We start from the raw sequence: 288,358 nt of genomic DNA on the forward strand, positions 1-288,358 counted from the left end.
TTTCAAAACACTCTGAAACATTCAATTATAACAATTAAACCAAAGCTCATATAAAATAATGTCCTTTAGGATGCCCAATGGAAGCTGAGTGCCCTTCACTCATCTTGGGAAGTTCCCCAAAGAAGGTGCTGCTACAGAAAAAGCTGTCTCATTAACAAATCTAGATGCTTGGGGGTGGTAAATAACAGGGAGGGAACAGGGCTTTTGAAGAATAATTCTCTGCTAACTTGTATAGGGCTCTATTACATGACAAGTGATGTGCCATTGCAGCTAGAATATAATGAGAGATTTCATTTGGTGGTATAATTAATGGTTTTAGTTACTACATCAGATATTCTTAAGTAAAAGGAGAAAGAGATACTATGAAAAGTGGCAGCTATCATAATGATAAGTTATTTTGGGGCCTTGGAACTGTAACAGTTAACCCTTTAAAAGTAATTTCCAAGTTTTGCAATCCATCAAGATCTTTGTGGGGAAATTAAATTGCAACTATGCACCACCAAGCAATAAATCACAGCATGGTGCTATCTCTTATCAAGCACTGTGCTCATCCAGGAAGGGAGGCCAGCTAGACCAGGCATGGACAAACTTGGACCCTCCAGGTGTTTTGGACTTCAACTCCCATAATTTCTAAAGCCTGGGGCCCCTTTCTTTTCCCCCTCAGCCCAAGGAGGGCCCAAGTTTGCCCGTGCCTGAGCTAGACAGTCTTTTTGCCATCTTGAACCCAAGCACCCATTTAGATCACAGCTTGGACAGGGCCATCAAACAGACACAAAATATTGTGTCAGATCTTGGTGGCAACAAAAATATGGCTATATAGTCTACTTTCCTCTCTGTATGGTTGGGTTAAATATATTTTCAAAGCACTAGATGAAAGCCAAAGCAGAATGGTCAGGTAGTATGGTACAGCTGCAGCTTCTCTGTGGGTCAACAACCTAATATAGAGATGCCCATGGATAATTGAGAGAAGAAATGTGGAAAGGATTGATGCTGGCTAACATCAGCTGTCATAGAGGAGTGGTTTGAACAGTGGACTGTGACTCCTGAGACTAGGGTTTGAATCCCTGTTTGGCTATGTAAATTCACTGGCTGACTTTGGGCAAATCACTCTCTCTCAGTATCAGTGGGAAGCAATCCACCTGCCCTGTAAACAGATTTTACCAGTATACACAAAGGATGACTGATTTTTGTAACTCACCACTTTGTCATTCCCCAGGAGAGAATGGCACAGAATGGTGGTTTTGAAATTTGGGAGCCCCGAAATTTCTGGTTCTTCAACTCCAAGAAAAGCTTGGAACCATGATCAATGTTCAGGGACATTGGCAGCCACAGCACAGTATCCCAACAAGATTGGGAGCAATTGTCACAGAACAGAAAGTTTGCACCAAGAATAGAAAACAACCTTTTAGTGTAAGATCGTAAAGAGAGAGTGAATCTCTCCGATTGCTACTTGCAGAGTTAGTAGTCTTAAAGTAAGGCTGATCTTCCAGATATAATTGAACTCAAACTCCCATAAGCTCTAACCATTCCAGCCTACATGAGGTGGGAATATTTATTTATTTATTTACTATAGTTATACTCCACCCTTCTCACCCCAAAGGGGACTCAGGGTGGCTTACATCATTTGGCACAATTCAATGCCGCAATTCAACAATATGCAAACAATACAATATATAAACAACAAAACAGATAAAACATAAATATCATAAAACTTTAAAATATGGTACCTAGTCCTGCTGCTATCATTAGTGTTGCTACATTATGCCTAATCCATATAGAGGGATATGTTCAGATAGATAAGTTGGACCAGAACCATTTACGGCTTTATAGGCTAAAGCCAGCACTTTGAATTGTGCTTGGTAGCAGACTGGCAGCCAGTGGAGCTGGTGTAACAGAGGGGTTGTATACACTCTGTACCCCGCTCCAGCTGGCTGCCGCCCATTAGACTACTTGGAGCTTCCGAACAGTCTTCAAAGGCAAGCCCACGTAGAGTGCATTGCAGTAGTCTATTTGAGATGTAACAAGAGTGTAGATTACCATGGCCAAGTCTGACTTCCCAAGATATGGGTGCAACCACTAAAACCAGGGGGTTCCAGGCTCAGTGACAAATTCAGGAGGGCTCCCAAGCTGCAAACCTGTGTCTTTAGGGTGAGTGTAACCCTAACATAGTCTGTAACCCTATACCCTGCTCGGCCTTATTACTGACCAGGAATATCTCTGTCTTGCCTGGATTCAATTTCAATTTGTTTGCCCTCATCCAGATCGTTACAGCTGCCAAGCACCAGTTCAGGACCTGAACAACCTTTTTAGTAGCAGGTGGAAAGGAGTGATAGAGTTGGATGTTATCTGTGTACAGATGACACCAAGCCCCAAAACTCTGGATGATCTCTCCCAGTGCCTCCATGTAGATATTAAACAACAAGGGGGGCAGTACTGAACCCTGTGGGACCACACAGGACATAGGCTGCAGGATCGAGCAGGTATCCCCCAGCAACATCTTCTAAGAGCAACCTCCAGGAAGGACCAGAGCCATTGCAGAACAATGCCCCCAAGCCCCATATCCCTGAGGAGTCTCAGAAGGATAGTGTGGTCTACAGTATGAAAGGCCGCTTAGAGGTCCAAGATAACCAATAGGGATACACTTCACCTGTCAAGTTCCCTGCATAGATCTTCTACTAAGGAGACCAAGGCTATTTCAGTTCCATAGCCTGGCCTAAAGCCGGACTGCAACAAATCTAGATAATCAATTTCCTTCAAGAACACCTGGAGTTGCAAGGCCACCACACATTCTAAGATTTTGCCCCAAAATGGGGATATTAGAACCTGGCCGAAAGTTGTTCAATTGAGTGAGGTCCAGTGATGGTTTTTTCAAAAACAGTTTGATCATGGCCTCCTTTAGGCCCACCAGAATCTTGCCTTCTAATAATGAGGCTTTAACTTATCAACATATGGAGGATTGAAGTCTTTCTACCCTTGCTTAGAGAAGTGGGCAACCAGAAGGGAACAGAAAGATTTTCATGATGTCATCATTAAAAATGAAGGGTGGAATCCTATCCCAGAGGTTAGGTAGGGTAGGTTCCCATGTTTTGGCCAGTTGATGCATACAAATAAGGCTTTAACCACAGTTTCCAACAGTTGAATTATTTAATCTCAGCCAGTGATGTTCGGTCCCAGTAAATCCTTTATACAGGAGAGTCTCTCCTGAATAATTGCTGGGCGCAGAAGGAAGAAAAAAAGAGGGAGAAACTGTCCTCAGAAACTGTATCTTAAAAAAGAGAGTAAGAAAAGTTTGAGAGGCGAGTGGAGCTCTTTCTGATTTGGTTGTTTACCATCAATCACGCTGTTCCTTGCTAGGGAGTGGATGATTCTGTGGATGAAGGAGCTGAAAGGGGCAGGCAAAGAAGTGGAGGCAGCATTCTTCCTATTTAAAGCTGCATCACTTGAAGAAAAAGTGTCTGCAGACTGTGCAGGAGCTGGGAGGGTTGGAAAAAGAAAGGAAAAGAAAGCCAGCCTTGGGGAAATAGCAAACCCCCCTCCCCTTTCCCCCTCCCTTTCTCTGTGAGTCCTGAGGGAGTGCTGAAAGGAAAAGAGCTGGCTTCATGTTGTTCAAATAGGGATTTTTCTCTCTCTCCCGCAACACTTTTGTTTTGCACTTTTTGTTATCCCCCGAGGAGGATCTACATGTCTAACGTTTAGACATGATGGCAATCTGGATTCAAAGAAGAAAGCTGGTGCTTCTGATTGCTTTTCTGGGACATTTGGGAACGATACGGACGCAAGAGGAGGAAGAGTTTGAAGGGGGTGAGTCTTTTCTTTGTAGCACAAACGTCCCTTTGCTGACTTTGGAGAGGAAAGGGGGTCTGAAAGGTCAGGATGCACAGTGTGTGTGTGTGTGTGTGTGTGTGTGTTAGAGAGAGTTTGCCTTACTGCTATGCAAGGAGGGTTAAAAAGGTTAAGGAATGGGACAGCAGATAACAGGAGAGAGAAGTTGTACAAGCTGAAAAGTTTCTCCCTTTTGTGCACTCTCTCCTATGCACACAGAAGATGGAGAGAACAATGAAAAGGCTTGAAATAAAGTCTGTGGAGTCATGAGAAATAAATCCTAGTATGTCTCTCTCTTTCTCTGTTAGACAGAGGAAAATATGGGATTTGTATTCTTACTGTTATTCTCAGCCACAAAAGCAAAGGATTGTGATGGAGCTGAAAAGCTGTCCTTGGAGAAGTGCCTGAAGATTCAGAGCCAGCTAGAGAGAGAAGTAAACACAAGGACTTGGAAGGGTGGAGTCCATCCACACTGTCTTGCACTACATCTGTCTTTTCCAGTTCTTTGTTTAAGAGAATTGCATGGAACTTCCTTTGCTCCTTTTCTCTTCCCTCTTTCTGTGTCCCCTCCCTTTCTTTTGGAGAGACCCTTTCCCCCAGTGGTTCCCCAGTGACATGGCTTGATGGCATCCAGACATCTCTGACACACTCTTCCCCCCACCTTCTGATTTTGTTATCGGGACATTGGCATTTCGCTCCCCGGTATTTTGAGGACAGGAAGTCAGTAGGCTTGGTACTTTGTCTTCGTGGCGTGGCCATGGATTCTGAGCAGCGCATATGTTTCCAATGCACATCAGCTCAAGTGTAATAGTCTGGAAAGTTTCCCAAGAGCATGTTGTAATACCCAGTTAATCCAGCTGTCTTCATTTGTTCTGGCTAGCTGAAAAGTGAAATGTAGTAGAGGGGGTTATCGCTCATGGTCATCTGTATTCAAAATAAGGAGAGAATTTGTATAGATTTGTTTGTATAGAATTAGGCTAAGTATAGTAAGGACAGCTTGATATACTTGGTCTTGGATATATGTATTTTCTTTTTTTCTCCAGCCTGTTGCAAATGGTCAATATGAACCAATTCATAGGGGTTTTTTTTTTCTACAAAGGAAGACAAGGACTTTTCAGTTTTGTACATAACCCATAGAGGGTGCACTTTTATATAACTTTCTGAAGTAGGCTCAGAATGAATGTGTGATTTACAGCAGGACATGTTTGAGAGTTTTGAAGTGCGGAGGGGGAGGAGGGGGGGACACCACAGTGGAAACATGACAGTTCAATCTACTGGAATGTCTGCCCAAAAGTGAGTGTGACGGAGTTCAGTGGCATTGGCAGAGCAATGCTATTAAGGGTTACTCAGGAGTAAGTTCCACAGTGTTGGGTGGAGTTTACTCCTAGATAAGTGTAAAAATTATCCATGCAATCTATGTTTTGTTAAAAAGAAAAAAAGGAAGGAATTTCAGGCTTTTAACTGTAAAGTACATTTTAAAATAAGCATGCCTCAAATTAGACAAATGCAGACTAGTACATGCTGTTTATCTGTTTGTTTCATCTGGAGGCGAGCCAATGGTGTAGCATTGTGCAACAGATTTTCTAATGCATTTTACATACAGAGAGGTTTTTTACTCAACAAATGGGGATGACTAGCAAGGCCAATTTTTTGGGAGGCATGATTGCATTTGGGTATTGTTCCCTCCTCCTAAGAGATTTATTAAGTTCCTGCATTTTAAGGAATGAGAATTCAAGGGGCAGCTTGGCACAGCTGTAGCCTTGCTTTCAAAGGAGGCACCAGCTTGTTTCATGGTAGGGATCATCTAATGGCATGATCCACTATTCAGAATGCACAAGTTTGGTAAATCCTAGTAATGGTTATTTAATGTGGGATTATTCTCTGGCACACCAACAGATGGAAGTACTCAACATGACTTATTTCCATCAACTACTCCTGCCACTCTCTCTGCTAGATGTGTTGTTAGTTTTAGAGGCAACATGATATCTCAAAACTACTGCTGTGACAATATTGTACATAGGTGATATCTCCCATAGGAAATCACTAAACCTTTGTCTAACAATGTACTCTGACTAAAGTTGATTCCTAGTTTTCTCAGGGAGTTTCCTTTCTGTGTGCTTTCTGAACTTTTTGGAGAACTCTGATACTTTTAAATGGCACTGGGTGTCTCTTTAGACCAGAAGGCAGAAGCTAAAAGTGCCATCCATGGATCACATGAGGTGCTCATATCTAACTAGGTTGACACGAGTGCTACCATTTCAGATATTGCTTAGCCTCTTACCTTGTGTCCAGCTGCCTCTATCTTGTTTTCTCCCATTCTCATAATAATAATATCTGGAGTCATTCACTGAAGCTGAAAGGTAGAAGCTTTAGGGAAGACAACCAGGAAATTCTTCCTCACACTCTAAACAATGAAAAAGTGAATTTTGTTACTACAAGATAGAGCATTGATCTAAAAGGAAATTGGGCCTATTCTTAGAAAAAAATCTGTCACTGATCAGTAGTCATGCTGGCTATCTCTTTTTTCCAGCAATAAAATGTGCCAATGTATATTATATGCTATGGAGCATTAGTGGAAGAAGGAGTGTTATTTGTATTTCTTGCCAGACTTCAGGCTGGATACTTATTGTATGGGATGCTGGAGTAGGAGGCCTTTGGTCAAATCCAGATGGTTCTTCTCAAGTTTCTAGGCCTACAACTCTTGCTAATGATCCTGAATGTACACTATGAAAATGGCTGATGAGTCATGCTCTACCTCATACTGCTACAAGTTGAGTGGGGTTTCCTCCTTTAATTTTTTTGGAGGGAGATATAAATGAATCTGGCCAAAACCTCCCACTTCCTTGTTTCCTTTCAATTTGGATTTGCTCAACAGCTATTCAGATACTGCCCACAATTTTCCTTCTCTTTAAATTTCTGGGCATGTTCAGAATTTTCCCATAAGCCTTTTAATAAACTGAAGCCTGAGCTCTGGCATATCTTTGTCCTTAAGGGCAAATACGTGACTTTTATGAATTTTGAGAAGAAAGGTTGACCTATTTTTCTGGATGTCTAGAGAAAATTCCAGTTAAGCCCTGAACCAGGGTTTTGACTTTTGTGTCCATATAGAAACTGAGAAGTATGGTAGTGGGGCACTAATATATGTATATTATTTTATTAATTTTTTAGTTATTAAAAATTTATTAACAGCTGAAATAACACTTTAAAAGCAATTAATGTGATAGAAACAGCATTTAGAAGAAAAACAAGCTTAAATGGTCCTCAAGAAGAAGAAAGTACACAACTATTGTGAAAGTTCTCACAAAGGTTTCATACAATGTCTTTAAGTAAATGGAAAAGTTCAGCTCCTTCACTTGATAAATGTATTCAGGTAGAGAGTCCCACAGTATAGGATGTCTAGTCCGTCTGGTCATCAGGATGAAGTGAAAATATTGAGACACATAAATTAGGGTCTCCTTTGGTGGTTTTAATGAAAAGGTGGTCATGCCTCTAGCATGACCACCTACTCAGTAGTATCAAGTAATAAAATCCTAATAACAAGATTTTTGTAGTACCTGACATAGGCTGGGGTTGGTGAAGCAAGAAACATTGTGATGTCAAGATATGGATTAATTTCTGTATGTTGGGATATACACTCCTTTTCATGTCAGGCTAACATTAGAGTTGGCCCTCCACATTTGTGGGTACACTTTGTGGATGAACACGGACTCCATGGGAATATTTGGATCCTCCAGTGTGACTCTGGGTTCTTCCAGTAAAAGCCAAATCCCAGTTCCTCCCTTGATTCAGGCCTTACTCCTCCCCCAAATCCCATGGTTTCCCTGGGCAGGGGGAGGCTACATGCCTGCTCCCAGCCCCCCCCCCGTTTTTCTCCAAAACTTACCTGGGGAGCCTGGCTGCATGCTCAGGCCCCTTGGTGAAAGTTTCTGACTCATCAAATTGGGAGCTTTTGCTAAGAGACCTGAGTATTGTAGCCAGGCCCCTCGGGTAAATTTTGGGGGGAAATAGGGGCCTTGGAGGGGAGGGTGGTGTGTCATCCTATTTCTTCAAGGTCCTAGAAGGTGAAGAACCAGGATGGCAATGGAGATTAATCCCTGGGATCACAGAAAGCTGTCCTGGGAATAAATCCCCATAAGCCCACATCTGGAAAGATCTAAACCTTTCTGGATCTTTCCATGTGTTTTATTAATCAGGAGTAAACTGGAAAATTCCAGTTTGCTTTGGATTAATCTAGAGTTACCTGAGCCATCATTTGGATATGACCCATCACGGGATCTTGGGCCTGTGTGGAAGGACCTTCTGATCAACTTCTATTAGAAGTTGATCATAAATTTGTGTTGGATGACTCAGGGATTATTAGAGAGAAATCCTCTCACTCTAGGAAGCTCTAAGACTACTAGCTCTAGGTCCTTCAATATGACCCAATATAAGTCATATTGGAGGAAATAGAGCCTCCTGGAGAGTTGTTCTCTTCGGTAAGAAAACAGTGGGGTGGCTTTTTGTTTTTGTTGTTGCAATCTTTCCCCTTTTGCCCTAGCTGCACATATATTGGGTAATCTCTTGTGTGGGTGCATGAAAATAGGGCTACATTCAATTAATAATTTTATTTACTTATCATTACCAACTCTCTGCCCTATGTCCATAACATTTTACTCCAATGAATATTGATTCCTACTTGCTGAGTGAGCTCCTAGGCTCAGCAGTCCTGTCAGTAAATCAGCAGAAATAAAGATGCTCACAAAGAAGATATGGCTATAGAGTCCTTTGCTAGATAGTCTTCTGGTGGAAAGTCTTGCAGCTTTTTACAGTAGTAGTTCCTACTCCCATTATACTTTTTATGAGTTTGGCTTGTAGAGTGAAAACAAGAAGTTTTGCAGAGTAGAATGATGCAGAGAGCCCAGTGGTGAGCCCAGTGCTTAGCAGAAATGGGACACCTATGTCCCATATCTTCTTTGTGAGCATCTTTGTAATGATAAGCAAATAAAAGGAGGACCTAGATATTCCTAGATATAGCATCTATTATGAATCTGGATTAATTAAACCATGATTAATTCATCCAGATTCATAAGTGAATGTGCTCCTAGAATGTCATTGACCAGGTTATTGAGAGCTTTGAAACATACCAGAAGTGTTTTACATCACACCTGGGAACAAATTGTTTTTATTCATAATTGGTGGAATATTCAGTTGGTCCTCCATTTGCGGAATGACTTTGATTTTGCATGGATTTGATTAAGATGCTATTTCTAGGAATATCTAGGTCCTCCAGTGTGATTTCTGCTAGAAGATCTAGAGTTATACTGGAGGACCAAGAGATTCCTAGAGAGGTGTCAGTGAAATAATCAGCAATTATTTGATTATTCAATTTTTCTTGTACTCCTAATCATAGTGAATGTGGAGGAATGACTATAGTACATAGATATTGGAGTATTTATGAAAAAGACAAAATATTTTTCAGTTTTGTACATAGTGCAAAACCTGATAGGGTAGGAACAGAATAAAAAGGATCAATTACGACTCAATCTACACTGCTATACAATGCGATTTGGAACTGCATTATATGGGTCTACACTGACTATATAATGCAGTTTCAAAATGTATTATATGGCATTGTAGATCCAGCCTAGGCTAGTACTTGACATGTGGTAGAGTTCTCCAATTGAAGAAATAACTGAAGATTCAAAGCATGTCTGAAATTACGCTGTCATCCCTGTTTAATAGGTATATAAGTAACATTTGAAAATATTAAAAAACATGTTTTTCAATGTCAGTAAACATTGAAGAAAAGATTTTGGATTGTCAAGAATCTTTACATGTTGACACTTCTATGCAAAATTCACACATATTTGTTTTTGTGTGCAGAACACAGCATTTTGTCTATGGGAAAGTTTTTTTGTTCAGAAAATAATATTTTTCTGAAGAAATATGATTTTCTGTGCAGAAAGCAACATTTTCAGTTAAAAATACAGTTTTCTACATAGAAAAAACACTGTAGCAAGTAAAAATTTCTGTACAGAAAACTGTATTCCTGTCTTTTTAGTGCAGAAATTCTGTCTCCTGCACAGAAAATGTTGCTTCTTGTAAAAATAAACACCATACATAAATTCTATGCTGAATAAGTTCCAAATTCCAAATAATCTTCCAGAATTGTGCATGTTTTGTAGCAAGTAGAAAATTATTCGTACAATTCCCCATTGCTTCTTCTGAGAAGAAAAGTAGCAAGTTATTCTCTGTTATTTTGAAGCATTCAATGAAAAGCATCAACCACTGTTTGAGGGGGTCTGTTCCACTGTAGTGCTTGCTGTCAGGATGTTGTTATTAAAATTTAGTCGGAATCTTCTTTCTTGTTCCTACCCTTTGGCTCAGCAGAATGCAAGCTTTCCCTCTTCTATACAACAGACCTCCAGGCATTTGATAATGGCAGCTGAATAGCATATCTTTCCTCAAATATCAACACAACATGGACAAAATGTTCGGAATTGTGACATTAGTTTTGGTCATGCTCTACCCTGCCCTGATCTTTTAAGAATAATAATGGTGCTCCTCAATACTGTGTTAGCACTAGCAATAATGATGGAACAAACAAATGGTAGTTGTTATGCTGTCTTACAGCCCAAGCAATTTTATTTAGTAGGTGAATGTTACTAAATTCTATCCTGTGTGATAGTTGATAGTTATATGAATACCAGACATCAAGTCCCTTCACCTTGAGTGTGGCATAGGGTTGAAAGAACCTGATACATCTTTTTTTCCAACATTAGATTAAATGTCATGCTAAATACAGCTTGGGGAACTTAGTGAAGTTGGAAGCCTAAACAGAATAATTATTTACATTCTAGAAACTCTATGCAATGGGGAAAATAGAGAAATTGCACTGAAACAATTGGCAAACCTTTTGTTGTAGATCATGTCTTCCACTAATTATTTCCAGATCCAGCAATGAGAAGAAGAAATACTTAGGAAAATATGTGAATCCTACTTTCACAAGAATAATTTTCTGAAGGACCTCATTGCTATGATAGTATAAATAGGAATTGCATTTTGAATCTTGCATGAAACAGGTCCTAAACTGGCATATAGGATAAAAGAAAACCACTGGGCTGGATTAATGAATCTTCTAATGAACAATATCATAGCCCCCACAATTGTTTCTAAATATTGGTACAAAAGGAAGCTTCCTTGAACCCAAAAGCCTATTTGTCCAAGTTAGTATTGTCTGTTCTGACTAATGGGTCTCATGTCTTTCCCAGCATCTGTTGCATCAATCTAATCTTGGAACTGAACCTGAGGCCTCTGCATGGAGGGCTTGTACTTTTATTTTGAACTTGGGTAGCCCCCCAGGTGGACAATTTTGGATTTCAGAATTTCAGAATAAACACAATCCATGCTGTATTTTTCTGAAGAACAAAATAAATTTTAAAAAACTTTATTTTTAGACCACCCTATCTCCCCTGGGGGACTCAGTGCAGTTTACACATACAAAGGCAAATATTCAATGCCCAGTATATACCAAAACATTACAGCAATAAACATAATATGGAATATTAACAGCATTGCACTACTCAAATGAGATTAAACATCAAAATTAAAAATATAGAACAATTAATCATGAAAAAGTACATCAATAAAACATCTAACATAGTCAACACAATTAAAAATTGGGAAAGCATTTTGCTGTTAATTGTTCTTCACTGTACCATAATGGCCACGAAGTACAGATAGGGCAGCCTGCTTTTCAATGGCATTACTAAAGTGCTCTAATCCTCCTCCATCCCGTATGTCAAAGTGCAAAGGTGTGTGTTTTAGGAGCTTTTTGAAAGAGAAGAGGGAGTTCCAGAGGTGGGGAGCCATCACAGAGCAGGGCCCCTCTCTCGTCCCCACCAGCCACAACAAGGCTCTCTAAGATTTGATTGCAGAAGGAAATATATAGCATAAACCAAATAACCAACTCATGGAATTTATTAGGTGAGTAATTGAAGCAAAAGAATTATGTCAAAGGACAGTCCTAAACATCTGTCAGTCTTGAATGATAGCTATGTAAATGAAATTATTGTAGTTTGGCTTTTTACCTGCTTGTAGAAATAACTAGTTTAACCTAAGTAGTTCTTAATTAATTAGTAATCCCCTTCTCTAATTAGTCTTGACAAATTATTTTGTTGGTGAACAGATACCTACTAGCATAGCTTGGAAATAACTAATTTACAGATCATTGACAATAATTAAATTGAACAGGTTTTACAATCCCGTGATTTAAGACAGCCTACCTTAACCTGACCATTTCCAAAAGCATGACATTACATAATCCATCATCCCAGGCATTGGTATGACAACACATCTGGACTGTGTCAGCCTGGAAAAGCAAGTTAAACACAATATTTTTGATGGACTCAGTAGCGAAATATTACTCCAATGATCCATGATGACAAAGTAATTGCCATATTTATAAATTCCACAAATGTTTGTGGATGAAACAAATTAATGAATTAATCAAATGCAATTCAGTTATTTAAATAATTGTATTTATTAATTTCCAAATAATTGTATTTATTAATTTCCAAATTTATAACTTCAAAAGTAAAAGAAGCAATCGCAGCGAATCATCAAGATCAAAAAAGGAGAAAGCCATCTGACCACGGATAAAGAGATCATTGAGGATTTTCAAGAATACTTCGAACTCCTATACAACAGTGATGATACAAAAGAAACTGAAATAACAGGCTATCTAGCTAAGCTCAAACTGGATAAGATCTCAGATGAGCATAGAGAGGCCCTTAATAAAGAAATTTCGAAAAAGGAGATTTTAGATGCAATTTCCAACCTCCCCACAAACAAAGCACCGGGCCCTGACGGCTTCTCTGCTAGGTTTTACAAAACGATGAAAGAGGAGCTCTTACCATTACTTCATAAAGTTCTGAATCTGGCTCTTACTAAGGGGGAGATCCCGAATTCCTGGAAGGAGGCCGAAATAGTCCTCATTGAGAAAGGCAACACGGACGGGTCGGAAAAACAGAATTACAGACCGATTTCTCTCCTAAACTTCGACTATAAAATACTGGCGGCTATACTAGCGAAAAGGTTGAGAGGTTTCCTGGTAGACTGGATCGGCGAGGACCAAGCGGGCTTTCTCCCGGGCAGAAACATTAAAGACAATCTGAGGGCAATCATCGATACCATTGAATACTATGATATTAATACCCAGAAAGAACTGGCCCTGCTGACCATCGATGCGGAGAAAGCCTTCGACAATCTGAGCTGGAACTTTCTAAAACTTCTCTTAGAGGAGCTGGACATCGGCTTCTCCTTTAGAAATGCCATAGCCGCAATCTACTCAGATCAATCAGCAAGGCTTCGGGTCAATTCTCAACCCTCGGGGATTATCCGGATCTCAAAGGGTACTAGACAGGGGTGTCCCCTTTCCCCCCTACTGTTTATCATGGCCCTGGAGCCTCTATTAAAATCAATTAGAGAAGACCCTTACATCAAGGGAATGAAGATAGGAAAACTCGACTATAAGATCAGGGCGTACGCCGATGATGTTATCTGCATCATTGAAGATCCTATCCATAACATACAAAAATGGTTAGCTAGATTAGAAGACTTTGGCAATGTATCCGGATTCAGGATAAATAAAAGGAAAACATATATACTAACAAAGAACATGGACCGAGGCAAACAAAGTGAACTGGAAACTCAATCGGGCCTGGTGGTAAGTAAAAAAATAAAATATCTAGGCATTTGGCTCTCGGCTAGCAACACCAAATTGTTTAAAAACAATTATGAGCCGGCCTGGAAAAAGATCCAGGCTGATTTAACCAACTGGAGATTCCTGAACCTATCTCTGTTGGGGAAAATTGGATTAATCAAAATGAGTATTCTGCCTAGACTTCTTTTTCTTTTTCAAAATCTGCCAATTATAAGGAACAACACAGTCTTTGATAAGTGGCATAAAGATCTCTCAAAATTCATCTGGAACGGGAAAAAACAGAGAATGAAACATCGAATAATGGTGGACAGTAGGGAAAGAGGTGGCTTCGGCCTTCCTAATTTAAAAAACTACCATGAAGCCTGCGCCTTAATTTGGGTCAAGGATTGGGCCACACTCAAAAATGTAAAAGTCCTAACATTAGAGGGGTTTAACTTACGAGTAGGTTGGCACGCGTACCTATGGTACGGTAGATCTAAATTGGAGGGGAACTTCGGGAATCATTTCGTCAGATCCAGCCTCCTTAAAGTATGGAATAAATACAGGAGATACTTTTATGCCAAAACTCCCTGGTGGCTGTCCCCAATCGAGGCGAAACAAAGACGTTTGTTAGGCTGGCAGCACTGGCCTACCTACAGAGACTTGCTGGTTAGAGATAATGTTAAAAAAACATGGGTCCTGAACTCTCTGGAAAAACTAACTCCGAAGTTCAGGAAACTCTCGTGGTTGCAATACTTCCAACTGCGAGAGACCTTCAAGCAGGACCAGAAGATCGGCTTTGAGGAAAAAGACTCCACTTGGGATGCAGTGCTAAAATCGGACAGGAAGTCCATAACTAAGTTATACAACCAGCTCTTAAAATGGGAGACAGAAACAGAGGAAATCAAAAATTGCATGACCCTCTGGGCCAAAAATATTGGGCGTCCCATCAGGTTAGAGGAATGGCAAGTAATCTGGAAGAAGAAGCTGAAATACACGTACTCCGTAACATTGAAAGAGAACTGGCTGAAAACATTCCACAGGTGGTACCTAACACCCTATAAGCTCCACCAAATGTATAAAAATTTGAAGAACCTATGTTGGAAATGTAAAGAGCAACCAGGGACCTACTTTCATATGTGGTGGTCCTGTGCAGAAGCAAAAAAATATTGGCTTGGGATCCAGGAAGAAGCACAAAAAATCCTCAAGAAGAACTTTCCAAGAAAGCCGGAGTACTTCCTATTAGGAATGACGGACGAGGACTTCACGCTTAGCCCTAATGAAGACATCTTATGGATGCACATCTCCTCCGCAGCCCGTATTGTATTCGCTAGACACTGGAAGGAAGATAGGATACCGGATCTAGAGGAATGGCTAGTCAAAATCTCCGAACTTAGAGACATGGACAAGCTTACCTTTCTCCTGAAATCTAATTCGGGTAATCCAATCAAGCAGACAGATTGGTCCGACTTAGATGAATATGAAAAAAAGAAATACGAATCTTAACGGACTTAAAGTAGACCAGAAGAGACATGAGTAAGAATAAGCAGTGAGGTGTAAGATGAACCAGGAGACGGAAGGGTCTCCTGGAAAGGTGCACTGGTCTCTCTTTATAGGAACTAAATGGAAGTCACAGTCTGCCTGGCAGACATAGAGCTAGCTCTCTGTTATTTGTTGCTGTGTCAAACACCCCTCCCCTCGTGTTTCGTCCCCTCCCCCCCTCTCTCCCCCCCTTACATATCTTCCCCTTCCCCTCCCTTTTCCCTCTTGTAACCCCCCCCCCTGTGTTCTGTTCATCCGTTGTTGATAAGTTTGTATTTTTATATTGGTATAAAACAATAAAGATTATTTTCAAAAAAAAAAAAGTAATGAATTAATTCTCACCCCTAGTGTCCTAACTCTGCTCTTAGCTTTGGATTCTGAAGGAATCAGAAAATCACTGGAACTTGGCACATGAACTCACTGAAACCTGAGTTTTCTTAAGCCAGGTTCTTCCTAGACATTAAATTTAAATGTATTTCTTGTTTTGAAATAGTAGTCTTTTGACCTATTTTATGTATAATTTCTGATCAACCAATGGATCATGTTTATATTTATAAAATGAAGTTTCTACAATCTTAGGATTTACATTCTTTGCTTTAGCTTTTAGCTTGGCAATGGTGTGATACACTAGAGTGGCAAATTTTACAGAGATTAACTCCTTTGCAGGAGAAAGAGCCACTATGGTAACTGGTACTTAACTCTAGTAAACAGGATGACCAAATGAAATGGAGGAATAGTAATTCATAAAGCTTTAGCCAACCGTAAAATATGTCAGAATCATAGCGAGAGGGAGTAAAGGGCAATATCTGTCTGGCACTCCATTCGACTGCATTGTAAGCTCCAAGCATATTATCCATAGATCCATGTTTATTATTCTTTCCCTTAGAAAACCAAGCAGGGTAAAGGGAAAATCATGAAGATGAAAATCTATGCATATCCTGGCCTATGTCCCACCTCACAACTAAGTCACATATTCTTGGTAAGTCTCATTCCCAGTCAAAGGGTGATAGCCTTCAGACAGGAGATCATGTGGACTACCCCTTAAACTCTTTACTGAAACCACTCCCTGTCCAGCATTCGGTAAATACTAGCATCTTTGTAATATCCAGTTCTCAAACCAACAAACCTAACCTAACATCACCTTTTTTTTTGAAGAAGCAGTTAAAATGAGGAATTGGAGAAATGCCAAATGCATTTTTGTATTTTACATTTTATCTTGTTTCTGGTATAGAGGGATAGGATACAATTTTCTTCTGGAAATGCACTAAATTAAAATAAACACAACTGACCACACAATTTTACTGATTAAGACTTGAAGAAAAGGTGGGGGTCCCTTGGAAGTCAAAGTTGTTTCAAAAATCATCTTTAACAGATACAAAGTACATATTATAAAGGAAACACAATCCTCTACCATTCATAGGAGTATAGTAACCTACAATCAAATACCAGAAGGATCAAGGAGGGACGTTAGATATGCTATAATGAACTCCAGTAAGAGAAAACCAGATGGAACAAGCAAGCAAACGTGCCCTGTGCTACCAAGGAAGACATAATATCCAGGACACTGAACAGATTGCTGTCTTATATTTCCCAGTAGGCTGAGGGAAAAACAAACTTCCTAACTTGTCTGTCCTTCCTTATTAGTAACTTTTGTGGTCCTAACTATGTTCTGGTATCATATTTTTATTGCTTGATACTCAATAGGCAATAGGAAAATCTCCCCTTATTTTGACACACACAATGTAATTTCTACATCTGTGTTCTTTGTATTGTTTCTGATGTAAGTATTGTTATGCTTCAATAATAACTTTACAATAATAACAGCTGATATTTCACGAAATATGAGTGTGTTTGTGGGATATGTGCTGATTAATGTACCATTTTACTAGCATGGGATTATACTGTGCTCTGCTACAAAATGTACTGTTTTCGTTTTTACATTCTTTTCCATACCAAAAGAAAAAAAAAAACCTATGGAAAATGAAACCACTGCCAAAAGCAGCTGTTTTGCTATATAGTTACCTAGGAAAAACCCAGCTCAGAGGTAGCATCTGGTTTTAAGTGAATCCACCCATATTTCCAGCTGACCTAACTCAGCTAGTCAAAAATGGGATCTGAACCTCTACTTCTCTTTGTTTTCTATTTTTTTGTTCTGTTTGAATGATTAGAGACTACCCGGGATCTGTTGCTTTATGAAACACCATAAAAGCTGCTTTTATTTCATGAAACTGGGTATTGGAGATGAGGATGTGTGAGAGGGTCCTGCAACATTCATAGGCAGGGGGACATCATACACATGGCCATCCCTTCTGTCAGTTGCTTATGACAAACAAGTCTCAGGCAGCTGTTTGAAATTCTCCCAGTAACTCCTTTATTTCAGACAGGCTGACAATCAAATCCAATGGAGCCCCCTGTTCTTCTCCCACTCTCCCTCTTATCTCCTTTCCTTCACTTCCCCCTCCCTCCCTCCCTCCTTCCTTCCATCCAATTACTCCACATGTGTCTTGGTGTTTGCTTTGATTCAGAGTCCTTGGATCTTGCTGGTGTTTTAAAGGAACAGCTTATTTCCAACTCCAGGGTGGGACCCTCTACTGTCTCCCCCTTACAGGATGGTACATCTTTTTCATGCAAATAAGATTAGTTGCAGTGAGACAAGTCTTCTGTAACTGATGTGCTTTAAAAAGGGACAATGAAAAAGGTAGAGTTTGACCTCTGTCTCCATGGGGATATGTTCCCAGACTGTATTGAAACTATAGCAAACCCTATATTTAGACTATACTTGGGCTAGAAGCATACCATAGAATAACACTGGAGGATGTGAAGAAGCCCACAGACAATTCCTGGGAGAGATTTTTTTCAGAGCATTGTTAAGTCCAACTGTGAATATGGAATCCATGAATACAGGGGTCCTAATGTACATCACATTCCAGTTATAACACATTTACACTCCTATTGGCCAGCACGTCAATGACTTAAATCAAGAAATAGTTTTCTAAGATCCACAGAGACACTCGCTGGAACACCCCAGCAAGCGAGAGCCCAAAAGTGGCAGGCTCAAACCCAGAACCTCAATCAATGGCTGATACCAAATGAGAGACACCCCCCCCTCCCGGGCACACAGAAAACTGGGCGACTTGAAAGGCTCTGAACAGACTGCGCTCTGGCACCATGAGATGCAGAGCCAATCTTAAGAAATGGGGCTACAAAGTGGAATCCACGACATGCGAATCTGGAGAAGAACAAACCACTGACCACCTGCTGCAATGCAACCTGAGCCCTGCCAAACTTTAGAAAGTCCTTTGCTTCTGTTGCTCACAAGTTGAGAAGGGAGGGATAGTGCAGCAATTCAAACCATCGAGAATTGGCTGATCTCAGCTCAGTCAATGCAGAAGAAATTAGATGGTGTTCTCAAATGGAGTATACCCAGCTTTTTCTTCCTCAGGAGCTCATAATAGCCAGATTTTTGTGGTCTGAATTGCCTCCTTTCCTTTTCTTTTGGTAAGAAAGAGTACTAACCATCTCTTCCCAGGCTTGATGCTGCCAACGATGGGAGATTTTTGGACAGAGTTCAAGGGCAAGAGAATAGCTTGCACTCCACCCCAAAAAGGGCATCTCACATATAGGTACATTTAATGCATGTGTATGCCACCAAAAGGATGCCAACACTTAGGGTCTCAGCACATTGATGAGATCCCATGGGGCGATTTGCCAGCCTCCATGGTGAATTGGCAGGCCAGCAAGGCAATCCAGGCACCCCACCTCATGCACTGGCCCCATTGTTCCAAATGGAACATGAGAAGCCCCTCGTGTTCTGGGCACAGCATTGTAGGATACTTGAGCCCCAGTTCATCAATGGAGTCCCACGGAAAGTGAGCCTGAATTGTGTGATGGCCGGCATGGAGCTCTGTCGATCAGCTGTGCTGCAAGCTAATTGTGTGATGGTCCTTAGTTTATTATCACTCAATCCATCTCTCACACAGTGAGACTGTACTTAGTCATTGTAATAAAAAATGCCCCCTGGGTGTGTGTGTAGATGTTTTAATAGTGTATGTGTCTGTTCAATTAGCTGAACCCAGATTTACAGTGTAGTCTAAAGGCCCAGTGCCAGACAGATTTAGGATGAATTTGCAAATAACAAAACCAACATCTATGATCAAACATTTACTGTGGTTATGAAATGATTAAAAAAGTGGAACTGTCTTCTGCATAATGTGTTGACATTGACCTTACAATAAAGTAGCAATGAACTGCAAGTTAAATAAGGCCTCACTGAATATGAGTCAGAGTTTGAAACACTGACCATGGTATCCTCCTGGACCATCTTGCAGTAATAGGATTTAGAGACAATGCTTTTAGTGCCTCTTTTCTTTCCTGGAGATGCAAACCTTGACGATGGTGTTCCTGTTTGATTACCTGGTCATTGCAGATATAAAATGGAGCCCTAGCCAGATTGTTAACTGGCACCAGTCACAGGAATTACACAACAGTCTTGGTGTGCTATTGCTTGTTGTTCTGTTTCTTTGCAAAAGTCAAAGTGCTTGTCATGACTTGCAATATTGATGTTTTGTATGTTTTAACTATATTGCACTTGATTTGTAAGTAGCCTTGAATTATCATGAGAAGTGATTGGACATATTAAAGATGATGATGATTTTAAATAGTCACCAAACTAGTAGCTTCAGTATCATCTATCTCCTTAAAGTATGTGATTAATTGCATCAGATAGGAAATATATTGTCGAAAGCTTTCATGGCTGGAATCACTGGGTTGTTTTAAGTTTTTCGGGCTGTATGGCCATGTTCCAGAAGCATTCTGTCCTGATGTTTCACTTGCATCTATGGCAGGCACCCTCAGAGGTTGTGAGGTCTCACAACCTCACAATCTCAGGATGTCTGCCATAGATGCAGGTGAAACGTCAGGAGAGAATGCTTCTGGAATATGGCCATACAGCTTGAAAAACTTATAACAACCCAGATAGAAAATAGGTGATAAGCAGAATAGAGAAAAAGAAGAGGAGAAATTAACATAGAAAAGGAGTAAATGATGGAGATGAGGAGTGATTTCATTCACATTATCTGTGCCTAATGCCAGATGAACAACAACAACAACAAACAACAAAATTACATTCATTTTAGCTAGAGTTGAAAAGGATATCTGTAGTTATTTTGTGCTAAAAATGGTTTTCCTGGCATGCAGATAAATCAATTTCTCTGATCACCATAGGTGGAAACAACTTGAGGGCACTCAATAACAAAGCATCACAAGGTGATAATTTTGTGTATTTTTAACCTGGTATATGACTATCAAGTGTTTTGAGAATGTTTTCTCTGTGAAAATATATATGGCTTCCTTACTTACAAATCTCCTTACTTCAGAAACCCATGGGACTTTTTTTATGATATTGGAGCATTTTTTAAACAAACAAAAATATTTCTACAGGGAAAAATGTATAACTTTCTGGAAATGTGGACTGAGATACCATATTGTTAATTTCAGTACAGTGATGGAGCTGTGTCATCATAATGTTTATGACAATGCAATCCCACAAATCTATTTTTTCCGCCAGGCAGCACCCTAACTGAAGGGTTTCTGATTGGGGTTCTGGGAAATGCTATACGCAGTACTCTTGGAGTTGCAGTGTGTATGAAGAACATGTAGATGGGGAGACCTTTGGAGTTCTGCTGCAATTTCTTCTCTCCATTTGCTGCACAATCAGAAGAATGCAGCAGATTCTTTCCCAGCAGTCTTATCTACAGCACTTTGGAAATCCATTGGATGGAGTACTGCTAGACTGAACAAGAAGGTTGTTAGTAGCTATAAACATGAATCTCAAAAGTTATGAGATTGTAAATCCAGTTTATGATCTTGTAACTACTGAACAAAATGCTAGGCAATGACCAACATTCATTAAGGCAGATAAGTATGCGTAACAAATTATCTATTCATGACTGATTTGTGATCATGAATCCTGCATGTTCCCTAGTGCAGGCAATGCACAGGGACTGTGAAAATACCCCAGTCCCCACTAACTAGGCAGCAGCTCTTATGGTTGATGGGAGTCTGTTCTCCTGTTGATCAAAAAGCAAATGACTGATATTTTTGTTTTTCTTGCATTAACAGTTCTCCTTTATCATAGAGAATTGTGACAGGGATCCTGCATTTATTTTTCACACTAGAGATTGCTCATGGAAGGGGTAGAAATTCTAAGCAGTGCTGGAGGGGCTGTCAAGAAACTGGCACATATATCCACATGTGGTGGTCTTGCAAATATGTTCAAAAATTTTGCGAAAATGTATTTCAAGAAATAAGAAGAATCATCCAAAAAGAGATAACAGGAACACCGGAAATAGCACTGCAATCATTTATTGATAATGTTAAAATACCAAAAGAACTAAAAGAATTAATTGCCAATCTGGTAACAGCAGCAAGATTGTTAATAGCTAAAAAATGGAAAGAAGGAGGGGAGTGCCAATTAGAAGAGTGGTATAGGGAGATCTGGGACATCGCAATAAACGATAACTGACATGAAACATTAAGGTTAAAAGAAGATTATCAAAAAAAGATGATTTTGGGAAGATTTGGGGGAAATTCATAGAATATGTATATATAGAAGGTAAGGGGACCAAACCTGTAATAGAAACAACTGATTTTTGGAAATAAGTATTGTAATTGACTGGTCTGGGGTGAAGGGTCAGCACTGGGTGATTGGACAATATGTAATGAAGCAGGAGCATGAAATATTATAGGTATCAAGACATACATGTTCTGTACAATTTGTTAATGGAAAGTGATAAATATAAGAATGTTTAAACACTGAATGTGTTAAAGCTACAATAAATAAAAAGTTAAAAAAAAGAAATTTCAACCAGCTGCTTCCCTATCCACAGAACAGTTACTGGTTGCTCACAAAGACTGCTGTGGGGATTGAGGAGTTGGGCCAAGAGACACTATATAGTTACCCAACTAAGATGGTTATGTAGTTGTAACTGTTTCAGTGAATTCCAGCTCACAATTTTTGTATAAAATTGTATTTTGCATAAAAATGTTTTTGCATGAAATCTATATTTTATGTAAAATACACTTGTTCCCAGATAGCGTGATATTTTTAAAAATGAATAATATTTTTACACAAATCTCCATGATTTTCACAGAAAGTATTGCAGCCCATTCACCTGTGTGACTTCTTTTCACCCAAACATCACACAGTTCAACAATAAGTAATAAATTTATTAAGGAAAGAGTATATAATAGAAAAGGCAGTTTCAAAAATGAGTAGGTAATAATCCAAAAGGCATCCCAAAATCAACAGGCTAAGCAATCAAAAAGGTATAATAAAAAAACAGACTGTAAAAGCATTTTCAAAGTTATATCCATAAGCTTGATATTCTTGAGCATAGCCAATAGCAGTGACCAACTCTGAATATGAATCCAAAAACCCAAAAAGTAAAAACAAGAAACTGTAATCCAGGGGTTTCAACATTTAAAGTAAAACTAGATCCAAAGGCGTAAAGACTTGCACATAACTATAATCCAATGTCTTGAAAACTTGAACCAACAATCCATTCAAGAGGCATTTATCTTAAATAGGAAAGCAAGATATATTACCAAAGACCAGAACTCCTAACTTGGAGCTCCCAAGACAGGCAACTTGATCCATTAAAATCCAATGTTGATCTCACAATGAAATTATATAAAAATGCTTAAGAATTCTAATCCTTACCCATGACATCACTCTTTCTCACACCTGGCTTCGCTTTGCTTGTGTTTCAGCCTCTGGGAACAACAAATTTGTCTCTGCTTTGCACTATCTCTTTGTAGCTGTAATCGTTGAGTTATAGGCAGTGCTCCTGTCTCCTCCACATTCCTTTCAGAGTCAATCCCTGAATCACTTTCTGTCTCCCTAACAACAGATCTAACTGAAACATTCCCATAATCATTTCTGTAATTCATACATCGGGTGTTGGTGTTCTTTGTTCAATCCTTGCTGCTGTAGTCATGTACAAGAAGATTCTTTCCTATTGTTTCAGTGTTAATGAGTTAATCAGCTAGTTATTTTGGTCAGATATGAGTTTTAATGAATGGAATGACAGTGAAATCATTTTTATACATGTCAGAGCATAAGGGAACATATAGGTTTACATAACGTAGCAGACAGCTCACTCCAACACTATAGCTACTGGACCAGTTATTTGGGTATAAGAAGACAGATGTAAGGGCTGTTTATTAGCCTATTTGCACATTGGCAGGCAAGTTGTAAGTACTGCTTTCATTTTACAGATGTAATGCTACAAATAGCTTCATCTCCTGCATTATAGTCAATTCTTAGCTAGAGTGTAGACATTCAGATATGTATATGAGCTAAGGTACAGCATCATGCCTGCCAAACCCACCATTCACTCAAAGGAGGGTTTGGCACCAACAATACCTGGCAAGAATGATTAGAAGGAAGCCTTTAACCAAGTAGCTAGCCCACACTTTTGTGATCTTTATATGGCCATACTCCCAAATGAAACGGATGAATAAAAAGAAATATAGTACGTGCATCAAATGTGGATTTAACTAGTTTATGTTTTCAGAGCACCCATGTGCTCTGCTGGTTTCCAGGTCTCACAAACCTACCTTAGGTTTGCATACTCTGCACACAGTGCCAGCTGAGCACTATTCTTCTTACATCAGTGTTTCACTTCCTTCCTTCTTATTCAGCCAGAATGTGTTTCAGTATTCCTTCACTACTGCCAAGACATATAAACATATGGTAATCACTCTACTGTCATTTTTACTGCCGAGATGCTACATTCATCTTAAGGATTGATCCCATGGCGTTTCCTTGGGTTCTATAATATCTTCTTTAAAAGAAATGGGTAAGAAGACTTTCCAGTTCCTAGTTACATGTTATTAACTGAATTACCTTGGGCTAGCAATTCTCCATCATGAATAGCATAATATTTTCTTGTCACATCCCTAATCTTCTGTTTCAGGGAAGGAGATTAGAAATATTCCTAATCTCAATCTGTCATCACCATAATTGGCAATTACTTACACAACCCCATTTTTTTCCAAAAAATAAAATAACATTCACCTGCTTCACTGGTTTAGAGATTAAAGAGTATGTTGCAATCCAGCAATGTTGCTGAATCACAAGTCCCATCACCATAGCATACACTGGCTAGGGCTGCTGGAGGGCGGCATACCTCTCATTCCTGCAGTAGACTGTTCAAAATAATGGTCTCTTAGACTCCATCTACACTGCTATATAAAATCCAAATTATTTGATTTTAACTGGATTATATGGCAGTGTAGATCCAGCCTAACAGATACAAGAGCTTCAGGCTGGATCTACACTGCCATATAACCCAATATCTGATCCCAGGTTATCTAAATTGAACTGAATTATATGAGTCTACGTTGTCATACAATACAGTTCAAATAAGATAATCTGGGATCAGAGACTGGATTATATGGCAGTATAGATGGGACCTCACTTTCTAGGCCTTCCAACATTAAGAGCAAGAAGAAATGTGTTTAAAACATTACAATTGCACAGTTAGAGAAAGCGCTGTCAATGGGGTACATGTGGGCCCAGTTCTATTTCTGTGTGCCCTCAAGACTCTGAAGCCCTTCCACTGTCCTCAAGGTTACTACCACAATTTGTTGGTGCAATTAGGTAATTATGTGGTTTGCTGCTCAGTTGGCTCCTACATGCCAAAAGTATATGTGGCTGAAACAAGCTAGTCAAGCAACTAACAATAGATTTTCAGAGATCCACTCATAAGATATGTGACTTTTAAATTTCATCTAAACAATGCATTCATGGGGGAGATGCATAGCAGTCATTTATTCATTCATTCATTGTTACATCTTTGCCATAGACCAATCATGCGAAAGCCTAAGGACGTCATTAGACAGAAGTCCATAAGATGGGGAACAGTTGGGGAATCTGTGGGACTGTGTTGGGCAGGACCTCACATTGATCCCTTACCACCCCATAGTGTTTCCCATCTGCCCACGGTTTCATCCCGTACTGTTCCCTGCTTAGTCAATGAGAACACGGGTAGCCACTTGCTGTGCTACACTGCAGAACCACTGAAGCTCTACTGAGGCTCCATCTACATTGTCATATAATGAAGTTTCATAATGCAGTTTAACTACATTGAACTGCATTATATAATAATTAATAATAATTGTATTTCTTACCTGCCTCCCCTTATGGCTGAAGGCAGGCTACAACATAGCTAAAATACATAAAAATTAAAAAAAACCACTCCATAGAATATACATATTTCCATAAAATACATGTTAAAATACACAAAACAAAAGTTAGACATAAAGAGGAAGTTTAAAATTTATCATTAAAACTGTCTGGATAGGCCTGCCAGAAGAGATAGGTCTTCACTTGTGTCTTAAATTCTGACAGCTGATCTAGCATTAGATGAGTGTAGACTCATATGAAACTTAATTATATGGCAGTATAGACGGGACCTCACATGCACACCAAGGATGGTAATTCTCCATTATTCTCATTCCAATGGGTGCCAGAAAAAAATATTTCTTTTTCTTCTCATGTTGTTAAGAGATGCTGGACATGGCCCACCCCGCCACCACCATAATAGGAAGCTGCACAGATTTTTTTTTTTTTGGAAACTGCTCAGATTTAATTGAAAACTGCCAATCTTGTTATGATGATCTGTACTGGGTGTTGTTTTTCTGCAACTTCCCTCATGTATCACAATCAGCGGCAAAGTTGCACAGAAATCACAAGATGTGAAAAGATGTTGCAGTTGTCAAATTACCTTTGGGGGAGAGTTGAGAAGAAGATGGGGCTTTGAAGAAGGTGGTCAGTTCTTGTTTGAAAGCTGTAGCCTCTAGTCAGGATTTCTGTGAGAAATTGTGTGAAAGTTGAAGGCAGAGAGGGAAGTGTTACAACGGGAGGTTGCAGAATCATAGAATCATAGAGTTGGAAGAGACCTCATGGGCCATCCAGTCCAACCCCCACCAAGAAGCAAGCAGTTGTGGATGTTTGGCAGCTGATGATCTAATTCCTGTCCCCCCCCCCCCCCCCCAGCAAGTTGCTTTCCTTTAAGCCTCAGTTCTGACAAGAGGCTGTAGAAAAAGACATTTCAGCTGTCAAGGCACATGAGGATGGGGAGGAAAATGAAATGTCTTTTCAAAGCTAAGTGTGGATTTCTGTGAAAGACTAAAGCTTGTGGGGGAGTGAAGTTGTGTGAAATACAGAGATTGGAGGGGAAAGAAGGGCTGGGGTCTTTCCTAGGCTGGATCTACACTGCCATATAATCCAGATTATGAAAGTAGATAAAACAGGTTATCTACTTTGAACTGGATTATATGGGTCACATTGCCATATAATCCAGTTCAAAATCTGGATTTTATATGGCAGTGTACAATGGGGCCTTAATTCGAATTTTTGTGAAGGACTAAGAGTGGGGTGATTTTGTGGATGTTTGGCTGCTGACTATCTAGTTTTTGTTTTGCCCACAACTTCCCTCCCCCCAAGTCTCAATTTTGACAAGAGGCTTTGACCACTTTGAGAAGATAGTTGCAACCAAACATCTCCAACTCTGCTCCATCTTTCATAGGCCCCATCTACACTGCCATTATAATACAGATTTAACTGCATTATATGGTCAGTATAGATTTGATCTGAGTTATAATGGCAGTGTAGAAATGTATTGTCGAAGGCTTTCATGGCTGGAATCACTAGGTTCTTGTGGGCTTTTTCGGGCTATAGAGCCATGTTCTAGAGGCATTTCTCCTGACGTTTCGCCTGCATCTATGGCAAGCATCCTCACTACCTCTGAGGATGCTTGCCATAGATGCAGGCGAAACTTCAGGAGAAATGCCTCTAGAACATGGCTCTATAGCCTGAAAAAACCCACAAGAACTTAGGGTCATAGAAATATTTTCTAAATGCTATGAAAAGATTTTCAGCTTCCAACTACTTTCACAGAAAAATATCATTTTTTACAGCTTCTTGTCAGGTTTGAGGCTTGACTGGGAGAAAAATTCTAGGAAAAACTGAAACTAGATTTTTAGCTGTCAAACATTCACAACTTCCCACTGCCACCCGCCCCCCTCTTTGAAAGAAATCTTTGCTAAAGGAGGCAGATTTCAAAGTTTTCAGAAACTGTCCTCTGCCTCCACACACCCTAAGTAGATTTGATACCTGTAAACTCTTTTCACAGCTGACAATTCTTGTGCAACTTTGGAACTGGGGTGATAGAAGAGAGGGAAGGTTGCGTAAAAATATTACCAAGTATGTGGTGCACTGAAAAAAGTTGACAGTTTTCAACAATGGCTGTGTAGCTTCAGGCAAGGAAGAAATGACATGCTCCATTAAAACTGTGGGAAGTTCATTTTTTTCCCTTCCTCCACCAATTACTTAATGGATTGGGAGCTTGAATTTTGAAACAATTTGGGAAATTAGTGAGTTCCCATCTCATCTCTAATGCATACTAACACAACCTCATCATATGGGCTAATTTACCCATCGTACGCCAGTTCCTCTTCCCTTTTGCCACAGAGCCTATTATATGATGTACATCTATTTCCAGCAGGGCTCCCCTGGCAAAAGAGGAGAGGAAGTGTAGTATGCGGCAACAAAGGCAATGTAGGAGACTTCCCATATTGAATTTGCATATTGCATTTAGGGGGAAGCCGGGCGGCAGATGCTTCCCCCTGTGGGATAGGGCCAAAAGTAAGCAGGGTGATGCGAGCCATGGGGTGATGGGTTCTCCATGCCCTTAGCTGGAATCCACAGAGTTGCCACGAAGCATGGCAAATCCTGACATTAATGTGATAAGGTCCTTAAAGCTACCATAATTTTATTAGTCTTAACTTTATTCGCAATCCTTAGTTCTTAGAATATTTTATTAAGTTAAATAAGCAATTTAGTTAAATTCTTAGCTCTTAAAATGCTTCGTTTTTAAAAGTCTGACTTTCACCCATCAAGTTTCTTGTGCTGAATTAGGGTTGCCAACTCTTTGTGTGTGTATGTTTTTTTGGACAAATTGTTTTTATTAACAGCTGTCCAGTTCGTAAGTTACAGTACTGCCTTTTCCATTCTGGAGTTAGCTCTACCTATTTAATTTGGTTTGTAATCAGTTTCATCTTGTCCATTTAAAAATACAAAAATATCAACACATGAAAATGTCTTCACATCCTGGATAGAAAGAACTTTATTTGTGGGAAAACATGAAATTGACAAATTAATCCATCCATTTTGTCAAGAAATTGAGCAACAAGGAGGATGAAAGGGTTTAGTATGAAGTTGGCTGGCTCAGTACTGGAGAATATTGGCAATATTTTTAAGCAGTCTTGAAAATACAAGCTTTGATTCCTGTCCATTTCCATTCAATTTTGCAAACAGTCTGAAGACCTTCATTACAGATTATTTTTGAAGCACCCCTGTTTCCCATGGGTTTTTCTATCTTTGGCTTGTCTCATGATGAAAGCAAACATCACAGATCCCAAATTTCTGTGAGTCTAACCTGAGTTCCTAAAGAAGCCCTGTTTTTCTGAAAATACAATTTCCTGTCTTTAGCCTCAAGAGAAACAAGGAGGCATACATTTGATATGACCATACAATCCCACTGTACAGAAATTTTCTAGTTAATGTTAGTTGATTGGCAGATGTCCTGATTTTCAGTACTTTGTTTATCTTGAACCCAAAAGTGTTTGGAATAAATTTCACTATAAACTCTGCCAAAAACATTACTGTGTAGGAAGCGTGTCAGATTTGTGGGTAGATTTTGCCCAATTGGGAGTTTGTTTTTTAAAAACCACTTTTCTTCCTTCCTTCTTTATGTCCTCTTGCTTCTGGAAAGGCTGAAAGACTAAAATGTTTTTCTGAACTGGTTGAAATACATCATTTTTCAACCCTTCACATTCTTCATACTGAAAGTAAACACAGTTTACAATGTAATGGATGGTTCAGGATCCTGCTGATATAGACTTCAGATATCAATGGCATGTTGTAACATTCCTAAATTCCAGTTGCTTCTACCTTTATAATATCTACTTTCAGGGACAAATCAGATATTATAAAAGATTTTAGCAACCACTGTACAATTCTTGTATTGTACATCCCCAACCAGTGTGTAATAATTAATAAGTGAGATATGTTTCCACTTCCAGATTATAGGAAAATGCTGAATGTTGATGTCATCTCCTGTGCTTCTTGGACATTTATTATAAAAGCACATAAAAGGGATGCTAGAAGGCACAGACCTTCATGTATTATTTAAAAAAAGATAATCTAGTGACCTCTGAGGATGCCTTACATGTAGGCGAAACGTCAGGAGAGAAAGCTTCTGGAACATGGCCATGCAGCCTGAAAAACTTATAACAACCCATAATCTAGTTACTTTGTTCATGCATCTCTTTAGCACTTTCCAATGCAAGTTTATTTGAAAGGTGCCTAGCAACCTCAATTAGTTCAGCATGCAAACAAAAGAGTTTTGACTGGAGAAAAGTGTACAAACTTTGGAATTATGTGAGGAACTCTAGCTGAGAAAGCACATGTCCTCTTGCAGCTGTAGTGTGTATAAATAAAATAAAGTTAAAATAAAGTTTCAGTTGACAATAAAGTTTCATCTTTTCTTTCAAAACTCTTGTTTATACCCTCTGTGACAGAAAAGTGTGACATTTCCACATTTAGATAGACAGATAGACAAATTACATATATTAAAATGAATATATCTATATCAATATACAGCTTATCTATATCAATATCAAGCTTATTTTTGATGTGATTGTGTAGATCCAGCATGGGCAAACTTTGACCCTCCAGGTGTCTTCAACTTCCACAATTCATAATAGTAGTGGTAGTGTTGTGCAGGCAGGGGAAATCATAGAGGCTGTTTCCAAAGAAGTAGTAATTTACCCATAATTATGTATTATTCATGTACTGCCTCAGCTGCAGATTGGCCGCATCAGCAACATCTCATCTTTTACTTTTCCAGTCTGACAGGGTTCTGTTGTTGTGGTCTCCTCACTGAAATATGAGTTAAGAATTTAAAAAATCATGAAGTTTGTGCTTCTTTTCCATTATTTTCCTTGAAGTGTAATGTATCCAGCCACCCCTCTGTTCTTCTCAGTCCTTGCTATACATTCAGTCAAGTAGTCTTCACATAAGATATTCTATTACCCTAGAATTGCATGGTGAAATATACTTCTCAAAATAATTAATGTGACATGATGTGTCAGTGCCCAGTAGTAAGCCTATTAACATTCAGTGGTATGACCCATGGTTTCACCTATTTGCATCTGAAAAAATATGTAATCTCTAGGAATTTTCTAGGTCCACCAGGGGATTCTGTGGTATGTATCTGCTGAAAATTATTATATATTCACCTTGAGAAATGTAACATTTTTTTAAAAAAATATAGCTATTTATAAATTGTATAGGTTCTCTAGGGTGACTCTATGGTAATTTTCAGTAGAAGTAATTAATTTCAATAGGGTTTGCTCTTATTTACATTTTCCTATTTCCACTGTAAGTTCAAAAACATATTCCCTATGGGCATGGATATCATACTGTAGAGATAAATTTCTAAGTGCAAATTCTCAGCATGATTTTTCTTATAACAATGTTGAGGAAAGTTTTAAAATGAGTGCAGCTGTGTAGATCTATGTTAAAAAATTCTAGCCATTTCCACCCTTATTCCCCAAGCAGGTCTTTTGGAAAATTAATGATTCTTGCTACTGAAGACCAAACCAACTCAAATTGCTTGGGATTATAGCAGATACAGCTCTTCTTAGTACATTGTTGCTTGGAAAACTTAAATTCATGGGAAACAGGGTAATCCAATCAAATAGCAGATGGTATTGTAGCCCAAACTTATTGAAAGGACATTGATTTTGTCTTCCGTCCTTCAATACCAAACTGCTGAGCATGGAAAAATAACTTTTCAAAGTAATAACCCATTATCATTCCAATCGTCTTAATCTGCTTGGGACAGTCCCAATTAATTCTTTGGCACCTCATTCTGTCAGTTGCTTCTTAAATGTCTCACTTTCTCTTTTCTCCTCACATTTCCCCTCTTTGTCTTCAGCTTATTTCATTCTTGCGGACTTTTCACTTCTTCACAGGGGCTACAAATCAGTGGTGGAGACAAGGTTTTTTTTTGCAGTTTTGCCACAGAGCCCACTGGCTCCCATCTCATATGGGAAAAGTACTTCAGGAATGGCTCCATGGCAAAAGTGCAACCCCCCCCCCCCAACAAAAACAAAAAACCCTGCTGCCACCAAAAAATAGGCAGCGGCACATGACGGGAAGCTTCCTGTCTTTCCATAGGGAAATATGAGTTGAGCTGGCTTTCTAAGGCTTACCCCTGTGTGATGAGGTGGGGGAAAGCCATGACGGTGTGGGTGTCACCAGAATCACCACGATCCGTAGCAATACTTGGTGATTCCGGTACTGTGTGTGAAGATGTCCTTGGGGCTCTTTTACACTGACATTATAAACTGGTTCAAAAGGAATATACCCAAAATTTACTTATTATGGGTATAATACAATACAATTCCTTGTGGTTGTCTGGAACTGTGGATAACAGAGAACTCTATATTTTGATTATTCTTGGGCTGCAAGCATACAATAAAATTTGCTCTGGGTGGACCTAGAGAAGTCCTCCAGAAAGCGGGTATTTTTGGAGTGTGGGTAAGTGAAACAATTGTAATTGAACCTGTGGATAAGAAGGCCACACTGTATGATGTTTTTCTCTTTCCAAGTATTGACACCTGAATGTTTGAATATTCTCTGGTATATTTGGCACAGTGGTGTGGCTTGGTAGAACCCCTTGCTGAAATTTCATTTGGTAACACACAAAGGCCCCTTATACACTGCTATATAATCCAGATTATTAAATCAGATAATCCACATTACCTGCTTTGAACTGGATTATGTGAATCTACACTACCATATAATCCAGTTCAAGTAGATAATCTGGATTTTATACGACAGTGTAGAAGGGCTAAAGGCTTCACTCTGTGGCTAGGCTATTTTAGCACTCCTTTAGTGTAAAGTTGGGGCTGAGAAAAGTGTGGTCTCAACTCAGGGATTGTACATACTGAACAAGTACTTCTGATCTCTGAAGATTCTCATATGTGGAAGCTTCCCTATCTAATCCTTAGGCTCTTTTAATGCCTTTAATATTTACTGTACAGTCACCACACTTTCACTACAATGTAATTTTTTGGCAAAGTAGGCTGACCGAATTATGAGTTCAGTGACATACAGCAGCCCTGAAAGCATACACTCGGAAATTTAGCAGTGGGTATTTTTTTTCTCATACTATCCAATTACTTAGTTCCACCATGTATGTGGTTATGTAGAGGAAGCTTGCCAGTAATGACCAATGCTAAGTTTTTCATGTTTACCTCATGCAGCACATAATTACATACATTATTGTAACCATAACAACTGAGTGCATATATAAAATATGCAGCACAAAAGAGTTATGCTGTATTTGGGCTGAAGTTAAACTCAAATTACAGAGTTGTGAAGTCTGTCTTCTTTTCAAACATGCACAGTGGCTACACCCTATTTTAAGCTTTCTACAGTGCACGCAGGTGGGGAAGACTAGAGAAGGTTCAAGAACTATTAATATAGCTGAGCGAGAAATATTCATTTGTGTTGTCATTGGTACTATTAATGAGGAAAGCAGAAATAAGACTTTATGACATAGGTGGAAATTTTACATTTGTGCCAGGTTCAAATTCAGACATTGTTCACAGAAAGTCCCCAGACAGCCCATTTTCTCTCTGTTTTTGTTGTATTTTTATAATACCAGCGATAACAGTGGACCATTACAATGGCTATGGATGTAATATGAGATTCTCTGGCTTTTTTGGAAAAAAAAACCCCCAGGTGCAGCTTTTCACAGAAATTGGGAAAGAATAAACTCACTCTGAACCCCAGAAAATCCCATGCTGGGTTCATCTTAGAGTTATCATGTCAGAAATGATTTGATGATACCAAACAATAACACAAGTTTGCTCAAACCAGATGTTGGAGTATTATTCTGGAGACTACTCAGTCATGGAAACCCATGGGTGACCCCTCCCTCCCTCCTTCCTCCCATCCTCCTTAGCAAGGTGCAAGGCCTGGCATTAGGCCGCCAGACCTTTGACTATAGAGTAAGTGGTTGTGTCATAGCTGGGGATCACTGTAGTATTGAAGGCGGAGTTGGGAGCATACAACCATCCTGTGTTCCCGGAAAAGCATCTGGTCCTACTCAACCTCCTGAGCCCAGTGAGTGTTGGATGGCTGTCAAGATAGCTGCAGCCAGATTAGAAGCTGGCTCAAGGGTTTGCACAGGCCCTAACTTGGGGGACAACCTGAATCCTGGTTCTGGATTTGGGTTTTCCCTGGATTAATTCTGATCAGCCCTGTACCCGATGTGGCTAATTGCATTGCACCCTGACCTAACTGGTTAGGATAGATGTGCCATGAGTCTGGCCTTTTCTAAGCACAAAGCACTGAGTGATAACCTCTCCTAATTACTGATACTTAGCTTGGAATACTATATAAATTTAGTGGATGTAAAATTCCCCATTAAACTAACCTGCATTTCTCACATAGGTCTGTACTGTAACATACTTGGCCTAGTATTTATAAGATCCAATTACAAAGCTGATAACCATCAAGACAGGAAACAAGAATTGAATGAAGCAACAACAACAAAGCAAAGAACTTTAATGTTCCATAAAGTCTGCCTAGTTCAGACGGCCTGATAGCCTGGTATAAAAAAGAAAGAAAAAGTGTAAGAGCAAAACTATGACCGTAGTGGTATGTTCCAGGAGCTCATTAAACTGCTCATCCTAAAAATGTGTCCTTGCCAGACTTCTCATATATAGACTTTAATTTCCTTTTTGAGTGGGGAAGCATCTGGTCCTACTCAACCCCAACTATGGTATCCTTCCTCCACGTCAGCAGGGCAGGCTTCCAATTTCAACTAGTCACTGTCAGCTGCATGTGCCTTGCAAACTTTCTGTTTAAACAGTCCAGCAGTGCAGGAGGCAAATGAAAGTGGTAGATCTTTATATTCCTGAAAATAGGGATGAAATAAATTAGGCAGGATGGAAGAGATAGTGATTTCTTTGTAATTTCCAAAGTGAAACCTGTATTTCCAAAGGGAAACCAAAGCAAAGGGAGGTGCATGCTCTAAATATGCAACTGAATGTGGTTTCTTTTGGCCTGTATCGTGCACATTTTGTGTCAAAAAGCATTGTCCAAGATCCTACACCTAGTGGTCAGGATGGAATGCTTGATAGTTATGTACTTTCCCCACAACCCTGTTAACTGTTATTTATTGGCAGGGGCTGTGGCCGCCACTTCCTCCTATGTAGTCAACTCTCTGTCTTCTCTCCATTTTAACATGCTGACAAAACTGAGTCCCATGGTGGCCATCCCACAACGGACAGCCGCTTCCTGGTGGCTTCCCATGGGAATCAGTGTTGCCAGCTTGTTAAAACAGAGAGAAGACTCAGTTTTCAGGAGTTGGGAGCGACCTGAATCATGACTTAATAAAACAAGGAGGAAGCGGGGAAATCACACAAAAGGGCAGAAGAGATTGTGGGATGGGCAGTCATCCCACAAGAAGAGGAAAGACAGTAGAGAATAAATTAAGATGGTTCCCTCCACTTTCCCTGGCATTACAGTTGTCAATGTGATGAGGTTCTTAATAACAAGGAAGGGAGGGGAAAGACAGTTCAGAAGAGGAAGTTGCATCTGGTCTAGGCTCAGAAGAGGAAAGGAGATGAAGGTAAACTCTCAGATTATTATAATTACTAGCCGTCCCCTGCCACACATTTCTCTGGCGGTCATGGGGGTTCTGTGTGAGAGGTTTGGCCCAATTCTATCATTGGTGGGGTTCAGAATTAAAGGTGAACTACAAATCCCAGCAACTACAACTCTGAAATGTCAAGATTCTATTTTCCCCAAATCCCAACAGTGTTCACATTGGGGCATATTGAGTATTCGTGTAGAGTTTGGTCCAGATCCATCATTGTTTGAGTCCACAGTGCTCTTTGGATGTAGGTGAACTACAACTCCAAAACCAAAGGACACTGCCCACCAAACCCTTCCAGTATTTTCTGTTGGTCATGGGAGAACTGTGTGCCAAGTTTGGTTCAATTCCATTGTTGGTGGGGTTCAGAATGCTCTTTGATTGTAGGTTAACTATAAATCCCAGCAACTACAACTCCCAAATGACAAAAGCAATTTTTTTGAGTGTAGGACATACATTGGGTTGTTAGGTTTCTTGTGTCCAAATTTGGTGTCAATTCATCCAGTGGTTTTTGAGTTCTGTTAATCCCACAAACGAAATTATATTTTTATTTATATAGATATTTATTGATTTATACCCCACTTTATCTCCCCAAAGAGGACTCAAGGTGGCTTGGCATAAAAGCATGAGTATACAATTTAACCTCATTACAATGGTGCTTTGAATCACATGGTTTCGTATGCATGTACTACAAGTACACACAGTTGTTTTTCCTGCTGGTTGTTTTGTATGGTCATTGATTTTGTCAAATTTTCTGTTATTTTAGCTACATTATTGTGGTACAGTCTGTTACAAGTCTATGAGGGTGACATAATTGGTTACCGCACTGGGTGATACCAACCTTAGTGATATAACTGGAGGCAGTTCTATGCAGATAGTATGATCCACTTTGGAAATGAATTAAAACATACCAGTTTTGCTGTGCAGTGCTTACACAAACAATTGGAGGCTGAAACGGTGGATCGGAACTGAACTCAGGAATTGTAATAACTGTGATGAGGCACATGTAGGAAATTTGTTTTCCCCCTTTGGGCAGCTCTACACAGACACTTAAACCAACTTAAACCAGCTTAAACCAACTTAGGAAGTAGCTTTAAAGGAGCAAGTTCTGCCTCAATCTCTCTAGGCACTGGTTTGAATATGAAACAGAGGCTACAGTGGGCATTTCCAGACTAGACTTAAACCCACTTCAGAGTAGCTTAAAGAAACCTGCTCCGAAGTGGGTTTAAGTCCCCATGGGTGCTCAAAAGTAGCAGGCTCCCCGGGGGTTGTTCCCCATTTCAGCATGGTAGCTACCACACTGGAATGGGGTCATCCCCCAAGCCCCCTAAAAACCTTAAAATGAAATAAAAATTACTGAGTAAAAATAACATGCCAGGAGGCAAAGCCCGGGGGGGGGGGAGGGGGGGGGGGTCCTGGCACATCATTTTTATGTGCCTGGAGGACTGCTGGAGCGGCCTCATGGCAACCTGTTAAGTTTTTATTTCATTGTGAGGCTTTGGGCAGGGGGAGACTTGGGAGGTGGCCTCCTTCATTCTCCAGGCTTTTGGAACATATATATATATATGGAAGATGGGATTGTGCCCATTGTAGAATTGTAAGCAATCTCAGTTTCCTCATAGCCATACCTGCATGGTACATGCATTGATCAGAGCCCAAACCTGCATATTTGGAGAAGTGGTTCTAAGCTGGAAGATTTTTGCTACTCCCACTGGAGAGTTTGGCTATTTTTGCCCAAACTTTGATGAAAAGGCAGACATTATCCTCATATAAGAAATCTGATTGTTGCAGTTGACTGCAAATCATTTAGTTGTTTCTATATTCTCACATGAGCATGATTTGTAAGGTGAAGTTATGGCTCAGAATAGACATTAATGTTGCATCAAGTAAACATGAGAGACCTCTTAGAAACAAAGATGTTGTTGTGGCTGGTGATGGGCACAGTGCTTAGATTTCTTCCTCCATTTCAAGCAGTTGAATGTAACTTCCACAAGGGTAATAAACACTCGGTGAATACATTGCTGCAATTCCACAGAGGCAATTCATACATTTGTGTTGAAAATGTACAGGGTACTGGCATTTTCCAAAGTATATTCTTGACCCATATGCTGCAGTTCAGAAGGGCGGTGTACTTGGGACTGTTGTGCTCTAGCATATGTCACATGTCTCCTGTGATCAGTTCCAGTGAGCATAAGACTCTTAACAATAGTTTCTATGTGCTAAACTATGTGCTAAATTCTCCAACTGAAGCATTTGTAATCTGATAAAAGGATCATTTGCCACCTAGAGGTCATAATTTTATTTCTAGTCTTTTGCACTTAGAATTCTATGTTTTCTGCAGGAACCAAAACAACAATGCTTTGCTTTCTCTGATTGGGGTCCCCTTTCGATGTATCACTTCTTTCCAAGTGCTCATGGCTCTGACATCTGTAGGTTGGCCACAAACTATGTTACTGTTTTTGCTTTTAAACAGACAAAACAATAACAAATGTAAACAAGAATTAATGTGCAAGAGATTGAATTTTAGGAAGGTTTTTGAATGGGCGGAAATAAGAATGTCAGTGCTCATATTGGGCTTGAGTAAACTTATTCCCACCTGTTTCTCCTGAACACCTTCAGTGGTCCTGGTCTTAGGAAAGCCAACTTCAAAAAAGCTCTGAAAACAATGTGTTTTACTTCCACATCCCTCCCACACTGTAGCTATAGGGCTCTTGCAAAATCATTATTTGATTTGAAGCTACAGCTGTCAATCACAAAACTACACATCGTCACGCTATTCTTCTCCCTCCCTTTGCGTTTGACCTCTGTTGGATATTACAATGTACCAATCAGCCAGGAACCCCTTCAAGCCAAACACTCTTATGCATCTTAGATTTGTGCTTCACTTGGAACAAGGGTTTCTTCATTTCAGAGGGCAAAGATATGTTTGAATGATATCCTGGATCCATCCAAAGCAGATGATTTCCCCTGCCTTCCCAATACTTAAGTTAGTGTCCAGTGTATTTGGGAAAATATAGACTTAATATAACAACAACAACAACAACAACAACAACAACAACAACAAGCAAATTTATTTATACACCACCATCTCCCCCAACGGGGACTCAGAGCGGCTTACATGAGGCCAAGCCCAAATAACAGAGATGTTTATCATCTTTCAGTTCAACTAGACTCCTGGGGCAATGCACAGTAGACAACATTGTAAAAAAAAAAAAAACAACAGCAATAAATCATGATAATATTTTAATATTTTTAATAACACATGTACATAATTATAGCAGTCCAAAATCTAATCCTGATTTAAGGGACTAAAGGCCACACAAAACAGTACAGACTTGGCTGCTTAATAGAAGCTCAAATATTTGAAGGGAATACAAGTGAATATTGGATGATATGGGATGGCTTTTTGGAACAAATGATAATGAAGAATAATTTGAAACATATAGAATTCGGCAGACATGGCCAAATTCTTAGGCATGTTACAAAAAAGAGAACTAGAAAGCATAACACTAGGAGAATCATCTGTTTCAAATACAGACTATGGGCATATCTAGTAGCTTTTGTTTATTTGAAGGAAATGCATGCAGACTATAACTTTTTATGCAACTGGCAGTTTTCATGACCCAGTAATTGACTAATATTGTGATTATAATTTTCATCAACCAACATAATAATAATTTACATTTGCCTGCTAGACTATATTTTGGCACGTAGCCCTGTATACAGAGGGGATGTGCTCCTGGATTTCTCATGAATATGAAAAACTATATATAATAGCGAACCTGACTGAAATTTAAAACATCTGGCTCTTGAATGCTGTGAAGTCACACTGGAGGACATAGAAAATGCCTAGAGAAGACAAATTTTGTCAGATACGGGTAAATGAAACCACAGATAATTCTTCCATGGATATGGGAATTGTGTACTGAATTATTACATTACATTTTAGGAAAGAATATTATATATAGTCACCGTGTTATTGTCTTCTGCTTCACGCAACACCTCAGAATCCTCACTACCTCTGAGGATGCTTGCCATAGATGCAGGCGAAACGTCAGGAGAAAATGCCTCTAGAACATGGCCATATAGCCCGGAAAAACCTACAACAACCCATCTCAGAATGTGTCACTATGGTAAATCCTTCAAGGAACCACATATAACATCCACTTGCCCAACAATTTGCTTGGCCTGCATTTTTACACAACCTGACCTTATTTGCACTTTCCAGACTAATACATAGTTCTGAATGTGGTTTTCCATCTGTCTTTGTGCTTCTCTGAATTTCTAATGCAGTTCTTGGCTCAGAAAAGTACCAAAGTATGTACAAAAATTGCAGTTTTACATGGAAATGTTTATGAAATGTGTACATTAAGACAAAAGGCATCACAATATCTTTCAGGCTAGATAATTTTAAATATATGAAAAATAGACATTTGAAAAAAGTAGTATTCAAAACATGCAATTTGGGATAACATTACCTATTGTCACAAACAAGTTGAAATAATGGAAATACAGTTTTTTTGTTGCTTTTAAAATTCCAGATTGATAGAGGAAGAGGCTGGAGCTACACTGCCATATGATCCAGGATCTGATCCCTGATTATCTGTTTTAAACTGGATTATGTGAGTCTACACTGCCATGTAGTCCAATTCAAAGCAGATAATCTGGGATCAGAAGCTGCATTATATGGTAGTGTAGATGGGGCCAGAGATTGAATGGAATTATGAGTCAATGAGTTAACACTCATAAAAGTGACATGGGCAGGAAACAAATCCTTTCATCGCTAATACAGAAAAATAGAGATGTTAATAATATATGTATTTCATATAATAATAATAGAGAGAAGGTGGGGGGAGGGAGTTAAGGAGGATTAATAAACAAATATAAAACTTTCCCTCAATTTAGAGTAAGAGATGCTTTTTGGAACAGTAAGAGGGAGAGATGGCCACTGGGAAAACACAGATTGCTAGTATATATTATGTGATGTCATGGCCTTCTGCTGATCACTATGGAAATACATGTGCAACCAATTACAGTTGCTCTGCCAGCAAAAGGAGATGGAATGTTCTGAAATGGAAAACTTGAACAACACACACTAGCGGCAGGATCCAGTGTCAACGATAGCAGCGTAAACTCAGCTGATGTAATTTAACAAATGGCTGTTCATTCCTGGTCCTTTAGTTTCTCGAATGATCCTTAGCAAGTAGTCTGGTTAGCATTGTAAAATGCCAAGCTTGTTTGCCAAGGAAATCAGAAGTATGCCCGGATGAAACGGCTAGCCACAAAAAATGGCTATTATTACGACCATATTTTTATGATTTTGTACACTTACTGAACTTTGTAGTAAGCACATTAAAACCAGTCAAAGTAGAAAGAAATGTTCCCAGCCTTTTCATACTAGAGCTGGAAGCATAGGCAAAGAGCTGGAAGCGTAGGCATCTCATCTGAAATTCTGTGGGTGACTTCTGCACAATTCTGGGGGTTGCAGTTCAGGGAGGAGCCTTTAAAATACTCAGCCAGAGTATTGCAATCAAGTACTCTTGCTATGTTATCACACCAGGGCTTTAAAGCAGACATCCCCAAATTTATGCCACCTGCAAAATTCTGGGAAATATAGTTTGGAAAGGTGAGGACCTCAGTAGCTGAGAATTCAAAGGGCCCCACCCTAAACTACATTTCACAGAGCTCTGCAGCTGCAGAAATGCGAGGTTGTCCACTTTAAAGCCCTAGTGTGATAACGTGGTTTGGCCATAATTATTGTTATTTACAGCATGCATATTCCACTATTCTCACCCTGCAGGGGACTCAGGGCGGATTGCATATACATGGCAAACATTCAATGCCATAGACACATCACATATAGACAGACACACAGAGGCTATTTAACAGTCCACCTTTTTCATGAGGGGATTCTGGCCACCAGGGGAACTGTTGCTTCACTGTCCATTTGTGACACTGATGAAGTATTTATTTATTATTTATTTATTTCAAAGTTTTATATAAGTACTTCCTCATTCTTTTGCATGCTTGCTGGAGATTTTTATGGTGCAAATTTAGTTAAATTAACCTCTCTGCATAAGCGATACCTAAATTTCCTACTTTACAGATGCAACTGTCTTTCGGGTTGCAAAGGTCGACAAGCTACACAAATTGTTCAGAAGCTCACTCCGACCTGGGCTGACTTCGAACTCATGACCTTTCAGTCAGTAGTGATCTTAATGCAGCTGACTCCCAGCCAGCTGCACCACAGTTGTGCCCATATTCACCTTCAGGACTACAGACTTATCTATTAAGGGTGTGAATTTGTTCATTAGTCATCATAATTCGAATCAAATTTATCAAATCTGTACTTGAGGCAATGTTCAATACATGGGCATGGCCCGCGCCAAAAAATTAAGAATTGAAATTCACCCCACACTTTTTCATTCCAGTTTCGCAAATCTCGAAAGGCTCCCAAAATCAGTTTCATATTCAGTGCAAAGAAGCAAAGTAAGGCAAAGGCTTAGCGCCTTCCCTTCCCTCTGTAAACAATGGAGTCTCTGCATCAGGACCGGCGGAAAAGAGGGAGCAATGTTTTCTGGTAAAAGCACAGAACTCTGGGAAATGTTGTTTGGGAAGGGAAGAGCCCTGTGCCAGAGAATTCAAAAGTCCCTGCCCCTACCTATATTTCTGTCATGTATCATGTCCTGCAGTTTATGGTGGTTGGTGGTGGCAAACCTTGCAGTTGGTGATGAAAGGGTTAATGTAAGTCTTAGTTCTAAAGGGCTGAGTAATTTGTAAATAACAGTTTACAGGTAAAAGCAATTAAAGGTAGAGGCATGCAAGGGATAGGTTGCAGCTGGGTGTTACTGGATTTAAGGAGCTAATTTTGGGACTGATCTTTGGAAGAAAAGTATTTGTTTTATCTTGGTGGTAGATGCTGCTGGTTTTCCCCCAGGTTTCTGGATTTTTGGTGTCCTGGCCTGTCTCCTGAACTCTTGGAACCCTGGAACCTTGAATCTTTGGACTGGCTTTTGTCTACGGTATAGACTCTTGATCCCTGGATTTTGCTCATTGAACTCTGCATTTGACCACTTGGCTGGACCCTTTGACTACAGTGTAGCATTTGCTATCAGTTTTTGTTTTATATTCTGTGGCTGAGTGCTATCTTTATGTTTTATATTTTGGACTATTAAAACAGCCAGAAAGTAAGTGCTGCTTCAATTAAACTGTTTGATATGAACTGGGTGTTTGTTTGATTCACCTCTGCCTGAATACTGACAGGGCCCTGGCATTGTGGCAGTTTCCCAGAATTCAGTGCATTACTCAGCATCAGAGAGATTTGCCCTTCCATAGCCAGCCAGAGTTCCAATAAATTATTATTTTTGTTCCTGGGTTATAAATGTCATTTCCAAATTGGTTCTATCATAAAAACATTGTTTATTAAACTACAAAAACTTTGTCTTTGTGCGAGGGACATCATGTTACAGCACATTTTGCATTGTTAAGGATCATCCTCAGTATGCTTCTCATTCTAAATATAAGTAACATGCGGCTAAACACAGTTCCCCACAGTGGTTCTGATAACAATACCACAATTTGGATCCCCAAACAGCAAATTGTGCCTTTAGAATTTTCTGGCAGGTAGTATGAATTGCCGTTTTCATGTAATCTCTTCTGTGGAAAACCACTTTCAAAAATGAAAGTGATCTACTAGTTGAAAATGGCACAAGAGTGAAATGTGCACACCATGGAGGCTTCTGGAGGTGCATTTTTCTATGGGTTTTTAATGCTCTTTTGGAGAAAGTGGCCTTCCAAGATTCATGGAAAAATGGTTACTGGACACATAGAGGTTGTCCATCTTAATATAAAATATTGCATACAGTTGGCTACAAAACCGACATAGCATCCTTGCATGTAAGTATTGAAGAATGAGCTATAAAAGCTTCTGATTTTTGAGACATCTGTTGAAGTAACTATGAAATCCTGCAGATGTTGTTGGGCAACATTGGGAAGGCTACATGAATTCCACCGTTGATTTATAGCCTCAACGGTTTGATGTATTCTGTGATTTAATTTAGAATAAGTGAAGCTACAGCTGTTATTATCACAGTGTCCAAGAACAAAATATGTCAGAAACATATATGACCACTAGCTGTGCCCTGCCACGCGTTGCTGTGGCCTATAGTAAAACTTATCAAAGTTGAGGTAGATATCTGGACTATTATGAAAGAGAGGTACCTACCTATTCCTTCCCCCTTTTCCTCCCCTTTCTCTCCTTTCTTCCTTCTCTACCTCTTTCTTTCTTTTCTTCTTTCACTACTTGGTTTCATCCTTCTCTCTTTCCTTCATTCCCTCACCCTTCCTTCCTTTGCCTTTCTTCCCTCCCTGTTTGCTTCCTTCTTTCTATTTTTATTTCCTTTTATTTCACCACCATCGTAACAATAACAATAATGCAATGCATTGCCTCTGGGACCTGACACCTCTCCTATTCCCCCTAAAAGGGTCTCATAGGAATAATAGCATCATAATAATCATAGAAATAACAACCTTTACCCGCCACGCGTTGCTGTGGCCAACCTTCCCTCTTTCTCTCCTTCTTTCCCTCCTTCCTTCCTTCCCTCCCATCTTTCCTTCTCCTCTTCCTTCTCTATCTCTTTCCTTTCTTCCCCCTTTTTCTTTCTCTTCTGGTCTCTTTTCTTCCTTCTCTCTTTCCTTCTTTCCTTCCCTCCCTCTTTCTCTACATCTTCCCCCTTCCTTCACTCCCTCTTTCCTTCCTTCATTCCCTTTTTTCTTTCCTTCTCTCCTTCCTTCCTTCCCCCTTTTTTCTTTCCTTCTCTCCTTCCTTCCTTCCCCCTTTTTCTTTCCCTCCCTCTGTCTCTCATTTCTTCCTTCTCTACCTCTTTCCTTCCTTCCCCCTTTTTCTTTCTCTTCTGCTGTCTCTCTTTTCTTTCCTTCCATCTTTCCTTTTCTTTCCTTTTATTCTTCCTTCTTTCTCTAACTTTCCTTCCTTCCCCCTTTTCTTTATCTCCCTTTCTCTTTCTTCCTTCTTTCCTTCCTTCCTGTCTTTCCTGGATTTTGACAGGGCGGGAAGGGGCGGGGTGGGGTATGGAGGTGGCGTGAAGTAAAAGGAGGTAAGATTGGGGCAGGCGAGTGATGGAGCGTGAGGTTGTGTGTGTGTGTGCGGCAGCGGGGGGAGTGATGGAGCGTGGGGTTGCGTGTGTGTGTGCGGCAGTGGGGGGGAGTGGGGTTGCGCGTGTGTGTGTGGCGGTGGGGGGAGTGATGGAGCGTGGGGTTGCATGTGTGCGGCAGCGGGGGGGAGTGGGGTTGCGCGTGTGTGTGTGGCGGTGGGGGGAGTGATGGAGCGTGGGGTTGCGTGTGTGTGTGCGGCGGGGGGAGTGATGGAGCGTGGGGTTGTGTGTGTGCGTGCGGCAGGGGGGGGTATGTGCGGGAAGCGGCGTGGCGGGGCTTGGAGTGGCCATCGCTTTCGCAGAAGGAACTGTGTGCGCACGCCAGGGAACTTGCGGCTGGGCACCAATGCGCATGCTCAGTTGTTTTGCCGTTTTGTGAGTGTGTTGTTGTGTTGTTTTTCATTTTGAGTAGATATGTTTGTACCTTATGGGTTGTGTTATGGGCATGGGAATTTTGGTTAAGTTTCGTTGGGGGGTTTGTGAGTTTTGTTGATTTGCCGTTTTGTGAGTGTGTTGTTGTGTTGCTTTTCATTTTGAGTAGATATGTTTGTACCTTGTGGGTTGTGTTATGGGCATGGCAATTTTGGTTAAGTTTCGTTGGTTTTTTTTAGTTTTGTTGTTTTGCCGTTTTGTGAGTGTGTTGTGTTGTTTTTCATTTTGAGTAGATATGTTTGTACCTTGTGGGTTGTGTTATGGGCATGGCAATTTTGGTTAAGTTTCGTTGGATTTTTTTTAGTTTTGTTGTTTTGCCGTTTTGTGAGTGTGTTGTTGTGTTGTTTTTCATTTTGAGTAGATATGTTTGTACCTTGTGGGTTGTGTTATGGGCATGGCAACTTTGGTTAAGTTTCGTTGGTTTTTTTTTTAGTTTTGTTGTTTTGCCGTTTTGTGAGTGTGTTGTTGTGTTGTTTTTCATTTTGAGTAGATATGTTTGTACCTTGTGGGTTGTGTTATGGGCATGGCAATTTTGGTTAAGTTTCGTTGGGGTTTTTTGAGTTTTGTTGTTTTGCCGTTTTGTGAGTGTGTTGTTGTGTTGTTTTTCATTTTGAGTAGATATGTTTGTACCTTGTGGGTTGTGTTATGGGCATGGCAATTTTGGTACAGTTTCGTTGGGGGGTTGTGGAGTTTTGCTGTCCGGTTGAACCAACCTAACAGATTTATATATATAGATGATGAGTTGATATGTAAACTTCAGTTCATGAGGAATGTAGCATTCTGCCAATTAAAGCATTATATTACTATGTTAGCTATGGCATTGATCCCCTGTTCTTTAGGATTTCTGTCCTCCCTTCCCCACCTCCCAAAGCGTCCAACATGCTAGGAGCTTTCGCTGGAGGGGGTCTAAGCATGCAGTCAGACCCCTTAGCAAAAGTTTTGGGGGTACATGGGAGGCTGGCTGCCTGGCCTCCCAGGTCAATCTCTGGTTGACCTGGGAGGGAGAATTTAGCCCCTCCCCAGAAAGCCTGGGGGTTTGGGTGGGTGTGGGGCCTCAATCCCAAGAGGAACTGGGATAAAATAATATCCTAGTTCCTCCCAGGATTGAGGCATGTTTGAAAGGGCCCAGAGATGCCTCTTCTGGAATCCTGAGATTTGTCGTTTGGCAAGATTCATCAAAGGAGCTCTCTGGCTGATAAATTCCAAATCCTATACCTCAAATCCTAGAATTCCATTTTTTTATTGGCAGATCTAGCTTTGAATATTCCTAGGTGGTTTTATTAGCATTTGTTCGGGGTCAAGGATGTACAAGGAATATGTTGAAGGGATTACAGGGATGAGATATGAAGTGTAAACTGCTCTCAGCCAGTAATTCCAGGAGTTCGGGCTAAGAGATTCCTGGATTATCTCCACCTTCTTCTCCTTAGTTGTCAAATGATAAAACCACTGGATTTCTTCTTCCCTTTTTCAAGGAGGAAGAGAGGGAGCAATATGATTTTAGCTAATTCTTGGAAAGAGTTTGCATTACCCCTTTTCACCTATTTATTTGAAACTTGGCAAACCTAGATAATCAAAAGAGATTATAAAAGTATTTAGTAGGATTATTCAATTGGAACTCTAATGAAAGCGGAGGGGGTCAGAGCCCTACAGTGCTTTACTTAGTTGGTGTTTAGTGCTCTAATGTAGTTTTAGTTTTTCCTCATTCATCTTTGCTCTTCTTTTTTTGAATGTGCATAACTTTTATTGTGAATTAGATTGTATCAATTGTTTCCTAGTTAAAAACAGGCACACAAATGTCAGTCAGACTAAGGCTGGATCTGCATTGCCATACAATGCAATTTCAGAATGCAGATTCAATGCATTGAGCTGGATTATATGAGTCTACACTGCCATATAATCCAATGCAGTTAATCTGCATTCTGAAACTCCATTGTATGGCAGTGTAGATTCAGCCTAAGCAAGTCTTCCTCTTTCTCGTCCTCCTTCCTTGCTTTCCCCTGCTTTAAACTTCATCAGTCAAAATTAATTAGTGCAAAAATACTTATTTGTCCTACACAGAAAATGAACATTTGAGCAGAAATTTATTTTGCATAGAATACACCGATTCCTCTGGAGAAAAGTATTTATCCCTTTGTTGTATTATCTTGCACAGAAACACATGCAGGAAGATTGTACATGGTTTTCCTTGCAAGTATCTGTTTTTAGCAGTGACTGAAAGTGTGAAAAAATTCTCATCTGGTCTCCTTTTCCTTAAAAAGGTGGCCTGGGTGTTTAGTCATCATTTAATGTGTGGGTTTGGGCGTATGCATATGTTGAAGACATTTCTACTTCTATTTAATTTTTTTTTTATTTTGATACATCCCAACAATCAACAAAAATTTTGCCATACAGGACTTATTTCAATGAACATTATTCCAAAAGTAAATATTCCTTAAATGACATTCTATACTTTCCTTAGTTATGTATCACCCAACAAACCCCCACCCCCCTGGAACAGCAATTCTAAATCATGTCATTACATCAATTTAACCGTGTGGAAAGCCTGGTTCAAATACTGTATTTGTCGTCTCCATCTATTTTGTCAATTAACACAGACCATTTCCTAAACCAGTCTTGTTCTCTTTGACTATTTATATACTTGTTTTTCCTTTGATTGATAAAATCATTAATTATATATTCTGATAGATAAGCCCACCAGGTTTCCAAATCCCATTTTGTATCGTCTCTCCATCCCCAGCTATTGGGGCCTGTATTGCGGCTGTCATATATTTTAGGATTTCTGTCCAATTATTGTTATCTTCCTTTGCCTTTATGGTGAGGGACATGAACCTGGCTTTATTCCACATTAATTGTTTCCCTATTATGTCTTCCATTACACTCCTTATTATGCCATAATAGTTCTGAATAACTGCCATTCAGTCAGTTGAAGATGTAGTGGTGCGCTAGTGGTCTCGTTCGAGAGGTGGGAGTATAAAGTTTTGTCCTGACACATTTCAGTCGCCATCATGCGTTGGAACAGTAAGGAGCGTGCTTTTGCCATTGAGGTCTACTTTTTGAGTGGATGTTCTGTGATTGCAACTCAGCGCGCTCTTCGGGTTCGCTTTAATTTAGCCCCATTGACCCCTGTCCCAGACCAGAAATAAATTGTGATAGGGGTCACTACATTCTTTATTAGATTATATAAGTCAAGCATAACATTACATATTCAGATTACAGAAAATAGAAAAAGACAAAAGTTTTTTTTCACATATTTACTCGCACCATTCTGGTTTGACCTATATTCTTAGCCTTTCCTTTACTATAATTGCCTACTACGTGTATCTATCTGTAATAGCCAACATCTTCTTGGACTCTTTACAGGTAAAAGAATTGTGGCTTTTACAGATACATTCCTTGATGATCACATAGGCCTTACATAAGCATCACATAGAGGAAATATGCCTTATGAATTTACTAGTATGTGTTGTGGGAGAGCCAGACAGTGATTTCATTGCTTCTAACCCAGAATGTGAATAGGATACCTGATGTAATACACTTTTCCTCTGATGTTTCCTGTGGAGGGATTGCAAGTTAAATGCTGTTTCACAGTAGATAGGTCATCTGTTTGGCAATATATGTTGGATCATAAAATACTGCACTATAAAATTTTAACTGGTCTGTGAGTTAACAAGTTTATGAGGTCATTTTAACATTAAAGGAAAGAATGCCTTTACTGCTGGTGACCCATCTCAAGGAAAGGGTAATTTCAATTTCCCTAATATTGTTTTACATCATGCACATCAAACAAGTAGCCCATTTCTTTTCACTCTTTTTCCTATAGTGAGTTGATTTTAGAATCCCCTCTTCCACTACTCACCCGATCACTGAATCTGAATTACCAAGCAGGAAACACAGGATCCTTCTGCCCTCTTCATATCTAATTCTACCCCAAACCACACTGACTGAGACTTGTTTCTGCAAAAATGCACAGTTTTCTTAGTGAATGTGAAGTACTACACTTAGGCAGAAAAAAAAAATAAGAATGGTGACACCTAGATTGAAAACAGTACAAGTGAAGCCTTAGTAGACCACAAGTTAACACGAATCAACAGTGTGATTCCATGAAAAAAGGCAATGTGATTCTAGGCTGTATCAATAAATGCATAGTGCTAGATCTAGGGAAACAATGATGCAACTATTCTGCTTTGGTAAGATCTCATCTCGAATATTGTACTGTGACATCACAATTTAAAAATGCTATTGATAAACTGGAACATGCACAGAAACGAGACTATCTGAGTTTAGATATAAAATCATGGGTACAGTGCAGGAGCACACCAGAAAGGTACGCTTTCTGGCATGTGATGGGCAAGTGGGTGATGTGGGGCTCCAGGCAATGGATTCACTCCACTGGCCCATGAATTGCTCCGCTGCCCTATGGTTCCCACCACTGTACCCTCATCAAGGACCTCCATGTGATTAGATCCCTGGTCTCTTCGGAATCTATGATGATTCAGTCTCAGAATATAAGCAATCAACTAAATCAACAAAACAAAACTTTATTATGGTCACTGACCTGCACAAAGCAGGGCACACGCACCCTGGGAAGGGAAGCACAACTCCCCAGTGCTATATAAACAGAGTACAGGCATAACATTTTGGGATTGTATGAGGATATAGACTGCGACAGACTGGGAGACATTATGTGCTCTTTTTCAAGGCACACATTTAAATATTGCCTATTTGTGGTTAAATCCAGTTCTTTAGTACAGGGTGCAGCAGCATAACTTCCTTTTTTAAAATGAGCGCCATTCAGTCAGTTGAAGCGCGGAGTGCTAGTGGTCTCGTTCGAGAGGTGGGAGTATAAAGTTTTGTCCTGACACATTTCAGTCGCCATCATGCGTTGGAACAGTAAGGAGCGTGCTTTTGCCGTTGAGGTCTACTTTTTGAGCGGATGTTCTGTGATTGCAACCCAGTGCGCTCTTCGGGTTCGCTTTAATTTAGCCCCATTGACCCCTGTCCCAGACCGGAAATAAATTGTGATGGGGGTCACTACATTCAGACAAACTGCAAGTGTGACAAGACGAAGAACTGGGGTCTCTTGGCCCATTAGATCATCTGAGAACATCAAGGCAGTGAGAGCTTCAATGTTGCGATCACCACGGCGTTTTGCGCGTAAACATGCGTCTGCCCTTGGACTTTCCGATCGTTCTATGAGAAGAATTCTTCATGATGATCTTCATTTCCATCCTTACAAGATGGCGATTGTGCAGGAACTTTCTGAACGTGACTTCAATTCTTGGAGGAACGCATGTGAGGTTCTTCTCGAAGTCGTACCTAAGGACGCTATTGTTTTTATTAGTGATGAAGCCCATTTTCATTTGTGTGGATCTGTCAACAAACAAAACATGCGCTACTGGGCTGACAACAATCCTCAAGAATTGCATCAAAGGCCTTTGCATTCACCTAAAACCACAGTGTGGTGTGCAATTTCCTCAGGTGGAATTATTGGTCCCTGGTTCTTTGAGGAAAATGAAGTCGCAGTGACAGTGAATTTGGACCGGTATGTAAACATGTTACAGGAATTTTTCCCCCACGGCTAGATGGGTTGGACTTAGGGAACATTTGGTTCCAACAAGGTGGTGCAACTGCACACACTTCAAGAGCACCTCATCTTAGTTAGGGGGGATTTGGAGTGGCCGGCCCGCTCTCCAGATTTGGCCCCTTGTGATTTTTTCTATGGGGTTTTTTGAAATCTTGTGTTTATGTGAACCGTCCAAGGACCCTAAAAGATTTGAAGACCAACATCCAGGAAGAAATTGCCAACATAATTGCCAAACCAGAAATCGGTTTACTCAGTGTATGGAGAATGGGGGATGTCACCTACCTAATTTGATCTTCAAAACTACGTAAAACAAAACGTTAGGTATGCACCTAAATTATAATTTTTTCTGATTCATACAATGGGTTTTATTAAGTTTTGAAAAAAGGAAGTTATGCTGTGGCACCCTGTACTTTGTTCCTTATCTGTTTTGGAAAATGATGAACTTAACATGTGCTGCTTCGTAAGTGGAAGATAAAATTTTATTGTACAATTGCACAATAACTTTTAAATATGCACATAAACATACTGTGATTTTGAGACGAAAAATTCCAGAGGAAGGAAACATTTGAATGCATGTTATTGGCAGTGTACAACTCCCACTTTACTATTCTCCTTCTTTTTTCTGTTTTTTTTCTTTTCCTGCTAAGCTTACAGATTTTGTGTTGTTATGAGTTGTAATGCTGATTTTTTTTTACTTAAGATGCACCCCAAAGGCTCTGCTATTAACAATGATGAAGTGGGTTGCAGGCGAAAGCCTGTGCGCAATAAATCTTGCTAATCTTGCAGATGCCACAAAATTCTCCATAATGTTACATACTATGCTTTCTTCCCATAAAACACAGGAAATTTGAAAACACTTTAAAAGTAGGCAACTAAGATGATTTTTTTTTACTGTGTTCCAAGGAGTGTTATGTAGTTCAGGTCAGCAAAAGCCTAATTTCTGGACACTCTGCTAGGAACTGGAAAAGGAAATAAAAGTGACTGATACAATGCAAATTTGTATATTTTTAATGCTTGCCAGTTGATTAAACTAATACTGCCCTTATTGGTGTTTCTGAATTGTTTATGAATACAACGGTTTGTCAGAAAGCCAGCAAACTAGCATGTTAGTTTTATTTGGATGTATGGAATATATCTTCCAATAATTTGACCTTGCAGGAGATAACAGGGAGAGCACATGAATCCTCTGCTGTGAATTTCTTGCATCTATTGCCATATTAGGAGATTGGAACCAAATGCTTGTCTGTGCTTCAGCTGTATGAAGGGAGGTCATCCAGCATTAACTTTGAGTTTCAGAATAAAATCCACTTATAAACAAAGAAGTACAGCTTAGGTTGTTAAACTGCATTAATGATTGGGTAAGATTTAATATTTTATCATTGATTTCTTAAAGGAAGAAAAACATTTTCTAAGACAATAGGACAATCTGAATTCTGAATATATGATTTATAGAGGTTGGATTCAGTTTTGTGTAAGTACTAGCTTGTCTTTTCAGAAATGCAACAAGAATAAAATACGATAATTTCCTTCCCTTCTTGGACATGCTGTGAAGACAACACATGTTAAAACTTAACAACTTCCACTAATAACTATCTAGCTGCCTGCCTGTCTATCTGGATGTCTGTTATCGGCCAAGCCTATAAATTAGCTAGGGGTAATAAATATAGGTTTTCCATCTTCAGAAAGTGCACTATTTTATTTTCCCTAGAAAGCATGTTTTGATTAATCCTGTTGAAAACTAGCACAGGAAAATGGAGGGCAGGGGAGACACATTTTCTCAAAAAATGAACTTTAATGAACATCATCTGAGATCAGAAGATGGGGGCAGTGAAATTACACATTATTCTGCAGCTAAATGATGCAAAACAGGGGTGGGCAACGTGTAACCTTTGTGGCTACTTCTGGTCTCAAAACCTGTATGCACTCACATCTAGTTGTTCCCAAGTGCCCCCAACCCATATTTGTGATTTCCAGAGAGCATTTCTGCATATTTGTACTCAACAAAACCCCCATAGGTCTAAATTATTATTATTTTTTTTAAATTGCTTGCCCCAAAAGTTTTATGCCAAGCAAAATGTGGCACAAATGATTCTATATCCACTGGATAGTATACATCTTTCCTGGTCTTTCACCTTTAGCCATATAGACAAATGGATGCATGTTTGGTTCCAGGTTAATTAACGAACTGGTCTTGGAGAGCTTTATCTAGACCAGAGCTGCTTTCCTGGACATTGTTGTTGTTGTTCATTCATTCAGTCATCACTCTTCGTGACTTCATGAACCAGCCCACGCCAGAGCTCCCTGTCGGTCATCACCATTCCCAGGTCCTTCAAGGTCAATCCAGTCACTTCAAGGATACCATCCATCCATCTTGCCCTTGGTCAGCCCCTCTTCCTTTTTCCTTCCATTTTCCCCAGTATAATTGTCTTTTCTAAGCTTTCCTTTCTTCTCATGATGTGGCCAAAGTACTTCATCTTGGCCTCTACTATTCTTCCCTCCAATGATCAGTCGGGCTTTATTTCTTGAAGTATGGACTGGTTGGATCTTCTCGCTCTCCAAGGCTGTCCTGGACATTACAGCCAATGAAAAAATATCCAACCACACTCTTCTAAGATTATTGATGGAGTCAGCTTCTGCAGAGGGATATGAACTCAGAATTCATCCAGAAATTGCTCCAATCATTTGAAACATTTGACCTACAAGGTGTTCTGGCCTATAGTACCTTCATGACTACCTCAAATGGTCAGTGTAGGTCATTGTGAAAAACTATAATCCAAAACATTTGCAAGAGCAATGTTCCCTTGAACAGGGATATAAAATATTTATTGAATCTTTGTGTCCTTGAATCAAAATATTTTGTTTTGCGAGTACTATACACTATGCTTAGTCACTCCTCACTCCAGGCTTGATGCGTGATATCAGATTCTGAGTATTTTCAGCTAACACAACATGAGTTGGAAGCTTGATGTGGAAGATTGGTCATCACTCCCTTTTTTTTAACGTATTATCTTTCCAGATACCCCTTTTCTATAGTTAACATCAGGAACTTCCCTCTTATGTTTTCCCAAATCATTTTTTAAATACAAAGCTTTTAAAATGGTTTCAAGAAGGAAAGAGACCAATGAATATTTGTTTAGAAATTAAGAGAGGTGTTGGTTGAAAGAAACTTTAGTCTTCTAAAATAGGAAAATGGGCAAGACAGACTTGAATAAAGATTTTATTTGCTGATCAATTGGCTTGAGAAATGTGTTGTGAAGTTTGAGGTGAGGGAGAAATGTATAACATCAAGTCCACACTTGCATTCATGGAACACATGACTTATTCATGCAATGAAGCTCTCCTTCTTTGATATACTCTTTCCCCACCTGTGTTTCCTTTCCTGCTTCTGTCTCTTTTTCCACTTCCTTTGCTGCTTCTGCTTGCTTCCTGTCTTTCTAAATTATCATCATCTTTTTACTTGGCAGCTTAGTCACAGAAATTACAAGCAACAGGTCTGCTTGGATTCTACCATATGCATGTGATGGGTTATATATTTGCCTGTGTGATATGAGAATCCACAGCTGCCAACTTTCTAGCCCGGTTTAGCTGAAATGTATACACACAGCAGAAATCTGGAGAGCTCTCAGATGGAATTATCTGTAGATGTGGTTGATGTTCTTTTTTTGTTCTGGCAAATATTTTTATTCAACTTTTGTACAATACACTGCAAACAATTATTTAACAGGTAAAGAATGTTTAGAAAAACCAAAACAGTGAACATGCCACACCCACTTAAAAAAATAATGAAATAGTTAACAGCATTTTTGTGCATTTTATTTAAAAACAAAAACATCAGCAAGGCTTCTTGCCTAGATCTTTACCACTGAGGTGGTTTAGATGTTAGCATTTTCTGATTCCCTTTTGCAAGTTTTGTACTTAGTGAAGTAGACACATGTACATCACTTCACCTGCTGGAAGATGGGGTTTCCTTTAAATGTGTGCTATGAACAAAAGAGTGTACAAACACAGACGTTTGATGTAACTACAAAGTACTGGCACAGAGGAAATCAGGGACCTTGAATCGTCTCACTAATAAGCAGTACCTAGATTGAATAGGCATAGTCTGTACTACAGCAGATGTATTATATTGTATGGAATGGAATTATTTTCTTTTTGAAAGAAACAATAAGTAATTTTATTCCCAGTGCAAAAAGGGCGATCTGCAATTACACACCAACATGGAAATAAAGGGTTGAGACACAGATCATCAGGAAGAGAGGGAATATCAGTGCATAAAGTTGTAGCTCAGTACTAAAATAGCTCCTTTCCATATAAAATTCCTGGATTTTGTCACTTCTGTGTCATGGTATGACAGCACAATACCCCTGTCTGAAATCTTGAAGAGCCACTCAGTCGGTGCACTGACTGAGATGAACCAATGTTCATCTATGTTCCTGCCACTTTCTCTATATCTCTTTCATGCATATGGGCATACAGACAGTCCCCGAGTTACATGTCTGACTTACAAATGCCTCATAGTTAAGAACTTCCTAGGACAAGTTTTCCTTCCTGATGTTTGATGATATCGTTGGCAGCTTGGAGGATAACTCCACAATCTCTCTTCAACTAACAGTAGTCTTTCTTGAGAATGGAATGTACCAGATTATTTTATGATCATGAGACAACAAGAAGTAAGAGAAATCTATATCTAGGAAGGAAAATTCACCCCTGAAAGAGTTGTCATGGGGAAAAGATGTCTCCACTGAAGCTTTATCACCAATCTTTGTTTCTACAGCATGCCAAATTTTTCAGAATCTAATTATCACAGGGATAGAAAGTGAGCTGAAGTTTTCTGAACAGGGGCACAGACCACAAACCAAACACCACAGGGGTGTTAACCCTTCCCTATGCTATCCAAAGCTATATATGTACTATGTGTGTGTGTGTGTGTGTGTGTGTATGTGTATATATGTGTATATGTATATATATATATATATATATATATATATATATATATATATATATTTCTGACTTACATACAAACTCATTTTAAGAACAAACCTACAGAAGTTATCTTATTCGTAACTTGTGGACTGCCTTTATTTGAGTGTGTGTATAGGCACGTATGGAGAGCATTTTGTCATATTAGTCTAGTAGACTTCCCCCGTCCTTTTGTCGCTTTCAACTTCTTTTCTTAAAACCACACCAGTTCTGAATTTGATGCACAAACGTCTCGAAGAGTCATTTCAAATTAGAAGTCTTTAGGATTTTCTTGTTCAGTGGAGTCAAGTTTAAGGATGAGTTGTTATGTTGGTTGTAAAAGGTTTTACAAGAAACACAATGCTCAGTTGAAAGGAGAATTAATTACAAGCCTGAAACAAGCACTTTATTTAACAGTATTGTTTTGTAAATTAACTATATATTTATGGGCTGAATTACTAACAACCTCATCACAAAGGGCAAAATTCAGCGGCATGCACCAGTTTAGTCCAGGTCACCCACAGAGTTGCTGGCTCTCATCAAATGATGACAGTGGGGCTCAGTGGGTGAAGTAGGGCAGAGCTACCACATGCCACCTCCATGGCAACATGAGAGGCTTCCTGCATTGCCACTGGAATCCATGGGAGGAAGCTCTGTGCTCCACACTTCCCCCCATGGGATCGCCTTCAGCTGGAGCCAGGTGATGTGAGGCGCTGGGTTCTGCACATCCCCTGACTAAGCGAACCGATTCTGGCAGCTATGTGATGAAGTCACTAATCTATTCTTTCAGGCAACCACTGTGAGATTTTGAGAAGAACCAATTAATGTTGCATCCTGATTCTGTTAGAAGCAAATTTACTATGCTGTGCCAATTAGATTCTGGCAAGGTTTCACTTTGTACCACTTTAGTAGTGTTCAATGCTTGGAGCTGAGATCTGGGTGTGTAAGAGTGGTTCCAGACAGCCCTTTAAACTGGGAGAAACCACATTTTAAAAACATGATTCCACCCAGGTTCTAGTCCTCCACCCCCCCCCCCCCAAAGCACGTACTTTCTGGGCCGAGTGTCCAGATGCACTTGTACACAAAAGAAACCCTCCTCAAAGTGAGAGGTCTGTGGGCAGAGGTAGGAAGGGAATACTAACCCCTGCATCACCACCCAAAAGGACATAGGCATATGTCAGGGAAACTTACATTTGCAGATATACCCAATAGGTTGTCAGTCTGTCTGATTTTTTTTTATGGAGAGGTTTTTCTTTCCTTAAAAAAGCAGTCTTTTGAAAAAAGATATCTTTCTATTATGTCAAGATGAATTGTAATGCTAAACTATGTTCATTATTATAATTTATTCTTCCATATTCTTTAATAATAAAACCCTTGGGAATAATATATTTGCTAACAGCATATCATTTGAGCAGTTACGCAGAATATTGCTGACATTGGCTGTTTCGAATGATTCTGTGACTGTCCCTACCCAGTTCCTACACTGAAGGTGCATTTGCTGCAAAAGTTTATTATCTATGCCTGTTTGCTTCTGTTTCCTTAAGACTGTTCATCCCTCTTGCCAGCTTTAAATAAAGCACTGTGTTTATTAAAAAATAATTGGTTGAAAATAAATCGCACTATTCTCAATTACATTGCCATTTCCATAAAAGAGAGAATCCCAAATTGATACCATCTGTTGTGTGTTTATTTACATCCAGATTAAAGCCATACAGACAGAATTCTTATATTAAAAATGCATAAAGCCATAGTTGGAATCTCATGAAAGACTTTAACAGGCAGCTAAAATGGGAAAAGAAAAGACATAAGAGCAGAAATTAACAGTTTATTGTTTTTTGTCACCCAGATTTTTGTCACTCTGTTTACAGGGTATGCAGGGTATGTTCTATTTCCTTAGCATCCTTGGTGAGATTTAAATGGGAATAATATATGTTCCCCAGAGCAATCTATAAGAAGGGTTAATTACAATATATATGTAAGAAAGCAACACACTAAAGTATTTGCGTTTCAAAAACAATACACTCAGTTCTTGTGGGTTTTTTCGGGCTATATGGCCATGTTCTAGAGGCATTTCTCCTGACATTTCGCCTGCATCTATGGCAAGCTTCCTCAGAGGGTGAGGTCAATACAGTTTAAAAATAGCCTTTTCCATTTAATACAATTAATAGAAATGGTAAGGAGTGTGGTACTGTTCTCTTTAAGATTATCCAGGTATATCCCAGGAAGATTGATACAGAATTGCAATAGGTGTGAAATTAATGCATTGCAGATTATATTACTTTCACATTCTGAATACCCAGCAAACTCTATGGGAATATCTTCAGAAGCGGAACCATCGGGAATAAAAATATGTACAGTAAGCCCTCCACATTTAATGGAGTTAAAGGCACAGGACCCCAGTGAAAGCTAAAAATGTGAATAAAGATTTTTTTTATGTGAGATAACACCTTTCTAAAGATATCTAGGCCTTCCAGCACAACTCTGTGGTTAATTTTTGCTGGAAGCTGACCATAGGCTTGCATTGGAGGGCCTACAGATTTCTAAAGAGGTGCTCTCTCTGCAAATCTCTCAGTCCTCCAGCATGAGAGGAGAACGTTGACCATAGTACCACATTGAAGGATCTAAAGATTCCTAGAGAAAACAAATCTGTGAGTCATCCACTTTGCAAAAGTCAAAACTGCACCCATTGAGGGATGACTGTAGTCAATTTGCAAGTCAGGCCAGAGTCCATTTCTATTGACTCCCCCAATCCCCAGATTCAACATTAACTATCTAATGCATTGGGGAAGTAGCAGTAAAATATGAGTATAGAATATCATCAAAAGGGCCAATTCAAGTCCTGAAATTGCCTGCTGTCACAATGAAAGTATGATATCTCAGATGTCAACACTCTACTGGGGACTGGAACAGGTCAAGATGCAATTAAAGAAGTTGTTTCAGAAAAAAAGTTTTTCTTCACATGAACCGGGAAATGAGTTTGTTCCATTTAATACAGGGCAATACAGGATTGACTTTGTACTTCTGCAAAAGTGTCTCTCACATCAACATCCGTGATCTTATCAACCATGTGCCTCCACTTTTCATTGAATCTTTCCCTTTCAGACTGGCCCATTTATGTAAAGATGTTAGAAACTGAACTGACTTTTTTATTTGAGTGTTGGTCACAGTCAACCTTGACATTCATCAACTGGAACATTCCCTGATATGTTCTTGAAATTAGTTCAATTTCAGTTCTCCTGACTATTATGCTTCTCATCACTCTCTCTTGCTCTCAGACCTTGGCTTTTCCTGAGGATAGCAGGGGACTCTGGAACATGTGTGGTTCTTGTGAAAGCATATCCCATAAAGTCATGCTGTTAAGTTGAGGCCAAGTCTTCGGTTTACACTCCAGAAAGATGTAACTTCCACTTCTGGTTGGCTCCAGCAAATATCTCCAGATGATTCTAGAATGACAAAAAAAGTGCATTTAAATGAAGAAATGATCTATGTCAGCATGCCCAACACTTCATTTTTCACTCATAGGATTTCATTGCCTTACACAGGCCGCTTATATTTTACAGGAATGTGGTATGAAAATTGCAAACTGAAAATTCACAGGTAACCTTGCTGTGTATGTGTGGTTTTGAGAAGCTTAGAATATTCCTGTGTCTTATAATTTTGAGATGGAACATTCTTTTAAAAAAAAACTAGTGTGCTGGTATTTCATATGTAGAGTTGCTGTGATCTTTGAAGGAGAAAAACCACAATTCCTTCTTTGGTTGTCAAGTGCTTTGCGAGAAGGAACTTGAGCAACTGTGGGTGGATGTGGCAGGAAGCTGTCATTTATATCCTAGAGAACAGCTCTCTTATTCTTCAAAAATAGAAATGCTACGTGGCACAAAGACTTTTTTGTATCAGGAGGCTGGCATATCACATTGGATGGCTAGGCTGTTGAACTGAAGTGCTTATTGTAAAGAGGCTTATTGTATATGAAGCATCAAACATCCATGGAATTGAGAATCTAAAGACTGGATTGGGTTGGGATATTTGAAGTATTCTGAATTGTAAAAACTATGCTTAGGCACATATTTTGAATGTGGTGTCTTAAAAACTTTTTTCCTCTTTGGAAGAAAGTTTGGGATTTTAAAACCATAGATTAAAACTGCAGTAATATATCTGTCTGATTTATGAAGGCAGTTGTGATTAAGAAACTGGCTATTTTATACTGGTTTTTTTTTTTTTTAGCATTAATAAGAAACTTGTTGTTCTGGGAAGGGAACAATGTGTTGTTCGATGTTATGATCTGAATCCTGTTGTTAGTCCCAATGGAGTCGATGGAAGTTCCACAACTGCTGACTCAAAAATTAACAGTAGCCTCAGTGGATCTAATCTGATTATGCCATCAATAAGATTCAATTCCAAATATGCAGCATATTGTACCTTTGACATAATCCCAGGTTTGATTCCATAACACTGTAACAAAATTTCATTTTTTTCTCTGTTTCTGGCTTGAAAGTGTTATTTCCTGTTTAATTGTGTGGTATGTACTCTGAAAGTAGTTGTTAGACTCCAGAAACTTGTTTTTGTAGCTGCCACAAATTATGTTGAATTGGTTGCGACTCGATCAGATATTCATTGAAAAACTATAGTAAAATGTGTTGCAAAGTTTTTGTAGTTTAATAAAAAAAATGTCCATGTTTTTATGATAGAACCAATTAGGAAATTGTATTTATAATCCAGGAACAAAAATTGTGCTACACAGTGTATTGATTCTGCCGATATATTTTCTGCAGAATGTTTGCCACTGTGTTTTTTTATTGCAAGCCTTTCTGAGTCCCTTCAGGGAGATAGGGCAGGTTAAAAATAAAGTGTAATTAATTAATCAATTAATTAGCCAAATAGAACATGTGCTTTCTTATGTGTTCTTCATAATTCCTTTTGTATACAACATGACATCGATATGTGTGGGAAATGCATTCCAAAGCCCCCTGAGTAAGTATTAGAAGATATTCTTGCATTATACAAAAATCTCCTTTTACAGAAGACCTGTTTTGCATTTTGCCCATAGCTAATCTGCAAGAATCAATTGAGGCAGTCCATCCATCCATCCATCCATCCATCCATCCAGGCATGTAGCTGGGGTGGGGGTGGGGGGGTGGGGGGGCTTGAGGGGCTTCAGCCCCCCCCCCCCAAATTCTGATGGTGGTCCGCAAGAAGGCCTTACTGGTGCATTATTTAAACTGTTATGTTTATTCATATCATGATCTGATCACCATACTCAATATATCCCATATGCATGGGGGTATTGGGGTAATGATACAAAAGGTTTGCTAGGCTAGACCCTCTTTCACTCAGACTCAGCCCCCCCGAAACTCAGCCCCCCCGAAACCCCCCTGAAAAAACGTCCCCCCCCCCCCGAAACAAAATCCTGGCTACGGGCCTGCATCCATCCATCCATCCAAACAAACAAAAAACACAGTTAGCTTCAGTGAGATGTTTTATATGCAGGAACTTCTTTTTGGTGAAGAATCCATTTCAATAAAAGCTTTGGGTTTTGCAAAAACAACCACCCATGCTTCACACTGAACTGCACATTTGGTGCAAAATTCAAAGTTTCTGTGTTATTCTTTGTAAAAAGAAATGCACATCACTTTTGCAAAAAACTCAAAGCATGAAAAAATGTTAGAAAAATGTGGAAAAGGATATCTTGTATTATTATCCAATGATTAAAAAACTTTTAAAATGATTTGTGTTCAACAATGAAATATGCATAGACTTACCTCCCAAAATCTATAAGGTGTTTTAGTGGGTTCTTTTAAAAATTATTTTAGACCTTCTCATTTCAGGTGTCAAACCTAAGTTAATGATTTATAAACATTATTCTTGTAAAACTAGTTTTCTGCAGGTCCAGGCCTCACATCCATGTGTACACAGCTGAGTTATGTCATATTTTTGTACATTTGTTGGACAACCAGTTATTTTATAAATAGACATTTCACAAGACTTTTGAGCTTATTGAATTGTTTGTTTTAGCATCACACTTTCTGACTTGAAAGTATATGATGATATTAATTCCCAGAAATTCCTGGAAATGCTAGAAGCATATTTAAAACCAGAATGCCACAGGATTGCTGAAATGTGACTTTACACTTTTTAGTGAGCTTTGCACTGTAAGTCAACAGGCGAGTCAAAGGCAAATTCACACACATAAATGTCTTGGAGAACATGAGGCAGTGAAAAAAGTATGTTTTTCACGAGCCCTAAAAGGAGCCCCAAGTGGCGCAGTGGGTTAAACCCCTTACCGGCAAGACTGAAGACCGACAGGTCGCAGGTTAGAATCCGGGGAGAGGCGGATGAGCTCCCTCTATCAGCTCCAGCTCCTCATATGGGGACATGAGAGAAGCCTCCCACAAGGATAATAAAAACAACAAATCATCTGGGCATCCCCTGGGCTACATCCTTGCAGACAGCTAATTCTCTCACACCAGAAGCAACTTGCAGTTTCTCAAGTTGCTCCTGAAACGACAAAAATACAAACAAAACCTAGCTCTAAAACAAGACTTGTGCATAGAGTGATCCTAAAGATGTTTGTTGGAAACTACGGGATAAATCCCACTGAGTCTAATGTCTATTGCAACCAGAGCCCCAGATTTGGGTTTAGCTGAGATGACTGAACTGGATGTAAAAACTAGTGGTAAAGTGTGCCTCAATCTGTACCGTATCAATAGATGATTCCACTTCAAAGGAAATCATGAAAAGTCTCCATGTTCAGGAATATAACATCTCCCATATGTGAGTCTATATTCCTGGTTTGGGGTGTTCTGTTTGCATATTTAGCTGCAGACACATCAAAACCCTTAAAATGTTTGGTGCTGGAGTTCTCTGGCAGAGCATATGCTTTCATTGTAGAATATCTCAGTTTTCATATCTGGCAACTTTCACATAGGATTGGCTTGACTCTTCCCAGACTGCAAACGGTAACTTATTTAATGTAGGATGTTCCTGGGCTTTAAATAACGTGTCATCTTTTAGCATCAGTCACTGGTTAGAGATAACAGTTGAAGAAATCTGCAAACAGATGGCAACCATCCCTACAGGCTGATTCTACCCTGTAGTCTGGAGAGTCCCTATATTTGATCTCAGATCAAGATAATTAAGCAATATAATATAGAGCAGCGTTTCTCAACCTTCCTAATGCCGTGACCCCTTAATACAGTTCCTCATGTTGTGGTGACCCTCAACCATAAATTTATTTTTATTGCTAGTTTATAACTGTAATTTTGCTACTGTTATGAATTTTAAAGTACATATCTGATATACAGGATGTATTTTCATTCACTGAACCAAATTTGGCACAAATACCCAATACGCCTAAATTTGAATAGTAGTGGAGTTTGGGAGAAATAGACCTTGACATTTGGGAGTTGTAGTTACTGGGATTTATAGTTCACCTACAATCAAAGAGCATTCTGAACCCACCAATGATTGAATTGGGTCAAACTTCCCACACAGAACCCCCATGACCAACAGAAAATACTGTGTTTTTTTATGGTCTTTGGAGACCCCTCTGAAACCCCCTCGAGACCCCCCAGGGGTCCCGACCCCCAGGTTGAGAAACACTGATATAGAGAGATGTGTATTTTTGTGCCTCTGTTTCTTTTCACAGACAAGAAATAAATGTTTTATATCTTCTTAATGGAGTATTTCTATTGCACTCAACAATAGTTAACACCAATATTACTGTGCAAAAAATCAGAAAAGTGGCAGCCAAAGTTCCCTTTTCTTTTTAGAGATGAGGTTAGTGGGGAAAAGGCAAAATACTGGGACCTTTCCAGATTCTTGTTTTATTGCAACATAAATACACAGCTGTTAGTCTAGTTGGTGCAAGGAACCTAGATTTTTTTCCCCAATATAGTAGTTCCAGTCCAAGAATCTTGCAACTTCACACAGGCATATTTGATTGCTAGGAAAGTGTGATTCCCTCCCCCTCTTAGAACATAAAAGCATAAATTGGAAATAAACCACAAAGGCCATCCAATCTAACCCCATTCTGCCAGTGAAGACAAACCTTTAGTCTCTGGAAGAGCAGAAAACAAGTTTTTCAATATTCAAACACAAACTATCATGTCCTTTCTTAAACTTCTCTCTAGGATAAACGTGAAGCATGGAATGCTATGCAGAAATTTATCACCGTAGATTCCCCCTTTCAGTTCAAGGCTGCCTACTTCCCTTCTCAAGTACTAGATCCAAAAACATTGGCTTCAACCACTTGCCCATATTTTGAAGTCATTCACTTCACTCATTTAGTGTACACTGAAAGCTTCTCCCACTTAACCGGTCTAAATTTAACTAGTTATGCACTAGCTGATTTCTCTTTTCTTTCCAATGAAATGTAACAAATATATTTACTGGTTAACAGTACTTGTTCCTCTGGTAAGAGGTTTTTGTCTTGATTTTGCTTGAAGAGAGAGGTCTCAGAAGGAGGAGGATGTTTGCAAGGCGCATGAAATTGTTGGAATAGGAGACAGTAGAGATTGAATTTGGAACTCCTGGCCTCTTCATGAAACCTCTCTGTCACTAATCTGTGCAGGTGATGTGAGGTGCTAGGCACCGGATTCGTCCCGCTGGGCCACAAATTGCTCCACTGCCCTACGGGTCCTCCTGCTGTCACATGTACAACATTATTTAAAATATTGTGTATAAAATTGCCCTCAAGCTATGTGTATTAGGAGTATTTGAAACATAAACTAATTTCATGATAGACTTGGGTTTCATCTCCAAAATATCTAATTATGCATATGCAAGTATTCCAAAATTTGTAAAAAGGATCTGAAATATGGAACGCTTCTCATCCCAAGCATGTCAGATAAGGGGTTATACCATACACTGGGGACAAAGAACAAGGGAATTTACAATGAAACACTTTCCAGAATCATTTTGACTATTGATCCTTTGAAAACAGTCTTATTCATGTCACCTTTTTTTGCTGGCCAACGGCCATTGCTCACCAGGTACCAAAGCCACATGAATTTCCTTCTCATGCTGTTGGCTTGTTTTGCTGCTTTAGAGTTAGGGCTCAGATCTTTATCAACTGTCATCATAAAATGTGGCCTGTTGCAGGTGAATTTTCTCTTTTTACCTGCACCAACAAACACAATAATAATTTAGCAGCAAACTTGAACATGTTAGTCCACGTGTGGTCTCAAATAAAGCATTACAGAAGAAAATAATGAATATAATTTTAATCATTAATTCCCATATAAACTTTTTACATTACTTTCCCCAGCATCTGGCCATAAGGGGGAAAATGTTGACAACAGTTTTGCAATGTGCTAGCCATATGCGCGCTGTCTCAATTTTCCATACACCAAGATTGTTCTCCCCCATTTTTTGCCTGTGTTTGCATGAATGCATGTCTGCACATATACATACACATGCACACCTCTTTTCTGTTCCTGCAAACAATGTTTATTCACTGTTTTCTGAGCATATCATTTCTGGAGTGAAAAGTTGTTGCTAAGATGTAGGAATTGTTACTGCCAATTTTAGGATCACTGGAAGGAGAATGTTTATTTCAGAAAAGCTGACACAGCTTTACCCATGAAATAGCAGCTTGAAACATCTGTTTTGTATAAATTTGTTGTTATCTTTACTATATAAGTGAGATCATGATTTTTTTCTTGTCCTTTCACATGTGCCACTTAGGGCTAATTTAACTACTAAATATGGGTCTGCTGCAAAGGCCTGAAGAACAGGATACTGTCAGTTTAGAAAGCAGATGAGAAGTCATGTGCTTAAATGTTCTCCCATGTCCAAAACTCCCTAGATGTGCAAAACCAAATTTCTAGTTTGAACTAGTCATTGACAAGTTAGTTTTCTGCTTGTAGTCAGTATCAGGAGATATCTGATTAACACTAAATATGCATCCACACATATAGATTTGCATATAATAATCGCTTAGGAATGACACACCAGAAGAAGCGGAGACAATCATTCCTGGCTCCCCCTTCTTCTGGCCATCATTCCTAACCACCAGAAGATGGCCGGCAGCAGGGAAATGCCATCCCCGTACGTTATTTTCTTTTTTTAAACACTTTAAAAAGGGGTTTGGGGAGTGGATGGGGGCTGTATCCCTGTTTTCCTAGAAGGTACTAGAATGACATGTAGACAACCCCAGTGAAAAGTGCAGGCGTTGGGGTTGGTGTGCAGACTACAGTCTGCCCCAACTTGGGTTTTCCACAGTCTGGAACTGCCCTAATTTTTTTCTCTGTTAACAGCTCAGTTTAATTCTTTTCTCCTATTTGGCAAGGGCACCATGAATAAAGAGAAACATGGAAACCTACTTATGAGAGACGGTATCATGTTGGAGGTTGAGGGTTTTCTTTATAATATAGAACTAGATGATACATCAATTGCAAATGCTTTTGTGTTTGGCACTGGAGGTTACTGAATCATTTAGAATTCTAATAGAGATAAAACTGTTTCATGTAGACTCTCTGTTCGATACAGTGTAGTAGACAATCATAATATTTGGTCCTGAAGCAAGGAAGCATATGTAAATAACATGGGTTTCATAGCTAAAAGTAAAATCTTTCTTTTATTTCCTAGAATAGGAATCCTAAAAGGAAAAATAATAACTGGTGTAAATGTGTTGAAAGCTGTTTGGTTATTATGCATTTTCAAAATGATTTTAGAAGTCAGGTGATAGAATTCAATTAATGCAGTTAAAAATGACAACTCTATTACAGTCTCAATTCAATTGTTAGTTGCATTTGTAGAAAATGCTATCAAAATACTGGGATGTGTGGGTGGAAAGTCTCATAATCTAATATGGGTCTGTGGCAAGATGGGAATGCCTTTTGGGGTCCAAGAAATGAAAAAAAATTGAAACTGGCAGATGTTTCCAATCCATCCCTATATACCATTCACTAAATTTTACTTGAGGATATTTGCTCATTGAAGAATAAATAGATGAAAAAAGAAGTGAGCAAATATCCAGAAGTAAAATTTAGTGAATGGTATTTAGGAATGGGAACATCTGCATGTCAGCTCTCTTGCCCCAACTTGAGGGGAGACAAATATTAATGCAGAAATCAGCCTCCCCAAATTTACATGCTATATTTGTTCATCAGCTTTACTGAATTTTCCTATCATGAGAAGAAAACATTCTTCAACAGGTGGGGCAAAGTGATTTTTAAGACTTTGGGATTTACGCAAAGTAGAAGTAAATTTTCACATTAGAAAAATGGATTTAGTAGATAAAGGCCAAATAAAGTAGAAATTCAGCCCATTCCTTCTTTCAACAAGAATAGACAGTATCTAGTGGTGTTCCTTCAGAAGATTGAAAAACATCTGGCTTCCATGCTTGCTGCTCCCTGCTCCGACTACTGTGTCAGTGGTCTGGAAAATACTCCACAGTGGACTTTGAGAGAATATGAGCAGCTCTATATGGAATCTTTAACCTTGGGTTGATCTGGGATCTCATCACATGAAAGCGGGGGGTGAGTGGGGGTGGGTGGGTGGGTGGAGGGAACCGTTTTTGTTTGTTCCTTACCGCCAGGTCTTATGCCTGTTCAGAGAAGGCAACCATCTCACACCCTTTCCCCACTTCTACCCACCTTCTCTCATTGGGAGTTGGGTAGCACTCAACTCTTCACAGTGCATTCTTCCCTCCATTTCTCTGTGCTACTGCAACAGAGTCTCATGGGCAACCACTAGAAGTGCCCTTACATCATGTGATGACCTCTGTGGGACTCCGTTTCAACAACACAGAAAAATGGAGTGCGACTGATGAGATCCATGGAGTGTTGAGCACTAGAACAGCCCTGATGCTTTAACTGACAACCATCCAGTTGCAGAGAAGTGGGAAAGACTCCTGTCTGTCAAGTGATGCAGAACCTGGTTCAGTATCACTGGGTGGCACTGGCCACCCTTACTGTCCCCTCTCATTCTTGTCATCATGGCAGACAGCAGATGTGATGCTAAGACTATGTGCGAGAGGGGAGCAGGGAGAGGAGGAATTCCGCACTCTCCTCCTCTCCTTTCACCAGTCCCCTGGTATTCTGGCTAGTATGACTCCAGGTGCTGAGCAACATAAACTAACCATATTGTGTCTACTGGCTGTCACAATGATGAGAACAGGAAGGAGACACTGTTTGCCATCCCATTCCATGTGAGTCTGGAAAATACAGGATGGTTGTATAAACAGTTGTGGCCAGTTCAGTCTCAGAATAAACTCAACTGCAAGCCACGACCTTGATTAATGTAGGTTATATAGAATCAGGCCCTGCATTATGCATGGGACTGATTTGCCCCCCCCCCAAATAATGGGCCAATGTTGATGCGCCCTATGTTAGATGCATAAGAGTGAGGAAAGCAATGGGAATTCCTACTGTAACATCAGAAATCCCTTAATATTATGGTGATTTTAATCCACTGAAATAATATTAAACAACATTAAACCTGTATCCATCTTGGAGTGTGAAACTGGAGAAATCATTTTACCATTTTCCACGAGAAAATGAAATTTTATCACATTGTGGAGAGCAAACATTTTCCCAATAAAAATGATAACAATAATTTCCCTACAGAGTAAGTTTTTTTTAAAAAAATCATTTTTAAACTTAAGAAAGTGCCTACATATCTTAATATAAGTTTAATTGTTTTAAATTATGATGAAAAGAAGGAAGGTTGGAGCTAATAAATCAGAAATATGGAGAATTACAACCTTTGATAAAACAGGGCTTTCCTTGTTATTCTGTGCATAAATAGGTGCTTCTATCAAGATATGTGTCTTTGTGTGTATGAGCTTTTAATTCACCTGTTGATTTATAGGGACCCCAAGAATTCCACGGGGTTTTTCTAAGGCAAGGATCAAGTGATGGTGTTCCCAGTTGCTTCCTCTGAAATATAGCCTTTAACACCTATGAAATATAGCCCACACTGGCAGTTTTGGATCCAAGTACTAACCAAGGCTTAATCTAGATAGCATCCTATATCAACTGGGATCTGGTTCCTTTAGGTCAGTGGTTCTCAACCTGTGGGTCCCCAGATGTTTGACCTACAACTCCCAGAAATCCCAGCCAGTTTACAAGCTGTTAGTTGAAGGCCAAAATATCTGGGGACCCGCAAGTTGAGAACCACTACTTTAGGTTATCAGGTTAGCTTTTTCCATATGCAGGTGCAGTCTCAATGCATTTTAAAAATCAGTTTTTATTTTAAATTTTAATTTAATTTAATTTTAATTTTAAAAACCTTGGAATATCAAAGATTTTCTTCTCATCAGCACAAACCTAAACTTGCTGATTGTGAGTTGAGTACACCCAAAAAGGAAATAGGTAGAAATTGAGGTTTCTTTTTTTAAAGTGTTGGTGAAGGTTTTCTTGTTGTCCTTGCTTTCTTTAATTTCCCAGAGGCCCAGTCTTGCATTAGTTTGATTAATAGTTTTGCTGTGCAGCTAGCAAGTTATTCATGTGGGTTTCCAGCAAGAGCACGCGTGGAGCTATAATATGCTTTCCAAATGGGCATGTTGAAGCTTGAAAGAAAACCATCTTCTCTGTGAAGTTAGCAAAACATTCTAATTAAGTCCTTATTTTAGTATCTGGAGGAGAAGGAAGGAAAGTATTTTGGGTCAAATCCTGAGTCTATTATGTGAAGACACACTGAGAAAGAAATATAGTGGAACATTGACATTCATGAGTTTAACTTTTGCCTCTGGAAGGAACAGAGGGAGCCATTTTCCCTTCTCTTTGCACTCTCCAAAGGCAAAAGTGGTGACTTTTATTCTGCTCATAGTCATGTGAGCCCCCAGCTATCCACTTTGGGACAAGCAAGAATAAGTGTCACAGTAGGACCTTGCAGGTGCTAGCATTAAATATCAAGAGTTATAGTTATGATGCTGTGCTTAGAGATATTGGAAGAAGCAGTGCACACATGTTTATTAGGCCTGGGCGGTTTCGTTTCGTTAATTCGTAATTCGTTAATAATTCGTTAATTTTTCCAATTACAAAACGATAACGTTTTGTAATTGGAGCAATTATTAAAAAATAATTGGAGCAATTATTAAAAAAAACAAATTTTTAAACACGTTTTGTAAATGCTTCGTATTTCGTTATTGTATTCGTTTCGTTATTGTTCTGAGGTCGTTTCGTTATTATTTCCGCATGTCTGGGCCAGTTTTATGGTTTAATTAGTGAAAAAAAATTATAATATCACACCAACAGTCAAGAACAGAGGGAGAGGGAAGCTTCAGAAGTTTTTGGAGGTTTTTTAGCGTATTTCGCGGTCGCGTCCGCCATTAACGAATCGATTCGTTATTGTTTCGGAAATCAATTCGTTAATTTTTTACCATTTATGAAATTTTGTAAATATCAAACTTTTTAAAAGGAAAATTTTGTAATTATTTTAAATATCGAAACAAAAAAACCCCCCAAATACAAATCGATTTCAGAAACAAATTTTTCCGTTGTTACCCAGGCCTAATGTTTATGCATTTTAAGTGTATGGTTTTACCTAGTATAATTTCCCAATTATAATGAGCATATGCATTCGGGAACTGTGCAAGAATACCACCACTTTTAGTGGTCTTTGGCTTGGAAACTCTTAGAATAAAGGAGTTGTAAATGGCTGCTGAGAATATTTCACTATCAAGATGCATTTTCTGTATTGATTTTCTCAAATAGAGAGCACAAGAATGTAGAGAATGTAAGGAGTTGGTTATAAGTTTTAATTATGCTGAAAGATGAAGTATCAGTGGTTATTTTACAGCACTAAAATGATTATTGCTGAGCTGTTACTTTTAGGTATATGAACCACCTGCAGAAATAGGTAAAAGCTGATACAGTTATTTTCTGTAGTCTGAACAATATAGTGGAGGTATTTTGTCTCCTGTTTATAGACTCTGCAGGGATGCACTAGCATTTAGAATTGAATCTGGGTTATAAAATGGTATTTCTCCAATTTATATTTGCTAATCTGGAGACTAGGATGCGGAGCAATTGATTCAAATTGTAGGGGAAAAGAATCCTTCTAAATATTAGGAAGAATTTAATGATAGCAAGAGCTGTTCAGCAGTGGAATTGGACTGGATGGCCCTTGTGACCTCTTCCAACTCTATGATTCCATCGTCCATCAATGGTGACCTAATTCATCCCTATCTAGGTTTATACAATGTCAGATGATCATCAGAAACTGAAGAAGCCCCTGGTGGTGCAATGGGTTACATCCTTCTGCTGGCAATTCCTCAGAACAGTTAAAAACCACAGCACCCCCTGACTAGATGTTTAACACTTTAATCTTTAAAAGCCTGTTTGAATAATCCCCAAGGAAGTAGTCTAGGACCAGAGACAGCCACTGAAAAAGCCTGATTTCCCATCTCCATTAAATGAAGGTGTTGAGATTTAAAGAAGAGCCTTTCCTCAGGACTGCCAGTCCAGGAGGAACCTGTGAGCCCGCATCTTCAATGGGAGTGTAACACCATCCAGCATGGACCGAATCCCTGATCTACCATTTTACTGGTCAAGCACATTTCTACTTTTTCCAGATCAAGTTTCTTTTTGTTATTGTTTTTGTTCTCATCCAATCTATTACTGGAGAAAGGAGAAATAGGGTACCATCCCTCCAACAGCCTAAGATGTTTTGTGTAAAAATTAAATTGTGTGGTGCCTGAGGAATTCAAGGGGTCAGTTACCCAAGGAACCATACAGGAACACACACCCCCAGCACCATATTCTGGCTTATCTGTCCAGAAAGGAATGGAGCCACTGTAAAAGAGTGCCTCTGAGGCCCCATGTAAATTGCCAGATAATACAGTGTATCACTTACATTAGCCTGGCACATTCAAACAATGCACCTTCATTTGAGGTGCAGGGAAGGTAAGGAGACTATGTCCAGTCCAGCTGAATTGCCATGGCTCCCCTGCTGGCACAGGTTATAGCATCCATATGTGGCCACAATATGATTCCAAATCAGCAATTTTAATGCCACTTCAAGTCACATTTTGTGCTAGTGTAGAAGCACTCTGAGTCTCATTGTGTTAAGGAGGATACCATGGTCAATTGTATTGAAAGCTTCCGAGAAGGCCTACAAGGACACATCCCTCTTGCCTGGGTAGTTCTTTCTGCTTTGTTAATGTAATGTGTGGATGCTATTATTGTCCCAGGCAGCAAATATCTTGGATCTGCACCTCAAGTCAATCACTTTACAGATAACAAAGACAATGCATAACATTGGTAAGATGGCAAGGTGTAACAGGATTCAGTTATTCCAGCTAGTGTTCTCCCAAATGAATTTCACTATAGCAGTGTTTCTCAAACTGTGTTCCTCCAGGTAATTTGAAAATCAGCTCCCAGAAATCCCAGCTAGCTTACCAGCTGTTAGGAATTGTGGGAGCAGAGTTTCAAAAACTCTGAGCTACAGTATTTAGGGACCCTGATAGGTTCCTGACTGTGGTGATTCGTGAGCTCCTTTTAAAATTTGTTCCACTGAAATCAACAAAACATAAAATGTTATTTTTTAAACCATTCACAGTTGCCATATATTTTATGTATTAATTTCTACTTCTCTTAGTAACTAACTATATTTATATCCAGGTTGGGCTCCTCAGGCTAGAGTCTGGAAAAAAATGTTTCTTGGATGACAACTCTGAATGGGAAAGGTAGTTCAGTAAAGTGAGTTTTCTACCTTTCTGATTATTGCAGGAGAGAGGCAATGGGGTAGTTAAGGAGAGTGAGGTATGTTTACTTACTTCAGGTATATTTCCTAAGGTTTCGTGTGCTGCAGATTCCTTGGTTTTCTGCATAATAGCTTTCACTTTGATTTTGTTCTGCCTTTTCGGTTTGATAATCAGAAAAAAATAATTCTTGGTACTCATTACATGAAACTAAGGCCTCTCCTACACAGCTGTATAAAATCCAGATTATCTTCTTTGAACTGGATTATCTAGCAGTGTAGACTCAGAGTACTTCCAGACTTCACATAACTAACTTCGAAGCAGGTTTAAGAAACCTGCTTAGACACATGTTTAAGTCCTCACACTTCCCCCAAAATCTGTGCTTTCCTGGATGAGATGTCTAGATCCCCTCCAAATACCTTCCGGGGAAGAGGGGAGGGAACCCAGACTCCCAGAAGCCCCTCAACAAAAGCCCTTAAATTTTAAAACAACTTACCTGTCCACCATTAAATTACTTCTGGTACCCTACTGGTGCGTAGAAATGAAGCACCAAGAAAGGAGGGGAAGATGAGGAGCAATTTTCCTCCTTAACTCCCCCCCCCCCAATCTCCTGGCACATCATTTCTACATGCCAGGGGTACCCCAGAAGTACTTTAATGGTGGCCAGGTAAGTTGTTTTAATTTTTAAGGGCTTCTTTTGGGGTTTGGGGAGAGGTGGTTGGTGCCCTCTGGATTTCTGGGCTCATAGAGACAAAAAACCCAAGACAGCTTTGTGGATTGGGCCCACACCTGAAAAGACCTGGATCTTATCAAAGATCTGGGTCTTACCAGGTCTTGAATTAATTCGGTTTTAGCAGAGATTGTTACGCAGCGTGTGTTTTAATCCATCGTCCTTACGCCCAAAAACCCAGATGCAAAATAGTCTCAGACCAATAGTCAAGGTAAACAGAAAATCTTCACTCTCTTTACTTTGTAGAGATGAAACAAAACTGGCAATGCTACACACAAAAATCAGCAGTGCAACATATTTACACAGTCTTTGTAATAAACATAAAATAAAGCATCTTTTAAACAGCAAATGGGAAATCAAAACAACCTGAAGTAAATAGCCATTTCACCGTCAGCATCTCCTGCTGGTATTCCACACTGGTGAAACAGAACTCCAGCAGCAGCCCAACAGAAGTCCAACACCTATCACACTGTAGTAAAAAAAAACCTCAAACCGTTATAACCCCTTGGGCGTGGCACAAGATTGCTGCTTGACCTACTTAGTCAGCTGAACAAAATAATGACAAACAATAAGGTTTTTCTTCACACATATACTTGTGTCCTGCAAGGACTTACCGTAACAGAGATGTCATTTGGACATCTCCAGTAAAACCACGGGAGCTCCCGCATTATGTGCACTGTCTGGATTGGCCCTCAGATAATGCAGTTCAAGCAGATAATGTGGATTATATCCCTTGATATTCTGGATTATATGGCAATGTAGAAGGGCTCAGAGAGGTGATGCATACATATAAAGAAGAGTGATGAGAACATAGTAAGTCCTTTAAAATCAGCTTGCATCCCCTATCTACATCAAATTGATTTAACATGTAAAGGAGCAGATAGCTTTCCAGAAAAAAAAAGTTGTTCAGTAGTCAGGAATGTCACCATAAATCTAGAGCCAACATACGCACACCTCTTAATTAAATAGGAAGTGGTGCCTTTTGGGTATTTAAGCCCTAGAAACTAGAAGACTGAAAACAAACCAAAACAGTTCTTGCTTCCCATTAATTAAAATATTCTCTCAAGAATGCTCACTGAAAAAATAGGATTTTTTTCTTGCAAAATGTCAGGCTGAGTAAGAGGGTTGGGAATGTGAATCCCTGCTCACTTACAGCAGGACAGTTTAACATGCAGCGACTATGACTATAAGAAATTTATTTATTTATTATTTCAAAGTTTTCTATATCGAGCTTCTCACCTCTTAGAGGGACTCAGCCCGGTTTACAACCATAAAAACATACAATCAGTAAAATATCATAGTTCATAATTACAATAACACATTTAAAATAACAACTATATGCACTTTAGGTTCATGGGTTTGGTTTTGGGATCAGGCTAACATGAGAAAAAAAAACACCCCATACCTGGTAACTCAAGTGAAATTGCATGCATGTACACACATAAGGGGATTTTTTTTGTTCATGGACATAGGACTAATCAAAGGCTATTACTCTCACCTATTCCCTTGTTGTTAGTTGGGTGGAAACCAATCTCACAAAAATCGATTTTGAGTCCTGTAACAGGACACCTCTGTTTCCCGTTTAGACTTTTTTCACTTACCCTCTATATAATCTATATGTACCTCAGCCTTCAATAACAGTTTTGGGGGGAGCAAAAGGGCAAGGAACTGTCAGGAGAAGAGTGGGCAATCTGCTAAACAAGTGGTGCTTATTTCATTCCAATGTTTATTGGATTTGAACCACAGCAATGATAATCCATTTTAGAACAAGAGAGCTCTGGCTGGGAGAATAATTTTCTTTCTCTTTTTTCTTTACCAAATATACTTTTTTAATAGGAAAGTTCTGGGGATCTGAGGAATGTTCTCCATGAGAGAATAGGGGCCGTGTCCTCACCTCCTCCTCTTCTTCTCCATTCCTCATTTTGAACAGCAGTTTTTAGTGAGCTATGATTCATTCATCTTGGTCTGATGCCAGTGGGAAGGTCCTGAGCAAGTGAATGTGATTTTTTAACCGTCTGCTTCATTCCCAAGCTCAAGCATCAGATGCTGTTGCAATCTTTGCTTGAAAGGCACACTCAAAGCATTTATTTTCTTCAGCATCTCAGCAATGTTGATATTACATTTACTCACACAGGTTCCTTTGACAGGAAGTTGGGATCTAAGACAAACCCAAATAAGTCCAAACAAATGTGAACCCAGCCTAGTTTTTTTTTTTTAAAAAATATCACAGTGCAGATAGTTTCATCTGATTATTAGCTGGCCTTTCCTGCCACCTAGTGGCTATACACCAGTTTTGTCCACTTTAAGTAATCACTACAAGTTGAGTATCTCTTATCCAAAACGCTTGAAATCAGTGTTTTGGATTTTTTCCCCAGGATTTTGAAATTCCTGTATTTGCATACAGTACATGATGAAACATCTTGGAGATGGGACCCAAATCTAAACATGGAATTCATTTATGTTTCATGTATATCTTATCCTGAAGATAATTTTGTGCACAATATTTTTGGTAATTGTGTACATAAAATAAAATTTGTTCTATTTCGAAAATGGCTAACTATAATCCGATGAAGTATTAAATGGGACTCCTTTTAACTGGATTTTATTGCTCACATCAACGAAAGCAGGTTCTATGATGTTTTTAATGTTTTACATACCCTCATTATTACTCAGTTTAATACTTATGAGTGAAATTTATACTCATGTATACTGTTATTTAGGAGCCCCCAGAGGTACAGTGGGTTAAACTGCTGAGCTGTTGAACTTGCTGACTGAAAGGTTGGTGGGTGAGCTCCTGCTGTTGGCCCCAGCTTCTGCCAACTTAGCAGTTTAAGAACATACAAATATGAGTAGTTCAACAAGTACCACTTCAGCAGGAAGGTAATGGCACTCATGCAGTCATTTTGGCCACATCATCTAGGAGGCATCTATGGACAATGCCGGCTCTTCAGCTTAGAAATGGAGATGAGCATCACACCCCAAAGTCGGACACAACTAGAATTAATGTCAAGAGAAAACCTTTACCTTAACTTATACTATTATTTATTCTTTCCTATGTATTATGATTTGTTTTTACTTCTGTTGATTTAATTTTTCCCAAATTGTTGCATGTTTATTATTATTTATATTGTCTTTCCTGTTGTAAGCCGCTCCGAGTCCACTTGGGGAGAGGTGGCAGGATGTAAATAAAGCATCATCATTACATAAGAAAGCAAAAATGTCAGCCAACCATGTTGACAATTTTGGAATATTTTAGATTTTGGAATTCTAAAAAAAAGAGATCCCAATAAGTCAATTGTGTCTCAGTATGTTCTTCAAACCAATGTATAAAAGCGTGATATCAGTGGAATTGCTTCCTTCATTGTGAAAAGGTCTGTCACTAAGAGGAGAACATATAGGGCCTTTTATGACCAGCCTCGGAGCATGGACAAAGTACATTTACATGGACTGATGCAACCACAGTCACAGATGGAGGAATGGCATGGGAGAAGAGAAGACGAAGGAAAGAGGCTGTGTGTATATATCTGACCCTAAATGTCCTTGCGTGAGTGAGAATGAAGGTGGGGGGAAGCTACATGGGATAGATTTCAGACTATTCCAAGCAGCTCATAGCTGGTATAGCTGTTGAAATTTCATTTTGGGATTGGATATTTGTCAGCTCAGTTTGAGGAATCTACAAACAATCAGACAAAAGAGCCATTTTATTAAATAAATGGAGAAGTTACTGTGGGTCGTCAATAGTTACTAAATCATGTTTAATTTCTTCTTAGTTTATTATTGGCAGAATGACTTCACTTGGGTCTGTCCTACAAAGTTTGAATCCTCCAATATACTCATAGCTTATGCCTTTGTTACTGTGTTCACATCTGCTTTGCATTATGTCAGATAAGCTAGCTGAAAATATTTCTGGCCTCTTGAACTTTCTGTTTATATCCGTGCAGTGTGTGTTTGAGTGTATATATAACATATGCATTTGTGAGTGTGTATCGACATGTGTTTGTGTGTATGTATTGATGTGTTGCTTGGATTGATGCAAAATGGAGGGACAATATCCATTTTCTAAGAAATAGCTTATTTTAGGAACTGCCTGAAAATATTTGGGAGATCAGCCTAAATGAAGCATTTAGTCGTAAATCATCCATAAATGCATATTCTAGAGCTGAATATACACATCTCTCATGCCTGTTTAGAGGTATCAAAAGCAGTGGACAAATCAAAAGTTCTGCTATAGTTTTCATTTTCATTCTATTGCATAACTATGCTTGTAGATGTGAATTTATATTAACATAGCAAACAGACAAAAGGACACAGGTGAACAATATCCTCCGATTATCCTGATTTGACATGGACAGGCCCTATTAATTGTCAGTTGTTCAATAGTTCTGCTTTTCAAATATCCTAGTTTCTCCCTCTTTCTCCAATTACCTCATGTCATCAGTGTTTTCTATTCTCCTGAACTGAGTTCAGGGTACACAAGTGGTTTATATTACAGTTAATTCAGTAGGAGGGAAAAGGAGGGGTGACATTTTGCCTTTTCTAGTAAGCCTGGGCAAAAGCAAACTGCTGCAGCCCCTCCTAGCTTGTGTGTTCTCCCTTGTTTATAACTGTTACCATCTTTACCATCTTGGCCGTGTGTGGTGTTTTTCAATCTATAATGAAATGTCAGGAAATCTGATAGAAATGTACATACACAAAAACTCATACTTACAAAGTATTCTGCCTATCGAACAATTGATGTGCCCATGGGCTTCTTCAAATATTATCTGTATGGGAAGGGATTTGGGCTATTTATGAACTTTTGGTGTAGCATCTTGCATGGTCCTCCATTTGAGAAAAAGGACCTAATCACATTGATGTTTTTCAGCATCCTAGGATGCTTTCAGAATTTATTTATTTAGTTGCCATATTTATACCCCGTCTTTCTCTACCCCAGGAGGGGGACTCAAGTCAGCTTACAATGGCATATACACAGTGCCTCAAAACAACAAATTCACCTTAAAATAGTTTACAACATAATTAAAATGGTTAAAATACATTCAAAGTAAAAAACATATCATCCAGTGTTCAAGGTCTAAGGCTATTCCAAGGTCAAATTGCACATAATTCTATATTTGGCATACTGCATTGCCTAATTTTCAAAAGCCTGCTCCCAGAGCCAGGTTTTGACTCTCTACCTGAAGGGTAGTAGGGTGGGGACTGATCTGATGTAGCTAGGGTGGGAATTCCATAACCAAGAGGCCACGATAGAGAAAGCCCTGTCTCTCGTTCTCGCCAGCCATACTTGTGAAGCAGGCGAGACCGAGAGCAAGTCCTCCCCAGATGACCTTAGTCTCTGAGCTGGTTTGTAGGGGAAGATACATTTGGACAGGTAGCTTGGGCCAGATGGAGCCCATCCCATAATGCAGGGCTACTTCTACCAAGATTCCATCCTCCCAGCATCCTGAAAGCATCCTAGGACACTGCCCAGAGAACACAGTAGGCTTACTGTGTTCTCATTGACAAGAACAGGGCTAGTATGGTGGTAAGCTGGGTGGCAACATTTTCTGCTGTTGGATGGGGAAACATCGATGCAGAAGATACAGGGTGCGAGGCAACAGTTTCCCCTGCTGGATTTGCCATGCTGCCTGGTGAATCTCTTTGCTATCACCCACTTTTTGGACCTCAATGTGATGAGGTTCCAAATGAATGCTTGGATTAAATACAATTAACTCAGCCTAGGGGCTTTTCTTGTAAGCATTTATTTTAGGAGGTGATTAATGTTCTAGTGATGAGGGAGAGTCATTGTACCAACCACAGCTACATCTCTTGGCTTAACTTTAATGTCTTCTAGTCAGTACCAGCTGACGGCATTTTTGCTCTCCAAGGGGAACCGCTTTCCCCGCTTTCTTTTATATCCTTGCTCTTTCTCCACTATGTTTTAGCAATGGATCTGTCACTCACTTTCAGGCATCTGCACCATCTTTTTAAAAATAATAAGCACCTTTATTGCAATTGTTACACTTCCACGCCACACACAAACCAAAGTAGTAGCAGCTATTTTACATGGGTTGTTGTAGGTTTTTCCGGGCTATATGGCCATGTTCTGGAGGCAATTTAATTGTTCAAAGGCCCTCCTGGCCACCTCTGAAACCTGGACTTCCAGGTTCAGTGCCATGTCCAGGAGAACCCCCAAACTGTGGATCTTTGTCTTCAAGGGGAGTGTGATCCCATCCAGCATAGGCTGAATCCCTATTCCCTGCTCTGTCTTCCAAGTGACCAGGAGTACCTCTGTCTTGTCTGGATTAAGTTTCAATCTGTTTGCTCTCATCCAGTCCATTACTGATGATGGGCAATGGTTTAGGGTCAGGACAGCTTCCTTGCATTAGGTGTTGCTGTCTAGATTTTTGGGGTGCTTTTGTTCACTGCTTGAGATGGTTTTACCAATAACATTCATGATGGACTTTTATTTTCTCAAAAGCTTTGTCATCCAAAGCCACTGAGGTTGTTTTCTGCTCTTTTCTTCCTTCTAGAACTAGATGCTGAAGAGGTTGCTTGCACACAGAATGGCCAAGTGTACCTGAACAGAGATATATGGAAACCTGCACCTTGTCAGATATGCGTCTGCGACAACGGAGCCATTCTTTGTGATGAGATCCAATGTCTTGATGTGCTGGAGTGTGAAAGCCCACAAGTTCCCCCTGGAGAGTGTTGCCCTGTTTGTCCAAACACGGCCCGGAATGGTTTTGAAGGAGCTATTGGTAAGATGATTCATGTAAGCAATGATCAATTAAACAGGCTTGTGTTGAGGAAAGAAATACATAAGAACCTCTTGGGTGTCTGTGTGTGAAATTTGGTATAGCAGAGGAACATTTTTGTAGCCCTGCTCTAAGATATTTAACACAACTTGCGAAGTGACTTGATAGGTTTATGGTTCATATGATTTTCCTCTGCAAAGGAAGAGTAATTGAACTGATATAGGGATGTTCAAAGCTGTCTATTTTTGGCACCTGACCATCTTGTATTGATTCACCCATCTGTTCGTTTCTTCATGGTCTGAATAAATCTGTGAACATCATAATACATCTTCAACATTTAATTATGTATTCATATCTATGTTATAAAATACCAATTTTCCTCCAGATTCTCATTTCTAAATGTATTTTTCTCACCATATCCATTTTAAAACTCATTTTGATGAGAAGGGGGGGGGGGTATTCTATTTCTAGTCTGGGCCAGTTTTGCCTATCTGCATTCTTCAGTCATTTCCATCACATTTTATAGGATTTTATTGCTAGAGGCAGTGGACCTGCAGTCAAGAAACTTTTAATCAACACTGGCAGGACTTGCTGAAGGAGATTTACTCCATAGTCGTCATTGTACAAAGATCTTGACCATGAGAAGGGCAATTCCATTTCCATCTAATTATAGGTAACTGGAGAACTGCAAAGTGATGTATATTTAAACTAATTTCTCCTACTTCCAGTCATGGAAAGGAACAGTGAACAATAGGTCTGTCAGACAAAATCAATCACTACTTTAAAAAAATTCAAACCAGAGATTGGAAAAAAGTTGCTTTTGGGTATAAAATCTCCCAGAATCTTCCAGGCAGCATGATCTGTGACTATACTGGTTGGAGGAGTCTGGGAAATTTAATTTCCCTCAAAGTAACCTTTTCAGTTCTCTGATTCAAATCATACAATGCCAGGAGAGGATAATTTATTTTCTTTATTTACTTCATTTATATCCCACCCTTCTCACCCTGAAGGGTATTGTTTTTTGAAGATAAGAAATTTGTTCTGCTCTACAAAACCATTTTGCTGATGAATTTTGTTTATTATGGCCAGAAAAATATAATTTTGACTTATCACTAATCACAGAGGATGGAACTTTAAATCAGAGGAAACTTCTGACATTCTTTAATACTAGTAGCAAGAGACGCCACATTTTACAGTGCAATTCTGCATTTATCTATTTGCAAATAGATCCATATGAAGTCATTATTCATTGTTTGTACTGGCAAAAAAAAGAGTACTCACACTGAATGAACTACTGACTCTTGAAATAATGCACAGTGGTTTCTGGTGAGAATCACAAGCTTGGGTTTTTGTTTTTGTTTGTTTGTTTTCCCATTAAACCAAATCTGCCCTACATTGGGCAAAGTGTTGTATTCTGGAGTTTGCTGGACACTCCCATGTACCCTATGATTTTAGAGTAATTTTCACAGAGGATCAGCTCTAATTTGATTCAGTCCACTGTCCAGACACCAGAACTATCACATTTCCCTGTGTTCATTGGTTCAAGGAAAGGGGGTGACTGTGCCCATCCTTCCACCACCACTACTAGATGGCCACAGAGCTTCATCAAAAGTTTTGGCTATAACAGGTCCCTCTGCTAATGTCAGCAAAGTTTATTTTATTTACAGCATTTTTACCCCGCCCTTCTCAACCCCCCCCCCCCCTGGGGGGGGTACCCTCTTAGTTGTGGAGCCGTACCATTTTGACATCAAGAGAGGTGCCCTCAATGATCAGGGGCTTGAATGGAACCACATAGTGATGGCACAAGGAGGTGACAGTGCAGTGAAGTAAATGTGCTCTCAGGCCATCTAGACCACAGCTTCTTAAACTGTGGGTCCCAACCTCAAATGGGATCCCTAACAAAAATTGGGTTAACAAAAAAATTGGCCACAGAAAAAGATTCCCGAATTCTACCCATTTACACAAATCTGTTAGCAGCAAAGTTTAGTTTATAGTGAATTCTGCAGAAAATGCTTCAGCTATACTCAATGGAAAGGAAAATCAACCTGTTTAGCAAGCCTTGCCAATGCTGATTTATTATTAATAATGTTGGATTTTTATACCTATTTTATATACCTATATATCTGGGTAATGTAAACATTTATTGGGTAGTAAGGATTCAAAAATGGTAAATGTTTAAGCTCTAGTAGACAATGGCTCCAGATATGGCATAAATGTGCTGGATCCAGGGCTGCTTTGGATTTGCATTAGACTGAACTGCTTGGTGTAGATAAGCCCTTACTCTCAAGTCAGTCTGTGTAGGATAGCAGTAGTCATAAGCATGGCCTGTTTGCTAGGTAGCGCCTGTGAATTTGCTGAGCAGTTTAACTGGAGAAGAATGTGACTTCTGAACAAGGTGTTAAAACAGATTTATTTGTCATTTAGATTAGTATTATGTCTTAGAATACAAATAAAGGACATCACTTCCATTGCTGTATAATTAAGCAATAAGACCAGACATGGCATGCTTTGGGAAGCAGCTGGTGTGTGTCTGGAGTGCATTTGAGTCAAAGTCTGAGTATTTTAGTTATCCACACAGGAGGAAAGATGATTATGTGGAAGCTATAAAGTGCCTGAATATGACTACATATTTTAGTATGCATTCTGCCTGGGCAGTTGCTAAAGCTCACCATGCATCCCTTGCAAGTCCTGGTGAAAAAAGCAAATAAAAAGATGAAACAGCACTTTTACAATCAGTAAAAGTGCTGTTTCACCTTGTAGGAGAGAAATCCTGTGCATCTTCATTGACAAGTAAATTCCATTAGACAATTTAGTCCTGCATTATTGGAATAAGATGAGGGATGCCTCTGAGTAAACACGTGATTGTGTACTCTATACCTTATATGAAAATAGAAGAAAAGAGTTCAACAGCAAAAGTGGCATTTTTGGATTAGGAAATATCTCTTCTACTAACAGCTAAAGCTAGCAAATGAATAAAACGATATCAGAGATAACTGAGTATGTCACCACAGTGACTCATTTTCTATAGAATATGTACTTGGAGACTGCATATACTATTTCTGTTAAAGCTGTCAAAGAGTCTTCCTCCACCCTGCCTCATATCATCTTGGCATTATCTTTATATAGTCATTTTTGAAATATGAATCATGTCATATCAACATTATTTTTATATCATCCGTTTCAACATGTCTACACTTTACTGTTAGTCCCAAACTAGAATAATACCAATGTATGAATAGGATTTACATACATATTGATTCAACATTCAGTAATTGATTCTGTTGGTCTACTGTGGTTGGGATTAATAAATGGGATTCAGACCATTTCCTGACCCTTTTCTACTTATATTTGATGTCAAGGTCATTGGTCTAAATCACATGTGTCAAACACAAGGCCCCTGGGCCAAATTTGGCCCACCTCATCATTTTATGTGACCCACAAGGCATTCAATGCCAGGGCAACATGGTTACATTTATACAATCTTACAATCAGGACCGTAGCCAGAAAAGGAGGGTTGAAAAGTTCGGGGGGGGGGTTGAAAATTTCAGGGGGGGGGGGTAGGGTCACGCTAAAGTAAAGAGCACAGCAGGGGGAAGAGCAGCCTTAAATAGCCTGCAGCTCCGCCCCTGTCAACCACCACCAAGTCTGGCCTCCTTAATGAGAGCATTCAAACCCCCCCCCCCCCAACTTGGTTGCTTCGCTACATCGGCTATTGCTGCAAGTAATGACAGTGTGAATAAATTGTCAATATTTGCTTGAGATAGTGCCTGCATAGTCTCATAGATTTAGCATGGGGATTTGGTTAACCAGTTAAAATTCATGAGTAAACCAGGTTTTTTTTTAACCTGAAAAATTTCGGGGGGGGGGGGGGGGTTGAACCCCTAACCCCCCCCCCCCCCCCGGCTACAGGCCTGCTTACAATTACAAATGCCCCTTTCAAGGTAAACATAAGGCTGAAGTGACTCTCAGTGAACATGAGTTTGACACCCCGGTCTAAGTTGTCTTGTTCTGGAAAGTGATTTGGCTCAACTTGATGGAGCTGGTAGAAATCTGTCCTTGTTGGTCTTGGAAGTCACGTAAATTACTTGTACTTCTCCTCCCCCCCCCCCCCAAAAAAAAGAGAAATGGCTGTGCATATAAGTGATGGAAAATGAGCTGTGTTAATTTATTTTGTTTTATTCCCCCCTTTCAGGTAGAGGTCGGAAGGTAAGCTTTGGCATATTTATTTACTTTTTTTATTAATCCTATATAACATTTTCTATCGCTCATTGTAGATGGACATGAAGTATTGCAGTGCTTCTTTCAATAAACCTTAGGCTACTGTTAATATATCCTCCCTCATAAATTTTATTAGCATATGCAAATAACATAAACTGCTCACAGCACCTTTTAGCTTTAGTTAGAAAATAGAGGTTCCTTAGGAAGGATGACAATGCCTGACTAAAGAAGGGCAAACACAGCCTTGTAATTACTAAAGATGTATATGGTGTGTTGGTCAGGAGTTGTGCAAGATCAAATCCTTGGGAGTTCTGTTGTGTTGTGTGGTTTGTAAGTACATCTGGCAGTCATTCTGAATGGGTGAAAGATCAGAATGATAGATCTGAACAAACACAAAGTTTGATTAATATTTTGAAATGCCTGAGAAAATAAAAAAGTCCATCTTCTTGTGATTGGCGAAGATAAATGTAATACATTTCCTTAAAAAAAAAAGGATCTTATATTAGCTTTTTGCTCCAAAACATGCATTAGGTGTTATTTCAGAAGGTGTCTTATTTTTTCTTGTACAACAATCTACATTTATTTTAAGTATTAAATCCAATAATATTATTTATTTCTGTGTAATAATATATTAATATTATGATTTTATAATTTAATACATCTGTCATGTGTTGCAATAGATGTACTACTGGTAAATGAATCCCTCAGGCTGACAATCTTAACTGGGGCTTATGTTTTTAGTTTAGGGCTTATATTATGAGCATCCTGAAAAATTCATGCCAGGGTTTACTTTCCAGTTAGGTTTTAGTTTTGGAGAAACAGGGTATAAGATAAACTTCCTTAAGGAGATTAGGAATGAAATGGATGTGTGTAATTTTATCCTTGACATGATCATTGCCCTTTATATCATTATCACCATAATTATTTATTATATTTCTTTTTTCCCTTTTTTTCTTAAAGAGAATCCAAACAGTGAGCAGTGGTAAAACAATACAATATAAAATTTAAAATCTGCAGACTATAAACATTAAAATAAAATAAAACCTAAAACTATCTAAAAATGAATTATGGTGAGGAGTTTTCTTAGGTCTTGTGTCAGGGTCAAACATCTCACCCTTTCCTCTCACATTCTTTGTATGTTCTGATTTTTTAAAAACATGCAAATACAATAAGGATTTGTTTGGGGGGAAACTTTTGTATTGTGAGCAAAAAACCTCAACAACAACAACACTTTCATGCAAAAAAGAGCCCACCATCTTTGCAAAATTTTCTCCAAAATTCCTCAATATGTACAAATATATATATATATATATATATATATATATATACACACATATATACATATATACATATACATATACATACACACACACACACACACACACACACACACACACACACACACACACATATATATATATATATATATATATATATATATATATATGAGATAGGGGAGAATACCCTTTGGTTATCACACCAGTGGGGGAAGATGCGTCTTTTAATTTTCATTTATCCATGCAAGAAAAAGAAGATAAAGCAAGACCTGATGTAATTATGCCAGAGTGTTAAAGGAACAAAGTGCAAATTAAACTATGCTTTATCTTCGTTAGTTTGGACCACAGATATTCTGATGGATTTTTTTTAATGTAGGGAAAAACAGATTTGAGAAAAATTGCCCCTGCATTAGAAAATAGGTGGAAATATAATATAAAATAAAAATGTAATATAATATTTTTGCCCTCCAACCCCCAAATAACGAGACCACACATTTCTTTGGATCAAATTTAGGGCAACTTTATTTAAATAGTTACCTATTTAACTTTCAACTGGTCTAACTTGTGTGTATAGAACTTGGTGTAACAAAGTCGAGGTAGTGTCTCTATCCGTCTTACCCCTCGACTATTTGGGCGGAACACCTGGGTCGTCTGTAACCTAAACCCAGGCAACCACAAAGTAAATATGCGGAGAGGTTTTACCCCCAGGTTACTGAGACTCAACTCTCCCTATTTAAGGCCATTAAATCTTGTCTAACCACAAGCTGTTATCATAGTAGGCGAGTGTCTTAGTTGTTGGCCTTCACCCCATAGGGGGGTGCCTTGGGTGTCCACCCACTTTGTGTTTTTTCTAAACTATTTAATGCTAAGTCCTATTTAAAACCGCACCATCCCAGCTAGCCCTTAAAAAACAGTATAGGGTAGGTGAAAAAACCGTTCTAGAACATAGGACAGAAAAAGTCCTACCCGGTCCCCAACGGCAACCAAGAATTATACTGTTTAATGGGCGGGTGTGATGGGCCAAAGCCACTTGTTGGCCACGCCCTCCTTCCAGATGGTTCCAGTGGGCAATAACCCACTCCTCCTTTTTGGGTGAGGAGGCAACTTGCTCTCCCCGCCCCCAGCTTCGCCAGGGTGGGGAAAGGCCTTTATTCCTCCTTCCAAAAAAAGCCACCTTCATCTATTTGCATGGACAGAATAATAGAAATCACACTGTCTGGTCAAATGTCTCTAATGTCTCTGATGTCTAGCACTGATCTGGAGCTGTGTCTGGCATCCCTGTTAAAAATGCTTACTTTTGCAAACTTTTTGCAGAAAAACTTATGCAAAAAAACCCCCCTGTTCATAAAAATGGCCATTACCTTTACTCTCCACCTCAAATGCCCAAAATGGCTCCCCCATGTTGCTGCTGGACTCTGCTCAGGTCAAAAAAGTAATATTGGAAAGGATAGCTGCTTTTTTCTCTCTGATTTGCATGAGGAGTAATGCAGTGGGAGCGCTTCTCCCCTCTGCCTCTTGACACTGCCTTCACGCTGAGTCCAGAAATAAAGGCTTTCCTTGCTCTTCTCCCTTACAAATCTGCAAAAAAAACCTGTATTTGTTTTCTTATATTTACTTAAATTTAATTTTTTTGCTATGCTGCATGTTTTATGTGAAATATGAAATGCTGAGAAGTACTCAGGAACATGCCTGCTGCTGGAGATAACTTTGTTTCTTATCCTGCAGGGTCAAAAAGGAGAACCTGGAATTGTACCAGTGGTAAGGTTTTTTTGTTGTTGCTATTTTGCCGTACACCGTAAAAACACCTTTATAGAATATGTTCTGTTGGTATGGGGACACTTTCAGCTTCTGGGCTCCCTGGCTAATGTGATGGTTGCCTCCAAGATACCCCCTACCAATGGAACGTGATCCTTCACTGTGCTTTTTCAGAGGAAAAGCGAGAAGTATATAGGTCAGATTGTGTGTGTGTGTGTGTGGGGGGGGGGGGGAGGTGGGGATTGACTATAATAGCAAATTTCCCCCCTATGCTACCAATTCTCCTTGTAGAAAACAAGAAGTATTTATTTGGCATTTTTCATATATTTTTTCTTCCTCTCACAATAAAACAAACAAACAAAAAGATTAAAATAAACATTTTGAGAGAAAATGGATTTGAACAGTACTTTGATGGCTTACCAATGTGCTATGTCATATCTTTTAGTGGACTTGTCTGGAATCTCATATTCTATGCGCCATATTATGGTATAAAGACATATACATACGTGGATAAGTGAGAATCCTTAACAGTGGGTCAAAGGGGAATAGAAATTAGAAAATAGAGCTAGTGAGCATTAATTTTTGCCTGTGCAAAAAACTGTGTACAATTTTCTGTCATCCGTTATTGGCTATGTGACACTGCATGGTTTAGCAATAAAATGTATGGTTTTTATCAGTTAGGATGTGGAGAGGTATAATGGACAGTAATTTAGTTATTAATTCAAGATAGTATCCATTTACAGATTGGTTAAAAATGAATTTTGTCATTTTGTTTGCATTGGATTTAGAGGAAAATCATTTTTGTGACTTGAAATCTTGCACAAATTGATAGGTCTGCCCCCAAATATACCATTCCAGCCATTCCCAAGTCAGAATCTGAAGATAATTTATGGATATTCACATCTTCAGAGAGAGAAAAGGATGTCAACACTCAATTACCCTGCTAAGGAAAAGGACATCAGTCACATGATTTAGGACCTGAGAAAAATTCACATGTTTTTCCTGCACATAACACAGATTGCTGTTTGAAATATTGTGTGTTTTTTCTGCAGAAAAGACACATGTTGTTTTTCTGAACACTAATCCATCTGTTTGTACATGTTCTGTAAATTTTATACCATTGTGGTAACTGTATGCAATTTACACAAATATAGAGGTTATTGCAAGGAAAAACCATGTGCATTTTCCTGCACTGAATTTCTGCATGCAAAGAAAATTTTACCATAGGCATGAGTGTGTTTTGCACAAAATACACTTTTTTGTCTGAAATCATGTTTTTGTTATAAGAACTCCAGCAGAATCTTTAAGAATGAGGATTAAAATGTATGCAAGAATTCTCATTTGATTGTAGAATTGAACGGGGCGCACTGAAAGATTAATGTTGCGGTAAATGTGCAATTATGAAAATTATGAAAAATATATATAAAAAATCACTGTGAATGTGCAGTTTTTTTAAAAAAAGCTCAGCCAGTGTAAAATGTTTTTTTTAAAAAATAAGCCAAAATTTTCATCTCTGTTATTGGACCATGCTGATGAAGGGCCTATCAAAACCAGGACCAACTCTGAGCAAGCAAATATATGTATACAAAGCAGGTTTTGTATTAAAATAACATATGAAGAGTTCTTATGGGTGCGTGTGATAAGGAAAATAGATGTCCCCTTCAAGTTCCCCTATTATTACAGGTTTTTTTTTAAAAAAGCCATAGAGTTAACTTCACATTTCCCCTTCTTTTGCTTCTTTTGCAAAAATTTGGTGGAAATGTTAATGAGGACTGCTACAGAGAGAGGGCAAAAACTTAGCATGTTATTACAACTGTTTTATTTTCCACACATTTTGTAGGTTACCGGTATAAGAGGACGGCCTGGACCAGCTGTAAGTAATTATTATGCTTTTCAAATAATATTGAATGTCCTCCTAGTACTGAGCTGCATTTCAATGACTCCTTAGGTTTCCATTTCTAAATGTGTTTCCCCCCCTTATCTTGGACACTTGCTCTTGTGCTGTTGTTAACCAATTGGTTATCATATTATTCTTTTATTCTTCTTTATAAGTCTCAGAATCATAAAATCATTGAAAGTTGGAGGACAACAGCTATCTTGATCCTTCCCCACACCATTTGAAAATGCAAAACAAAAACATTTTTGAAAGATGCCCAGCCAACTTCTATTTAAAGAACTCCAAATAAAGAGAGTCTTCCAGCCTTTGAGGCTATCTAGTCCACTGTCAACCAGCTCTTACAGTCTTATCTAGATTTTCATGTGAATGGGGTCGTTTATATAGCATCCCTTCCTATATTAGTGATTATTCCTCTTTAAATATTGATCTCATATTTAATACTCAGAAATACCTTGAATTTTAATAGTGGTTTCCAACTGTGGTTTTCTGTGTGTAGATCAACATTTGAAAAATAGGGGTTAGGCTTGAGACCCAGGAGAGAGTGGGCTGATGGAGACAGGTAGGTGGAAGAGAGGGTTACAAACTCCTTAAATAGTCCAAAAATCTGAGCTCCAATTATTTTATCCTAAGTACCTGAAAAAATGGGCTATGTGAAATGTATTAAAATTAGGTGCTCAGTCTTACCCTGAACTGTAGCATTGGTTGATAACTGAAAATCTTAGATCCAGAATTAGAAGAAGAAAGCATATACACAAACATCACCTGAACTAGAGAAAGACTAGTTAAATTGGTGCTTAAACTGGTGTTTAAACTGGCAAATCTTCTAGTTCTCTCAATAAGTGAGTTTTTCCTTAAATGTAAACATCGATATGTTGGCATATGTATTTATTAGTTTCATTGCATATCACAACTAGAGCAATGGTTCCCAGTCTTTGGCCCAGATGCTTTTAGATTTCATTTCCCAGAATTTCTGACCATTGGACATCTTGATTGGTGCTTTTGGTACCTGGGAGACCCAAAGTTGAGACCCATAACCTCATAAGGCTGATTGGAGACCACCATGGCTAAGTTAACAAATATGTGACACCAAACGAAACAGGAATCAATTTTTCCATAAATTTAATTAAAGAGACTGTTACTGAAATTTAATATGCATGCAGTGCTATCATTAAAACAGGATGTATGTCTACAATTATTTTGATTTGTCTATAACTGTTTTAATTGTTCTTTTAGGGACCTCCAGGATCACAGGGACCAAGAGGAATTCGAGGGCCGAAAGGAAGACCTGTAAGTTGCTAGATAGTCTCTCAGGAATCTTATTTAATATAATGGTTACTAAGAATGAGTAAGAATTTTTAATTTAGTTACTCTTTGATAAGAATTTAACAAACTGTGCGATACTTTAAATGTAGAAGAAACTGAAATTAACACATTTCTCCCATCTAGTGGCTAAGCCCTGCTCTCCATAGATTCCAGGATCAGACAGGAGTATTTTGAATCTTAGACAACAAAAGGGTATGGGGAATCATTTCCTACTAACTAGTGAGTCAGTTACAGGTTTTGATAACTTGACAACTTAAAGGCACACATATGCACACACAATGTAAAGCATAGGCGAAAGCTTGACAATATAAACTATAATAGGCAGTAAATCCACTGAATGCACCAGATCATCAGAGATCCTTTAGATCCCTTCCAGGTCCTATCTCCCATCTGTTCCTCTTCCTGCTTCCCATCTCTTGAACTGTAGTTTATTCCACAGTGCCTAGCTGTGAGGCCATGGGGAAGGGAGAAAGGAGAAGAATGAGTCATTTCCCCCAAATAGTTTCCACAGTCTGGAGATGATCAAGAAAACATCTTCCAACACTTATTTCCCACAAAGAGACATCTGCTACCCACCCTGGGCCATTTACCTGTGATTTCATAACCACACCCTAGGAGAGAAGTATGTTGAACATTCTGACTATGATGATAATTTGACTTGACACTGTAAGCACATATACTTGGAAGTAAATCCAGTTGAAATCAACTGGGTTTCAGTTTTATAATTTAAAAGTCAAAAAGAGATAAGCCAGTTTTTAAGTTCTTTGATTTTATAACTTGGTAGTTAAGATTGTAAAAACTGTTAAGATTGTAAAAAGCATGCCACTTGTTAGAAACAGCAGAATTACTTGTCTAATTTAAACAACAGTCCCCTTAAAACTACAGCCCCCCTCTAATCCTGATATCTACATAAATTAGACCAGTGATATGAATGAATCACGTGATACACGACCTTGTTAGATGGGGATAAATTCAGCAGCATGTGCTGGTTTGCGCTCTGTTTTACCATGGAGCCCAGTGGCTCCCATTCCAGGATGCACAGCTACTTCTGATGGGGCTCTGTGGTAAAAGGGAAGCATGGCAGCAACACCAGAGGCTTCCTGTATTCGATTAAGATCACTGGAGGGAAGCCTGGTGGCTGACGCTTCCCTCCATGGGATGGGGAGATGGGTGAGTCAGGCAATGCAGGGCGGGGAGTGACAGGTTTCCTATGCTCCCTGATGGGAACTGCCAGATTTGCATGGCAATTCCAGCTGCCCATCTGATGTGGTCATTATTTGAAATTCAAGTGCAGTAATGGTATACATACTATAGTCATTGTGGTGGTGCAGAGACATCTTGTGACCAGCTTTATCATAGTCATACACATGTTCAATTATTAATGAAGGAGTTTGAATTAACATGTGAGCAATGCAGTGTGAGTTCCATTTAAGACATTGTCCTTTTTATGCCATGGAAAGTGACATGCCTGAAGAAGAGAATATCCTATTTTCTTGAATCCCCTACAAATGAGCAAAGGTGATGGAAATTAATGGTTGTTGTTCATACAGAGATGATGTAAACAGAAATGTATCACTCCTCTTTGGATTTACTACATAAAGAAATGAACAGTGCAGAGGAACAGGGCTAGGAGACTTCACTTGTGTGTATGTTGATTCAGACCTTTAAAATAACATCTGAAGCAAAGCAAAGTTCACAAATATAGTGCAAACAAACAAGTTAGTGTACCCAGATTATATAGGAAGACCTTACAGTGTTTTTTCTATGTTGAATGTCTGGATTGTACAATTGACCTTTTTTCAACCAGATGTGAAAAGATTGGTGGTTACCATTTGCCATTGCTTCCTAGAATTGCAGCAAAGAGTCATGATGGGCAATTGGACAAAACTGTCCATCATCATGATGGCATCTTTCATTTAGATTTAAGTATTATCATTATTGTTATGAATCTGTTAGATGCAGCTGTATGATGGCAACCAAAGTCATATCAGCACAAGAACTGTGATTGTTTGCTGCTGAAACTTCCAACATATTAGTTGGATCTACACTGCCATATAATACAGTTCAATGCAGATAATCTTCATTCTGAAACTGCATTATATGGCAGTGTAAATACAGACTTAGTCCCTAGTCCTAGCTGAGACATGTTTCTGCTAAATTCCCACTTTAGTCATGCAGTTAAGTTGTCCCATTCAAATGGGATTTAAACTATGTAACTTACCATATATACTCAAGTATAAGACGACGGAATATAATCCAAGACACCTAATTTTACCACAAAAACTGGGAAAATGCATTGACTCGAGTAGAAGCTGAGGGTGGGAAATGCAGGTGGGGGAAGGGGCTGGCGAAGCGGCTTTGGGCCTGCGCCGCCTGCCGCTTCCCCAGCCGAGCCTGTCTTCTCCTGGCTTCAGGACGGGGCCTCGCCAGGAGAAGGTGGGGGAAGGGGCTGGCGAAGTGACTTTGGGCCTGTGCCGCCTGCCGCTTTCCCGGCCAAGCCTGTCTTCTCCTGGTTTCAGGATGGGGCCTCACCTGGTCCTCAAACCAGGATAAGGCGGGGGAAGGGGCTGGCAAAGCGGCTTTGGGCCTGCGCCACCTGCCACTTCCCTGGCTGAGCCTGCCTTCTCCTTGCTTCAGGACGGGGCCTTGCCTCATCCTGAAGCCAGGAGAAGGTGGAGGAAGGGGCTGGCAAAGTGGCTTTGGGCCCGCGCCGCTTCCCCGGCCAAGCCTGCCTTCTCCTCGGGGCCTCACCAATTCCTTAACTGAAATATAAGCCGAGAGGGGCTTTTTCAGCCCCCGAAAAGTGCTGAAAAACTCAGCTTATATTCGAATATATACAATATTTAGTCAATAGTACGATAGCTGGGACTCTACGCTAGTTGCGCAACGCGGGTCAGAATTAATGAAGGGAAAACGTGCGTGAGACAGCAGAGTGAGTGAGAGATGCAGGATAGCAGTGAAGTAATTTAACCCAGGAGGGACAGGATAAAGATGAGGTAAAGTAACAGTATTTTTCCCCTCCTTTTTATCTTTCTTTCCATTGGTCATCTTTCCCCCTTCCTTTTTATCCTTCTTTTCATTGCAATGACTCAGCTGCAGCTGTGCCTCTCACTTGGTGCGCTCACTCACACATGTGTTCCCCTAATTCAGACCCGCATTTCACAAGCAGCTTAGTGTAGGGTCCCAGCTATCATAGTATTGCTCTTATTTAAGAACTATGGCCATAGTGATCTTTTTGCTTTCCTTAAATTAAGCACACATCTGTGCTGAGTTTGTTATTAGGTTTAGAGAAGCGATGGGAAAGCTATATTCCTCCAGATGTTGCTGTACTGTAACTTCCTTCAGCCCTAGTTTGGTCAAGGGAGAGTGATGAGGGGGATTGGAGCCTAACAACATCTGAAGGGTTGTACACATCATCTCTCTGAGTCTAGCATTTTGGCAAGGCTTTGTGTACCTGTAAGAATTGCATAGGAAGGAGATTCTGCCACCCGTGGCTGAAGTCTGAGCCGGCAATTCGAACAAGATACTGAGAACCAAAAGGCTGCATAAAGAAATGTGTGTACTGAGTTTTGGTTGTTGATTTCATTGGATTAGTTTTTCAGCTGGAGATCATTTAGTCATGCTGTAACATTTCAACATCTGCTTTTGGTATTGAGTTAAAGAAGAAAATAATAGCATAATGCAATGCCATCTAGTGGCTTTTTGAAGCAATTATTTGTTGCCATTGTGCTTTGCATTCTGGGAAAGGTTGATCTAAGAAGCAGCATGGCTGACCTCTGCAGAGGCAATGTTCAAAATTAGTTGTTCTGTATTTCAGTGCATTCATTCACCAATGCCTTTGCAATAAAAATACTGTTCTTATTATTCATTTTAAGTAAACTGATATTGCTTTTGCAAGTCTATTCATAAATCCATGACAGCAACACCAGACTTAGCCTATTGTGGTGGCTGGCTACCATTGTACATCACTATGGTGTCATTTAGAATTGGAATATTGTTCAGAGAAGAACTGCACTAAACTTTCTGGCCAAAAGATGACACCTAAGCTCTTCTCATTCAACCATATGTGAAAATGTGGTGGTGGGAAGAAATTTGTACCCATTTGTGTGTTTCTCAATATTCATGTATTAGTAAATCAGAAGGATGGAAGAACACAACCTGCATGGGATTCCTGCATAGGGATACACATGTAACATTCCTCAGATCTTCTAGTTAATGAATAGAAGTTTTGTGTGCCAGTGTTTTTGTTGCCAGTGACTGCGATCACTTCCACCCTCCACAAATATGTACATGTTTAGGAAAGTGATGCACTTTCAATAGTAGTAGAGGCTCAAATGAAGTTACGATATATACTCATGTATAAGACTAGATATTGTAATTTTAAAAATCAACCTCGCTAACCTGAGTCAACTTACCTAATTAGTAATGTGAGTACTTTACCTTAACTCTTATAAAAAAATAACCATTTCATTCTCTGAGTAGAGTAGTGAAATGCAAGAACTTAATATATTCCAGGAGAACCTTAAAAGAATTAGAAAGTACCGCTACCCTCTTCACTGCTTCTCACCTTTTTTGAATTCCTTGGCAGACAAATGGTGGTAGATGCTGTCATGTCTACTGCCCCCCTTAGATGACATTGTTGCTTTCCCCTCTCTGCAGAATGACCCTGGGTCATATAAGATTCTTATGATTTTGTCTCCATAACCTGCCCTCAAATTATACATGAGGTTGACTCATGCATGAATATATACAATAATTTGAGTGTCAGTAAGAAGTAGGCAACATGAAATCCTTGAGTGTCTTTTCACGCCGTTATCTGTGCATGGGCACTGGATGAATGTGAAGTTCCTGGATATTCTGAAGTTTTCTGAAATATCTGGATCATCCAGCAACTTTGGGTCCATGTAAATAACTGTGCTACTTCTTATTCAGGAAGTGACCCAGTTGATTGTATATTGGCCTTGGAGGGGATGGCATTTACATTGCTCCTTTACAACTTAATTTAGCCTACTGGGCACTAAACTAGCATCAGGTAGCCTTTATCTCCTGAAATGACAATACTCAGTGTGTCAAGGTGATCAAAGTAGGAAGGGATTACTCCTCTCTCCCCCTCCTCATCTCCTTGGCATGCTGGATATTGTCATTCCAAGGTATGTGTGGTAGGTGAGGAGCAGCTAAACGGTTTCAGTACAACTTGCCTATGTAGCTGCCATGCAGCCTCTGGGTTGGTTCAGGAGCTGATGGTATAGCTGCCATGCAGTTTCTGGACAATCTTTGGGGCTCACAGTGTAGCTACCATAGATGCTGAATTGGAGTGGGCTATTCCATATCAGCATGGGGGTAGCAGACCTATGAAAATATTTCTCCTAGGCTGCATCTGTAGAACTAATGCCACCACTCTAACTGCCATGGCTCAATGGTGTGAAATTCTGGGATTTGTAATTTGGTGAGGCGTCAGCATCATTTAGTAGAAAACTACAACTCCAATGATATCATAGCATTGAGCCATGACAATTAAAGAGGTATAAAACTGTATTAATAATACAGTGTAGATACATCCCCTAATTTTACATAGTCTAACATCAATTCATTTACTGTATATCAAAGTCAAAGTAGCAGAGCAGTCGCATAATGAACAAGTTCACTTCAGGTTTTCTTCTAGGTAGCTCTGTGAAATATTTCTTCTGATGTTCCAGCTTTCCTCCCATTGTTTTCTAAGCAGTGTTTACTGCTGCTTCATATATGACTCATGTAAGCAAATAGGTAGTTATGGAACATCATGCCAATAAATGCCTGGAATGGCATTTATGAGTTGTTCCTTTCGGTTTGTGCCAGCATAAAGGAAAATGGGAACTTGTTTATTTAAGCCTGTTGCCCCCTTTCCCACCCTCAAAATGTAGGGAGAAAGGGGCAGATCTTCGTATTTTAAATAATGTATGAAATGGATAGTGTAAATGTCCATGTGTAATGTATAGGTTATTTGATCAGTTTCATTTTTTCCATATCCATTTTGTGTAATTTCTCAGTTTGTTATGAAATGTTTTTAGAACATGCATCAACGCTATTACCACATAGAATACTATGGGTTTTTTTCTAAGAAAAAGACATGATGAAAAATGTTAATCCTTGGATTTTGAATTCTTCTTGGAAAAAGTACTTTGGCGGATTAATAGCAGTCTTTAAAAATGTCTACAATCTTTCAGTGTTATATTTTATCTGATTTCATTAAAATAACACTATTAAAGCCCAGAGCTGTCTTGGTTCTGTGTGAGACTTTTATCTTGCAAATCTATCATTTTACAGATAGCTTCAGTAACTGAGGGCCCTGCACTGCTTGTATGCATACATAATTTCATGCTCCAACTTTTATAAACTGTCTACTTCATTGCATTGCACATCTTCTGTATATATTTGGTTTATGTCATCTCTCTTCTTAGGGTGCCCGTGGTCCTCCAGGATTGGATGGAGAACCTGGTATACCTGGACAACCTGGCGACCCTGGTCCTCCTGGACAACCATCCACAGGACCAGATGGAGTGGGCAGAGTAAGTTATTTTTCTTATTGGCTGTGAACAGATAAAGCTCTTCAATTATTTTATATTTATTCTTAATTATAAAATGGTTGCTTTCCATTTAGACATTGGAGACCATCCAGTCATGGAAAGAGACTCCCACAGGCCTTCTTTAAATCTTTTTGAGCACATTTAGGGAAATGCAAATACCAGTATTCCATAGTATTGAGCCACAGCTCTTAAAGTGGTGTCATGTTGTATTCATTCTACAATGTAGATACACCCCTACTTCCTTTATGTAAATAAGGCAGACATGCCTAAGTATTTGGCATTTTGCTATTCCTCCACCTCATCAACATTCAGTCTTCTTTGTACATTCTGAAAGCTTAAGCTCTATGAACAAAGTATTATGGATGCCTTCAACTTCTATGAAATTTCAGAAGGTCATGGGTTTTGAGGATGTAGTGCTGGTTTTCTTAGGCTGCAGAATTGATATCTGATAACCATTTTGCTAAAAGAGTGAAGTGGTTTGGTGACAGCCGATTCATAACCTTACATAAGTGGTGCCTATCTCAAAAGTATTTTTGTCAGCATTTTTGCAATGCCAGAACTCTAGGCTGTAGGAGTGTTGTGAACAGTGATTTAAATGTGTGCATACATTGGTATTTACCTCTGAACCAGGAGGTTAATCTTCCTCTGAATCAGGAAGTTTAATTAGTGCTGCTTTCATTATAAATTGTTGATTTTTAATCAAGTTTGAAATTATTCTTAATTACTGCTTGTGTTGCATCTTTGAGAGAGGACAGTGCTACTGTTCTTGTGAGCATGATAGATGACAAGGTTAAAGGCAGTGATAATTAATTCTGGCTCATTCTCATAGACTCTTCAACACCCAAAGCTCATTGAGGGGATAAGACATTTTCCTTTTAATTAGACCTCATATACTTTTGGAAACCAGTGAAATGTGGGCAGACCGAGAATTAATTTTGAAACAAATGATTAATGAACTATGTGAATAATTACAATCAACTCTCATATACAATGACGCAATATGTATGGTTTGACTTATCCACAGTTTCACTTATTCACTTAGGGTCTGCTGTACAATCCACATTCTTTTATCAATATCTCAGTCATTTGTATCATTGAAAATAAAAGGGTTTACAATTATCTGATGTTTCACATGTCATATTCACTGTATCCCTGAAGACATGTGGGGCATGAACTATCTTTACAGAAAGTAGTCACATTAATATATACATAGCAGTTACAAAATAAATAATTACAATTAGGATTCTGTTCAAAGGGCAAGACAAGACCTCCTTTTAGACAAACTAAGGTGTTCATTTCAGTTAGAGCAGTGGTTCTCAACCTGTGGGTCTCCAGGTGTTTTGGCCTACAACTCCCAGAAATCCCAGCCAGTTTACCAGCTGTTAAGATTTCTGGGAGTTGAAGGCCAAATCATCTGGGGACCCACGGGTTGAAAACCACTGAATTAGAGGAAAATGAGGTACAAGGAAGCATTTCCTGATGGAAAACCTTTACCACTGGTCCAGAGAATCTTCCTGACTGCTCTCTGGCTCCAGCAGGCAAAACAGCTGAGCAGTAATTAGCTGGTTCTTTAAATGAGAGCTGATCCAGAGTATCCTTATAGCAAGGCATAATGAGCAGGGATCTGCATCATGGCAACCCTGGAAATTTCTCAAGGGACATTACTTGAATATGAGATTTCTCCATTCAGTCTTAAGGATCTTTAGAGCCCTAACCCCAATCTTTCTTTAAATACCACATATGTGGACTGTGTATGGAGGAAGATAATGAAAACTACTTCACTCACAGTGATTATTGGATAATTAGTGTCATTGTGTACATGCACACTTAGAAATAAGGCCACTCTGTTAAATAGAGCTTCCTCATAGGTTTGTGTACATAAATTATAATCTAAAATTCAAGTATGTGCATGAATCTTTATGCGTAAAAAAGGAACTAACTTCTATGCTGTTCCTACAGTCTTCATGATAGCCAATGTGTTCTAGCAGGAGTCTGGACTTGTTTCCTTTAATCTAAACTTGTGGTGTAGGAAACTTTGTAGCATTCTTGGGGGTGGGGGGGTCAGCCTCATTGATAGCTGGATCAGGTTCTATGCAACTTGATCCATTCTCCACATGTACAGTGCCATCCTGTGGTGATCAATACAGGGAAAAGGATGGGTTATCCTTGTGTCATCATCACTCCTGCCCCATTGACAAAGGAGTTCCCTATAAGGAACTGGGCACTGTGATCTCATCTGCTGATGTTAGAATGGGGCATCCAGCAATGTGAACAAGTATGGGGTCATTTTTTGATTGATTAGATCCTCCCCCACCCTACCCCCTTTATGGCTCCAATAGACATGACCATGATGGCCAGAGTCCTGCAGGGAGCTTCTTGGACAGAGATGACAGCAATATGAGGACAAGGGAATGGGCCAGCAGAGCTGATGCAATGCCAGCCTTGCTGGACAATGATACAGTGTGACAGAGGATTCACCTCAATTTGTATGGCTACTATCATCATTGATCTGGAGGAAATCTGATAATATTTCTCTGGATTGGCCACAATTTAGCCAGTATAGAAAAGGACTCCATTTTCCCTTTAATGCCAGGACCATGAACACAATTTTGATGAGAAATGCAATACAATTGTCATTATTCTCACTTTTTTGAACACATCTTTATAGATTTACTGAGAAATACACTGCAGAATAGCCATTTCTTTCAGGCTTGTCTTGTTTAGACAAAATGTTAAACATCATGGAAGCTGAAGCACGAATGGTTCTTGCGCATCATCTCATTACTGGTTAAACTATACATTTAGTTGGAAAAATTCACCAATTATAGGTGAAAAGTTTATCTTCCCATTACCTTGGTCTTGATCTTTTTAAATCTGTTTCTTGAATCTATATTAATTCTAATGTTAAATGTTTTTATGCTTACAGCCATTTACGTCTCAGATGGCAGGACTGGATGAGAAATCTGGACTCGCAAGTCAAATGGGATTCATGCCTGGGGCAGTGGTAAGAACATTTCTCTTTCTCTCAATCTATCTCACGAGGTTCCTCTCCCAATTTTGAAAATCCAGGTTGAGTATCCCTATTTCAAAATGCTTGGAACTAGAACTGTTCCATATTTTGGATTTCCCCCCTGGATTTTGGAGTACATGCACATACATAATGAGATACCTTGGAGATGGGACCCATGTGTCAACAGGAAATTCATTTATGTTTAATATATATCTCGTACACAGAATGTAATTTTATACAGAATATTTGTAATGATTTTGTGCATGAATCAAAGTTTGTGTACATTGAGCCATCCGAAAGCAAAATGTCACTGGATTCCCAGGTTAGGGAGGTCCATAACCTGTGTGTCTCACTATAATGTAATGTAATGTAATATAATATAATATAATATAAATAATATAACATAATATATAGTCTTACTCATGTTCTCATCAACCAGGCCACAGGTGATAATGGCTACAATGAGACATGCCAATTGACCTTTTTCACTAGACTCAGAAGATACAGTAGAGGTCATTCTACAACAGGCCACAAACTTCAAAGTTGATCTGGAGTGGAGTATTTCAGATCAGCATTGGGGGAATCCTCATAGCTAGCCACCAAAAGCTTGACAGCTGGTGGCTGCCCATTTTATATGGCACTGAGTTAGTCTGGTAGATTGATGGTTTCCTTGTGGCACAGTGGCACCAAAACTTTCCCCTCATATCCTTGGTTTAGTGGCAATGACCAGGTATGAAATTGGAGATGGTTGTTGCTCGTCATATCTACTGATGCTAGTTGAATGGCTAGAGTGACATAGGAAAGGAGGAAAGACAAATTTCACCTCATTTGTTCCATGTAGATGGGCTCTGAGGCATATATTTTGTGTTTGGGGTAAAGCTCTTCTCCTATATATTGGATATCTGAGATTCACATAGGAGCACTTTCATTGTTGGTGTCACACAAAATCCTTTTGGCAGCCTTGAAATTATGTATTTTCACTTTTTATTCCCATTTAAAGGGCAAATAAGGGTGTTTCAGAAAGGTTTTTAAATTCTAAATTAAAACAGTTTTGGGGCTAAAAATATTTTGGATGAGACTGCAGAAGAAGAAGTGGGTCAGCGAATGCCCAAGGGTTCCTTAAGACCACAGGGAATCCTTGAAAGGGCTACGTGGATCTGGTGAGCTGCTCAGTTCCTTCCCTTAGTTTAGGTCAGTGGTTCCCAACCTTTTTTGACAAGCGACCACTTGACCAGGGACCACTCTTCAAAATTGGTACCAAAAGGGTTATGAATCAGTTTTTGGTCAACTTTAGATTCAGTTTGGGGTGCTGATTCAGAAAATTGCATTGGATAGACTACATTAGCTCTGGTTTCTGATACAGAACATATACCATGGTCAGCAACAGGGAAGGAGTGGCAGGTGAAGTGAAAGGAACAGAAATAAAATAAATAAATAAATAAAGAGGAAGGAGGCTCATGGACCATATTTTCACCTTCACAGCCCACAGGTGAAAAACCACTGGTTTAGGTAGTAAAGAAAGAATTCTGCCGTTTTGTGTCTTCAACCTATTTATACATTTTGATCTCTGGGTTATACATGCCTGTTACAGTTTACAATCCAGAGAAAAATATAATCAGTTCTCCCTGTTTACTTTAAAATAGTTTTGATCTGTGTTTTTTTTTCAAAAGTAGGGCCTATCTTATAAAACAAAATAGGAGAGTTTTGACTTTACTATTTCTTGAAAGAAAATTGTAAAGGACCCTTGACTATGTATAGAGAAGCTGTCTGGATTGTCTGGAAAGGTTTTCTTTATTAAATCTCATTTCCTATGAATAAAATAGCACAGCTTCACACATAATGAGTTAAATTATTCAATTCTATTAAGAGGATTGCTCATACATAAGTCCACATAAAATAGTAGTCTTAGATAAAGTTTGCCCCCTCCCTCCCAAGCATACAACCCAAAACATTTTTGCTCAACATTCCCTGGAGAGAAATTTTGTCATGTTTAGGCCTACTTTGACACATTTTAGATTCAGGAGGGATTTTTTTTCTTTTAACAGAAGGTATTCCAGAACTCAATGAACTTTCTTTCTGGGTAGACAAGTATAGGATTGCACTGTTATGCTATACTGGCTCAATTTATTTTCTTCTGAATAGTCAGACATAGGTTAGTGTAATTTTAAAAGCCCATGTGTGCTTAGTTTGTGTGCCCGTGATTGTATACAAAATATTATTTTTAGAATTTTTGTTTGAAACCTCATAAATTACACGTTCAAGTCTCCCATCTCTTTGGAATGGACTTTCTATGATTTTCCTCTTTGTAACTATCGCCTAATTCCTGTGGCCGCATTCCCACTGTGATATATCTGTCTCACATTTTTAATTTTTCCACCCATGCATTTTTAAATCATGCCATCTACATTGTGAGTACACAAGATATATTCCCAAGACCACATTTGTATTCTCCAGGTTCATCAATTGTTTTGAAAGCTATTTTGAGCCTAAAACGTACATAGGGTCCTGTGAATAATGGTAAACATGTATATAATAGAAGTTTATCAGAGTGCAACTTGCTTTTTCAGGTTTTTTTTTATGACAGGAACTCAAGGAAGATGCCAGAGAGCTGAAAAAGGCAGTTTCAAGGATCCTTGGCAAACCCTTGGATGAAGTCTAGAAATTTTCCAGCTTTCAGCAGAAAAGTACACTGTCAGGAAGGAAATAGCTACAATTAGACATTTCTGAATAGCTATACACACACACACACACGCACACACATACGCACGGACGCACACACACACGCATGCACACATGCACATGCCACACATACACATACAGATATTTATGTGTGTTTGAGTAACACTACAGCAGAAGCCCATATTTCCCATCTCTGTGAGACAGTTTTTGCATGTCATAGAATACATGTATCAGCATATTTTGAACCACCATCTCCAGATGCATTCCTTTCTTCAAATTATGTGTGTTTAATAACTCTTCCTTTCCTTCTTGCCCTAGGGCCCTGTGGGTCCAAGAGGCCCTCCAGGTGCGCAAGGACTAGCTGTAAGTAGTTTTATTCAAAAGTTGTATGCACAATTTAAAACACAATAAATTGCTGTTTTGGAAAGAACAATGGCAATGGTTGCTTATTATTATGAGAATGAGCTTCTTCTTCTGCCCAAAAGGAGAAGTGGATTATTTCATGCTCGATGGGCAGTGAATCCATTCCTGTTTTAATCTGAATAGTAGAAGGAGCCATTCAAGATGTTGTCAATAGTAATACAAGGTTTCATTGTTCTCTCTGTGGCCATGCTGTGTTGATTACACTCAGTTTCCATAGACAATTCCCATAAGAATATATTGTAGTTTACCATTATATATTAATAAGGAGCCGCAGTGGTGCAATGGGTTAAACCTTTGTGCCAGCTGACCTGAAGGTTGGGTTGCTAACCTGAAGGTTGTTGGTTCAAATCCGCGAGATGGGGTGAACTCCCATCTGTCAGCTCTAGTTTGTGGAGACATGAAAGAAGCCTTCCATCTAACACAGCTGGGTGTCCCCTGGGCAATGTCTCTGTAGAAGGCCAGTTCTTTCACACCAGAAGCGACTTGCAGTATGGTCTCAAGTTGCTTCTGACATGATAAACAATTATATATTAATACTTTAATTACATGGGTCTAACTTGTCTGGATGTCATTATTTTAAATAGGTTATTCAAAAAGGTTTTTTGTTATTGTTGTTGGGTTCTTATGCACAATTCCCTCCTCAGTCACCTATCATCAATGAAATATATTGCTGGTAGGTTAATATATTTTGTAGCGTTAAATGTAGCAGCTATACTTTTTGTTAGTGCTGCAAATCATATTACCACTGGTTTTGTTTTAATAAAATATTTATTTCTAATTACAGTTATATCACACTCTTGCTTCTAAAAGCTCACAGCAGCTATGTGTGTCTTTTGAATGACCCTTCATCCAACTAGAGCTGTTTAAGACCATCATGTGCTCCCAATTCATCCTTTTTAGGCCACTCCTATGAACAATCCAATGGTTGCAATTATATGGACAGAGATCAATGAAATTTAGCAAAGATTCTGTTTTAAACAAATGTATGGGGAGTAAAATGTATATTATAGAGTGGGCTTTTGAAAAGAAAAATTATAATTATTTTTGAGAACAATACTAACTCTCTGCATTGTGTTATAACATTTCCTGCAAATCTATCCAATGAAATATAAATTGCAATATATATAAAGTTGCAATATTTATTTGTAAGTACAGTCACAACTTCATATATATTACAATTTTTATTTGATTGGATAGATGGTTTATCATATTAATTATCATACTGCTTCTTTTTTACTAACAGGTTTTTTTCAAGTCCTAATTGATCTGTGATTCTTTTTAGGGTGGTAGAGGCCCACCAGGCCCTCCTGGGGAACATGGGGACCCTGGACCAATGGTAAATTCATGTTTACATGCCTCTTAAGGGGTAGGGAAAGTGTAATGGGTTGGAGTGATACATTGCAAATCCTCACTGTGCTACTACAGTTTCAGAGGATATGTAGACCAAACTTCTTAAGTTGGCAATAAGGATCTCAAGATCCGTATTGCCAACTCCCTTTGGTTTGTTATCTAATTTTCAATAATTCAGATCATTTTGCTGGGTTAATCAATATTTTTCCCCAAGAAATTGCTCAATTTGTTAATCTCTTTCTTTTTAAAAAAATTGCTAGGGGCCAGCTGGTGTTCGTGGCCCGGAGGGTCCTCCTGGAAAACCTGGTGAAGATGTAAGTTTGTAAACAACTTGCCATAAGATCAAATAAACAACAGAGAAATTTCACAGAACAGCATTATAAAGCCAAACATAATACAGGATAGCCAGAGTTCCAACTGTCATTCACAAGGCAAAAGCTTCCTTCAATAAGCACATCTTTACAGACTATTGAAAAGTCTTTAGAGAAGCAGGAAAATAACCTTCCTTGATCCAAGAGGATCTGAAGGAAAGAATCACCACCCTTATCTTTGTTGCTGGTGGTGTTGTGTGCCTTTGGGTCATTTCTGACTTATGGCAGCCCTATTACAGGATTTTCTTGGCAAGATTTCTTCAGAGGGAGTTTGCTCCTACCTTCCTGGGGCTGATAGTGTGTTTTGCCTGAGGTTACCAACTGAGTTTTCATTGTGAAGTGGGAATTTGGACCCTAGTTCCTTGAAGTCCAAGTACAACACTCAACTAATTCTTCTATGCTGGCTCTTCTGGTCTTTGTTACTCTAATTTAATTAGAGCAGAAGTATCTGAAACCACTTATTTGGAGATCAAACTCATTGCCACTCATAGGAAATAATGTCAATATTACGTCCCTCCTCCTCTAATTTGTTTCGCGTCTGCAAAAAAAAAAAGTCTCTCAAGTAGAATACCATACATATCCTCTTCAGGTGCTCCAGGAAGGGGAAAATCAGGTCACTTTCACAATCACATGCAGACATGACCACCTCCACATACATGTATATACAGCACATGGGCTTTTTAGCAGAATACTCACAATTTGTATACGTGTGTTCCCCCACTCACCCACTAACTCTGACCACAATTTTATGGTATTTTCTGATAAGGCATGAAATTTAGAAGATTTGTAGTCCAAGTTAATCAAGGGCTCTCCCAGACATATCAACATCCTGAGATGAACAAGGATATAAAATCCTGATTCCTCTTAGGACTTTGTCTCCACTCCAACCCCCAAACCTGGTATTTTCCTGGGGAGGGGCATCCAGCCACCCTCCAGCCCCCCATTCCCTTCCCCAATGGAAAGCAGAGCTCTCCAGTGGGGCCTGTGTGGCTGGCAGCCTGCTCAGGTAAGTTTTGGGGGAGGGAATGGGGGGCTGGGAGGGGAGGGGGCACCATTCCATTCTTCCAGACTTTTGGAAACCCAAAGAAGCAGATTGGCTATGGGAACCAACCCCTGGGACTGAAGAAGCAGTTCAGAGAGTCAGTCCCCACAGGGTCCTCACCTTTAAATATCCGGACCTTAGCTTAAGGTCCAGATTTTTAGAGATGTTTTTAAAACCTGGATTAAACCAAGTAAATTCACTTTACTTTAGGTTGAAACAGATTAGCCTGAAATGTCATCTGGACGTCTCATGCTAATCCATTTTTAACCCAAGTTTCAGGGCTGCGTAGATGGTCCCCAAGAGAAACATGTAATGTGTAATTTTTAAATCTCTGAATACTAAAATGCACCTGAGTGTTTATGATGTTTTGGTTTGCTTTGTTTAGGGTGAAGCTGGAAGGGCCGGACAATCTGGAGAAGTTGGATTTCCAGGATCACCAGTATGTTCATTAGCATTTCTTTGGAACAAATCATTCATTAAAAGCCTGGTGGCACAGAAATCAACTTGAAAATGGAACATAGACTCTACTCATGCCATTTAAGTGCTTTAGCAAATTTATTTAATTGTCTAAGAAATCTGCATTCTTAGTCAGTGGGCAAGGAATCATCCAAGAAAGGATTAATTCCAGTCACTATGACCAAGCAAAGGAAGGGATCATGTGTTATGTAATTTCCTATTGGATCCCTATTTCTTTTTCAGTTCTTTCTTCTTGCCCTGCCCAAGAACAGTTGTCTACCAGCTCCCCATTCCCTTGGCCTATTTTCTTAACTTCTTGTTTTAACTCCATCTTTTCCTCTTGACTTCTCCTCTGCCTCTTTCACTGCTTCTCTATCTTGCCTCAAATTCCTCACATCTCTGTCTTATTATTAACCTGCTTGCCTTGTCAGTTTACTCAGCCCAGTAGCAGCATTTATAAGCAAATTACACAGTTCCTTTTCTGCTATAAAAAGATCTTCTGAGGTTTCCTTTTCTTTTCAACATGGGAAGTGGAAGGCTTCAAATTCTTTATAAGAGGCTGCAAGATTTTCATTGAAAGGTGTTGATGATGGAGCTTTACTCCCAAGTTTTCTATATGGCAAAATGGAGTATGGTCTGATGGCAGGCTAGGTCCCTGATTTCCTGTGTGTGTTCTTTGGGTTGAGGTTGCTAGGCTCAAGCAGTAAGACCATGACCTGCCTCTTATCAGAGGTGTACAAAATTGTCACTTCTTACTTATGGATGATAATCAGCATGTTTTGCATCCTCTCTCTTCCCAGTCATCAGAGAAGATGAATTTGCTGTATCATGATGATGTTCCCAGAAGTCATTTTTTATTATCAGGCAGAATAAAACAGAACACCAGATCAGAAGAATATATTGCTATGTTTATTATCACATGAGTGTTTATTTATTTTTATTATTGCATGCTTATTATGCAAAAAAAGCTAGAGCATGGCAAGCCTACATGACAGTGTAGTGCTTGGCACTCACTAAAACCAAGATTTGCTTTTGGAACTTAAAATATTTTTGAGCCATCATTGGTTGAATCTGTAGATATGGAGGGCTGATTGTACATGTGGGCTGACTGTACATATTGAACATGGGTGAAAGCACCCAGGTTCAATATTTATCACCTTTAAGTCATGCTAAAAGAGCTCCTTGCTGAAACTATGTAGAGACATAGTCAAGCTTTGGAAACTGAAGTGGGTTTTAAGAACCAAAGATCCACAGTGATATAAAAAAATCTTGTATCTGGATGATAATCTTGGTGCAAGTCTTAGAAAGTCATAGTGACAAGAGATATTCAAATCTTTATCACCTGTGTAACTGTGGGTTGTTTCCTCCTGTTTCAGGGTGCTCGAGGTTTTCCTGGTGCTCCTGGTCTTCCAGGATTAAAGGGTCATAGGGTAAGAATGTATCAATTTGAGTTTTAATTCTAAGTGTCCATCTTTTTTTCCCCCTCCTTTTCCTTCCGCTCTTGCTATATTAATTGATCTTCCAATTTGTTGCATTTATGTTACAGGGACATAAAGGACTAGAAGGCCCTAAAGGTGAAATTGGAGCCACTGGATCTAAGGTAAAAATTTTTTGTGGATGAGTGATGTTAGAACTAAATTGCACATTTCTGTTGTTAGGAGTTTGGTGTGTCAAAATCTAGCCAGGTTACCTAAGGATATATGGAAGTTGTGTTCTTCCATCAGATTTGGCAATGTCTCTTCTGCCTTTCTAAAGATCAGCAAAAACTGGCATCTGATTCTATGCCTTTCACATTTACCAGTCATTTCCATTGCCTTTATCTACATTGCTAAAAATGGCATTGCTCAAATGCTGGTAATGGCCTTCGTAATTCCCTCTGCCACAGGCAAAACTGTGTTATGTGACTTTTCTTCAGTGTTTATGCCCTTCTTGAATCATTTCAAATAATAAACAGTTCTAGCTATAGTTTATGGAGATGATACAGGTCTTCTGGGAAAGTGCAGGAGACCAAATGTGGTCTCAGGAACTGAAGTTTCTTATCCCTACTGTAGAGCTATTTTGAATGCATGTGATTTCATTACTGTGAGGTTAGTGGGACTACTGCACAGGAGTATAGTTTTCCCCTGTTACTTAAAAAATTAAATATAATTTTGCTTACCATTTTATTTGATTTTATTCCATTTCTAGGGTGAACCTGGTCCACCAGGTCAGATGGGTCCAACTGGCCCTTTGGTGAGTGTCATGCATACTGTTTTCTTTCTACCTGTTCCTCTCTACCATGCTGAAAAGTGTATTTATTGCCATAACATAATTAGAGTCTTGAGGAATGTATAATTTCTTAAATGTAGACCCTACTTCCCACTTGGTCTCCGCTTGTTGTTTAACTTTGGCCTTTTTACCTGCTTTGTTGCTTCCAGGGTCCTCGAGGAATGGCAGGAGAAAGAGGACGGATAGGGCCACAAGGTGCTCCAGTAAGTGGATTCTTAAAGTGCAATAATTTAGGTAGAACCAACCTAACCAATATAATCTAATTTAATTCTCTCTAGTTTTTAAAAATCTCATATTGTGAAAAGCTGGTGAAATATCGCTATAACTTCACAAGGTTCTAGTCGCTTTCTAGTGGTACAATGTAAACAAAAAGTCTGTAATTGGCTGAAAATAATTTGAATCACACTGAAATATATAGCTGGTCATGGCTAGGAAAATGTACACCTGGCCTCTTACATTCCATATATCTTTCCACTGTTCTAAGTAAATATGCACATTGCTGCAATAATGTACAATCAAAAGGTACAAGTAGGCTTTGTTGAAATCAACAGGGCTTATATCTGGGTTAGCATATGCCCATTTACACTGGCTGTTTAGTGCCAGACAACAAACTCCCACAAAAGCATACAAGAGAAAACCTTTAACGTGCATCAATGCTTTGTAGTTTGTGTAATCCCCATCCAAGCCTCAAACTGGTTCCAGAATTTACTGTGTAATCATATGTTCAGTGACACAACTTTTTAAAATATTGGTTTGAAACTGCATTTAGTGGTCAGTATCAATGCACCCTATGTTTCTTCTTGAAGGAAGCAATATTTTTGACAATTTCCTTTCTACTTCAAGAAAGCCCTTAGAAGCTCAGCAATTGTTGAAATTTAGGACGTTCTGTGTAAAATTCACAACAGGTTATTTTGTGGAGAAAATAGCATTTTCTGTGCAGAACATAGTATTGACATCTTGGTACTAGATGAGAGCACTGTCTCACAAATGTTTCTTTAAACATTTCGGTCCCAACTTTAGGCCTTGAAATTTCTTTCTTTCTTTCTTTCTTTCTTTCTTTCTTTCTTTCTTCTATTTGTTTGTTTGTTTGTTTAAAATGTGTTGAATGGTTTATAAAGTTGCTTTGCATTACTACAGCCTTCTCTGGTTGCAGCTCTGGCATCTCAGACAGTGGGTCCAGTCCATAATTCTCCTGGTTCTGAACAGTATTTCAACTTTTCAGAAATGTTTTCTTTGCCTCTCCTTTATTCCTCTAATCTATGTATCTAGAGAATGCATTTTCAAATGATAGCAATGCCAGTGTCTATGGTTTATTGTTTTCTTGGCTCTCTTTCTATGCCTGAAATGAGGCCTGAAGAGATCCATGATTGGTCTAGCATAGAAAAAAGGTTCTTCCATCTTTTAAATGGGGTTTGCACACAACATTTGAGCAAAATATGTCTTCTTCCTCTTTTTTTCATCGATTGGTGAAACTCATTGGTTATAGAAACAAATAACATATGGAAACATTGGGGTCACTTCAGTTTCTTTAGAAAATAGGATCAATATTTAATTTTTTAAAATAACCTAACTATGTGTGTCTGTGTGTTTTGCATCATTAGGGAGGTCGCGGCTCTCATGGTATGCCAGGAAAGCCAGGGCCAATGGTAAGTATGTTGTTTCTACCTTTCTGTGATTTTTTTCTTTCCAGTTCTTCTGTGCTTTAAATAAGCTTGAAATGTTTATATTTTGTAGCGCTTGTCATACTATGTAACACTGTGCTCTTGAAAATAAGGTTCTAGAGTTTGCTTCTGATTAAGGCATGGTATAGGTTGAATACAATGAGACCTGGATGGAAAGGTCCATTTGCCTGCAAGTAACATAAAGCAGGACTAGATTACATTCCTGCTTGCCTTTGTAGTACTGTGTTCCTGCCTGTTTCCTGGTTATGATCAGACATTACATTATATAGATGTGTGGATTGCATGTGTATGTATGATGTACACTAAAATGACATTATCTCTCCTTTGCACTTAGATTTTGTAATCCTTGCCCTAAGGTTGCAAGGAAGGAACTCTTGATTGCTAGGGACTCTTTCACACACACACACACACACACACACACACACACACACACACACCAAATTAACAAAAAGCTATATAGAAGTGACAAGAATGAATTGCATTTGGATTACAAAAGACTTGATGACTCACAGTAATCAAACCCCTGCTTATCATATCAAAATCCAAAATTTTGGTTCTGAAAACTGTCCTCAACTTATACACAAGGCCGACTATACATGAGGATTATACAGTATTCTGCAATGTTGGTGCTAGATTGAGAGCCCTCTCACACTCTGCTTTTATAATGCAATATTCCACTTTAATTGCCATGACAGCATTTTGTGGAATTCTAGTGACTGTAGTTTAATGAGACCCTAGGGCTCTTTGGTAATTGAAAGGTATACTCTTGGCAAAATTAAATGTCAGGGTTCAGTTGTATACATCTGGAAAAGCCAAGCAACAAAAAAGTAGTAGTGCCTGACTCTGACTGAAACAACTAATAAAACAAAGGTGAGCCCAGCAGGCAATAGCATAAAATAACAATTGTTTGCTATCTGACATGGTAAACTCTTTATTCTATCACCTATAAAGGAGTGTTTTTCCTTATTTCTTATCAATCAACTTCATACAAAACAAGTGTATCTATAATACAAGCTTAAGTTAAGGAAAGTATGTGGGTCCCCTTTGTTAATATATGACATGCTCAGAATATCTGTTACTGTCGCAGTTCATACACAAAACCCATTTTAGACGGCTTCTGAGTCTACTTTGGAAACCTTAAGATAAGTTATCTACACACACACACACATATCCTCCAATTTGTGGAATTGCTGTACTGTAAATATATCATGGCGTTCCTGACTTCTATTATTTTGTTGGAAAGTTTACTACATCCTGTTCCTCTAGAAGGTTTTTAGTGTTATGGAAAGCTATGTGGAATAATAGAATCATAGAATCATAGAGTTGGAAGAGACCTCATGGGCCATCCAGTCCAACTCCCTGCCAAGAAGCATTCAAAGCACCCCTGACAGATGGCCATCCAGCCTCTATTTAAAAGCTTCCAAAGAAGGAGCCTCCACCACAGAGTTCCACTGCTGAACAGCTCTCACAGTCAGGAAGTTCTTCCTAATGTTCCGGTGGAATCTCTTTTCTTGTAGTTTGAAGCCATTGTTCCGTGTCCTAGTCTCCACGGAAGCAGAAAACAAGCTTGCTCCCTCCTCCATATGACTTCCTCTCACATATTTATACATGGCTATCATATCTCCTCTCAGCCTTCTGTTCTTCAGGCTAAACATGCCCAGCTCTTTAAGCCACTCCTCATAGGGCTTGTTCCCCAGACCCTTGAACCTTGATCAAAAAATAGAGAAGCAGTTTTTTCCCAGGCATTGGATATGAGAATAAACAATTAGGTACAGAAATACATCTTTGGAGCTTAGACACACTGTATAGGTTTTCACAACTATGTTGGGTAAGTGGGATATTGCAATGTAGAGTGTATCTGTTCAGGTTTCCTGTCACTTTACTCTGTTTCATTCATTCAAGGCAAGCCATGTGCTATAGACAAGATAACATCTGCTTAGATCTCAGTTGGCCAAAATCCTATGGCACTGAATTATTTAGAAGTGGGCCAGGGGGAACTTATTACGTTAGAGGTTGTTGTCCTAAATCCTTTTGCGTATCTGTAAATCTTAGAGTTACTGGTCTCTCTCACTCTGGGAGGAAGTGCACACATAGGGCTCTGTGAGTGTTAGAACACTCATATATTTATTTACGATGCTCAACTGTTGCAGTGATCCATTAAATAACATTCAGAGCAACATCAGATGCCAAGTTATGTTCTCATCATGAATAGTTTCTGAAACGGACTGCAGCTGTTTTATAGAGTGTGAGTATCTTGTACTACAGGAGAATGCCAAGCCAGGAAAAAAGTCACTGGGAAAAAAGTGAACTTGCTGAAGTGATAGTGAATGTTTACGATCCTTCTGTGCCATTGCCCAAAATTGTCTAGACATACAAGCAATCTCTTGAGATGCAGAAAACATGACATAATCAAACAGGAGTCTTTCTACTGTTTATCAGGCACGAAGATCGCAAGCAGTTCTGTAGAAGTATGTGAAAAAGAGATACATCTCTGTCTCCCTGATAGGATAGCAGACCCCTTTTCTACAAGAAACACTAGCTCTTACACCACAAGAAACAGGAGGAGGAGAAAACTGTCTTCACTTCTTTTATCCCTACACACAGGAATACAAAATTTCAAATGTTCTATCCACCCCCACCCCTCGGGAGGGCACCCTCTTCGTCATGCACTTTTAATGAGTTTTTGAAATTTGGCACTTTTTTAAAAAAATACTGTTTTTCCACACACACACACACACACACACACATGTTTCAAGAGACAAGAGACATTATTTTTGCACGTAAAATTTTTACACAGTGAAAATGCAGCACATTTTCCAGAATATATTGCATTATTACAGAAAGTCTGGATTTTAAAAAACAAATCTACAACATAAAAATGAACAAAATATCATAACATGTCAAGATGCATCAAGATACACCTTGCTGAGGAAGATTAAAAATCTGAATATTATTACATATACATAGAGAAATAGTGGTGCAGTAGTTGAACTAGAACTCTAGAAGACTAGAGCCACATCTACAGTGACTATTTTGGTCAGTATAGAGATGGATTAGCCTTGTGGCAGCCAAATTCTGCATGGTGCTGATGCAGGATAGTGCGGAGAGAAGCAACCCTAATGCAGTCTTATCCTATGCTAGCCAAAGTTGAATTCGGGCACAGAATTTAGACTATGCCTTGACTTTGGACCCATGGAAACAGCTGGTTCAAAATGAAACCAGCCACAACTGACCCAGCTGCCATCTGGGAAGGATAGCAATCCTCTTCCTTCTATCTCTTTGTTTTGCAATGGTTTCTGACTACAACATGGGTCCTACTTGTTGGGCATTATGTGCAGTTGCATTTCCTGGGGTCCTGGCCATTATAGGAATGGAAGAGTGAGAGGTGGGAGATGTCTCCTCCTCTCTCCCTCAACACTCTGGTGCCCCAACCAACTTCACTGTACATGAGGACCCATGTTGCAGTTGGAGACCTCTGTGACATGCGGGGGGGGGGGGGGTAGGATGGAGCCTTTGGCTGATGGGGGCTCTCTCCCACCTCCACAATGCCTGGGGTCTGTGTGGACAATACCTGGTGCTATAGTTCCTACTCTACCTAGCCCAGAGTTCGAATCCTCGCTTGACCAAGGAAATCGGCTGCATGATCTTGGACAAGTCATTTTCTCTTAGTATGGGTGAAATGCAGGGGAGCTAAATTCATGTCCTTTCAGAATAAGTTTTCTCCAGTACGACTATTCACAGAACTGAAAGCTGGAAACATAAACGTGTTCTTTCAAGCCTCTCATGTTGCAGTGAGCTACTCGGGAGATGTACCAAAGATTGCTTGTTCCATACTTGAAGACATGAAGAGAATAGAGAAATTGTCATGAGTGATACAGGGCCCAGCTGATATGTCAGTAAATGAGCCACTTTCATCATGTTGCTAAATATCAAGAAAAGCACTGTAAAAAGGAAAGTTGTGCAGTGGATGATACATCTAGAAGAATTTTCAAATATGCTTCTGATTCATGCTGCCTTCTTGATATGTGACATATATTTTATCAACCTCATGTTGTCTTACTCACTGCTGCTCACTGTCTCACTGTCTTGTTTTAGGGCCCCCTTGGTATACCTGGCTCAGCTGGTTTTCCAGGTGTCCCTGGCATGAAGGTAAGATATTTTATTTAAAAGAAAATTATGCCATCAGGAATCATTTCCCCATTATTATGCATTTCATTCTCTCGCATTCTTTCGGACACTGAAATTTTCGTTCTTTAATGTGAACAGTGAATAGAAGGGGATAATTTCTTATTCTACTTTTCTCCTTCTGTGAGATAAAATTAAAAGCCTGTTAGTCATTTGTTTCCCACTAAAATGATTGTGCAGATCATCCAATAGTAAAATATGTGACTGCAAAAGTTCCACCAGATTTAAATGTGGGCCCTGTGGACTGGGTAATTCTGGAAGTTACATATTTTAAAAGGAACATTTCCAAGTGCTCAATATGAACAGCTCAAAGGTTATACAGGTACATTGGGTACGGGGACACACTGGGGGAGCTAATTTTGAGATAATTATAATTGTAAGATTAACATGGCACAACCTAATAAATAACACACAATTAGTAATATCCTCAAGTATGCCGTGTTATAATATTCATTGATCATTTCTATGGCTGGAGATGTCTTTTTGTTGGTTAGAACTAGTTTTAACATCCCTTAAGGAGCCAAAACAGCTGAAAGTACAATTTATTTTAATGGGAGTTGGCAGTGTGCTTGAGCTCTGTGCCACAAAGTAATGAATAGCAGAAAAAGCCAAACAGCTAAGATTATACTCATTTATATGGTGTTGTATTTATATGGTGTTGTCATGCAGAGTTGGAATTAGCTGTTCACCCATATTTATTTATTTATTTAAGTACAGCATGCAAAAGGTTTTCTTTTTGGCTATAAGAACTGGAAAAGTGACAACTCATCCATGTTTTAATGCTGCATCATTGTAATACTTTGGGTTGAATTTCCTCTTATATTACTTTCTTGTTTTGTTTGGCTGCAAAACACAGTCAGTTGGAGATTGTTTTGTTCTTCATAGTTCTGCTAGTAATGAGATACTTAAAGTTTTCTGTAATTATGAAACCTATAACTCTTTTAGAAAGAGATGTCTTTATGATAGACTAAGATGAACAATATATTAGCATGGGTTAACATAACAACACATGGAAGACTGTTCTCAAGATAAGAGTAAAGATTTATATCTCTGGCTTTGTGCTACGTGGGCTGGGGGATTCTGGGAGCTGTCGACCATAAAGTACATTTCCAAGCTAAGATAAATTAAACTTTTCCCTGGCCGGATGTTCTTAAAACATTTGGTAACCATGGCCTTGGAGGGAAACAGTATACAGGCTGGTCATTTCAGCAGAGGTTTTATGTTGTATTTAGAGTTGGCAGTTTGCACTAAACAATAACCCAGCATTAGTCAGTGCAGTAATTTAAGGGATTAAATAATCTTTTTTTTAATGCATGTGAACTAAAATAAGGTCAGGGCTAAACAAACAGGAAAGGAAAGGGGATCTATTTTGGGGATAGATAGATAGATAGACAGACAGACAGACAGACAGACAGACAGACAGACAGACAGACAGATAGATAGATAGATAGATAGATAGATAGATTCTCAGACTTATAAATCAATAATGAGGAACACTAAGGGGCACACTATTTTTATGATAGAATATTATTTTATGTTGTTCATTCGTTCAGTCGTCTCTGACTCTTTGTGACCTCGTGAACCAGTCCACGCCAGAGCTCCCTGTCGGCCATCACCACCCCCAGCTCCTTCAAGGTCAGTCCAGTCACTTCAAGGATGCCATCCATCCATCTTGCCCTTGGTCGGCCCCTCTTCCTTTTGCCTTCCACTTTCCCCAGCATAATTGTCTTCTCTAGGCTTTGCTGTCTCCTCATGATGTGGCCAAAGTACTTCAACTTTGTCTCTAGTATCCTTCCCTCCAGTGAGCAGTCGGGCTTTATTTCCTGGAGGATGGACTGGTTGGATCTTCTCGCAGTCCAAGGCATTCTCAGAACTTTCCTCCAACACCACAGTTCAAAAGCATCGATCTTCCTTCGCTCAGCCTTCCCTAAGGTCCAGCTCTCACATCCGTAGGTTACTACAGGGAATACCATGGCTTTGACTAGGCGGATCTTTGTTGCCAGTCTGATGTCTCTACTCTTTACTATTTTATCGAGACTGGACATTGCTCTCCTCCCAAGAAGTAAGCGTCTTCTGATTTCCTAGCCACAGTCTGCATCTGCAGTAATCTTTGCACCTAGAAATACAAAGTCTGTCACGACCTCCACGTTTTCTCCCTCTATTTCCCAGTTGTCAATCATTCTTGTTGCCACAATCTTGGTTTTTTTGATGTTTAGCTGCAACCCAGCTTTTGCGCTTTCTTCTTTCACCTTGATTAGAAGGCTTCTCAGCTCCTCCTTGCTTTCGGCCATCAGAGTGGTGTCATCTGTATATCTGAGGTTGTTAATGTTTCTTCCAGCAATTTTTACCCCAGCTTTGCATTCATCAAGCCCCGCACATCTCATGTGTTCTGCATACAAGTTAAAAAGGTTGGGTGAGAGTATGCAGCCTTGCCGTACGCCTTTCCCAATCTTGAACCAGTCTGTTGTTCCGTGGTCAGTTCTGACTGTTGCTACTTGGTCCTTGTACAGATTCCTCAGGAGAGAGACAAGGTGGCTTGGTATGCCCATCCCACCAAGAACTTGCCACAATTTATTATGATCCACACAGTCAAAGGCTTTAGAATAGTCAATGAAGCAGAAGTAGATGTTTTTCTGAAACTCCCTGCCTTTCTCCATTATCCAGCGGATATTGGCAATCTGGTCTCTCGTTCCTCTGCTTTTTCTAAACCCAGCTTGAACATCTGGCAACTCTCGCTCCATGTATTGCTGGAGTCTTCCTTGCAGGATCTTGAGCATTACCTTACTGGCATGAGAAATAAGGGCCACTGTACGGAAGTTGGAGCAGTCTTTCGCATTTCCCTTTTTTGGTATTTTTTTCCCAGTCTGATGGCCATTCTTGTGTTTTCCAATTATTTTATAAACAACATTAATTTATCTGTTACATTGATTCCATTGATTCCATAAGACTTGCTATAAGTTTTAATGATATTCTTAAATATTCCTAAAATAGAAAATAAAAACATACAAAGCTAGAGAACAGTACATGCATATATTAACTGGAATGAATGAAGGCATGGACACAATTTTCCTCTGATCTGGGTGAAACCATTTTGCAGCCTAAAGTGAGGGGGAAGATGTCACTCTTTCCTTTGAACTAAAAGAATACAACTGGACTGGACAGAATCCATATGTTAGGACATCAGGCCCAATTATAAAAATTATCGTTATGATAACTTAGAGATAATTGAAAGTAGGGGGAATGCTACTGACATCAGCTGTTTTAACCAGCTGCTTCATTCTGTATAATGGTAGTGTTGCCCCTCTCCAGTGGCGACCAGTGGTGTTAACAGAATATCTTTAAATAAAGATTCAGCTGATGAGGGTCTGTACTTGGTGGCAGTGGTGGCTACTATAATTAATCAATACGTTTTCCTTCCAAAATCTTTTTTTAATTCTCCAGGGTGAAGCTGGTCCAACAGGTGCACGTGGGCCAGAAGGGCCACAAGGACAGAGAGGGGAAACTGGTCAACCAGGTCCTGCAGGATTATCTGGGCTCCCTGTAAGTTCTTTAGATGTTCTAAAATGAAAGATTGAACAGCATATTCTATGCTTCATAAGAGTATTAATTCAGCTTAAAAAGTGTCAAAGTCATAGATTACTTCAATCACTTAGGAATCCTCATTAGATGCTTAAAATCTATGAATAGCCGTGCCCCACCTTTGTCTACATATTTGTGACTGAAAAGGGACATTACATGGAAACAAGAACATGGAAGACATGCACCTTATTTTTAAGGAGAATAATGCCTTCTGGAGGCATCTTGACAGCAGTTTCCTGTCAGTGCTGTCATGGTAGCCGTGGAACTTCAATGAGCTTTTAGCTGTGCTTGGGTACCATTGCTGATGTTTGCAGGGATGCCAACATGACTCAGAGAGGGAAGGGGAAAGGAGGTATTAATCCCCTGTCTCTGTGAGGGGGCTATCTTGTATCCCAGTGGCGCAGAGTCTGGGGCAAATACCCAACTTTATAGTGCCTGCATAAATATCCCCATAATGCCATAATGGTGTAGTGTGAAAGGACCCAGGGAAGTTTGCAGCACAATAAAGTATAAGGTGCTAGAACACCTATTCTTTTCTTTGTGTGTGTGTGTCATAAAGGTAGATTATGGAACACACAAGGCCAGATAGTGTTCCAAGTTGTGACCGAACTTAGTTAAGCTGCAAGTGTAAAGAATATCCCAGTCTCCAGTGAAAAATAGTTATTTGATAGAGAACAAGTCTGCATGTGAATACCTTACCTTGCTGTAATGATAAATTGTATCCTGTTTTAGGGTGCTCCTGGTACAGATGGATCGATGGGTGCTAAAGGGCCAACAGTAAGTAATCAAATCAGACCAACACATATTTATTTTAAAACTATGATTTCGATTCTATATGTATTTTCAACCATATGTGTATATCTTGTAGGGATCTCCAGGTACTTCAGGACCACCTGGCTTACCAGGCCCACTTGGTTCTACAGGGCCACAAGGCAGCACAGGACCTCCTGGCATCCGAGGACAAATGGTAATAATGCTTTTGTCATGTTGGGAATGCTGTAAGATCAAAATACTGTTGTCAGCCATGCCAGCATAATACCCAAAGTAACTGCATCCTGACAAAATGTAGATTCAATTATTGAAGTGAGATTGATTCTAGTCATTTTTACATGCAAGCCTATCATGGCTGAGCCACAGGCAGAGAGCCTAGAACCAGAAGAGAGTTATGGTGCTAGGAGTGAGAGCTGAAGGATTGAGTGCTCACAAATATACCAGTGGCAGGAAAACCAGACAAGAAGTCTTTGAGGACCCAGGGATTGGTCTAGATCAGTGGAGCCAATCTAGAGCTTAAGTATACATATGCATCCAGGAAGAAACTCCTAGTCACAGTTTTGTGGTTCCTAACAGGTTAACAAATACACACATTGCCAAACAAACAAAAAACCCAGCCTAAGGTGAGCCTTGTCAGTTAGGGTTCATCTAACTGGTTCATCTACACCATTGAATTATTGCAGTTTGATATCACTCAATGCAATGGAATGATGGGAGTTGTAGTTCTGCAAGGTCTTTAACCTCCTCTACAGGTGCCTCATCAAATTGTAACTCCCAGGATTCCCTATCATTGAGCCATGACAATTAAATTGTTGTCAAACTGCATCAGTTTTACAGAGTAGATTACATAGAATGACAGTAATTACATTTTAGCCATGAACCAAAAATATAATAAAATAGGCATAATATTATAGAATTATAGAGTTGGAAGAGACCTCAAGGGTCATTTGATTCATCCTACTGTCTTATGGTGACCCATTATTCTAATAGGTGCATTAACTCTAGTGTTACTGTACTTTACATGTTACAACTTCAGTCCTGTGGTTTTAGGACTATCTTTAGGAATATTTGAGGTCAGTGGATGTTGATGGACTTACACCTGACATCCTCTCAGGCCATGATAATATTTCTTAAAAGAAACAGAAACTGGGCACAGTTCATAGCATATCTAAACATTTTTAGGTTTTTGGTGGAAGACTAGAAAATAGAGAAAGGAAAGAGAGGGAAGAAGGCCTGTAAATCAGCTCTGGTGATGCTTGTACTAGACAAGATTTACAGGTATGGTGGAGATTCTGGCATCACTGCATTATCTCTTCTGTCCCTCTTCATAAGTGAATGCTGCTTAAGAATGGTTTGTGTATAAAATAGCCCAGAAATTATAAGCAATGCCTCACAGAAATCTTTGTTCTCCTTTCTAGAGTAGGGCCAGCTTAAGTCTCTGCTTTCATGTGAGTTTGACAAACACAGCATTACTGAACATTGTTTTAATGAACTCTATTTACTTTCAGGGAGACCCTGGTGTGCCAGGTTTTAAAGGAGAAGCAGGTCCCAAGGGAGAACCTGTAAGTCTTCAGAATTCAAACTTGCATATATGTTCCCTTGTATTTCCTCTTATTCAATTCCATCTTTAGGGCACTACATATTTGACTTGAATGCAGTCTTTTTTCTTTTTCCAGTTGTTGATATATCTTTTCATTGATTTTAAAAAAAATAAAGCAAAGGAATGCAGTTCTTATAGATGTTTCAATAAAATATGGGGGAGGGGGGGGGGAGGAAAGCACATGCTTTGTATGATTGCAGGAATATACAGCCAAGCAAAGATGCACTTTTTTCAGACGGAATCAAGTTTAAGCGTACCTTTCTAACACATGCTTTTAACCTCTTAACCCGATCCCTTCCGCACTTTGGATAAAAGTTGTTTAGACATCACCTCCTTTTACCCTGGTTACTGCTGGGTTTTACAGCATGTATAGAAGGGCCCTGGTTAAAAATGCCCTGTAGAAGGGGGCTCAGTATCCATCCACTGATGTGATGGGATTTCTTCTCTTTCCCTTCCTATCTGAGCTCCTCATACAACCTGAACTCTTTCTCTGTAGAGCAGTGGTTCTCAGCCTGGGGTCCCCAGATGTTTTTGGCCTTCAACTCCCAACATCTGGTAAACTGGCTGGGATTTCTGGGAGTTGTAGGCCAAAACACCTGGGGACCCACAGGTTGAGAACCACTGCTCTAGAGGGTTTTCTGGTCTTTCAGAATGGGGTGCAGGAGGAGTAATATTGTTTCCTTTTGGTTCCACTGGTGGAAGCAATTTCAAGATCTCATAGGATCCTGGTTCATGCACAACTGATACAGTGACAGTTTGGCTTAGGTGCAGCCAATGAGTGATGAAGTTAAGCTGTGTTGACTCAAATCCCAAGTATTTTTCTGGTTGTTAATGAAAAATGCACAGTACTAGTGTTCGTTGGTTCCTTGATTTATTTCTGTGTTTGTTTAAGATGAGTGCTCTGGACCCCTTAGTGGCCGAAGATATTTTAATTATTCAGGATAGTTCATCACTCCTTTTCAAACAATTTATATCTGTATCCTGTTTATATGGGATTACCCAGGAGATGAGCGGAAAAGTAGTGATTCGTCCCACATCAGCTCAAGGGTCTTGTTGGCTTTGACAGTCTTGAGTAGGAATGCAAGCTTTATGCAACCAGTCCATACTTCAGTAAATAAAGACCGACTGCTCATTTGAGGGAAGGATATTAGAGGCAAAGATGAAGTACTTTGACCACATAATGAGAAGACAGGAAAGCTTAGAGAAGACAATGATGCTGGAGAAAATGGAAGGAAAAAGGAAGAGGGGCTGACCGAGGGCAAGATGGATGGCTGGTATCCTTGAAGTGACTGGCTTGATTCTGAAGGAGCTGGGGATGGTGACGGCCAACAGGGAGCTCTGGCTTTGGCTGGTCCATGAGGTCACGAAGAGTTGGAAGCAACTGAACGAATAAACAACAACAAATATTTATTTTATTAATCCCAGGAGTGGTCAATGGCATCCAAATCAGTGGGTTGATTAATCCCCTTTGGGTTTTGGACTGGATTTTAAGGGATGAATTCAATGTGCTGAATGTATTTTGTAGATAAGATTCAGCATCTCAAATGGTTCCTGTAAGTTTCCACTGACATTGAAGTCATCACTCAATGCTTACTTACCCTTATTTTTAATTCAATATAAATGCTCATTATTTTACAACTATATATAAACAATTATCCCACGAGTGGAAATATTCCTATCAGCAGAGAGAGTTCCATCTTGCCCTCTGCTTTTATGAAATTGCTCTATAAGGGAGTGAATCTTTGGGTGGTTGTAGGAGAGAACAGGCAAACATTGTTGAAGATGGGACGTTTTATTTATTTGTGTTAGTAATTGTGTGCTAAGCATGATGTTGATTGTAGACGTTGGTCTCTAAAGCATTGGAGAGGGAGATTTCCTCTAGGAAACTGAAGATATATAGAAAGGTGTAAGAACTGGCTCTATACTAAACAAACATTTTCTATTCATCTGATGGATGATGCATTGAATTTGATTCCATTTGACAATTCTTTCTTTCTAGAATGTAATTTTATATGGTATATACAAATACAAATGATGGCAATAGAACTAATTAATTCTCATGCAGTTTGGTCAGTGCTCCATAATTGCCTGATTGTTGTTGTTGTTTTTGTTGTTGCTGTTGTTTTTTGAAACTGTTGGAATTTGTACAAGAAGCAAACAATGCTAAGAAAATACTTGATTTGCTTCCTCAACCTGATGCACTCCAGATGTTTTGTACTCTTTTTCCCATCAGTATCTTGCCAGGATAACCAGTATGCAGGGAATTAAGAGAGCTGTAGTCCAAAATGTGTGGATGGTAATGGAGAAAATAATTCTATTTTAGATAGATATTTGTATCTCTTTTATGTAAGAATAAGGGTGCATCTACATTATAGAATGAATGCAGTGTGAGGCCTCTAATTGCCTTTGGTCAATGCTACGGGATCATGAGTGTTGTAGATTTATAAGGTCCTTAGCCCTTGCAAAACTACAAATCCTGGGATTCCATAGCATTTAGCCTAGGCACTGAAAGCAGTATTACACTGCATTATTTCTAGAGTGTAGAGCCAGCTTCAGTCTCTGCATTCATGTGAGTGGAAATGTGACTCTATATTAAAATCGTTTTTCCCCATTAGGGTCCACATGGCCCCCAGGGCCCAATTGGTCCTGTTGGTGAAGAAGGGAAAAGGGGTCCCCGTGGTGACCCAGGGTCAGTTGGCCCTCCTGGACCTCTGGGAGAACGGGTAAGAATAGCAGCAACCTCTCAAAACAATGTCTCAGTATTATTTGTCTTGGATCAGCCTTGAGAAAAAAACATTTCTTTTCTACCTGAAATGTATAACAATTGTTAAAATAAGTGTGTAATGTATCCCTGTTTTCTGCAGAAATGTAAATCTTAATGTTATGTTCAGAAGTGATTTTTATAACCTACTAAAATAAAATAAAATAATAAAATAGTAATTCTTTGATTCCACAGGGTCCTCCTGGAAATCGTGGCTTTCCAGGCTCTGATGGCTTGCCAGGACCAAAGGTAAGTTACCGTGAAGTATCAAGAGCTTTATAAAGGCTGCTTCTAATAGTGTATTTGTATGGAAATTGAAACAAGAGACAAGGTAAATAGAAATGCTGTCTTTATATAATGGAATTTTGTGACTAATATAGTCATGTTCTCCTTCCACAGCCAATCCTCATTTAAAATGAAGTCCTGTGGTGTTTATTCTATAAAGCTAGTGAAAGAAAGGGGGTAATTGGAGATTTAGCTGTACATATGTTTGAGTGTATACAGATTTGTAGTGAAAGCCAATCCATTTTATTGTACTTTTCATTCTGCTGGCTTATGGGCTGATAGGATTCATTATACTTTAGAAAAGGAAGCAATCAGAAAGAAATTCTGAATTGTTTTGCAAAATATCATGTGGAATAACTGTGAAGTAATTTATAGCAATCAATCTGACTGCATGTATCCCCTCCTAATTATGTATAAATCTTCACTAATTAATGTTACTTGGATTTCTTTGCAGGGAGCTCAAGGAGAAAGAGGACTGGCAGGAGCTTCAGGCCCTAAAGGAAGCCAAGGGGATCCGGGTCGCACCGGTGAACCTGGCCTTCCAGGTGCCAGGGTAAGGACACAATAACACTCTTAAGGTTCATCTGGAGTTGATCCAGATGGCAATATACTGTCTGTTTCCATCCTGCCGCTGTGATAATATGGAGTCCAGACCATCCAGTGGGGCCTAAACTATTTTGGCCCTTCTGGATGATCACCTTACCTTGAATGTCCTCATCACCTCTTCTGGACAGCCACGGAGCTCTGGGAAAGCTCCTGCCCATCACCAGGTGCCTTTGCTGATGACAAGAAAGAGACTCCACAAGGGACAGGAGTCCTCTGGCACCCTATGGTTGTCTCCTGCTAGAATAGGAAGGCAACATAAACCCAATCTCTTCCCTTTCCCCCTCCACCTCTGAGCACAAGGAAAAGGTCATGGTGATGCTGAGCTGTTTGGATAGTGGATCAGTTGGGATTTGAACCAGTCTAGCTATCCACACACACCACAAAGTAAGGGGCTGCTTCAGCATTTCAACAAAAACCCAGAGCAGTTCCTGACTTCATGTAACATATGGAAAAATTGGATCGTCCTGTTTTACCACACATTATGGGCCAGAAATCCCTGGACATCTAGGAATGACTTCTAATCCAACAGAAGGTTCAGGGCCAGTGTCGACAAACACTTCTATAAGATACGAAAAGAATTGTTGAATCAACAATAACAACAACATTTTATTATGGTCCAAAGATTGTTTTTCTCCCTAGGTGTACAAGGTATACAAGGTTAATAAGGTTAACAAAAGCTGACTGATTAGACACATCATTGGATAAAATTTACAACTGCTTAAAAACAGCATTAAAACTGATTGATACCACACATGACGGCTAAAAACAAAGGTTAAAAGCTACAAAGGTACTGGCATGTTTCAGTCCTGTGTCTAAAATTGGGAATTGTCTAATCCCGGCTGCCATGGAAAAAAACTTGGCAACTGCAAAGGTCACATGGGGAAGATTGTCACCAAGTAGAAACTTCACATAAAGTGTCACTGGACTAGCCAGTAAGTTTCTCAGTAGAGTTTTGATTGTGTGTGCTTGGGCCTGTTCATAGAAGCTGTATGACATTAGAATTTGGTAGGTGCATTACACTACCTGTTTGTTACATAGGCAGAGTCTTTCTTTATATGGGATACTCACGAATCTCCCATGCAGCAGTTCGGACAGGAGCACATTACATCTTGTTTTGGAAAATAGGCAGTAGTATTTGGCCACAGTCAAGTTCTTTAAGTAGTTTGCTGCGTGGAAAGGACCAAAATAATATATGGACAGAGCACTTGTGGAGCAAGATACAGATGAATGAGAGCATAGCTTACAGAAGGCAGTGTCCGACGGTCTCTGTTTGATTGCTTTGAGAACCATATCAAAGCCCAGATTAGTTAAGAGGGATGTGGAAAGGCCGATGGAGAAGGCGTTCTTAGAATTGATTTTAAACCAGCTCCTTAAGTACTCATCCTGAGCTAAGTGATGAATCAGACCGGATCCTAGACTGAAAACTCTGGTCTTGAGCTAATGTTTAAGTGCTCACACCAGGCTCTTATTGTCAAGGGAATTTCCTCGGATTCAAGTAGCAAGACACAGAATGGAAGGGATATCAATGATCAAAGGCTAAGAAGCATTCTCGCTGCTACAAATTCTTAGGCATTTTATTCCTTGAATTTCAACAATCACAATTCACCAAGTGAACAGCTAAGAGTGAGTGTATGTGTATGTGCAAGAACCAAGAATGACATATGGATGTGGAATACATTTATTAAAATATCTGTGGTGCTCTTTGGAAGATAGTTTTGTTTAGCATTGCATATGTGTATCTTAAAATACATGGAAGTGTACTGGGTGGTAGCCATTGGCAAAGTTACATAGCAGTATCATGGAAACATTTCAGTTACATTATAAATAGATGTGATATTTAATGAGTCTAGGAATCAGAAAATAAAATTAAAGTGCTGATTAGGAAAAAAAATGATAGATAAATTTCTAAAGGATTGGAAGTTCTTGAATTGATTTTCTTCCAAAAAAGGACAAAAGCCTTGCAGTTGTTTTAAGATTTAGAAGAAAGAGACTGGCGGAAGAAGTGATTGATCAGTTGATAAGGAAGTATACTGGAGTTATACTTGTTCTTTAACCAACAGGAAGAAAGTTGAAGTCATTTTTCTGTCTTTCGGTGAAAGTTATTTCTTTATATAATATATTTCTTTATTTGTTTTTAATTGTTATATTTTTATTGTACTTTCAAATTTTCAGAAATATTTTTTAAAAAGAACTAAAATTAAATTAATAACGATTTTGAACATCTTACTTTTATAGGGTCTTACAGGGAATCCAGGTGTTTCTGGCCCAGAGGGGAAATCTGGTCCTTTGGTAAGTAAATGTAGTGATCTATATGTATTTTAGTCACCTTTGAATTGAATGGGGGTTAGACTGGGTGGCCCTTGTAGTCTCTTTCAACTCTATGATTATATGCTTTAGCTTTTATGTAGTTTTACATTTTATGCTGCAAGCATGTTTCCCACAGTTGCGGCAAATAATTGCCTCAATATTGACTGTATTTTCCTCCTTTGAATCATTTTGTTAAGAACATAATGTGAAAACTCACAACTAGTTTTTTCTATGTAGAACATTTTTTTCATGTCAGGAGCAACTTGAAAATAATGGTTTAGTACAGTTTGTTGTTTGTCTGAGGGTGAAATCTTGTTAAAACTCATTTTATTCACATTCTCTGTTGTGATCGGCTTCAAGGTTAGAAGTGAAAAAGTGCTACAAATTCATTGAGTAAAACATGTACTAAAATATGTCAAGATGGAGGAATTTGTCCTCCAGATGTTGTAAATTGCAGATCCCATATTATCATATCTTGGAAAAAATCGAGCAGAGTTGTAACAGATTTCAGAAAAGGATACAAAAAAGAAAAAAAGAAAAAAAGGATGCAGCTTGGTTGGATCTGTAATTGGCTTTTAATTCGGTCTTTCCATGCAAGAGACAAGCAACTTTGGAAGGTTCTAGTTTTCATGCTACCAAAGCAACTGACTAGCCCCTATGGCACACAGAATGCTTTACTAGTTCTGAATGCTTCAATCTGCATTGCCCTATAATCCAGTTCCTCATCCCAGTTTGTCTGCTTTGAACTGGATTATATGGCAGTGTAGACCTAGTCTTGGTTCCTTTTCCTCCACCATCCATACAGGCAGGAAAATTCTAGGTAACTGATCACAAAAGTGACTTCTCCAAGTTTTTGATTCAATTGTAAATAGAAGGCCTCCTTTGAGTAAATGTTACACATAGATCAAGTTTATGATCTCTGTAGTTCCAAACTCACAATTTTTATGTGATCCATTTTAAAATAACAGATATTAACTGGACCACAGTTTGTGTGAATGAATGTATTTAGAAAGGCAAGTTACAAAATATTTTCCAAACAAAATCGGATTTATATGTAGTAAAGGAAGAGAAATTACATCCTTGGAGGCAAAAAACTGCAGTGGGGAACTTGAAATTGCTCCGCAATGGTGTAGCAATAAATTTTGCAGTGCAGATGTTCATCCTGACAGCCTCCCATAGGACAGCTAGAAATGTTATTTTTCCCTGCATCAGGGAGAAATATTTTATCTCAAAGTCAGTGAATGAATTCTACTAAGTTTAATCTCTACAAGGAAGATGCCTTTGGTCAAGCTCATGTCTAAAGTGTCATTCAAAATCAAGCCAAAATCAAAGTACTTAGCAATCCAGCAGGGATTGCTCACAGATGTATATCGATAGTGGAAAAATGCAGGTTATCATGAGCTGCTCTGAGCATTGCAGATAAGCACAGAGAATTCAGGAAAGGCAGAGAGATATGGCAAATGACATCACTGTCTTTCGTAAAGAGAAAGTTCTGGCATTTGAAACCTGCAAGGCTAATATTGCCCAAAATAACCTGTGATGGTTTCATCTTAGGATCACCAATGTAGTGCTATGAATGAGGGAAAATTAACCTGATTTTGTAGTTTATCCTTGTCAGCTATGTGATGTGTTTTGAATTCCGATTCAGTAGATTTTATAAACTACTGAGGGACCTAGGTTGAGGTGACAGTATATAAAAGTTGTAAATAAGTCTAATAAAATAAATAGATCTATCACTTTGTCTATACTCTATGCTCATTGATTTGCAGAATGGTTCTGAAATCAAATTAGACATGCTTATGTATATGAGAAAAGTCAAGTTGGGCCAAATATTAGTAATTTCAGCTTTAAATGCTTGGTGTTTTTCACAGGGTGCTCCAGGAGAAGATGGTCGACCGGGCCCAGCAGGACCAATAGGAATCAGAGGCCAGCCAGGCAGCATGGGTCTCCCTGGGCCAAAAGGCATTAGTGTAAGAATCATTTCATCCCATTTTAAAGTGGTTATATTCCATTTCAGATTAATAATGCAAGATGAATAATGAGTTTTTTTTTATTCTGGCAAATTAGGGTGATCAAGGGAAGGCAGGTGAGGCTGGCAATGCTGGTGTCCCAGGGCAAAGAGTAAGTATCCTGGTATTGTCTTTTTTTAAATGTTGTCTAAGGACCATGATATTTCTCACTTTACTCTCTTATGTTTACTCACCCATTTGTCTTTTATTGTGACATTCTAGGGTGCTCCTGGTAAAGATGGTGAAGTTGGCCCTTCTGGTCCAGTTGGACCTCCCGTAAGTAATTATGCAAATGTGTTCATTATCCGTTTAAACCACCCATAAACCAGACTTCTTTGGGTTGTATTACAACATTAAAACAATGACTAGTGAAAGGAGAAAAATATAAAAACAGCAGCAAAGAAGTAAGGCATGGGTAACTTACAAAATCAAGTCAAACCAGCAGTCCAAGGCTGGGTCTACACTGCCCTATATCCAAGGACCTGATCCCAGATTATCTGCTTTGAACTGGAATATATGAGTCTACATTGCCAGATAATCTGAGGTATGCAGATAACCTGAGATCAAATCCTGGGATATAGAGCAGTATAGATCCAGCCTACAATGCTTGGAAGAAGACAGCCTTCACTATGATGCAGAATTGGAACATATGCCTTTATAATCTAACTGCAACCTTATATTGCTCATCTACCAGGGGATATGTTCATTGAACTCAGGACCCTTCCAGACATGCCTAAATCATGGGCCCTTTCAAGATTTAGGCCAGACCGAGGGCTGAAATCCCACAATTTTTGTGGGGGTGGCTAGAGATTGACCCACGAGGGCATCTAGCTAGTCCTCATCCCTCTTTTTCATCAAAAGTACCAAACAGGCCTGCAAATAGAAAATTCATTATTCCCTCTTCAAGTTTCTGTTCAGTCATTTTGAAGCAACAGCAGCTGTAGAATAGACCTGCTTTCATTAGTGGGGATTGACCCTTGGGATCATGGAAGGAGATCTCAAGCCCTCACAGGGCCCACACCTGCTAAGATCCAGGACTTATTGAAAGGTCCAGTTCTTTGCAAGTGTTTTTTTTTAACCCGGAGGTTTATTCTGGGTTAATTTGTATTAGCCTGAACCATCATAGGCTTTGGGCTTGTGTCGAAGTGGGGATCCATTTGATTACACTTTTTCAGACTTGCACTGTTCAAATATTTAAAAGACAAAGTCCTCACTTCTTGAAACACTCAAAAAGATGTGGTCATTTTCAGTTGTTTGGGAGAATAAGCCTTTCTGTAGTGTCCAGATGTCTCATTTTATTCCCATTTTGATTAACTGACATGTCAACAATGTATTTGGCAGAAAACATTTATTTTAAAGAAATTGTTCTCTATCTTTCTTTTAACAGTAGAAAATGACTGGAGGCCCTTTTAAACAGTTGAATAAAATCCCACATTTTCTGCTTTGAACTGGAATATATGCCAGTGTGGACTCAGATGACCCAGTTCAAAGAAGTTATTGTGGGATTTCCTGCCTTGATATTCTGGGTTATATGGCTGCGTCGAAGGGCCCTGGATTCTCATAGATGAGAATGAAAGATAAATGGAAGTGTCACTGGACCAAATTAATGGCTAATGTAAATCTTTTCCCCCCAATTAGTATCACTGGTCAAATTGTTTATAAAATAAGCACCAAGAAACAAAGGATAACTCGTCCCTTTGATCAGCTCAGCCAGAGAAAGAATGTGAAGATTCAAACTGACAGGGTACTGTAGTAAACAACAAGTATTTTGTTTCTTAGGGACCAGCAGGAGAAAGAGGAGAACAAGGCCCCCCAGGTCCTACAGGCTTCCAGGTAAGTATAATACAATTTTGTTTTTAGTTTAACAAATCCCATTGCTATGAGCAGTTCGTTGCATGTTGCATTCAAAATCCAGTAAAGTGTCTATTAAAATATGAACAAAGTAGATGCCAAAAACCCTTTCCTTACTTATTCCCTGCCACTTCCAAGCAATGGTATCTGGTAAGTTATGGTATTTGGGCAGTGACTCTATTCTGGACTTAATTCCAAATGTTAATTATTAAAAGTGTTGAGCTCATATTTGCGGTAGAGTTCAGCACCTGTTCAGAACAGATTTGCTGCCTTATTATCATTATTCCTAAGAATCTTCACACAAAAAGGAATATGTGTAGAAGAGTTTTCCTTAAGAGTAATCCTTCCCCATTACTTGAATTTTGTATGTGGAGGTAGAAAGGAATGTATACAATATTCACAAAATCTCTTGTCCTAGATGAAGAAGGGTGTTTTTGACTTCTTGAGAAATGCCTTTAAAAATGATTAACCATCAGGAGAATTTTTGCTCGAAGTAAGATCAAGACAAATATTTAGTTTCAGCTATTTTTTTTTGTTATAAACCATTTTGTGAAAAAATAAAAAATTACATAAAAATTGTATTTTTTTTGGAAGGGGGGGGGGGATCTGCAAAATGTAATCGTGTTTGCACAAACTAAATTTTCACCAAAAAGTCCCCAAATGTGAAAAGTCTTCAAAATGTATGGAAAACTCTCATGTTGCCACCTATCAGGGAGAAAATGTTTGAAGATGGAATCCTGATGAATCATAAATATTGCAGTGGGATATAGGAAAGAAAGTTTCCTTGAGCTACGTAGGACTTCACAACAGGGTAGCCAATCAGTTAAAACTTTGCCAAAATAAGTGGCTTTTCTTTCTCTCAGGGCTGCACAACAGAACCAAATCAGCCCAAGAAAACAAGTGTGCTTCAATTACAGGCCAATTGATTAAAGCACAGTCCATCTGATTATCTTAGATTGACCTACGAGACTTTACAAACGATTAAACTAATTAAAATCCACAGTTCTGCAATAAAAATTCTAGCTTTTATATCCTTTTGTGGATAAGGTTGTTAATCAAAATGGACAATCAATAGGTTCTTCAACCTAACATGTAATGGGAGTCTTGTACTGCATGCAAATACCATTTTACATTCCTGTTACTGATGAAGTACCATGTTATATTTAACATAACAGCACTTGATATTCCCTGGCAAATTTCCTTCCAACTACTAGCCAGACCTGTCCCTGCTTAGCTTCTGAGATCAGATGAGATTTAGTGTCTCCAGAGCATTTTGGCAGCTCCACATATAATCCAGGGACATAATATTTCCAGAAAGTTTTCTTATATATGTCCTGACGTTTCTGCTTATTTTCCTTTTTGCAGGGCTTACCTGGTCCTCCCGGGCCTCCAGGGGAGGGAGGAAAGCCAGGTGACCAGGTAATGGCTTTATAATGTGTTGTTTACAGGCACCCGTTTCTTTGATGAGATTCTTTTGTCATTCACTGGTTGCTTGTAATGCCTAGCATTTCTAACAATATAAAAGTGACTCCACAATGGCTTTTCCCATAAAGAGCTGGGCCTCTGAGACAATTTATATAGTAATGAGAAGACTGGAGCTGGGTGATTGCCTGAGGCAGAAAATGCTGGGAACAGTTGGCCTTCTCTTCTCTCCTGGATCACTGAAGCTAGCCTACTTCCTTCTAATGCCGTAGAAGATGCTCAGCCATTACTAGTCATAAATAAAGTTTAAATAATTCATTCAGCTGGATTTTGTGCATGGAGCAAGGAGGCAAGGGTACAATTTTGCTCTTTCCCTGGCAGCAGAATATCTTTGGGGTAAAAAAAGAGAATGTCTTCATACTCACCTGAAAGTCAGTTGGATGTATCCATATCACTCATGTATTCCATTCATTGTTTATCCCGTTTCAAGATTTTTTCTTTATTATTTCAGGACAAATCAGGGACTTTCCATAGTTCTTTTCCCCAGATGCCACCTGCATATGAGAGATTTGTTTTTTAAAAAGAGGAAGAATATACACATATGTATATGTGTGTACATATGCAAACACACACACACATGTATACACTCTTAATATGCATTTTAAATGCGGATTTCTCTCAGGATTCAGGTTTTTCTTGAAGGACCCTTGACCTCCAGAAAAGTAGAGGAGCTGTACATGTAGTCTGCAGCAGTTATTATTACTGTGCTTTCAGCTGATTGTGGAGGCAGAATACTTCAGCAACAGTAAATAACTATATCCTGGATTTTTCCCTTGTGGAATTGACTAGACTGTCATAGGACAAATTTATGAAGCCTAGAGGGCTGTCAATGTATTTTTTTTCTTTGATAGTTAAATTAAACCAAGGAGCTCAGATGAAATATTTTTGATTATTTTGGGACAAACCATAGGATAGAGTATAATACTACCTGATTGATGGCCATTTGAAACAGAAAGCTAGAACAGAAGATATATTGCTTTGATCTGACTGGTCACTTTTATGCCTATCTTCATTGAGATTATATTCGATTGGGAAGACTATGTTTCTGGGAGGTTGCTAAAGATATTTTAATATTTAGTCAAATTGTCTATTGATTTTGAGGACATATGTATCACAGTGCTCCCCATGCTTTCTGGTCAAAATGAATGACAGAGACTCAGAATGCAGAAAGATTACAATGTAACCATATAAAAACGTTATCCTCCTCATTGGAAATAGTTTAAGAAACTAGATGCTGCATTGATACTCTATTTCACAGTAGTCACGTTTAAAGGTGTGTAAAATATTTATAGTCCTGCCATCATGTTTAAAGATCATATGACCATAAATGGATCCTAGCCATGTAGCAACACAATTTGCTTAATTCCTGTGTTTTTAAATCTTCAAACAAAAGAGAGCACTGTGAGATGAATCCACAGGAGAATCTATGCTATTATTGTAATCACATTTGGGGGTTGTGTGGCCATCCAGATGTTTTTTTCATTGTAGGTATCATTAGCTCTAGGCAGTATAATCATTATAGAGGGATGATTGGAGCAGCTGTCTAACATCTGAACCGCCAGACATTTTCCACCCTTGATTTAAAGGCAATCTAAAAAGCAAGATCTAAGCAACAGAAGCCAATACTTCCTCTTTTTTCTGGACTATGCTTTTTAAAATCCACCAAAAGCAATATCAATTCAAAATGGTATGTTTGCAGTCACACTAATAGGTATTAGCATAAATAAAGATTTCCATTTTAGTCTTCTGTATGTGGAATCTGCTATAGTTACTTAATGATTTTCTTTCTCTTTTCTACACAGGGTGTTCCCGGAGATGGTGGAGCACCAGGTCCTTTAGGTCCTAGGGTAAGATTTGTCCTTTTATGTAGGCATATCACTGCAGATTTCTATATATTTTTTCTAATTCTAAAGTTGGCTTGGAAACCACCACATAAAAGAGAAATTGCATACTACAGAAACTTCAGATCGATGAATTTGACACATCGGAATTTGGAACTTATTGTGAAGTCTGGCCTTCTTAGATATTATTTCTCCTTTCCAATGCATTCTTTTTGGCAACAGCTTATCTGGAAACTCGCTTCTTTAAACTTCAGATCCATTAATTAGGAATCTTTTCAATCTTGATTTTTTAAATTTCATTTTCTTTGAGTGCATTGCATTTCCAGTTGGTTGCTGTTTGTATGCATGGCTATGTTCTTGCCACATTTGTATACCATTCTTCCTGGAGCTGAGAAGGTAGTTGGGATTACCAAAACAATTTCTTTTTCAGCATTGGCAAGGCATAGACCTGTTTACCTTTAAAGATGAAAGTACAGCAAATGGTCCTATATGAAATTTGTTCAGTATTTGTAGTTCTGTAACTATTCGGCTGATTCATAGTTTGTGGATCCTCTCTTGCCTCTCTCATTCCAGGGTGAACGTGGCAATCCAGGAGAGAGAGGAAATCCAGGATCATCTGGTATGCAAGGAGAAAAGGGTATGGCTGGAGGTCAAGGCCCTGATGGTGCAAAGGTAACATTAAATTCTCACTAAACTTGAGCCTGCAAGACCTGACAAAGCTTGTTGATGACAGGGTGACTTGGAGGTATTTCATTCATGGGCTCACCGTAACTCAAAGTTGACTTGATATCAGTTAACAAGAAATGAAAAATTGATTCAGGCCACTTTCCCTTCATATTACTTTCACTGTTCCAGTACTTACTTTCTTTAAATTTGCTTCAAAAGTGGGATATTTTGAGTATTTCCTACCTGTCCATTGACTTTTATCAGGAAGATTGAATGCAGGTCCATAAAAGCTGCCATTTTGCATTTCTTAATATTTTTTAAAAAAACCCTGTCCATTTATCATAGCCTAAATAATAAAAAGAAGGCACCTGTTTATTCACCCTGACTAATTCTTATTCACTATGAGTAAATGAATGTGTACTATAAAATGTTCAAGCATTTTGTTTAGTCAGAATTTTGAAGTGGACTGATTTAATGCATATATCCTGAACTAATATGTGTATCCAAACTAGAGATAGGATTTTGGTGGATTTAATGAAAGATCCGCCTAGTCAAAGCCATGGTATTCCCTGTAGTATTTAATGAAAGATCCGCCTAGTCAAAGCCATGGTATTCCCTGTAGTAATCTACGGATGTGAGAGCTGGACCTTAGGGAAGGCTGAGCGAAGGAAGATCGATGCTTTTGAGCTGTGGTGTTGGAGGAAAGTGCTGAGAGTGCCTTGGACTGCGAGAAGATCCAACCAGTCCATCCTCCAGGAAATAAAGCCGACTGCTCACTGGAGGGAAAGATACTAGAGACAAAGTTGAAGTACTTTGGCCACATCATGAGGAGACAGGAAAGCCTAGAGAAGACAATTATGCTGGGGAAAGTGGAAGGCAAAAGGAAGAGGGGCCGACCAAGGGCAAGATGGATGGATGTCATCCTTGAAGTGACTGGACTGACCTTGAGGGAGCTGGGGGTGGTAACGGCCGACAGGGAGCTCTGGCGGAGGCTGGTCCATGAGGTCACGAAGAGTCGGAGACGACTGAACGAATGAACAACAACAATGAAAGTGACTTTCATGCTAGTTAAAAAGTAATCAATTAGATCAACCATTTGGAAGGCTTACGGGAAAGTTCTGAATAATAAAGTATACATGGAACATATTTTGTGAGCATCCAAAATGCACATAACTGATTTTTTTTTTTTGGGGGGGGGGGTAAACTTCCATCTTGTCAATGGGGAAGAGTTGTATTAAATGAAGTAAATTGTGTGACTGGACAAATAAAAAACCATGGATTAAACCATGGATTAAAAAATTCATGAATTTCATTGTGGAAAGGAACAAAAAGTCTTACAACATACATTTTTAAAAGTGTGTGGGTGTGGGGATACAACTAAGAATTTTAAAAAACCTAAAAGGAAGATGAAAATGAAAACAGAGCTCTCATTTGAGTTTTCCATTTCTACAGATTTTGTCATTTTATTTTTAGCTCAAAAATGCCCCTAAAATGTGTATTAAGTGCTTATTTATTGTTAGACAGGTACAAACATTGTTCATCATAACCGACTTTTCTCTAAGATAAGGTACTCAATAATAATAGCTTTAATGTAACATAATAGCTGTGATGTTGAAATAAATATAAATACAGTGAAAGCACAATAGATTAATGTACTTTATAGATGTTAAATATTATATTTTAGGACAAAATACTTCAAAGAAGAGTGTGCTTTGTGAAAGAACACATTCATTGATGCAGTTTTAATGCTTTTTTATCAACTGCTGTAATAGGGAAAAGGTCAAAATGGGACTGAAAATGGTAAAGTCATATGTAATTTTTTCCAGAAATAGACAGATCCATGTACCCAGACATATAACCCAGATTATCTGCTTTGGACTGGATTATATGGCTCTACACTGTCACATAATCCAGTTCAAAGCAAATAATCTGGATTTTATATTGCAGTGTAGATGGGGACAGACTGAGATTATTTTTATCCTTGATGGCTGCTGTCCTGTTTTCTTCTTATTAGGTCATATACTGGGAAGTCTTCCGTTCATCTAATGTTAGGAGACATACAAGAGTGTATTTTGGAATTGCTCCATGACCATTGCTTAAGTTTGTTTGGGGCATCCACAGAAAGAATATCAAAATGTGGTGGTGCCTTCCAATCCTACCAAGTTGTTTAAGATGTTCGATTCCTTGTTCAATTTCCTGTTATCAATGAAAGAAGAAAAAAAACATTTTATCTTTATCAAATTCAGGGAAATCCAGGCCCTTCTGGAACTTCAGGGGACCAAGGGCCTCCAGGTCTTCAGGGAATGCCAGGAGAGAGGGGCATTGCAGGAACTCCTGGTCCCAAAGGGGATAGGGTAAGCTTTGGGTCTTTGCCAATATCCATCCTTCAAGTTGAAAGTAGAAAGTGGTTGTTTTTCCATAAGGCCTCAGCTGCTTATTATTTTGTAAATAATATTTTACTTTTTCCATCTGAGGAAGTAGACTTTGTCCATGAAGGCTTATGCTACAAGCTTTGTTTTCTCAGTCTCTAAGGTGCCACAGCATCCCTTTGCATACTAACATTCCCAACTAATAAAGCAATGTCTTTGAGTTTTAAATTTTGTTATTCTTTTCTTAGGGCAGTATAGGAGAAAAGGGAAGTGAAGGTACAGCTGGCAACGATGGTGCAAGAGTGAGTCAATTTACTGTTTTTGTGTAATTTTCCTAATAAAAGTAGGATATAATTTTAAAATGGGTTTTATGATGGAAAAACATGGTAAAAATATAAAGTGTAAAATTAAATTAAAACAATACTGACCAGGCACTGAAATTACAGTGCTATGGCAACCTTTTACAAGGTAACTCTAATTATCTAAAGCCCTCTATAATAATTAGATATATTAACATTTTACTTATGAGAAGTTTTCTAATCTTCTTCCAACAAACCCATGATACTGATTTCAGCTTGGCAAAGAGCCTTTATGTATTTCATATATGACAATGAACATTTTCTATGATCTAAGAAAATTATGTTTTCAAAAAGGTCAAAGATTCCTGAACTGAAAGAATAATGGCAATCTTAGTTCCATACCATCAAAGACTGATACCGACATATTTTGATGCCAATAGTCTTTTCATTTCTGGCTTCTTTAGGCTATGGTTCTTCTAATTTTAGAAATTAAATGTGCAATTTGAAGATGTCAATCATTGTAATGCCAGAATGATTTTTTTGATCAAGATCTGATCTGAACTATCAAGGCCTTTTCTTTTGTTCTGATCTAGTCTACAAATTTAGGTATGCTTAAACCTGTTGAAATATGCCCAATTTATATGCTTTGTGATCAGTGAAGAAAATAATTTCAGAGGTTTTTTTAAAAGTGTGATCAAAATCAGGCAAAAGCAATCAATTGTATAATTTTGGAGACTATGTTTACCTGGCTCACTTTGTTTGTATCCAAGTGATGGGAGAGCCTAAGGCAGTGAGCACAACAGTGCTTCTCTTTCCCAGGAGTCATTGCAATGTTTGGGGTTACTGGTCCATCAAGCTACAGCCTGTATGAGTGCAGGGTGCAGGACAAAACAGGTTGACTTAGCTGGTGAAGTTTTCAGTCTGGTCCACCTTTTTAACATATAAGCGCTATTCTGGGGTTGGTTTCCTCATTTGAGCAGATTCCCCAGCCTCTCCCTCTGCTTATTTAAGTGTGAATATATTTGTCACAACTTGAACAGGTTGGGCATGAGGTCAGATAAAAATGGGGTCCCTTTAAAGTTCCATCAGATTTGAGGCAACTGTAGTTCGGCCAGCTCAGGGGCATGGTCCAACCTTAGCATTATATTATAAGAAAACCACATGGTGTCTTGTGCCCATTTGGGATCCCATGCTATCAACCAACACTCAGATCAGCAATCTTGGTACCTGAGTCCCATGCCCCATCTAAGGATGGGTCTACACTGCCATATAATACAGATTATCATAGCAGATAATCCACATTATCTGCTTTGAACTGGATTGTATGAGTCTACACTGTCATATAATCCATTTCAAAGCAGATAATCAGGATGTATATGTCAATGTAGATGAAACCTTAGCTGAAACTAATAAAAGTCATGCCCTGATTTCTTTAGTTGATACATTGTCTCATCTTTGGTGTGTTCTGCCTCCCTAGCCACTGAGGGCAGAAAATAAATATTTAAAGGCATCTGTCTGATCATTTACATCTCTAACTGCAATGTATTATTGTTTAATAGGGTCTTCCAGGTCCATTAGGCCCAGGCGGTCCTGCAGGTCCTGCTGGCGAAAAGGTAAAAAACGGAGCTTGTTAATAATGTTGGCCTCGAGGAAGGGATATATATATTGTTCATATGATAACATATTATAACATTTCTTTAAAGGGGGAACCTGGCCCTCGAGGTTTAGTTGGCCCTGCAGGCTCTCGAGGAAATCCTGTAAGTATTTTATTCCATAATTAATATTTTGATAAAAGGTCACTTTGCTTTTCATCCTTTTAACAAAGATCCCTTCTTGAATTTTGCAAAATGGCACAACTATTTAAACCTTCATCACATACAAGGAAAGTAGCTAGGTCAATATCTTCATTACATATAAGGAAGGTAGCTAGGCCAATACTTTACACACACACACACACACACACACACAAAACAGACTATATTTCATCAATATTAAAATGGCTAGACAGGTTGCTTTGACCAGGGTATGTACATTCCAATAATATAATTATGAGCAACCAATTAATCATTAAACTCTATAATACAGTATAACACAATTCTAAATGCTTGAGGGTTCTCAGATTCTCCTTACAGTTGGTTTGAAAGATTACCTGTTGAGGATCCAATGACTGGGTTAAAATTAAAGTTTGAATGAGCCATGTTGATTGAATCCAGTATATTATTGAATTGGTTACACTGCCTGTATCCACCAATAACATTAAGATTCAAGAAATAAAGTGCTTTCAGGCAGAACTTCCAGGAACACCTGGAAGAGTCAGACAGACAACATCTTTGTGTAATTCTCTTCCCCATGCTGAAAGGAGGACAAACAAATGGTGCGATCTCAATTTTGTTTCTACCACTCCTTCCTATAAGTAGGAGTGTTTCTGACATACTCTGTTTTCCTCCAAGCAACTTTGCCCAGCCAGAAGAAGAAAGCGAACCTTTACAAAGTGGGCTCCATGTTGACCTCAGTGTAGATACAGACAGGAGGAAAACTTGTCCTGTGCTGTATGCATTAGGACAATGCACTTGTTACTATGGTCAGCCTATTTGGTCTAGAAGAGTAATTCTCAACCTGTGGGTTCCCAGGTGTTTTGGCCTACAACTCCCAGAAATCTCAACCAGTTTACCAGCTGTTCGGATTTCTGGGGGTTGAAGGCCAAAACATCTGGGGACCCACAGGTTGAGAACCAGTGGTCTAGAGTCACATACAAATTGAATGTTCTCAGTATTGATGGGATGTATAAGCTGGGGGCTGGCCTTTACTGTTAGTATTTCTTAAGAGGGAAATGTAGGTGGAGAATATAATCAGCTTACTTTCCTAACAGAGCTACATTTGATTCATTCATGTTTAATAGAAGTATGTGCACAATGTTTCAAAACTATGGTTTTCCATGGGGTTTTTTGGATGCCAGTTAGCAGAATCTCAGACCTGCGAAGGCAGTTGAGATAAAGTCCAAAACACTGGAAGACTAAAGTTTGGGAATCACTGCACTAGAGCATTATACATCCTTTGAAATAAATACAAAATGTCAGATTAAACTTTTTGTTTTTCCTTCTCCACTGCTTAGGGCTCTCGTGGTGAAAATGGTCCAACGGGGCCAGTTGGCTTTGCTGGTCCTCCGGTATGTTATTGCTCTTAAATCAAAGAAAATTCTTTTGATCACTGCTTGTTGTTTAATTCACATTACTTTCCACATAGTACATTATCAAACTGCTTTGAGAGATGGTTCAGAAATGTCATATTCTGGGAATTTTTTAAAAAAATAATTCTTGTATCAGTAATAAGGGGAAGGATTTGGAGTTTTATTGCTGATAACAAGGTTTGCGTGATTTGCATGGATCTATTTTTGTTGTTGAAACATACACTTTAATTTCATAGGGACTAGATAATGCTGTATTTTGGCATGTAGCACAAATTTGTATCAAAGTTTGCAAATACATGAAGGAACTGCATCCAAATAGCAGAAAAGAATTCAGAGCTATCTAAACTTAGTCATAATTATGTTGTGAAATGATTGCAAGCATTGTATGAGAGTGTGCTGTACTATACTGTGTTATCCATCAATTAATTTGATTGAAGTCAGTAGTAGAATTCTGGTGTCTGGTCGGTTGCAGAGCTTACTGTTTGTTTCTTGAATTAAAAAGTATGAGTTTTGAAAAGTCTCTAACTTTATATGCCATATATGCATTAACTTCTGTAGGGCCCTGACGGTCAACCTGGTGTAAAAGGGGAACCTGGGGAACCTGGACAAAAAGGAGATGCTGGATCCCCTGGACCTCAAGGTCTTTCAGGTTCTCATGGCCCACCAGTAAGTAAAAGTAATATGGGAAGGTAACACTACTTACTGTCTCTTCCAGTAATTGAACATCAACTTTTATTTTCTCATTTCCACTCAGGGTCCATCTGGCGTTCCTGGACTAAAAGGTGGTCGTGGTACTAAAGGTCCCCCTGTAAGTAGATTAACTTCTTTATGAATTAAGGATCACTTAAAGTGTTAAGGCCTCTACTCATTTGAAGCTATTGTTTCAAATTTTAGCAACAATGCATACAGCTTGTTTAGCATCAATTTGTATTTCATACATGGGCTGTGGTATCCGCTTACCTTCTCCTGTCAACAGGAAGCGGAGGCAATGATTTTTCTTCCCTGCTGCAGTATTTATTGACACCCTCAAAATCTGTTACAAAAGATTTTCAGGAGGCATGACAGGGAACAGGGTGGGAGGAAAACAGACTTCTGTTGGCTTTCACTCATGGCCATTAAAGAAAAGAGAATTTCTTTGCTGATTCTGTTAAGATTTTTTTTGCCACCCTTTATGCACATCTTTTTTATTTATCTCTAGGGTGCTACAGGTTTCCCCGGATCTGCTGGTAGAGTTGGACCCCCAGGACCTACTGTAAGTCAGACATTGATCCAGATGTATTATATAAAATATCATTAGTAAAGATACATTCCCAATTCATGCACAACTACTGTAGATTGATTTGTCTTATGTCAATAGACTGATCCCTTTAAAAAATGTGCATAGTGCAGCTGATACATATTTGGACGGAAAAACCTAGGTTCTTCCTCCTGTAGAGCAGATCACCCTGGGCTAGCTCTCGGATTAACATACCTTATAGCAATGTTTTTCAGCTTTTATTCTTCTAGATGTTTTGGATTTTAGCTCCCAGATGTCACCAACACCATGGTCAACATGATAGCATTGATTAGGAATTATGGGAACTGAACTCCAAAAGGATCAAGGGATGGGAACCAGGGCCCTCCAGGATGGCTGTGGTGATAAAAATGTGTGTGTGCATATCATATACAGTCAGTGCCCAAGTTATGAACAATATAGGTTCTGTAGGTTTGTTCTTAAGTTGAATTTGTATATGAATTAGAACAGGTACATTTTTAAGTATAACTACAGCCAAACACACAGAGATATGCATTAGTTTTGGATAGCATAGAAAACGGCTAATAGAATCATAGAATAATAGAGTTGGAAGAGACCACATGGACCATCTAGTTCAATCCTCTACCATGCAGGAAAAGCACACCCAGTGGTGTTTATTTTGTTGCCTGAATACTGTTTAGAAGATTTCACCTTACTTTCTGCCCTTGTGATAATTGGATTTTGAGAAATTTGGCTTGTTGTAGAAATGAGGATTGGTGAGAAAGTTTCAGTGGAGACACCTTTTCCTCATGATAACCCTTTCAGGAGTGAATTTCCCTTCCAAGGGGTAGATTTGTCTCACTTCCTGTTATCTCACTCCCATCCAACCTACAAACTATGAGTCGTTTGTAAGTTGGATGTAACATGGGGACTGCCTCTATTATATATGCTGTCTCTAGACTCTTGGGCCCGATCTACTCAGCCATATAATACAGTTCCAGAATGCAGATTAACTGCATTGAACTTGATTATATGGCGATGTAGACTCATATAATTCAGTTCAATGCAGTTCAATCTCCATTATATGAGTCTACATTGACCATATAATGCAGTCCAACATGTATTATATGGCAGTGTAGATGTGGCCTTGAAGACAACATACAAATACATAAATATATTCATGACTGCAGATAAAAGCCACAAAATGTATTTATTTGAATGGAATAGGGTCATTATTAAAATTGAGAATAGTAAAGGAATCATCTCACATAGGTTGGTGGTATGTCTGTATCTCATTCAGTCATCTGTGCAAGTAAATAAAAAACATCCATATGTGAATTCTGATTTGGAACTATCTGTGTTTTGGAGAATATGCTGTCTTTTATTACCATGTTCAAGGGATTTAGGAGGTGAAGGTGAGAAATACTGAATTAAATATTTCACCAGTTACATGTTCAGACCACAATTTTGAAATCCCCTCCTACTTTTAAAACAATGATAGCTTGCACAAAACCCCCAACATCATATGAGTTTTTGACCTTTAACAATAATGTGCTACAAGTTTACGATACTTGCCATAATTTGGGGCAAGGCAAAGATTTTTATGCTCATGCATGGCTCAAAGGCTGATGCTAAGTAGTTCTGGGCCTGATTAGTGCCAGGCTGGGACATGGTCTACATGACTTTGAATTCCATGGAAGAACTGTATGCCCTAAATGCAACAGATATATATATATATATATATATATATATATATATATATATATATATATACGAACCTGCCTATACCTCGTTTTCACAATCCACTTCTAACCAGCACATATTTTTCCAGGGAGCTACTGGTCCAGCTGGGGCTATTGGTGAACCAGGCAAAGAAGGTCCTCCAGGTCTACGTGGGGATCCTGGTGCTCATGGTCGAGTGGGAGATCGAGGTCCAGCTGGACCAGCTGGGAGTGCAGGAGACAAAGGAGACTCTGGAGAGGATGGACAACCCGTAAGTTTGGGTGTTAGCGGGAGTTATAGATTTGAAATAAGGGCAACAATCCTATACTTGTCTACTCAGGAGTAAGTACATTTTAGGTCAATAGAGTTTGCCCTTGGGTTAGTGAATATAGAATAGATGGTGAGTGAAAGACAAAGTGAGTAAAAGGAGAATGTTATCCACAGCCCTTCTCTCTCATAACCCTCAGTCCATACAAATGGTTTCAAATCTCTCCTTCCCAATGCAGGCTGATTTTTTAAAAATATGTGATCAAATCATTAAAGAAAAAAAGGAAATGGCAAGGAAAAAGACTTCCTTTTCTTCCCTTTCTCTCTGTATTGCACACATATAAGCACACATAAATATTATAGGTATTAGGAGTGTGTGATTAGTCAAAAAGCCATCCACTTTTAGGTCCAAATTGTAATTGATTGTAATTAGGATGTGTTAAGCAAAGCACTCTCATACTCCACGTAGTATTCATGCCAAGTTTCAGACATCTAGGTTTCATGGTCATGGTGAAGAAGTGTATACAGATGATGATGATGATGATGATGATGATGATAGAGATAAAACTTTCATATCCTTTTCCAACTGGTGCCCTATTTTGGACTTCAGAGCCCATGTGCCCGGCCAGCAATTAGGAATTCTAGGAATTGTTGGGTTGAGTGTTTCAATGATTGTGCTACAATCCTGTTTTATTGCCTATATATTCCAGGGTCCTGATGGTCCTCCAGGCCCTGCTGGAACAACCGGTCAGAGAGGCATTGTGGGTATGCCTGGTCAACGTGGAGAAAGAGGCATGCCTGGACTACCTGGACCTGCTGTGAGTATCAGCAGTTGTTTTCAAAATGCTTTTCTTGAAGATTTTGACAGTGATACCCATCATGATCATCCCCAATGCTCAGACATTCCTTGTTATATCTCTTTAGTAGTTTTAACTGGTGACACAATATTTCTTTTCATGCTAGGGTACACCAGGAAAACAAGGTTCAACGGGGCCTCCAGGAGACAAAGGACCTTCTGGGCCCATAGGTTCTCCTGGTGCCACTGGTCCAGTGGGTGAAGCAGGCCCAGAGGTAAGTAGCAATTTATAGACCAGCCTCTTGTCAGCTATCTTACAGAAAATACTTCTAGGTATGTTTTCTTGGAAGAGAATTTCTCAGTTGGGGCAATGGAAAATGTCCTCTCTGCAAAAGTCCCACCAGCCTAACTTCTGAAATGGGTGTCTATGAATGGGGGAGGTTTGAGGAACAGACAATGAGTCTGGCATGGGAAAAACTAATCTTTCCACCATATCATACTGGGGCAAATTGCCCCTTTGCAGCACTTTGGAGGCGGGGCCTGCTGAGCACCATTACATGATGCTCGGCAGGTCCCACCCCGTTGGTGCTAGAAGTACTGAGGAAGCATTGCAAGATGCTTCCTCAGCCACCATACTTGGGTAAGTGTTTTTTTGGGTAGCTCCAATGGAACATTTTAAACCTATTTTCCCTATCTGATGGGAGAAAGGGCAATGTGGCAGCATGTATTGCTACCTTCTCCTCTATCTTATGGGAACAGAGACAGGGCCCCCCTACGTCTTGTTCTCATCCCCCAATTTGATGGGGAAAGGAGGGAGGGCACCATGACTGCCAGCAAAACAACATAGGGGAAGGGATTTGTGAAGAGGTCCTAATGGTCCAAGACATTTAAGAGCCATATTTGAGAAGGTTGAAGACGTTAAAGAGCAAGAAACAACTGAACCTGGGATCTTAGTCTGTTTTCCAACTTCAAAAATAATCTTGATGGCTTTGGAAAGAGACATAAAGGAAACTGCTATAACGATGCTAATAGATAACTTCCATATGCCTAGTGTCAGTTTGTATTATAATTAACTTTTTCTAAAAAATAATAATTATCCAGATTGCTGCAGTGTTGTTGTTAATCACATTCCATGAAGAGGAACATGAGCATTTTATTGATCATGTACATTTTTAATTAAATTTTTGCATTATTTTATATGGGATATTTCATGGCTGTTGTACACTGTTGTGAAATATTCAGATTTTAGGGGTTATAACATAATCATAATAAAATGCTGTTGTTATTACTTGATCAGATATTGTCAAAATTCTTTTGGAAAATGTACATTTGCAGCATTTGTTTCTATGTGTTTGTGTTAATTAAACTTATTGTGTATTGGAAGCTACTAGTAACTGTAGCTTCCACTACACAATAAGCTTATGTATTGTGTCCAAAAAGTTCAGTGCCAGAGCCAGAGTTAATACTTGATTTCATTCTTCAAACAACATAGGGTCCTGCTGGTAATGATGGTACTCCTGGAAGAGATGGTGCTGTTGGAGAAAGGGTAAGAATGTATGAGATGTGATATGATCTTGTAAATTTCATGGATGTATAGATATTCAGTACGTTTATATCATGTTTAGATATAATATATAATGTTTCGGTATAATAACAGTTAGAATTCTGGTTTTAATACAATGTATATTAGAGCTGATGGTCCAAGTGAAAACAATTTTAAGGAGAAGCATTTTCAAATAAAATTTTCTAGTCAAGAATGCAATTTTGGCTTATATAGCTACAGTTATAGTAAGGAAAAGATGGGAGTGAAGTGACTGTAATTCACTGCATTCTCATTCTCTTTTGGTAGTGCTCAAACTTCATTGATTCACCAATGAGCTGATAATGGGGCATCTGCTAGTTGCAAATAGCTTTTTGTTGTCAGATATTAAGTGCTGCAAGTTGTTATTATTATTATTATTATTGTTATTGTTATTGTTATTATTTTATTTCTTGCCCACCTCTCCTCATGGCTCAAGACAAGTTAAAGTAAAGTTATGGTGGTTAATTCTCTTTAATTTAGGCCATGTCCTATGTAGTTTCTGGGCATCACTGGTAGTAATCTCATTGTCGCTTTTTCCTGTTTTGCCAATGATCTGTCTTTCTGGATGAAGATATGGCTGTTTCCCATGTGGGAAATAGTTTTACCATTTAGGAACCACTCTCCTATGCCAGAGTCTTTCAATATTCACATTCCAAATAATGCCTCCTCTGTGCTGGACATTGTTTTTCAGCAATTGCATTCCTCTCATGTAATATAAAATAAATGTGTTCAAGTAGAATCTGTAAGAAAATGCTTCAGTGTGGAATACTCTTTTTCAGAGGCCCAAACAGTTTCTCCATTTTCCATAGAATTATTTTTCTCCTTCCACATTATTTTCTTCTCCTTTCTTAAAAACAGACACTTAGTGTTGTGGGGGGTACTCAGTATGTTCAGACCTCATTGGTCTATTGTTATCACCCCTAATTAGAGGAAATGTATTTTTTTCCAGATAGAAGTCACTCTGTACTTCAGAAAGCCATGTAATTTTCCAAAATTGTTGATATATGGATGATTCCAATTTGACTAGTTAAAGCTCATTATTTATAGAATGAATTTTGTATTAGTATCAATTAATCATTTTATTGCAGGGTGATCGTGGTGAACATGGGCCTGCAGGTCTTCCGGGTTCTTCGGGTTCCCCAGGCACGCCAGGGCCAGTTGGACCTACTGGAGATCCAGGACAAAGAGGTGAACCAGTAAGTATGAGTTTTTCCTTGTATTTTTGTCAAATTATCTGGCCTTGATCTTATCGCTGGCAGATTAGGCAGTGAGACAGTTCCTTATCTCACTCCTTCTTAAATAGACATCATGCTGAGATTGGGGGGGGGGGGGTGATAGTGGCCTAGTTATATATGCAGAAAATTGGGGAATAAAGTTACTCTATAGTGATAATAATTTCTCAGTTTAGCTTTGCTAGTCCTTACTGATTTTCCAGACCCTAGAGTACCTCAGTTTTGGCGAATTTATATACAAGCTGACCACATGAATGATTGAATTCAATAATGACTATATTAAGAAATCAATTTTTAATTTCCCCTTAGGGCTCACGAGGACCAGTGGGTCCTCCTGGACGTGCTGGAAAACGGGGATTGCCGGTATGTTCTACCTGAATTATTTAAACAGTTTGTGTAATGAGCTAACTATACAGGAAAATAATATCCATAATACAGAATTGGCCTTTCTCAGTTATTCAGAAAAATTGTAACATTCAGTTATTTGTTCAGCCATTTTAATTTATTAAACTCATTACAATGCCTTCAATTAATAGTTTTTCCAAACTATCATTATACCAATAATTTTTATCTGTGGATACATTAATCATCTTGACTATAGATTAAAAATGAGTACAGTAAGTGAATGCTTTATGTGTTCTATGCCTAATGTGTCTGCAGTTTAATGAAAGCTACAGTAACCACAAGAGTCTTTCCTTTTGGATTCTGCCATTATTAGACTCATTTAGCTAGTAAATGGATATTGTTAAATAAATACATTTTAATGTAAAACTTAAGCAACTGAAACAGCTCAAAATTAGAGTACAAAGAGCAATAGCAATCTATCGGCTAGACAATTTTACACTGTTAACTTTTTTTAGCCAAAATTTTCAACTTCAACATGGAGCACATAGATTTATGTATGTCTACTCTGATGAAAGTCTCAGGTGCATTCATAGGAGTATATAAATAAATAGCAGTATCCCAAATCTCATATTGGAATTATATAACCTTAAAAAGGGAGAATTTTCTTTAGAGTTCTATGTTTTAGATACATTCCAATAATAGATTATTAGATCTAACCACTTTCAGTGGGATATATTTAAATGCAAAGTTAATAATCCCATTGAAATCCATGGGACTGAATTATGCATAAAATTGAATGGGTTCTAGACTTTGTGTGTTTGCCCCTACTTCTAGGGTCCTCAAGGTCCTCGTGGAGACAAAGGTGATCATGGAGATCGAGGTGACAGGGGACAGAAGGGTCATCGTGGTTTCACTGGTCTTCAGGGTCTCCCTGGACCACCTGTAAGTCATTACCTGCTCTTTCATTTTTCTACTTATTCAAATGTTAGTAATATAGAAACATATGACTTTTTCAGAGTTAGACCCTTGGTCTGGGAGTAATCCAGCATTTCAAGTAGGATTTCTGCCTAGTTAAGTGAGGAATCAAGCCCTGGTCTCCCAGTTTTTCAGTCCAGCATGCAAATCACTACATCATATTGGCTTTTCTAGTTTTGCCCTCATGCAATAATAAAAACTTTGCAAGTTTAACTGCCTTCTAATGTCAACAAAAGCAACAACAATTGCTGCTAGGTTGCTGGGAAGCTCTTGCCAAGGGCAGGTGGACTGTGAGTCTTCACAAGCCTTGAACATAAATTTCAGTATGAAGTAAAACAGACATGATGCCTAGGTTATTATGAGGAACATTCTGTGAACTTGTTTTAGTTGTGTTTTCATCCCAAATTATGATTTAATTATTTTTTCTGTCATCTTTGAACATTACTATTGGCTGTCTTCATTACATTTTTGGGCAGGAGAATTCAAATCAGTCAGTCAATAAATAAACAATAGAAAGTAAAATGTGATGAGCATGAGCACTACTTGCAAATGAGTAGTACTAGGACATGTGAAAAACTGTTTTATGTTTAGCTGTATATTAATGTCATTCTTTTCATAAAACATCCTTTTTATAAGAGCTTTAAACTCTTATTCAAGTAATAATGCACATGGGAGAGGAAAGCTGTCTCCTTCTCTCCACTATCACTGTCCTTTGCAGCCACCCCTAATTTGAGAAGTGACAGGAAACGTTCATTTAAACTCTGCTCATCCAGGCACTAACTCTGTCATAAGCAGAGTGATGCCCATGGATTTCATGCAGCCACCCAGGATCATTTGCCAATCCAGGATCATTCATTTTCTATATTTTCCTAAAAATTTTCAAGTGGGTCAAAAATATGGTGAAAATGTTCTCCTCATATTCCAACAAAGGCATTTGAAAATTGGGATTCCTGATGAACTTTAACCTTCCCCAGTTCCCTTCCTCAGTTCCCTAATCCTGCCCTAGATCATAGAAAGAACCTATAGGAATAAAGCAGCTGTATTAACTCAGATATCTGTCCTTCAAATTCTGGAGAACTATAAGGTTATGGAGCTGGTTATTTGGAGCTAGTAAATTCATTTTTACTTTATCCCAAGTAGTCCTCATGTTCAGGGATTCAAAGTATTACTTTTTTGGACTGCAAGCCACCAAGGGAGTCTTCCAATGAAGATTCTAGGAGTTGTGGCCCCCAGAAATAACTGTTCTATGTTTCACTTATGCAGGGAATTTTTTGAGAGAGGTTAGTGATTTCTCATGTGATTTTTTTGGTATAAGGGATTAACAATTTCTTAATTTTTTAAGCACTGCTTTTCCATTATTTTCATGAGCACATTGAGTTCATGTCACTTGGTAGAAATGCAGAAAGTGAACTGAAAGCACAATTGTGACCTTCTTGGAAATGTTCATATATTTTCAAACTCTGCTGTCTAAACAAACATATTTTCACGTTATGATTAACGTATACTGTTAATTTAATATAACATAGAAAACCACTTTGTATCTTTCTCTTTAGGGTCCTATTGGGGAACAAGGCAGCACTGGAATTCCAGGTCCATTTGGCCCTAGAGTAAGTATAACAATTTAAACAAACAATATGGAAACAATTAGATTTGCTTTTGTACAGATGGTGTTTGTTGATTTCAGAGTAAATGAGCTTTGTGTGAGGATTATTATGTGCTTTTATGAAGTAAGGTTATAATTGAAGCTGTTTGTCCTCCCTGATTTCCTTAAAATGTGGGATCCCAAAATGAAATCAGTATTTGGCAAGTTTGTTAGCTCTACAGAGAGCTTTAGTTTTTGTTCCCAGATAGCAAGTTTCTATTCTTCAGGGTGGTTCAATTGCAGGTACAAGCAAATACAAGTTTAATAGAATTGAGAGGCTGAACCGAGTGCGATTGACGTGTTAATGTGTACTTCTATTCAGTTATATTTCCTTGTTCATATCTTTAGACCTTGAAACTGAGCACACACATACCACCTCCTGTAACCCCTGCATACAGAAAAAGTTTCCTATCCTAAGCATCCTATTCCTTCCACAATAATCTGCTGGAACCAGATTGGAGAGCTCATTGTGTGGAAGATCAAAATGCTTTCAAATGTCTTTTTTTAGTTGAAGGGAAAAAACCTATGGATGAATGTAGTAAATGTATTACATTATTAATGTGAACATTCTCTGACAATGCAGGGTCCTCCAGGTCCAGTTGGACCTTCAGGTAAAGAAGGAAATGCTGGCCCTCTTGGGCCAGTTGGACCTCCTGGTGGAAGAGGAATGTTAGGAGAAGCTGGACCTGAGGTAAATAATGGGATTTTGGTTATGGGATGTGGGTTCATAAATCTGTTTAATTTTCTGATATATCTTCTATTACATTACTGGAGTTACCAGGAAAAAAAGTGGCATGCATAAAGGGCAATATTTTGCAGTCAATAAATCTGTTGTTCTTTCTCTGTCTTTTGTCTACAACCAAGGCTGCATCTACACAGCCATTAATTCCAGTTTCAGAATGCAAATTACCTGCTTTGAACTGGATTATATGAGTCTGCACTGCCATTTAATCCAGATCAGTGCAGCGAATTTGCATTCAGAAACTAGGTTTTATGGCAGGGTAGTTGGGGCTCGGGTTTCAGTGAATAATTCATGAGATTAATAGTAGATGTATGTGTATTTATGTGTTGGTGTGTGTATGTCTGTCTATTGATTTCTATCTATTATCTATTTGTCTGTCTATCTCTGTTTATCGTCTACTCAAATTCTCTTTGTTCATTTAAATGGGACTTATCCCATGTATGTGATTGCACTGCAAACAACCACACTACATCTTAACATATTTACAGGTGTTGCTGACTTGTCAGTGCTGTGTTTAGAATCTATTTTAGTCTGGAGATCTAGAACTACAGCAAATAAACATTCATAGAAAACCAGAAACATAGCCATAGTTCTTGTATTGGTACCAATTACAGTTGACTGGAATTAGCCATTATACTTTGTTTCTTGGATATGTAATTGTAATTTCTTCCCTACTACTTTTCTTTAGGGTCCACCAGGGGATCCTGGTCCTCCAGGGCCCCCAGGTCCCCCAGGCCACCTCACTGCTGCCATTGGAGACATTATGGGACATTATGATGATGGTCTAGCAGATGCCTTGCCTGAGTTCACAGATGATGAGGCTGCCCCCGATGACAGCAATAAAACAGACCCAGGTGTCCATGCCACTTTAAAGTCATTAAGCAGCCAGATCGAAACCATGCGTAGCCCTGATGGCTCCAAGAAGCACCCAGCTCGCACTTGTGATGATCTCAGACAGTGTCATCCATCCAAAAAGAATGGTAGGTATACAGAACAAAACCTCTGAATTGCTGAATGTCTGTTCTCCTTTTTAAATGTAATATCTTCTGAACACATGCTATAGCTGCTATATAGAGTGTTTCTGGATAGACACTAGGGGTGTGTAATTCAGCTAAACCCCATGCTGTTTTCAGTGTCCGGATTTTGGTGACCCCCACAGATCTGTTTTTCAGGAGCCTCCCGAATACTGGTGGGCAGAATTCCATTTCTTGTTCCAGCAACCGAAAGATCCATTTTTGCTCAGGGAAGATCGGCCCATTGGCGGAAATGGGGAACTTTCCAGGCTCCCCTTTCTGTCATTTTTTCTCTCCTCATATCCTTTAACTAGACCTGGATTTAAGGCATCAGACTTAAGAAATCACCCTTGTTAGAATCATTTGCCCTCAATGCTCTTTCAATGAAGCTGAGTTATGGCACCCCTTTAAACACTTATTTCAGTGGGAGTACACCACCTGAAGGAGCATTAGCAATTCTTTTAAAAAGATATAAATTGCCTCCTCATTTAGAAATGGCAAGAAGATACCTCTATCCTACATTTGAAGCTCGCATCGTGTGAAGGGCACTGGAAGGTGAAGACAGAGGAAGGCTGGAGGATCTAAAAATAGCATGTCCATTCGGAGCTGTATGAGTTGTATTCAAGTCCAGTCAGAGTTAAATATTGAGACCATCTTAGAGATATTTGAACACCATATAAGAAAGAGACAATAAGAACAAATAAATATTCAAGAGCCTCAGTTCGACCAAAACTGTGTCTATCTCTCAAAGACTTTATCTCTCCTCCTAGACTTTGTAGTGGGATTGAAGAGGAGAGAAAGTCTAAAATTCCTGTCTGATTCAACTATAGTCTTCAATCTATTCCCTGAACAGCCAGTTCACCTTCCAAGTAATTAAGATAGCATGGGGCAGAACAGGACTATACTAAATAATAAATAATAAATATGAATCCTTATGCACCCATATTTGGATATTTACTGAAAGGGCAATGTCTTATAAGTACAAGTTAAACTGTTTCATGTTTGAAATATTGCGCCACAGGAGCAAAATGTACTTATGACTGCAATTTTTGAAGTTTAATTTACTCCAATTTAACCTTGAATAGTAAGAAACTATGAGGTCCCATCTACACTGCCATATTAAATCCAGGTTATCTGCTTTGACCTGGATTATATGAGTCTCTACTGCCAGATTATCTGGGATCAGATCCTGGGATATAGGGGCAGTATGGAAGGGACCTGAGTGTTGATTTGCCTCTCTTCAAGCATTCCTATTTTGCCTTTGCAGGAGAGTATTGGATTGATCCTAACCAGGGTTGTGTGGAAGATGCTATCAAAGTATTCTGCAATATGGAAACAGGAGAAACTTGTATATCTGCAAATCCATCTACCATTCCACGCAAAACATGGTGGACTAGTCGGTCATCTGAACTAAAACCTGTGTGGTATGGACTTGATATGAATAGGGGTTCTCAGGTAACTGAATTTACTTTCAGGGACATACATCCCTTTATTTACTTTAGAGGAGCTCAAAATACTTTCTTTTTGTTAAATTCCATAACAAAATGAATGTTTGTATATAGGTAAAAAACTAGCACACAATTTAGGCAATAGTACACAGTTTAGGTAATAATATACTTGACATTACTACAGTATTTATTTCATTAAATCATTTATTGGTTGTTCATCAGCCAGAGCTCTCACAGGGGGTTACAAATCAGACCAAAAATACAATCAAATCCTATACTGTGTGTTGGACCAAGGCATAGTAAAGATGTAGTCATTTCACCCAGTTTTCTGATCCTTAGTGAGAAGAGGCAGGTTTCCTCTCATATGAAAATGAAAACCTAAATGCTTTTCCCTCTCCCAATTTGCCCAAACCAAACTGTTTCCCCTTTTGTTAAGCAAAGTGCAGATTATTGATCACAAAGATGCAAAACTACTCATCCATCCAGTACTCCTAAGTTGTAATAAGCCAATGAAACAGGGCAGCAATTGTAGTTTTGATACCGTTTCTGCAAAATAAAACATTGGTGCAAAAATCTTTTTTTTAAATGTCTCAGAAGTATCACCATCCCAACCAGCAGGAAGAAAAATATTTTCATGAGGATAAGATAAGTGGTTATTTATATTGCTAAAACTGAGTCAGAGAAATCAGGGTTGAGGAAACTCCACCACCCAAAGATGTTTACATTCCCATAGCCCATTTTCGCAAAATGTCTCTGGGAATGTAAGCAATTTTCCCATATTTTCATTTTGACAAGACTTTAGCCCAAGAGGGTTATTTTTCAACAGGAAATCACCCAGAAGTTAACTATGGACCCACTGAAATCAGTATTAGTAAGAACTAACCCATTCTGTTTAGTTAGTATGTAGGATTAAATCTGAATCCAAATCAGTAAAACAGAGGCCTCTTCTACACTATCTTCTACACTACCATATAATTCAGATTAACAAAACAGATAATCCACATTATCTGCTTAGAACTGGAATATTTGAGTCTACATTGCCATATAATCCAGTACAAAGCAGATAATTTGGATTTTATATGGCAGTGTAGAAGGGGCACTAGTTACAGAAACACGGCAGATTAGAAAATACCAACATGAACTATCCACAGAGACTAATTACATTGCACAATTTATTTTTCAAGTTAAGCCTATGACATATGTATAACCCTGTTAGCTATATTAGTTATTGTAGCTCAAACAGACTGAATGTGCATGAATATTTCTAATTTTAGGGCTGTGTAAATCAATGTACACTTCTTTATGCTCTTGCAGTTTGTCTATGGCGACACTGCTGTCACTCAAATGACTTTCCTGCGCTTACTGTCCAAAGAAGCCTCTCAGAATATTACCTACCATTGCAAGAACAGCATAGGATACATGGATGACCAAGCCAAGAATATGAAGAAGGCTGTGATTTTGAAGGGAGCAAATGATCTTGAGATTAAGGCAGAAGGAAACAGCCGATTTAGATACACTGTCCTTCATGACAGCTGCTCTGTAAGTTTTTTCTTCTTTTTTTCTATGTGAAAATAATAATGAGGAAATGCAAGCAGAAGTATTATTTCTAAACTTGTCTTAGTATTGTAAAAATAATAATAATAGTGGCACCAAGTTTTAAGTGAGAAGAACTCAGAAAGGTGCACAATGGAATGCCAGGAAAAAGAAGAATTGTACTCAAATAACATCCCCCAATCTCAAGCGACCCCTAAGGCAGGGGTGAGGAACCTTTGGTCCTCCAGATGGTTATCCCTCATTGTCCTTTATTATTGACCATACTGGATGCAGTTGGTAGGAGTTGACGTCCAAAGCATCTTGCAAGACCACACCTTCTTTTGTTGAATAACCCTAACCTAAAGGAGGGAGGGGATTCTGTGCAATTCATCAGAGACCTCTTGCAGCTGAAAAGTGGGGATAGCCTTGTGTATGTAGTATAGACATGGGGATACTACACCTCTCCCAGAGATGGACCTAACATAATCTCACTGCACTAGCTTTGCTATAAGCTTGCAAGAACTCTATTGCAACACCACTGCCAAACCAACAAGTCTGGCCCCTTACATTTAGTGAAAGTGTGGGTGGAATTGGGTTAACAGCTTAAAACACATGTTAAAAAGGTGCACTTTAAACCTGATTCTGTTCCCTTTGCGTGACTATATCCCTGCAGTCATGCAAAACATGTACTTTCCTTCCCTGTGTGGATTGTTCTAGCGCACGTACACATTTTAAAAGTGCAGGCTGTCAAAAAATGGAGCCACAGACATATAGGTGGCTAGAGGGAAGCAGAATTGGAAAGGAATTCAAACTCTCTGCAACCATTCCTTTGTTTAGATCTTTATAATATTAAACGGATTGAATTAACAGTTGGGTGAAGAGTGAGATTAGAAATCAGCTTGGGTTTACAATGGGTTCTTCGCATGTGTGCATATGAGGGCCAGGGCATCTTAGAGATTATTACTATTATTTTTTTTAAAATTCCATTGGAAGTCCTTCATCCACCCTCCATCTTGATCCACTTCAAAGGAAGATGTGAGGATAGCGGGGGAGCATTTCCCAGTTCTGGGAAGTGTGGACATGTATTTTGATTCTGCCTGGAAGCACCTGGAGTCAGACAGTCAATTTACCCTCTTCTCACTCAGTAATGTATTCAGAGTTGTGTAGCCAAAGCAACTGTATCTGCTCCATGCAATTGAATTGGTCTAGATACTGTTTATTAACTGGATCAAGAAAAGGAATGTTTCAGATGCTGATGACAGATTATCACTCTCCTTCTCCTTCTCTGTTAACCAGAATTACAAGTGGGATAGCGAGAGTTTGAATTCCTTTCCATACGTTTACTAGTCCTGAAATTAATTCTAGCATGTTCTGCATTTATGAGCTAGATATGGAATTAAACAAATAATTTAAAGTTTCCTCCCTTCTCTCTGTCTCCTTCCAGAAACGCAATGGAAACACGGGCAGCACAGTCTTTGAATACAAAACCCAGAATGTGGCACGTTTACCGATTATTGATATTGCTCCTGTGGACATTGGAAGTGCAGACCAAGAGTTTGGAGTAGAGATTGGGCCAGTTTGTTTTGTGTAAACAAAGAAAATAAAGTAAATGAATACAAAAGGGAAAAAAATCTTATCTATTCAAAAGCATTGGGAGCAACAGCAACAAAACCACAAGAACTGTGTGAAGTTAATCCTGAGACTCTTGAAGTGATGGCTGATATTGGGATCAGCATTGTATATAACCGTTCTTTATAATTCCCTGGCCTTCTTTAGAATATTTATTTTATTTACTTAAAAAAAACTCCAGTCTATTTGTCCCAAGTCAACATTTTAATGAGGTTAGAGGACTTTCAAACAAACACCAATGATGCAAAAGAATAACATATGTTTCCTAGTTATAAATGATAATAAGAATGATGGATTTTATTTGGGACTTCTACTCAACTAAAACAAGTATTATTCATATGATACAAGTAATATTCAACATTCAAATCACTATTACACCATTGTAGCATCATAGAGTTTGACTGTAGCAGTGCAACATTTCTCATCCAAAATTAGAATTAAGTGGGATTTTTTTCTCCAGTAGGCAGTATATTTTGCAGTCTCGTTGGCATTAGGAGGCTATAAACCAAGAATGGAGTAGTTCAATTTACATTTTGCTCCTGACTGACCCCTGCGGAAAGGAAGAAGCCAGATTTGACAGAATTCTCCCTTCTATGCAACTCTTAAAGGTACAGGAGCCCTCTCAGGGTCTAGACATTGGGAACCTTTAAGGCCCCTGGGCCCGCAGTTCCAAAGTCTCCAAAGCTCCCTTACCTTCCCATTTCCTACTAACAGCACATAACCTCGGTTGCTAGTGAGAGGTTTTCTTTATAGTCTTCTTCGTTTAGGATTTCCTTTATTTCACTTCATGTTTCCAGTATCTAATTTTGACAGATTTCATATATGGTTTAACTTCTTTACTTTCTTCTTAAATCTGGCCTTGCTTTCGTTTCAAACTCTGCACCTTCAAGTTCGTGGTCTTTCTATCTTGCTGCTTAGCTCTTCTTCTCCCAAGGAGTCATGTTAGGGGTTTCTATAGCAAAACCTTCATTTCACTTACTTCATAGTACCTGAAATATTCATAATTATTCTGTTGCAGTGATTCATGAGCACACAATAACTTAAAAGTGCAACAAAACACTGTTAAAAATGTTATTGCCAACTATTGTTCCTGTACATCACAGTATTGTATATGTTTCAAAAACAGAAAAAACAGTGTTTTATTCTAGATTTCTCAGCTAGTGATGGTTTGTATTTAGCACAGTTTGTAAGTGTGCACATACATCCTGTCTTTGGATACTGGCCATAATGCATGTGCTGGCCTGTGTTCTATTTGGGACAGTTTGTCATTGGAACATTGGGATAAGTCAGCCATCTTTAAATTCGTTACCCAAAATACAAGTCTTAAATTAATGAGATTTTTTTTTACTGGGGAAAAACCTGGTTAATAAATAAACTCTAATGATCCATTACCTCATTGACAAGAGTTAGATATCCCCTTCTTTTGTTGTTATGGTCAGCATCAATATTTCTGAAAGACTTGGGTGATCATCAAGATTTTCCTCCTGCTTCAAATGTATTGTTCAATTATGTGTGCTGTCATTTATTTCTCCCTATTAAGCCAAAAACAAGTATCAATTACAAAGCTTAGAGTGACTCACTGTTGCTGAGATAAGTTGTCACTCAACAAACTGGTCATGCATTGCCAGCGATTGTGACTTGTCTGCCTTGCTTTCCCAGGGCACATGAATGGTCCATCATTTCTTAGCATGAGCTACCTCATCTCTAGAAGCTGGGATGCATTGAATAATCTAGTGTTTGTTCTAGATATCGACAAGGTGCTATGCTTCTGTTGTAATTCCGAGAATGGAGATAGGCAGGGCAATATCATATAAAAATAGTAATAATAATAACAATAATAATAATAGTGAAATCTTGTTTATTTTAAAGGGAATGGTGCTAAAATGGTTTCTGTAAACTCCTGAGAAAATAAAAGATTGTTTCCATCAGCTTCTTTTTTTTTTTTAGTAGAATTTCGATAATAGATGCTTGCTGTCTGGGGAAAATAGTTTACAGTATATTTCCCCTTATGGTTATGCCATATACACAGTGCTGTGTACATGAGCATATCCATTTCCCCTCCATAGACTATATGACAGAAAAATCTATTTCTCTATGGTCCACTTCTTTGTTGAAGAACTGTGCTCTCTTCTGTTTCTTTAAACAATAAACACAAAAAAGAAAGTAAACAGCCATACGCATAGCTTTATTCATGTATCTTTGCAAAGCATTTAATTAAATATAAGTTTCTTGCTGAGTACTGGCTTCCTTTGTCCAGAGTCCTTCTGACAATATCAGTCCATTTCTGGGAGAAGGGAATGTCCTTGTGGATGTATGTGGTGTGTTTGTGTGTATGTGAGACAGAAAATATGTTTGTTATGCCATCTTTGATTATATAACATAAATTAAATTATAATGACATTTTTGAGTGACATGTATTTATGATCATGCTTAAACGTCTCAGCATAAAGGAACTAAATGATGGAATACAGACTGAGATACTTTGGATTTGACAATACAGGTTTCAGAACTCCAGAAATTCAGTCTTAAATAATATACTACCATATAAATCAGTGTGTCAGTTTAAATCATACAAGTTAGGACATAATAAAATCAAAGTACCTGTCCTACAGCAGCCAAAGTTCAACTGGAGGGTGAAAGGTTTGGCATAAGGTGTTATTCTTACAAAATAAATTATTTTATTATACCAAACTGAAATGCATGTATGCATTACAAACAAAAATATCTCAATGTTAACAGTACTCTTCAAAGTGAATCATACAAAATGTGAGGGAATGGAAGTCTTTTGCTTAAGGAAGGTGATTATTAGGAATCCTTCCACCCCAAGTTCATCTCTGTGAATAGGATTCATCCTCTGCCCAGCATTTTTAGAAAGCCAGAGAAGTGCTTTCTTGAAAATGAGATAGATACAATACAATATGCTACCAGTTGTACATGTCAAATCTGCATCCACACCATTGTAATATAAGATGATGCTATTAGCACTCCTAAGCTAACTTTGACTGGATCTGCGTTGCTATATAATGCGGCTAGTGTAGACCCATATAATGCAGTTTTACTTCAAATCATTTACAACCTTAAGTGAACTCATTGTGTGGATTTTATTGACAAGAGCGTTTGCTATTACTGTATCTTTCTCTGAAACTGACCCATCTACACAGGCACCAAAATCCAGCTTGAAGCCAGCCTGAAGTTGGGGTATCTACAAAACATATACCCCTAATGTGACCACCAACTCGCATTCAGCTAGAAACATCATGTTAAAAAAATAATCCACAAATTCCAGATCAATTAAGAAAATTCTCTACAGATCATCAAGATATAAACCATGCTGAGAGCAAGAGTGAAAACAGAGTTTAGCAGCTACTTCATCTAAGCAAGACAGCCATATCAGCTTTCAGTAGCATTGATTGTTGGGAACCCATGGTTCCCCTAGTTCCTGCTGTTGCAATATTAGGTAACCCAACTGTCGATTGGTTCCATGTGCTTGTGCTCACTCACCTGGGTAGCTTTCTGTGATTGGTACGTGTACACCTTTCTTATAAAAATGCCAGTATTCTTTGACCAGTATTCTTTGACCAAACTGTGATTGGCACGTGTACACCTTTCCTATAAAAATGCCAGTATTCTTCGACACTTGCCTGTCTGAATCTTCAGCTAAATCTGTGCCTTTTTGCAGGATTGGAATGTAACATTGCAGTTTTCCAAATCAGAAAAAACATGGAGTTCTTGTCAGGATAGGGTAAATGCTCCAGGGGTTGTAGACAGTCCCCTGATTTGCAGTTTCAAGTGAAGATAAACAAAGGGCCCTTCCACACAGTCATATAACCCAGAATATCAAGGCAGATAATCCGCAATATCTGCTTGGAACTGGGTTATTTGAGTCCACACTGTCATATAATCCAGTTCAATGTGGATATTTCTACAACTGTGTGTAAGGGGCCAAACACTTCCACCCCTGGCAAGGAAAGCCCAGAGTTCCCATGGGAACTCTTGATTTCAATGTCTTTCTCTGCTCTGCTTTTGTCAAGCTCAGATCAGCTGTTTTCAAACAGTGCATTTCACCAGAGGAGTGAAGAAAAAATAATAATCCTGGGTTTGGATGGATCCCAAATCAGTGGAGCTTTATGAACTCCTTTGCAGTTAGCAGCTAGGTCATGGAGTGCCTATGTGGGCACTCCAAAGCATCCTAATCTGGATTAATTGGTTCCATGGAAGCAGCCTGAGAGTGTGTGAGTAGTCCCATTATTGAGTCAAGGTACCCCCCCCCCCAAAGATGTATTGTTCACCAGTAAATGAGAAATAAAAATATGATTTCCCCTTTTTAAAGACCATTTCCAGACTTGTGCTGGCTCATAGCATCAGAAGATCATGACCAAACCAGCAACAGCTATCATATAAAACCTTTTAATAGATTGTGTCTATTTTTCATGACTTTCTATATAACTTTTGTGTACTATACCTATTTCATGTATCTGAAATGTATAAACTGCTTTATAAAATGTATCAAGGCAGCCAACTCTACATGACCAAGCAAAATAATCCCCTGAGAACAGAAAGCCTTTAGAAAGCCTCTGGGTCTGTTCCCAAGCCAAGACAATTACTAAATGATTCTGGCCCAACTTACATATCTGAACGCATCTCCCCTTTTGAACCATCTAGGACCTTAAGATCATTTGAGAGGTCCTGCTCTCATTACCGCCTTCGTCACAAGTACGTTTGGTGGAGACGAGAGACAGAGCGTTCTCAGCGGTGGCCCCTCGGCTGTGGAACGCCCTCCCTATAGATATTAGATCAACCACCTCCCTTTTAACATTCCGGAAAAAAGTCAAGACGTGGCTTTTTGAACAAGCATTTCCAAATGCAGAGTAACTGACATAGGAAAATGGAGCAACAACAATGAGACCGGGCAACGTTTTTAACAAGGATACACTATGAATTTATATTTTATTGATATGTTTAATTTTTATTATATGTTATATTTTTAATTGTATTTATGATATTGTAAGCATTGAATTTTACCCTGTTAACCACCTTGAGTCACCTACAGGCTGAGAAAGGCGGTATACAAATAAGTAAATAAAGAAAAAAAGAAATAAACCTGTTGTCCATGTGTATGCAGAGATCGAAGATTTCCTATCGGACTAGATAAATAAATAAATACTTTAAATAAACCCAAACCTGTTTGTCTAGCTATATGGTTCAATTGAAACTTAGAGATCGCTGCCTGCAAAAACAGAAGCTCAGAGTATATACATTCATAGACATCCTTTATTTTGGACTCAAACCTTGATTACAGAGATCATCACCCTTTGTCCTTTGAGTTTTGTACCTTTGTTTTTTTTTAGAGCTCCTGACCTTGTTTGACAGAGAACTACACATTTGACTTCATATCTTTACCCTTTGTATTCCCAGACTAGGGGGAGGGGGGTTTCTCTGCGGTTGATTGGTATTTCACTGTGACCAATGCCTAGCTGCTATCCCCCCCACCTCCCAACCAATCCTGGCATGGATCCTAGCCAGCCCCTTTTCTGGCCAATCAGAGGTGGAGGCAGGAAGTCTGAATAGCTATCAGAATTGTATAAGATATCATGTATTTCTCTGAATGTTTTTTTCTTGTACATTTGAAGCAAATTTGCTGTACTTGTGTCCCTTTTGGCCAAATTGAATAAACCTCTGGCTTGTCTTCAACTTGGTGAGTTAGTTTCTCTGTCCTGGCCTATATGGTTTGTAGCATATGGCTCACCAGACATGATCCCTCTTTAACTGTGGTCCTAGTTAATCATAACAGTCCTAGGTTTTCATAGCCAAGCAAGGATTGAACTTTGTTCTCCAGAATCCTCTTCCAACACTCAAATCACAATACTATGCTGGCTTAGATTGTTGATTAAAATGTTGCTAAATTAAAGCTAGCTTCCTATTGTATAGTCCAGGGGTCCTCAAACTTTTTAAACAGAGGGCCAGGTCACAGTCCCTCAAACTGTTTAAGGGCCGGATTATAATTTGAAAAAATGTATTAATTCCTATGCACACTGCATATATCCTATTTGTAGTGCAAAAAACACTTAAAACAATACAATAATTAAAATGAAGAACAATTTTAACAAATATAAACTTATTAGTATTTAAATGGGAAATGTGGGCCTGTTTTTGGCTGATGAGATAGGGTTGTTGTTGTTGTTGTTGTTGTTGTGTGCTTTCAAGTTGTTTCAGATTTGGGTTCACCCTGAGCGAGGCTGGGTAAATGACCTTGGAGGGTCGTATCCGGCCCCCGGGCCTTAGTTTGAGGACCCCTGGTATAGTCCCACCTAAAATAGTTGTATTTTAATTACTGAAAAGTGAGTCAACACATAAGCAAATCCATTGATTGAATGGATCTTTTGTAATCAGGACTAAAAATAGGATTTGGGTCTGAGATAAGAAAGAAATTCAAGAATGCCCAATTAGTGTATCTGCTATATGTTGAGATGAGCATTTTCAAAGATATATATTCAAAAATTAAGTTCACTGGGCATTCCTACTAGCTGATATCAAAAGAGATTTAAAGATGAGTAGCTTATTTTGCAAAAGCCCTCCTGAGACACTATCATATGACACTGTTATAGCACAAATACTCCAACTTTACTTCCATGCAGAGGCAGCCCTAGGTAATTTTTAATGGTAAGCAAACAGTATTTTGGTGCCCGCCCCAACCAAACATTGATATATATTTTCTGTTCGTCATGGGAGTTCTGTGTGCCATATCTGGTTCAATTCCATCATTGGTGTTCAGAATGCTCTTTGATTTTAGGTGAACTATACATCCCAGTAACTATAACTCGCATATGTCAAGGTCTATTCCCCCCCCATGAGCACCTCAAGAGCGCCCCTGGGCAAAATCAACTATACTACAAATGCTTACTTTGCGTAATGGGTTGAGCCATCCCTGCTTCCATGGCACCACTACATGCAGTTTACAGAGGAGCATTTAGAAGTCTGAGAGCTCTTGGGTCTCACAAAACTACAAGCCCCAGAACGTCACAGAACATTGCTATGGCAGCTAAAGTGGAATAATACAGTTTTGGAGATGAGATACTGCCTGTGTTCTGTATAGGATGATTTTGAAAGCTGGGAATTCACAGTTTCTTCCTATATGTCCAAGGAAGCCACTAAGTACACAACCATTCTGAGCTTGAACACAGAGGAGCGTTCCAGACGGGCTCTATATTCCAGGTTTTCTGCTTTAAACTTGATTATGAGTCACCACTGCCAGATAATCTGGGATAGACAGAAACTCTGGCTTCAGATCCTGGGATATATGGACTGTCTGGAAGGGCCCTGGGTGTTCCACCTTCTGGGGAAAGCTAACTCTAAATCTTCCTGCAGTCTCATAGAGAAGGCATGACATGACTGCTTTCTCTTTCAAGGATAGATATCTGACAGATATCTGAAAATCCTATGGCTCCTGGATTACAATTTCAAGGTTCACAGCATCACAGTCTACTTGCATGGACTATTTTTTAATTTTTTGAAATCATAGATTTATATGGAAACAGAAGAATTGATGAATGGGTCAGCCTATACAAATGTGATATTAAGAAGAAATGGACTGTTTTACCTAACCCTAGAAAGATGTACAGTGCATTTCTCTGAAGCCTACTAACATGCTCATCCTGAAACCATGGCTGGCATTCTATTGAGGAGAAACATGCACATGTTGAGTGATGAGGTTAGTAATCCCTCCTTCCTTTTACACTGCCTGACCTACTAAAGTTCATAAGGTGAAGGATTACAAAAGCATGTGGCTTCTGTTCAGAAAATAAGGAACAAGGTATATGGTTTAGTCTAGTTAATTGTGATAGATGGGATCTAGATGGGATCATCAGTTGGTTTAGGCTTGAATGCTTATTGGCATATAGTGGGTCTTTGGTATCAGATGGAGTTTCAGATACAAAAAATACATTGATGCTCAAGTACCATTATATATAAGGTAGTATTAAAATGTTATGTCTTATACAGGGTTAGTCAAAATGCATAGGCCAATAAGCCATTCAATTGAATGGCTTATTGGCCTATGCATTTTGACTAACCCTGTATAATATGGCAAAGTCAAAGTTCGCATTTGGGGGGGGGGGGGGGGGGGTTGGTGGGGATTATTTTGATGAGTGGATTTTTGAATTTGTGGATACAGAATCCATGCATATGGTGGGCTGAATGTACAAGCATAATGGTCCTTTGAAGAATCAGGATTAATCTTCCCAAAATTTGCTCTTTTTTTGTTGCTTTTATCCTTTGATTGTCTAGACCAGTGGTTCCCAGCCTTCCTAATACCGTGACCCCTTAATAGAGTTCCTCATGTTGTGGTGACCCCCAACCATAAAATGATTTTCATTGCCACTTCATAACTGTAATTTTGCTATTGTTATGAATTGTGATGTAAATATCTGATATGCAGGATGTATTTTCATTCACTGGACCAAATTTGGCACAAATACCCAGTATGCCCAAATTTCAATACTGGTGGGGTTGGGGAGAGGGTGATTGATTTTCTCATTTAGGATTTGTGGTTGTTCGGATTTATAGTTCACCTATGACCAAAGAACATTCTGAACCCCACCAATGATAGAATTGGGCCAAACTTCCCACACAGGATCCCCATGACCAACAGAAAATACTGTGTTTTCTGATGGTCTTTGGTGATCCCTCTGAAACCCGCTTGTGACTCCCCTCAAGGGTCCCAGGTTGAAAAACATTGATCTAGAATATATGCTACTGTAGTTGGTCAGTTTATTTCTATGTTATCCTCCAATTTTCCTCTCTTGAAATGTAGATAATAATCCCTTTATAAAATGACATGTTTAATTTGTTATGCCAATTTATAGAATGGTGGCATAGAAGTATATTGCCACCATTATTTCAAATAAAGAAATGGACAAAGAACTATTATATATCTTCACGGAATCAATAAAAAGAGATATAGCTGCTGAAGCACATAAATGACTTCTCCGAATTTTATTACAATATTTTATTATGTGTCTCTGTAAGGAAAAAAGACCAACAATCATACAGAAGCTTACAAAGATGGTTAACCTCCAACACTTATCAATGTGTTAATGTGACAAAAGAAGCTCATGATTCTGCATCTTTATTGGCTTTACGGAGTGAAGGAAGAAAAGCCCTCAGGAACAGCTTACCAACAGTACGACTTTTGATGAGAGACATTTACAATTGTTGTCAAGCCTTGGTGTTTTAATGCAAGTCAATAAATCTGGCTTGCAGATTTCGAAGTGAAAAATACACAACTAGCACCATCACATTAATCTTTGTTTTTTACACTTCCCTAATTTTAGTGGTCTTGACCAGCAATGACAGGAAAGTTTAGGAGCACCCTTAAAAATGCAATGCAGTCCAGCAACACAATCATATTCGTCCGTTGACGTTAGGGCATTCACTTCTTTTGATGAACCATACTCTCTGTTCACTAATCATCACAGAAACAAACAATCTGACCAGATGGATTACTTGGTTCCAATATATGTAGCTTTGGCTTTCTTGGTGTGAATCATCAAACTCATCCCAGTTTCTGTCCATATTGAGGTAGTTGAAACAGGGAATTCTCTCTAGCTTTATGGACTGCATACAATCAATCATGGAAAGTAAACCTGGATGCTGGAATCTGTCAGTGCTTGTTGGGTGGGCAAGAATTCAACTAAAATTACAGTTTTGCTATAATGAGTGTTGAAGTTGTAACATAGCACCATGGAGAGAGAAACTGTTTGAAGATGGGGGTTTTGGTGAAAGTAAATAGAGCAAAAGACATTTTGTTGTGTTTTGTGTAAGAGTGAAATATGAAAATGCTAACTTTTATTTGTCAATTTATCCCTTTTGATTTCCCACCCCACCCTTTCTTTCTTCAGAATTTTAGCAAATAAATAGCTGGGATACAGTTGATTCAACTCTAATAGTGGAGAACGGTAAAACAAGAGCAAAGATGGAGTGTGAATTTGTTTGTTGGGGTTCAGAATGAGCATTATTCTTGGTTTATAAGAAGCAAACGGGGCCAATGTCCACACCAAATTCCTGATTGGGAGCGCCGATATCGAAGGGTGCAATATCTATGATAGGCAACCTCATTGTCTTGCGTGTTCTGTACTCGAAGACTGTTTTGCCCCATTCATCAGTGTGTTTCTGTGAAATACAAAAGAAAAGAACTTTTTAAAGGAAAGAAAGAAAGAAAAGTAAAACAGCAACCACAACAATCCTTATCCTTCTCAGACTTGAACTATTAGTCCCAACTAAAGAAGGGGAATTTAATTAACTGGATTTGCCCCAATTCTGTTCTAATTAAAAAGCAGATAATCAACATATTCAGCAGTGCTAATCTTCTGTTTACTTACCGTGCAGCCATCTTCCAGAACACTGTATGTGAATTTGCTGTTCCCTTCTGCCTTGATTTCACTGTCGGTAGAAGTCATTAGTTTAAGGGCTCTCTTTACATTTCCGCTCGCCTCATCCATATAAGCAATGCTGTTCTTGCAGTGATAGGTGATATTCTGTGTGGCTCGACTAGAGAGGATTCTGAGGAATGCAAGTTGAACATCTGCAACTTCTTCTGGAAGATCTGGATCTCCATAGTTGAACTGCAATTTAAAGACAAAAGAACCTGTTATTGTTTGACCAAGTGGTATTCATTCACCCCTCTATTGGGCTCATTGCTTAATCTAAGACCAAATAGTTTATGCAACAAACTTAGCACTGCCCTTGTCTCTAGCACCTAAATTATTATACCACCCTGAATCAAGCTTAGCTTTCATGTCAAGCAATTAAATCTAAATTTTCTCAGTACCACCACCATGACATTTTGCTCCTTTAGGAGAAGGACAAGATGGTTGTCTTTCATATCCCACCAATTCTCCATAACAAAAGCCAGCAAGACACAAATGGGAATGGAATATTGCCCCCCCCCCATCACTCTTGAGTCAGCAGGCTAGTTTAGAAGCCCAGGAGGAGTTGCATGACATGCATAGCTCTATTCTTTAGAACAGATAGAATTTGGAAATTTGCCACTTTTGCTTGTGAGGTGATTGCTTACTCCCCTTTGTTGAATGATAGGGCTGGCCCTGCTCTATTATAAAACATTTCCCCCCCAAATGAGATAGTTCTTACCTGGAAACCTCCATTCATAGACTCCCCAAACCAAACGTGTTTCTTTTCGGGTCCTGGACTTGTCCACCAGCTCTTCTTTGGTACAGCTTTAGGATTGGCATTGATGCACGTCTCCCCAGTTTCCATATTGCAGAATACTTTAATAGCATCCAATTTGCAACCTTGGTTAGGATCAATCCAGTACTCTCCTACAGGGACAAAGCAAAACAAACAAGCAAACATATAAGTGAATATCTTTTCCAGACTACACAGAAGTTTGTTTCTTTGCTGTATATGCTGCTACTTATTGGTATCTTGGGGATCAAACAATGTTTACGATGAAACTTTCTCTGTCATCTAGTTCTGTGTGCATCATCTCAAAACTATAACGAATAAATGTTATTGTTTACATTTTCTTCACAGTATGATTTAATTATATGATAACCAATCCTACTCACATTTACTTTTTAAAGAAATATACCCAACTGTACAGAGCATTTTGTTTATACTTTTGTAGCATGAATTCTTCTTTCATGTTCTTGTCCCTATTTACATAACTCCAAGTGATAAATTTATAGCTAATGTTTATAACAATACAGAGGCAAAGTGAAGGAATTCATCCCAATAAGTAACATTTAATTTCTCTCTATATGTGAGTGAAGAAGCATACAAAATCCCTAGGATTATCTGTCAGTTGAATTTTGCCAGCTAAGTTTTATTATATTTGTTAAACCTAGATGAGAAATGTGTCAAGTGCATTTTAATCATTCTTGTTCCTGTTATGTGCCTTTAAATTCATTCCAACTTATAGTGAGCTTATACTAGGGTTTTATTGACATGATTTATTGAGAGAGTGTTTCTCATTGCTGTTTTCTTATGCTGAGAAAGTGGAGCTTGACCAAGGTCACCCATTGAGTTTCCAAGGCTGAACAGGGATTCAGTCTCTAGTTTTCCAGAGTCCCAATCTAATGTTCAATTTACCATGACAGTTCATTTTAATACTAAATCTGCTTTATGCTTTCCAGACCAAAATACACACCTGAACCAAAACTCAGAGACATTCTGACACATCACATATTGTGGAACTACATGTTACAGAGAAGAGAAAGGGATGTGGAATGACCACAGAGCTGTAACTCTTTTGGGGAAAAAATCCTTTGATCTCTGTATTTCTTGAGGATCCTTTCCTTTACTGTAATCTAAGTTAGAACAGAATGAGACGTACCACTCTTAAGGTCAGGATGACAGAACTTGAGATCTCTGCAGTTACGGGCTGGATTCTTTCGTGAGCCATCTGGGCTGATGATGTGTTCAATCTGGCTATTGATGGATTTTAATGAAGTTAAAACATCACTCATGGCAATTCTGTCCTCAGGTGGCTGATCTCTGTAGTAGCTTGGTCCTTTTTCACCACTTGGGCCCATCATACCAGCGCCATCACCACAACATGGACCAGGAGCTCCAGGTTGACCAGGAGGCCCTGGAGGGCCACCATGACCGGGTGGACCCTAAGAAATAAATGTTTATTTATTTATTTACTTCACTTGTATACTGCTTTTCTCACCCTGGGGGGAGGGGGGACTCAAAGCGGTTTCAATATATCTATGGCAAAATTTAATGCTGCACATACATATAAAACCTAACATAGAGCAAGTATAACATATAATTATCAAATAGAGCATAAAATGTAACAACATTTAGACAGTTAAAACGTGGAGTTAAAAAACATATTAATATAAATGTTAAAATCACATAATCCAGAAATCATGGTCCAAGGCCATTTAACATGGTCTTCAATTCACTCTCCCCACCCCCAGGATTTGTCTTCTTTTGGACAAATATTTTGGTGTCCAAAAATAAACAAAGAACCCTCAAACCCACAAAAGATACTGATTTTCTTACCGCAACTCCGCTTTCACCTCGACTGCCACGTGGACCTGGTGGACCAATGGGACCTGGGTAACCACTTGTACCATCTTTTCCAGGTGGACCACTTGGTCCAGGAGGACCCTAAAGAGTACAGTAAACAAGACATTATCAGCACTATTTATGTGTTTTGAAGAAGTGAAATGAAAAAAAAAATGACTTGAATTCATGGATTTCATTTTGACAGCTGAGTTACTATTTGAGGTGGCTTTCATTTAAGATGAAATAACAGGACAGCAATGGGGAAGTTACTTACTCTAGCACCTGATGGTCCTGGGCTTCCATTTGGACCTTGGGGACCTAGTGCACCCTGTTAAAACAAGAATAACATGACAGAGGTTATGTTCAGATTCAACCTTGCTCTCCTTGAATCACTAGCTCTGGCCCCATCTACACTGACCACTTAGATTGGTGTAGATTTGCATCAGACCCATGCAGATACACACTGCACAGGGCTGATTTGTGGTAATGTGGGACAAAGCCATCTTGATGGGGTCATGCCTTTGCACTGGTGAAAGCTGCGCCAGAATTTGGAGTATCTGTCAACTTAGGGTCAATGAGGAGAGTTGGGCTGACTGCAATAATCTCAATCACCAGTTCACTAAATGGGACCCTAATTTTTCAATCCATTTTTCGGTGACTCAACACTTTATCTCCTATTCCAATGGAATAGCTAAAAACATGATACTTGTCCATAAAGAAATGTCTACTTTAATCTCCCAAGCTATGCAATTATGTATATACTTTGAGATGAAAACTATGTATGGAAAGGATCAAACAGTTATTTTACATTGGAATTGTTTATTCTCTTCTGCTTAATGGATCAATATAGTTGATTATTGTTATCTTTTTCATCATTTAGAGAATCCAGCCATTTTGTTTACCTGGCCAAAGATTTCAAAGAACTTACCGATGGACCAGGAGGTCCTGGGTTACCAGGGAATCCTCGATGACCCTTGATACCATTGAGACCACGTTCACCAGCTTCACCTTTGTCCCCACGTGCCCCAGCAGGACCCTTTAGAAATATATTAATGAAGAGTCTGTTTTAAAAAAGAGACCTAAGGTTAAAGAGAATGAGCAACTTACAAAAAGTTGAAGTTTGTGTATGGAGACTTACAGGAGCACCTCGTATACCAGCAGGACCTGAAGGACCAACTGGACCAGCGGGTCCCTGTAGGAAAATAGAAATGAAGGTACATAAGGATGACATCTATGTCCAACATAACTATTCTACAGTCAGCACTCCACATTCTCTCTGGTTAGGGTAACTGGACCATTGTAAAAGTGAAACACCACAAATAATATTTCTTCACCTGAGAGAATCTCTCTCTAGGAATATCTGGTTTCTCTAGCATGACTCTTTTTGTCAACCTCTATCAAATCCTACCAGAAGACCTAGAGATTCCTACAGAGATGCTCTTTCTAGAAACTTTCTAGGTCCTTCAGCATGACACTATGATCAATCTCCAGTAGAAGCTGACATTACAGTTGCACTGGAGAATCTAGAAATTACTAAAGGGAAACTTTTATAATCAAATCTATAGTGGAAAACATCACAGCTCAACCCAAAACATTATGCTCCCAAATATGCCACTTCTCATCACGTGTTGCCGCAATGATACACCATGCTGTTGCATAAGAATGTTCACTTAGATCAGTTGAATGATTGTTTGTTATCAGCTAACATGACCTCTCTGATTGTTTAAGATGCCATTTTATGTTATTCAGTTATGTTTTTCAAGGTTTTTAGGAAAACATATTGCTCTTTTTTCCATTCTCAACATTTCACATCAAATCCCATTCAAAAGTAGCAAATGCATTTTGGAGGCTTTGAAAATCCCTAATTACAGATAATTCATACATGAGATTTCCCACCTAGTCCATAACAACCTTTGCAGTTGTTAAGATACTGGGTAAGCTGTGGAATTATTTTTAGATTCCCCCCTTTCTTTTGAAAAAAAAAAAACCCCTGCAATGTCACACTAATGTAAATAAATTATATGTTACAGTTAATATTCTGCTACTCAAATATTGTACAGAGAGCAAAAAAGTGCCTGCAATATATTTGGGGACATCCATGCTGTTTTCATACTTACCGGCTGTCCTCTGTCACCTGGTTTTCCAGCAGGACCAGAATTACCTGGGGGACCAACATGACCTGGAGCCCCTGGTAAACCAGGTGAACCATTTTCACCACGATCACCCTGGGGAGAAAAGGAATCAGAGTCAATGTCAGCAGCACATTTAATTAGTAAATGGTTGATGAGTTAAGAACAGGTACTCTTGAGAATTGATCACACTGTAGAAATAACAGCTACCAAAACTGGCTTTTGAACTGTCATGAAAGCCTAAGTTGATTAGGTAGCCTCTCACCTTTGGTCCTGGAGATCCATCACGACCTGGTAAACCATCAGACCCAGAGTTGCCCTAAAAATTCAAAACAGTATGTTTAAATGTAGACATAGAAATTAAAGCAATGGGAGAAACAGAACAATAAACTGAAAACCTAGCTATTGAATAAGCTGGTGTTAGAGTAGGATTTATACTAATAATTTAATAATTAAGAATTTCATTCTTTAAGTTATCCTCATTATAAAGGCTAATCAAAGATTGTTCACCAGTGCTAATTCACTCTGACACATTTACTAAACCAGATCTAGCATCCAGTGATGATTTTTATGTGTGAGCCACAAGAGCTATAAGGTAAGCTGAGTTTTTACATTCCCGAAGACACAGTGTTTTTAGTGGAAACAGTGTACATGCTATGTACATAGCATGTATCATGTTCATCCACCATCTGTCAGCTTTCACAAGCCAGGAGAAGCCCTTGAATTGTTGTTTACTAGTAGGAAAGGGCAGTTGATTCATATCATATTGAAGCAGCTGGTCTTAGTTTAACTTGGTGGGAATAAATGAAGATAAGTTCTCCAAGGAAACACACCCACATTTTCTTTTGGGAAGGAGCTCAAAGCAGCCAATCTTGAAGGTCGGGATCACTTCCTTGTGTCCCATTCTTTCTAGTAAGAAGGTGCAGTAGAAGCCCTTCCTAAGCCTGACAGCTGCGGGGTGGAAGTTTTTGGATGGAGCACTAGGGATGGAGCACTAGGGCCTTCTGTATCTCATACAAAAAGGGACCTATGTGCATAAGCTGCACTTATGCATCTGTAAGGCATCTCATTTCATTTGTTCAACTAAAGTGTGGTAAGCGTTAATTTTCAAGCTTCAACCACAGAGAGCAGATTACTTACATCTCGGCCCGATTCTCCAGGTGTTCCACTGATACCAGGAGGACCCTGTGCACCAGGTGGTCCACGTTCTCCTGGGCTACCATTCGATCCTGGTTTTCCATCTTCACCCTACGTTGGGGGAAAAAGGACTGATGACAAGCTGACATTTTTGGATCATGATAAGTTGGTCAATCAAAAGTTAACAGTATCAGAAAATATACTTAACTACCTGGTGGATGGTCATAAACATGTGATATTAAGATATCGTTGTCACTGTCTAAAAAGGATGGCTTGAAAGGTCTCCCTATATGGGATTTTTTTAGCCCTAATACTAAGATAAAATTACTAAAAATCATGCAGATATCTGACTAGATTTTTGAAGCTACTCTCAGTTGTCAACTAAACTGAATATAATTCTGGATTTATACTTAAATATAATTTACAAGATCTGATTGTGATTACTTCTTTTTCCTTCCAAGAAAAATACGTCTGTTTGATATCTAATGAAAGATATCTAATGAAAGATATCTAATGAAACTAATGAAACAAAGTTGAAAAGGAAGGCATTTCAGATGGCAGGTGTATAAATTCATCATTTTCCTGCACATAGCAAAAATCTAGATTCTAAAATCAGTTAATGAATGCTATTTATCTCTAAAGTTTATTATTTATTTATTTATTTATTAGATGCACTTATTGACCGCCATTCTCAGCCCTTACGGGCGACTCATGGCGGTGTACAGTACACATAAAAAGACATAAAAAGACAGTTACAGAGGCCAGTATCAACAACATATGACTATACAACAAATACAAACTACATAAAAATCCGCTTCGTCTCTTAGTAGAATCATAGCCAGTCTCATTTTCCTTGTACCATTCCAGTTCTCATTACCGTAATGTTGTTGCTTAGCACTTAATTAAATGCCCTCTCGAACAGCCAGGTCTTAAGGCTTTTTCGAAAGGACATGAGGGAGGGCGCCTGTCTGATGTGTGCCGGGAGAGTGTTCCACAGCCGGGGGGCCACCACCGAGAAGGCCCTCTCCCTCGTCCCCGCCAGCCGTGCCTGTGATGCAGGCGGGATCGAGAGAAGGGCCTCCCCAGACGATCTCAAGGTCCTCGTGGGCTCGTAGGCCAAGATGCGGTCAGAAAGGTATTTTGGGCCGGAACCGTTTAGGGCTTTGTAGGCCAAGACCAGCACCTTGAATTGGGTCCGGTAGCAAATCGGCAGCCAGTGGAGCTGGGACAACAAGGGAGTTGTGTGCTCCCTGCTACCCGCTCCAGTTAGTAACATGGCTGCCGCACGCTGGACCAGCTGAAGCTTCCGGGCCGTCTTCAAGGGCAGCCCCACGTAGAGAGCGTTGCAGTAATCCAGGCGGGATGTGACAAGAGCGTGTACCACCGTGGCCAAGTCAGACTTCCCGAGATACGGGCGCAGCTGGCGCACGAGCCTAAGCTGTGCAAATGCTCCCCTGGTCACCGCTGAAACCTGGGGGTCCAGGCTCAACGATGAGTCCAGGGTCACACCCAGACTGCGAACCTGCGCCTTCAAGGGGAGTGCGACCCCGTCCAGCACAGGCTGTAACCCTATATCCCGTTCGGCCTTGCGACTGACCAGGAGTACCTCTGTCTTGTCTGGATTTAGTTTCAGTTTGTTCGCCCTCATCCAGACCGTTACAGCGGCCAGGCACTGGTTCAGGACCTCGACAGCCTCCTTAGTAGCAGGTGGGAAGGAGTGACAGAGTTGGACATCATCTGCGTACAGATGACACCGCACCCCGAAACTCCGGATGATCTCGCCCAGCGGCTTCATGTAGATGTTAAACAGCATGGGGGACAGTATGGAACCCTGTGGCACCCCACAAGTCAAAGGTTGTGGTGCGGAACAGAAGTCCCCCAATGACACCTTCTGGGTGCGACCCTCCAGAAATGACCGGAGCCACCGCAAAGCAATGCCTCCAAGACCCATTTCTGCAAGGCGCCCCAGAAGGATACCGTGGTCGACGGTATCGAAGGCCGCTGAGAGGTCCAGGAGCACCAACAGGGACACACTCCCCCTGTCTAGCTCCCGGCGCAGATCATCCACTAAGGCGACCAAGACCGTCTCGGTACCATGCCCCGGTCTGAAGCCAGACTGTGCCGGATCCAGATAATCCGTGTCTCTCAAGAATACCTGGAGTTGTGAGGCCACCACGCTTTCCATGACTTTGCCCAAAAAGGGGAGATTGGAAACAGGCCGGAAGTTGTCCAATTTAGTGGGGTCCAGTGATGGCTTCTTCAACAGCGGCTTTATAATAGCCTGTTTTAGGCTCGCTGGAATCTTGCCTTCCCGAAGGGAGGCATTCACCACCACTGTTACCCACTCGGCCAATCCCCCTCTGGCCTCTCTCAGAAGCCAGGATGGGCAGGGGTCTAGGATGGACGTGGTGGGCCTCATTCCTCCAAGTATCTTGTCCACATCCTCGGGTTTCACAAACTGGAAAGAATCCAACAAAATAGGACAAGCAGGTGCTCTCGTTACATCCACAGAGTCTGCATCTAACGCGGCGTCCAGCCCAGAACGGATCAAGGCGACTTTGTCTGCGAAGAACCGAGCAAATGCTTCACAGCGCGCGACCGAATTGTCAGGGCTCCCACCTGCAGAGGCGGGAGTTAAAAGACCTCTGACAATCCGAAACAGCTCCGCCGGACGGTTCTTTGCAGACGCAATAGTGGCCGCAAAGAAAGTTTTCTTTGCGGTCTTTATTGCCGCGGCATATGCCCTAAGAAAGGACACAAACCGTGCTCGGTTTGACTCGCTCGGTTCCAAACGCCACACGCTCTCTAGTTCCCTCTTCCTTCGCTTCATAGCTGCCAGCTCCTCAGTAAACCAAGGGGCTGGTTTAGCTCGGCTACTTGAGAGGGGACGTTCCGGAGCAATCATGTCAATAGCCCTGGTCATCTCCCCATTCCAGAGAGCCACCAAGGCTTCGACATGGTCACCTACCGAGGTGGCGGGAAAATCCCCAAGAGCCGTCAGGAAGCCATTCGGATCCATCAGTCTCCTGGGGCGGACCATCTTAATGGGTCCTCCACCTTTGCAGAGGTTAGGGGGCGCAGTGAGCCTAAATCTGATCAGGAAGTGGTCGGTCCATGGCAACGGAGAGATGGACAACTCCTCCACACCGCCACCCTGTTCCCATCCCTGACAGAAAACCAAATCCAATGTGTGTCCAGCACAGTGGGTGGGGCCAGATATTTGTTGGGACAGCCCCATGGTTGCCATGGCAGACATGAAGTCCTGAGCCGCGCCTGTGAGGGTCGTCTCGGCATGGACGTTGAAGTCTCCCAGCACAAGAAGCCGTTGAGACTTCAATGCCAGGCTCGAGACCACCCCCGCTAGCTCAGGTAGGGAGACTGTAGTGCAGCGAGGTGGACGGTACACTACTAGAATCCCTATACTGTCCCGGTCACCCACCCTCAGGTAGACGCTTTCGAAATTTGCGGTCTGCGGGATGGGGCACCTGGTCAGATGGATGGAGTCCCTATAGACCACTGCGACCCCGCCTCCCCGCCCTCCGGATCTAGGTTGGTGCTGCACGGAGAAACCCGGAGGACAAAGCTGGGTCAGATTTACTCCTCCAGCTTCATCCAACCAGGTCTCCGTGATGCACGCCAGATCTGCCCGTTCGTCCAGGATTAAGTCCTGGATCCAGGTCGTTTTTCCGTTGACAGATCTGCCGTTCAACAGCACCACCTTCAGACTGGAGGGTCCGCTCACCTGGTTACACCAATTTACCTTAGGAGACCGATTTGGAATTTTGATTATAGATAAGTGGTCCGAATTTGGCCGAATTTGAGGTCTCCTTTTCCCGCATCTCCTCCTTCCCACCACGACCTCTATGGGGGCCCCTCGGCTAGTGGAACACCTCCCCTCCTCCATGCCGCTATTTCTGGCTAGGGTCTTAATCACACTTTCACCAGCTGTTTGGGATGTTGGCGTTTTATCTTGCCAATTGTGCTGGCCTTCTTCATCCCCCCTCCTCCCCTCATTGTTTACCACAGGTTCCAGCCCACTACCTCCCCTGCCCCTTCCACCAGATAATAGTGACAGAGACAGTAAGCATAGGAGGGTGGGGGACCACATGGATGGAAATGGACACTTCGGTAGATGAAGGGTACCGGAGGCAAGCGTTAGCCGCGAAATAGGATGGTCCTTGAATACTAGAGTCTTAAAGTGCAAAGTGCAAGGTAAATTCCGCGGCTACTGAGTAATTCTTAAGGTGCAAGGTTTTTAAAGTGCAACAGGATATTAAAGTGCAACAGCCTCAACAGAAAATATTTGGCCCTCTATACTACTAAAGTGCGGCAGGAGGAGTTGGGAGGGGTAAAGTGCCACAGTTGGTAAAGTGCAAACAGTTGGCTACGGAACAGGCGCCACTAAGCGCTATATTATGGTCTTATTACCACATTAGCAGCAGAGGTAGGACGGATTATACCGTGCAATGTTCGCAAAATATACACAGTGGTCAGGAGACTGGCAGTTAGTAAAGTGCTATGATTCAGATGTAAATAGCTGACGTTTGATGTAAATTAGCGGATGGACCTCCGGAGGTGGTCGACACGGTGGCGGTCAGCTCAGATGGGGGGGGGCCGCCGGTTGGCCGGTGGTGAGGGCCAGATGGAAGGCAGTAGGGCCCGGGCAGAATAGGCAAAGGTGGAAAGCCTGGTTGGCCCAGCGGCCGAGGGAGACAAACAAGTCCAGATGGTTAGGCCGCAGGCCGAAGCCACCCGGCAAGGGACCGTCTCTCTTCGGCTCGATTTGGCCAGTTGGCCCGCGGCCCAGCAGCTTGCTCCGGCCCCTGGAGGAATCCTCGCCGGCAACTGGTGGTATCTTCGCCGGGGAAGGATGACAATAAAGATGATATCTCGAGGAGGTGGCTGATGGAAACTCTGTAACAGCAGCTATGTCCGAAACTCTGTAACAGCAGCTCGGTGGACGCCGCTGCTGGGTCTCGTTCCCTTCTCTTCCTCCCCCAGAGAGGCAAGAGGGAGGGGCAGCACGGAGGAGCCCCGCAGCTCGGTGGACGCCGCTGCTGGGTCTCGTTCCCTTCTCTTCCTCCCCCAGAGAGGCAAGAGGGAGGGGCAGCACGGAGGAGCCCCGCAGCTCGGTGGACGCCGCTGCTGGGTCTCGTTCCCTTCTCTTCCTCCCCCAGAGAGGCAAGAGGGAGGGGCAGCACGGAGGAGCCTTGCAGCTCGGTGGACGCTGCTGCTGGGTCTCGTTCCCTTCTCTTCCTCCCCCCTAAAGTTATTAAGCTTTTGATTAAGATGGGGAACTTCAGACCAGTGTGAAGCCCAGGGAAATTAGGTGGAGGAGTTATGGAATGGTGGAAGAGACCGGTGAATATCTATTAAAATTTAAAATTGTTCCTCATCGTTTGATATTTGAAAGAAAGAAAAATGATCCCTACTGCACTACCTTTTTGTAATAACACCCCTACTTCTAGTACTTAGAAATAAACCACAGTTTAAACATGAATTTTTTTACTTCACCTATTGTTGTGTCAAATATTTTGCATGATTCAAAGAGTGGAATAAATTCTCACCCTTGGGCCGCTTAGACCGGAAGGTCCTGGTAAACCCCTCATGCCAGGCAATCCTACAATACCACGTTGTCCTGGTGGCCCCAAGATTCCAGATGGACCTGGTGCCCCCTAAAGGGAGACAAAACAGATAGGGACAAGAAATAGTTAACAACAGGTTTTGGAAGCATAGGTATTATCTATATTTACTTAAATTCAGGTACTTGGAAAACATTCCTGCTTCTATTGCTGATTATGCTCAGTCTAGTCTCCAAGGAATTCCATAGTATAAAGGAAAATATCTGCTCCATTTTGAGATTATTTCATGATATACCCTTCTGACTTCAGGTCATGTCTTTCTCATGCTTTACAAAAATGGTTAGGAATATTAAGGCCAAGTTATGATTCGAAATAGCAACACCTGCCTCATTAGAAGATTTATGTGGTCCTAATAGCCATAAAGTTATTTTGTAAATACATAGCAAAACAAAAATAAAAACCCTAAACCCCCAAAAGATAAGTCTCATTGCAGGTAAAGAGCCTATAGTGAGAAAGCCGGAAAAGATTCACACTCAGAAAAAGAGGGACTTTTAGCTGCAGTGTCAAAGCACACTTTGATGCTATCTAATGACCTTGTCACATGGCTGCTGGAGTTGCTTTGCGTTGAGCCCAACACCTCACATCACCCGGCTCTAGTAAAGGGTGATCCCATGGGGAGAAGCATTGATTGCATGTGAATCGGAACAATGCGAATGGGCCTTATTTAGTAGAATTCACCCACCTCCATCTAATGGAAGGGCATGGCATGCCAAATGGCCTCGTTCATGCTGCCTGCCTCCATGATGCACTATGCCTGTTGGGTGCATTACATTCAAGGGCAAATCCACATTTTGTAATGTGACCCTTCAAAACTGAGATGCACATTGCATTTTATGGCGTATTATACTCAAATAAATATGGCATGTACTTACTGGTTCTCCTCTTGCACCTGATGGACCTTTTTCACCTGGGACACCAGGCTCACCTTTTGGACCTGCAGCGCCTGGGCTACCCATGGGTCCAGTAGAACCAGATGGACCAGGGGGTCCATCCTTGCCAGCAGGGCCTGCATTGCCTGGTTGTCCAGGGTTGCCCTATAAATAAAGATGGAAAAATAAAGCTTGAAATTGCATATTTGGCCATTTTAGTAAAATCACAAAACCACTGAGAATTTACAGTAATTTATAGTTTGTATACTTGAATATGTAAATGGCTATACGTACACATATTTTATAAAGTAATTCATAAAAGACAGAAAATATGTTCTTTGTGATAAATAGAAGGAGATGATTCAAGTCAAGATACAGAGTCCTTTTTCCAAAACCTGTCTCTATCCTGTTGATTCCTGTACTGGTATTTGAATTTCTCTGCCAGGGATTCTGCAATTGTATTACTGACTCAGTGGGACTTGAAAGAGATTGATGGATGGTGAACAAGTGTAGCACATGATTACAATTATGGTGTATGGCTTTTGAACCATAAAAGTCACCTCACAGGAGATAATCCAGGTCATCCTTTTTGAAACTCAGTAGAATTTATTTATTTCATTTGTATGCTCTCTCTGCTCCCTGGCAGAGTCAATTAAAAGAAACATACAGTAAAATACAGTCTAAATCGTGAGTAGAAAATAATTTTTTAAACATACACAAAATTTAAAAAGATCCCAATAATACGTTTTCCTGCTTACACACCAAAGACATGTTTCAACAAAAAGGTATTTGTCTATCAGTGCATGAAAAACAGGGATGAAGCTCCTGAGAGTGGGAGCAGACACTGAGAAGGTTCTCTCTCATGTCCTCACCAAGTGGGCCTGTGATGTTGGTGGGACCAAGAAAACTTTGGCAGGTTCATATGCAGAAGAGTTTTTTTCCCATCCATTTCAGTGGAATAGATTGTAGAATTCAGGTTCTGTGCAAAGGAACAGAGGCCCCAGAAGGATTTTTTTTTTAAAAAGTAGAGTTTCTTACATTGTTACCAGGAGGACCAGGTAAGCCACGAGCACCAGGAAAGCCAGCCTGACCCTGAAACAAATGGGCAACATTATTGTCAACAGGATGCTATAAAACAAAATGTGGAAAGCCAGAAAATTACAAAAGTTGACCATCTGTATTTAAACATATTATAAGTAAAAACATTTTGCATGATGAAACTCAAAGATTTGACATGACTTAATGCTAAGGATGTAACTCAGAAATTCTTCCCAAATGACCAGTATGTAAGACAATAAAGTGTTTTGAGAAATGTTAAAGAAGAATAGATTTATAGTGGGAGACTCTTTCATGTATTAGAATCTACTTCATTAGTAGTATTTCTATGTGGGAGATATCTACAGGCAGTCCCCAAGTTATGAACAAGATGTGGTCTGTAGATTTGTTATTAAGTTGAATGTGTTACTAAATCAGAACAGGTATATTTGAAGGTGTAGCTTTGCATACCATTGGCTAACATCCCTGTGGTGTTTGATTTGCTGTGTGTTACCCAGTTCAGAAGATTTCACCTCACTTTCTGTCCTTGTGCTAATTGGATTTTGAAAAATTTGGTTTGTGGAAATAAGAATTGATGATAAAGCTTCAGTGGAGACACCTTTTCCCATGATAACTCTTCCAGGTGTTAATTTCCCTTCCTAGGAGTAGATTTCTCTCAATTCCTATTGTCTCAGTCCTGTTCTTAACTAGGAGTCATTTGTAAGTCAGATGCATGCATTCAGGGACTGCATGCATTCAGAGATAGATTCTATTGCTATTTTCTTTTTTGGTCTAAGAACAATTTATCTTTGTCAGGTGTCGTTCAGAGATCATAGTGACTAGTATCTTGGTGGACCTGGAAGATATTGTATCATTGCTTATTGATTATGGTAAGATTAAAAAAATAAAACTCACTGCGGGACCTGGAGAACCACGCTCTCCTTTTCCACCTTGTGGACCAGAAGGACCCTAAACAGGAGGAAGGAACAATCATTAATAGCAAAATATAATAATATTTCCCCTTTATACTCATGTATATGCCTAGAAATTTTAATTTTAAAAAAGCAAAATAAAAATTGAGTACTTATCCATAAGTCAATGTGAGTGATGAACATATTTAAAATCATTTTGTAATTTAATTTAATCCGATTTTATCAAGTTTATTATTTAATCAAGTTCTAAGAGCCTAAATGTTTTAAGTTAATTATTACAGGATAGGGATTGGTGTTTACTGTGTCTGTATACTTTTCTTATGTCTTTTACTGTTGAAATTGTCAGAAGACTAGACAATAAACAAATCTGTTTATCTTATCAACATCACATTATCTCAGGGCCCTTCTACACAGACCCTAAAATATGAAAGAAACCAGGATAAAGGGTGAGGGGAGGAGGTGGCTACATGACATTTGCCAAAAATGCATGCTGGATTGCATTATCAGCTAAAAATACGTGCTAAAAAGGTGCACTCAAAATCCGACATACTCCAAAAAATGCACATATTTGCATCACTATATCTCTGCACTCAAGAAAAGCATGAGACTTTGTTGCAATACGCTGGTGTGGACTGTGCATATGAACATTTTAAAATCCCCAAACAGCTGATGAGGGCTGTAAACAAATGGAGCCATGGACACACAGGTAGCTAAATGGAAACACAAATGGAAAGCAATTCCTATGAATACTCTCTGCAACCATTCCTTTGTTCTGATGTTTATGAAATTAAACAAAGCTTGAATTTACAAAGGGCACCAGCATGGCAGCCAAGTGACCCCAAAGTGGTTCAAGATGGCAAACCTAAAGGCAGCAGGAGGGCAAAGAGAAATAATGACAATAAATCTGCTTGTGTGCACATTTGTATAAGTGCATCAGTGCTTCGCTAATGAGGTCCAGAGCATCTCAGAAAGTCAATTAAAAATGAAAAGTAAACTTCTAGCAGATGTCCCACATCCATCTTGTGGATTTCTGAAATCTGCTACAACTGAACCTGTCAGGAATGCAGGGGACAATTTACCATGACTGACAGCTCTGTGTTTGAACTCTCCTTAAGGTCCTGTGATTTTTAAACCCACTTCTTTGTTCTGGATTATGAGACTGTCTGGACGGGCCCTCAGTAGAGTGGTGAAAGTTAAGAGCTTAGTCCATCCTGAGATAATCTAAAAGAAGCACCAATCATTTCCACTCCCCATGCTGTGGCACTTCTACTGGCTTTTTTTTTAATGGTTGGGTTGAAAAATGGCAGCGGACCAGGGTACCCCACCAAGACAGCATTGGCGCTTTCCTCTCTCCAAGGAATGTCTCTTGACTTATGCACGGTTATATCAAAAAAGCCTTGACTTACCCACCTTCCTACCCACTTTTCCCTATGGGACAAGGCATGAAACAAGATGGGTTTATTTTGCTAGATAAAAAGGACAAAAGGAAAATAGTGTGCCAGAATTCATAGGCTGGATTTTAATGGGTGTGACTGTATTGATAGAAATGGAATTTCCTGTCTTCTAACAGTAGAGACTCCTCTAGTCCCAAAGAAAACACCACACAGAGGATGGGGTAGGCTGCTAATTGGGGTAGTCTATGGTGCAGGAAGCCCCACCTCCCCCAATTGTGATACCTTCCAGGATCACTGTTCTGATAGGGGAAAGCAAACCTTGGAGCCATTCCACCCCATGAAAATATAGGCAGTAATGAATACATACTGGTGCACCAGGGCCTCCTGATGGACCGGCAGGACCGGGGGGTCCAGATTCTCCTCTTTCACCAGCAGGGCCTTTATCTCCTTTCCCACCAGGTTCTCCATTTTGGCCCTGTGTAGATATAAAAATTATCATGTGTTAAATCTGAATACTGAATGAGACCTAAGAAGCTTAGTTTTGTCAAACAGAAAGATCCAAATAATACTTGAAGGAATCTGAGGCCCCATCTATACTGCCTTATAAAATCCAGATTATCTTATTTGAACAGGATTGTATGGCAATGTAGACTCATTTAATCCAGTTCAAAGTAGATAATGCGGATTATCTCCTTTGAAAATTCTGGATTATATGGCAGTGAAGATCTAGCCTGAGTCACAATTGTATATGCTTCAGAGACCTTTATGGTGTACTAACTTAATAATTGAACTATGGTTCTGGAGATTAGGGTTTGAATCCCTGCTCAGCTGTGGAGAACACCTGAGTTTGAGCAGGTCACCATCTCTCAGCTCCAGATAAACCCCTTCTGAAACAAATCTTGCCAAGAATACCTTGTGATAGGATTAACTTAGGGTGTCAAAAGGTTGGAAGCAACACAATAACAAAGTGTCTGTTTTGTGCTTCAGAGGGAGACTGTTGACAGAGCATATGCCACTAATTCATTGTGAATGAAATTATCAGTATTAGTAATAATAATAAAAAAGGGACTCGGTGCAGCTTACATGAGGCCAAGCCCACAGCACATCAATAAACAAAAGCAATAACAATAATCATTACAAAACAGTTAATAAACTGTAATAAGAGTTTGCTTTTGTACACTTCTCTTACTCTTCCACTCTGCCTCTCACTAAAATATTTATCACAGGGCCCAGTCTTATTAGAAAATATAGCACTGTATTTCACTTAGTTGCCCCATGAAATCATGGGGCTTGTAGTTTGTAATTCTAGAATTTGAGAACACTTCTTTAGGAATTTTTAGATCCTCTAGCATAGTTCTATGGTCAATTTCTGATTTTTCTAGGAATTTTAGGTGCTCCAGTGTGATTCTATGATCAACTTCCAGTAGAAGTTAACTACAGAATTGTGATGAATCACCTAGAGATTCCTAAAGAGAACATTTCTCTGGATATTTGTAGTCCTCCAGATGTTTCTATGGTCAACGTCTGGTGAAAGCTGACCAGAGGGTATGTTGGAGAATTAAAAGATTCCTAAAGAAGTGTACTCTCAGAGAGAGAGAGAAAAAATGTTTGGTCATTTGCAATTTTCCTACTTCTATGGGGGCCCCATGGTCCTAACCACTATAAAACTAGAGGACCCATTGTATACTGTATGTGAAATGCAGATGAGAATACACTGATCCCCCCACCCGCTCCCCATACTCACAGGAGCTCCAGGGAAGCCAGCAGGACCAGGGGGGCCAGATTCACCTCGATCACCCTGTGCATTACAAAGAAGAATAAGAGTAGTCATGTACCATCCTCCAGGGTTAAAAAAAAGTGTCTTACACTGAGGACACTTTAAAGCAGGGTGTTTTTTTTAAAGAAAATATGTTGGTGACACACTTTTTAAACATGCATAATTTTGTAATTCAGTTTTACTCGCAAACCAGAGGTTAAATGAGCCCCTTGGAAGATATACAGGCACATGCATAAATTGTAAATTGTAATAACAAAATGTATGGGGACACAACACATCTCATGAAAACCTTTCATTTAAAAAAATGATTTGGAAGATAATAACACACATTTCCAAGATTTTTGTCATATTAATCACTATACAAACACATGCAAACTGATATTGCTTATTTAACATAAACAGGTGTTTATCTTTACGTTTGCTTGAAATATCTACACACTGCAGCTGACACTAACATGTCCAACACATACTTTTGAACGCTGCTTAAAAAGCTAATATGTTTTATTTCAAACAAGCTTTGTTGGCTATCACATTGTTGCCCATTTGGCAAGGGCTGAAAACAGTATCAGACTGAAAGAAAACCTCCTACCTATATTTCAGTGATATAAGTTGAGTATCCCTTATCCAAAATGCTTTGAAACACAAGATCTAGATTTTGGATATATATATATATATATATATATATATATATAATTTTGGATGGGCTTTAGTGAGAATATACTATTGGTTGAATTAAACACTTAAAATGTTATGGTAGAAATCAGCATTTGAATCTTCATTAAGAAAAATGAATAAATTGCATTAATGCATCTTTACATGTATTTAAGAGAAAAATAAAAGGGAAAAGGGGAAAAAAATAAGATGCTTACTAATGCTATTTTTGAAATATGTGTACAAATGCTTAGTGTTGATATTTATTTTAAGATAATGCAGTCAGTATAATGAAAGCTATTAGTTTAATTTAAAGTACAATTAAAATGTTCCAGAAATAAAAGGCATTTTAGTATTGAAGTACCAGACTATTGACAAGCATTCTGACTTTCAAAATGTATCACAATTCTGTAAAATGGATGAGTTCTGGCTACATAGATATGCAAAGTAATCTAAGATGGAATTATGATTGCATATAAATAATTAAATAATCTCTTACGGGACCACCGCGTGGACCTGTTGGGCCATGAGGTCCAGCTGCACCAGGCTCTCCCTAAAAGAAAAGAATAATTATTTTATTTCAGAATTTGATGCTTCAAAATGAGGATAGTTAACATTGACATACAAATAGTTATTAAGTTGGAATGAGACCAATACCTTGTCACCAGGTTGGCCAGCTGGACCAGGGGGTCCAATTGATCCTACAGGACCCTGCAAGGGAAAGAAAGACATATTTAGCATTATCACTCATTAGAGTCCTGACAATATGTATCAACAAATTTTGTATCTCATTATCTCTAAGACACACTAGGTGAACATTCCATCCTGTTAATAGCTGGAATATGTAATAGCTGCAGGCAGCTTGGTTGAAGGCATCCAACCAAAAGCTGTGAATCAAAGCATTCACTGAAAAACCTAAGGAGACAATTTACTAACTTTTTCAAACTATCCAAATGAGTAATAAGCCTAACCTTGTTCTCATCAATTCAATATTTTCATATATTTCTGCATGTTTCATGGAGTCTTTCCTAGCTCTCTGAAATATGGACTATGTACCTAATGATATTTACCTATGTACCTAATGATTGCTTATACACGCTTCTGTTGTGTTCTTGCCCAGATCTTTCAAAACAGATAGAAATCTCAAACCAATCTTGAACATTCATTGGATATATTAAGATGATCTCAATTGAATAATGAATATATCAAATACACCATGTTTATTTGAAATTACCCACCTTTTTTCCAGATTAGGGTAGGGGGCAGGTTTGGCTAATGCCATGTCAAATATGCAGGCTGGATGATATGTTACTTTCTTTTTGTAGAGGTTTAAAACACACTAAAATTCTAGTGCCAGGTACTAGTTCATTCCTAAGTAATCCAGTTATATTTCTTTATAAGAAAATATATTAGAGATAGAGAAAGATAGGGGCACTTTCCAGGCCGATGAAAATTTCTTCTTAGTAGGCAAAAAACTGAACAAGCTAGCATATTTTTGGTTTGTTTGGTTTTTTGGCAAAGATTATTGGCCACAAGAAAGAAATTTTTGCTGGCTAAATTGTTTTCCCCAAACAGCTCATCCTTACTTTAAACCTAATATGGGTTCTGCTAGTTACAATTAAATGATACAAGTAGTTACAAATTAGGTGTAATGGGCATATTCTTGACAAATGTTAATATTAGAATAGCGTAGAAAGGTCTACTCACTCGCACTCCATCTTTACCAGGTAAGCCATCTCCACCTCTGCTACCAGGCTCTCCCTGTCAAACAAAAGGCAAATCTGATCACACAATGTCAATAACAAAAAGTTATAAAAGTCAGAGTAAAATTGGTGCAAAGTATTCTCTTTCCTGTCAGTAGATGGTAACCCCAAACTTTCCTTGAAATATCATAGAACCCATTGGACTAGATTTACAGTGTGCAGAGAGAAAAAACTTACTGTTTGCATGGAACTCTGTTCAAGTGAAACTAGATGTTGTTGTGTGCCTTCAATTTCTTTCTGACCTGTGGCAAACTTGAAGTGAACCCAGATTTGTTCAGAGAAACTTTGCCATTACTTCCCTCTGAAGCCAAGAGAGCAGTACTCATTCAAGGTCACCCAGGCCATTTGTACACTGCCTTGTAAAATTCGGATTATCTGCTTTGAACTGGATTATTTGGCATTGTAGACTCATCCAATCTAGTTCAAAGTGGATAATGTCGATTTTCTGATTTGATAATCTGGATTATATGGCAGCGTAGAAGGGGATCTATTGGGCTTCAATGGTCAAGTGACAATCTGAACCCTGGTTTCCAAAATATATCTCAATTCTCAAACCACTACAGTATGCTGTCTTACTGAGATTGAATGTTACCCTATTTCATTTTTATATGGAAGGGAAGAAACACAGTCAGGCTTTTGTTTAACACAAAACAACACTTCCCATGGGGTTAGTGTCAGCACGTGCCAGACCCACTGGCACCTGGAAGAAGGAAAGATCTTTGTCCCCACCACGATAGAACTACTTTTCTTTCCCTCATGGCAACTGTAGTAAGAAAAGGATGAACTCATGCACACTATTGGGATGACTGTTAACTCTGTCCTCTAACGTTGGGTGAATAGGGCAGATTTTCCTTCACACAACAATCCTGCTGAGTCTGCTTATTTTTGGTCGATATGAATACATGTATAGCAGCAGGCTTGGAAGTAAATGAAAGGACGTAAGCAAATAGAAACAGTAGAAATAGGTGGAATTTCTTATGTTCTAAATGGGAATGCTTACTGCAGAGGAAACGGAATTGTACATATTCCAAAGAGTAAGTGGAACAAAAGTAATAAATCAGTCTATAGAGTGTATAATGCCCCATCTATAAAATCCATATATTCTACTTTGAACTGGATTATAGGGCAGTGTAGATTCATACAATTCAGTTCAAAGTTGATAATCTGGATTTTATATGGCAGTGTAGATCCAGTCTAATAGTGTACTTAACTGAGTCTGAAGTTTGGATGTGGTCTCACTGGTAGATGGCAACACAAAGTAATGGTAAACAAGAATTCTTTCCACCCAATACATTTTCTCAGAGATATACTGCCAGGCTGGATCTACACTACTTTATAATTCAGTATCTGATTCCAGATTACCTGCTTTGAGATTATTATTATTATTATTATTATTATTATTATTAAACTTTATTTGTACCCCGCTAGCATCTCCCGAAGGACTCGATGCGGCTTACAAAGGCCAAGGCCTCAAAACACAACACAATATACTCAAAGCAAATTAAAACAATTAAAGCAGTATTAAAACAACAAAACCACAGCAATAAACAATACATCAACAAGATAAAACTTGTTGGATTATATGAGTCTACACTGTCATATAATACAGTTTAAAGCAGATAATATGGGTTTAATATGGCAGTGTAGATGGGACCTCACTCAGTGAAGCAATTTTTTTTGTATACACCCAAGTTGTAAGGGTGGTTATCCCGAAAGCTGGCCATTCTCTATAACTTTTTATCATATGCTTGCTATTACCATATTACAGGACTGTATTTTGGTGGGCTGGTACAGGTATAAAAATGTTGGAAGAAATAGCAGCTCACAAAATGCTAAAAGGCTATAAAACCCAGCCTTAATTTAAATTAATTTAAATATGGGTGTGTTGGAAGATAATGACTGCATCTGCATATCACAACAACGCAATAACATGGATTGTTTAAAACTGATCTGTGATTTACAAATTATTTACTCTAATAAACTATGGTTTGCCAATCAACTACAATCAGAAACTATGGTTTATTTTTGGCTTATGAACTCTGACTTATTTAAACCTTGGCTTGTCATGATCTACAATCATGTTTTATTCCCAGCTTGTTTTTTAATTTGTTCATCCAAAAACAAAAAGGCAGGAGACAAACAAACTGGAAAAGGGAAAGACAATCCAAGAACAATCAGAGGCTCCTGGCTTTCCATTCTCTCCAGATGGTAATGTCTTCAAGAAATTCAAGGACAAAGACTTATAACTAAACCCATTCCATGTTTAAAGTAGGCTGCATAATGGAGTCTTTGTGATTAACATCCCAAGCCAAAACTACTTAGTTTGGAATAAAGTCCATTTTGAATTTCATTGGTAATGTTTTCCATGTAGATGTACAAGAGACAAAGGAGGGGAACTGTGTAACCTGAGATTCTAGCCCAAAGTCTTCACTCATATTTTTTTGTATGAGACAATGTAAATGGCAATGTGATTTTTTTTAAAAAAGACAAACTAAAACAAATAACAAATAACATCCCCCCCCCCAGCAAGACCTGCTTTTAAAAATTATCCTACCTTGATAATTCAGTTTTTCAATAAACCATTAGTAAATCCCAACTAACCAGCTGATCTTTGTGATATCAGAATAATAATTACCACCTGATTATTGAGGGCCATAAAATCCAGGTTATCTGCTTTGAACTGGGTTATATGGCAGTCTAGACTAAGATAACCCAGTTCAAAGCAGATAATATGTATTATCTGCCTTGATATTATGGATTATATGGTAGTGTAGAAGGGCACTAATATCAATACAGAAAAACCTACCTTTTCTCCCTTGGGTCCAGGACTTCCAGAACCTCCTCTTTCTCCAGGCATTCCTTGTAAACCTGGTGGCCCCATGTTGCCCGGAGGACCTGGTGCGCCAGCAGGTCCCTAGAAGAATGTAGGAAAGAGCAGCAGTTATAAGAATCAGAGAGGAAGACATGAAATATAATTTAAAGTATGCACAAAATGGCATAACTTCTACTCACTTTTCCACCCTCTGGTCCAGCAGGGCCAGGACCCCCTCTAGTTCCGGGGGAACCTGGAGGCCCTTGTGCACCTCGTTCACCTGGGATGCCATTTTCACCCTAATGTAGGGTTTAAAAACCAGATTTGTAGTTTTCTATGTACACATCATATTTGTATTTAACATTATTCATTTTGAAATTTTTTCAGTGATAGTGCAACATTTACCTTGGGCCCTGGGAGTCCCGGACCTCCATTTTCACCTCTTGGGCCCTGTTGCAAATGAAAGCAAATATATTATCTATGTTTCATGGATTACGCCTGTATTGACATCAGACAGAAGGAAGCCCATCTTCATTAGATTTATTGAGTGGCAGGAGAAAGAGAAGAGGAAATTGAAGGGGAGGAAGAGCAAAAGAAAATGTGACCTACTGCTTCTCCTGGCTTTCCATTCTCTCCAGATGGTCCTGGAGATCCAGGCAGTCCCTAGAAGAAACAGAAATATGCATGATTTGGTACATATTCTAGTTTGCTTTTTTCAAAACTACCCATTAAAACACATGGGACCAAATGATTTTAAAATGTAAGAATTATCCAGATACTGGTTTGCTCCAGATTCTGGTCTCTATTACAAGAGGTGAAGATTTTCAGCTCTACTGTGCATTGCCTAATCTGCCTATTCAGCAACACCAAGCCTGATATTCCCCACTTACAATATTTTTTAAATTGAAAATGTCTTGTAAAACTGGGTTTCTAGACTAGATTTCATTTATGAGCTTAGACAATGCCCTTTCATATCAAAGCATCATTTACACTGTTACAAAGAATAGTGTTGAATGATATGACACTGTTTGCATGCAGTGGTTGATGAAGGTTGATCAAGTATAACATCTGCAGAACTACTGTTGAGAGAACTCAACAAAAGTATCTTAAAACTGGAGAAATTTCTTTGTGAGGTTGGGGTGGGGACACTAATTGATTTTTCATACTATCCTCCACAGGTCACATCTGCACTGACCACTTAGATCAGTGTAGGGCTGGATTAGCCTTGTGGTGGCCAAATGACACACAGAATTGATCCAGGGAAATAGGGCAAGGTTTCCTTAATGTGGCTTTCCCCTATTAAAGTGACATCAGCCAGGGTGCTCTGGGAAGAGAGGATTCCTCCCCCACCCCCTTTCCTATTGCTCCTGCTAAAATCATTGCAGGCAATGATTGACATATAGGACCTGTTTCCTGGGCAGAGGCAACCACAACACGGCACCAACTGCATTCAGTATCACTGAAGGCAGCTAGGACTCCCTTCTGCCTCTGCACCTGGCATGCCAGATTGGCCCCAGATTATTGGTCTGCGTAGATCCACTCATGGTTACCTTTAGCAAATGACTAGGGGTCATTTTATTTCATAAATGGCAACTCTCTTTTTTATGCTCGATATGATTGGGAATGCAATCAAGGTAATAGTGGGATAGTTATACTGAATTGACTGTAGGATACAGATCAGGTACCGTAGTATCATTATTTCAGGTTGAAATACTACTTGAAGTTAGGTTGCTCAGATCCTATTGATTTTGATGGGATCTCACATACGCTGAACTCTATTGCATCCTCCAAATTAAAAGGCTTAAATACAACCACATTGAATCAGTTTTGTTCCATTAACATTTGAATCTCACTTTGAACACAATGCTTCTATGAATGTCAAAATACCTGGAATCCAGGTGACCCAGCTGATCCAGGCTCTCCTCTTTCACCAGGAGGACCCTAAAAAACAGAAAAATCAATCAAAGACTTTCAGGAATGGTACTCTGTTATGACAACTGAATGGGTCTACTTTACTTGGGATTCACCAAAAGATAATAGCCATTGGGATAGAATATAAATAAAATAAAGGCAACAGTTATAATACTATTGCAATATACATTAAATTTGTCGTGAGTGATTTCCTAGCCAATTACCTCTTCTCTAATTTGATTTCCAGTAATTTTGATTCCCACAATTAATTTACTGCTCAATAATAATAAAAAAATCATTTACACCAAATTAAGTTGCAGAGGGTCTTTATCCAATAGTGGGGCTTGAGTGACTCCCCTCAACCAGATATAAGGGGGGATATGAGGGTCTTTGGTTAGTCATTCCTTTTAAGATCTATTACTTTGCACATATGACATCAAATGCCTTTTCTGTTTCTCAGTCTTTCATGTCTCTGACATGTCTCAGTCTTTCATGTGCCTCACAGGGTGTCTGCACCCTACACCACTGGAAAAATTACACTGTTTAGCCAGTATTGCACCATCTTACATCCGCTGGGAAGTAGCAACCAATAGTGAAAGGACCAAGGCAGTGACATCTCCAGCCCATCCCCTGTTTGGGTATGAGCCAACTTGCCAATGACTTAAATCAATAAATAGTTTTCTAAGATCTACAGAGACACTCGCTGTAACCTAAGCAAGCGAGAGTCCAAAAGTGGCAGGCTCAAACCCAGAACCTCAATCAATGGCTGATACCAAATGAGAGACTTCCCCCTCGGCACACAGAAAACTGGGTGACTTGGAAGGCGCTGAACAGACTGCGCTCTGGCACCACAAGATGCAGAGCCAACCTTAAGAAATAGGGCTACAAAGTGGAATCCACGACATGTGAGTGTGGAGAAGAGCAAGCCACAGACCACCTGCTGCAATGCAACCTGAGCCCTGCTACATGCACAATGGAGGACCTCCTTGCGGCAACACCAGAGGCACTCCAAGTGGCCAGTTACTGGTCAAAGGACATTTAATCAACTATCAAGATTGCAAACTTTGTGTTTTGTTTGTTTGCTTGTTAAAAATGCAATACAACTGTTTGGTTTGCTCCTGACACAATAAATAAATAAATAAATAAATAAATAAATAAATGCCTCTGACTTACACCAGGTCCAGGAGGTCCTTGGGCTCCTGGTTCACCATCCTTTCCAGCTGGTCCCTGTTAAATAAAATAATAATGATGGTAATGATAATAATAATAAAATTCTGCTAGTTGAGAGTCTGCATCAAATCTACATTAATTTAAAACAGGAAAAGTGGGGGGATGTTTAATTCTACTGACCTGTCCACCGGGAGGTCCAGAAGAACCCCTTTCTCCATTTTTACCAGGTGCACCCTACAATAAGTACAAGCACTCAGTTATTTTAATATAAGGTATTTTAAATTATTGCTATTAGACTAATCTGATACCATGTGATATAACTGTTACTATAGTGTGAACTACAACTAGTTAGAAGTATTACAGTACAACAATGGGGCTACAACCTGCAAACACAATTTTCATGCTTTAGCCAGATTATAACAGAGATAGATATGGGTATGTCAATATCGAGTCCACATTCTTGTGGTTCAAGTGTCCTTCGCAGGTACAATTTCCTCTAATTTTACTTACTATTTGCCCATGATTGAATAGTTGACACAAACTGTTGAATAGTTTGTGTCAACTATTCAAACTGTTGAATAGTTTATGTCAACTATTCAATTTGCCCATGATTGAATAGTTGACACAAATTGTTGATTGAATAGTTAACACAAACTGACACAAATTGAATAGTTGACACAAACCATCATTTGTGGTTCAAGGCATCACAAATGATGAAAGCTGAAAATGTCATCCTTAAAAGGTAGTTCAGGATCTGTTGCTTGTACTAACCTCACTACCCTTTGGACCAGGGAAACCCATCACACCTGGTTGACCCCGTGGACCTGCTGGGCCTGGAGGACCACTTCGTCCAGATTCTCCTGGTGGACCCTGGAAAAGGAAATTAAAATATATAAAGATATTTTAAAATCTATAAAATATATTAAAGATATTTTGCAAATTGCACAAACCATGAAGAAATAGGAAAAGGATCCGGGATTATATCATATATTTTTTTTCCATTGTGAATGCAATTATGCACCAATATAATTTTGTCCACTATATCCATTGAAATGAGACACTTCATGACAGTACAGCTGATATAAAGTTCTGATATAGGAAGGGAAAGGAAGGGAAGGGAAGAGAAAGGAAGAGAAAAGAAGGGAAGGAGTTCCATATTAATTAAATTACATACCCCTGGGCCTGGTTTTCCATCGGATCCTGGGGCCCCAGGACTGCCTGTTAAGCCCTATATTAGAAAACAAAAATAATATTTGTCTAAGAATTACATCTTATTGAAGGATATTTTAGAGATGCATCTTATTTTCCATATATTACAGCATTAGGCTTTAAAATCCTGGTGGGAATTCTGCTACACATTTGCAACTGCTACTATTCATAATCCCCATGCAGCTTCTAGTTAAGAGGGTATAGTAGGGACCATTAAAATATTCTAAATCCCACTTCCTGGTAAGCAATCACTGCAATTGACAGGAGTTCATTTCTTGGTCTGTCGGGAAGATGTTGCCTTGTCAATCCTAATGACTGCTCACCTGTAAATGGAGTGTGGTGTGGTAATGTCGTAATTAAGTATATAGCAATATTGTTATAATCTTATCTAGTACAAAATGGTCATATAGGATTCTGGCATCTGTTTTCTTAAGGTTATGGGAATTTGGGATACAACTGAAGAACAGGGAACTAACAAATTGAAAGTATTTGGACTAAATTGTCAACATTACATACATACTTTTGAAAAGCATACAGACCTGGGCTAAATGACTTCAAGTAGATCAATTAAATACCATATATTCTGATGTATAAGACTACTTTTTAACCCAAGAAAATCCTCTCAAAAGTCAGGGGTCATCTTATATGTGGCAGTAGTCTTATACATGGAAGTAGTCTTATACACAAGAGTAGTCTTATACACGGGAGTAGTCTTATACACGGGAGTCATCTTATAGAGCGGGTGCTGAAACTTCCAATCGGATTGGAGAATGTGGTTGCCGCATATGGTGGGGGAAGCTCAAAAAAGGCAATGGCCGTGTCCTGCCGTATGCAGCAACTGTATGAAAGCATTAAGGAAGACGCTGTACAAGTACGGTAGAAGATATCCATTAATCAGGATTCGTGGACTTAATGTGGTCCCAATGGTGAGGTGAAGGGGCACCTCACCGGGAAGGTGTAAGTGAAGGGTGGAGCAAGCTGCAGGCTTCCGGGGCGCTCGGGGTATGGAAAAAAGAGATAGAGTGGCTCTGGGCCCAGACAAACACACCTCTTTTACTTGTCTGGCCTGCCCTTGTATCCTATTACCATACGTCCTCCTCTGCCTCTCAGATCTCGCTCCTGAAGACTGCAGTGAAGCGGTGCAGGTGTGCATGTGCGAGATCTGAGAGGCGGAGAAGGAGTTACAGTAATAGGAAAATTATCATATTGAAATCAAATTTGATGCTTTTTAAATTTTTATTTGGTGTGTGTTGGAAGAGGGGTAGTCTTATACTGCGAATATATCCCAAACTCTGTATTTTAACTGGAAAAGTTGGGGGTTGTCTTATACGCCAAGTCATCTTATATGCTGGAATATACGGTACATGCAATCTATATAAGTGGGGATGTACCATTCAGTAATTGATTTAGCTAAGCCAGGCAGTGTTTTATAGCAGTTTTGGATAACAGTAATTTAAATTCAAAGTTGAGTAGTAATCTAATTATTCAATGAGTAATTTTTTCTGCTAAAAGTTTTTGAAGATGTTTTGGAGTTTAGGATCCTTTCTGTACAAAATTTGTACATGACATTTTTGTGCATAAAACAGCATTTTCTGTGCAGGCAAGAAATGTTGAAATAAGGTACTTCTTCTGTGCAAAATTAGTGTGTGGTATTTTTATCCAAAAAATGCACAAAATATAATATTTCTACGCATTTTACATTACTATTTTCTACATAGAAGATGGTGTTTTCTGAGCAAAACGGTGCAAAATTTACTATGAATAAATCTTAATAAAGTAATGCACAACTGCATACACACCCAGTCCATGTTTCTCCTCATCAGGGTTTTCTGATATTTGGGAAACACTTTTCCAATTTTTTAAAAAATAATTTCAAATATTCTTTCCACTCCTAGTATTGAGGCAAACTATTCTTCCAAATAGTTGAATGCCTGCTTATAAAATTTTTAAAGGCTTGGATTGAAAAAAAATCTGGAAAGAGTGCACAAGTTGGTTGACTTGTGTCTGGGTGTATCTGGGTAGTGCTTTGTCAGATTGCAGATAAGGGCTCAATTGACTGAATATATCCCTCCATCCCGAATAAATAATGTACTCTGGGAAATTGGTGTATGAACAATCTTCTGTGTGAAGGGATTTATTTCCAACAAGCAAGAGCCCACCATGTGGGTTCAAATGTTCATTCAAGAGAGAATCTATCATTTCCTCTGCCATAAAGTTCAAGAAAGCACTGCTCCTTATAAACACTAAACATTAATTCTGTAGGTATAACTAGATTCTCAAAGATTTGGAAACCATCAGGAAAGTCTCAACAAGAAAAGAGTTGTTCACACAATTTTTACATAACATTATGTTTCCTAGAAGATGATTTCTAAATGCTTTATTTAGAAATCCAATTTAGCAATCACTAATCATGGCCACACTTTTTTTTTCTCCAGCCAGCAGATATTTTTCCCCACTTACTCGCATTCCTGGAAGACCAGGGCTCCCATCCCGTCCTGATTCACCCTGAATACCTCTTGGACCAGGAGATCCTGGGCCACCTCGTTCACCAGGGGCACCCTTAAAAGAAGTAAATTTCAGTATAAGGTTATGAATGAAATGCAAAAGTAGTATTTGCATTGCAATCTGTAGAAGAATGTCAGAAAAAGTGAGTGCTTTAAGAAAGAAAGAGTATACCTTTTCACCTGGAGGACCGTTACTGCCTCCAGGACCTCGGAAACCTGGGGCACCCTAGGAAGAAAACAAAATAGAAATGTTCATTCTCTAGCCTAAGAAATAGCTGATAGGAAAGGTACTGACATGTTGATGTGGATATTACATTCCAACCAAGTAGACATACATTTTCCAATTTTACATGAACTGTAGTGATTCCATCCCACCACAGGAAAGCCTATGTTGCAAGGGTATTTCTTTGTTTAAAAAAAAGAGAGAGAGAGAGAGAGAGAGAGAGATACACTGAATACTTGCCCTTTCTCCAGGACTTCCAGGTATGCCATTCGTGCCAGGTTGACCAGCTGCTCCTGCCTTGCCTTCCTCCCCTGGAGGACCAGCAGCACCAGGAGTGCCATTTTCACCCTTTGTTAAAACAAGAACAACAAAGCATTTGTTAATTGGCAACACTAATACATCCTCCAAATGATGAACAGAAATAGAAGAGAAACAAATCAATATTTAAACAACATTAATAAATTCTACTTGCACACGTGGGAGTTCTTATCTGAAATTCTGAAATCCAAAATTATCCACAAGGGCAGCTGAGGCAGTGACATACAGTTTTCTGATGGCTCCTTGTACATGAACTTTGCTTCATGTACAATATTATTTAAAAAAATAAAATATTGTATATAAAACTATCTTTAGGCTATATATTTATGAGATATAAACGAATTTTATGTTTAGTGGTGAAACCCATCTTCAAGATACATATGTACATATATACAAATACAGGTATTCTAAAATCTGGAAGAATGTGAAATCCAAAACACTTCTGGTCCCAAGCACTAAATGATACTTAATGTGTACATCCCACCTAACTATATAATGGTTATATATATATATATCCAAATACATACACGTTCACCTCTTTGTCCTGGCTCTCCTTTTGCGCCATTCTTACCAGGTTCACCCTTAAAAAAAGACATAGTTCTATTAAAACTCATTTTAGTTCAATATTTCATAATGTAATAAGCAACAATGCATTAGATACAGTATTGTCAATATTCATGAGCCTACACCATACATGTTAAAATCTTTTTCCTCCAACATATTAAAAGTTGCCTAGTAATGTATCTGAAAAGACAGGGCCAGATTAACTGCATCCTGCATTCCATTATTTAAAAAATCTCAATTTTTCTACAAATATACTAAAATTTGACCTATAGTCTTATAAAAAAAGAATTGTTCAGGTAGATCAAACACAGATTCAACTAGTGTTTTAGAGATATAATTACTATCTTCTGAGTAGTTTCCCTAGTTTAGTTTAAACACATGTTTACAATAGGAGATATATATTCCTGGCAGTTAAAGAAAACAGCCTTCTTTTAAATTGAATGCACTTTGGCCTAGTGGAAGGGCCCATTGAATTCCAATTATTGGCTTAAATTCCTACTGAATTAGTGGTGTTTACACATATGTACGCTCAACCATTGATTTGGATGGTCCTGTTGATTCTATTGATGTCCTTCTTATTCCTTAGGTGGTCCTAACCAATGGAATGCACATCATTGTTTTTGCATTCAATGTTTCAAGATTATAGGCTAAATCACATATCCTCTATTAACTCTATTACCGCATATTGTTTTGTATAATTTTTAACTTCACTCCAATTATCATAATTTGCACTGAACTTGGACCACACATTAATTGATGGCACATTCCCTCTTGAGTAAGCAAGTGAAGAAAAATCAGATCAAGTGAAATAAGATTTTTCAACTTCTTAACATGACAAAGAAGAACTGTTAGTGACTTACAGATGGGCCTCTTTGTCCAGGGATCCCATTGGTGCCAGGGGGGCCAGGAGGACCACGAGCTCCACTCAGTCCAGGAGCTCCAGACATGCCAGCTGGGCCCTAGATGCAAACAGGGAATGCTCACATAAGCATTCATAATGGTGAGGAAAAAGTGACCACTGCAGTTACAAATATGGCTTTCCCCTGGGATACTCACTGGAAGACCTTTTGCACCTGGATTTCCATCTCGACCGCCAGGACCCTGCAGAGAATAAGCAACAATATTGGCATCCATGATACAGTGTGTGGTTGTAACCTTTTGAAAGGTTACTGTTCCAAACAGATACCAGGACACCATATACGTGCATCACTAAATAAGTTTTATAGGACATGCATATTTTAAATTAATTTTTAATTGTTGAAATCCTCCCAACCACACCACCCATCATCCAGATAAAATATTCCCTCTATATCTTTAACCATGAGCACAATTTTCTTAGTTTCTGTACAATATTTCTATTGGCTTCACCACTTTTTATCCATTCCATTTATTTTTACATTTATCTTATCTTACCCTACTGAATTAAACATGCTATGTCAAATTGAACCAGATCATAATGGTAATTATTTCAGTTTTCCATAATTATTTTTTTTTCATTTTTCAAATCCATTGCCCGTTCTTTTATGTTAATCTCATTGTTGTCCAATGCTCCAATTAGCATCAAATCTATATTCACTGGAAGTGGTATTTTGAATAGTTTTGAAATGTATATTAAAATGATATAGGACCCCAATACAACTTTCATATATGGTAACAGGGATAAGCCCAATGTGTTAGCACTATAAAATAAATAAATAAATACTCGGGGTGGCTCACAAAAGCACTCAAAAGTGCAACACACATAAAATACAAACAGTTCATTTATTTATTCATCACATTTGTACTCCTCCCTTCTCAACCCTGGGATACACAAGCATATAAAACAAGAACAATGTAGATTTACAAACAATGTTACATAAACATCATATAAACCCTTAATTAAAAATTTAATAAAATGCAGCAGTGGCTGTGGATATAAAATAGGCTGTATTCAAGTATCAATTCCATAAAGTTCAATCAAAGAGAAATGAATCACCTCAAATTTAACAATCAGATTTTAATCATGGTTGAAGACCTGTTTGAAGAGCCATGTTTTCAGGTTTGATTGAAAAGGTTGTAGAGTGGGGGCTAACCTAATATCTCTAGGAAGGTCATTCCAAAGCTGGGGGGGGGGGGCACCACCACGAAGGCCCTTTCTCTTGTCCCCACCATCCATGCTTGAGACAGAGGTGAGACTGAGAGGAGGGCCTCCCTAGCAGATCTTAGAAACCCATGCCGGTTCACGGAAGGGGGTGAAGTTTGGAAGATAGGTTGGACCCCAAGTATATAGGGCTTTATAGGTAAAAACCTGCACTTTGAATTGGGCCCAGAAACTTGTCATTAAAGCAGTGGAGCTGCTTTAATGGGGGCTTTAATGGGGGCTCCCTATAACTAGCCCCTGTTAGCAACATGGCTGCTGACTTTTGCACTAACTACAGTTTCTGAGCCATCTTCAAAGGCGGCCCACATAGAGTGCATTGCAATAGTCAATTCTAGATATTACTAAAGTGTAGACCACCATGGCCAAGATTAAATAAAGGATGATACACCCATATGTGGTAGGAATGTTCAAAGGTAACAGCCTTTTGGGAAAAAATAGTGTCAAAAATAAAAAAAAACTATTTAAAAGTTTTAAAGGACATGCGACACTCACAGGAGGACCAGCACCACCAGGAGCACCTTGAGGGCCAGGTTCTCCTCTTGGCCCAGGAGGTCCACTGGAGCCTGATGGTCCAGAAGGACCTGTTTCACCCTATAAGACAAAGAGTGTGAGATCAAGATAATTAATACAATTAATACAAACTGGCTACCATTTCTAGAAGGAAAAAGACCACCATGGATAGAGAAGATGACAATTTTTGTAATGAAAACATTTATATGAAAAAAGATGCAAAATATAAGTAGGTACCTTAAAACCAGGAGAACCTGGAAATCCTGATGGTCCTGGAGGGCCTGGGGGGCCCTGTGGAAGACAACCAGAAAAGAAAACACTACATAAGCCAAAGTCACTATTTAAAAAAAATATACAAGAATACAAAAATATGGTTGGTTGTGCTACATCATGTTCTTACATGTGTGTGAATTCACTAACTCGCTTATATTATAAAATAGGCCTATATAGCATGTATTAGAAATGTGAATTTATCTTTTAAAACTTAACAGTTACTGAAATCTATCCTTCCAACTATTTTTTTTACTTCTTATTGAACGCAAGAGAAACTGAGATGTGATCTATAAAACAAGAAGTGTCTAAAATAAAGTGACTGAGTCAAGGTGTTGTAGCATGAATCTAGTAATTCAGTACTTCACCATGTCTAGGATGTAGAACTTTGTACAAAGAAGATTATTTTGAATTTTCAAACCAAAAGGTGTTTTTTTTTCTCCTCCAAGTAGGCTCTACGTTGGGCCATGACTAGTCCCTTGGCTTAGTACATTAAATAAACCCCACTGTTATGATGGAAAGATGGACTACCAGCATTAACCTCACATATGCTGAAAGAAAGAGTTGGTGTTTATTTCCCCCTACAGCACGCACTTCATTTCACAAAATAAATGTCATTTAATTAATTTTAAATTCAAATGTAAGCATTTGAATCTCAATGAGTTCAACTGTAGTCAGACTTGTCTATTACTATCTGAATTCTGTCCAGTATGAACCATAAATAAATTTTAAAATAAATCCTATAATTAGTCAGTAATATGTAGAAAATTTGTGTGTACATACTATTTAGAGTCAAAGGAACAGAAACTTTTGTGCTAATTTGTCTGTAAATAGAGCTATTAAGTGGTCTCTATATCTGGGTATTCGGGAGCTTCAGTCCTACTTGGATTTGGAGTTATGATTAAACATGCTCATATAATTCTTGGTCGTAAATTTTAGTCAAAACCACAACGTGTGGAAAACACATATGTAGGAGTATAAGATCCCAATAAATAATTGTAGAATCATACATTATTTTAACAATGTTAACTGTATTTCTTCTTTTTTCATACAACAAACATATTGATAGGATATACTTTTATAAGTGGCTATTGCACATCTTGTTGAAAGCTAGCTCATCTGGATGGGTGAACTGCCTCTAAATAAAAAGCTTTAATTTGCTATTATCCATAATCTGAAATGAAGGTTTGTTATTGCTTTTTGGACAATAATATGTTTGAATTGTGTTGCAAAGTCCTAATACACAGCCATGACTTTTTTCTCCATCTGGGAGAGAAAGAAACCAGAAACAGGGACAAAATGCAGCAATTTGTTTGGTTGGCAGATGTGCAATTTTTGTAATTTAGCAACAAACTATGATCATATTATAGTTTATTATAATATGTAATCAGGGAAATGATATGAAAAAATGTGGATGATATCAGATGATTTGAAAACTATGAATTGTGCTTCAGCCAGTACTTATATTATGAGAAATTAGAAGAGTGAAGCATTTGCCTTTGAAATAATATAGGAGCCAGATGTTAGTCATGTTGCAAATTGGCTAGCATTTAGGAATATTTGAAATAGCTAAGAGAAAAGTAAGTCATCATATAATGTTACTTACGGGTTGGCCAGAAGCTCCAGCAGCTCCATCGTTACCACGAGCACCCTTTAAATAAAACAGAACACATTTAGAAATAAAGGGATGTTGCCAATGAAAAATATTAGTATATATATGTTTAAGAATAAACCAAACAAGGAAACAATCTGTATTTTTTCATGTATGTTGCATTAGTTCTTTAGCTGAAGGAGGACATCTCTCAGAACTGCGTTTAATGGGTTTCGTTCAGGTCTAATAGCTATACTTGCGATGTATGCGTTTGGGTAATCAAGCTTTGAACCCAATGGAAAAAGAACTAGAAAGGAAACACTGAAGATACTTTTCATGAGTATTATTGGCAAGTGAATTAAATGAACAAGGTACTGAATGTAATTCTATTCTGAGATTACTCACATTTTAAAATGGATTCTATATTTAAAAATACCTTTATTAAAATGTTCAATATGTGTATTATGTTTTGAATTGTATTGCGTGTTGGACTTTTTTAGAGTCAGATGTGGCAGAAAAGTGGCATCTAAATATATACATGAATGGCAATCAGGGGGATCCAAATGAGTCTTGGGGGGACCTAAGTCTTGACAACACCATTGTTCATAAAACACTTGGGGTTAACAGTAGTCTTTTGGAGTACATAAGGCCTTCCCATGTTATCATATATAGCTCGATATTTCCTCTGACAAAGAAGGCTGATTCATATTTAAAGATAGTTGCTTATGGCACTAGAGACTGGAAAGAGCTGACCACCTTAAAGAATGCCCTTGATCTTACTTTATCCAGAGCATCTATGACAAAAAGAGAGTTTCCAGTCCACTAGTCTCATTCATTTTAAGGTTCTTGTGGGCAATTGTACGGTTAAGGGCAACACATGACAAGAAATAATAACAATAAGAAAACAACAACAATAATAAACTTTATTTATATCCCGCCCTATCTCCCTGAGTGGACTCAGGGAGGTTAATAACAAATATTGGTAAACATGCAATGCCATAAAAACTAGACCAGGACAAAATAACCCAACCCACCCAGACCGAAATCAAAATCACATTTCAGGGCCTAATATGGTAGAATGATTTTAATATCTTCTTAGCAAAAATGACTTAACATATTATAAAGTCAATGTGCACATTTACATTCCACATCTAAGGGAGAGGGTTCCTAAAGCCACTGAGATCCAAGATCTAAAATTATCTAAATGCACCACTGCTGACATGTTTTGATCCAGTTACTTACGGCAGTTCCTGGAAGTCCTGCTCTTCCTCTTTCACCTGGTTGACCTCTTGGACCCTAATAAACATAAAGTATTATATTCAGAGGAGAAATAGCAATGAAATATACTTTGTTTAAAATAATTCCTAACATCTGTGAGATCAATATTGCATAAAGACCACCAAGGAATCATAGAATTTTGGATCAGTAATCAAGGTGATTTGCTTTCTATTTTGGGATAGGTGCTTTCACCTCTGATGGACATGGTGGCTAACAATGTAGAAGGGGCCTAGGGCCCAAAAAGGTGGCCCTAGGCCCCTTCTACACTGCCATATAAAATCATGTTTATCTGCTTTGAATTGGATTATGTGGTAGTGTAGACTCATATAATCCAGCTCAAAGCAGATAATGTGGATTATCTGCTTTGATAACCTGAATTGTATGTCACTGCAGAAGTGTTTTTAAAAACACTTTTATAATCTTTCAAAATATTTTGTATTAGTCTATAGAGATTATTTAACTAGTTAGCAAAAATAAGTTAGAAAGGTTTCTCCAAGCTCTAGAAATGTCCCAGAGTACAATGGATTTGTTCCAGTGATAAATGTTATTAAATTAAATGGATAGTTGATTATTTTGCTTCTCCACCCTCTTCCTATCAAACTATCTTTTAAAGGAGAAAGAAAATTACCATTGGTCCAGGTGATCCATTTTCTCCAGGAAGGCCATTTTCACCCTATTAATAAAGAGAAAACCTATTAAGTACACAGTACTGTCTGCATTGTTCCACGATTGCCAGGTGTACACAAGCTACCTTCTTATTAAATATATTCTCACCAATCCAACAAGAACTGCACAGACATTGGCTTCCATATGTAGCCCCCCCCCCCTTTTTGTGTGTGCTCTGAATGACTGCCTGGATGAGGTAATGGGCTGGATAAGGTAAAACAAATTGAAACTAGATCCAGACAAAACAGACATGCTTGCCATCAAGTGTCCTAATCTGGGGATGGAGATATGTACACCAGTTCTGGATGGGGCTACACTCCTACTGAAAGACTGTATTTGCAACTTGGGAATACTCCTGGATCCGTCCCTCCAAATGTCAGCACAGGTAGATGTGACAGTTGGTAGTGCTTACTACCAGCTTCGGCTGATAGGCAGCTGCGCTTTTCCCTAGATTTGGAGGACCTGAAGATGGTAATGTGTGCAGTGGTCATCTCTGCAATGCGCTTTACATTGGACTATGCACATTATATTTAATGATGCTCCTATTTTAATGTGTTTTATTTTATGGATTGCTTTGCTTTTATGTTTCTATGGACACGTGTCCCATATGTAAGCCACTCTGAGTCCCTTCAGGAGAAGATGGCGGGGTATAAAATAATAATAATAATAATAATAATAATAATAATAATTATTATTATTATTATTATTACCTTTGTACCAAGTTTGGAAACTCCAGTTGGTTCAAAATACAGCAGCCAGATTAGTTATAGGAACATCTAGGAGTGAACATATTATGCCTATCCTAAATTCACTCCACTGGCTTCCAGTTAGTTTCTGGGCAATGTGAAAGGTGTTGGTTTTGACCTTTAAAGCCCTATATGGTTTGGGTCCAGGTTATCTACATGATCTCATTCTCCCATACAATCAGCCCCAAACACTTAGGTCTTCTGGCCGGCAGCTATTCGAACCAGCCAGAACCCGACTTGCGACCATCACCCAGAGGATCGTTTCATTGGCCACCCCAAGACTGTGCAATGACCTGCTGGAAAAGAGCTGTTGAAATTTAAAAACCATCTAAAGACACATATGTTCCAACCCAGCCAGTTATAAGCATGAATTTTAAACTCATGTTCTGTATTTAATCTCTATTCTATATATTTTAATATGTATTTTTCATAGAAATGCATTTTAATTTGTATATTTGTGGAATTTTTACAATGTTTGTGTGTTTTAATTATTCTGTAACCTGCCTTGAGCCATGAGGAGAGGAGGCTAAGAAATAAAATAAGTGTAAGAATAATAAGACTAAAACTAGACTGGTAGAACTAATTACTACTAGGCTAGATTGGGATGTTCAAGTTCAAGAACCCATAGGACCCCTTGAGGACTACACAGACTGCCAAAAATGTTGGCAGTAAATAAATAAATAAATAAATAAATAAATAAATAAATAAAGCCAGAAATACCATATCCATGGGTTTTGTATTCACTGATTGAACCAATCATAGCTGGGATTTTTTTAAAAAAATATTTAAATAAGAAATCTTGTTTTTGCCACTCACATAACACTAGACTGATGATTGGCAGGGGCGCCTCAACCCATTACGCTAAGTAAGCATTTGCAGTATAGTTGATTTTGCCCAGGGGTGCTCTTGAGGCACTCTTGGGGGAAAATAGACCTTGAATTGTAGTTACTGGGATGTATAGTTCACCTACAATCAAAGAGCATTCTGAACTTCACCAATGATGGAACTGAACCAAATATGGCACACAGAACTCCCATGACGAACAGAAAATATATATCAGTGATTGGTTGGGGGGGGGGGGGGGCGCCAAAATACTGTTTGCTTACCATTGAAAATTACCTAGGGCCATCTCTGATGATTGGGCATACTTTGTTGTAGCCCCTCGCAATTTTACAGATCCTCGGGTTCTCTCCAGAGCTCATGTGAGTTGTCTATTACTTTTTCATAAGGGAGCTATCTTATTTCCATGCTGTTGTATAGAATGAGACTTAAGGATTTATGGATTTTGGTATTGATAGCTGGCCCTGGAATCAAACCTCAGTAGATACAGAAGGTCCACTGTGTGTCTATGTATGTATATGTGTGCGTGTATATAGAGAGATAGAAAATCAGTTCACTGCAAATCTGGCTATCTGGAGAGGTTAGAGACTCACTAATCCTAGGTGGTCACATATGTTCCAGGTTGCATTTTGTTATTTTCTGCAATTGGTGGCATTTTAAAACCTTACCTTTAGACCGGGAGCCCCTGAATCACCTTTTGCACCATCTCTTCCATCAAAGCCCTTTTTTAAAAGGAAAGGAAAGGAAAGGAAAGGAAAGAAAGGAAGAATATGAGTACACAATAGAAACCTCATTCTGGATATCTTAATTAACAACATGGGCTTTCCTCCTCTTTTTTTACTGCTTTTGAAGGAAATGCCAAAAGTCTAGTATTAGCTTTGTAGTTCTTAAAAATTAATATGTGGGGGAATGTCCATTTTAAATATAAACAACTTGAAATTGCACAAATCTTAGGACATGTCCTCATTTTCTTTTCTATGTGAATCCCCTCAGATTTGGATCCAGTTTGCACAGTTTAACTATAACAACTGGATTTAGCTGCAGTTTAGCTGAGTCTTGATTACAAACATGACATTAGTCAAGAAAATTTTTGAGTGAACAAATAACTTAACAGCTTAAAGCACCACCTTCCCATTTGACTTTGATACCTTTGACACAGTAATTGCCAAAAATGATACAATACTTACTCTATGACCTTTCATTCCAGGAAGTCCTGGCATGCCAGGGGGACCTTTGTGGCCCTAAATAAAAACAAGAGGCAGCATTGTTAAATCACCAATCCCAAATGTGTATGTTCACTGATTGCGTTCTAAATCCTATAGTAATGAATAAACAATTTTGTCTTCCAGGTGCCATGTTAGAAAACCCTGACAAATCTAGGTATTGCAAAAGAAAGTGCGAAATGAAACAAGGAACATGCCATGTGATTGCTGTTTTCATTCCTATGAAAGAAGAATCTAATAATTCTGTGCATGAGTAATTCTGTAACTCTCTCTGAGCTCACTGCATCAATGGGATGGATATACGCATTGGTTTAAACAATCTTACTCATTCAGTGAGTTCATTTGACTTGGGATGAGCAACTGGATTTATCATACTGCGTCCAGTTAAGCTTCTTTCTAGATAAGAGTGAATTAAATTGAAGCCTTGAGTGCTGTTAATGAAATATCTCATTAATAAATGAAAGATTACCAAATTAGCTGGTACCAAATAATTCTGAATTCAAAGTGAAAATAAATGCTTTAAAGCTTTCCAAAAAAGTCATTGTTTCAAAAGATTCGTCCAAACACATCGTTCTTTGGAGTTTACAAATTTGATCCAGTAAATTGAATATCTAAGTTTTACAGTAATCCAGTAATGTCCAGTTATAATGGCAGATTCATTTGAAAAGTTATATCTTTTTCAAAGTTATCACAATATTGATGAAGATCTCACATCTATTGCTGAAATCGTTTCAGCAGTAAGGAAGAGTTCATTAGCTGGTCATCACGATAATTCGCCAAGACTTTGGTCACTGGCAGCACCTATACCTTCATGTTCAAGTTGCAGCACTCATGTTGTATGCTATTTTGATCCTCTTGTTTGTTTCAGCTTAATTTTCCATAATTTGATCTGATTTGTTGTATGGGTTCACATGATTTTAATTTTGGGTGTAAGTTCACTTACAAACCTACTCTGACAAACCCACACTTCAGCTTCCACAGCAATGCTTGAAGTTCCTTATGCCTATCAACCCAACCACATGTAGATAAGCAACTTTAATATACAGCAATTGGCACACTTAGTTCCCAGTGATTTCCAAAACTTCATCGCCTCTAAATATGCCTGGGTGAATTCCAGTTTTGTAGTCTCATTCTCAGGACACAAATGGGGAAAGGCCTTTGATAGTTTTTGTTTTCAGGGAGGTGATGCATTTGGGGCATCTTTGTGCAATGTGGGCACTTCTACTGAAGTTGCACTCCCTTGCCCATTCTTTGATTTCTTAAAAACCTAAGGATGTGTTCTCATTTTTTACTATTTTACTATTTTCTGCATTCCTGTGGGGAATTTTTGGAAGCCAGAAGTACACTGCTTCTCATGATAGCGGGCATTTCAAGATTTTTTCAAGTACATCCACACTTGACTAAGTTTTAAGGTTCACCTTCGGCATACTCAAAGCCAAGATAATGTATTTTATTTCAACTCACAATAGGTCCAGGTAATCCACGTTCACCAGGTCTACCGGGTCTTCCAGATTCTCCCTATAGAACAATTAAATAAGATAAAACAAAGATGTTTACTTTGACTTACCATAGTGTTTCAAACAGCTCAATGCTCTATGAAAAAGGGGCATTTTCTAATTCGTGTTATATTTAAGTGATCAATTCTCATGAATGTGCGTGCAAAATAATTCAGAATGTATTCTAATGATAAATAATTTTTCTAACAATTGCTCTGTAGAGGCAGTAATGGGGAAAGGTACAGCCATTTCTTTAATAGGCCTGGGTAACAATGGAAAAATTTGTTTCTAAAATCAATTTGTATTTGGGGGTTTTTTTTGTTTCGATATTTAAAATAATTACAAAATTTTCCTTTTAAAAAGTTCGATATTTACGAAATTTCGTAAATGGTAAAAAATTAACGAATCGATTTCCGAAACAATAACGAATTGATTCGTTAATGGCGGACGCGACCGCGAAATACGCTAAAAAACCTCCAAAAACTTCTGAAGCTTCCCTCTCCCTCTGTTCTTGACTGTTGGTGTGATATTATAATTTTTTTTCACTAATTAAACCATAAAACTGGCCCAGACATGCGGAAATAATAACGAAACGACCTCAGAACAATAACGAAACAAATATAATAACGAAATACGAAGCATTTACAAAACGTGTTTAAAAATTCGTTTTTTTTAAATAATTGCTCCAGAATGGTTCGTTATCGTTTTGTAATTGGAAAAATTAACGAATTATTAACGAATTACGAATTAACGAAACGAAACCGCCCAGGCCTATTCTTTAATAGTATACAAATATGAGAAGATATCTGAGAATGGCTTTGGGGATACTTCAGCACTACCAAGTGAATACAACCAGAGGTAGTGAGGATGCTTGCCATAGATGCAGGCGAAACGTCAGGAGAGAATGCCTCTAGAACATGGCCATATAGGCTGAAAAAACCTACAACAACCCAGTGATTCTGGCTATGAAAGCCTTCGACAATACAATAGCATACATGCCTTGCATGTCTCCTAGGACTGAAGAGCTTTGATTGTAAGAGTCTTGGCAAGGCAATTTGAAATCAAGATGAACAATCACAATAGCTAAGATGCAATCAAGTGTGAGCTGGGTGCTACTTGCATAGTGTGGGGATCTCCTATCACTTCTTTTAGAGCAGTCCATCTGCGTCCCTGAAAATCCCACTTTCAAAGTGTTAGGAAATCTTTGAAAGGTGTGGCACATAGTGGTATATGCGAGGGAAATCAGTAGAAAACAGTACCATTTTGTATGAATAGAGGCACTTGCACGTTAGAAGAAAAAATCAGTATCCTCCTCGCGATTTCCTTCAGAGAAGCTTATTCATAAATTATGATACAATAATAATGAATATATTGCTCAGCAAAAACTTACATCTTTTCCAGATGGGCCAGGTGGACCAATCATTCCTGGTGGCCCAACGGGCCCCTAAAAATAAAATAAAATCAAGGTTTATTTCCCTGTATCCTTAAAAGGCATTAAAACAATTAGGTGAAATAATTCATTTATTTCCAGACTTTTTGAGAATAAAAGTCCTGACAGAAAAATGAATCCAACAAAAATCTGAATGTCTATATTCAATGAAAAAGCAATCATTAGAATGATTTGAGAAATCCCTACCTACTAATTAGATAAAACAGGAGAATATTTAAATCTAGTTACTTTCCCCTACATTGCAGGGACATGTTGCAACCGCAGACAACAGCATCTTTGTGGCATTATCTCATGGTATCTGTAGCCACTGTGGTTACAGGGAAGCTGAATGGACAAAATATTACAGATGTGAAATCCATTTGAAACAGACTACTTTAGAAAGTAGAATTCCACAGTCACTGTACCATACAGAGATTTCAAAAACCTCCAAGTGGAAAACCTTTGTATCATGCCATATATGTTCACATATAAGTCAACCTCATGTATAAATTAGTGTTTGAGGTTAAAAGTATGGATTTTGCTATGACAATGGATAAGCTGAGAGTCCTTTTTTGCAAGGACAAGCATCTATTTTTAAGCATCAATTTATGTTTACACAGATCTAACCTACTGAATCAATGGAACTTCCATTAACTGATGATTTACCAAATCCCCATTGATTTAATATGTCTATACAAGCTGGGATTAGCAATAGCATTTAGGTCAGTGGTTGTCAACCTGTGGGTCCTCAGATGTCTTGGCCTACAACTCCCAGAAATCCCAGTCAATTTACCAGCTGTTAGGATTTCTAGTTGAATGCCAAAGTATCTGGGAACCCACAGGTTGAGAACCACTGATTAAGACTATGTATCTCAAAGTTGTCTCTTGCAAATAAGACAGACATAATTACTGGATTGGATACAAAACTGATTTTTCACAAAATAGAAGGACTCTTTCTATTGGCGGATAGAGCCAGAATTTGATGAAAACTCCAACTGGAGGAAGGTACAGAGATGGGCCGTGATTTGTATCAATTTCTCCTTCCCTTTGCAGCCCCAAGGACTATCTCTTATACTGTTCTGGAGATATTCAGATGAGTAAGTGGTTTCAAAAAATGCAGATTTTTTTTTAAAAAAAACATAAAATCTATGCTTTCGTTTCAACTATTAAGCTGTATAGTTCATTGAATTATCCTCAGATTATGTCAAGCTCATATTACTATTAAGACCATGGCACCAAATGTTCTATAGGGGGCATAACTGGAGATTTTCAAATCATGATTTCTATCAAAACATTTCATTGACATCTCGACACCATCAGATTCAACTGTCTCAAACACAATCTGATTTTTGAAATGGACACCCCATTTTGGCTGCAAATCTCCAGTGAAAATTTCTTAACGATTCTTTCTAATCTCAGATTTATTTCTAAAACTTTGCAGTCAATTAGCTAATCAAAATCTTGGTTGCAACAGCCAAGATCCAGTGTTCTATTTCAATATCCAATGCATGTTTATTTGGTAAAGGAGATTGTGATTCCTGTTAGGTAACAATACACACTGATACTTACTGGGCTGCCAGGTTGTCCAGGTTCACCAGGAGAACCTTGATATCCATGGGGTCCCTAATAGTTAAGACACATTGCACATTTTAGCAATAATAGTTTGCTTTGTGTGGCAGTCCATTACATACCATACTCAAAACTGATCAAAACAACCCCCCAATTTGTAAACAATTTTTGAAGCTTCAAAAGGAAAGGGAGGAGAACAAATTTGTTTGAAAAAGCTAAAAAGTTGACATCATGGGAATTAATCTTATACATGTGATTATGAATCATCTTTGATTTTTCTATTGAGAGGAAAATGTTGTTTTTGTACCAGAATTATTATTATTATTATTATTATTATTATTATTATTATTATTATTTCTACCCTTCTTTATCTCTCCTGCAGGAGACTCATCCTCCAACCAAGAATTTAAAAACTGGAGATTCCCATTATGTTTGAAATCTGGTTATCATGGAAAACAATGTGTTTTGTTAATAAGCCATATTTGATTCTGACTTGTTCAAACTAACTAGAAATTTCAGAATTTTGACACAGCAGGAAATTCTACTTAAGTTAAATTTGGAAAGAGATGCTTCTGGTCTCTCCTTTTTGGTGTGCGCTGAGAGATATGGAAAGTAAAGAACGTATAAAGTAAACATTGACCCACACTTCCCATTTAAATACTGGTAAATTTATTTTGGTTAAAGTTGTTCTTCATTTTAAATACTGTATAGTTCTTCCATGTTTTTTTGCTCTACAAATAAGATATATGCAATGTGCATTGGAATTCATTTTTGTTTTTTAAAAACTTTAGTCTGCCCCGCACAACAGTCTGAGGAGCAGTGAACTAGCCATCTACTTAAAGGGTTTGAGGGCCTTTGTAGTAAGGACCTCACACTTATGAGATTCCCCCATGCTGATTTGTCAGCCTTTGTGGCAAATCAGTGGGGTAGTAGGGCAATCCCGGCACCTCGTCTGGCAAGCAGTGATGTTTATCTATCACACGTGGGGAAGTGTCACAGCATGGCTTGTCCCTGCAGTAGCCCCATTGTTCCAAATGGAATATGGGGAGGCTTCCATGTTGGTGGTGCAACGTTGTAGCAATGGATCCCCCCGGAAGTGATGATATGTCATCTGATGGGCAACGCAGGGCTCTGTTACTCAACTAGGATGGCAATGTCCTAGGATGCTAAAAATTAATTGTGTGATGAGGTCATCAGCCTTGAATCTTAGAAATGCAGGGCAAAAGAACTTGGAATAGCTTAGTTCGTAATCCTTTTAAGAAATTAAAACACTTTTTGGACTTTAAAAAATAAAACAGAGAATTTAAATTCAAGGGATGAAGCGATTGGTATTGTGTAGACTGTAATTTTTTCTCATTATAGAAATACTTCTATGAATACTTAAGACAACCTGGTTGTCCTAAGTATTATACATCAACACATTTTCTATACATCAATATACTACACATCAACACATTTTCTTGCTGATATAGCACTTATGTGTCATTGCATTACTAAATAAGAAGAAATAAGAACTCATGTTTTCTAGGAGGAGGGAAGAGTAACATCCAACTCCCATTTTTTCTTCCTAATTGTTTTCCCGTTTCATTTTAAAAATCTGTGCCCAGACACAGAATTATCTTAAAAGTTTTCCAGGATATATAGGGCAACATATGATACCTCAATGTCCATGGCCGTTGTGTATTTTAGAGGACCTTGGTCGTGTGGGGCATCTGTATTTTTCCATACAAACCCTTCCAATATTATTGCCTTGGTGCAATTTGATCTCTTTCTTTGAGATGAAGTGCCCTTCCAATTTGGTTCTTCACATAGATGAATATGTCTCTACATAACATGTCTATTTTTCTGTGCATTGTTTTTCCATGACTGATAATGTATACATGGCTGATAAAGTATCATAATAATAATTTTTAATACCATAAATATTTAATTCTATTTTAATGTTTGTATATTGCTATATGTTAAATTGTATTTTATTTGGTCTTACTCTCTTTCATTGAGAGAGAAACTAGGATATAAATAACATAATAAACATAAACATAAACAACATAATAATAATAATTATAATAATAGAAATGCCCTGCATTTCTAAGATTCAAGGCTGATAATAATAATAATAATAATAATAATAATAATAATAATAATAATGATAATAATAATTTAAACACATTTGAAGGCATGCCACAGACGACATCTCTGGATAAGAGTATCCGAACATAAGCATTTCTGAATCAAAGTCAAAGTAAATTTGTGGGGACAGATCCTTAACACAAACTGTTACAGGGTTAGAAGCAAAGCAAGGATGCACAGGCGGTACAAGTAATGGTTTCCTGTAGTTTGGTAAAAGGTAACCATGGAGGCTACATTGCAACTGGAGTGGAGGAACAATACATGAAAAGGATCTGCTTAATCTGTTGCCATCTGGATCAATTTCCATTCAACATATCCTCTTTCTAAAGTGTTTCCCCATCCCATGTATAGCTTGCAGCTATACATGCCCATTTTTTCTGATCTAAATGTCTAAAAATGATCATCACATAAGTCTTTTGTGCAACATATAGATGGCTTTTCTTCCTGAAATAAGGTCAAATTCAAGTATAGTAAAAAGTATTACATTATAAAATAATTATTTGTACTTACAGGTGGACCAGTCTGACCAATAGGACCAGGGAGCCCAGGTGGGCCAGGAGCTCCGGGTCCTGACTATGGAGAACATTTGAAAAAGGACACAATTATTGCCAGGTAAAAGGAATGTAAAATGTCCCTGTAATGCAGAATATAGATGTCAAATTTAAGAAGCTGTAAGACAAGCTAATTGGCATTGAATGAGATTAGAGTAAAACAGAATGTACTTCAAATGAACAATTTTGCAAACTAATCAATGTTTCATTTAATGTCTCAAAAAACCTATGCTTCTTTATGAGCCTATCTGCATATTAAGATTTTCAAGAAGCACAGTTCTTGAGGAGATCGCATCTGCTCTGCTGAACCATCTTTTCACCTTCTGTGTTGCTACTGCTGGAAAAGGGTGATGATGACAATACCCTATGTGAACATTAGACTGGTTTGAATCAGACCTGATTCAGCTGTCTAGATGGTCCCAAAGTTCCAGATTACTCCAGAGCTTCCAAAAAACTCCAGAGCATCACCTGACTTTGCTTGAAGTGGTGAAAGTCTGGTTTAACAATGCATAAGTATTTGAATATAGTGAGGACAGTTGGGCCATTTCAGGGCCCATGTGGACTCATCCTCACTGTCCTATCATCAGTGGGGGTGTAAGAGAGGGATTTATTGGTGGCCACTCTAATGATTTGGAATATTCTAAATTTTATTGCAGGTTGAATATTACTTATTCAGAATTCCAAAACACTTCAAAATCTGAAATATTCCACATGGATAACTGAGATAGTGATACCTTGGCTTTTTGATTATACACAAAGTTTGTTTCATGCACAAAATATGTACAATGGCTATTTAATTTTTGGCTCCATCTTATACTTTGCCATCTAATTACTATCCAAATGCATTCACATTGGTAATTTTAAGGAGTGCTTTTAATTATTCTGAAAGAGGAGATGAAACCAGACTGGTATCTATAAGTTAAAGCAGAATCAATACTTACTACTTATTATGTGTTGCTTATTGCATGAGTAATATTGGAAAAATGTCTATACTTCACTTTCTAAATATATGCAATAAGTCATACATAATAAGTAGTATTACTTGTATGTAAGAGTGTGTGAATACACAGTTATGGGAGCATAGGAAAAGTTGCAATTGATCTTAACTGAAATAATCCAGAGTTTCATCTCACGGTTCAATATAGTTGAAATATATCCACTGATATTTTGCAGTTCATGTATTATGCAACTTTCCCATTTACTGATATTCTGACTACATTTTGTTAAGACAAATACAAATATAGGCCAGAATTTTGGTATCTTTATATGTTGATCCAATGATATGAGAATTGTAATTGTGCAATTATGTGATGTTCACGTCCAGTAGAGGGGTGCTGTTACATTACTACACAACAGAACCAGCAAAAAGGCCACTTTACATTGGTCACTCTTGCTGGTTACTCATGATCTCAATTCAGTAAGGGGGTTTCTTAGCAATCCTGCTATATAACTATCATATATACCCATGTATAAATGTAGACATTCTAGTAACAAATAATCTCAAAAACTGGATGGACTTATCCATGGACGTTGTATTTTAATTCTAATAAAAAAAGGAACCACCCCCTTCTCTGAGTAGAATGGTGAAAGGCAAGAGCTTAGTCTATCCTGGGCACTGACATCACCCCCTTTTTCAGGACTGTCTTCACCATGGTATCATTTTTTGGTTTTTTTAATGCTGGCACTTTTCCCTCTCCACTGAACAACTCTTAGTTTGTCCATGGATCACATAATATACAAAATTGTGGCCACAAAACCTGCCCTCGTTTTATACATGAGATGAACTTATACATGGATATACATGATAGAAATACATACCAGTTAATGTAAGGTTCTGGAGGTACATTTTTGACAGTATGAAAAGATGCATTTTAATGAAAAGGCAGTCTGATCCCTAAACCACAAAGCCAAGTTGCTGATATCACCGTAAAGACCGTAAAGACAACACCTGATATGGCAAATGACTCAGGATGTAACCTGGCAAGAATTAGACTTTGATTTGGTTTGATAAATGAAACAGATAATTATATGCAATTGCACTGTATCATTAATTACAATGTGCATGGCCAATCATATCTGTAGTTCATTTTACATTGTTTGTGCAGGGCAGAAAATCTGCTTTATAGCAGAGATTTTTTTTTGTAAGTATATCCCAGTCTTTGCACTAAAAGTGCACTATATTCCTTGAAGTGAATGGTAAAGAAATTAGCCATCTAGCAGGTGCATTTCTGTGCTCACTTTTCAAATAGCTGTTTGAGGAAGCAGATGAAGTTTTTCATTAAAAAACAAGTTAACAAATAATTTGTTTTTGCAAGAAACAATATGTTGTAAAGAAAATAACAAAGTGATAAGCAGTGTGAAAAATAAAAAAAATTGATCTGGGACAAAGCAATAGCATAATAAATCATTGATGTAGAAATGTGCTGATAAATAAATACCAGTTATGGTTAACTACTATACTGTGGGGGAAAATAAGGTTAATTAAATTTCTTCAGTACCACGTCACGCGATCTGGGTTACCTGTTGTAGCAGAATTCAAATAAATATTTGACATTTATCTGTTTTAGGATAAAAGGCATAAAGGAATCCAGTAGCACCTTTAAGACTAACTGAAGAGAAGACTTTTCTAGCACAAGCTGTTGTGGACTCGGTCCATTTCATTAGATGCATAGGTACTGAATTCTTTTATGACATTTTTGGTTAACCATTGTCTACATTTATCTGAAAAAATGCAAGATAATATGAAGACCCAGTGAAATGCTGAGATTTGTTGTGTGTCGTGGAATTAACTGCATGGGATCACCCAGATGTAACGTGGTGCAGTGGTAGCAAGTGGGTGTCAAACACAGTAACATGAAAGCAAAGCTGTGCTTGCAGTTTCACACACACACATGGAAAAAGTAGCTCTATGTTCTGTGTGTGAAGTAGCTCTTGCCACTTCTGCAATACTTGTCCAAACCTCAAGCACACCAAACAAACATCTCATAAGCAGTTCAGCACATTTCAGATGAAGAAGCGGTACAACATCAATGATATCAACTGTCACGGGGAGAAAAAAGATTAGCAGCTGGAAATGGATGAATAAATTAGAGGATGGATGAATTGATGGATGGATGGATCAATGAACAAATACACTGAAAAGAGAAAAACCTGTGTGGAACAGAAGATGGATGAATATGATAGTTAATGAAGACAAATGGATAAAAAAAAGAAAGATGTAGAGAAGACTCCTGGTTCAGAACACATGTGCAGAGTGGACTTTCAATTGCCCAGTGTGAAGTGACCAGCTCTTCTAATAGATTATGTCAAATATCAGCTTAATTCAATTTTTTTTGCCTTGATGATTTGATGTTTTTACAATCCTTGTGGGAGGCTTCTCTCACATCCCCGCATGAGGAGCTGGAGCTGATAGAGGGAGCTCATCCACCTCTCCCCGGATTCGAACCTGCGACTTGTCGGTCTTTGGTCCTGCCGGCACAGGGGTTTAACCCACTGCGCCACCAGGGGCTTAATTCAAATGAGGATAAACAATATAATGCAGTAGTATGAAGAAAACTGCTCCAGGCAGCACTATTGGTGGTTGGGTAGAGCAACTGTAGATAGGAAATGGTGCTTGCAAGCAGCAAGTTTTCTAAAGTGCTCGAGGGAGGAACATGGGATTTGCCTCAGGCAGCACCAGTTTTTGGGTTTGCACTGGTTTACTAAATGTTCGCCACTTTTCAAATATATATCCCCATATAAAGAAATAAGATTTGCCATAATGGATAATTGTAGATTGCTCACTAATATGAAAATGCACTAACCCCATAATTTACCTGTAAAAAGGAAATTATATACCCTGTAGAAAAGGGGAAAATCACATCCTTTGACAAGATTTCACTGAGTAAAATTAATGTAAAATTTATTATATGAGAATAATTCATGACTAGAGTTTCTTTGCCCCCATAAAAACGGTACTGCTCTCAATTAGTGGTTTCAGCATCATTGCTGGGGAAGTCTGAGCAGCTATAGATAAGAAGAATGTAATAAAAGGTTGTGTATGAACTATAAACAGTGCATGTATTGCTTTGTTATCAGCTGATATTTGCATACTGAAAACAAGAGAACAATGAATAAGGTACAAATGAATGGCCTGGAAAGTTGTTACTGGATGGAGGGAAAGAAAAAAAGAACTGGACAAATGAAATGAATAGAGCAAACAATGAACAATAAATGAGAGTGTGAAAAGATAAGGGTGAAGAAGAAGGAAGCAGAAGAGCCTCAAATGCGGGAGCAAGTGAATAGGTGGATAAAAACAGAAAGCAATGATGAGAAAGGAAGAAAAGAAGAACATATAAAAGGGAGTCAGATACATCCTGGAAATATCTGATTAGGCTAATCACTCAAACATTTGAGATGATTAGAATCCAGAGTTATATTTCCTGGAAAAATACTGCTTTCATTCTGTTACGTTCCTAGGTAGTAACAGGACAGTATTTTGTTGGGTATTTGTTCAACAATCTGAACAAGAGAGGAAGAAAACCAATTATTCAAAATGACACACAAAGGGAAGGGAGACAGTGTTGTTGTCTTACAATTGGGCCAGGGTACATTCCTCCACCACCAGATTTGACATCCTCATACTGAGGAGAATAGCCCTGCAACGGAAAACAAAGGTGAAGTAGCCATTACAAATGAACGGGTAAGCGAAACGTACACTTGGAACAGCACACACAATGGACATGTTTAAGCACCAGTGCTTCAGCTTACACAGCAGTATCCTAACTGACATGTGACCTCATGAGATAGGCTACTTGGTCCATCATACGTGGCTTGTTCTCCCCTTTCGGAATGGAGCTCATTGAACGATGCACATGTACTTTTGTCCGGGCTCCATTCAAAAAGGGGAGAGCAAGTGGCACTTGCCGCCGCTGCAGCAACACGGGAGCCTTCCTGTGTTGCCTTACCAGCAATGGGGGAGTGGGGAGGGAAGCCAATCAGCAAGGCTTCCCCTCATGACGTGGAGACAAAGGTAAGTCCCTTGATGTGGAACATGGAGTGGCAGGTTCTCCATGCACTCCACCAGGAGCCCATGGATTCATCACAAATCGATAAGTGGCAAATTCATGAGCCTTTGTAATGAGGTCCATGGTTTGTTTCTTTTGGAATAGATACATGTTTGCTGTATTCTGACAAGGTTGACCAGAATTCTGCTCTGGAACCTACATTTGCCTAAAGTTTTACCATTCCATCAGTATTCTCGTCCTCATTGTTCTTACTATTGGAACATTATGCTCAATAGTATTCCTTGTATTGGAATAAGTGGTGGATATATAGTGTTTAAGGCCCTCACACAAGTAGAGTTGCTAACAGATCATAAATTGTCAAATCTTTGAGGTGGCCCAAAGGTTGGATGACCGAAAGAACTAATGGAAAGGTTTGACCAGAATGGAGAATAGCAAACTCATCAGATGTAGTCATTTATTTGCAAGGAGAGGGTTTGTTTTGGTCAAGTATTTTAACTCCTGTCTGCAACCATCATTTTACGTTAATGAAGAAGGGGTTAAGGAACAGTTTTCAATAAGGATGAAGAAAATTTATTCAGGTTTGAAGTCCTGGTTTGGATATATTCCACATTTATTTGTGGAAAAGGCATTATAGCATTTTACTAGTAACTGGTAACTGTTTTCATACTTCATTATAACTCTATAATGTTGTGGCGTGTTGTAAAGATCTGTAATTATAATAGCATTGCTTCTCTAGGTGGAATCCAGAAATGTCAGTGCTCGCAAAGGCTAAATCATAGGATTTAGGCAAATTGAGTACTCTCCAGGCACTCAGAAAGTGTCTTTCGTCTTACTGAGATCTGAAGTGAGGTCATTTCTCTTAGTGTACAATTTCTGGAACATTATAAGGCCAGTTGTGTTACACATGATATAGATCAGTCCTTTGATAGCATGTTTATTTTAGCATTGAGTGAAGGGTAGCAGATAGTAATAAAAGGTCAGTTACAGAATTTGTGAAAGCAAAGCAAAACTGTCCGTGTGTATGCACTCAACAGTGAAAAGTATAATCTCTGTTTTAGTGCTCAGAAACACTCATGCCAGTTTAATGAAAATTTGAATGCATGTTGCTAGTATTGCAAGAAGTACTAACTAGTCCTCAAAATAAGATATAGTGGAAAGGGCTAATGCAATCTTACATTCCCATAGAGCCTGGCCTTCCTAAACTTGCTGTTTAGGGATGTGAAGGATACCTACAAGATTTAACCATGATTCATCTGCACTTTAAACAGATTATAAAGCTTTTGCTGTAGGTACACCCCAAATGTTGTTGAACTGCAGTCTGCATCAGCCTTAGTCAGTTGTCCCATTGTATTTGTATTTTATAAACATCCAGGGGTCCAAAGGCTACCCATTCCTTTTGTAATTCACCTTTGTCCCATCCATGAAGGCCCCACTCTAGACATTTAGCATAATCACATGTGTGTTCACATGGGTTTCTTTTGAACTTGGTGAGTCCTTGTACATATAAAAATGCATTGGCACATTCTGTGGACATGCGGGATCTGTATGCAAATGTGAGATCACGATCCTGGAACCACCTGTGAAAATGTCAACATAAGTTCTCCTTAAATGAACAAATACTGTTGATACTCATAAGATATCTTTGGCCTGATCTATACCATCATATAATCCAGTTTCTGAATGCATATTAACTGCATTGAACTGGATTATATGGTAGTGTAGACTCATATAAACCAGTTCAAAGCAGTTAATCTGCATTCTCAAACTGGATTATATAGCAGTGTAAATCCAGCCTTCACTGCAGGGCTATGAAGAACTGAACATGGAAACAGCTGGGCACACTTTGAATACTCTTGTATGTGGAGAAAGGGCAGGTGGGAGTTCAGGAAAGATGACACAAGAAAATGAAGGATGAAAAACAAGATTCCTGAGAAACAACATTAATAATTATGAACATCTTACAATTCGACCATATGTGTAACTTCCTAAGATGTAAGCCTTGTTGGAAAACTTCTGATGTCTCCAAAGTATGTGCATCTAGTGCTGATGCCCGACAGTGCAGCCTTTTGTATGTTTTCATGGAAATTCAGCTAAGTTCAAAGAGATATCTTCTACCATGTGGCTGTTAATGGGAAGTTGTGTTAACACTGAAAATAACTTTCACTCTCAAGATGCTATGGTAAACATGTATTGATCTTCTGTTGATTGGATAAAAATTGGGAACATTAGCAAAAAGTCATCATGTTCTTGATTAATCGTTCTGATTCTTGCATGAATTGACCCATTGCTTCCTTGGTGATGCCTCTTCATCCTGTATGCTGATGTTTGACAGAGTGAAATTAAAGGAAACAACAAGGAAACATGGACTTTTATATTTAGACAGCATGCATTGGTTGCATGAAATTTCATATGCAATACATTCCAAGTAAAATGAAAGCAAGAATTGTATTTCTACTTACACCTCCATTCAAACTCGGGCAATTTTGACAGACTCCAGGGGGGCCAGGATTGCCAGGAATTCCTGGTTGGCCGGGTTGACCAGGTGAACCATTTCTTCCAGGAGTGCCAGGTGGACCCTCAACATTAGGAGGAAAAGGGGGGAAAATTATTCTGTTTCACTGAAGTTCTTTAAAAAGCATGCACACTACATGTACAAACCCATGATTATTTTAACTATTTTCCATGAGCCCCACTAGATCATCCCCTTGTCTCATTTTTTAATCTAGACTTTTAGCACACTGAACTGAGCTGCAATAATAGATAAGAAGCAAATGGTATCAGACTCTCACTCTGTCTTACATTACTGTTAATTGCTATTCAGGTTCTCTTGCATTTTGTTTTGGTAAAAAGGGGTGCAAGAACATCTGTTTACAAATATATTGAACTTACGGGATCTCCCCTGGGGCCTGCGGGACCAGCTACAGAAGGACCAGAAGGCTAGAAGAAGAAAAGACACAAAACATTAAGTCGAATTGGCCAGTAAAAATTCATAACAAATAGAACAAACATAAAGAATGTAAAGCAGAAATGGTTCAGAATTTAAGCCGAGTCAGTTAATATATATTAACCTCCACATATAACACCATGAAGGAAGAAGATACCTCTGGATGTGTTCTCAGTGAGATCTGTAGCAGAACCAAGCTCATAATCATTTCATGCTAAAATCTACTCCTGGTTTTTCCTCAAGTATTCTTCTTCAGCAACCTAATTTGGGAAGGGAGGGGGATCTTGTCTGCCAGAGTTGTACCAGAAGACTTATATCTGCCCACACCTGCCTTATGATTCATTAGATGGAGCTGCATAGTTTTTAAATATAATAAATTAGTTCTCCAAATGGAAAGAAGAATTCTAGATCCACAGTACTGAACTCATCTCTTCTTGATTAAGGATGATGCACAATCAGCTGGTGTTATTTTTAGATAGTTTATCCTGGTTTGTACAAAACATTAAATGTTTTTTTTATACCAGTATGTGTATCTCTAATGCTCCAGGAATGTACATACCATCTACTTGTAAACATGTACAGCACTCCTCAATTCACCCTAATATCATGGGCAAAAGTCAGATAGAAAAAAGTGAGTGTGTCTTTCCTGCTCTTAATGGATATGGACTTCTAAAAGGAAGTAATTAAATTGCCAATATAAATGTACTTTGGTGTGAAAATTGCCTTATAATGAGATAAAAGAATGTCTTTATTTTATGATAGTTTACTGAAAAGGAGTATCGTTGGTACAGATACTATTATATTGGCAGATTTAATTTAATTGGCAGTTTTATTTGGTAAGCTATTGTAAATGAAGTTATCAGATATTTAAGGATTGTTGCAACACGTTGCTTTCTGCTCAGTGATACAATGAGCAGAAAGCAATGTGTTGATCATAGCTAATGTCCTCTTCATTTGGGGGGGGGGGGGTGTTGTTGGCTTTGCTCCATGTCCCCTTCACTTGTTCCATTGCTTTCCTCAATGTGGAGCTTGTTCTGTTTGTGTAACCCTGGAACATCTGGATTCAAAATCATGGGAGTAATCTACACAGTCTGTAAAGTAAGGTCTATGCAGTGCAGATGTTCTCATGTGGATGGAGTTGCAAGGAAAGAAGCACAGCCAGCAGGTTCACCCACATGTAAAGGCAATAATTTGAGCATGGAAAAATCAGAAAAATAAAGTCTGTGTCTTATTTAAAATGATGAAACTGCTTAAATGAAGTAAGTATACTTAACACCCAAATTGAGAATTGGATTTGCAGTGGCAAATACTTAATTGATATATTATACAAATGGGCAAACTACAGACCATAGGCCACATATACTGGATCCCTGACATGCAGGCGCATAGCCAGGGGGAAAAAAAATCAAGGGGTGGGATGTGTTGAAACAATTTTAATTTTTTTTAGCAAATTATGAACACTAGATCAATAACACAAAAATAATTTGAATTCCATTACTCATTTTATATTTTTATATGGACTTAATTAAATCAAATTTCTATTTTAGCTACAGAGTTTCAAGTCACTTAAAAATGACTCTTAGGACTTTATCACATGCACTGAAATCAGCATTTCTACACATTTAAGAAATGGCTACCCACGAAGCCCATCACATGATGCAAGCTTGTACAGTGGGTTCCAAGTATGTTGCTGTTTTTTTTCCCTACTCTTCCTAAGTCATTTGGCAATTGACTTCTTTTTTTAAGTCCCCATGTAGAGACATGTAAAAATGTGAAATTTAACATGTGATGAAAATTGTCTGCTTGTAAAGATAATGATGACATCGTTCTGGAGGGTGGAACGGAGAATTATAGAATCCTTTCTTTCGCCAATAATTTATATCTTTTTAACAACGTAAATTCAATAGAGTTGCCTTTTGAATTAAGAGGCATTTGTACTTATAAATTAAAATATAGACTAATATAGAAGAAATCCCGTTTAATGATCTTGTGATAAAAAGTACTTCTGTGAAAAAACACAGAGGATTTCTTCAAGTAAAACAAAATAGGGAAGAGAGTGGGAGAAGAATGCCCCCCATGTGATGAGAAAGTAAATGGATTTTTTTTTAAAGAAAGCTGAACAAAGGAAAACATGTGACAGGGGTAGGAAAATCATTTGTTTAATTTCCAAATGGGGCGATGTGAAACTTAAGGGAAAAACATGCTTTACTAATTGCTTAGGATGGAGTTCATAATTGGCAATTTAGTGGTTACAAAAGAATACCACAATGCCTGTTGGAAACACTTGGAAACTTGTGTTCATTAATAAACTTTGGTAGACACTCAAGAGTACAAGTCTAGTCCGTCTTTCTTGCCCCACTGTGCTTCTTATATATAATTTCAAATGTTCAAGAGTTGAAAATGACCTTTCATTTGTAGCTGTTGACACTGACAATGTTGCTGAAATCTGAACAAATTTCTTCACATTCAGGCAAAAAATGTCTATTCCAGACAAGATATGCTTCCAGTGCATTTGATGGTTTTTCTGCAGGTGCAATCTTTTTCCATTTTCTATACCACACACGTCAAACTTTTCCATCAGTATGTCAGCATCTTAAAGGCTTTCATTGGATTTTAAATGGTCATAATTAATAGGGAGAAACATTTGCAGTTCCAGAACTACTTCCCTGTGTCTTGTAAACCTTTCTTGAATAAAAAGTCCAGAAATGAGATGTACACCTTTAGTCTATAATATTCCATTGGTGTTTGTGAAGTTTCCTGGGTGTTGCTTTTATGATTCTGTGATGAATAGATGCAAGGAGTCTTCATTTCTCCACCCATAGACACTACCACTGATCTTGCTGTGTCAAAGATCTGAAATTCTTTCACAGATTTTGTGTGCATCTCCCTGGCTTTTTTCTGAGATCATCAGCATGTTACAGACTACAGAAAATGTTCATAGCTACTCTTTGTAAAGTTTTACTAAGATGAAGGGATGATGACAAAAGCTTTCTTAGAATGTGTATGATTACTACAAATTCAGTATTCAGAACGGCTAAAAGAAGGTTTCCAGCTTGGAAAGAAGTCTCATTATTGTATAAAGGATTCCCTTTTAATTCTCCAAATGTTATCATCACTACACTGTACAATTCAACAAAATGTAAAACTGCTTCCACTGAATGGGGGGGGGGGGGGAGGGAGGGTTTGAACCCATAACCCATAACCCATAACCCCCCTCCCCTTGGATGCGGGCTTGCTGAAAGAAATCATTCTTTTCAAAATGGAAAATTGCTTCCCATAAACCTGAGGGGTAGATAACATGCCCCTCCAGTCTTGGTATAAGCTAAAAACAGCACTTTTGTTACTGCCCCCCCCCCCCCAGGCTGTGGGTGATTAGTGAGGTTTAAAGGTGGTTCATCCCATCAAGGTCTGTAGGACAAAATTCACAATATCTGGGGAAGTTGCTCCTCTCAATCTATATACATAGGGAATCTTACCATTTCTTTAAAAATAAGTTACAGTTATAATTTCAAAGATAGTGCCTAGGCATATACAAAATTCATATTCAGGATGAGTTCATCCAAATCTTCCACTAGATACTCAAGATTCAAAAATAACAGTTTTCTCCAACATCACCACTAATTTTCCTCAAGCATGTTCACTATAGCTGTCATTTGCATGACTCAAGAGCTTTTCTTCCACCATGTTAAGCATGGACCACATCTAACTAAGTTTCAACCCTAGTGTTCATAGAACTATAGTCAAGCAAGCCAAATTGACAGGACTTTTGCTTTCATTTGCAGATCAGAGCTGTCTTCAAATGGTGGTGCCAGGTAACTCACAGGGACTCAGCGTGCCCTACCAAAACCCACATCAGACTGTAGAGAGCTCACAATTTGACTCCTGCTTTAACCACTGAACACCAAATCATCCAGGTGTCCACTGGGCAATGTCCTTGCAGATGGCCAATTCTCTCACACCAGAAGCGACTTGCAGTTTCTCAAGTCGCTCCTGACACGACAAAAAAAACCCCCCTGAATTTTCAAGATATTAGTAGCCTAGAATTAAGGGGTTTCTGAATCAGAGAAAACATGGTTCATTTCATTATTTTTTAAAGGCATTATAAGGCATTTATAAAATGGAGAGGACTCCATTTTGTGAATTTTTACATCTTGAGCCAAATCAATCTTTGAACATGTTTTAGCTAGCAGAACATAACATGAAGTTCATTCCAAGCATCCATACACAATGGGAAAATTCCAGCTGAAACTCACACTTGGCAATGTCAGTTGCGGACAAAATAGATATCCTCTTGGGACAGTGTTTAGTGTTCTTTGGATTCAATGGTTTTGGCTTCAACAGATATTCAGGATCCTTGCCAGGCTCCATTTGTATTCAAGTGAATAACAAGCCCAAACTAATTTCAAAATACTCAACAGTTTTGCAGCATCTCTCCATTTCTAACATGAACAGATATTCTTGGAAGTTTGCTATGAGATATTCTTACTGCCATTTGGCTGGAAAGACCTGAAAAAATAATTATTTGCGGTACATTCTAGGACTTTGAATTCTAACCTTTTATCAACCCAGGAAGGACAAAGGTTCAATGGGAATTCTGAAAAGAGAGGAAATGTATCTCCTGGGATGCTTGTGAGGGTGGGAAGTGGGTGTCAGAAGGCACTTGGTTTAATTTCAAAAGCTCTTCAGTAAATGTTCTTCTGGACAGAATAAGCTATGATTTCCCTAGGATTGAGAAATATTGAAAGAAGGGGGCTTATCAGAGAAGGGATGAAGAAAGGTGAGAGAAAGAAGAAGAGAGGAGAGGGATAACAGATACTAGAACTTCATAGGGTTTTAGCTTGACCCACTGTTGATTTATGGTCCACAACAGAAGGATAAGTCATCTCACATTCAGTCTCTTTCCAAAATTTTGTACTACAAATCTTTTTGAATAAATCACACAATGCCTTTCCCATGCTGGTTGTCAGCAACAACTGATATAATCTAATGAAGCCTTAAATAATTGTATTCAAGCTTGTGAGGCAACTGCTTACAATGTAAGTGTTGAGGCATATTCTGGCTTCCCCGAGATAGAGATAAACTTACTGGCGGAGATGTCGGCTGAGGACAAACTGGACAACATTCTCCAAAAGGAATCTCCGGATTGGGGCAGTCTAATTCCTGTTCGTCACAGATGATATCATCACAAAGAACAGCTCCCTGGTCGCAGACACAGATTTGGCACGGTTCCGGTTTCCACACATCCCTGTCAGCATACACTTGGCCAAGGTGGGTACAGTCTCCTAGGACAACTGGAAGAGAAATGGGGGAAACAACAGATGGAGATGGGGAGAAATAAAGAGAAAGTTTTAATTAGAATGAAAAATAATTTACATATTTTTTCACAGTATACAGATGTCATCACTGGCAGGTTTTAAAATGAATGTTTGATTTCCAAGATCTATGACAAGAGCTGAAGTTTTGAATGATCATTTGTATTGACCAGTTTCTACACAGTAAAGGTGATGACCAATTTCAGAAAGAACTTGGTAAGAAAGAAATGGGAAAGTGTTGCAAATAGGTAGAAATATAAATGGGCATACAAAATATCAGTAAGAAATCCAGCCAGTCATTCACATTTAATTAAAATCACATTTAATTAAAAATGATCTTGGTGATTACTGTTCTCAATAGTAATGAATTGTTCCAGGACTTTATGAGAAACTAAAATGTCTATCCATAGATACTACAGGTTGAGAATGCTTTCTTAAAAATATTTTGGACAGAAATGTTATTGTTTCATGTTTTTTAAAAATTTTGAAATGTTTGGGCATAGATAATGGGATACATTGGACACAGGACCCAAGTCTAACACAAAATTTCATTTATGCTTCATATAGATGTTGCACACATAGCTGTCAGTGAATGAAACAAACACTGTGTACACTTTTTTTTGTCGTGTCAGGAGTGACTTGAGAAACTGCAAGTCGCTTCTGGTGTGAGAGAATTGGCCGTCTGCAAGGACGTTGCCCAGGGGATGCCCAGATGATTGATGTTTTTATCATCCTTGTGGGAGGCTTCTCTCATGTTCCCACATGAGTAGCTGGAGCTGATAGAAGGAGCTCATCCGCCTCTCCCCGGATTCGAACCTGTGACCTGCCAGTCTTCAGTCCTGCTGGCACAGGGGTTTAACCCACTGTGCCACCAAGGGCTCACTGTGTACACTAAACAATCATGAAGCAAAGATGTCTTTATTTTATCCACTCATGTGGACGATTTTGGAGGATTTTGGATTTCTAAATAAGGGATGCTCAATCTGTATCCGTGATAAGCTCAGCAAGAAGAGGACAGTTTGCTGACCATGCCTCTCAGATTTGGGGTTGGCCTTGGCTACTCAATTAACATTTTAGTGTCCTGAAAGGAAACAGTCACAGAATACCTGTATGGAAATCACTTTATAAAAAATATAGGTAAAAATTACTGACAGCATTACAGTCTTTTTAGTATCAACAGTAAATCCACTCATTTATATTCTGAAATTATAAATAATGCTAGTAGGATGCTGGTGACTTGGGGCACAAGAAGAAGAATAAATAATGAGTCTCTAAATAGGAATCTAAATAAGTAATGAAGTCTTTTAAAATTGTGTTTATTTAAATTACATATTTGAATAAAGTAATTTTAGCAACTTGGAAAAAATGGACAGGTCTTGTACCTTCATCACACTTTCACTTTAATTTCCAGGCTCATAGTAGAAAATTTTACAAACTTCTGTCCTAATTATTTCCAACCTACCAATTATCTTTTAATTTTCCAGGATGAGAACTTTCATAATAGCAAACCCGCTGCACAGATGTTTTGCTTCTTGATCAGTAATAAAAAGCCATATGCATATGCACACGAGCACACACACACACATTCGCACATGCACACACACGCACGCGTATACATAAGAGTCTGGTCATAAATGAAGTCTCACACACATACAAGAAGATTCTCAGATTAACATGTATTTTAGGCGTATGGATCATAGAAGAAAGATAGTGGCATAAACACACTCAAATGATAAAAGGATTGGAAGCCAAGCCTTATAAGGAGTGGCTTAGAGAACGGGATATGTTCAGCCTGGAGAAGAAATGGCTGAGGAGACATGTTAGGTGTCTTTTATTATTTGAAAGAATGTGATTCTGAGTAGGGGGCAAGTTTGTTTTCTGCTGCCCTAGGACACAGAGCAATGGATTCAAACTACAGGAAAGGTGATTCTATCTGAACATTAGGAAGAACTTACTGATGATAAGAGTTGTTCAGCAGTGAATATGCTGTTTCATAGGGTGGTGGAGTCTCTTTCTCTGGGGGCAGGCATGTAGCGGGGGGGGGGGCTTGAGGAGCTTCAACCCCCCCCCCAAACATTCTCAGGGTGGTCCACGAGAAGGCCTTACTGGTACATTATTTAAACTGTTACGTTTATCATGATCTGATCACCATGCTCAATATATCCCATATGCATGGGGCTATTGGGATAACAATACAAAAGGTTTGCTAGGGTAGATCCTCAGCCCACCCCCTTTGAATCAAACTCACACCCCCCTCAAAAAATCAAACTCAGCACCCCCCAAATCAAAATCCTGGCTACGGGCCTGTCTGGAGGTATCTAAACAGAGGCTGGATGGCCATCAGTCTGGAGTGCTTTGATTGTGTTCTCACATGACAAAATGGGGTTGGAACTGGATGGAATGCTCTGGACCAATAGCTTACCACTTGCATATTTGCTTTACTTGCTACCACCATACCAAAGTGCATCTACTAGGACAAGGCATCAACAGGCCCTTTGAATGTAATCATCTTTCAATAGCAGTCATTTTCATATTTAAAAGGATGGTTATAGATGAAGGGCCCCCTGGTGGGTTAAGCTGCTGAGCTGCTGAACTTGCTGACCAAACATTGGCAGTTTGAATCTGCGGAGCGAGGTGAACTCCGGCTGTTAGCCCCAGCTTCTGCCAACCTAGCAGTTCAAAAACATGCAAATGTGAGTAGATCAATAGGTATGGCTTGTGTGGGAAGGTGATGATGCTCCATGCAGTCATGCTGGCCACATGACCTTGGAGGTGTCTACGGACAATGCCAGCTCTTTTGCTTAGAAATGGAGATGAGTACCAACCCCCAGAGTCGGACACAACTGGACTCAGTGGAAACCATTACCTATACTTTTTATAGATGAACGCACACACATTGATCTTTAAAAATTTTCTCAGAAAAGAAAACATCATAGATAGGAAGTCAAAAATGGAAGAAAAAATAAATATGAATGTACAGAACATGAGTTAATGAAATGAATGGAGTACTGATTGAACCAAAGGAAGAAAGAGGGAACATAAAAACAGACTTAAATTGCCACTACAGAAAAACTTCTGCTTTAAGTCTGATGTATTTTTAAGTACTACGTGAAACAGATGTTTCTGCTTGTTTTATATATTAGCCCTGTTAAAAATAGGCCTGCTTTTTAAGCTCTATCCCCTTGCAAACAATTTTATGAGCCTTAAAATGAAAAACAAAACCCTCTTTCTTATTACATTCTTTGCAGGAAACAACAGCGCCACACCTTCCTTCCTCAGAGATTCATGGCAAAGTTCCCAGCACAGCCTGTGAGTTAAGACTCATTGTCATCCGGCAGAGCTAGCATGCTGCACTCGGGATGAGTAGATCCCTCCTTGGTGTAAATCTAGCCAAACCATGAGATGAACTGAAATGTTATTATCACATAGCTTCATATACAAAATGGAGGGTTGAAAGAGGAAGGGAGAAAGGTGGTGGTGATGGAGAGCGATGAGGAGCGATACACAAAAGCTTCTTCAAGAAAGCTAATTCCTAGGAAACCTGTGGACATTACCTGGGAATAAATATGGTTGATTGTGGATGGCAGCAACACATGAAATTAAAGCAGCATGGAAATGCTTTGTATAAAAACACAACTGAGGCAGGAGGCACAGTGTATAATACTATAATACCTTTTGTGTACTATTGCACTTACTCATCTATACCGTGTATGTACACAGAACTCTAATCATCTACCTGTATCATAGAATCATAGAGTTGGAAGAGACCTCCTGGGCCATCCAGTCCAACCCCCTGCCAAGAAGCAGGAAAATTGCATTCAAAGCACCCCTGACAGATGGCCATCCAGCCTCTGTTTAAAAGCCTCCAAAGAAGGAGCCTCCAGCACACTCTGGGGCAGAGAGAGTTCCACTGCTGAATGGCTCTCACAGTCAGGAAGTTCTTCCTCATGTTCAGATGGAATCTCCTCTCTTGTACTTTGAAGCCATTGTTCCGTGTCCTAGACTCCAGGGCAGCAGAAAACAAGCTTGTTTCCTCCTCCCTGAGACTTCCTCACACATATTTATACATGGCTATCATGTCTCCTCTCAGCCTTCTCTTCTTCAGGATAAACATGCCCAGCTCTTTAAGCTGCTCCTCATAGGGCTTGTTCTCTAGACCCTTGATCATTTTAGTTGCCCTCCTGTGGACACATTCCAGCTTGTCAACATCTCCCTTCAATTGTGGTGCCCAGAATTGGACACAATATTCCAGGTGTTGTCTAACCAAGGCAGAATAGAGGGGTAGCATGACTTCCCCAGATCTAGACACTATGCTCCTATTGATGCAGGCCAAAATCCCATTGGCTTTTTTGGCTGCCATATCACATCGTTGGCTCATGTTTAATTTGTTCTCAACAAGATCTTTTTCACACATACTGCTCTCGAGCCACGCGTCCCCCATTTTGGATCTTTGCATTTCATTTTTTCTGCCTAAGTGGAGTATCTTGCATTTGTCACTGCTATGATTGGGGAAAAAATCTATCTCATATTTTGCTTTCTTCCGAGAATCCTCAAGTTGACTACCAGAACAAAACTGATTTTCTAAGGTCCCATCTAAATTGCAATTTGATCCAATTTTAAATTATTGTATGGTCAGTATAGACTCATATAATACAATTTCAAGCAGTTAGACTGCATTGTATGAGTCTACACTGATCATATAATCCAGTTTCAACTTGAAGGCATACTTATAGGGAAGGGACAGATCTGCCTACTTGTGACTCCTAAAACAGGGGGAACTATTAAAGAAAAGGAGGGCTTTGAATGTAGAAAAAGTAATGTCATCAATAAAGAGCCTTTAAAAAAAATGAGTAGAAAAAGTTATAAAGCAGATGGCCATCTGTCAGGGGTGCTTTGAATGCAATTTTCCTGCTTCTTGGCAGGGGGTTGAACTGGATGGCCCACGAGGAATTTTCCAACTCTATGATTCTAAGTTACTGTCTGTGAAAAGAAATACAAAACAAGCTTTTGCTTGTTACTTGATAATCTAGATGTATTGTAATTCACTTTAGATTCAGAAGGTGGCAATATTGACCAAACAGAATCCAGTGTTGTACAGACATCTGTTTATAATGACTTTCAGCCACCTTTCTAACTTTCTGGATGTTGTTAAGTCTGTTCAAGACCAAATGCGGCACTCCAAATCTTTGTGGGATTTGGCAGTATGAAAGTATTAAACATTTTTTTTCCAAAAGTACCTTGTATCGGGCGTGATCTGCCAGTTCAAAAAACCCCTGCTGGGCTAAGATGTAGAGCTGTGTGTCAGCTTGCTACGGCATAATGCCCTCTTCATTGTATGCTAAGGGTTTTTTTTAAAGCATTAAACATAGTCTGTAAAGTTAAATTTTGTTCCAGTCCTGGCATAGAATAAATAAAACAATGAAAATTCAACACTGCAGTGTGAGAAGTCTGTTCTTAGACTTCTGGCTGAAATAAATAGCGAAACAATAACAATGATTAGACAGGTCTCTAGCTAAAGCTTATGTTTTATCTTAGGTTATTTGATCAAGGAATCTCAGGTCCCTTTTAAAAAATCCAGTTTATTTTGGATTTTGCAGTCACACGTGTGTGTGTGTGTGTGTGTGTGTGTAACTTTGCCACATTGGCAAGGAGAGGTGGACACACAAACCACTTGTGCCAATGTAGTGTTGGCAAGATCCAACCTTTGCTGGTGATTTTTAAACCTGGGATAAACCTGTATTATGAAGTTTATCCCATGTTACATCATATTAGCCCGAGGTGTTGTTTTGACATCCAGCTAATATGACATCTACATTGCATTATCAGCTGCATTTTAGCTGGCTAGAATCAACTTTTTGTTAACTCGTATCAAGGGCCCCTTCAACACAGCTGAATAAAATCTCACATTATCTACTTTGAACTGGGATATATCACAGTGTGGACTCAGATAAAGCAGATATTTTCTGCCTTGATATTCTGGGTTATATGACTGTGTGGAAGGGCCCAAGATCTCATTAATCAGATGGAATTTAGACTGTGTTAGAAAGTGATGTTGTCAGCTTTCAGCATAGAGGAATGTTAAGAGGAAGGTCCTAAAAGTTAAGAGCTCCATGGTGGTGAGGGAATTGATTTTATATCAAGCATGAGAGATGTGTCCTACCAAATACTTAATCCCAGTTCCTGCTGGGATAAGGGACTCATATTAGCCCCAAAACCCGCACTTTTGCTGGATTGGTGGTCATATGCCCTTCTGGTCAACCAGAGCTTGACCTGGGAGGACAACCAGCCAGCATCCATCCACCCATTTTCCTCAAAGATTCACCTGAGGGCCTTGGATGAATGTTCAGCCTCCTCAGGGGGGAGGGAACAGGGGTCTGGAGGGGAGGGTGGGGTTTGCCATCCTACTTCTTTGGGCTTTTAGAGCCCGAAGAACCAGGGTGGCAGTGGGGAACACAGTCCTGGGAGTCAAATCCCACAGACCCACACCTGGAAAGTTCTGGACCTTTTAGTGAGGTCCAGATCTTTCCAGGTGTTTTATTAATTTGGAGTAAACTGGGAAATCCAGGTGTATTTGAGGTGTCATTTGGACACCTCTGGTTAACCCATGACCCATCACGGATTTCGGGGCCTGTGTGGAAGGGCCCTGGGCAGATGGGAACTGTATACTACAACCTTGGAGGTTGCATAGTAACTTATTTGGTAATTCATAAAATATGAGCTGGAAGACTAGATCAAGACCCCGGCTTCCAAAATGTTCTTCTGTGTAAGCTTCATCTATCAAAAAATGAGTACCATTCAATGTACAATGAAAATGCACACAAAAAGAAAGAAAGAGGATAAATCTCTCTCCTTCCTTTCCTCACTAACAAACATCTACTGGCTCTGGTCCAAAGGAGAAATAGACCTTTTTTAACCCAGCTTGTCTCATTGTCTCAAATGTATCAAACTTCTGGACAAGACTGAAGCCCTTGTGTCTACCCAAATGTAGAGATTTTATATACTGTCAGGGATAAAGGGCTTCTCATCTGCCCACACTGAGCTTAGACCAAACCCGCAATGTATCATCTATGAGAGTTACTATGTACATTTTTACTTTTAAAATAATTATTGGGGTTGGCTTGCCAAAAATTTTGTGAAATATAAATTGCAAGTTATTGAACATCTGGAACTCATTTCATAAAATATAAAGTAGCTGGGTTTTTTAAAAAGAGCATTGGAAAATTTATGTAGTATATTAAACCTGCATTAAAACTGCATATATTTTCAAGTCTGAAGGTTGGTTGGTTGCCTTGAGCTGAGCAAGCAGTCGGGAAAAAAGTTATGTCTTTTTCTCCAGTATTTGATTTTGGACCAGAGCTTGGAAAGCAACTTTTATTTTTGCATTACACTTCCCAGAATGCTGCTGGGGGATTCTGGAAAGTATAGTATTTCTTATGTATCTGAGGAAAGTAAATTAACTGGTATCTTCCAGAGTAGACAAATGGAAGCCTATGTGTTGCTTTCCCCAGAGACATTTCATTTAGCTGTTCATGGAGCTGGGCACCTAAAATGCTTTAGGAAATGGCAATTAGCATTTTTTTTTTGGAAAGAGAGATTCCAGATGGCTCCTATAAGATAACCTTGGCCTACTAAGGGAAATTGTCAAACTGTGTAAGTATGCAAAGGAACTGCTGGAGCTGTTAAAAAGTCAGAATTAGGAGACAATTATGCAAGAGGTCTTTGAAAGTGAAGTTTGGTACAGTACTGTACGCTTAATGCATCCTCAAGTTAACCAAACGTGGCTCCAGGTCCAGAACTCACTGTCTTTCACAATTTCAGAACAATTGACGAACTCCTGATGTTGCTTCGGCTAGCAAGAGGATTTAATGCTGTCAGGTTTGTTTTCCAATAGTAAAAATGAGAAGCAGATGCCCTTCTGTTTATCAGAAAGCTATATACCAATTGACTGGTGGTATTTTGTGCTTCATTTTGACTGGTGGAAAAATACAACCTTTCTGGAAGTTAGCAGAACTTTTCTTTCTGGCCATGCCAAGAACTGCTGGGAGATTGTTGGCCTAATATGGCTCAGCTTGTTTGCTTTGAACTGGATTATATGAGTCTACATTGCCATGTGATCCAGTTCAAAGCAGATCATCTGGATTTTATATGGCAGTGTAGAAGAGGCCTTCCTCTGCTCTTCCATTTCATTTTGGATATTGGGATGGGGTTTGAGGAGCCCATTCTTGTTCCATGGATGCTCTGCAAAACGTTTCTTGTTGCCTTAAGAACTACAATTCTGGGGCATAGCTGGAAGGCAGGATACTAATAGTACTGCCATCCATACAATATAGACATATAGACTGTGTGCCTTTCCAGATATTGTTGGATGCAATTTCTATGGTCCATCATGATTTCCTAGCGTTGATGGGAATTGCAGTCTATCAACATTTGGAAAGCCAATACTTTAACAAACTGTATGAAGGCAATGTGCAAATGAAACTGAATCAGAGCTTAATATTAGGGCTGTGCGGTTTCGTTTCGTAATTTCGTAATTCGTTAAAAATTCGTTATTTTTTTTGATAACGAAGCGATAACGAACCATTCAGGAGCAACTAAAAAATGAAACGAATTTTTAAATTCATTTCGTAATTGTTTCGAATTCATTTTGTATTCGTTTCGTTATTGTTTTGAAATCGTTTCGTTATTATTTCCGCATGTCTGGGGCAAGTTTTATAGTTGTTGTTTGTTTAATCAGTGAAATTTTTTTATAAATATCACACCAACAGTCAACAACAGAGGGAGAGGGAAGCTTCAGAAGTTCCCCCTGTCCCATTTGGAGGTTTTTTAGCGTATTGCGCGGTCGCGTCCGCCATTAACGAATCGATTCGTAATTGTTTCGTAATTGTTTCATATTGTTTTGTAATTTACGAAATTTTGTAAATATCGAACTTTTTAAAAGAAAAAATTTGGAATTCTTTTAAAAATCGAAACGCAACCCCCCCCCCAAAAACGAATCGATTTTAGAAACAAATTTTTCCGTGGTTGCCCAGCCCTACTTAATATATTTACTTTGTGAAAAATGTATTCCTGGAAGCCTCCAACTACATGATGGAAAAGCATATCAGTTGGTGGATCCTGAGCTGTTAGTCCCAAAAAATTCCTCCAAACCTTCTCCAAACTCTGAAGAACTGCAAATCAAAGTGACTGAATGTAGACTAGTAATACATGTGTGAAAGAGGTACAAAATGTATTTTAAGACTCTTCCATGAATCCGTGTGAATTTCCACTTGTACCATGGAAGAAATTTATGGGACCGTCATAAACAGTGTCAGTTTTAATTTACCAAACAAAACGACAAAGTTAAAACATATTTTTTTCCCTCTTGGAGTGAGCAGTAAAAGTCGTATGATGGTTATTATGGCAATGTTTACAAGAAAAGCTAACACAGTGATTCCATATAAAGTTTCACAATAACAGCAAAGCATACTCTCAAAATGAACTCATTGAGTCACTGAGCCAAAATGCAGAGTGTTTTCAGTTTTGGGCAATTAGATAAGTGCTGAATGTAGGAAAGTGGAAAGATTTTGCTCATACAAAGAGAACATAAACTTCTACTCTAGAACCACAAGACATGAAGAAATAAGTGTAATACAAGAATGTATGAGAAGGGTGTTGTTACACCTTTCTGTGGATTACTCTTGCTTTATATCATATGGATTTCACTTTTTAGAGAACACATGTAAGAATGCAGTTACTGGCAATGGGGCTGGGGAAAACAGGGCACTGAATGTTATAGTCACAAAACTTAGGCTGGATCTAGACTGTCATATAATGCCATTTGAACTGCATTATATGTGTCCACACTGCCTATATAATGCAGTTCAAACTGTATTATGTGGCAGTGCAGGCCTAGCTTTAATAACTAACAATTACATTTTCTTCTTCTTCTTAATTACTTTTTTACTCACTTTAGTAGGCAAAGTGAAAATACTGAAGCTGGAACACGAGTTGAGCTATCTCTTTTAATCACTGTGATTTTAGTTTAAAAAACTGCAGATAGACATTGGATAGCATTTGTGGGGTCAGGATTACAAATGTTCTTAAGAGACCCTTTACTTCCACTTGTGGCCTACAGGATTGTCTTGTGTGAGTAAGCTCAGAGAATGCACACATTAATAAAATAATGTGGAATTATTTTTAACATTTTTAAGCTGAAAGGCCTTTCAGAGCTATCCTTCTAATGGTCAATGTGATGATTTTAGGATATGGACATGAAGCTACTCAACTGCTGAAACTGATGGTGCATCCACACTGTAGAACTGATGCAGTTTGAGTTTAACTCTGTGGCTCTTTAATCTCCTCTGGCAAAGAGTGCTGGCCTCATGAAATGACATGTCTCAGGATTCCATAGCATTGAGTCATGAGAGTTAAAAGGGTGTCAAACTGCATTAACTGTACAGTGTAGATGCTCTTGGAGACCCTTTAGTTTCGGCAAGACTCAGTTCAGGTAACACATTTTGAATTTTAATGTAGTGTAATCCTTCACATGCATTCTGATAAATCTTTTTACTTCATTTAGATTCAGTTTCATGTAAGGAAATGCAATGGGCCCTTGGGGTTTGGTGATAAACTGCATTAGTTCCATAATAGATGTAACCTGAGATAATGAACAAGTCTGTTAGAGCTGTATATAATTCTGTAATTTTGCCCTCTTTTGAAATAAGGGAAACATTCATTTTGGAACCTATTTCGATGAAGCAAGTGCTATGACCTCTGAATTGTTGCTTTCAAAGACTGCAGGACGATGTATGAAGCTGGAAGAAAGAAAGGACTCTTCAACCAAACACAAGGTCTATTTTGAACTCATGGTCAATACCCTCTCACCACTTCTCCAGTTTTTCACCTTACACTGCTTCTCTGGAATTTCCTTGATAAGTAATGTCCACAATCTAACATTTTTGTGTGTGCACAAATGTACTTTTGATAGCTCTGATATAATTCAGAAGAGCAGGCTGAACTTACATATATACAGATAATGTACCCATCTCTTCCTCTCTTCCTTCCACTGTCCCAAGGTGAAATATTGTGTTGATTGTCAGAAATGTTAAGTGTGTTGTAATTAGTAAGGTAAACTTCACTCAGATGATTGTTTTATGATGGTTATAACTAAATTATATCTTTAATAAATTGTGCATTGATTTCACATCTTGCACTTTACACTTGAGATGGCCTTGTTCAAGAACTGAAATGATAAGATGAGAGAGCTTTTAAAAATTGATTGTCCTAGATGCTTAGAGTATTTGCATGCATCACAGCACACCCACAAACTGTATCATTTTGACAGAAATGATCCTGATTAAGCCTCTTTCATCCCACTTTTCAGCTGTTTTGAAAATGTACAAGTTTCTTTTTCCACCACCTCCCATTTTACTACTTCATCCTCAGTTTACTTTAATTGCTGCAAACTGTGTTCAAAGTGCAAAAGTAGACTGTTATTATTATTATTATTATTATTATTATTATTATTATTTATTATTATCTCCCATTTTTGTCTCCACAAAGGAGACTCAAAGCAGCTGTAACCAATTAACTCGGTGAGGAGAGAAGAGAGAAAGGGATGGAATTTCCCCCTTCTCAGATCCCTTCCACACAGCTGTATAAAATTCACATTGAACTGGATTATATGGCAGTGTGAACTCAGATAACCCAATTCAAAGCAGATATTGTGGATTATCTGCCTTGATGTTCTGAGTTATATGGCTGCGTGGAAGGGCCTGCAGTAGAGAAGAGCAAACTACCACACTATCTCCTGGTTTGTATATCCTGTCTCATTAATATAACTTTTGCCATGTTCACCACACTCTGATGTAGCTTGGTCACATGTGTTCCAGTTTTCATCTGTGAAATATTGTATGTTATATCACAGCATGATGGAACACAACATCATGGTTGTAATGCCAGTGATGAAGACATATATATCTGAGCCGCTTCCTCCCTTTTGCAGCAAGGAAATTCAGATTTCCTCTTCAGCTGTTTGACTTTGGATTAATACATAGTAGTTGGATTTCAGGATTTAATTGGAAGATTAATAGAACAAAAATTTTCTTTACACAATTAGAACAATCAGATTACATATGCTGCATGGAAGGTGATGACCATTAGTACTGATGACTTCAAATATGGTCCTTCATGGAGAATTAGAATTAGGCTACCAATCACTAAGGGTGCATTTAGACTATCGAATCAATGCATTTTGACACTACTTGTACTGTAAGGGGTCAACGCTATGAAATCCTGGGAATTGTAGTTTGCTGAAGCACTAGTACTTTTTGGCTAAAAACCTAGAAAAACTATAATTCCCATGATTCCATAAAGGTTCAAGTGGTGTCTAACTGCATTAATTCTCCAGTATAGGTGCATTCTTTGAGCCCTGGTGCTTACTTACTACTTCCAGGAATACTCTGTGTATTGGACACTGATATCAGCAGCAAAGTAGATCTATTGCCCTCAGGTTCTGGTTTGGGTCTCCCTATCAGATGCTTTTTGGCCATTGCAAGACTAGACTGGCCAGAAGGAAGATCCACTGAGTTCCCTATTTTAGGAATAGGATTGCAGTGTATATTTCGCTTTTTAATCCTATAGGTCTACTTAGATGTATGCCTTACTGATCTGATCTCAGGAACACTTTTCCTTATGTAAGAATGCTTAGGACTGCAGCCTTAACAGAGAAATACTATATTTACTTGGGTATAACATGTGATTGAATGTAATGCACATCTCAATTTTGAAGGTATACATTACAAAAATGGGATTTGCAGTTGCATCTAATGTGAAGCAGTGATGGCCATTAAAAGCCTGGTGAGAAGCTGCGCCTCTCTGTCTGCATTTCTTTCTATAGCTAACCATATAAAACTCTAACTGTGTATATTAATTATATTTCCTCTTTTGCTTTATATTTGGAATCATGGAAATGTATTGCAACTGGATGGGCCAATTAAAATCATATGAGTTATAATGAGTTGACAACTCCCAAGGGGAAATAATTATTACAAACAATGGCTAATAATGTGAACATGTAATGTTTTCCAGTTTTAAAAAACCAACTAATCCAATCCATGTGTAGTTGCACATTATTGGTCTACATGAAGTGGCAGCTTCACATGGGGCAATTTAGAACAGCCATGACAGCCCTTCACATCAAACCCTCCAACATGTCACAGATGGAAATTAAGGACTGTGTGGCCAAGCAATGTCAGAGTATGGTAATGATGAGAAAGGGAAATCTAGTGTACACAACTCATAGGCTGTAGTAGTTTGCTTTTGCCTGATCCTACCAGAAAGCGCATGTTTGGCACCCTTCTTCTCCTTTCCCTTTTTCTCATTGAGTCAACTGATGTTAAATTACTTTTGCATTTTGCAGCAATTGAAGTAGGATGATGACAAAGGGGGAACATGAAAGGGGCAGAAAGAAACTCAGACATTTTAAAACATCTGAAAAAGCAGGATGACAGAGGATTAACTGAAACTATCCTGTCAAATCAAGAAAGTTGGAAGGTATGTCGTGCATGCTTAACTCCATAGAGGAGAGGTAGGAAAGATGTGGACTGCAAGTCTCAGCAGATGTTGCTAGATTGCAAGTCCCAGCAGCCCCAGCCAGTAGACACAAAAGTGAAGATTGCTAGGCGTGAACCTCCAACAATGTCTGGAGGGCTACATGATTCCCATGTATGCCTTTGAACAAGGGTGGGCATAGTGAGGCCACACATGGTCCCTGGATCACACCTCTGTAGGCATTTCCCCCCTTTCACATGGGGCTAAAATAGCCCTATTTTGCTTCATTTGGCCTGGATGGGGGCTACTGAGTGTCATCAGGTGATACTCAGCAGGCCTCACCCACATTCCTCCCAAAATGGGAGGAAAGTATGTTTTGGATAGCTCCAATGGAAATATCTGCAATTTCCTCCCCCTTTTCCCTGTATGATAAGAAAGAAGACAGTGGGGTAACATGCACTGCCACGCATTGCTACCCTTTTCCCCATCTGATGGGGACAGGGTCCCAACTGTATGATGGGGGAAGGAGGGAGCTGCCCCACGTGCCTTCATTTTTGCCAGTCATGTGAAGAGGTCCTGGAACTGCAGACAGAAATTGAGGTATTTGGCATTGCTGTTGAAGGATGAGTTCCACAGAGGGATTTGGGGGTGGAAATCGACACTTGGCCTCTAGGCAGTTTCCCACCCCTGCCAAAGAGGATAGAGAAGTTTGCATACATATAAGGGTAAATTGAAAATAAATCATCTGGAAAAAAAGTTGACACTGTCTGCATTAAAGTGTCTGCATTAAAGCATTGCACACCTTTTAAGCTTTTTCCTGGCACTTTTTCTGTAAAGGTACATCACTCTTTCCATTGCAGCCTGGCTAGTACTGTTTCTGCATACCTGAGTTCAAAAAAAAAAAAAAGCCTGATACTTTGTTGGAAATCCTGTCAAATCAAGAAAGTTGGAAGGTATGTAGTGTGTGCTCTACTCCATAGAGAGGTAGGAAGGATGTGGACTGCAAGTCTCAGCAGATGTTGCTAGATTGCAAGTCTATTTTGCAATCTAGCTAGATTGAAATTACAGTATATTCTGGCATATAAGACTACTTATTAACCCAAGAAAATCTTATGCTATGTAGTCTTATGCATGGGAGTCGTCTTAACTCTATATTTTAACTGGAAAAGTTGGGGGTCGTCTTATACGCCCAGTCGTCTTATATGCTGGAATATACGGTAAGTTCCAAAGAAACTGTTGTTACCCTTACCCCTAGAATAGGGATAACAACTGTTTTCACTCTTTGGTTACTTACTACATCATTGTGTCATCCAATGATGTAGATTCATTATTTTTAAGGCAATTTTAGTTCATCTTTCTCAAATCTTGAATTGTACAGTTAGGTCACAGGGTCTTTTATTTCTGTCTACAGAATGAAAACAGTGATACTCAATATTGCATGGCATCTTGTCACTTTTTTTAAAGTAAATAAACCAAGTCACAACACAAACGGAAGAACTGGAATGACCAATGCTGCACACGTATATGTATCACTACTTTTCTCATGTGATCACTTCCTGTCAAGTGGAATTTAAAAACCCACAGTAGCCAGGCTCAATGAAATTGGGGGTCGGTTGACTACCCTGGACTCTAGCCATCATGTTATCACTTGCTACAGGGTAGCATTCTGAGTAAAATGTGAGAACTAGTTCCCTAAGAATAAGAAGGCATGGATAAAATACTCCGCAGACTGTGAAATAGTATTAGATTCTTCCTGCACACATTGGTTGGATGATTCTCCCAGCTGCTGAAGCTGTCACAGCTTCATGTACCAGTAAAAACCTGTCTTGGCAAGTTGAGCTTCACAGACATGTGTCTAAGTAGCAATGTTCATTTGCTATGCACATCTGCACTTGATTTATGATTTAGACCTAACATGAGTGACATCAAATTTTCTACTACATTGCTCATATAATTATGTGTTCTCACTTCTCTTTCTTGCACAAAGACTTACTGAAGTCTTGAGAGCTGGGCTTGTTAAAAGCAAATAAAGCAATTAGCATTGACAAATGTTGACTAGCATTGGATAGTGCATTGTTAGTGGTGACATAATAAGGAATTGATTGTGTTGTTTACGAGAAGGAAAAAAACAGCAGAAAGAAGAAACTCTAAACATGGATATTTGGGCTTTTCTGTAGTTGCACTTTGGATCAGCCAGTGGGAGTGACATTGCCTTCCATTTAGCACTTGCTAAGGGGCAGCGGTAAAGTGAAGGTAGATTTAGGGTACCTTGTGGTATAGTGAAGGAAATAAGGAAATAATGTGTGTGTGGGGGGGGGGCACAGTCTCCTCCTTCTATGACCATCACCATTGCCTGCCATCTTCCCTCTACATCCCTTTCATCTCCCATCACTCTTCAGAGGGCCCTCAAACTTTCCAAAACTATTATCCTAGATGCTGTATATGAAAACAAAATCCTAATGAAGATGGTCTCATTCCTCCTCTAAACATGAGATATTGCTATGACCTTGCTATTCCTGGATTCATTCCTAAATCCAACCTTATGTATTTAGACAATAAATAAGGAACCAACCTTCTCATTTGTCACATCTTGTTTTAGACAGTTAAAGGGGATATTATAGTATTACTACTTTACGTATAGATGGCAAGGAATGAAGTTAGCCCCATGAAAACTATAACCACTCCTGCCTTATATGTGTTTATTTTTAGTGTCTGAGATGTACCTAGTGTCCATTCCATATGATCATTTGTGTACAGGCTTGCTTCAAATGTTAAACTTATGGGCCTTATGCACAATGTTTTATTACAATGTCTCTTTCATCCCCTATGCATTTTTGCTATACACACCATTGATATCTGGAAATTTTTAAAGTTATTGACCTGCAGTCTTTGGGGAGCTGGATTCTGACTCCATAATATTCTCTGAATGACACTTTCAAAGGAAGTTAGGTAATCAGACCAAAAAGAGTTATTTATCATTAATCCCTTATCATTAAACATTCTTGTGTATTTGTGAATTGGGTAATGAGGTATGTCAATGTTTTCATAATTTTCATGTTTTCATGTCAATGTTTTAATAATTCAGGACGTATGTGTTATGTTGGCAACCATCTACCTCAGAACCATTCCCATCTGTACCTGATATTGTTATTGTATGCCTTAAAGAAATTTCTGACTTATTGAGACCCTAAGGCAAGCTTATCATGGGGTTTTCTTGATAAGATTTGGTTGGGAGAGGAAGATTGCCATAGCCTTCCTCTAAAGCTGAGAGGGTAAGACTTTCCCAAGGTCATCCAGTGGGTTTCCAAAGCTGAAGAGAATTTTGAATTGGAGGGCTCTTTCACGCTGCCCTTTATCCTAGAATATCAAGACAGAAAATCTCACAATATATGCTTTGAACTGGGTTATCTAAGTCCACACTCAGATAATGTGGGGTTTTCTGCCTTTATATTCTGGGATATAAGGCTGTGTGGAAGGGCCCCTTGTCTCCAGAATTGTAATCCAACATTAAAACCACAACACCGCATTGCCTCTGCCCCTACTTACAATGTATACAATATATCACTATGGCTTAGTAGAGAGAAGCAGCGGAAAAGTAGTAAGCCATTACATAAAAGCTTGCACTCTAGAGATAGAACAATTACTATTTGCTTTAATGGGCCATTTGCTAAAGAGAAAGGGGAGGCAGAATTTTATGTAAGGTAATAGGGAAATGTTAATTAACTGGTTTTGAAGATGTAGGTATATCAGTGATGCATCCTTTGTACTCTACAAAAGTACGTAAAATGCCTACTAGGCCACGTGGTGATGATTTGACTTTAGAAAGTAAAAGCCAAGGCATCTCTTGATTTACAAAATGCACGACAACATGTCATAATATTTAAGAGTATTGCAAAAGACAACACATGTTGTTGAATCCAGCATGGCAACTGTTATCATGCCTATCAGCAAAGGTGACTCTTTATATTCCTGCACTTTTTCAACGGATACTGACTATAAATATTTTATGACTGCTTCTGCTGTGACTACTAATACTCTTAATATTAATACTGACAATGACGGATAGGACTATCAGTAGCTATTAACTGCAATGATTAATGGAAACTCATTGAATAGATGCAGCAGTTCACCTTTGAATAACCCATCTGGGGAAGAGACTTTTTAAAAATAGAAATTGGTAGACTTCTTGCCTGCTGGGAAGCTTCTCAGAAGAATCTGGCTGGGTACTATTGGAAACAGGACACTGGCTCGGATTACTTTAGTCTGACCCAGCAGACGTCTTCTTTTGTTCTTGACCTACAATGCATGTTTCCATTTGGGAAACCCATATATATTTGAAAGCTGACATAAGAAAAATGAGTTACTCAGAATCTAGTTTGGCCAAAGGTGTTTCCTCCTTGGCCAGAAGAAACATGAGAGGAATGTTGAGAGTGGAAGAAAGGTCTCTTTTCTTGCCAAGTGGAAGAGTTATATATTTTTTGCAATAGAATTGTACATGAGCATCACACAGATCTGAGGAAAGTTACTTTTTAAAAAACATAACTGGCTATGTTGGTTGGAGGCTGCAGTCTAAAAATCACATTTTCAAACTCTAGCTTTATGAAATGATCTTGCTTCAAAGAAGCTTATACTCTCTAAATGCCAAGATTGTCGTATATTGAAATATCACACACGCACACACACACACACACACACACACGTGTATGTGAAAGAAATTCATTTCAGGGATCACTCAAACTGCAGTAGTATTTCATCAGTGACACAAGACTAATTTTGTGGTAGTTTGCAAAATGATTCCAAGACTTATGACTTGGTAAAAAATTCAGCACAGGTAATTCATTTTGATGGATATTAAAGCAATTCAACTCACTATCTAAAATGAATGGCTCCAAAGTAAAATGAAAGTTCATGGAGGTATTCTGATATAAAGGCATATCATCTGAATGATAAATCTTCAGGCATGATTTACATTACAAGCATTCTCTTTTCCTTACTTTTCTGCATCTATTCCAGACTTTCTGGTCGGACATGTACAATGTTTAGGAGAGCCCATATGTGATTTTTATTTAGAGAAGTAAAAATCCTGCTGAACTTATTACTTTAATACATATTCAGAAATTATCAAGAGAGAAATGGGTGTGTAACATGGGCTTAATGTAATGTAGACTATTCTAATTTCTTTCTTCTTCATATACTGCTCCTTTTTGTTACATCACAAACATGATCTAGAAGCCATTTGAAGACAATTTGCATTAAAACCCCTGCAGCCTGATGCTGCTGGACTTCAAGATAGAGGAGAATGGAAGATATGGAAGGTATGTTAAGGCACTTTGCAAGTTCTGAATTCTCAAGAACAGTATTGCATGTTTACTCAGAAATATGTCTCACTGTCTTCTATAGGATTTATTAGCATGCATACATTAGAATATGATTTTATCTTTTCATGTGAAGTCTTACGAAAGCACAGTATTCAAATTCTATTTCCAATTTGGGACTTATTCTGCGCAAAATTCATATATTGCTATTTTGTGCACATAACTGCATTTCTGTGCAGAAAACCAATTTTTCTGCATGGGAAACAATATTACACTCCATAAAGGTCAATTTCTGTGCAGAAAATGCACAGAAGGGCTTTGGTTGGAGCGTTGACAGGCTACAAAAGTATTTTTTTAAGTAGGACATTTAGTTATAATTACAAAGCTGTCAAAATTATGCTGACAATACAGGAACACAGCCTTTGAAAGTTTTATTGATGCTGTTCTGCTATGGGTCTGGATTATGAGGAAGCGACTACAGAATTTGGCTTCTCTTGACAACAACTCTTTTTTTAGCTGACGTTTTGTGGAGATAATTGCTAATAGCCACAAGACATTACTAAAGGGCACATATATTTTCCTCATTCACTTACATTTATTTCAATTTTTTTTTAAATTATAGTGTTGGCTCAGTATGAAATCTTGGAAAATGGAAGTGGCTTCTTAGCTAATGTGGAAGGAATCTCCTTTGCCGTGTTTCATTAAATGCAGCCAAAACGCCCCAGAGATTGAAGTGCACCCAAAGTAAATTTAACCAATGACTGTTGTTTGAAGGGTTATGTCATGTTTTCCATTGTCATCTTGACAGAAAACAGGCAGAATCTCCAAGCATCAGAAATTAGACCCAGCTTGATGTTAAGAGTGGGGTATATATAATTTTCCATGCAGCTGAGAGCGATGAACAGCCTATAAATGAAATTGTCCCTACTTACTTATTTCATTGCTGTTTGATTACTCGCTTATTCAGTACTCTGGAAATATCACGGAGAACAGTTCTTTACTTTAAAAATCAAATATTTTGCACTGTATCTGTAAATTTACACAAAGAGAAGAGGAAATTGACTTCATTATGCCATCACATCTGTTTTTAAGTAACTGACACAATGTAGTCTAGCCACAACATTACAAGAAATACACACTCTAAACTTCAATTTCAGTCAAGTCATAGGGTGCATCTACGCTCTAGAATTAATGCAGCGTGACATCACTAAGTGCCATGGCTCATTGCTATGGACTCCTGGGATTTATAGTTTAGTGAAGCACTGGCATTTTAATGGCAGAGAAGGCTATAGTCATTGTAAACCTACAGCTCCCATGTTTCCATGGCAGTTAAAGTGGTGTCAAATTGCATTAACTACACAGTGTAAACACACACATAGTCTATGGCTTGAAATGTTAATGTCTGATATTTATTTCAATAGCTATATTCCAGTACAGACATCTGTTCAGTTGTATCAACTGAAAATAATAAATTTGGACTGGCACTTTGGCTGTTTCATTTCACATACATTGTAAAGCTAACACAAAATGACAAAACAGCAAAAGAACTGTATAGTGATTAATGTCACTAGTTTTGTGACAATGGAAATGTAAACCTCAGCAGAATCATAGTGAACAGAAACTATAGGGGAAACTGAGATGGGAGAAAAGGTTAGTAGGAAATCCCTGTTATCCAATTGAAAAGTTAAATATCCACATCCAGTCCTGTGGTCAATATCTTCTGCAGAAAATGATATTTATATTCTGAGATGAATTGCGCATGATCTTTTCCTTCACCTTTCTTTGAACACTGAATATAACACAACACATAATACAAATGTAGCTTTTGCTGTTGATTGTGACACTGAGGAAATTAGTTGTAACAGAAAATAGTTTGACTTCTATGGGTTATTTCCTGCTAGACCTCTTCAGTTAATTGTTGAATGGCGCATCAACACTACAACAAATTTCATTAATTCAGTGGATTGACTCCAGTTGGGACTGACCATATGATGCAGGCTCAGTTGTGCTATACTGATATTACCAAGAAAAGAGAAGAAAGAGGTAAAATGTGCAACCAGATGGGGTGTGTATGCATTCATTTCATTAGAAATGCCTCATTGGGTTCCAGTGTCAGTAGAGTAAATACCACAAATGAATGGGTTCTGTTCATTATCTTATTAGCCCTCTTTCATCATTCAGACAGAGGTGAAGGTTCATGATTCTTCTGCAGTAACAATGGTCTTCTCAAACACTGTGAGATTCTGTGGCATTCCGAAACTAGTAGTCATGTTTTGTCCTCAAATGCCCCATAGTTCATGCAATCTTGGACATTATGGGAAAATCAAATGGCCTGTAAGAGTCAGCCGCAAAAATCAGTTCTGCTGTTCATCCCAAATAAAGGAAAAAAGAAAATAAAATTGAGTGAGAGCAGCAAGACTACATGTGATTTCAAATGAACGATGCAACTAATAATAAATCTCCGTGTAAGAAAAAGGGAGTTGCAAGACAAAAAGACTCTGCCATTCTGCCTTGATGCTGTGCATTTATTTAAAAGTTTAAATACTCGGTTTTTATTTAAAAGTTTTGTTCTGTCCACAAAATGACTGTAAAATCCTTTTTTGATGATGGATATGGAAAACAAGACTATTTCATTGGTGACATGGAATAGATGTTGACACTTGGCTAATGTTCTAATTTCATGATCACAGGAAATGTTTTACTAAGTGACATAATTAATCATTTTGGCTGTTAGAAACAGAGATTGAACTATTGTAATTAAAAGCATTTGTGCAACATTTTGAGGAAGACAGTCTCTTTTGGAAATATTAAATTACAAAAATAAATGTGGGCATTAAATTTTTAGCTCCTGCAGCTGCAGAAGCAATAATAGATGTTGCAGAAGCTAAATGGGGGCACTATGCCATGCCAACAATGCCCAACTTTGTAGAAAACCTTCCTCCACAATTATTCTTAGGTATGCCCTGATATGATCCTTTTTTGATTCCCATGATATGTGAAAAGTTATTTGCTTGTCAAGTTTGGGACTGTGATAATGAGGAGAAAAAGTGAAAATTTAGAAGTGGCAAGTAGATGCACTGGGATTGGCCTGGGTGTGTATTTGCACCGGATCTACAATTCTTTCACTAAGTCATATAACTGATTCCTTCACTACTGTTCATATGATTAATCAGCAGGCCAGATTAGGACATTTTGAAGGCCATAACACTGTCAAGTTTAAAGTCCCCCAAATGTATCGAAATCATACATAGAGAATTACTCTGAATACTGAAACTTAAATCATATGATGCTCACCATTAGTTACACTGCTGGGCCTTCTAGGAAAAGCTATATAATAGCAGGTTTAAAGCTGCAACATTACTACCCCTGCCCTAAGGAGACATTTATTTGGCTTGTGCATCAATCTGACTCTGTCAATCTTGGCATTAGGCAGATTTATCTGGAAGGGTGATCCATGGAACTCCATGGGCTTCCAAGGATTTGTTTACTAGTAGAATATGTCCCCAGCCCTCCCTATTCTGAGTAGACTTCTTGAATACAGAGACAGATGGGCTGAGACCCCATGAGTTTTATAAGCGCTAGTTGAAAGCATTTTGTTCCATCACTGTTCTAGTGTCCCTTGGTAATCAGTTGGGCAGAGAAGGGACCCATTGTTCATATTGCTTTATGACCAGGACAAACATGCCAGCTTTGGAAGTCTGCTGTGAAATCAAATTTCACAGGGATAAAGAAAGTCTACATCTTGGCAGCTGAAAAGCAATGCAAGTCAATACTTAGGATGCATCTACTGAAGTTGGATACATCATCTAAATCAGGCCCGAATCCCAGGAGATACTGGGTTATTTAAACCCAGTTCCTCCTGGGATTAAGGTCACACACCCTCCCACAATTTTCTGCCTTGATATTCTGGAATATAGGGCTGTGTGGAAGGGCCCTGGAAGAGACATCATTGTTCTTCTTCCTTCTTTTTTAAACACAGTTATGGAAAAATATGACCAAGTTGTATGGCCCAGTTGGGATCATGATACAGAGCTGATAAACAATTATCTAGCTGCACAACCTGTGGCCCTCCATGTGTTTAGGCCTCCAACTCCCAGGAGACCTAGCCAGATTGTCCAATGGTCAGAAATTCCGGGAGCTGAAGTCCAAAACATCTGGAGGGCCACAGATTGCATAGGCCTGTTGTAGAGCAATGGTTTCCAAATTTCATTTTTCAGAACCTGTCACTTCCATCAGTCCCAGCAAGCATAACCAATGCCAAGAAACTAAAATCCAACAAAGTATGGGAGGCATTGATGCAGATCAAGGTAGATATTACATGATAACAATGGTTCTCAGAATTTTTTTTATTCTGTTCTTTCCCAAAGAGGGCTTTTTTATCTGATTCTTCTGATCCCTTGGACATTTAAGTACCTTGGTCATGCTCATTCTTTTTCTTTTGTATTGTGGCAATAGTGGGGAAGTAAAATAATTATCTGATGTAAGCAAGGCCTTGGAAACAGTGACTCTGGTCTTGAAAGCCTTCCATAGTCTGAATACTGTTTGTGCTAATGTAGGTTCCAAGTTTATGGCAGACCCTGTCCTCAGTCTACTTTACTGAAGGCAGAAGTAAAAAAATGTCCAGCACGGATGGAAAACATTCACTCTTCAGAAGCTGATGGATTGAAATGCCCATCAATTCTAGCCAACATAGCCAGTGGGTGGAGGGATGTTGAAAGTTGTGGTCTTGACATAATTCCTTATTGGTGAATTAAGGCCTGGTTTTTTAAGCTTGTTAAAGAGTTAGGAAAGAGTAGAGGAAACACAAAAACCATCAAAACTGCAAACACATTGATGTAGCAGCTTTCAAAGTGAGTGAAATAAAACCAGTGTTAATAGAAAAGAAATGTCACCCCAGTTTTGTTCCCTGTCTGAAAAAAGAAACTCTCCACTGCAGATCAAGAAAATCCTGAATGGAGCTTGGTTTCAAGTCAAAAAGCACATATGGAAAGTCATGCAAGGCAAACAGCAATCATCCAATTTTCTTCAAGGCTCCAGTCTCCTCCAATTTATGAAACTGGCTTAATTTCCAAGAACACCTACTCACCTAGAGGATGTGGATTCCCAAGAACATAATTTAGATGTGGTTCTTTTCTAAATCACAGGAAGTCACAGATAATTGTCTTTACTAAAGGTTGGATTTTGCAACACTTTTAATCCATAGACACTTTTGAGAATGCTCTCGTCTTAAATGAGGCAATTGGAGTTGCACAAACCCCAGCTATGCACAGCTGTGCTTCTTTCTCAGGGGTCTTAACAGAAGGGATTTTTCCAAGCCATTCTTGCTCTACTCCCTTGCAGTTCACATCCAAGCAAAGCTCCCTTTCCAAACAGTAAAGAGAGCCAAGTCATCCATTAGGCTGTGGTAGTAGAGGGGAGAGGAATTGCTGAAAGGGGATAAGAAACAGTTGGGCTGTAGAAGAAAGGGCAGGAGAATTAACCACATAGTCAGGGAAGGCAGAGAGCAAAGCTACCCACAGCACTCTTTGGGAACAAACCCCCTGCTGAACTAATGAGAGCCTTTTATGCCTGACTTTGGGAAATGCTCCTCTGCAAGAAACCAAGATTCCTAATAAGTACATATTGAAACTGGGCTGGCAGCTTTCCTTTCCATCCCTGGTTTGGAAATCAAGCAACACATCCAAGCTAATGCTTGCCCTAATACCCTTTAGCACCACATGAATATGAAGTCAATAACTAGGGAAGTGGGTTACTTGTTCCTGGCTCAATCCGTACCCTTGTATGCATGTCTAGGCAGTCCAGATAGCACCGTTATTGGCAAAGAGTCAAACAATTCCTGGAGATCTCACATCTTAAGCAGCCTGCTCCCCAGAATATAAACAATAAATCCAGGTTATGTTAACTTTTGGTTAGTTTGGAATTTAACACAGGTACTTTAAAAACTGTTTTTGGAGATGCCTCGAGTACTTCATGTCTTACACTTGAGAACTAATTCTTGATAGAATCTGTCAAATTCAGTTTCTCAGGGTCTTTCCAGACAGGCCTAATATCTCAGGATCTGATCCCAGGTTTTCTGCTTTAAACTGGATTATATGAGTCCTCGCTGCCAGATAATCTGGGATAAACAGAAAACTTGGAATCAAGTCCTTGGGATAGAAGTTCTGTCTGGAAGGGCCCTCAGAGTGCATCTATAGGGTAGAATTAATCCAGTTTGATATCACTTTAACTGGCTATGAGATCCTAAAATGTGTAGTTAGGTGAGACATCGTTACTCTTTGGCAGAGAAGATTAAATATCGTAAAACTACAATTCACATGCTTCTATTGAACTGAGCCATGGCAATTGATTTTACAGTGTCAATACAATCCCCAGTTTCCCATTTCTCTAATTATAATATCAGTTTATTATGACCATTGAGAAGTTTTCTACTCTTAAATTTGATTTGTTTTAAAAATCTATTTTTTAAAAGTCTGTAGGAACCCTGGAGGTGGTCAGAGAAATAGAGGCTGCATAATTAAACAAGTTTAATTAGGTAAATGCTGAATTAATGTTGTTGTCTGCTTATTCCAGAATGCACTTGCATGGTATCTCTTATTGAAAATGGTCACTTGCTAATTTCATTTAATCTACTGCAATGTATATAAGTGACCATTAGATAAGCACTAGGTTTCTGAAGGTTGCTACCGGGATTGTGGCGCAGCTGGCTGAGTGTCAGCTGCATTAAGATCACTCTGACCAAAAGGTCATGAATTCGAAGCCAGCCCAGGTTGGAGTGGGTTTCCAACCAATTGTGTAGCCTGTTGTCGACCTTTGCAATCCGAAAGACAGTTGCATCTGTCAAGTAGGAAAATTAGGTACCGCCTTAAAGTGTGGGGAGGCTAAATTAACTATTTTATGGGGCCATTAAAAAAAAGACTCTGGCAAGCACTCCAGCTAAAAGCATGCGGGGAATGCAGAAGTACTTCATCAGTGTCACAGATGGACAATGAAAGCAACAGCTCCCCTGGCGGCCAGAAAAAATTAAATAGCCTCTGTCTATGTCTGTATATGTTGTATGTCAAAATTGCCATTGAATGTTTGCCATATATATGTGTACACTGTAATCTGCCCTGAGTCCCCTGCGCGGTGAGAAGGGCAGAATATAAAAGCTGTAAATAAATAAATAAATAAATAAATACCATGATTTGTATTGTCATTAAAGCATCCTTTAAGAATGACAATTTAACATAATAACTAAAAAAAAAGATTAAAGTCAGTGCTGAGTACAAAAGACAATGCCTGAAGCAATCTTAAGTTGATTTATTTCTTAAATGACTAATGAATGTGGCCTGTAGTACATGTATTCTTCTAGTGGTATGTTTCATGAAGGGCAATTTGCATGTGTCCCTTTTTATGGCACAGTCCACCGATTCATCATATTTATGTTTAAATACAAAAATACCCAAGAGGCCAATCCTATTTTCATTCACAATTAAAACAGGCTGTTTTGAACTAATGGTTTTACCTATGGATTGACTTATTGTCCAACAATTGAGTCAATGCATCACTTAGGACTAAATAGGAGTCAAGCCAATGTCAATTGTTTGCAGAGGCAAGCAAAAATGAAATGTAATTGAAAAACCAGAAGATAATGAATGTATTTTTTGAGTTCATGCCTAAATCCTTATTGTAGATGACACATCATTCCATCTGTCCAAAGCTTCCCTGCAGAAGTGGAAATCTAAAGCTGATTTTTACATTACTTCTACCACATGTGATTGCTGTTTTCCCATGAATGAACTGCAACGTGAACATCTGAATCTAATACACACAGGATGGGTGGGCCATGTAAAACATTATTATTCACCCAGTGCCACTGGCCTCTCAGAAAAGTACAAAGCTGGTAGGGAGTTCCCACATGGTTTGTCAATATTGAAAAATTATTATCAAATTTAGACATTAATGTTGTGGTATGAGATCCTGCCTTAAGGAAGTGGGAAGTACAGCATGGAGGTAGCATATAAAATGATTCCTGGTAGAAATAACTCATGTCTCAAATGGTTTTGTGATACTTTAAACTACTCATTTAATAGGCAGCATACTTATGTCACGTTTCTCTATACTGCCAAGAGCTCAAAGTTGGGCATCTCCCTTTTAGAAAAAGTGGATAAATGCCCAACATTGTGGTGTTTCCCCAATCTATCTAGAACAGTGGTTCCCAGCATGTGGTCCATGGACCACAAGTGGTCCCAAAGAACTAAAATATGGTCTGTGGCCTCACCGTTACTACACTGTGACATCAAGTGTGATTTGTCTTGCAAAACCCTCTTATAGTGCCGAGGCAATGGGGATGTCAGGAGGGGAGAGGCTGACTACCCATGAAAGCACCAGTCAGGAGGTGCGACAGCAAGCCTCCTGACTGCTATTTCTTTTCCTCCTCCCTCCCTCTGTGTGGAGCCATTCCATGTGGTGTCTGGAAGCAGGGGCACCTTGGTGTAGTTGTTGTTAAGCCTGTTCCTGGGGTTATTTGAGGTGCTGATTCAGAAAATTGCATTGGATAGACCGCATCAACTCTAGATGATTAAATATGATTTTCTGTGGGCAAGCAGATGGTGACTACTGGGTGACATATGTTCTGTGTCAGAAACTAGAGCTGATGTGGTCTATCCAATGCTATTTTCTTAATTAGCACCACAAATAACCAAACCAAATCTAAAGTTGACCGAAAGTGGATTTGTAACTCTTTTTGGTACTAATGTTGGAGAGTGCTCACTGGTCATGTGGCCTCTTGTCAAAAAAAGGTTGGGAACCACCAGGGCCGTAGCCAGAAAAAAATTTCGGGAGGGGTTGAAATCTTCGGGGGGGGGGGGTGGTGGTTGAAACCTGCCTCCTAGCTCACGCTGAAGCAAAGCTCACCGCAGGGGGCAACCACCTCCACCAAGTCTGTCCTCCTTAATGAGAGTATTCAACACACACACACACACACACCCAACTTGGTTGCTTTGCTACATTGGCTATTGCTGCAAGTAATGACAGTGTGAATAAATTGTGCTTGCAGTTCTGGAGGGACTCTTAATTTTTTGCATCTCATAGACTTAGCATGGGGATTTGGTTAACCAGTTAAAATTCATGAGTTTTTTTTAAAAAATCTGAAACATTTCGGGGGGGGGGGGAGTTGAACCCCTAACCCCCCCCCCCTCTTGTTACAGGCCTGGGAACCACTGATCTACAAAGTATTGAAAAGGAAAAAAACATCCAATTGAAAGCTAATATATTTTATTAATCAATTTACACATTTTCTTTATGTACTTAAAATAGCCAAAGATATCAGATGAGTACACTCAGGCCCCTTCTACACTGCCATATAAAATCCAGGTTACCTGCATTGAACTAGATTATATGGCAGTGTAGACTCATATAATCCAGTTCAAAGCAAATGTTGTGGATTATCTGCTTTGATTATCTGGATTATATGGCAGTTCAGAAGGGGCCTAAGTGCCAAAGTTTCTTCAATAGGATGTCAGTTCATTTACTGTATACTGTTTTTTTCTTTTTATGAAGATCTTGTTTTTATGGATATATTCTCATTGCTCAAGAGGAAAAGTACAATAGTCTGTGAATTCTTTAACAGCATGATAAGGATTTGTACAATTAAATATCTCAGGTGTACTTATCCAATTAATTAACATGTTTACCATTTCTAGGAAAAGGCTGGAAATCATAAAGTGAAGTGGATGGCAACTGCAGTAGTAATGGGGACATGGATATGAGGATAGAGGCATATCATCCACCAGGTGGCCTTTCATTCTAGTTGAGAACATGTTAAGTTGGAGTTCTGAGCCAGAAGAGAGTTGACTCAAAGAAACAATCCAGAAGACATCAGATTACTTGACCTCAAGCCTAGTAAGATTTAGAAGTTAGAAAGAGGCCTAACATGACAACCACTTGGCAACAATCAACTACCCAAATCCATAAATGATATTATACCTGATTATAAGAGCAGCAGCAATGGAACAAAAGGATGCAGGGCAAGGCATTTTAGAAACAAGATGCTACAGTTGGAAATTCCCCTATATTGCCATAAACAGAATCATGGTCTCCATCCATTTCATTTCCCCCATTTGGTATTTTTATTTACTATAATAAAGGATAAAAATACCAACATTGCTGAGAACTAAACGCTGATTATTCTATTTAATGCACACTTAGCAGCTTCCTTAAAGTCTTGCCAAAACCTTTTGGCAAGCTATATTAAGAAAAACTATACATTAACATTAATTTGATACTAACCATATAAACAGTATTGTCAACACATAACAATTTAAGGCATCGAAAAATTCCATTCTCATCTATGCGGATCCTTGTCTAACTGCAGCTTCATTGCCTGCGTTCTATCTCTCAACACTTTGAACAGCCTCAGCCCAGCTGTTGAAAATTGCATCCTTTGTGGGAAGCAGTGAAATAATAAAAAAGTGAGATTGATTGCAAAATACAAGCATAGTGATTTGCATCTTATGGCAGTCTGCATTCCAATGGAAATATGTTATCTTAGGGAAAAATAAGAAATGTTCTGTTTGCAATTTTGGGGGTGTGGATATATCACACGTATTATGGCAAATGAATTGCTAACCAACTCTAACCAACTCTTACAGAACCTAGGTTTGCACTGAAATCATGATGTGGGGAAGCATAAATATCTGCAAAAGGCATACATTTTAATATGCATTTGGATTCTTTGTTACATTATGTCCAGAACTGATTCCAGAACTAAACAGCCTATCTAAATGGACATTGATTGCATGCATCCGAATCTACTACAATTTGTGGTGGGGCATAAGTACCTGAGTTCAATGAGATATGAAAAGACAAGTAAAGGAGAAAGTTGCTTCATTAACATTGATCGGTGTGCTGAAATTATTCCTCCTTTCTTTCATTTTGATTAATGTCTGATTGACTGTTAATCAATGAATGAATGCTTGTTGTTACTGAAATTGTCAATGAAAGAGTGGGGAAATCTAGTCCTTCCAGATTCCCATTGCCATCAATTCCAGCCAATGAGTAGCCAATCTGAGGGATGGTGGAGGCAGGGGTGGCTCAACCCATTACGCAAAGTAAGCATTCGCAGTATAGTTGATTTTGCCCAGGGGCGCTCTTGAGGCGCTCTTGGGGGAAAATAGACCTTGACATATGCGAGTTGTAGTTACTGGGATGTATAGTTCACCTAAAATCAAAGAGCATTCTGAACTCCACCAATGATGGAATTGAACCAAATATGGCACACAGAACTCCCATGATGAACAGAAAATATATATCAGTAATTGGTTGGGGGGGGGGGGGCACCAAAATACTGTTTACTTACCATTGAAAATTACCTAGGGCCGCCTTGGATGGAGGGAAAGTCCCATTTGGAGGACTGAATGTGCCTACTCAGGATGGATCTAAATTGCCCTAGGTTCCAGCATGTAATCATGGATCATCTGCTTTGAACTGGATTATATGAGCCTACACTGCCAAATAATCTGGGATAAGCAAATATTCTGGGATCATTGTGTTGTTGAAGGCTTTCATGGTTGGAATCACTGGGTTTTGCTGTGAGTTTTCCAGGTTTTATGGCTATGTTCCTGAAGCTTTCTCTTCTGATGTTTCACCCACATCTATGACAGGCATCCTCAGGTTGAGCAGTCTGTTGGAAACTAGGCAAATGAGGTTTATGTGGAATGTCCAGGGTGGGAAAAGCCATTGAAATCCACAAGCATGATGTGGACAATTTCAACAGAAAGGAGGAAACCATCAAAATGAACAAAATCTAGCTACCAGTATTTTTTTAAAAAAGCCTCTAAAATCAGGACAGTAAATAAAGAACAACATTCAAAAATAGAGGAATTCTAGACAAGAAATAATCAGGGCCAGCTGACACCTCCCAACAAAGGATTCCCCCAGGCAGCAACCAATCAGGCATTGAAGCTGCAGGGGCATTCAATGCTAATCAAAGTAACCAATTGCAATATTCACACTTGTCTCAAACAAACAAGAGTTCTCTCTCCCACCCTGGATATTCCACAGATATATAAATCCAACTTGCTTAGTTTCCAACAGACCTTGCAATCTCTGAGGATGCCTGCCATAGATGTGGGTGAAACATTTGGAGAGAATGCTTCTGGAACATGGCCATACAGCCTGGAAAACTCAATGCAACCCAATCTGGGATCAGATCATGGGATATAGGGCAGTGTAGATCCAACCTCATGGTATAGCATCAAATAGTCAAAAGTAGGGTTTAAATGTTGTTTCTACATGACATATGAAATGAAAAACCATAGATTTGTGGTGGGGAGAAATTTATATCAAAACATGCCTTTGAGATTGGCATTATGCAATGAAATTTGAGTTTTTTCTGCGTGGTATCATGCATGTCTTAAAAGAAATCAGATTTGAAATGAGTTGTTTCATATGCAGTCTTTATAGTACTGCATATGAAATAACATAGACAACTATAGTTCTACTTCTTGCACTCTGTATTGACTTTCTCATAAATTAAACTTGCATTTAACCAGAAGAGAATCTGAAGCTAAAATACCATATTTCAAGCATGGAGTGTTTTGACATCCATTAATGCGAGTGATCATTTTCCTACAGTTTTAATTATGAATTGTGTAAGTGTGTTTGATTGTGCAGCAAAGTTGTCATGAATTTGTTTAATCAATCTAATTATGCATTGAGTAGTGGCTGGTCCCTCATCATTTGGGCAATGAATCCACTCTGGGTTTTAGGCTAAACCTGAAAGGAATGATCTAGGATGTTTCATATTTTAGAGATAGGGTTTATAACTTTGGACAACTTGTTTAATGTCCTCATTGAAGCCTGGAACAGATTCCCTGCCCCAATGACGGGAGAGCCACCAACTAATGTTGCATGTATTCATTTATCCAAGGCACATTTTTGTTTTTAAAAAAGATTTCAAATGAGTGCAGCATGCCCAAAGCTCTAAAAATATCCACTGATTCAAACACTGAAAATGAAAACAGACTTCAAAATATCAGCTTTGCCAAACAAAGAGGTAATGGGAAATCTACTCATTTTCAAGCAATGTCTTTTTCATTGTGTGTGCTATATACAGACACTCCCCAAGTTTTGTGGGTTTGTTCTTAAGTTGAATTTGTATATAAGTTAGAAGAAGTACATTAAGTGCAACTCCAGTAAAAAATATATAGGTTGTTGTAGGTTTTTTCGGGCTATATGGCCATGGTCTAGAGGCATTCCCTCCTGACGTTTTACCTGCATCTATGGCAAGCATCCTCAGAGGTAGTTCCAACAGACCTCACTACCTCTGAGGATGCTTGCCATAGATGCTGGCGAAACGTCAGGAGAGAATGCCTCTAGACCATGGCCATATAGCCCGAAAAAACCTACAACAACCCAGTGATTCCAGCCATGAAAGCCTTCGACAATACAAAAAATATATACTTTTTAGCTTTGGATAGCATAGAGCTTAACACCCCTGTGGTGTTTATTTTTCTGCCTGTGCCTCTGTTCGGAAAATTTCATCTCACTTTCTGTCCCTGTCCAAGTTGGATTTGGAAAAATTGGGCTTGTTTTGGATGCAAGGATTAGTGGGAAAGCTTCAGTGAAGACTCCTTTTCCCCATGATAACTCTTTCAGGTGTGAATTTCCCTTCTGAGGGGTAGATTCTCTCACTTCCTGTTGTCTCACCCCCCTTCTTAACTATGGGTAATTTGTAAGTCAGATGTTTGTAACTCTGGGACTGCTTGTACAGCAGTCATGTTGACTCAGACATAGAGCCAATAGTCTTTCACTGAGCTTATTCCCTGGTCTGCATGTTTAGCACTACAGCTTCATTTGTGCCAGCTGGTCATGTTTGAGCTTGCAGCATCCTCTGATGAGTGATGGAGAAAGCTTGGAGATGTATGAATACATCAAACCTTCAGTTTAATTCTCAGATTTAAAACATGCATACACACTATTGAAAAATCTTTCTCTACAGCTCAATAAAACCATTCTGAGTTGCAAAACTATTTGCTTTTACATTCAAGTCAATGTATTTTACAAGATTCCTATCCTTGCAATACCAAAGCAATGTTTCATATAAAACAACAATCAGTCATGTCTCAAATGGTTGAACATACAGCCTAATGACATATGACAAACAAATTCCAATTTTTTTGAACTCAGACTCACCAATCTTATCCCAAGAACTCAACCACTAGGACATTCCCAGTGCTTGTCAAGCAACGCATGTAAAAGACACAAAACCAAAGAACATGCCAAAGAATGCTGCCTAAATCAAGTTTCTTTCCTTTTTAGGCTGTGCCTACTTCATACTGCAGAACTGAGCAGGATCCAAGTAGCTCCCAAAGTTGAACTGGCAAAAAAGCTGAATGGATTGATCCAGAAATAAAACTGATGGGGAGAAAAATGTGGTTAAAATCCATGAAAATTCTTTTAAGTGGGAATTACTCACCATTTTGTTGTGCCAAAATAACTGACGATTGCCACACAGCAAGGAAGAGCAAAAAGACTCCTTGCACACAGCTCATCATGTCTAAATGGTCTTAGACATGAGACTCTATGTGCAAAAGAGAAGGTAAAAAAGGGGGAAGAAAAATCAAGAGAGCACCATCAACTGCTTCCTGCCCTGTCAGACACCGGGCCCCTCCACAGAACTCAGCCACAGACATTCCTTTGCTTTAGCCTTAAATAGGGAAAGAGCTGGCTTCCTAAACTTCCCAGCCCCTTTCTGAAACATGAGAGGTGATCCCATCCCCTTCACATAAGGCAGGATGATTAATATTTCTTTTGGCCTTGCAGAAGAAACAGGCAGCTGAAGCAGATACATAACACATCTGGAGCACTTCTGTCTGCAAGGCTCGGAGTGTGTAAGGAACACATCCAGCCACATGTGTGTTAGAATGCATCACATACAAAGTAAACATGTAGGATTCATGTGTGATCCCCTATGTCAGTTTTATCCTGCATATCAATGGGGAATAACATTTTGTTTGACTTTGTAATAAAGTCTTCTGTTTACTTCCCCCCTTTCTCTTGCATCTAAATAAAAAAGAGCAGTATAAGATAAGAGTACAACTTCAAGGTTAGACATCTGCAGTTCTCTCTTCTCTCACATACTCACACTTTAATGGAAGGATACCAGATATATGGTGAGACAGACACACATGGTTTAAAGATGAACCTGCAATGTCACATTGATCTGAATCTACAGCGCAGGGCTGGAAAACCTTTGGACCTCCAGATATTTTGCTCTGGACTAAGACTTCCATAGTCTCTTGGTTACAATAGGTGGTGATAATGGAAGTTGTCAAATGCTTTGGACATCCTCAATTCCTCACCCTCCTAGCTTTTTGGATATGAAATTGGTGTTCCAAAGCAATTAAAACTTGTGCGCCAACTGCACCCATATCTTGGGCCACGGTGGTCTTGGTCACGGTGGTCCATGCTCTCGTTACATCCCGAATAGACTACTGCAACACACTCTTTGTGGGGTTGCCTCTGAAGACTGTTCGGAAGCTTCAGTTAGTCCAATGCTCGGCAGTCAGTTTGCTCATGGGAGCGGGGTACCGAGAGCGTACAATGCCCTTGCTACGCCAGCTCCACTGGCTGCCTACTAATTTCCAAGCACAATTCAAAGTGCTGGCTTTGGCCTATAAGGACCTTAACGGTTCTGGCCCAGTTTACCTGTCCAAACTTATCTCCTGCTACAAGTCACCTAGGACCTTAATATCATCAGGGGAGGCCCTGCTCTCAGTCCCCCACCATCGGAATCATGCTTGGTGGGAACAAGAGACAGGGCTTTCTCTGTGGTGACCCCTCAGCTATGGAATTTCCTCCCAAACAAAATCAGATCTGCTCCATCTCTCCTGTCCTTCCAAAAAAGTGAAATCCTGACTATGGGATCAGGCCTTTGTGGATTAGACTGACTTGCTGGCAAAGTTACAGTTTTAATGGACTTTGATGGACTGCTTTTAGGATTACGACTGAATTCAGTGTTGTATTTAATGTTTCTAATATAGAAAAAATCACCAGGGGTCAAATCTGGAGAACGGGCTGGCCACTCCAAATCCGCTCGAAAAATAGACCTCAACGGCAAAAGCATGCTTCTCACTGTTCCAATGCACGATGGTGACTGAACTGTGTCAGGACAAACTTTATACTCCTGCCTCTCATACAAGACCACTAGCGCTCCGCTACGTCTTCAATCGACTGAATGGCACGCATTTTAAAAAGGATGTTATGCTGCCTCACCCTGTATTATGTATATTTATGCTTTTCTTATTGTGGGCACTATTCTCTTTGGAGGTGGGATAGGACAGGATATAAATTATATATATATATATATATATATATATATATATATATATATATATATACACATATGTTATGAGAAGCATAAACTTGTTCTTTACTTCTCCTGTGCAGGTTAATATGTGCTTTGAGGAGTGTAAGAAGTCATCAAGACAACATGTTTCTTCTTGATCAATTAAGGAAAAACGGAAAGTTCTGCATTAACTGTTAAACTCTAAATTTATATGCTTTAGCAACCTACTTCAACAAGCAATTAAATATATGGAGGGGACGGGGACGGTGACGGTGACGGTGACGACTTGCCTCTTTTTTGTCCACCTAAGACTTGTGGCTTGCACAATGTTGAGGAGGTGATTAAGTAGTAGACCACTGATTCTCATTTGGTAGCATGGACTGTACCACCTTAGACACGAACTACCTACAAGAGCCCACATCTGTCTGGAAGATGAATACGTAAATAGCATGGCAGATTGCCAACTGAGCCTGAACTATTCCTTACAGTGTTCGCTTCTATTTTATAAGTTTTTCTCAAAAAATATATTAAACAGCAATGAAAAGGCCTCTCACACATGGAATCTGTAGTGTGCAATTTGAAATACTCCTAATTCATGCTGCCACCTTATTGTCTGTGTAGAAGATGCTTCAACATTCTTTTAGGGACAATGAGCTAGGAGCCAGTGATTTACTGCAGTTCTTAATACCAACAGTAATGGGATTTTTGATCCCCCATCTCTATTGCATCCTTCTGTACTGCCTAAAAAACCTGCTCCAGATTTAGCAGCCAAGATTTTCCCCAGACCCTATTATAGAGTGCATAGGAGAGGGGTCTGCAAAAGGGATGGGTCTGCCAATTCTGGTGGAAAGAGTGGGATCTGTTGATGGTCTATTCACTACTGAATTCTGGTTGTTAACCCCCTAAGGCAACAACCAGTTTTCTCAAAATGAGAAAGCAAACTCTGATTTGGTTAAAGTCTTTAAACATTATCATACACTACTTCTTTTTGGTGTCTCCATTATTTCAAATAATTTTGGTCACTATTGGTGGAGACACTATTTATTGGGCAAGACATGCCTTCCCTTCTAGCCAATAACTCTCCTGGAAATAATACAACACAAAGGGGATGCAGCATGGTTTCTATAAGGCATTGAACAAAGTAAAGGCAAGACTGCTGTTGCTGTTGCTATAAGAAAAGATTGCTCATTGTGAATCCTTTATCACACATATTTAAGATCAAACAACCATACCTTAACTTTATAAGTCCCAGAGATATCTCCTTGCAAGTGTAAGGTAGAATGTGGACAGCAAAGTGGCTCCAATGAGAACTGACCAGCTATCTGTATGTTCCAGTGATGCCATTTTATTTTCCTTGCACTTGTTAGCACAGGGAAAAAGGGTCAGAGCAAGGTTGTGTCACCCCACCCCCTTCTTTTGCCATGGTCATGTGGGCACCTCTGCTGATATCAGCAAGGGGTGCACATGATGACCAAGAACATTACCAGAGCTCTGCAGTGGCAATGGCAGTAGGAAAGATAAAGGGACAGCCCAGTCAATCTGAACTGGTTTCAGGTCAAATGAACTATACGACCAACCCCACCACTGATATGGTTTGGGGACAAAGCATAGAAATACTTGAATGAATGAATGAATGAATATATGAAACTTTATTTATAGTCCACCCTTTCTCCTCAAAGGGACTCAGATGGCTTACAACAAAATAAACAACAGCAAACATTCAACACCAACAGCAGTACACAAAACAAATTTTAAAAAAGCTCAATAAATTATAAAACAACTTAAATAAGCAAGACAATACATAGCATAAGCCACATAATTATAAACATATTAACTCTTAAAATTTCACTAGAAGTCCCTAATATTTGGCTAAAATAGTTGGGTGATGGTAAACAGCAAATTAACAGGTGCTAGCAGCTAGGTGAGGGTCCATGTAGATGTACTTAAATCTCTTCCTCTCCATAAGCTAAATTGCATAGATGTGTTTTCAATAGCTTTTTGAAGGAGAGGAGAGAGGAGGCCATTTTTAATTCTTTAGGGAGGGAGTTCCAGAAGTAGGGAGTGGTCACAGAGAAGGCCCTTTCTCTGGGTGGATCTAGACAGCCCCTTTATTGTGGAAACTTCCACAATAAAAAGGGGGCTGACCAGACAACGTTTTGGACAACCCGGAATTAATTTGCCACAAATCAGGAAAACCCTGGTTTGTGGTGAATTAATTTGATAGTGGGTTTATTCCATGCCTTCTTGGAAGGCGCGGGATAAACCCACTACTTCCAGTGTTTGGACTGCAGAATACTGCAGCCCAGACAGTATTCCCACAGTTTCTCTGGGCTAAATTAACCCGGAAAACTGTGGGAATCCCAAACCCCTCCCCAGAAGCCCCCTAAACGCAATAAAAAAGCAAAAGAACTCACTCTGCCTCCATGCAATGGCTGCCAAAGTTCTCCTAACACATACAAATGGTGCACCAGGAGAAAAGGGGGGAGTAGGAAAATCCGTCCTGCCCCCCCCCCCTTTCTCCTGATGCATCATTTGTACATGCCAGGAGAACTCTGGCAGCCATCGCATGGAGCACGGATGAGTCCTTTTTCTTTTTAAATGTGTTTAGGGGGGCTTCTGGGGAGGGGGTGATGTGTCCCAATGATGTACTGGGAAATCCAAGTACAACATCTGGACACCCACCCCAGCTGCACTTGAGATGGGGGTGGGACTGAGAGGAGGGCCTCTTCAGCATGTGTTCATTTGTATCTGGAGATGGGGTCTTTCAAATAATCTGGGCCTGAACCATTTAGAGCTTTATAGGTAATGATCAGCACTTTTTGTTTAGCCTGGAAGCAGATTGGAAGCCAGTGGAGCTGCTGTAACATAGGAGTTGTCCGCTCCCTGTATGCCGCTCTAGTTAGTAATCCAACTACCTATCTCTGAACGAGTTGCAGCTTCCAAACTGTTTTTAAAGATAGCCCCACATAAAGAGCATTGCAGTAGTCCAAACAGGATGTAACCAAAGCGTGGACTACTATGGCCAAGTCTGGTGTCTCAAGGTGCAGCTGGTGTACAAGTTTAAATTGTGTGAAGGTGCTTCTGGCCACATCTAACACCTGAGCTTCCAAGGTTAGTGATGAGTCCAGGAGATTCCCCAGACTTCCTCTGTGGACTCTAGGACCAGTCTGGAGCAGAAACGCCTGGACCAGCTCTGAAGTAATTGATGTAAGCAAGCCCCATATCTGCTTAACAATAAGCCTCCTGGATGGCAAAACAGAGCTCTGAATACTGTGTTTCTTATGGGGAATGGAATCTCATCCATCTAATCCCCTAAAAATGCATTTTATTTCCTCTTCAAAACTGAATGGTTGCTTGTTTACAGTCACCCCTGACTCCTAAGAATTGCTAACCATTTAATATTTCAGCAGGGTCATCGCCAATACCATGGCAACATCACTATCAGTATGAGATAAATTTACAGTGAATGTTTTATTCTCAAAACCATTACATGACCTATGCCACTTGAGCTAACATGGGCTCAGTAAGGGGTCATGAATCTCCCATCCCAGCAGTTATATGAAATCCATTTTCATTGAAAATGTGAACTCTTGACCTGCTCGGGTCAGTTGCGCCTCTGCATGGAAACAAACAAATTGCCTCCCTAAAATGTTTTGATAGTGCTGAGGTGAAATGATTTTACTTGCCAAAATTCAATTGCCCTTTCCAACCATTGATGCAATAGGATTTACATTAGTGTAAATTTACCATTCAGTAATTGTTTCAATTGATTTACTTATCAGTTAGGCATTAGGATCAACGAATAACCCCAAAGCCATTAAATGCTCTCCAGTGTAATTAAATATTGAACATTCCAGGTTTTAATCAGGACCAAGGAGCTATCCAAGATGTTGAGCCTATTTTGGGGATACTTTGGGGTTCAGACTAAAGGCTATAGTTGGGTATAGCTTTTAGGTTCTTAAGACCAATGCTTCTCAATGAGAGTCATTGTTCTTAAGAGTTTGACCACACAACACATAAGAGTAGCTAGATAAAATGGTTTTGATGTCATTTAAACGAATGCAAACTTGGAGTGTTGTGTGGATTCTGGGCTGTATGGCCGTGTTCTAGTAGTATTTTCTCCTGATGTTTCATTTGCATCTATATCTGGTATCTTCAGAGAATCCTCTGAAGATTCCAGCCACAGATACAGGTGAAACATGAGGAGAGGATGCTGCTAGAACCATACAACACTCCAGTAATTCCAGCTGTGAAAGCCTTCAACACTACATTGAATACAAGCCTTTTCCACATTTGATGAGATCATATTTATCAATGTATTATATATATGAGATGAGACAAGATGCAATTTCCCATGATCCTCAGCCAAAAAATGTCGGAGGAATGTACACCCAAGAGATTAATTGAAAGAAACAGAGATTAATTGATTAATTGAAAGAAGAGATTAATTGAAAGAAACAGATAGAACAAAACCTTTCAAAGCAGACAATCTAAAGAATAGAATTGATTTCATCGTGAGCACCCTCTTGTTGATTGAGATACATCACACATGCATTTTCAATGGAAACTGGATTCTCAGACAAACTGTATACATGGTTGCATATATATAGTATTCAAGAGGTCACTTAAACCATGCTGAAACATCTTGGCAACTCATCTCGAGTTAGATCCATATTTCAATATATGTAGAGTTGACCTACTGCAATGGATGTAACTTAAGTTCCATGGATCACAATGTAGAAGGGATATTGGTTGAAAGTTATGAGATCAGAACTTTAGAGAATATTAGTACATGTTTGTATATGTGTTAACGATTATAACATTACAATAATGTGGGGATGAAACAAAACTAATTGAATATGTAACATCTTGAGTCAGGTCTAATTCATAGTGTGTAAAACATTGCCAGCAAATAATTGAAGCATTTCTCTCACAATGCTTCATTTTCCTTTAGGGCATGCATGTGTTCTTGAGAAGCTGCTTATCTTCAGTGGTGATTTTCTCAACCTTCCCAGGCTTGATAGAAGTGAGTTTGAGTTCTTTGGACCAGGGGGAGGGCATGGGATGGATGGGGATCTAAGATGTACTCACAGGGTTCTCATAATCTACAATAGCTTGGCGCAGTGCCTGTGGATTCATGGATGGGGCAATGAAGATAACAGGGTTCTGCTTTACAATAGGGGAGTCTCTCCATCTGCAAACACTAAACCCACCAAAAGAAAAATAGTGCCCCTTACTCGTAATGTGCTGAGGCTCAGCACACCAAATGTTAAAACACTGGCATTTGAGAATAGAGACAGCTAATGAAGATAATGTGGAATGCAATTATTCATCTGAATCATGTAGAAGACTTAGAGTAGTGTCCAACACAGCTGTAATGGCTCTTAAAACACAGCCAAAATTATGACTATAAACGGACAAACCAGAGAAGACCAACAATCAGTTGTCAGAAGGGGGATGTGTGTTGGAGATGCATTTGAAAAGAGTTCATATTCTTGACCCTTGGGAAACAGAGCTGTAGGCAGGGTGGGGTTGTGTTTGTTTGCATCTAAGGTATTAGATAGTGATGAATCAGATAGTTTGGAACATTAGTCCAAACTGCTGTTTTGAAGAATGTACATCTTTTAAACTAAATGCATGGCCCTGAATTTCTCTAAATTATCTTCCTATAGGAATGACCAATGTGGATACCATGAGGCATACTCCTTCCTGGGGAAAAAAAACCCTAACTGCAAAAAAGGTTAGTGGGTATACAATTGGAAGTTGTTTTAATGCAACCAAACAGTATTATAGGATAAGTCACAGAATATGTGTTGTTTCCACCATCATAAGCACTCTGTTCAAGGAGTCCAAACAGGACAAGAGAGAACCACTTTTGCTGATTTTCCCTTCCCTTCACAAACCTGGCACCATCTTGCAAGCCCTTCCAGATGGTCTGCTAACACTGTGGCAGATATTTGTTCAAGGGGCATGAAAGGATGTGGAATAATTTTAAAAACCTGCCTCTTCCTCCCCCTCATCCCCCTCTTCCTCCTCCTCTTCCATTCCACCAGTGGACATGATCTTCTCAGCCCAAAAATGCCTTCAGTTGGAAGTAGTCCTTGTCTGGCATTTGTAAGCAAAATCTGGATCCATTTTTATAATTCAAACAAGACTAGTTGGAGAAGGTAATGCTGGAGCCTGTAATGTCAGCAATTTTGCATACAAAACTTTTTCCAACTAGTCTTGCCACGTACTATCAGAAACATAGATACACTCTAGAGTGAACTGAAAAAGGGATGTAGGGCATATATACAGGTACAATCACACACATACATTTTGAGGGTGGGGGAACGGATATGCAATTGAATGTATAGCCCTTGATCTCTGAGCTGCATGGAATCATGTTGTATGGACTGCCATTAACAATAAAAGATATTTTATGAATGATTCAGTTTAGTCTTTGCTAAAACGGTATCTCCAGGAATTTTAAACTGCACTCTGATTATCCGCAACCATTGACCATGTTGACTGGGTTTGATGGGATTTTAATTTTTTTTTCTTTGGAGGTACCCCAGTTTGTTTAAATCAGTGGTTCTTAAAATATACTGTGGGGTTCTGCGCTTCCCTCCTCCCACACCTCCTCCAAACCTTTCCTCCTCTTTCCTGCTCCTCCCCACCTCCCTTGCCACCAAAAACCTTTGTACTTGCTTCCCTTGCTGCCAAAAGCCTTTCCAACTTGGGTTTCTGCTACTGCTGCTGCTACTACTACTACTACTACTGCAACAAATGTTGGGTGGCCATCAATTGGGGGTGCTTTGATTGGCTTTGCCTTCATGGCAGAAGAGGGTTGGACTGGATGGCCCCTTGGGTCTTCTACAGAAATACTGCAGTGGCCAGTTTTCCTCAATACATTGGAGGTGGTTTTATTTATTTACTATATTTATAACCCCACCTTTCTCACCCCGAAGGGAACTCAGAGCAGAAAATGTGTTGCACAATTTGACAACATGTCTCAGAGCAGAAAATGTGTTACACAATTTGACAACAAATCTCCCAGGTTTTAAACTGCATGATACATTTTGCAAACTTACTAATGTTATTTTATGTATTACTTCCAGAATTCTCCGCCAAAATGGCCACTGGCTGTGGGGATTTTGGGTGTTGCAGGCCAAACTTTGTTGGACTGCAACAAAATTGAAGTTATAGAGTAAACAAATAAACCGTTGAATGTATTTGTTTATTCTATAACCTCAGCTTTATTTCTTTTATAGGGTGATGACAATGAAAAGGGCTGCATGCTTATAGCCATAGAAGACCATGTTGTTGCTGGTAGGCCCATCAATTATCTGGGATAGTCACTGCCCAGTTTCCCTTGTTCCCTTGATTCCTGTTGGTTCAGATAGAGTAGCATTATATTCAAATCACTTGTAGAGTTAGTACTACAATGCAGCAGACACTGAACCAAACAGCTTCCTTCCAGATGTGTTGGCTGTCATATCGCAGAATGCATAACCATTCAACATGTTGATAGGAATTTTTAGGAGTTGATGTCTAGATAACCAGAAGGGCCAGACTTTGAGAATGACTGTCTTCAGAGGTCTGAAATTGTGGGTATAGACAAGTGTTGTGTCCTGATTGAAGCAGCCATAAGCCTGATGGGGCAATCACATTTGGATTTTTCAATCTGTGTTACTATTTGACTGTATCATGTTGAGCAGCACTCAAAGGGCTTTGCAATTTCTTTGTAAAATGTTTACATGCTATCGGCTGATCAAAGAAATCCTCATTCTCTTAGAGCAAAACCAGATGCACATAGGCCACACACAATGCATGTGTAGCAAAAGGGTACAATTTAGGACTGTAGATAGGAGGGGACCAAATAACAGAATGGTCCTCCACAAAAAGTAACCAAGCAAACATAAGTAACTAATCTGGTGGGAAAAGGCCATGTACTAATTTTAGTCTCAGGATCAGATGTGCATGTTCTTGTCATGTGGCTTCAAGTTGTGTTTGGCTTATGGTAATCCTTGTATAGGGTTTTCTTAGCAAGATTGATTTTAGAAGAAGTGTGCTGTTGCCTTCATCTGAGGCGGAGAGTTTGACTTCAGCCAAAGTGAGCCAGTGGGCTTTCATTGCTGACCAGGTTAAATATTTCTGATATATGTCATAAAGATTCAGCAGATCTTCTAGGAAGGTATGCACACATTCTCTACATGGTCTAAGAAAAGACTTCTCTGTTAATGAAGAAAATTCACCTTTGGCGCACAGATGGCTTTTGATATGCAGTTCAACAAACACAAAATTATTTTTTAATGATTTCAAGCTGTTACCCAACAATAGGAGCTATGCCAAGTGGTATTATGCCTATAACAGGTCATTTATCAGACTATGCAAATCTGGATACACACTTTAAATATTTATTTTCAAAATTTATATCCAATCTTTCAATTCTTTAAAAAAGCAACATTTCACTCCTCCACCTCTTTACTCCCATTGCCTAGATTTATTTTGAAAGAAATGAGTTCATCCATTTGGTATTTTTCTATTTGGTTTTGTTATTTTGTCTGTATAGTTAGATAATTTGCATTTTGAGGAGAGGCAGTGTAACTTGTTATGGGAGATGATTACATCAGTAAAAAATGCATTAATTTAGATGTTTCTAGTTTTGATTTAGTTTGTGCCTCTACAACAGGGCAGCCCAATAATTCACTGATTGATCTACTTATGCTATTTTAAAGAGTTCATAATCAATTAGGATTCCCAAATCATTCTTAAGTATGATAGTCATTTTTTTCAGATTATGATATTAGATCAACTTCAGTCCAAAGTTTTTAAAGAGTTGCTAGGTAGTTATTCTAATATAGTCCCGTCCCCATCCCCCCGTGCCCCGTTCTGTAAAGTTTAAAGAAGCAATTATATTCTGGATTCTATTTTTCAATTGTTTTATTGAACAGCAAGGAAAAAATGTTTCTGTAAGCCACCACTAATAAGAAAGTTCTGCCCCTCATGTTATCATTAAAAAGACTGGAGATTTTTGCATCAAAGCATGCAGTCCTGAAGACACATGTCACACTGTATCAATGCAAACTGGGAGCCCCCAGTGGCGCAATGGGTTAAACCTGTGTGCCGGCAGGACTGAAGACTGACAGGTTGTAGGTTCGAATCCGGGGAGAGGCGGATGAGCTTCTTCTATCAACTCCAGCTCCTCATGCGGGGACATGAGAGAAGCCTCCCACAAGGATGATAAAAACATCAAATCATCCGGGCGTCCCCTGGGCAACGTCCTTGTAGACGGCCAATTCTCTCACATCAGAAACGACTTGCAGTTTCTCAAGTCACTCCTGACACAACAACAACAACAAAAAAGCAAACTGGGTACATATACTCTAGGAAAAGTATCTTAGTGCAGTCTTGTATATATATGAAGAAGCACATCAAATAATTTTGTGGTGTTTTATTTATTCATATAATCATAATATGTGAATAAGAAGAAGACTGAAATGTAATAGAGAGGGTAAAATATTTGTTTTATTTTGTAGGAAATCTGGGGTTGGGAAATAATGGTGAAAAATATAGCCTACACTGCAAACAAAATATATTTGAATCTGAAGAATCTAGGCAGCTGGTGGTTTTCATATTGCTTGAATAGTGAATTCACTCCAAGTTGTTAAACAGTAAAGAAGCTGCTGGATCCCTTTCCTCAAATAAATTAAACACCTTGGCTACTTGCTAGCTCCTTCAAGATTGAATCATATTAAAAGCTAAAATTCATCACCACACTTGCATGTGAAAACAGGTCAGCGACAAGATGGCCTTTCCTTCAGTTCTAGGTACAAAAGCTGACCAAGCCAGCACTGCATCTTTCTTTAACATGAAGGAATCATTCTACTACACCTGAAGACACCGGAGTAGCCTATGGTGTGCAGGCTATGCAACACATATCTCTGTCTTCCAACATCTCCCCACCCTCATTCTGCTCTATGACAAACCTAGCTATATCTTTTTATCAAGAGTCAAGCTTCTTGTATTACCAATTCTCTGACCCAAGGGTTTTTTGTGGACATAGTAGTGGAAAATATGAAGTTTTTTTTGAAGCTGCCTGGACTGGCAGTTGAATCTTTCTTCTTTATTGGGATCCTCTTCCACACTTGAGGGCAGCAGTCCTGGGCCCGGTGCTGTTCAACATCTTTATTAATGACTTAGATGAAGGGCTAGAAGGCATGATCATCAAGTTTGCAAATGGCACCAAATTGGGAGGGATAGCCAATACTCCAGAGGACAGGAGCAGAATTCAAAACGATCTTGACAGATTAGAGAGATGGGCCAAAACTAACAAAATGAAGTTCAACAGGGACAAATGCAAGATACTCCACTTTGGCAGGAAAAACTCCAACTAGTCCAATGCTCGGCAGCCATGATTTTAACAGGAGCGGAGTGCAGGGAGCATACAACCCCCCTGTTGCGCCAACTCCACTGGCTACCGATCTGCTACCGGGCTGAATTCAAAGTGCTGGCGTTGGCCTTTAAAGCCCTAAATGGTTCCGGCCCAAGCTACCTATCCGACCGCATCTCTGCCTATGAACCCACCAGGACTTTGAGATCTTCCGGGGAGGCCCTGCTCTCGATCCCGCCTGCTTCTCAAGCACGGCTGGCGGGGACGAGAGATAGGGCCTTCTCGGTGGTGCCTCCTTGGCTGTGGAACGCCCTTCCTACGGACATTAGACTAGCACCATCTCTAATGGTATTCCGCAAAAAAGTGAAGACCTGGCTGTTTGAGCAGGCGTTCGAATAAATAGTGCAATGATTGGTTAATGAACACTGGAATGGAACAATGGATGATGAATCTGGAACATGTTTTTGATGACGAGACGACAGTGAATGGGTATTGTAGTAACTGTTTATTAATTTTGTAATGTGTTAGGTTGTTAACTGTTTTTATACTGTAGCACTGAATTTTTGCTGTTCGTATTTGTTGTGAACCACTGTGAGTCGCCTTCGGGCTGAGAACAGCGGTATATAAGTAAGGTAAATAAATAAATAAATAAAAAACGAAATGCAAAGATACAGAATGGGGGACAATGCCTGGCTCGAGAGCAGTACGTGTGAAAAAGATCTTGGAATCCTCATGGACAACAAGTTAAACATGAGCCAACAATGTGATGTGGCGGCAAAAAAAGCCAATGGGATTTTGGCCTGCATCAATAGGAGCATAGTGTCTAGATCTAGGGAAGTAATGCTACCCCTCTATTCCACTTTGGTTAGACCACACCTGGAATAGTGTGTCCAATTCTGGGCACCACAATTGAAGAGAGATATTGACAAGCTGGAATGTGTCCAGAGGAGGGCGACTAAAATGATCAAGAGTATGGAAAACAAGCCCTATGAAGAGTGGCTTAAGGAGCTGGGCATATTTAGGCTGAAGAAGAGAAGGCTGAGAGGAGATATGATAGCCATGTGAAAGGAAGCCACAGGGAGGAGGGAGCAAGCTTGTTTTCTGCTTCCCTGGAGACTAGGACGCGGAACAATGGCTTCAAACTACAAGAGAGGAGATTCCATCTGAACATGAGGAAGAACTTCCTGACTGTGAGAGCCGTTCAGCAGTGGAACTCTCTGCCCCGGAGTGTGGTGGAGGCTCCTTCTTTGGAAGCTTATAAACAGAGGCTGGATGGCCATCTGTCGGGGGTGATTTGAATGCAATATTCCTGCTTCTTGGCAGGGGGTTGGATTGGATGGCCCATGAGGTCTCTTCCAACTCTTTGATTCTATGATTCTATGATTCTATAATTGGATATAACCCCCTGTATCTTACTAAACCTATACTATATCTTCCCAGTTTTTTTAAAAAAGTGTTTAATATGAAAGTAGTGTCAGCTGCTTTCAAATGACGAATCTCTGGTTCTTGTAGGGAATAATAATATTAATAAAGTGTTCTCTAGGTTATAAAATCACAGCATACTTGTAAAAGTCGATGGCCCAGTAATTCAAGATGCTGCAAAACAAGAACCAATCAATTGCTGGCAGCATGAATCAACTCTATGATCTCATTGGTTTGTCCCATCCCATTTCCTGTATTTCCCCAAAACATGCCATCTGCCGAGGAGTTTGTTTAAACAATGACCTGTTTTAGAATACTAAGGAAATGATTCTCCAGACATACATACAACAGGAACATACTAGAGTAGGTCAAGCAAGAGAAATCTGTTGGCTAGAGCTGCTGCAGAACGCTATGCACATTTTCCTCCATGTTCAACTAAAATAACAGAGTAAGATTTTTTTTCTGGGTCAGTGGCACAGGATCTTGGCACTCCCGTTAACCCAAATTTTTTTAACTAGCCTCATAAACCTTTTGAATTACATCTGCAGAAAATGTCTACTATACATTTGGTCTGAAATTCCCCTTCCACAGTTCTATTACAGTGATGTTTTTCACTGCAAGAGAATTTCATGAAGACTACAAATGAAAAATGTAGAGACAAGTTGGGAAAAGAATATAATAATAATAATAATAATAATAATAATAATAATAATAATAATTTATTTATATACTGCTCTATTTCCCCGAGGGGACTCAGAGCGGTTCCAAGGTAACATCACAAAACATACAAAGTAAAACAACATAAGATTAACAAAACAATATACGCATAAAATTGTTGCCATAACACACATATATTAAAAGTAATCCTGCCTGTTCAAGGCAATTAAAAAATTTACAAAATTTACAAGGCCGGGGACTGAAGAAAAGTTTCAGTGGGGGAGCAGAATTCTTAATTGGGGATAATGCGCTTATTTTGACCTTCTTCCCCAGTAGAATCTAATCTTTTGACAGCTTATCCTCTACCAGTGGTTCTCAACCTGTGGGTCCCCAGGTGTTTTGGCCTACAACTCCCAGAAATCCCAGCCAGTTTACCAGCTGTTAGCATTGAATAGCTTTTAAGCTGCTCAAATTGAATAGCTTTTAAGCTGCTCAGTTGTACTGTGGATAAGAAACAACTTGCATAAGTAGATAATGGTTGCCTACTTTCAGAATCATGTACAAAGGGCATTATCCCCCAGCATATTGCTTTATGGTAAGGGTGTGCACAACTCACAAAAACCTACTTCAATTGTCTTATTGAAAATTGTGTGACCCGTTTTTTGAATCTTAAGTATTTTGGAGAAAAAAAACATAAGGGGTCCATGTCAGAACTATTATGAAGTTATGAAAAAAATGCTTGTTTTTTGTTATGCTATTCGCCTATTTGCACAAATGGAGACACTAAGGGGACTCCTCCTTCCCTCAGTTTTTAGGGCTATTGTGATTAAACTTGCTGCAATTGTAGCACACATTTATCACTCCCAGCCCTCCAAGTTTCAGAATGTTTTGCTATTCCACTGATTTTTAGGATATTTTAAAAAAATCTCTCTTTCTCCTACTGAGAGGAGGAGAGGAGATACAGCTTGCAGGGGGGAAAAACAGATGCAACTGCTGTTCTCAGCTGGCACAGGGAATTCTGGGATTTGGAGTTCAAACGTAATTGGCTGAGAAAAAGGTTGTAATGCAGCTCCCTTCCCTTTTCTTTTTATCCCATGGAGTCTTAGTCTACTTTGAAAAAAATCAATGAAATATTAACAACATTTAACTTTTTTTTCAAGAATCCCAAGAGTACTGTTTTGTTTTGTTTCAATTCGAAGGGGCTCAATTTTGAATCATAAGTACAGTTTGCTAGTACAAATGTATATGACTTCCTAATTGCTCCCTGAAATTTTGCACACCCCTACTTTATGGCTTTTATTTTTAGAACATATGGTGACTTGAGTTCCCAGAACAAAATGAGACACAAATAAAACATGTAAAAATGCCTTTTTAAAAAGACATGATAAGATTTCTAGTTTGTCAAAATGATTCTTCCCTCAGCCTGAGAATGGGTCTTTGGGGAACTCTTCTCCAGCAGCTCTGCTCTTGAGTGGAAACTTGGCGTAGTCTTATTTTCGATAATGTCCCTGGAATCATGCTGTGAACAAAGGCCATGAGAAACATCTTTTAATAATAAGACAGTATGATTGTTCTTCTCTGAGGGGAAAGATGATCTTACATGCATTTGTCTTGTGATTTGCTGGTCATTTTTCAATTTTTGATACTATTTCATTTTTTTCCCTCATTAGTTTGAGACATATATTATTTGAAGATATATTTACACTATTTGAAGATATAGTTTGCAAATAATGGATGATATTTTGTGAGGAGGACAAATAAAATGTGGACTGGGCACATTATTACTCAATACTGTGGAATATTACCAATACGTTAAAAATGCAAATTGAGCTAAGAAATTCATAAATGATCAGCAGGTCTCTATAAAAATGAGCATTTTCTGATGATGGTGGTGGTGATTATTACTATCATCATCATCATCATTGTTATTATGTCTCTTCTCTCCTTCCAGTTTGAGGTGGAGTAATTATTAATCATTGATTTACAAGGGACAGAGATGAAAAAGAGATGAGAGAAGGTACTTTTGGACAATAATCCCCCAAATCTCCAGTCATGTGGGAACTGAGGAACAGCAAAATAATATTTTCAAGTTATGCTGTGGAAAATAAAATAATAGAATAGATTGCTTTGTATACTGAGCCACAGGAGTTCAGCTTATGTTACTTCTTGCTCTTATTTTTGTTATATTTGTTATGATGGATTTTTATGCTTTTTGCTGATGTAATGAACCCCAGATGCCTGAATAGTATGATATTGTAAAAAATCAAATTGACATAAAACAATCCAATTTTAAAATGAAAGTAGAGTCAGAAGTCAGAAAGCAATTCTCAAAAACCAAATGAGATCAAATGAAAATGAAGTTCAAAGACAAATACAAGATCAAAGCAAATGCAGATAATTAATTATTAAAAGCTAATGGAATTGAATTGCATGTCATAAACCAATGACCATCCCAATCATCTCACTATATCTCAAGGTGGCATACAAGTAAGATCAAAAGCAAATTAAAATAATGTATAAGTGTCCATAACACCTTTGAGCTTTCATTGTCTTTACAGCACCTCAGGTATTTATTTTCTCATTCACTTGACAAGAAGTGGTACTCTGTTGGAAATGCTTACAGTAATGCCGTTTTCTGTTGCTTCTATCAACAGACCATCAACATTTGATCTTTTGCTCCCTTTGGCTCTCTGGGACTGGGGATTTATCAGAGAAATTCAGAAGAACTGCTGTCAGAACTTGAAGGACTGAGTGAGTAGCGCCTATTACTATTGATCCTTCACAAAATACTTCTTTTAAAGCCTTTCATGTTCTTCTGATAATAGCACTATCTACAAATACCCTAAAGGCACCAGAGCCCTTCTTATATTGGAAACTAAGTAGTGTTAGCTCTGGTTATTACTTGGATGGGATGCTATCAATGAATACCAAGTACTGTAAGTTATATTTCATAGGAAGCAGCTGGTAAAACCACTTCTGAGTATTCCTTGCCTAAGAAAACTATAAAATCCATCATGTCATCATAACAACAGGCAACTTGAAAGTGTGCGTGTGCACACACACACAGATGTGTTTTGCCTAATAGACAGAGTGCTTGCTGCATTTATCCATGGTTTGCTCTTAGGTATTGTGTTTGCTTATAGGTTTCATGTAAAATGTCAGAATTCATTAGGATAGTTATACATTCATGACTTGTTCATATTCACGATCCCTATGTATTCATTAGTTTAGGGACAACCTAGAGACCATGAGAGTGCCTGACTCCTCTTTTATTGGTCAGAAGTCACTGTGAGTGACAACGGTCTGCTCCTTTGTGAATTGGGAAGTGTGCATCTAACCCCTCTTTCACAAGAGGTGAATTGTGACAGGAATCCTGTTTTTGGCTGTCCCACCAGACATCACTCATGAGAGGGGATAACAACATCAGTCAGCTGCTTCCTGATTGAGAGGAGAACAGATCCCTGCCACTTGCAGTGGCTTATGTCTGATAAGTGAGCATCTTAGTAGTGGCTAGGAAACACTACTTATCTATGTTACTAAGGTGATTATGTAGCCAGATGGGAGATGAGGAATTCAGCCCACCGTATTTTCCTCCTTAGAAATTCTTAGAATAACATTTCTAGAATGGCTTATCCAGGGTTGAAATAGCAAACAATGAGATGATATCCCAACTCTCTTGGAAAGGGTAAACTGACCAGTATGCAATAGTGCTAAAAGAATGGAAATATCTACTAGTATCTTTTCTTTGTATTTGACGATGGGGAACAGTTTAAGAGCATTGAAATGCACCCTCATACCCAGTCATTACCTGAAATTTGTCAGTGTGTTTTCATCATGTGTCTGCACTCATACAGACAGGAAAAAGAAACCACGATTACCATATCAGATTTTCATACTTATATTGCACTAGCAGCATTGTTGTATCTCAGCTAGGTTCAGCTCAATCTTTACAACTGAACTTTGTGATTAACTCAGTTTTTACCCATGTGGTTGCATGAGTAATTGCTTCAGGATCCTTTCTCATATGATTCTCCTCTGTGAAATTAGCAAATGAAGACAGAATTGATGAGAGGTTTATTTGAACTTCCAATTGTCTGTTAATATTACATAGAGAAAAATACAACCTATACAACATTTTCTGTCTCTTTTCCAAGGACAGTCACTAAAATAGGAAAGCCCATACAAAGTATGAACAGCTCTATTGGAGGACTATAGAATTTTTACTAAATAAGTGCCAAGAGGTTTTGACAGAATTTTCTACTATGCACAGATTCCCAAATCCATACAGGTATACAAATGAAAGGAATGTACATCTCTGTCATTTAGAAGCATTGCTCACTCTGTGTAGGCTTCTTCAATTTGTGTCACTTCCCAGCTCTTCAGTCTGATGGAGTTTTTTATAGTGACAGGAGGAAATAAACCGAGCTCCCTGAAGCCAAGCTGGAAAATTCTAGTCTTGCCTTACACCATGCTTTGCAAGACATCCATGGCCTTGACCATCTTGTCTTGAGAAAATTTTGCCTATTTTCTTCTTGTCCAATTTTTGTTTTGCTCTTGGGTCACCCCAAGAGATTTTGGTGCTTGAAGGGAAGGACGTTGACTGAACTGAGTTGAATAGCAATGCAGTTGCCTCTTCTATTACACCACGAGGGAGCAGGTGAGCTTTGGGACCTGTATGGATATACAGTGTACATACAGCACTGTCCATCAAGAGAGGGAAATAGCTTTGAAATCAAAGAGGAAAAGGAAGGTGTATGCCGCTACCTGACATACTTCAGATGCTTCCCTCACCTAGCTCTGCTTGTACACTTACTCCTTCCCAACCTTTGCATTTTGTTTTACTTCCTCAGCTGTGTTCTTCTGTTTCACCACTTCTTTTTGGACTGGATTGTCAGAAGTCACTGTTTGTCCTGATATCCTTCTTTTGGCTTCTTTTTCATTGGCCCAGTCTTTCAAAGCCTAATTGATCTGGATGCTACATGCAATTATCTATCTTGGATCTGATTGCAAATGTGTTTCATAAAATTTTGGCTTTCCATTCATGCTGTTTCCATAGAATCAATGATTATGTTTGAAATGCTTTAGGTTTGATGTAACACAAATCTGAAATTCACATATAATCTACAAGAAGAGACCTCTGGAGAAGAGACCCTTCTTTTGCCAAGTTATATACAGCTGGTCACAATCTAAGGCCATGGAACATGGTGTTGGGTGCTGACTCTTTATCTGCCCTATTAAAAGAAAGGAGTAGCAAGAAGAGAAAAGTGATGGCACAGTGACCTCAGTTACCTCCTGGAAGTGGCATTGAAACACCAGATATGCAAATAGACAGCAGCAATACCAGAAGGAAGCTATTAGGCCTACTCAAAGATAAGACCCACTGACATCCTTGAGTCAAGCCCACTGCCTCCTTTCTAGTGTTTGATAATATCTGGCCAGTCCAGGACTCAGATTTTCAAGTTGCACAATTCTGGTTTAAAAAGGGCAAGGAAATGAAGAACGAGGGACTATATTGTTTGGGAGAAGATAAGTATTGCTGATGTGATAAGCTAAAAGCTCAATCTGTTTTTTGAAAGTGCTTTCAGCCATATCATGCCATAGGAAGAGTTGCTATCCTGGCATGTTCTGTCTCTCTATGAAAAATGTGTTTGCTATGTTAGAACATTCTTTCAGGACTTCATGTGATAATACCCTCAACTGCAAAGGAAGAAAAGAAAGAATTATATTTGAAAAAGCATTTGCATAGTGTGTATGTGGGGTGGGGGAATAACATTTCGATTTTTTTTACCAGAGCCGTGGTTGGTTTTGTCTGTATCTGGATATATTCCCCATTGACTCATATTCTGAGTGTTTTTAAATTACAATGTAAGCTTAGCTGAATAAAAAGACCAGAAAATGTTAATAAACAGACAAAGACAAGGACTGTAATTATATATAGCCTCTTAGAGAAAATTGCTAACACAAGATTTTTATTTTCTTGCAAAAATCAGCTTTTTGGTTACAGCTGTCAGAAGCAATTGGCTTTGAATCACCAGATCCAGGGCTGTCAGACATCTAACACACCAAACACTGTTGTTAGAAAGAACACAAAGAGACTGACCATACTTTGTGGTGTCTCCTTTGCTGATAAACTAGAAGAACAAAGGATAAGAAACAAACAACAAGCCAAATCAAAGAAAAGATTAAAGGCAGCTGAATGTCTCATTGTCTCTGTCTCATGCTTTTTCACAGACACACAAAGACAATGACACATGCTTGGAAATAACATAATGGCATTCACTTAACTTTGGACAACTCTTTAACTACAGAGCCATCTCTCCAATTAGGCAAAGTGAAGACCTCAGGCAACATATGCAAGGCAGGATAGTGAAGTGGTGATGAGGTGCTAGAGAAGAACACTGTGTGTATTTAAAAGATTGTCCCCATGCCTTAGCACCTGGCTTTCTGTTCTCAAGTTCATTGAAGGATGCTCTCCTGTTGTCAGTTGCTTAGGTGGAGCTGCTCAGCCTGTATACACAGAATGACAAAATGAAGAGACACCATCACTGCCTGCAATGGACAAAGAATTAGATATACTGATACCAGTGAGAGCCAGTGAGATATGGTAGTTTGTGCATTGGATTACAACCCTGGAGACCGTGGTTTGATTCTCTGCTTTGCCATGTATCCTCCCTGGGTGAATCACACACATTCAGCCCTAGAAACCTTCATGATAGTTCTACCTTAGGAATGCTGTAAGTAGAAATAACTTGAATTCTCACAGCAGAGATGAGTTTACTTTTGGAGTAGCTTGGCAGACGTCAAGGTTACCTTCTCCATAACAAAGTGTCCAAGCGCTGAGATCTTTCACGGACATCTTTTTTCCAGCATCACCATCTCCAGAGATCAAGCAGATAAAGAGCTTTCTCATCCGTGACATCATCTTTGTGCAGTTTCCCTCCCAAGTTTTGACCTAATATTTGCATAACACCAATGTAATTATCATTGTTAGCTAGAGATAAATATTTAGAATTAAGGTCATATGAGATAGATGGATGGACAGATGAACCGTCTATTTTCCACCATTCAGGTTTTGACTCCTCCCCAGAATCTCAAAGTTCAGATCTTTGAGTAAGAAATTGATATCTTGACTAAACTGAGTATGTAACTGAATAGTATGATCTGCTGGTATTTTGATATCATATTCTTATAATGAGAAAGACCTTGTGAGGCAGAGAACCTTGATATGAAATGTAACACATATCTTTAGACGTGACAGAATACAGCAGATAAGGTCAGAGATATGAGTTGCAATAACAACATCTTATTCACAATTGAAGGGGTCCCCACAATCTCCTATCCCCTTCCCTCTAAGTAGATTAGTCAGGGAGAAGTTAATCATCTTGCCATGACCTTAGCCTGAAGAAGATGGCCTTCAGAATCTTGCTTTCAGATAGAGTCATTTTCAGTGAGGAAGTCTCATTCTAGCTTTATGTTTCTGGCAATACAACCAGCTATAGCCAGTAGTCAATTTATCTATCCTACTCTTTATTTCTCCATGCTCTTGCTTCCACGGAACTGATAGCTGTTAATTTCATATCACATTCTTCCTGATTTTCTTATGAGTCATAACTACACTGTTATCTTTCTTTCTTAAACCAACGTGCATTATGGAATTGGATTTCTTTCTCTTGCCCCGATGTCTGAAGCCAGTAAGGCATGAGAAGGTGACCATTTGTTCAAGTTAAGGAACAGAGAATTGGAGTTACAGTTTTATTTTGTTTATTACATTTGAACCTCACCTTTCTGTCAAATGGTACTCAAAGCAGCAGGCAATACTGAAAGACAGAATTATGGAGAAAACTTTTATTGAAAGATTATCTTAAAGCTGATCTATTAAAACGCTATTAAGTAGGAAATAATAAAAGCTGGAACTTGCATCAAAGCAACTACATCCCTCCAGCAATAGACCCTAGATTATGTTCTAAAGTCTTGTATGTTTTTTTGTTTTGGAAAGAAATGGTTTTGCATGTCAACAGAAGGACAATGAGAACCAACCTTACCTCCATTTGCAGGAAATTCCAGATTTTTGGAGTAGCTCCCAAAAGGCTTTGATGAAGGCTGGCTTGTATTCTTTATCTCTCTTTTGCCAACATGAACATGTGAAAGATTACCAGCATGAACCAAATTCATCTTGCAGGCTGGCTACATTAATATCTCTGCCCATTTTTTTTCATTGTCCAGATTTCCTTGTACATACAGCATATGCACAAATGTGCACTTGCAAAGTTTAGTTAGGTTCCTTCCACACTACCAAATGCAGATGCAATCCTTGTGGCACTCTCACATGAGAGTTGATGCATTCAAAATCATCAACAAAACCAACTCTGCTGGCTTTGCCTGATCTAATTCTGGTAATTTGCCAAGATGACAAAATTATGGTTTAACTGCATTGAACTGGATTATATGGCAGTGTAGACTCATAAAATCCACTTCAATTCAGTTCAATTTGCATTATATGGCAGTGTAGATAGAGTCTAAGTCTGCACAATTCTGGTAGTTAAGCATCCTTTGTTATGCCCTGATGATTGACATTTAGCTGAAACTGTCACTTGCCTCAATGTTATTAGTGGACACCAGATGTTACCCTGTTTCATATATTCCTCTGTTGAAATGTGAAGCTATTGGGAAGAGGTCTGCTGTCACCACCTTTTGGCATGGGTAGGAGAGACCTTCCTAGGTCAGAAATGGAATCTTAAATCAGTGAAGTCAGAGGAAACGAGGGAAGAAAGTAATAGGCAGGAAATGAAAGGAATCAGCACTAGCAAGAAAGTGAAATCCTCAACTTTCTGATGAAACACTTCAGTGGCAGAACATAATCCTTTGCATGCAGATGATCTCCAGTTCAATCCCTGCCATCTTTAGTGGGAAAAAGAAGATAGAGTGCAGGAGATAGAAAGGATTTCTTCCTAAAACCTTAGGGCACTTCCACACAGGGCCCAAAATATGAATCCTGTAGTAAATCCTGTTTATCCCAAATTAATTGATACCCCATTAGATTCAGGCCTTCTTAAAAGACTCGGGTCTAATGGGGCATGGGTCTTGTGAGGACTGACTACTGAGTCATCACTTCTACATGCCAGGAGGTCTGTCAGAGAGGAGGCATGGTGCCTGGTAAGTTTTTATTTTTATTTTAGGAGGGGGCATGGTGCCTGGTAAGTTTTTATTTTTATTGGGGGGTGGCCCATACCAGCACAAAAGTTACTAAGCTGGTATGGGGACATCAACCGGGTTGTTTGGGCAGGGCATGGGGATGTAAACTCACTTCAGAGCAGGTTTCTTTACCCCGTTCCAAAGTGGGTTCAAGTCCTGTCTGGAAACACCCTCAGAGAGCTGTTGTCAGATTAGACACTGCTGGATTAGAGGACTTGAGTTGCAGAAAACAATTTATTGTATTCCAATACAGAGGTTGAAAAAAATCCTCTAAAAAAATGACTCATGCATTTCAAAGACCCACCAAATAATTGGTTCCCATTATAGTTGCAATTGCTTAATAACTCATATGGAATCCTGGGATTTGAGGTTTGGTGAGACATCAGGACTCTTTAGCAGAGAAGGCTAAAGATGTTGACAAATCCATAACACTGATTAATCGCAGTTAAAATGGTGTCAAGCTGCATCAGTTCTACCTTTTAGATGCACATTTTGTCACATACTAAGGCACTGAATGCTTGCCTATCTGTATATGTTGTAATCCATTTTGAGTCCCCTGGGGAGATAGAGCGAAATATAAATCAAGTGATGATGATGATGATGATTATTTGAATCACAACAAGATGAGTCCACAGCAGACAAGATCACTCTGCTGACTGTTATATTGGATCACATGTCAGACACTTCCCAAGTGTCTAGGGCTATGTGATGTATCAGTGAATAATGCATGCAGATCTGAGTAGGGTGACCTTTTGCAGCTGATAGATGGTAATTTTGTCAGTGCTGGTTGTTTTCAAGTGCTGGCCAAGGTTTTTAGGCACTGTACGCAGTGTGCCAGTCACTTTTACTGGCTTGTGCAAGAGTCTTTGTAGTTCGATCTTTAAACCCTCGAATTGTGTAAGCTTTTCCAGTTGCTTCTAATCAACTCTGCTGTCATCTAGGATTGAAGCATTGATGATCCATACTTTTTTCCCCCCATGATCGTTAGCTCAGGAATATTGTGCACCAAAACTCTGTCAGTCTGAATTCAGAAGTCCCTGAGTAGTTCGATGTGTTCATTTTCTGTAACTTTATCAGGCTTGTGATCTCACCAGTTCTTTATCACAGGAACATGGTATTTGTGACACAAGTTCCAGTGGATCATCTGAGCAATGTTATTATGCCTCTACTTGTAGTCTGCCTGCACAATCTTCTTGCAGCAACTGAGTATGTGATCCATCATTTCGTCTGCTTCCTTGCAGAGTCTACACTTGGAATCTGTCATTGACTTTTCAGTTCTGGCTTTGATGGCACTTGTTCTTGGGCTGCAAGAATCGGGCCCTCTGTCTCCTTTTTCAAAGTTCAATTTTTGAGCCACAACCATGTTTTTTCTTGTCAATTTTGCTCTCATTTTTTCACAGGAACTGTCGTGACCCACAGAACACAAAAAGTCTAAAACAGCAGTTGAAGTACAAATTCTGCCTCACTCCTTCTTCTCCTTCTACTATCAGTAGTAGGTAAGGTCTCAGAAAGCTGACTCACAACAGGAACTGCCCATGGAGAGCCTTCTTTTGCCGATTTTCTCTTCTGATCTGCATTGTATTTTTATGGTATTCACTCTTTTCTACTATTTTTCTACTATTGACTTTAATCAATGTTGGTTCTTGACTGTTTTTCACATAATCTGCCTGTTTCTCTTCTTCTACCATTTGTTTCACTTGCAGAATATTGTTGTTGTTGTTGTTATTATTTATACGATTAGGGTGTGCTACACAGTGCTATCATTTTCATATCATTTAAAGATTTATGGTTCTATTGTAAGTCACCTTAGGATTTATAGTTTTGGCAAATTAGTTCAAATTCAATGGAAACCCTTAAGTCTTACAACACAGAGAGAATTCTAAAACTTTCGGTGAAAAGTGTGCTGCGGACACATGCAGAGAGTTCAGATATTCTCCTTATATAGCTCTGTTTTAGACTGTAAAAATTGTAAACAAAATAGTGTGATAGTAAATACATGGAAAATTTACTTTAATCATTTCCTATTATGTAAGTAAAGAGCCATAGCCAAGGGTTTCAGAACTGCATCTGTTTATGAAAGGTGATTAATAACTTATATATTTGTATAGACTTAAATAATAGTTTACAAGGGCAATGTTGTGTGTCAAACATAATGATCGAGCTCTTGCAGAGAAAATTATGATGATGGAATCATACAGTGGAGGAGTTATAAATGTCTAATGCCTGATGGATTGCAATAGCCTGTAGGTAAAATACATATAGATCCTTGGAAACATTTTACAGAAGGTATCTTATTACATGTATTTCAGAGAGAGTTTGACCTCTCTATTGTCTTCCAATCATCATCGTCCAATCAAACTCACTTAGACATAAAAAATATATGAAAAGAACAAAATCCATAAAAAGTGAGTGGTGCTTCTGTTTGAAGCTGTTGTCATAATTGTAAACATTGTAAAAAAGAAAGGGCTTTTTCCAAGCTATTAGGTTTAACTGGAATATACATCATAGCACAGACTTCTCTCCCTTTCTTTCACTTGAGTTAGTACCATCTTGAAATGGAGGCTATGCTGTTAAGCTTTAGATCCATCACATGGCAATTTTATGGAGAAGGCACTTTAAGGCTAATATAAATGTGCTACCTGTAAAATATCAGGCTCAAGAATGGGGCAAGCTTGACAGATGCTTTGCTTTGTTCTCTAAAATGAAGAGAATCCTCCACGGAATTTGAGACTTAGAAGTAAGTGGACGGCAGGATGAATGTAGCCTATTTGTTATCTCTACTTACATTCCAAAGATAGGCTTGGAGAAGCTAAAAGAACACAGTTCTAGTACTTAGAAAGAATTGCAAGCAGGCTCTTGGATCATACATCTCATGACTAACTTAGAGCATTCAAGACATAAATAAGTATTCACAAGGAAAAATTAGAGGGTAGAATAGTGAAAACCGTAATTAGTACACAACCAGAATCTAAAGGTAATAGAATGACTATTTATTTATATTCCATCATTTCACCAGAACAGAGGGTGCAGATACACTGTAGAACTAATGTAGTTGGACCCCACTTTAACTACCATGGCTAAATGCTATGGAAATGCTATGGAAACAAGAGAGTTGTAGTTTTGAAAAAATCCTGTAGGATGTGGCAACCATCGAATTAGGCAATGCAGGGCATGGAGTAATGGTCCATCCCCCCCCCCGCCTCCGCTGGGCACCGGCAGATTTGCCACAATGCGTGGTGACTCCAATGGCCCATGTGAAGAGTCCGTAGTATTACTGAAGTTTTTCCAAAAAGCAAGCACTGTACTGTATAAGTACAGATATGATCTCCCACTCCAGGTCATCTTAGTCATTTTTTAATCTAAAACACATATGTGGAGGTTTCCCAAAGTGATTTTAAGAAAACACACACAGACACACAAACACATGTATGTATATGTGTATCTCTATCTTCATCCGTATCTGTGGTGCAGAACAAAACTCCTTTTGTTAGGGGATTTATAGATAGGCTTTTGTATGGGATTAGAGGGCACATGTTGATAGCCTAGTTGTCTGGTAGAGAATGTTACAGTATATGCACGTATATGACAGTTTTTGTAAGGATCGTCTCCTGTGTGTGTGTGTTGAGGAAAAACATCTGGATGATAGAAGCAATCAAGCTTGAACCACTCCCTGAATGGAGTATAACATGAGGAGTGTTACTAATGGATTTTGGGACTTACTGAACTACTTGCACAATTGAAGAAGAAGAAGATGCATGGATTTAATGAATAGGACTTTTATTTTTGCAAATGGACTGAGTTATTTTCAAAGCTGGATATTTTTGTGAAGCTGCTTATTTGACTCTGTTACTTAAGAGTAAATTTTGTTTTTCACATTTACTTGGCTCATATTTACTCTTTGTGGATGAACAAAAGGCTGGGAAGTCTGGATAGGACTGCGCGTTTTCTGGGTTAGCTTTCGTATAAACCGCAACAGAGAATGGTACAAAATGTCATCTCCCAATCACAATTGTTCTATTTATTCATGAAAACAGGTCAATTTGTATTCATCAATGTAGTTGTCTGCCACTGTTCTCTGGCAAACCATACTAAAAAAAATCATTCGTGCACACATAAGAAACATTCCTATAGAATAGGTGCAGGGACCTGATTGAGGACCTGATGATACAGCAAATACATTATTTTGCAAGAAGTGAAGAAAAAGGCCTTTCTTTCAGGATTCTGTGTTAAGGATAATGAAAAGTTACTTTTCATAGGGAAGAACCAGAAGAGGACCCATATAGGAAAGATATGATATCTTCTTTGAAAGTATCTGTTCATATATCACAGAAGGAAGCAAAACAGACAAGTGGGCTTCAATACATTCCAACATTTTAGGGTGAATACCAGGTTATGCTGTGTCAGAGCATTAATGAGAAGGAAGACATACACTACTGTTGACTTAATTGAGCATAAATTATTTTTGCATTTTGAATTCAGTTTGCAGGAAATGAAGTAAGGTGAGAATAAAGGAGGAAAGAGGTAGGAGGGGAGAACTGGAACATTTTAAAAGCAGCTCAGGATTAAATCATGGGTACAGGTCAAATCAGGACCGTTGGAGAATATGTGCTATTCTTCAGAATGTTGCTACACTTGTCTCCATTTCTAATATGCTTCTATAGGAAAATACAGCAACCTTTCAAGAAATTTCATTAAAATTATAAGACATATGACATTTTGGAATGTCCTTGAAAACACATATAGTAAAATAAAGTCCTCACCGATATTAGGCACAGAATTATGGGGGGTGGGGGGAACTAGATTTACTACAGTGCTAAGAAAGTTGGAGTACAGGGTCCCAGCCCAACTACAATATCTAAACCCTGAAGTTTTTGATTTTCAATATGTAATTATCATTATAAAGAGAACCAGTGTGATTTAGTGGTTTGTGTGTTGGACTATGACTTTGGAGACCCAGGTCCAAATTTGCCATGGAAACCCACTGGCTGACCATACACAAATCACACTCTTCAGCCTTAGAGGAAGGCAAAAGCAAACAAATATTGCCAAGGAGACCCCATGATAGGGTCACCATAAGTCAGAAGCAACATGGGGACGCAGAACAGCAACTTCCTACATATCCATTTTACTCTCTGGGGGCATCTATGATTTTCTGTAACTAAGGCCATAATATATGTTACTTTGCTATAAAACAAAAGCCATGTTTGTTGCTGCAAAATGTTGTTGACTATTCACAGCTTAGCCACAATAAGTTTTAAACTCACTTAATTATACAGTATTTCATAAATAGTAAAAAACGTGATAATAAACCACATCAGCAGAACATTAAAACAGTTCGCACAGCTTATGATCACATTGCCTATGTGGAATGTAAATTTCAATAA

The 288,358-nt window shown here is 38.9% G+C and overlaps 2 protein-coding genes across 3 annotated transcripts; one reads left to right on the forward strand and one right to left on the reverse strand.

Annotated features, from left to right (window-relative positions):
- The first annotated feature begins 3,392 nt into the window (after positions 1-3,392).
- Positions 3,393-157,616, forward strand: COL5A2 (collagen type V alpha 2 chain). Its single transcript, XM_067470963.1, has 54 exons — positions 3,393-3,801; positions 78,884-79,111; positions 83,301-83,314; positions 86,329-86,361; positions 88,199-88,231; positions 89,489-89,542; positions 96,016-96,123; positions 99,068-99,145; positions 102,149-102,193; positions 103,536-103,589; positions 103,864-103,917; positions 105,402-105,455; positions 106,849-106,902; positions 107,019-107,072; positions 107,660-107,704; positions 107,890-107,943; positions 109,342-109,386; positions 113,518-113,571; positions 117,049-117,147; positions 117,919-117,963; positions 118,055-118,153; positions 119,466-119,519; positions 122,173-122,280; positions 122,514-122,567; positions 123,058-123,156; positions 125,445-125,498; positions 127,388-127,486; positions 127,584-127,637; positions 127,748-127,801; positions 129,305-129,358; positions 130,742-130,795; positions 132,661-132,705; positions 133,273-133,371; positions 135,612-135,719; positions 135,983-136,036; positions 137,593-137,646; positions 137,737-137,790; positions 139,146-139,199; positions 139,779-139,886; positions 139,975-140,028; positions 140,419-140,472; positions 142,286-142,447; positions 143,154-143,261; positions 143,407-143,514; positions 144,732-144,785; positions 145,910-146,017; positions 146,363-146,416; positions 147,233-147,340; positions 148,927-148,980; positions 149,599-149,706; positions 150,446-150,737; positions 152,038-152,225; positions 153,533-153,757; positions 155,196-157,616. Exons 1-54 carry the CDS (start codon positions 3,699-3,701, stop codon positions 155,340-155,342), a joined length of 4,491 nt encoding a protein of 1,496 aa, XP_067327064.1. The 5' UTR covers positions 3,393-3,698; the 3' UTR covers positions 155,343-157,616.
- A 6,753-nt stretch (positions 157,617-164,369) lies between these two features.
- COL3A1 (collagen type III alpha 1 chain) lies at positions 164,370-259,686 on the reverse strand. Of its 2 annotated transcripts, XM_060780392.2 has the most exons (51): positions 259,457-259,686; positions 225,927-226,132; positions 220,787-220,834; positions 220,357-220,473; positions 217,466-217,528; positions 212,851-212,913; positions 210,211-210,264; positions 208,603-208,656; positions 207,181-207,234; positions 205,681-205,734; positions 205,162-205,215; positions 202,870-202,914; positions 202,206-202,259; positions 200,979-201,023; positions 199,340-199,393; positions 199,085-199,183; positions 197,509-197,553; positions 197,313-197,411; positions 196,416-196,469; positions 195,811-195,918; positions 195,520-195,573; positions 195,304-195,402; positions 192,809-192,862; positions 192,406-192,504; positions 191,815-191,868; positions 191,638-191,691; positions 190,441-190,494; positions 189,163-189,216; positions 188,959-189,003; positions 188,754-188,852; positions 188,548-188,655; positions 185,686-185,739; positions 184,636-184,689; positions 184,478-184,531; positions 183,295-183,348; positions 181,918-182,025; positions 180,140-180,193; positions 179,228-179,281; positions 178,193-178,354; positions 177,246-177,353; positions 171,682-171,789; positions 170,807-170,860; positions 170,530-170,637; positions 169,551-169,604; positions 169,341-169,448; positions 168,687-168,740; positions 168,407-168,514; positions 167,730-168,012; positions 166,526-166,713; positions 165,757-165,999; positions 164,370-165,547 (listed from the first exon to the last, which is right to left on the reverse strand). In XM_060780392.2, the coding sequence occupies exons 1-51, from the start codon at positions 259,533-259,535 to the stop codon at positions 165,401-165,403; spliced, it is 4,380 nt and encodes a 1,459-aa protein (XP_060636375.2). In that variant the 5' UTR covers positions 259,536-259,686; the 3' UTR covers positions 164,370-165,400. The 2 variants fall into 2 exon arrangements, with proteins under 2 accessions (XP_060636375.2, XP_067327090.1); XM_067470989.1 differs by lacking the exon at positions 217,466-217,528.
- Between the last annotated feature and the right edge of the window lie 28,672 nt (positions 259,687-288,358).

This window comes from Anolis sagrei, chromosome 1 (assembly GCF_037176765.1).
Source record: "Anolis sagrei isolate rAnoSag1 chromosome 1, rAnoSag1.mat, whole genome shotgun sequence".
NCBI lineage: Eukaryota > Metazoa > Chordata > Lepidosauria > Squamata > Dactyloidae > Anolis > Anolis sagrei.

Excerpts from the sequence above, each read along its gene's own strand:
- COL5A2 (XM_067470963.1), top strand. The coding sequence starts at position 3,699 with ATGATGGCAATCTGGATTCAAAGAAGAAAGCTGGTGCTTCTGATTGCT. Across the intron at positions 103,918-105,401 it reads CTGGAAAACCTGGTGAAGAT|GGTGAAGCTGGAAGGGCCGG; the intron begins GTAAGTTTGTAA and ends TGCTTTGTTTAG. Across the intron at positions 122,568-123,057 it reads ATGGCTTGCCAGGACCAAAG|GGAGCTCAAGGAGAAAGAGG; the intron begins GTAAGTTACCGT and ends ATTTCTTTGCAG.
- COL3A1 (XM_060780392.2), bottom strand. The coding sequence starts at position 259,535 with ATGATGAGCTGTGTGCAAGGAGTCTTTTTGCTCTTCCTTGCTGTGTGG. Across the intron at positions 196,470-197,312 it reads CTGGACAAAGAGGCCCATCT|GGTGAACCTGGTAAGAATGG; the intron begins GTAAGTCACTAA and ends TCTTTTTTTAAG. Across the intron at positions 168,515-168,686 it reads CAGGACCATCAGGTGCTAGA|GGTCCTCCTGGACCAAGTGG; the intron begins GTAAGTAACTTC and ends TGTACTCTTTAG.